This window comes from Hydra viridissima, unplaced genomic scaffold, assembly GCF_058129835.1.
Source record: "Hydra viridissima isolate aposymbiotic clone 2 unplaced genomic scaffold, HvirCarnegie_v1 scaffold_1, whole genome shotgun sequence".
Classification (NCBI taxonomy): Eukaryota; Metazoa; Cnidaria; class Hydrozoa; order Anthoathecata; family Hydridae; genus Hydra; species Hydra viridissima.
Genome location: NW_028324300.1, coordinates 2,287,757 through 2,561,746, shown reverse-complemented (window position 1 = coordinate 2,561,746; position 273,990 = coordinate 2,287,757). Strand labels below are relative to the sequence as shown.

General features: G+C 30.9%; 11 protein-coding genes, 2 long non-coding RNA genes and 14 pseudogenes across 20 annotated transcripts; 13 read left to right on the top strand and 14 right to left on the bottom strand.

The window, feature by feature from the left end:
- Positions 1-9,541: 9,541 nt before the first annotated feature.
- Positions 9,542-22,492, bottom strand: LOC145180942 (NACHT, LRR and PYD domains-containing protein 3-like). 3 transcript variants are annotated; one of them, XM_090068982.1, is made up of 7 exons: positions 22,358-22,492; positions 21,670-22,135; positions 18,004-18,584; positions 17,891-17,911; positions 13,851-15,188; positions 12,994-13,020; positions 9,542-10,173 (listed from the first exon to the last, which is right to left on the bottom strand). In XM_090068982.1, exons 3-7 carry the CDS (start codon positions 18,281-18,283, stop codon positions 9,626-9,628), a joined length of 2,214 nt encoding a protein of 737 aa, XP_089925108.1. In that variant the 5' UTR covers positions 18,284-18,584; positions 21,670-22,135; positions 22,358-22,492; the 3' UTR covers positions 9,542-9,625. The 3 variants fall into 3 exon arrangements, with proteins under 3 accessions (XP_089925108.1, XP_089925101.1, XP_089925114.1); XM_090068975.1 differs by having other exon boundaries at positions 21,670-22,492; XM_090068988.1 differs by having other exon boundaries at positions 18,004-18,261; positions 22,076-22,492.
- An 8,351-nt stretch (positions 22,493-30,843) lies between these two features.
- Positions 30,844-36,051, bottom strand: LOC149892893 (uncharacterized). Its single transcript, XM_090083074.1, has 3 exons — positions 35,800-36,051; positions 32,075-35,742; positions 30,844-31,939 (listed from the first exon to the last, which is right to left on the bottom strand). The coding sequence occupies exons 1-3, from the start codon at positions 36,049-36,051 to the stop codon at positions 30,844-30,846; spliced, it is 5,016 nt and encodes a 1,671-aa protein (XP_089939200.1).
- A 12,567-nt stretch (positions 36,052-48,618) lies between these two features.
- On the bottom strand, positions 48,619-50,739 carry LOC149892892 (uncharacterized; annotated as a pseudogene).
- A 100-nt stretch (positions 50,740-50,839) lies between these two features.
- LOC149892891 (uncharacterized) lies at positions 50,840-53,183 on the bottom strand (annotated as a pseudogene).
- Positions 53,184-60,131: 6,948 nt separating this feature from the next.
- LOC149892890 (uncharacterized) lies at positions 60,132-60,734 on the top strand (annotated as a pseudogene).
- Positions 60,735-68,135: 7,401 nt separating this feature from the next.
- LOC149892889 (uncharacterized) lies at positions 68,136-69,153 on the bottom strand (annotated as a pseudogene).
- Positions 69,154-73,190: 4,037 nt separating this feature from the next.
- On the top strand, positions 73,191-74,225 carry LOC149892888 (zinc finger BED domain-containing protein 4-like). Its single transcript, XM_090082582.1, has one exon. The coding sequence runs from the start codon at positions 73,191-73,193 to the stop codon at positions 74,223-74,225; it is 1,035 nt and encodes a 344-aa protein (XP_089938708.1).
- A 234-nt stretch (positions 74,226-74,459) lies between these two features.
- Positions 74,460-75,092, top strand: LOC149892887 (zinc finger BED domain-containing protein 4-like; annotated as a pseudogene).
- Positions 75,093-78,054: 2,962 nt separating this feature from the next.
- LOC149892886 (uncharacterized) lies at positions 78,055-79,571 on the bottom strand (annotated as a pseudogene).
- An 8,173-nt stretch (positions 79,572-87,744) lies between these two features.
- Positions 87,745-146,962, bottom strand: LOC149892884 (uncharacterized; annotated as a pseudogene). The gene is made up of 14 exons (XR_016450889.1): positions 146,529-146,962; positions 145,757-146,314; positions 145,394-145,444; positions 144,885-144,938; positions 144,478-144,497; positions 143,819-144,186; positions 143,111-143,733; positions 142,890-142,931; positions 139,519-139,575; positions 139,299-139,352; positions 133,943-133,970; positions 131,109-131,228; positions 121,343-121,453; positions 87,745-88,547 (listed from the first exon to the last, which is right to left on the bottom strand). The product of XR_016450889.1 is annotated as an uncharacterized LOC149892884 (transcript).
- LOC149892885 (uncharacterized) lies at positions 118,172-119,129 on the bottom strand (annotated as a pseudogene).
- A 6,784-nt stretch (positions 146,963-153,746) lies between the features above and the next one.
- Positions 153,747-154,861, top strand: LOC149892883 (uncharacterized). Its single transcript, XM_090082308.1, has 4 exons — positions 153,747-153,861; positions 153,923-154,037; positions 154,134-154,225; positions 154,413-154,861. Exons 1-4 carry the CDS (start codon positions 153,747-153,749, stop codon positions 154,859-154,861), a joined length of 771 nt encoding a protein of 256 aa, XP_089938434.1.
- Positions 154,862-158,828: 3,967 nt separating this feature from the next.
- On the top strand, positions 158,829-160,508 carry LOC149892882 (uncharacterized; annotated as a pseudogene).
- Positions 160,509-171,361: 10,853 nt separating this feature from the next.
- Positions 171,362-173,608, top strand: LOC149892881 (uncharacterized; annotated as a pseudogene). Its single transcript, XR_016452894.1, has 2 exons — positions 171,362-171,549; positions 171,913-173,608. The product of XR_016452894.1 is annotated as an uncharacterized LOC149892881 (transcript).
- A 1,028-nt stretch (positions 173,609-174,636) lies between these two features.
- Positions 174,637-177,096, bottom strand: LOC149892880 (uncharacterized; annotated as a pseudogene). Its single transcript, XR_016448847.1, has 2 exons — positions 176,629-177,096; positions 174,637-176,521 (listed from the first exon to the last, which is right to left on the bottom strand). The product of XR_016448847.1 is annotated as an uncharacterized LOC149892880 (transcript).
- A 6,942-nt stretch (positions 177,097-184,038) lies between these two features.
- On the bottom strand, positions 184,039-185,906 carry LOC149892879 (uncharacterized; annotated as a pseudogene).
- Positions 185,907-190,051: 4,145 nt separating this feature from the next.
- LOC149892878 (zinc finger MYM-type protein 1-like) lies at positions 190,052-200,961 on the top strand. The gene is made up of 2 exons (XM_090082115.1): positions 190,052-190,679; positions 200,790-200,961. Exon 1 carries the CDS (start codon positions 190,052-190,054, stop codon positions 190,676-190,678), a length of 627 nt encoding a protein of 208 aa, XP_089938241.1. The 3' UTR covers position 190,679; positions 200,790-200,961.
- Positions 200,875-201,588, bottom strand: LOC149892877 (zinc finger MYM-type protein 1-like). The gene has a single exon (XM_090082047.1). The coding sequence runs from the start codon at positions 201,586-201,588 to the stop codon at positions 200,875-200,877; it is 714 nt and encodes a 237-aa protein (XP_089938173.1).
- Positions 201,589-209,488: 7,900 nt separating this feature from the next.
- On the top strand, positions 209,489-219,000 carry LOC149892874 (uncharacterized; annotated as a pseudogene). The gene is made up of 7 exons (XR_016447538.1): positions 209,489-209,560; positions 215,192-215,387; positions 215,532-215,657; positions 216,808-217,003; positions 217,144-217,385; positions 218,077-218,239; positions 218,849-219,000. The product of XR_016447538.1 is annotated as an uncharacterized LOC149892874 (transcript).
- Positions 212,267-213,268, top strand: LOC149892876 (uncharacterized; the record flags this gene model as incomplete). The annotated part of the gene is made up of 2 exons (XM_090081998.1): positions 212,267-212,528; positions 212,613-213,268. Coding segments are annotated over exons 1-2 (918 nt in total), but the record flags the coding sequence as incomplete, so codon positions are not given.
- On the top strand, positions 212,913-214,813 carry LOC149892875 (uncharacterized). Its single transcript, XM_090071405.1, has one exon. The coding sequence runs from the start codon at positions 213,270-213,272 to the stop codon at positions 214,437-214,439; it is 1,170 nt and encodes a 389-aa protein (XP_089927531.1). The 5' UTR covers positions 212,913-213,269; the 3' UTR covers positions 214,440-214,813.
- A 5,780-nt stretch (positions 219,001-224,780) lies between the features above and the next one.
- LOC149892873 (tyrosine-protein kinase SPK-1-like) lies at positions 224,781-225,683 on the bottom strand. The gene has a single exon (XM_090081941.1). The coding sequence runs from the start codon at positions 225,681-225,683 to the stop codon at positions 224,781-224,783; it is 903 nt and encodes a 300-aa protein (XP_089938067.1).
- Positions 225,684-233,490: 7,807 nt separating this feature from the next.
- On the top strand, positions 233,491-235,887 carry LOC149892872 (uncharacterized; annotated as a pseudogene).
- A 1,855-nt stretch (positions 235,888-237,742) lies between these two features.
- On the bottom strand, positions 237,743-241,817 carry LOC149892871 (uncharacterized). Its single transcript, XM_090081758.1, has 5 exons — positions 241,396-241,817; positions 240,919-241,318; positions 239,638-240,606; positions 238,996-239,266; positions 237,743-237,798 (listed from the first exon to the last, which is right to left on the bottom strand). The coding sequence occupies exons 1-5, from the start codon at positions 241,815-241,817 to the stop codon at positions 237,743-237,745; spliced, it is 2,118 nt and encodes a 705-aa protein (XP_089937884.1).
- Positions 241,818-257,942: 16,125 nt separating this feature from the next.
- LOC149892870 (uncharacterized) lies at positions 257,943-260,408 on the top strand. Its single transcript, XR_016450768.1, has 2 exons — positions 257,943-259,326; positions 259,504-260,408. It is a non-coding gene; the product is annotated as an uncharacterized LOC149892870 (long non-coding RNA).
- Positions 260,409-263,992: 3,584 nt separating this feature from the next.
- Positions 263,993-265,034, top strand: LOC149892869 (uncharacterized). Its single transcript, XR_016445391.1, has 3 exons — positions 263,993-264,106; positions 264,751-264,814; positions 264,943-265,034. It is a non-coding gene; the product is annotated as an uncharacterized LOC149892869 (long non-coding RNA).
- Positions 265,035-270,666: 5,632 nt separating this feature from the next.
- On the bottom strand, positions 270,667-273,366 carry LOC145189530 (uncharacterized). 2 transcript variants are annotated; one of them, XM_090088664.1, is made up of 5 exons: positions 273,111-273,366; positions 272,640-272,845; positions 272,309-272,526; positions 271,520-271,679; positions 270,667-270,839 (listed from the first exon to the last, which is right to left on the bottom strand). In XM_090088664.1, exons 3-5 carry the CDS (start codon positions 272,516-272,518, stop codon positions 270,682-270,684), a joined length of 528 nt encoding a protein of 175 aa, XP_089944790.1. In that variant the 5' UTR covers positions 272,519-272,526; positions 272,640-272,845; positions 273,111-273,366; the 3' UTR covers positions 270,667-270,681. The 2 variants fall into 2 exon arrangements, with proteins under 2 accessions (XP_089944790.1, XP_089944784.1); XM_090088658.1 differs by having other exon boundaries at positions 272,640-273,366.
- Between the last annotated feature and the right edge of the window lie 624 nt (positions 273,367-273,990).

Here is a 273,990-nt window from a genome sequence, read left to right as displayed (position 1 = left end):
AGAGAGATTTTATTGCTCTTAAGCCGCAATAAAAAGTTGAAACTAGAGGTTGGGAAAAAAAAGAGATGGATAAAAGGTTTCTGGTTTTTTTATGAACAAATTAGTTTGCTGAAAGAAAAAGTATTATTAAAGACAGATTTTACAACGAGTCGGCAAAAATAGTCTTTTATTTTTCAAGATGGTCTCGTTTCTCATTATTGAAAAAAAGACTGTGCCAGTGTAACCTCAAGGCCTGCTGCTTTCACTTTGATGTTTCATAAAAACAAATGGACCTTTTATGTTGTTTCTGGTCTTCTGACCAAAAGCGACATAATTCATGAGCAAAAAACTTTTTTTCTAAAGAGAAATACATGGAAATGCTCAAAAAGGTTCAAAAAAGTATCGGGGAGAGGGGGGGGCGGCTTTGAAGAAAATGCATTTTTAAAGCGTTTTTGTATTTAAACTTAATAAAACTAAATATTTTGTGAAGATAATATTTATATTCGCATCTGTCTTCTGTCCTTCCTGGCATTTGGCATAAACTGGACAAAATATATGGTTGGTTTGTTTTTGAGGACAAATCGTAAACATTTCGATATAAAGTTGTAAGAATTTTTTTCCACGTTTCTAATTAGTGAGATGTTTAATGTTATTTATAAGATAGGATGACTCATAAGATTTACAATTAAGCAGAAAATATCAATCATCGAGATAATTTTGTTTGGAAAAATCATCGTTTATTATTTAAATCGCTATTGGGGGAGTTTTTGAATAAAATGAATAGGGAATCTTTGAATTGTTTAAACTTCTCGCACTTTATTGCTTGATTATTACGGCCTGAATTTTGATTATTTAAAGATAACTTTTATGTTTTTATAAACCTTATTGTTAAAAAGTATATTTTTAATAAAATAATGAATTTTTTTTTAATTTCTCTCATGTTACAAACAATTTTATTTAAAGTAAGCGGAAATTTTCTGGAAAAAATAATAAATACGGTTATGAGTGATCTTTTTTTTTTCTTTAATTTTCAACAGTTATTACTTTTCAAATTTGTATTTGACTCCGGTTATCATTAATACTTCGTAGGAAGAGGATCTGGAGGAGGTAATAGCCTCTTCCCCCATATTTACTTAAGAGGAGGGTCACTTCCCTCACCCTTCCCCTTCAAATCTCCAACCCTGGCTGTTTTAGTCACTCCCCCTCAAACTGATATGGCCTTCCTACACTACTGAATAATAACAAATTACATTATTACAATAGTAACAAATTACAGAGAAGATAAATTAATTATTCGTGAAGCTAAAAAAGATCCATTTATCTCCAGTAGCACAATTAAAACAAACTTAGAGTTAAATGTAACAGAACAAACAATTAGAGGAAGTTTAGTTAAAGCTAATTTGTTTTCAAGATCACCTAGAAGTGTGCCTTTATTGAAAAAACGAGTTTTGTCATAAATATTTTGCTGGACAAATAAGAAATGAGGGTACAGTTCAAATGGTAAGCAGTTTGTCTGCAGACCACCAAATAAAGAGTTTGATCCACATTACACTAAAAAAACACCTAAGTTTGGTGGTGGAAGCATTATGGTATGGGGATGTTTCTCGTCATCTGGTGTTGGTCCTATCTATTTAATAACAGACACTCTGACAGCTGATTTATACTAATATACTTGAAGAAATAATGCTTTATGCTGAGGATAAGATGCCGCTGCTCTGGATATTTTGACAAGATAACGATCCAAAACATACAGCTTCTATCCAGTGGTGATATTCGAAATTTTCAACAACCGTTACATAAATCAACAAAAACTACATTGAAAATCTTTGGAGTTGACTTGATAAAGAGATTGCCAAGAAAGCACCAAGGAGCCTTGAGGAGTTAGAAATGTTCCCAAACATATTTTAGAGAGTTTAATGGAGTCAATGCCAAATCGTATAAATGAGTGCTTAAAAATTCATGGTAAAATTACGCGGTATTAGGTAAAAACTACCGTTTTTTGTTCTGTGGTTCTTAACTTTTTCACAATTTTTTTAAAATAAAAATTACCTATAAAACTTTAAATAAATTTTTTTAATTTGTTTAAAAGTTTTTATCATTATCATTATTTTTTATTTTGTTTGTCTATTTTCTAAAATTTATTATTATTACTTTTTTTACCAGAAAAATATATTCGGTTAAATAAAAATTTAAAAATAAAAATAAATTATGATTTGTTTTTTTTTTGTGGTTCTTAAATTTTTCACAATACTTTTTTTTGCTCTAAGATTAAGCTTAATAAGCAGAAATAGTAGCTAGGTATTATATCCCTTTTATCCTATTTATTTAATAAACCATATTTTTGATTCGTTGATATATCCACCTCGATTCTTAATAACGGATTTTTAACAACGAATGCAGATTCTGGCCATCCTGTTAATTAATTTTCATAATCCAGAGATCGTTTGATGACGACGGTCGTCTTAGTCTTACTTTTCTATCCAATTCCCCCCACAGCAGCTCTATTGGATTAAAGTCCGGAGAATGTGGTGGCCACTCCATAGTTTTAAAAATTTTTTGTCGCTGCAAGTCTTCTAAAAAGTTTTTACAACTTTTACTAGTATATCTGGGATCAATATCTTGCATAATAAAATACTGTTGGGCAGATAACTGCTCTCCAGAATGAACTGCTATAGTTTCTGATAAGTCCTTGTATACTTCTTTTGTCATAGTTTTTTTTATTTTGTGTAGGACTCCAACATTTTTACGTCAAATATATCCCCAAACGGTTACCAAAGCTCAACCATATTTAACTGTTGGTACTAGGCACTTCTCAGAGTACCTTTCTACGGGAATTCTTCGTACGAATACTCTACGTTTGGAACCAAGTATTTTGAATTTCGACTCATTACCCAGTCGGCACAACTCGGCGATATGTTACGCGTGGTTTCTGTTACGTGTTTAAAACCCGCTAAAACATAGAGAATAACACGTTTCAAGAATCGGTTTTCAATCAGAGAAATAAACTTGCTCTTTTTACCGAAACACCAATTAAAATTGTGATGTATTTTATAAAATATTCTGTTTTTACGGATGGTTTCACCGTTGCAGAACCGTAGTATGATTTTGTAACAGGTTTTTGTAATGGTTGTGAAACCAGTGATAAAAACACGCGAATATTTAAAAGTTGATTTACGCGCAGAAGCAATTTCGGAAAGTGGATACTGACGTAGTTTCCTTAAAATCCTATAAATATAGATTTAGCGGTTTTTTTTTATGAAATTATTTGAAAACTTTTGTAGAGCAGTTTTTAATGAAGATTTAAAATTGCAAAGTTGTGTTCCCTGCAACAGCTGCTTCATTTTATATTTTCAACAGTATACTTAGAGTACATTTGGGGAAATATTTGTCAAAAAAATGTTATTAAATATATATCTATATGTTAAGTAATTACAGTTTTTGTATGTATTAGACTTTAATGTTTCTGCTTTTCATACATTTGTTGCCTTATGTAGAGTTTAGACCAAGCCTATGCAATATATTAGATATATCTATATTTCTGGTAAATATTTTTTGTTGTTGTTGCCATAATGTACATTAATTTGTTGGATATAAGCAAAAAAAATGTTGGATGTTATAACAATAGTTGGATATTATCATATTATCAATAAAATGATAATGTGTATATTGGTAATATGGCAATATTATGGATATATACCTATATTTATATTTTTTCTAATAATTAGGTTTGTTTCCTATATTTTAACATTTTACAAGTTTTAGTAGTTAATGCTGTAAAATTAGCAGTTTAACAAAAATGAAGACAGCAAATTCAGCACCTATATAAAAGAATATATGAAGAAATGTCAAGCAGCTTTAGCTGGAAATATATCTTTGGCTTGTGCTTTCAATTTAACTTCATCAAGCTCTCATTCTCAAACTGATTTCTTAGAAGAAATATCAGAAGATAGTGAGAGTAGTATTTCAAAGTGTTCTCACAATGATTCCCTAACGATAGCTTTCAAGTAGTCATTCTCATTTAGATTCCTCAGAAGAAACTGATCCTTTTGAAAGTTCAAGCTCAGAAAATGAAGATACATGTTTAATTAAGCAAGCTGTGCATGAACTTTTATCAGTTCTTACCAAATGGGTAGTAAAATACAAACTCCAAAGAGAGTATTTTGATGAGTTGTTAAACTTGAAACAAATTAGTGGTTGTTTTTATCAAGAAGACATTCCAAAAGATTCTCACACTTTACTTGTATGCCTTGTAATGTAGACGTTGATAAATGTGATTGACAGTATGTTTACCTTGGATTACTAAAGGGTATTTTATCAATTTTTCAAAGAAGCTCTAAAGAAATTAGGTCTGTTGAAGTGGGCATAAATATTGACAACTTACCTGTACATAAATCATAAATTTTCAATTTTGGTTGATGGAATTTGGCAGCGTGGAGTTTCTATTAATGGGATTGAATTGCCATTTTGTGTTCTCTCATTTCTTTGTGATGCACCTGCACAAGCATTTATTAAATGTGTAGTGGGACACACTGCTGATATAGTTTCGTAAAGGATGTTATCCAAATCACAAGTTATTTGATAGTCCTCTTTTTCAGTTAAATGGAATTTACATCATTAAAGATTTGCACTTGAAGTGACATTTGAACAGGTTACCTTAATAAATGAGTTAGTAAAATTTGAAAACGCCTTTAGGACAATAAAAGAAAAGTTTCAGTGAAAATTTGATGCAAATGGAACTGTGTGTAAGGATGCAAAAGCGCATTGTTATGCAATTTTAGACTCTGATGACGGAAGAAATACAATAAAAAATTAACCTTATGTATGGTAACCATGTGCCAAACAAGCAATATACTGACCATTTGTCATCAACACACATTTATCTTTGATTTTGTCGACAGTTTTATTGTCATTAGTGACATGGAAGATTCCTGAAAAACAGTTAAAGACTTATTTGAGTGAAAGGTTAAAGCAAGGAATGAAAAGAGCACTTTCTGCCAAGAGACTGATCAATTTATGCATTCTCTTTTATTTGCCGTTTTTTAAATTTAGATATATGCATATATCTTTATATATATATATATATATGTTTTTTTTTTTGAAGTAAAATTTTTGAAGAAATATAGCTACGTTAATTTTTTGGCTTGGAGAAAATAAAGAAAAGTAGAATTATGTTATAAATATAATGTAGTAAATAATGAAAGGAACATTAATGTTCCTTTATTATGATTATTTATTTTCTTTATTATAATATAAGTTGTACGTTGAAAATGATTATCTTAAACGAACAAGTTATTCTAATAAATTAAAATGATTTTAAAAGTTTCCTTGATTAAAACTTTAGTATAAACACGTGACAGAATTAGTAAAACTCACATAAAATTTACGTATTTTTGGTTACGCTTAACCCGTCTCGTACACGTGTTTGATCAAGATTTAAGTTCCAAACCGAAACTTCATTTAATACGTGCTTGAAACCTTATAAGACACGTATTTAAAACCTCAATAAACACGTGTTTGAAACTTCATAAAAGACGTGTCAAACACCAGTAAAATTTCCGTGAAATCTACGTGTTCTTGGTTTACGCCTGGATCGTGACGGATACGTGTTTATAAGGGTTTTAATTCCGAAATTGAAACTAGATGTGCCGACTGGGTAGTCAAAAGAACTTGACTCCACTCTTCAATCGTCCAATTTTGATGTAGTTTTGTTCAACTTAATTGCTTAGTTTTATTAACTGAACGCAGTAGTGGCTTTCTAGCTGCCACTTCGGCAAAAGGTCTGCATTTTTTTAAACGATTCTTAACCGTGGACGTGCCAACCGGTACTTCATCAAGTTGGTTTTATTGTGCTCTTCTCTATTCAGCCGTGAATTCTATTAGTCTATGATATGTTTTTAGTTTTTCGGTTTTTAATTTCTTGAACTCTTGTTATCTTTCTTGGCCTTCCTGATCGTTTCTTACTTTTATGTGATCCACTCTGCTGAAACCGTCATTACGATCTCTGTACGCACCATTGACAAACCTTTAACTTTTTTGCAGTTTGGACATTGAAAGTGATTTTTCTGCATAAACAAGCATTGATTCTCTCTCTGTCACAGTTAATTCCATTCTTTTCCCATTCCCTTTAGGTCGTACAATTTTGTAGCATGAAAACAAATTCTAAAAATTTCTTACTTTAAAATTTAAGAACCTGTTTGAAAAATAATGGTCTTCATTATAACACGACATTTAAAAGAAAAACAAACGGCATAAATATTTACTGAACATTAGCAATAATTCTAAATTTTTGCAAACTATAGTTTTATAGTTAACCGTGTATTTTAACAAAAAGATGCACCGAAGCTGTTTCTATTATTCTCTTATTGTGTCAGAATGTGTTATTTGTGCTTATTCTTAGACTACTAAAATTGGCTGAGAAATAACTCTAAACTCAGACTTCAGTAATCAAGTGATATTTTATTTTTTATGGAAATACTATGCACATTCTGTAAGCAATAAAAAAAAAAAAAAGAAAAATACAATATTTACATTTACTGCCACAAACATTTTGTCCGGAATGTGTGTGTATGTATGTATATACGTTATTTTGTTATATATATATATATATATATATATACATACATATATATATATATATATATATATATATATATATATATATATATATATATATATATATATATATATATATATATATATATATATATATATAACAAAATAACGAAAAAAGAAAATAAGAAATAAAGAAAGAGTTTAGTGACTTGTCACAAGTTACTGGACCTGAACTATTTACACTGAAAATGGATTTAAAGAATTCCCTGACTTTTTAAGCCATCATCTCGACAATTAGACGTCTCACTTTTACACACACTGTTACAAAGTTCTTAATTAAATGAAGTATGTTTTAAAAAATCAGCAATCCTTTATTTAAATGTAATATCTTTCCGTTAAATGTAACTAATTTTTAGCATTTAGTAAAAGCTTTCCGAAATTTCCTCTTATAGAAATAAGATTTATGTTTATGGATTTTGAAGCAATATAAAACTCATCAAGCCACTATCTTTGGTACTTTTCTCCAAATTTACTGCTGGGTTGAAACTTTCTCTACTCCTTGTTTTCTTTTTTTTTTTACATTTAATCAATCATACACATTAGTACATATTAGTTTTATGGAGAGTCTTTCGATAAATGGTTCCGAGCCAATTGTTCTCGTCAGTTTTTCCCTATGATAGTAGAAACATTCTCAACCTACAAATTGACGTCAATTTAACAGATTCTTGTTCAAAGAATTTTACTCCTATTGTAAGTTGCTGGAGCAACTTACAATAGGAGTAAAAGTCTTTGAACAAGAATCTGTTAAGAAAAGATTGTGAAACACTTCTGACAATTCCTCCCCACTCCACCTCCAGTCCTATATTTCAATTCGACTACGGTTAAGACTTGAACTCATCAAAACCATTGTAATTTTTACATTGTGTTACAGTTGAAAATTTTTCTTGGACTTAATCTTTGAGAAAAATATTTTTTTTGGGAAAGAGAGATTGTTATAATCGATCAGATAAAGTCAGTCCTAAAAAGTTCAGTTTAACTATATCGCGAGGTTAGAATTATTTTGTTCTATCTCCTATTTTAAAAGTTGGGAGAAAATTAGTTATTAATTTTAGTAAGTAATGATTACTTTTAAAATACGCTACATTTTAGAAATTTTTTTCTAAATAATTTGTTTAAACATAAATAACGTAAAGTGTAAGTTATTATTTCTTTTTAAAAATTTTAAATAATTTTTACTTTAAGAAAAAAATCAAAAACTTTCTCCTAACGTTTAAACTTGGAGATAGAACAAAATAATTCTAACCTCACGATATATTCAATATGGAAACGAAGCAAAAAAGATTTTATCAAAATTTTTGTGAAGTTTGGGTGGCCTCCTAGAGATTTTCTTCACTCTCACCTCTCTCTTTTTTTTCTAGAGGCCTGTGTTCACATAGGCTTTTCAATGTTCATTAAACATTACATATTCTTAATAGATACTTAAAAACTCAGATTTCTTAGCAGCGGGATAAATTTGAGAAAGCCTCGAAGTTTCTTAAATTATAAAACAGCTCTGAAATTTTTTGGAAATTTTTGAAATTTAATAAGAAAAATCGAAAACGCAGGTATATGGAATTTTTGACTGCCTGCCTAATATCAGCATTTGTTGCCTGTGTTGCAAGGTTTTCTCCCACCAATATTATCGCTCAATGCCCCTTCATTTTCTGCTTAGTGTCAGTGCCCCTTCATTTTCTGCTTAGTTTCAGTGCCCCTTCATTTTCTGCTTAGTTTCAGTGCAGATGCAACTTCTGTCATCTCAAGATGTAATAAAAAAATTCTTACAGATAATATTAATGCTAAAGAAGTTTCTGTGCCTCTAATCAAATACTTTTTACCCTATCAAACAAAACTAAATACTGAAGTTTTGAACCCAATTAAACTTCATCTTTCGTCTGAAAATTCCATCATTGAGATAATATTGGGGCAAAAATGTTTGCAGAAATAAAAGTTTCAATGGACCGGTAAAGCTTATCTTTGGGGTTTTCGTAAACAAAACATCTTAGTAGGCGGTGATAGAGTAAATAATGTGATAATGCTTTGAAAATATAGATGTGTTAACATGATTTTAAAGAATGAAATTCTTGTTTTGAACTTTTTCAATAAAGTATTTACAAACTGATAGTTAAATATTCAAAAGAATTCTATATTGAAAACTGAGTTTCATCAAAAGTTCACGGTCTGGCTGTAGAACGGTTTTTGAAACAAAATTTGAAAATTTCATAATTATTTTTTCATACACCACATAATTGTTTATGATAACAGTGAAACACAGTTCCGAACTCAATCATTTTTTTTTTTTTTTTAAAATTTGTCTTCAAAATTATATCAGCATTATTAATTTTTTTCTGCGTCGGTGGAGTGGAAAAACATATACGTACCACAACAAGGTTTTCAGGAAAGTTACCTTGAGAAGTGGCACTTTTACGCCTAATAGTTTTAAAATAGTTCTATATAACATTTCATTGAAATTTTTTAAAGTAAAATAATATTTCAATTTTTTTGGAATACCATGGCATATTCTAAAAGCTAAAGAAATCCAGCAAGTTGTGGTTTGTTAACTTCAAGATTAAACTGCTGAAGTCGATTATAAAGTTCTTTTAACTAAACTGAAAAGGTTCCAAAAACAATATATGGATGTTCACCGATTTTTAGTAAACCTTTCTGAAAATTATCGAATCCTCATCTTAATCGCACAAATATCGAATCCTCATCTTAATCGCGCAAATACTTTTTTGATATAACTATCACCATTTACAAAAAAAAGTCAACCAAATTTTTTTATAATTTATTTGAAACTTCTTGAAGATTTGAAAAAAACCTCTAAGTTTTTTACTGACCAACAAATTTCCGCTGAAATTAAAAAAAAAAAAATATTCGGAACAAAACTGAAAAACTTTGATGTTTCTCTACGTTTCATGTTTTTAAAAAAAAAATTAATTTCGTTTCTATAGTTACTCAATACTTCATTTCATAAGTATTTCTTGGATTATTTCAAAACTTTACGTATTTATTTAACATTAAAATAACTTAAACAATGAAAAGATTTTCGTATTTCTCACTTCAAGTTTTTCAACTCTTCGATGTTATGAAAATCTTTTCCACGGTACGTGATCGTCAACCACTTGCAGCTCGAACCACGAAGCCATTCACAAATGTCGTCGATGAAGTTCGTATCATTGTGAAGGTCAAGAGTTAATTCTTCAGCGAGTCGAATCCACGGGAGGACGGAACCTTTGAACATGTTCTTTGATACGAAAGTATGACTGATTACTATAACCACCTCTTTAACCTTATGTTTTGGAATCCATCCGTCGATCTTCACAGGATGAAATAAGTAGACGCGGCGAACGTTTGTCGAACATAAAATGACAAGTTTCTTCTCATCCTCAGATAAAATATTTTTAACAACGCGTAAATAATTCAACTTGAATCCTGCGTCAATAAAGTTCTCCATGAAATATCTCTCATGTAAAGCTTCATGAGCAGTTTTTTTATTGTCTATATTAATCCACCAATATTGTTTGTCGATTGATCTTTTCAAGTCCTCCGTTAGGGACGCCTGCGCCTCAAAGAAGCATTCCATAAACATCTTTCGATCATCATCTGAAGAAAAATAATATCATATATTAGTAAAAAGATAAAAAATAATCTTAGCAATGATCTTATAATGACTTTAAGCTCGAAAACGAAACATCTAGTGGCTTCGACCATCTTGGTAGTTTAAAAGTTTTGAAAAAAGTGAGAAGGTATCAAGTTAAATAAACATAAAAATGGATCTCATATATAGTAGAGATAAAAATGGATCTCATATATAGTGGAGATAAAAACAATCGAATTGATCACAAAGAAATTTAACGCTTCACAAACATTTACTAAACAAACAATTCACGAAGCTTTGAATGAATATATTTATATTTATATTAATATTAATATATTTATTGAAACTTGTCGCAAACTATTTCCAAACTTTTATTGCAAAACGCCAGATTTATTTTACAATCTAATGACCTGTTTCAGATAACCTTTTGATGAAACCCTATGCCATTTCACCTAAATGTTATAGCAAAGCAAACTTTTGATGTAGCACAATACAGTGGAAAAGTAAAATACAGCCTTATTATTCTCAGGTCTCGAACTGCCACTTTAAAACCGCCCCACATTTTTTTTGCAAACTGTCAAATTGAAAAAAACACTTTTTTTTAAACTCATTTCTGTCAAATGTAAAATGAATGTCAAATTTTTTATTGATAAAAAAAAATTTAAGCTCACCGAAATTTTAAAAGAACACGTTAAAGTTCGCCTAAAAGCATTGGGGGTTACATACCCCTTCCCTTCCATCCTAAAGCCTTAGTTTCTAGAAGTTTCTCAGAAACTTTAAACTTGAAATAAACAAGGGAATAAATTTTTTCTACTCCTTTTCAATTTTAATAAAATCAAAAAAAACATTTCTATTTTGAGAAAATTTTGAAACTTCAAACTCAATTATTAACACAATTTACCTAAAAATATACCAGCAAACTTTTGGTTAACTGAAACAAACAAGTTTATTTCAGTGCTTATATTTAATTCGGATTTTTTACTTTACGAAAATGCAATAGAGTGATTTGCCTTGGTTTTTTCATTTTATAATTTTAGTTTTCATGTGAATTCTGCAAACAAAAGACTACATTGTAACTATTGTACTCAAAAACACAAGCAACTTTTTTATAACTACTAAAAAAATGGCATATCCGTTACTTTTTTGGATCATCGAGCACCTTTTCGACAGACTTGATGAATTTATCGATTTTCACTTATACCATCTCATTCCACGTGACTTCAATACCTTTATAGAGACATTTTCGAAGGGTCCTTAGTATCTATGTTTTCGGACATTGAAAGTTTCAGCTTTTAAATGGTATTATTAGCGCTGTCTAATAATACCATTTAAAAGCTGAAACTTTCAATGTCCGAAACATAGATACTAATATAGATACAATAAGAGCATTCTTTTTGACATGACGAACAGTTGTGTTTGTGAAACGACGTTTTGCGTGGTCTTCCGCCCTTATATTCCGTCTCTAAAGGATTGTCTTCATTGAAGCGCTTGATGATTCGACATGAAATTCACTTGGTAACGGAGTACTTCGTGGCTGCGTATTTTCACGGTCACCAAAAAAATTGTTTGAAAAAAGTTACCTTTTTGTTAAGATTACCACAAATACTTTTAACAGACAGCGAGACGTCATAAACTCTTAAAACCTTACATTTCACATTTTTTGCTCAAATAAAGCAAAGTGTTTTTCTTTCCAAGCCTTTCTTGATAATACTTTTTCAAAAAGCTAAATTATGCTTGTTTTCTTGCCATAAAAAAGATCTATATTCAAAAATCGATTGTAAGACAGAAATCCTTTATATTACAAAGTTCTCTAACCAAAACAGCGCTAAACTGTCATCTAAAGTTAATACCACTTCAGACAATACTACACCAACCGCAAATAAGAACACCTAATTGTATATTTGCTAACAGAATAGAGGTTACAAAGTTGCTTATATTTTGGAGGACGACATTTTTACATAAAAATACAAATGTAAAGCAGCACGTTTATCTATTATTAGGTAGTCGCATTATGTATAAATCTTTTCCTGATATGCAATAGTAACAATTTGTCAATAAGAGTATTTATTTTAAAAAACTTGCTGTATTCTGAATTTAAAAAAATAATATTTTTAATTTGGTTGCTTATGTTTTTAAAGACAGTGTATATGATTCATAAGATCAGCCAAGTATGGTAGCTCAGTTTGACTAAATAAATTTCATACAACATGCTTTCATAACAGAACATTTTCAACTCAAATAAAAATCACAGAATGTCAGTAGATTTTCATCCACAAGTGATTTCTTCGTTAAATGTTTATTAGGAAGAATATATATTTAATAGGCTTCGAAAAACAGTCCATCTAACAAGATAACGAACGCAACTCACATAGATACCATTTGAACTACATTTAATGAAATGCCAAATCTTTAAGTAAACTGGGTCATCTGAGAATGAATTCTGAGAATAAATTTTGAGAACCAATTCTGAGAATCAATTCTGAGAATCAATTCTGAGAATCAATTCTGAGAATCAATTCTGAGAATCAATTCTGAGAATCAATTCTGAGAATCAATTCTGAGAATCAATTCTGAGAATCAATTTTGTTGCAAAATCGATCACAAAAATTCAAGCCCCAAAATCTTTTCCTTATAACTAATAAAACTTTTTTCACCAAAATTTCTCCCTGTGTTTCCTAAGCTGAATCCTGATGTAGAAAGTCGAGTCATCAATTATTTTAAACATGGATGTGTGAACAAATATCATAAAAATGAGCAAATCACATTTTCAATGCAGTGATCATAAAGAAACATTTGAAACAAATTAAAATCATAAATATTCTTACCAGATGGATTCTTAGCATCTGTCAGATCTAAAAAAAAAAAAAAAAAAAAATAATAAATACTCACAAAATAAGACAATTTCTTAGATCCATAATAAAAACTGCGAGTGGAAAGAAAAGTATATTTAAGTAGTTTATTTACCTCTTTCACAGGTATAATACAAATAAATACAATTAGCAGATATATATTTATATTTATAGCACGATTAAAAAAAATATACCAAATATAACCTATTAATATTGTAGATTATATTTCCTCTTGTAACATATCCTAAACAGATTAAACTTGCACTTTCGTAGATAGAAGAAAAGAAGAGGAAAAATTAAAGGTAATTAAATCAAACTTTTATTAGTTTCATCACTTGTACTATTTTCATATTCTATAAGAAAGGTCTTTTAAATATTGTATTAGTCATTCTCCTTTAAAATATTGTCTTTCAAAACTTGACATTTAAAAATAAAAATTATTTTAAATATGATAATAATGTTATATTTGAATTTACAAGGAAAGTTAAAAGGAACAAAACTATAGGTAAAAAAGAAAGGATTTTGTAATTCGATCCAAATTTTTTCAGTTGTAAAATTCGGTTCTAAAACTTTTAATGCAAGGAGGATTTTATAATTCAATCCTGCAATGAAAGTATACTTTCTGGTCCTAAATTGTCCGGTTATGAAATATTTCGGTGATATTTTCGAGGATAAATATTTTCGGCTCTATCATGTGACACGTAATAATGTTATATTTGAATTTACAAGTTAAGAGGAACAAAACTATAAGTTATTATAACCGTAATAAACTAATTAAAAACTCCAGACAAAGTCTAATATTTTACAACTTTTAATATTTCTCAGAAACTTACCACATACAGCATATACCAATGAATTCCTTTTTTCATTTGAATTCTTCAACTTAGCAAGAAATCTCACAAAACATTTTTCGTTGGCATTTGCTAGTCCACAAATCATAGGCCAACAGCTACGCAACTTTTTGGAGCAGATAATCTCCTCAGGACTTAAATTAATAAAAGCATGAACTGAAGCACAAAACTCCATTAAAGTGAGGTGAGCGAACTGGTACTGATAACCGAGTTGAGATTCAATTCTTTCAATGAAACCCAAAAGTTCGTTTTCAACTTTATCAAAGTCATTGACAATGCCTTTCATTTCATCTTGGGAAAAAATAAATTTGCCTTGATTGAACAACTCCCAAGCAACTTTACAAACTCTTAGAACATGTAGCTTGTTTCCCTCGCTTTGCATCATCTTATAAACTGCTTCATTGCTTTTGCAAACATGTTTTTGAAAAAAGTATAAAAAAATACAGCAATACAACTCTGTCATGGTGTAGAAAGAATAAGAATCAGTTAGAGCAATAATAGTACAAATTGCTGATAAATAAAATGGAACAGATGCCATGGCTTTAGCATTGCAAGATTCTTTAAGAACATTTTTAATGGTTTCTATTTTATTGCCAAACTTTTCAATATACTCATCAATTCCCTTGTCATTTAAACCCATTATTTGAATGACTAACTTATCTGTACATTCTGTCACTTTATCTTTGTATTGTGATATAGCCCCAACTCTTCCAGCAACAACACATTTGTGTTTTTGAATATTCAATATTTCTGCTAGAGCATTAACAATGGGTTGTTTGCTTGGATTAAGGAAACTATGATTTATTAATACATCTAAGTGAGCAAATTCATCCAACCCATCAATCACAAACAAAACAGAAGGATCGTCACAAACATCAAACTCTTTAAAAATATCTTTGTAGAAAATTCTTAACAGCTCACTAATGTTACTGATATTTTGATATTGATTTAACTTTCTACATTCAAAATGAAGCACAATATCCACCTTTTTCCATAAGGTACCATTAGCCCAGTCAAGTAAGCATTTTCTGAGCAACCAAGTTTTTCCAATTCCAGCAATACCAGATATTAATAGTAAAGATAATTCTTTTGAAAACACTTCATCAAATTCAATTGGTTGATAGGTCATTTGCTTCTGCAGAAATAGCTTTTGCTCAAGAATATTTACAGTATCTTTTTCCACTTCATCGGCATCAAATACAGTCAATTCAATGAACTTATTCAAAAGTTCAACTCTAGGTGGATTTTTTACATTGTGTACAATTTGGTCCATTTTTCCATAAGTTTGAAGATAAAACTTTTTCAGGGCTTCACATGTTTCTAAAAAAACATATTATAAAAATAATTTTACCTTTCATTTCTAAAAAAAATGTTTTGTGATTATTTTTAATGCAAACATTTTCTGAAGAAAGACTTATGTATAATTATAACATCGTGTCATGAAAAGTAATGAGAATATTTGCCTAGAGTTTTTACTTAAATCTCTTTTTATTTCACATTTTAAGATCTTTTTTTTTTTTTGTTAATTAAATGGTATAAAAGCTAAGTTATAATGACTGCCAATGTAAGAAAAATACGAAACTGCTATAACAACAATCAGTGAGATATAAACTTTGTAAAGAAAATTTAAAAAACAAAAAAACATTTAACATTTTAAAATTTAATGACTTTTTTTGTATAAATTTACATACGTATATTCAGTGCTTTCAAAGAAATAATATTAAAAATAAAATTATAACAAAATTGTAAACTCTTTTTTTAAAACATAAAAAAAATGCAATTGCATGGAAGCAATTGTACAAAAAAGTAGAAAAATTGACATTAGGTAGTTACCTCATACTAATGGCTTTTGATTAGTAAACTTGAGTTGTTTTTTTTATGATGGTATTTGAGGGAATTTTTGTGGTTTATGAGCAAGTATAAGCTGAATGCAAAAATTTTTAAGAAGGGGTTGTAAATAGAGAGAATTGCACTGTTTGTTCACTGTGAAAAATCAACAGTAACTATACTTGATTTACAAACATTTTATTTTGCATGATAGAGAAATATTTCTCTATAACTAATATATCACTAACAAGTTCACTAGTTTTTGTTTTAACAATTCACTTTTATCAAGTGCATATAACAAAAACATACCAGAAAATGTTAAAAAAAAATAGGCACACAAAGATTTAAAATCATTTAAATTTTATATTCTTCTCAAACCAATTGTTATTTAATTATTTAATCTTAGTTTGATCATTTTAAATAAAAGGTAATGATGACCAATTTACACATTTAAGATTTTCTCTACATTTTAAGATCTGAAAGCAGTAAACAAACCAAAAAAATGGTAGCTATTATAATAATATGTATGTTAGTTAGCTCCAGGATTAGTAACAGAGAAACAATATGAAAATTATTGATTTTAGATAACTGTCAGGAATACACTGAAAACACTAATAAAGATGGCATCCTACACCATAGAGGATCCAGAAGATAAAAAAAAACACAAACTACAGAGCACTAGAGCAATCTAATATTTTGTCAAAAAAGAGCCAACCTAAAGTTAAATTATTATGAATGTAACAAAACCTTAAAAAGAAACCGTGTAAAATGTGTTTCTAAAAATATGGTGTCATTATACTTAGGGAAGAAATTAGTGTTTATGTAGCAATTAAAAATATCCATCCTGAAGGCCAGAGACAGACTTATAAGATTAAGTTAGTGTTAGGAGAGAACTACATTTTTGGAAAAAAGCTTAAAAATTTTCAGTGATGAAAAGTATAACAACTATTTTGTCATACCAAGGTTGCAAGGTAGCAGTGGGAGTGTGGTATTTGGTTTTTATTTTAATGGAGTAGGTTTCTGTAATCTCTACACAGTTGAATCAACCAACATACCTCTGTAGATTCCCTTGAAAAATGCATGATTCCATTGGGAGACATGTTGACTGAATTGAAACATGGGATGGTTTTCAACCCACACATCTTGCAGTCAAAGATTGGATAAAAGAAAATGAAACTAATTTAAAATCCTGGCCAACTTGATTGCCAGATTTGAATCCAATGAAATCTCTTTACACTTGAAGAGAAAAAGAACTAGTCAAGGTCTAAATAAGGTCCTTAGGTAGCCTAAAATAAGAACTGGATGGCATTTGGGAAAGACGCCCAAACAAATATTGGTATAATCTAGTTATATGGATGAAACTTTGATATTTTTTTATCGATATATTTAATTATTATATTCAAAGACATTTAAAAAATAAAATTGCTTTTCTGAAGATAACATCCTGATAAAGATTTATTTAAGAACAAATTTTAAAAAAATTTAAGAAAAATAATTAGTTCAATATCTTCTTTAGTTTTTATTTTATGATACTTTAAATAAACTTTAAACCAAAAAATCTTAAGGCCCCTATTTTTTAAAAAATTGTAAAAGTACTGCATACACCTTTGTTTATAAATTATTCTGCTATGCTATTTGCTGATCTTATCTCCTTTTAAAATCCTTTATTGATTGGAAATTTTATGTCTATTTCATTATTGTAATATTTTTTTAATAGATAAAATTTTTTTATAGATATTATTAGTATTTTTATCATTATTATGATTGTTCTTGTTATTATTACTATTATTACCATTATAATTATTATAATTATTATCATTGTCACTATTATTATTGTTATTATTATTATTTTTATTATTATTATTATTATTATTATTATTATTATTATTATTATTATTATTATTATTATTATTATTATCATTATTATTATTAACATTACTATTATTATTATTAACATTACTATTATTATTATTATTATTATTATTATTATTATTATTATTATTATTATTATTATTATTATTACTATTATTATTATTATCATTATTATTATCATCATCATCATTACTATTATTATTATTATTATTATTATTATTATTATTATTATTATTATTATTATTATTATTATTATTATTATTATTATCATTATTATTATTATTATTATTATTATTAGAAAGTTCTAAAATAAATTAGCTCACCACTTTTTTTCTTCTCTATGCCTGAAAATAAAACAAAGATAGTTATAATAGGTATTTATGGACATCATACAGATTAAGAAAGAGAAAATTTGCAAAAAAAGTTAGACACACACTTAGAGAGGCTAAATCTTGGAGCAAATCATTTCTTCCCATAGTTTTCAGTGATTTCTGTATATAAGTTATGTAATCATTTGGGTGGAATTCAACAAGCTTTATTAGAAAACATTCCAATTTAGACTTTTCTCCTACCACATCATGATCTAATTGATTAACAATAGCATCCAAATTACCACTGCAACATGTAAGACGTGCAAATCTTTTCCACTCTGTCACTTTCTCTATTATAATACTCCTTACTTTTTCATCCATTACTAAAAAGGAATAGTTTAGCATTTGCAACTAGTTAAAGTAATAATATTATGTACTATAATATATATTTCAATGCATAGTTAAACTTTTACATAACTTAATTACTGATACAAACACCGGAAATAATTAGAAGGATATAATTATTTTCAGTGCTTACTTAAATGATGGAATTTTTTCATTAAAAAATGCCCACCATTTCTTTATGCTTCACTAATTAGTGACAGAGATTCTTCTTTTTATTAATGTACTACATAATCAAATTAAATGTATTTTCAAGATGCAGTCTTGAAAATATCAGTAACATCTAGTTCTTGTTTTGACCAGGCTTGCGGAGCCGCCCAATTTTTTTCACGGCTCCGCTCCGGCTCCGGCTCCCAGCAAAATCTCGGCTCCGGCTTCGGCTCCGGCTGCAGCTCCGGCTCCTCATAACGTCAATAGAAGAATAAGATTTAAAAGTATACCTTGCCGTCTATTCATAAATTTTTTAATGAATGAAAAATAAACTACTATATTTTTTTGAAGAATCAGTCCCTTTCATATACCCTTTCATTTCGTACTTGCAAATTTATGCCTTTGCCTGGTCATTTCTACAAAATTTTTTCAACTAATTTAGCATCAAATTCCAAATTCAAAACGTTTTCTCTTTTTTTTTATGTCAATACACACTCAAAAGTCAAATGTACTCTTTATTCATTCGAAGAAAAACCATGCTATCAATCAAATCCGATTCCATATGACTTGGCTGGACTGCTCGCCTTTTTGCTTCCGAGCACGTTCCATTCGAATTCGCATCCTTTTTCTGGGACTATTTCCTCGGATTCCTCTTCATTTTCCAAACCACTTCCAGTACTCTCGCTAGAGTCATTTCCATGAAGACCAATTCCACTCCCCTCGATTTCGAACTTCTTTTGCTCATTGAGCTTTTTCTGGATCTTCCACAGAGTGTCTTCAACAATCAATTGAAATATTGTAAAGCATTTTTAATGTTTTTAAATTTCAAACAAATTATAATCTATCATATTCTTGCAGTGAGGAAAGTAGAATGTCAAAAAGTAAAGTTAAATGAATCAGTATTTTGAATTTCATTAAAAGTACGTAACTTCAAATTCCAATTTTCGTTTAAAAAAATGATAGATCGAAAACTGAGATAAAAATCTGTTGCTCTTCTCCAAGAAGGCATTGATATTGCACATCTACAAAGACAGCAGCACAAAAAAAGGGATTATCGAACAAAAGTGATTCTCGATGCACCATTGAATCCCTGATATTCTTCCCAAAATCAGACGTCTTGAATTCACCAGAAACTAGCTCCTCCTTCAGAATTTCCTAAATGTAAATAAAGTTCCCAGGCGTGAGATCCTGACTCTGCAATTATTGAGTTGCAACTGCCGGTTTCTCGAGGATTTTTGCAAGTTCCTCTATTTGCTTCCACTCGTAATTTAGAAACGTAAAGTCACGGGTTTTAAATTCCGCTTCCAGTGCATTCAGGACATCACGCATCTTAAGAAGTTGGTTGAGCATGTTGAATGTACTGGACCATCTGGTTGCATTGTCGATTATTGCAACCTGTAAATTTGAGAAATTTGAGTAACTTTTTTTAAATTTGATTGTTTTCAACATTCGAAAACGCATAATTGACAAATGTTAAATTCAAACTCAAGTTCAGATTCTTATTAATATTCATTTAAACATTTTTATTTATTGCGATTTGCGATTATATTGTATGTACCTTTTTAGTTTTGTGTTGTTTGCAAAATTCATTTGCTTTCGACGTTCGACAAGCTTTTGCTACATCTCAAGCTTTGCCAACCAGAGACTTAATGCCTCGTTTTTCCAAACCGTCTTTAACAGCCAGCTGCAAGGTGTGATCACCACAACGTTGCAGATTAACGGTGCTCATGTTTTCCGATATTTCGTTGAAGTAAGGCCTCTGCTGTTCAAACACGTCATCGTCGTCGTCGTCAGTGATATAAGCATCCGGCAGATCACCTTCAATTTCAACCTCAAGCTCTTCTTCGATTTCGACGCCAGCAAGTTCTTTAGCAGACTCGTCAGTGACGTCACCTTCTTCATCTGTCTTTCCAAAGTCTCCAACCATTTTCACCATGTTCGACCCGTTATCAGTCGTAATTCCGAGGACATTTTCTTTCCTGATGCCATACGATTCCAGCACGCCTTCAAGAGATTTTTGATTTTGCTATCCATGAAGAACTGCACATTGACGCCAAGAAAGCTTCGATTATGTCTTGAAGCTCCGTCGACTTTCAGAAAAACCAGCTTTTCCTGTAGATTGGTTTTTAACTTAGCCCGCTTTTGTTGAGCCAAAGCCATGATTTGACTTCGAGCAGAATCCCGGTTGACTTTCAAGCCAAAATGTTTTGCCAAACCGCCAGTCAAAATCTTGATTCCTTCACTGTTGAATAGGTTAAAGGGAGCGCTGTTTTGAAGAATCGACATGTTCATGCCTTTCTTGAAGTCCTCTTTTGAAATTGCGATGGTAACTTTGTTGAGAAAGCGATCGATGGGTGCTTGTACTTTTCTTGTCTCACTAGTCGAGCCCTGATTTCCTCCAAAAACGGATGAGGTGCGTTTCTTTTCCTTTTCGGCCTTCTCTTTCTTCAGTTTCTGCTCTCTTGCCTCAACAATTTTTATCAAAAGTGTCGAATGTTTATTGACAAAATGGCGTTTCATGTTGGCGGTGGGTTTTTTTTTCCGCTGCTCTTTTCCCTCTACTGCATTTTCCCTCTACTGCAAAGTTTGCTGACTTCCTCCCCTACACTAATCTCAACTTGACAAAAAAAACACTTCGTCCTCTTCGCGATAAGCAAACCATTTCAGTTCATCATATAACCTCTTGTCTTCTACTTTATCACTCATGGTTGCAATTTGTAAATAACAGAAATAGCGGAAAAATTCCAAATATATATTCAACTTTATATAAATATTGCAGGGGAAGAAAAGAAAAATACAAGATTATTTTTGGGTCATTAAATAATTTTGAAATGAAAAAAAAAATGACAGAAGATAAGAATGAATATGGCACTTCATTCATTTCACAAGAATAAGAATTTAAAAAAACAATATAAGCAAGTATATGGTGGCGGCCATTTTTTTGAGATTTATTTTTAGACTAAACTTGTAAGTCATTTTGTTGTATGTGAAATAATTTGTTAGAGACTTAGAGAATTTTGAGTTTTAAGTTTCTTGAATGAAGTGCAGAGGTCGCTAAAAAAATGTGTCAAAAATTAATCTAAAATTTAAAAAAAAAAAAAACTTGTTTAGTTCAAAATTTTTTTGAGAGCCGGGATCTACTAATTTTTCTCGGCTCCGGCTCCGGCTCCTGCAAAAAGTATCGGATCCTCGGCTCCCGACTCCGGCTCTGGCTCCGGCTCTGCAAGCCTGGTTTTAACTATTCAGCGCTGTTGTGATTATTAGAAACAAAGTCTGACAGTTGCATATTTTCCCCTAAAATGGGTACAAAACTTTTCCAATATGTTTTGCAAAATAGACTGTGCAAGAACCAGTATGGTAAGAATATGTTAAATACATACTGTATTCTGACACAATTTAACCATGTTACATTTTTAAAAGGAAAATTGAGCAAAAAACCTATATCATTACGCTTAGGTTTGTCTATTTATTTGAGAAATTTTATTAATGCGCATTCTTTATGACAATTGTGCTGTTTAGCAAAATAAAATTTTAAAACAAAAAGCAAAGAGGTTAATCCACTGCTTAATTTCACTTCAACAACTTTTTCCAATTCCAAATTTACAAGTGACTTTCCAAATAAAATAAAATTTCAAAAACACCCACAAACTGTTAAACTTTAATGATGGATCTTCATTGAAACTGATAATTTTGAAGCAACGAATCCTAAATTTGACAAGATGCATTCAAAAGTAGGTGATGGCAGTTCATCTTTTAAGGAAATCATTCAAGTTTATCAACAAAAAGTCTGTTAATGAAGTTGTTATAGGATCTTTTTTACATTCATGACATTAAAAACTCCAGACTTTTTTGATTGATCATAGTTTAACAATATAGGCGAATGTTAAAAACATTTTTAACGAATTTGGCTATTTTGATGATTCTTACGCTTTTGGGTGTTGATTCCAAATATAAAGACGTATCACCCGCCAAGTTTTAACATCATTCTTTTTAAGCTGTGTATTTTTTAATATATATCAAACATGCAGAAAATTGTTGCCATTGGTGGTAGTGGCACTTGACAATAATCTCTTTGTTTTTCGCCCTCCTCCCGCATAAACAACTTTTCAGCCTTTAGCCAATGTGTTAAAAGTATTGCTTATAGTTGTTGTAAAAACTTTCCTTACATTTTTTATAAAACATGTGATGAGTAAAAAATTCATCAAAACTTAAAACTCATCAAAAGTAAAAACCATAAAAACATTACAGAGTGGTCCCAAATATAGACAGAAACTTATATTTGCAATATCCAAGATATGGAGAAAAGCAAAAAATTGTTCAGATGGTAGTTGTTTTTGTAGCATAAATTGGTTGAATATTACTCCAAAAATAAGTCTACCCTAACTACCCTATCTTTACTTCTGCTATACGACCGCCGGGGATAGTCCGAGACTTCCTATTCCTAAACCACCCACAAGCCATTGATCAGTCCAGTAAAACTGATTCTAATGAAAGTCGATTAGATGTCAATGAGTTCCAATGTTAAAAATGTACAGCATCATAATACTGAGGTGTTACTAAATTTTTCAAAATTTACAATGTAAAATTTACCTATGACCATTTTTAAATACCATCATTTTTGCATATGATCATTTTTACATATAATTATTTTGCATATATTTATATGATACATTCCCAGACAGCATCCCGTTAGAGGCCCAATGCTGGCCCAGTTCCGCTTGCCACAGCGGCGCGATACCGGCAATTGATCACGGCCCAATGTCAAAACGGTCAATGGCCCAGCATCGCTAGCCAGCACTGGCCCGAAATCATTTTCCAGCGTTGTGATCGTATGCCAGCACTGACCCGTTACTTTTAACCAATATACATTCACTAACGCGCTATTATTAGCCATTTCTAATGTGATATCGCACAAAAAGCAAATACAAAAGTAAATATTTTTTGATATTTATTCCAGTTCAAATTGACAAAAATAATTTTAATTGTACAGATATTGATAGATTGAAATAGTACTATTTATTCAACGAATTTTTTCGTTCTTTCCGACGTTTTAGTCCACCATTTCGATCTGCTGAATGGTGAAAATACTCTTCAGCCAACACTCAATCACTTCGCCGAGTTTAAATGATTTATTTTTATAGCACCTGAACATAAAATTTAACTTTAATGTATAATTACATTGTGTAAATATATATATATATATATATATATATATATATATATATATATATATATATATATATATATATATATATAATATATATATATATATATATATATATATATATATATATATATATATATATATATATATATATGTTGTAAACAAAGATAAAGATTTCTTCTTACCCAGTGAAACTTTTTTTCAAGTTTTCAACTGAAATAAGCACCTCTTTTTCAACTGTAAAAATCAGGATCTCTCAGAAATTTCATTTTTAAAATTCTAGTAAAATAAAAACAAACATTTACTAAAATTTCTTAAAATGTCTGAAAGTATAAAGCCTAAGCATACTGCTACTAACCAGTGCAATGAAGTATTCCTTTACTTACTTTGGCGAGAATCTGTCTGACAGATGAACATCAATTGGATGTCAATGAAGACCCTGAAAACCAAAATTAAAATGAAAAAATTAATGAAACTGCTTATTTTAACAATGGCTTAATGTGTATTTTATTGCGAACACACACACACATGCACACAAACACATATATATGTGTGTGTGTGACCATTGACAAAATAATTTAATGAATGTAATACAAATATCAATAAACCACAACCTTAAAAGTTATAAATTACAACCTTTAACTTAAATTTATGATTACAATTGCATATATAACATATATATATTGTAGTGTTTGTGTATATATATATATATATATATATATATATATTTAAAATACCAAAGTATCTCAAAAATCTAATGCAAATAAAATACGAAATCAAAAACAATTTATTAAACATTTATGGGAATCATTTCTATGCCAATTACATTGTTATTGTTAGGAAAGAAAATAATTAAGTAAAATTAACTTAAATAGGTTAAATATTTCAATTACCACCTCATATAAAACTATGTATGAAATAAGCATATTAATTTTGTTAGTAATAGTGTAAGAAAATAGACTTAGTACAGATTTTAACAAATTAAATTATAACAAGTGATGTAAGGGTGAAACAACAAAACCATCATCAACTTGTTGAATATACACTTAAGAATTCTATCATCTAAAATTGCAATGTCTTTAACTTTATCTCAGTGCAATACTGAATGTGATTCTTAACAGACTTGAATCACACAGGTTTTTTAAAATCAAAACCTTGCAAAAGACACAGAACTGGCCAAAATGATATTTTGCTACTTTTAAACAAAGGCAAACTATTGATATTCAACTGCCCATGGGGAGATGAAAATTTTGCAATTTTATTATAAACATGATTTAATATTTGTTAAACTAATTGCTGAACCAAAATAAAAATTATAACCACCTGCTCGATATGCAAGTATAAAATTGTGTTGAGTTTTTTAAATAGGCAAATCAGGATGAGTTAGACAGAGAATACATAGTAAAGATGACAAAGCAGTCAAATTAACACTAAACTGAACAGCCCAATCAGCTAATAGGGTAGTTAAATCTGATGAGAATGTTTCATCATCATTATCATGACAAAAATTTAAATATGACCAAGTTCAGTTTCAACATTAACATTGTAATCTGAAAATATGTTAACCACAGTTATAAAAACTGAATCATTATTATCTACAACTTTTTCACTTATTGCAGGAAAATTGTCTTTTGTAGATATGTATGAAGGGGTAACAATTATCTCACGGAAGGAGTTCTGTGGATTAACTATTTCACAATTGATATCTTCATTAAATATTTGTTGCTAGCATTTTGAAATAACTCTATCTATATATGAAACAAGAACAATACATTATCCTGAAGTTAAGATAGAAAAATGTATAAAGATTTAATTTGGATAGTTCACTCTGATATTGAATTGCTTAAATAAGAAAAGTGATGATTGACAAAGTCATTTCATGAATATAATGTAAATGACAACAGATTACAACCAAGGTCACTTAAAATGAGTTTAAAACTAACTTAAATTAAATAAGATTATTTTAATGACAAGTAATAATAAAGGAACGTATAACAATAAAAATAAAGATAAATTAATAACAACAAAAACAACAACAAAAATAAAGATAACAACAATATATATTTATTGTTATTATCTTTTCTTTGTTGTTGTTATGCTATTATTTTGTTATCATCTTTATACATACATACATACATACATACATACATACATACATACATACATACATACATACTGTTGTTCTACGCATTTAAGAGCCATTTTATTTCGTTTCTAATATCTTTTTTTACTTGTCAACAACCTCGACAACGTTACAAAAAAATTGTTCGCTATATATAGCATTTAAACATACAACTTGTGACTCTTGTCAACAATTAATAATCGTTATAAAAACCGTTATAATAATAAAATTATGCAACGTGTGAATCTTGTCAATAATTAGCAAAGCTAATTATTGGCACATTATTGACACATTAAAATCACAACACATACATACATACCTACGTACGTACGTACGTACGTACGTAAGTATGTATGAAGGTATGTATGTATGTATGTATGTATGTATGTATGTATGTATGTATGTATGTATGTATGTATGTATGTATGTATGTATGTATGTTTGTATGTATGTATGTATGTATGTATGTATGTATGTATGTATGTATGTATGTATGTATGTATGTATGTATGTATGTATGTATGTATGTATGTATGTATGTATGTATACGGTACGTGGATAATCAAGTTTTTAAATAAAAAACTTTTTTATATTATATATATATATATATAATATAAAACAGATTTTTATTTAAAAACTTGATTATCTTACAGTTATTGTGATTAAAACTTATTTTTCTAACCTTTAAATAGCCTTTTCTTTGACCATTTCTGTTTTATTGTTAAATCAATCTTGCATGAATGTTATTCAAACTGTTTAATATAAAAACATAGCTAACCTTTATACAAAATTACTGTAATGATGTGTGCTGACATAAGTGAAATTTACATTATTTACATCATAAGACATCTAAACTTTTTACAGTAGTACTTACCACTGCATGAGTTAGGATGTAGCAATTGCAATTCTAATTACAACATAACTATACGTTTTCACAAAAAAGCAACATTTTTTTTAATAGCAAACGTTTATTTGTTATTATTATTACAATACGTATTGTAATAATAGCATAATAAAAAAACAGCAAAAGCAAGAAATTTGCGAAATATATCTTGTAAGCATTTGGCTTCGCGTCTATAAAATCATCATGGATGACGCAGAAAATATTCAAAATAATGACGGTGATGGCAAAACGATATTCTGCCAGAACTCTGTAGCCGCCACAATCGGGCCAGTGTCGGCCCTATAACAAATGCCATCGCAATGCGTACGACTACTCGCCAGAAGCATGCCAGACTCAGGCCAGTACTGGCCCGTTACTAATCTAGTCGTCACGGCGTGCGATGATTCGCCGGAATTCTGGCCCAGTGTCGTAGGCTGTCTGGGTTGGATGATAAATATGGTTGTAGTTCAAACTAAAAAGGTAACCTGGGCAGTTCGAAACACCAAGGCATAAAGAGATAGTTCGCCATTTTTAGCTTGATGCAGGACTCCAGTCTTTTCTGCAGGGAAAAAAAAATACGAAAAAGTTCCCATATATAACGATGGCCTTTTAACATATAACAGTCATTATACTGACTTTCTTAGAATTTTTGTGCCGTCTTTCTGATTGTTCTCTTCTTTATATATAAAAGTTTTGTTTTAGAAAATTATTTTAGAAATATTTAACCGGAATACTTGTTACACAAATTAATGACTAACATGCTGTTATGTCAGAATAAAATTAAAAATTAAAAAAAAATGTTAGAACAAAGTAAAAGTTATTAATTTCTCAATGTTTTTAGTATTAACAGAGTATTTTTTGTTTTAACATTTTTAGTATTATCAGAATTTTAATATTTTTAGTATTATTTATTATTTTTTAATATTTTTAATATTATAAGAATTTTGTATGAGGCGAAAATTCTTTATTCTGTTGTTAGACAGCGAATTGTTTCTGATATGTTTTTTATTTTCATATTTTATTTCTTAACTTATTTTTGTGATGGTGACTTAGTAAAATATTGTTTTCTACACAGTTTTTAAAAATCTTTCTTTACAAAATAAGAAATGTGAGAAGGGAGAACTAGATTTAAAACAACGATCGAAAAAGACGTAAACAAGATTACTCGTCGAATCTTCTAACAAATAAATAACAAAGTGAAAAGAATTAAGTTAAAAAGAACAACTGAGAAAAGACGTACACGCGGAGGCCTGCCACATACATAAATGATAAAGCGGAAAGAAGAAAAGTTAAAAAAACAACTGGGAAAAGACAAGCACGAAGACTCATTTTAAAATATAAATTATTTTAAGACAGGGAAAAGACTATCAATTAACTTTTAGATAAACACGACTTTCCGGCGAATACTCTTTATTTTCAACTAAAATATATAATACGACAAAAAGAATTTGCCATGAGACACGAAGGAGCGCCGTGGCGGGAAAAAACCACAGTATTAGATTTCACATACTTCCCAGTTGACTACAGTCCTTGTAGTCAACAAACAATTATATAAGAAAAATTTATTGTATATAATCAACAAACAATTATATAAGAAAAATTTCGTTTTAATAAAGTTGTTCAAAGATTCTTCTAGTTTCTTCTCCGACAACTGCTGCTCTACGCTTTGAACGAGTAGCTCCAAATTGATCGATATTTTCAAATTATTTTTCTTGTGTTAACTCTGCGACATTTTGTGTTTTACTAACTTCTAGAGGAATTAGTTTCTGTAAAGGCCTAACAGTTTTCGTACATCTTTTCTCCTTAGAAATAACTGCTAACTCTGCTCCTCGTACAAATCCATCGCGACCAGTGATTAAATTAAAAATTTTTCCAATCCTCCATTGTCCACGTGGAGTTTTGTTTTCACCTTTAAATAATAAAATGTCGTCTTTAGATTATTAGCGGTTGTTCGAGGCAGTGTATTTTTTCCTGTACAAATTATATTGTCTCAGTTTATCCAGGTAACTATTGTAAAATCTGTTCCAAATACTTTAAATAGTATTCTAATTTATTTTATTCGATTGGAGCAATTTTGTGGATATAAACAAATTGGTACATTATCTGGTATTATACACTCTCTACGAGAAATGTCAGCACCAATTATTAAATGGAATGGAGTTAATGATTAACACAAGTTCTCATCACTAACATAAACTAACAGTCGTTGATTTATCGCATACTCAACTCCACATAAAACTGATGACAACTCATCATGTATAACTATTTCTTTGTGTAAGGTCGTCTTAAGACAAAGTTTTACAGAACGTACTAATCGCTCATTAAAACCACCTCACCAGGGTAAAGCAGAAAAAGTTAATTGTTGTCGGATGCCCCTATTTAACATAAATTCACGCAGAGATTTTCCCATGAATGTTTTTGGATTATTGCTTATTAAAAGTTCAGGAGTTCCTCTTCTAGATATGAATCTTCGCAAAGCTATTTAATATGAAGGTGTCTGAAGATCATTTGTTAACTCTAAATGAATTGCTCTAGTTGTTGCACAAGTCAATACTTATACCTTTAACACATTAGCTCTTTCATTAACTTCCTTTATAAACAATGGGATAATAATCAAGTCCAATATATTTAAAGCTCCTGGTTGATTGTATTCAAAATTCTAGAAGATCAGGTTCATCCTTTCTTTTATGTGTTTGTGCTGGGAAGAATTTACAGATAAAGCATTTGTGTAACACTGATATAACGGCCTTCCAACCTTGGGCGATGCAAAATAATTTTCGTGCTTCATTAAGAGTACTTTATAAACTTTGATGGAATACCTTTTTGTGGCCCTCTTGAATTACAAGATAACACAAATAACTGCTTTTCAGCAAAAGGATAGGGTGCTTTTTATCAAAACTTAAAACTTCACTAGTCAGAATAAACCATATTTGTCCTCAAACAAATTAAATGCAGTTTTACTTTATTAAATTTTTCATCCTTAAGAATCTCATTTTGATGTTCTTTACCCATAGATGTAAACCATAATTGTACTCATTAATTATCAGTGTATCACTTGTTAAGTTATTGTCATTAATATTTCTAATGTTCTTTAACAATTTTTTTGGAAAAGGGGAAACATATGCGGTGACTCTAACTATATGTTGTAGAGAGCTATACCTGTTTATATCAATTATGTTTTTGAGGATGACTTCCCCAAAAAACAAAGTACATGAAGACTAATTGCTAACTACCTCTGAATCAACTAATTTACCATGCTTGCTACATTATTTATCAGCCTCTCCTATTAAACGATTCTTATCAAACTCAAACATTGGAAAAATGACACTTTCCTCTCTGAGAAATTCTAGGCCTTCCACCCATCTATTGCTTTTAAAATGCGACAAATCATCAGGACGAGTAGGAATGTCAGATGGATTTATTTCACTCTGAACAAAGTGCAAACTATCACAACCAATTATCTCCCTGATTTTTACCATTCTATTTTCTACCCATGGTTTCCAACAACATGATTTGGCGCTTGTCTGGTTTCGTATCCCCTCACCCCTTTTTTTTTTTTTTTTGCACATTCTAGAAGATCTTTGTCTGAAACGGAAAAAAATGGTATTCATTTTTATTTTTGACAAAAAAAAAAGTACTCTAATTCACATTTGAATATTCTATTTTTCCGTTAAAAACGACGCTGCTTTTAACTCCATTTTGAAATTTTTTAATGATAGTTTTAAAACCATTAATTCAAACCGCTGAAACTATTTACCTGGTTTTTACAAGCGTTAAGAAATACAAAGAACAAAAGAATGGACGGATGTTATCAACGAAACAAAATCAGTTTTTAAGTAGTTTTTACACTCCATCTTCGATGGTTGTCCATGTTTTGCTGTGCCACTGCCTAATACCAGTAAACAACAGGTAACAGGTATAAAATTATATGGAATTTTTTCGAACGGTTTTGATGTCTTACAATAAGTCGCTTAACAAATCCGTGTCACCAGTTTTTTATAAAGAGAAACTTCAAAACGGCTAGATAACCACCAATTATTGAGTATTTTAGCTTACTCAATGGTTCGCATTAGATAAACAACTTGAGTAGTTGCAAGCACATAATATATATTTACAATACAATAAGTTTAGTACAAAGTCTTAATAAAGTACTCTAGCATAGTCAAGTAAAAGATTAACAACAACTAAAAAAAGCATGGATAGCACACAATGCATTGCGGGGATACTATAAACCCGCTAGTTAATTATCGGGAAGCCGAACAGGCTTCAACACTCCCGCCGCCTTTGACGAGTAAAGGAATAGTTTTCTCATTAGCGAAGGTGATAGTTATTATCTTCGCTTTGTTAGAACATTCGATAGGATATAGCTTATTAATAGGTCGACTAACTAAACACGATTTTCCGCTTTCTTGTATGTAATTAACTTTAGCAACTCGAACGACCCCATCGTTAGAATATATTAATTCTTTAACTCGTGCTAACTTCCACAACTGTCTTTTGCAATTATCGTTTTCAATTAATACAATGTCGTTAACACTAATACCATTACTACCATTATTTTGATTTGATTTATGGTATTCACGCAACTCTGTCAAGTATTCACTTTTGAATCTGCTTCTAAAATGATTCAACGTATTAGTTAACATACTGTTTCTTATATACACATCTTGTTCTATCTTATCACTTGAACTTAAACTTGATTCAAAACGGAGCTTATGACCAAAAACTAAGTGATTGGGAGTGAGTGCTTCATCGCCCTGGTCGTTATACAAATAAGTTAATGGTCGGTTGTTTAATACCATTTCAATTTCCGAAAGCAATGTTCGTACTTCTTCATATGAAGATTTCGAGGACTTTAACGCCTTTTTTAAACATCTTTTTGTCATTCGAACCAGTCGCTCAAACATCCCTCCCCACCAAGGTGCAGAAGGAGCATTAAATTTCCATTTTATAGAATGGTTAGCAGCAAACGATTGAGTTTCAGATGACACAAACTGAGAACCATTGTCTGAATAAATTATATCAGGAACCCCCCGTCTCCCTATAAATCTACGAATACCCATAATGCACGCATTTGATGAGCAGTCAGCTACTAAGTCTAACAAAATTGAACGACTACTGCAACATGTAAACAAAAAAATCCATGCCTTATTTGATGTACTACCATTGTAAACATCTTTAACATAAAGTGGGCCTGCATAATCTAAAGCAACAGACTTGAAAGCGAAATCAAAGTTTAAACGACTTTCAGGTAGAGGAGGAGCAGGTGGGTAACAATAAGGTTTACTCTCTAGACGTCGACAAGTTGTACATTCTCGTATCACACTTTTTGCTAGTTGTCTACAACAAGGTATCCAATACTGGGATCTCAATGCATTAACTGTTTCTTTTACCCCATTGTGCTTGACAAGTTTATGAAAATGTAAAATTAATAATTTAGCAAAATAACAGCTTTTAAAAATAAAAATAGGAAACATAGTGTCATATTCTAGGTCAGCATTCTCGATTCTGCGACGACATCGAATTATTCCATCTTCAGTGAATAAACGAAGATCTTTTCGTAATTGTTTGAAACTATTTTCATCAGTTAGATTTAATTGTGAAAATTTAATCCACAGTCGCTTTGAGTTATCTATTTCTTCAGCTGTAATTGGACCGATCGTCATACTGTTCTTTCTTTTACCTTTTACATTATTGAGAAATCGCAGAATCCATGATGTTACTTGAAGTAAGCACCTATAATCACTAAATTTAGTAATGTTAATAAAGTCAAGAGTAAGATTACATACAGAATGTGCGACATTACATAAAACTTCCAGTGATTCATCTGAATGATTGACATATTCATAATATGGCCATTTGATATTAACATCATTTAAAAAATTGGGTCCAGAAACCCAGAGCTCATTCCTATATAACTTCTTAAGTGATGATCCTCGAGAAATTATATCTGCGGGATTTCTATAGGATTCAATATAATTCCAATTACAAATTAAAGTTAATTCTCTTATTTTAATTAATCGATTTTGTATGAACTGTTCATAGGTATTGTTCGTGTTAAAAATCCAATGCAAGCAAATGGTTGAGTCAGTCCAATATACTACATTAGAAATGTTATAAATTGGTATCAATTGATCGTAAATAGATGCTAACAATTTTGCTAAAAGTAAAGTCCCAGAAAGTTCCAATCGAGGCATTGTGTTTTTGCCTAATGGGGCAACCCTAGATCTCGAGGCTATCAAAGAGGCGCGACTAAAACTAGCATTAAAAAATCTAAGATAAACACAACACCCAAAAGACTTAACACTTGCATCAGAAAACCCATGTAATTCGAACTTAACATCATTCATAGCACCCAACCCAGGGTTCATATACCATCGCGGCATTGCTATTTGGGAAACAGACTTGAAATCATTTAAAATAAGGTTCCAATCTGACAATAAATCTCCAAATAACTTTTCGTTCCAACCTAATTTAGCAATACAAATTCTTTGAAATAAATTCTTACATGTTACAACTACTGGATTTATAAGACCTATTGGATCATAAATACTGGCAATGAAACTCATTACTTCTCTTTTAGTTGGAATTATTACAGCTAAATTCAACAACTCCTCAAATGAATAAATTATGGAATCTTCTTCCTTATTCCATCTAAGACCTAAAACCTTTGTATTTAATTTTCTTTCAAAATTGTGACCGTTAATTTGTTTTTCAAATTCGGAAGAGTTAGACTCAAATTTTCTTAGGTGGAAACCACCTTCTTTTAATATGTCCTTACATTTATTAAAAAATAAACAACCTTCTTCGATTGTTCTACAGCTTGAGTTTAAATCATCTATATGTAAGGATTGTAAAAGTTTTGAGACAAAATTGACATCAGAGAGGTAATACTTCTCTGCATGATGAATCAATGTGGCATTAAGAAGAAATGGTGATGAGGTAACACCAAAGGGAACTCGACATAAACGATAAGTAGCTAATTGAGATATAAACAAGTTTTTACTACTAACATTACTAATATCATCAAACCATATGAAACGTAAATAATTTCTGTCATTTTTATCAAGAGCAATTTGCAAAAAGGCTTTCTCTATATCAGCTATAAAGGCATATTTATTTGCACGAAAACGTAATAATATGTTAAATAAAGATGTTGCTAAACTTGGTCCAGCATGCAAACAATCATTTAAAGATGGACCAGATAAAGAAGAACTGGCATCAAAAACCATTCTCACTTTTGTTGTAACTTTGTCTTTACGACAGACTGGGCGATGTGGCAAGTAATGCACACCTCCAGTATTCAAATTATAGTTATTTACTTTTTCTATGACACCAGACTTTAACTGGTCTACGATTATTTCATTATATTCATTTAAGAGCTCAGGATCATTCTTTAACCTTTTGAGAACTGTATTCAAACGTTTTGTACATAAACTATAGTTATCACCTAATAATGGATGATTCTCTTTAAATGGCAATTTAACTGTATACAGACATTTTTTATTATCAAAATGAATATTATTCTTAAAGTGTTTGACAACAATATTTTCAACTCCTGAATTCTCTAATTCCCAAAACTTTTTGACATTATTATTAAACTTTGAAATTTCATTAATAAATTCAGCTTCGACTTTTAAAGTATGTGTGGAAAAAACACTACAATTCTTTCCAGATGTGGTATTGACACAACCACTTAATACATAACCAACTGCTGATTGTAAAGCAACAGGACCTGTATCGCCACGAATTACTTTTCCATTAAAAAATGACCAGTAATAATCAGCACCAATTAATACATCCACTTCTAAGGACCTACAATCAACATTACTATCACTTAAAGTGAGACCTTTAAGATGCTCAAAAGAATCAACAGCTTCTTCTATAAATTGACCACTAAGAGGAGCACATATGGGCTTAACAAAACATGTTACAGGTATTAAAGAATTGTTTATGGTTACTATTGAAAACTGAACCATATCTAAAGTTTGTGTTTGTGTTTGATTACCAAAGGTTTTAATACTTATTTGCTTCCTACCAATTGTGGTAAGAAAAAGCTTTTTACGTAATGATGGCGAAATATAACTGAGTTGAGAGCAACTGTCAAAAAGAAGTCGACATTTCTGTGTATTTTCCTTATTCTTCACAGTAACAATAGCTGTTTGCAATAAAACATTCTTAGATTTTAGTAATTCATTGCTCGCAACAAATGTCAATTTACTGTTTGACTCTTTTTCATCATCAACATGAGAAGGAAACTTTTTAAAACACATAGACACATGATGCTTCCCGGAGCATTCAAAACAGCTGATTTTAGAACGACAATTACCAGACATATGGCCTGGCTTTAAACAATTAAAGCAACGCCTCTTCTCTCTTAAAATATTTCTCCTAGAACTTATATTAGTCACAGTTTTACAATTTTCACTTCTATGACTATTGCTACAAAAAACACATTTTAAATCATATTGTGGCTTAAAGTGAGCACTAGAATGTAGCACCTCTGCAGTGGAATGATTAATTTTACCTTCTCTGTCTGACTGAGCTTTCTCCCTAGCTTGTAGTTCACATTTTAAAGCTTTTAAAACACCCCTTATATCCCAATTATCATAAGAATCAAACTGTCTAGTAATAATTAAATTTAATTCTTCTGGAATTTTTTGCATTATGATAGGAATTAATAAAGGTCCATACATAGTGGAATCTATACCTAAATTTTCTAAACTTCTAATTTGAACTTCAAGGTTGTCATGTATTCGACGTAACAAAGAAATATTGTTTATACTTTGCACTCTCTCTAAAGCAAGGAGTGACTTCATGTGTGATGATATTAAAAGTTGTTTATTACTAAACCTTTCTTTAAGCAGTTCTAATGAGGTGTTATAATTATCATTTGTTAAAGCTAAACCTGAAATTGTTTTTAATGCTTTTCCTTCAAGTAAGTTACGTAGATAGTTAAGTTTCTGTATTGGGGAAAGATCTTCATTATTATGAATGGCACATTCAAAATTTTCATAAAAGGTCTGCCATTCCTCAGGCTTTCCATCAAAGGTACATAACTTTAAAGGTGGAAGTCTAATATTATTCTTTCCAAAAGTAGATGTAGAACCTTGTACACTCCCAGATTGTGACTCATTGTTATTCTTACAATAATTATCATTAAACCTTTCAATTATTTTGATATTTTTCTTAAAAAATACAGAGAACTCATTGGCTAAATTCTCTTCATTTTGTAAGTCCTCATCATCTTCAATTAAATTTATTAATTCATCATCAATAGCTTTAACCTTATTATATTTTTCAATCAAAACTTCTTTGAAACTGCATAGTTCCTCTACTGAGTCACTACCTTGACTGAAATTAGTCATGCAATTATTAGCCTTTTCAAGTATGTTTTTTATAGCAATGATGGTAATGGTGCGAATACGTTTTTTTCCAGCAATACCTGCCATTATTACGAACCCTAAGAATGCTAGTAACAACAGTTTATTCAAAAAAAATTATGGCTAATTCTGATACAACCACAAACACAAATTACACACACACTATGTAATTTTTTTAATGCTAGCAAAAATACGCCCCCAGACAACCCCAAAACGCAGGTTAATCCCAAAAAAACAAATACAATGTTCATAAGTACTTAACTTTGACAATCTCTCTCGCTCTCCGTGGGCTCCAAATATTGAGTATTTTAGCTTACTCAATGGTTCGCATTAGATAAACAACTTGAGTAGTTGCAAGCACATAATATATATTTACAATACAATAAGTTTAGTACAAAGTCTTAATAAAGTACTCTAGCATAGTCAAGTAAAAGATTAACAACAACTAAAAAAAGCATGGATAGCACACAATGCATTGCGGGGATACTATAAACCCGCTAGTTAATTATCGGGAAGCCGAACAGGCTTCAACACCAATAGATGAATTCGATAAAATCTCGTTAACTGAAATTGGTGCGAGGTTTACGAATAATCGTGAAGAATGCATAAAGTGGTTGAGAGAATTCGGTTTGCTTGCTACTGTAATGATTTGTCTCGTTTGCAACTTGCAGCGTAGCGAACAGCTGTACACACGCAGAGTAGATGGAATAACTTGGAGATGTACTGTTAAAAGTGTAAAAAGACTGTAAAAAATCGCAAAGGCAGCGTTTTCAGCTTTCCAGTCAATGTTTTATTTTAAGTCATTTTTTTGTTCTTTGTATTTCTTAACGCTTGTAAAAACCAGGTAAATAGTTTCAGCGGTTTGAATTAATGGTTTTAAAACTATCATTAAAAAAATTTCAAAATGGAGTTAAAAGCAGCGTCGTTTTTAACGGAAAAATAGAATATTCAAATGTGAATTAGAGTACTTTTTTTTTTTGTTAAAAATAAAAATGAATACCATTTTTTTCCGTTTCAGACAAAGATCTTCTAGAACGTGCAAAAAAAAAAAAAAAAAGGGGTGTGGGGGTGTGCGAAACCAGACTAGCGCCAGTGATTTACTTTTAATCCAATGTACTGCGACTAAAGAATCTTACCATGCTACAATTTTTGATACAATAACCTTATTGCCAATGGGATGTCTAACCTGTTTCATGAGTTTGGATGACAAATGCCAAACTAACAGTTCTAGTCGCGAGATAGACAAGATTTTAAAAGGTACATTTTTAGCTTTTGAAGTTAGTAAGCAGGTTTTTATTGATGCTCTTGATATATCACAAATATAAGTATCAGAAGCGTATGCTTGGATTGAGTTGTCTGAAAAGGCATGTAACATGATACAATATCTTCTTTAGTTTTTCTTAAAGAATATCGTGGAAAGCATATATTTTGATTTTTTGAAAGCTGAAATACAAAGGACTCCCATAGAAGCTTGATGCTATCATGAATATCCTCATCCCGTTCCAGTTTATCCTTACAAAGTATTTGAAATATAGTTTTAACATGAGCAGTAATTGGTGATATGAGCCCAAGAGGATCAAAGATTGATGCAGCTAGACGTAAAATGCTTCTTTTCGTCTTGGATAGCAGCTTCTCTTTTTCTAAAAGTGATTGAAACTTAAACACAAAGTGATCATTTTTAATGCCCAAGTCATTTACAAAAATCATTTTATTATTTAATGGAGTATTTACATTGACTTTATCATATTTACTGTATTCATCATAGTTAACATTAATTCCTTCCATGTCATTAATGTGGCTTTGTAAATCTAAATTATTAGTTGTCCATTTCCTATGTTCTAAACCTCCCTTTAGCAAGATGTCTTTAGCTGTATGATAAAACTGTGTACCATCACGTAAACTGTCACATCCACAAACTAAGTCATTCACATACTTTTTAAGGATTTCGGATTAGAACACAAAAAACTTCTCATATTGTGTGAATATTTTATTATAGTCATTTAACAACTTTTCATTTGATTTTAACCTTTTATATAACTTTTCTTAACCTTTTTTTTGCAATGTTAAAATTATCAGGCAGCATTACATGGTCTGGTCTGAAGGGTAATTTTATAACATATCATTTACCATTATATTTTATACCTTTTTCAAATTGATGCATTACACTGTCCTTAAACTCAACAATGGACTCAAGCTCCCAAAATTTTTCTAATTGATTTTTTAATTTACTGTCAACATTACTACGTAAAGGAAGAACACTAAACTTCATGTAATGACTGTCAAAATGTTTATTTGAGCCCATTGGAATAGATAATTTGCTTTGGACTGGAAAAAATCCAGCCTAATGATGATTTAATGGCAACCGGACCATCAGAACCACAAACTATTTTGCCAGTGATAAAGGAATAATAAAAGTCAATTCCAACTGAAATATCAATACTCATTGTGGTATTGAAATTAATATCTGCTAGTGCTAAATTTTTCAAATGCTTACAATTATTGACGGCTTCTGCAATATTTTACCTTTTGATAAGGGTGCAAATCTCTGGGATACATAGTACTTTTTAATATGTCCACCCTTTGTTAACCTTGTGTTTTACATGAAGTTCTATTAAATCTAACTCTTTTACTTAACCAACTGAGTTTCCAAAGGTATTAATAATGAGCCTCTCTTTTCGCAAAGTTTTTAGTTTTAAAGCATTTCTTCAGTCCATGAAGACTTTGATAAACACGTCTTTACAGCTAATACTCTTTATTTTCAAATAAGATGAAATACAACAAAAAGAATTTGCAATGAGGCACGGAGGAGCGCTGAGGCGGGACTCCACCGGACTAGATTTCATACTCGTAAACAATAAAGCAAATAGAAAAGTTGAAAACAAAACGACCGGGAGAAGACTTATGCACGATGATTCATCACCTATGACGTAAGTAAACGATAAAACGGAAAGAAGACAAGTTAAAAATAAGTGGGAAAAGACATAAACGACTCATCAACCTGCCGTATAAATAAAAGATAAATAGGCATCGCAACGGAAAACAGCCAAAAACTATAAAAGCTCAAAAAAGAGTTTTACAAAAGGAGGAGGAAGACGAAGTTTTAACGAAAAGTAGAAGAAAGTTTTTATGAAATTTTTTAAGTAGAATTTTAAAGATTTTTGTGATTGAAAATACTTTGATGAACAAGCAATTTTATAAGCGAGTCAAGAGTATAACTTGTATTTTACAAAAGTAATTAATAAAATACTGCTAACAATTACACACTAATGGTAAACTGAGGACGATAAACAGAACCATAACCTTTTAATGATTAAACATTGCCCATTCCTAACCAAAGTATCCCTAAACCTCACCCTTTCCTAACCTAGTATTTCCCAGACCTTTAACCTAGATCCCAACCTTCCATATACCCTTCCCTAATCCCTTACCTTATCACCATATTGCGAACAAACAAACATCAAATAATTTAACTTATTAAAAACGCCGCCCTCACAAAAATAACAGAAATAACAACAAAAAAAACTGCTAAGGTTTCTTGGAATGAAGTTGATATGCAAAATATTACTACTTAAGCATGTTTCCTTGCCTTAAGTGTTTGACGAGAAGAAAATTTCGGAATATTTGTAACATATTCAAAAACTGTATATTATGGCCGTAAATTACGGTAAAATGGCCATAATTACGGGGAAAAATGTTATTGCTTCAACTTTTTTTATTTTAAAATATATTGAAGATGGCTGTAAATTACAATCAAAAAAGTTACAGTACAAAACTCAAGCCATTGGGGAGACCGGGGATAGTTGGCTACAGGGATTAGTTGACACACTACATGGAACTTTGGAATTTTCCACCAGAAATTTCCTAAGTTTACATGGAACCTTCCCACTTAATTAGTTCATATTTCAGTGTAGTATCAGGGCTATGAGTGCGTGCTCATAGAAGTTGTAGTGAATTTTGTGTTTTTTTTTTACTAATTTTGTAACATTTGTAATTATATTACTTTTTCAATTTTAAAAAGCAGTAGCATTAGCTACAAGTAAACTCAAAGAGATCTAAGTGTTGTATGATTCACTCTAACCAGCCACAACTTGTGTTTTTCAATATTTCGCGTTTTTGGGGATTTATAGGTCATTTTGTGAGCAAAAAGCTTTTTGGGGTTAGTTGGCACAATGATCGCGGGGCTAGTTGGCAACATAAGCCAATTTACAATTTCTTGCATTGGTCATAAATTCACTTAAGTTATATAACACTGGAGATCTGCAGACATGCGATTTATAAAAGACAAGTAGACAGGCCTGTAAATTCAAAAAATATTACAAAAAAACGCTGTTGATGCTATTTTTATTGAAGGAAAATCTATTCGATCGACTTAAGGGCAACAAAAGTTACGGTAAAAAAAAATTATTGGATAAAAATTTTCGAGAGTTTTCATAAAAAGAAGATGCATTTGAATTAAATGCTTAACGTTACTAAACTTGTCTCTTTTCATATGGTGAGCCAACTTACCTTGAGATTATAAGCAACTTAACTCGGGCCGGGGTAAGTTGGCACATATTTTTTTTTGGTTTGGAGGCCCTTTTTAGGCTACTAATATTTTTTTTTATAACATGCTTGCCGAATTCATATTCTTTTGAACTGCAGTTTGATATCTTCAAAAAAGTTCACCCAGAAATGCACAGAGATCAAAAACTAAAACTGTAGTCAACTATCCCCGATCTCCCCCAACTCATGAATAAGCCGTAATACTTCAGTCACGCTGCCGTGAATTTTCAATAAAGCTCATCATATTTTAAAAAATGCAACTCACTAAAGTTAAAAATGTCTATGTATTAATTTGGTTTAAATCATCAATAAAATAAACCTCAATAAAGTAATAAACCTTAATCAACTTGTTAAAATAAGTTACAAAATGACTTTAGTTATGATTAAAGAGACATCAATTATGATTAAAGAGACAAATTAGCAAGCTAATCATTTAGGATTGCTTTCAATGAAAAAAAAGGATTTTATTTACCAAGAAACATTTTGTCAGGCAAACAATAGAAAAAAAAGTCTTGTAAATTAGACCAATGTCAGTGTTAATCTAAATACAATTTTATAAATTGCTAAAAATTTTTTATTTTACAATAAATAACTTAAAGAAACTATTTATTATGCTAGTCACAGTCAAAATGATGGCCTTGGTCTGGCAGCTGGAGTTTAGGCCTAGATGACAATGAATCTGCCTTTTGATCTTTAACAGCCCTTACAAATAAAGTTAATTGTAAGGGGAGTTAAAGATCTAAAGGGAGATTCATCGTCAGGAAGCTGATGACCTTTAATAAATGTTGAGTCATTTCTAAAATATTGAACACAATATCATTCACTTTGGTGAACTTCTCACCACCACAACCTGTTGGATGAAAATATTAGAATTTATTACATTATCGAACATAACTTCTCTTATGGATTAAACTAAGGTGTCGCATTTTTGGAATGTTTCAGAATAGAAGAAGTGGTTTTTTCATTTCAAATGAGATTTTAGGTTCATAATTGATGAGGTAATCATTTGAATGACGGGCACATTTTTTGCAGTAACTATTTAGATTGAGCTCAAAATGTCTAAATTTTTAAATTATAGTTTGATTAATCAATTGATCAATCAAAGGAGCTGATGGTTGGATGATTGGTAGAAATTGAATTGGACAGTTTTGTTTAGTGAATCAAAATTGATTATTGTAGACCACCACAAATTTTCCCAAATTGTCTAAAATATTAAGGCTAATATGTTTAATGCTTATAGATACACTGCAGTATATCGGAATTGTCATATCAACTCAAAAGAAATAATTTTTTTAAATATAAAAGTAGATTTTTTTTGAAATTCTTTCTAAGTTCTTTAAATATGAATCAAGATTTTTGTACCTAAAGCTGATGTCTTTCGGGTATTTTCCTGTCGTAGAAGCCTGGAAAATACCTACCGCATTAAAAAAACAGCAACAACAACCAGACAAAAATTGTTGGAAAGTTCATCAATAAGTGGGTTTTTTTTAATTGTTAATTACCAGATTTAACCATGATAGAACACCTGCATTAATGATGCTAAAATAACTACATATCTGATGTAAAAGCATCAGACATCTTTGTATCAAGACACCAAAAATCTATAGTGGTTTGAAATTATTTCTCTTTTTTTTATAATTTAGTTTTCTTAACTAGCTAGTTTGGAAGACTTTGTATAAGCCATGTAAATCCATTATAAAGTTATCTTTGGATAATAATGCACCTCGTTATAATAAACCAACTTTTGTTTTAAATTAGAAACTAGTCAAAGTTTTCACTCACTGCCTGAACTACTAGGAACAAGCCCACGAGTTAAAAAAATAATTCGAACCAATGCAACAATTCAAAAGCTGTTTTTAGGTGGTTCGGTCCGATTTACATTGTTATTAAATTTTTTGATAGTAGCAGTATGATAGTAGCACTTTCATTTTCTCTGAATTGCAGAAAATTTGTCAACAATTCCCGTAATTCTGAAATATGTGAATATGGGATTCAAAAACGATGGTGGAATCATTCCCCTGGTTGTTTAACGATTTTATTTATCGAATCAGCCTTGGAAATCAAACCGGCTCTGCTCCTTCTTGCTGGATACTCAAGGCATGAAAGTAATGCGTCGGGACTAACTGAAAATTTCCAGAAGTTAGTTCCGACACCAGACGAGTTCAAAAAACTTGAGAACATTTATAAATTCTTGAAAAAAAATTGACAGATCAGCGTAAAATTGACCGTAGAAAATGCCCCCACCATTAAACTTGTGGTTCTATAACTTCACCAACTTCAGGGATTTGCCGATCACATGCCGAGTGGGCTGGGATAGACTTTTGCTCTTCAATTCAACGCAGAACTCAGCTCCAAAATTGGAATGTTTAGTGCGAAACAAGTTGTCTACCTGGTTGCCAATTACTTAAACCCTTGTTACATATTTGAGTGAAAAAAATCATTTAAAAATATTATTAATCCAAAGTTGCAATGTAACTAGGTGTGCTCTACTTTACTCGCCTATTGTCAAAAGTAACATCTTAAGTTGCTTATTTTATTATGTGCAAGTAATTAGCTGAAGTAATGCAATCAAATGCAAACAATTCTAAAAATGCAATTGTTTTGATCTAAAAAATAAGTTACTTATAAACAACAATTACTTTATATTACTTAAATTAAGTTATGAAACATATTTACAGTTTAAAGGTTGTCTTCAACGATTTCCACTTCTCAACTGGCGTCGGCCACCCAAGCAGGGGGTGCCTGTGCTCAAATTTTCGCTTCCAGTCGCCAGAAAAAACGGAAGAAAGTTCAACGTTTGTTTTAAGATTATTAAGCAATTTAAAGATTTATCAGTGCAAAATAAATTTTTCCAAATAGTACATTTTTATGAGGATAGTAAAAATCTCATAATGACTGTAAATATTTAAAAAGAGATTTTTACTGATGAATGAAAAAGTTTTAATGAGATTTTTATTGTGGTAGTAAAAAAACATCGTAATTAAAACAAGTAAAAAAATTTCCATCGTAGTACTCTCTAAAAGAGTAAAGGGTAGGGCAGGGCTAGTTGAGCAATTTTTACTAAAGCTAATAGATTTCTTGAACGGTGCGTCTGATTTATATAACTTTTTCACTATTAGAAAGAAAATTTTATCTGCTAAAAATTGCTTAAGAAAAAAAAAACGCGTTTTTAGATTTGTTTGATATTCCCTAAAAATTTGTTAAATATTCCCTAAAATTTACCGAGCTGCTAAACCTACCCCAACGGGGCAACCTACCCCAGCGGGGTAAGTTGAGCAGCTGTGTAGGGTAAGTTAAAAATAAAGTTAGTAAGTTAAAATTTTTATTTCTGAACTTTTGATTTGTATATTTTATTGACTAAGTAATATTTAAGTGAAAATATTTTTAAAAGAAGCAAAAATTTTATAGTTTCAAATCACATTTACATATTTTTTTAAAAAAAAGGATTTCAGATATTTTAATTGTTAAGAGTATTTAATAATGATTAATTTAAAAGTGTTTATGGACCTTAAAATGATTACCCAGCGAAATTTGTTTCTCCGTATCCGATAATGCCGTATTATTAATTAATCTTAATATTTTGATAACTGTTTTTAAACCTGCTCAACTTACCCCGAATAGACTAGGTGACATAAAAGTTAGGTTATAAAAAGAGCTGTAATACTTATGGAAAAATGGCTGAGTATCATCGCAAATAAAATAAATGGGTAAAATATCAACACTTAAGTGATGCCAGATAAATATCTTTTTTTTTAAGAAGCTAAGAGAATTACAGCAAAAATTTTTTTTTACTTTTTTGGTCCAAAATCGGAAAAGTACCCGTGCATCTCAGTTAACTGCGGTCCAACAACCATTTGATACGCATTGCATTACCATTATATATACCTATCTTTCATCCATTAGATGCTTCGTCATTTGATGCCTAGTTTTTGAGATATTTTAGTTGCCCAACTTGCCCCAATGCTCAACTAGCCCCGCCCTACCCTATATTATTTAACTAAAACAATTCTGTTGCAAAAAATATATTCTATAAAAGCTTTAATTGTTGGAAAAAATTCAAAGCCGCTAATCAACTCTAACGTCTAAAGCCGTTAATCAATTCTAAGCCGTTAATAAAGCCGTTAATCCACTCTAACGTCGCATATTTTATTATTCGTTTAACACATCATCAAGTATGTTTAGGGTGGGATATGGAGCGTTCAAAAAGTTTTGCGAAAATTATAAATCAAGTAAGTATGGGAGGCCGATAGTCTTTCTAGTAAAGGCTTATGCACCCTAATAATTTTCATTTTGATCATCGTGGTTGTTAACAACAACCACACTCAATAAAAACAACCACGTTTACGCTGTTAACAAGAACCATGTGGAATATTAATTCGAAATTTAAAAAATGATTGAAAAATGCATACCAATTTATTCATACAATTGCATACTATTTATTAAAATGCAGACCCAAAAATTCTAACAATTTGAACAGTCTGAAACAAAAAAAATGAAGTCAGTATTTTAAAATAAATTAGAACTAAAATTTTGACACCTTTAAAGCAAATTAAAAGCCAAATAAGATTTAATTGCTTTTTTTTAAGAATATAAACAATGTACAAGAAAATCAATCGCTTGAACAAGAAAAAGGCATCAATAAACCATATCACTGAGTCCCATTTAAAACGTATTTTACAAACCCGTGATATTATGACCAAATATATCTTCAAAAAATATCCATTATAAGGTATAGCTTAAAAAAAAAGCTTCTTATATTTAAAAAATAGACCCATAAATCGCTGGGATGTTGGGGAGCCTAACCGCGGCCCTATCTGATAATGCTAAAATGTTTAGGAACCACATAAACAATTTTAAAAAAAAAAAGCTAATAGTTAAAACAATCTCTATATTGCGTTAAAGTAATCACACAATTTTTTTTAGTTTGTCAAATTGCCAAACTCCGTATCGGCATTTTTAAAAAATATATTTCACAATAAAATGTATAAAATTTCTTCCACATCATCAAAATATAAAAGTATAAAATACAAACTAAATAAGTGAAATATAAAAAATAAAAAGAATATAAAATACAAACTATATCAGTGAATTATTTCCATTCTGAGTTACATTAAATACCAAGTTTTAAAGAAAGTTTAATCGTATCTTTAAGTAGCGTTGAGTAACATAAGTTTTTCGAACTCAAGTTGTATCTTTCTTTTCGATAAATAAAATTAACAACACTGAATGAGGATTCTGGCCCTACCGAACTAGCAGACAAAGTACAAACCACTCTTGCATTAGAAGCTAACATTGGAATATGTTTTTCATATTTGTACCAAAATTCATCAAATTTCCAATTTTTTTGTTTTAAAGCGTAATTTTCCTTGGTTTGCTATGGAATTAGTCGGAAATGAGTGTTCAGCAAACTTTGGTGCACTCTTGCAGATGCTTTACTACATGATATTAAACATATTTTGAGAAAAGATGTTGATATCAATCACATCTTGACTGATAAGTGCAAATTAGATGGGCTGAAGCACAAGTAAATATAGTTAGTGAAGGTAAAGATCTAGAAAAAAAAAATCAGTTAATTTGCCTTGGAGTAGATAGGAAACTTGATCAGACCACTAGAACTTCTAGCGTAATAAACTCAACTGAAAGGAAATTTCTCAAAAAATCTATTGAACCTGAACATTACCCCACATTTACTTATGAAGATGGAAAATCTACTTGAACCTATTTGACTCATAGAACAATTCCTATTATTGACGCAACTGGTTTTGTACTTGCAAAAGAGACGTTTAGTGTTTTAGAAGAATTTAACAGCGTTGAAAGTATTTAGGCAGTTCTTCTTGATAATATTGCTACAATACTGGCCCAATAAGTGGTTAAGAGGTAAAATTTGAAGAGTTGTTAAAAAGAAAACTGGCCCTCATTGAGTACGCGATACAATAAAATAAATTTCTTTAAACAGCTCTTTTTAAAAAAACTAGATGGTGTAACAACTGCACCAGGAAGCTTTAGTAGCCTTCTTGGCAAAAGATGCGCTGAAAATATTCAGGATTCACATCATGTTTTGTTTGAACCTGTCACAAACCCTATAGTTGATGGGTATATTCAGTTAATTAGTTGCACATAATAATATAAGCAACTTTAGATGTCACTTTTGACAATTGACGAGTAAATTATGAGTACTGAAAGACCTTAGTAGCGATCAAAGACTTTTATTTGAGTATTGCAAAGGAGTAGGATCTTGTAAAGTTGCTGATAAATGGGCTGCTTACAAAATTGGTCCACTAGCTAGTTTGAAATAAAGACATCATCCAAGTTGCACAACCCTCCTCGTCTTCTTTTTTCTGCGATCGTTCCACTAAATATTCTCCCATTTAATGATGTGATATGTATTGTGAAGCAGAACATGAAAAAAAAAGCATTCTGCCTAAGACCTGAAAACCTTTTCTATGCCATGGTTAAAGATGATGATAACAAGATCCGAAATCATGGTTTTCAACCAATACTGACCCTTAAACAAAGGTATCATTTTAAATTATTTAATTGGCTTAAAAGCTTAAAAAAAATATCTATTATTATTTTAAACACAATTATAACGCAGTATTGATCACAATTTTATATTTACAAAATGAACTTGACCAGTTTAAAAATAAATCAAAAACAATTCCTGTTATAAATTTTAATGCCAATAATTGGTATGAGTTGATAGACCTCACTGCTCCAGACGTTACGGAACCTCCTACTTCGCAACATTTTACAATTCAAGAAATTCAATACTTCATACACTGTTCTGCGAAGCCAGATATTCCAGACTTCTCATCTCACTCTCTGAGTGTAGAGCGAACTGTTAAATTATTGTCTGAAGCATCCCATTACGCTTACGTGTTTGAGAATTGACACAGCTGCATCTTGAAAGTATTGCTTAGCAGAACGATGCGTTTAGCATAGATGTCAAAAGGGTATTATTCCCATTCATATGATGATATTTTTGAATAAATTCAAAAAGTTACTATATTAGATAAACAACTTTTTATAAATTTAGAATAATAAATTATAAAAAAGGCGTTTAGAAAACTTTTAACATATTCTCACTATTGAAAATTTCCGCTTATCGCGCATTTTATAGCGTTTTTTGTACAATCACAATAATATTTAACCATGGCGATACTTATTACAGGCCTTCCCGTCGCGAATCCGTAATTTTAACTGGGGGCGGACAATGTTACGGAAAATATAAAAAAATAGCTGAAAAAATAAGCAAGCTACATTATTTTCAGTTAATTTATTAAATTTAAATTTATAATTTAAATTTATCAACTGTTCCAATGCACAAAATGTCAAATGCAGTGTTTATTAAATATCAAAATTTTTGTTTATTAAAATTTTAATAAACAAAAAAAAAAATAATGAAAAACAATATTTTTCAGAATAATGAATGAAATTTATTTAAAAACGAAATCACAAAAGAAAAATAAACAACCTTTAAAATAATGCAAAAAAAGCTATTAAAATAATCATCAAATATTAGAAATTGCTATAAAAAATGTACATAGCAATATTTTTTAATGCTTTACAGATAATTTTAAAACCTTTAATGCTGGTTCCTTAGAGGACTTAGGTGAAATAAACAAATAACAATTTTTAAGAAATATGTTTGACAAAATAACACCATGTTTCTTTAGCACTTTCAAGTTATAAATATCTGATATCATCATAAATATATTGCACAACGACTTTCTGCATGTCCTTTTTTTTTCTCAACTTCAAAAATAATGTAACAAAAAAAAAACCCACTGAACACAGCAATCCACCTCTGTCCATAATTGAACTCGTCATTTCGAAAAGGACACAAGTCCGTTATTTAAAACTTTTCAGTATCAACAAAAATAAGTTTCTTATCAAAAAAGTCTACGGTGCTTATAAAACTAAATATAGGAGTAGATAAATAAAAAACATATAGAGTTTTTGTGAACTTTATTTATTAAAAAAAATTTATAAATCATACAGATGTTTTTAATTTAAACTTCTGGACTAATGCCCTTTTAAAAATGAATTCTTTTTTTTATATACAAATCCAATGACTTTCAGAAAAATCTTTAGTTAACTATCTTTTATTTCTTGATATTCATTGTTTGTTGAAATTGTTGGCCATGCAAAACTTCTGTATAGAAGTTTTGATACTCTGCTATTGAATATGGAATACATTTTTCTATTTTTTTCAAATCTGATATTTTTTTTCATTGATTGGCTCTTTGCAAGCATAGGCAGGAGTATTACTTGATGGTAACGACGGCTTGGTACCCATCCTTTGTAAGAGCTGGAAATCATGACTGACAAAGCAATCTATTGATTCACGTGTTGTCACTAGACCAGGTGGGGTTTTAGAGAAGGTAAAATGTGACACTTTAGAAATACCAAAAGTTACTTTTTTGTCCTTGGGTATTCCTTTGCCATAGGAATCCACAGATAGCACTAGTTTCTTATAATGGTTCGGCCACCATTATTTTATGTCAATAGTATCTTCAGTTTTAGGCCTTCTTATTTTAAAGTTTTCGTTAGCCCCAGGTATAAGATTTTCATACTCAGTTGGTGTGTAAATCCTGTCATTTTTTCGATTATGTCTTTTCGCTGTCCCAAACATTCTATCATTTGGCAGGAATGAGTGACCTCGTTTAGGTATGTAATACTGTATTTCATTTATATTGCTACCTAGTTCAGCGACCAGTGATAAAAGAACCCGGACCATGGCATGATTCCGATTTTGGCCAGCACAACCATCTGAAAATAGGTGCAGTTCTTTGGCACCATTTCCAATATATTTTTTAATATAATCCAGCACAAAAGTACATACTTGATTGGGACCTTTGTTAGCGACTCCTTCACAATAAGAATAAAATACTGATTTACCTGTTTTAAGATCATATATGCAAAACTCAAATAGCCATAATTGACGTAGATAAAAAATCTCCTGGACAGGGATATGTGGAAGTGGCAAATTTTGCATAAAATCAAATGCAATCCCATACACATTCGGATCATTCTTGCACTTAGTTTCTACTTCCTGTATTTTTTTTAAAACTTATTTGCTTGTCTTTTATGCATCTCAATATCTGCTTGATAGATTCTTTTTGCGTTTTTATTAATATGTAGATTTTTTAGTTTAATCTTAAACTCTTCACACAGTCCACAGACATAAATTTGCTTTCTACCAAATGATAAGCTAAAATTTTCCTGGAAATTTTTAAAGTAAAATTTACATTTAATAGCCCAGCAAGCACACAACGTTGAAACAACGTTGAAATAACGTTGATCAACGTTATTTCAATGTTGTTTCAACGTTGTGTGCATGCTGGGAGGATAATCTGGATATTTTTGTTTGTATAATGTGTGCATATTTTTCACATTGAGTTTTTCATCTAAATAATAAGATGATACATCTTTATTATAGTAGTGCATATGTTTAACAGGAAATGACTCAATATGCTCTTGTATTTTAATTAATGTATCACCAGGCAATGCGTTGCTTAGTGATCCCTCAGATTTACCTCTGTAATCTATGGGCTGCTCATTTCTTTTTAAGAAAACACATGAACGTCTAACTTGTTTCATAGAAATTCCATGCATACTGCAAAAAGCTTTCTTGCAAATTTTTTTTCTAACACCATTTATCTTAATGTGATAAATAAAGGTAAATTCTTTTTTCTTAGGTTCTTCAGATCTAGGACGTTTTCTCAGTATATCCTTCTTTTCAATTAATGACTGCAAATATGTGTCTAAGGCGTTTTTGCTATCAAATTTGTTAACAAACTGTATAGTACTTTTTATAGCATCTTCAGATATAAGCTCCATACATTTTAAATTGTATCTGTAAACAAAGAAAACAATAAACATTATCTTAAGGTAATAATAAAAGAACAATACTATTACCTTAAAGTTTTCATTTACTGCTAATAATTGGTGGTAAAAAATCATGAGTAAATAAACAAAATAACAAGATGGAAAAACTAACCTGCAAGAAGCTCCTGTAAGTCTTGGTGCCACATCATTCCCTTTGTGGTTTTTATGAGCTTCTCCAGCAATTTTTGCTTCTTTTATTTTAGCATGTTTATATTTTTCACTATTTGTTATACCAGACACTCTTTTTCTAAATTTATAAGCATTTTCGGCAAGCTCGCGATTCTCTATTTTAGTGATGTTAAACCTTATCCATATAATCTCCATAAAGTGATGTTACATTTGACATTTGCGCTTCGTTTCACGTGAAAGCGGCTTAAGTCCAGGACTGGTGCCATTTTCAAGTTGACTTTAATTTTCATTTGGCTTAAAAGTTGACTTGTGGTATATGGCAATGTTCCTTTTTCAAATGAAATATGTAAAACATTTCAATAAATAAAATGGCTCAAAAAAGTGAAATTCGAAAGAAGTGTGACATGTGCCCTTTTCGAAATGACGGGTTCAATTTTTGTGTAGTCTCCATTCAACTGAAATTAAAATGCAGTATCAGTCAAAAATTCATTTTCACTGACACTATCTTTTCTTATAACATAGCCTGCAATATAAAACAGAGCCATTTTTGTACTCAGTGGCAAAGATGCTTCTAGTTCAGGTAATTGATTAATTATATCACAAGATTCTTCACTTCTAAAATAGCCACATTTTTGATAAATGCTCAATATCAGTAGTGTAATTTGAAACATCAACTTTTAATTCCAATAACAGTTTTGCTTTTTCAATGTTTAATTTTTCAACAACATTTTGAACAGTTATAAAATATGTTCCGCCTGAACCTTGTCTAAACTTACTGAATGCTTTTTCATTATAATCTGTTGAGAACTCTCCTAACATAACATTAATGAAATTGTTTTTTAACAATTGTTTACACATCTCTACTGAGCCATAACAAGTATGCCAAACTGAAGTACCCGTATCTCTAGTAAGGGATTTTATTCTACGCCCTTGCTTACCACTCATATCTCCGCAATCAAGTAAATATTGCAAATTTATGTCTACTTCTTTTGCAAGTTTATGTCTACTTCTTCCGAAATAACTCTTTTACGAGAATCTAAAAATCGAGTATCACTTTAAATTTTTTTACACTAACTATTTTCCAGAATTTAGTAATTTTTTCTAAAAAACAAATGGTTTCATTCATATTACAAGGGTGGATAACTTTTGAATAAGTTTTGAGAGCAGCTATAGTTTCATCACAAAACACTTTTAAACAGTATGATACATTTTGTCTTTCAATGGGTTTTGGATGTATAGCTACAAAAATTAGTCTAGATAATTTAATTAGCTGATCTTTCTCAAAATCAAATAAACATTTAAGGTCACTCCATTTAGCAATCATATTTTGATTTTTTTCAAAATGCAATTCCTGTGTTTTTTTTGTTATCCAGTTATTTCTGATACTTTTTAGTAGATGAACATAATCAAAAAGTAGAAAAATCCCACATTTTGTTAAACAAAGTTTTTCTTCAATTTTCTTCAAATAAATTAAAAAAAGCTTGATTTGTTCAATTCCCATCACAAATAACTGAAATAACTTTTCCATTGCTAGACTTGATTGAATTAATAACATAGCATACTTGCTCAAACAAAAAAGCATCCAAAAAAGATCGTCCACCTTTTAAACATTTAACCATGATACCCAAAACAGTATTTGCTAACAACTTAGGATTATTTTCAGCTTTTCTAAATAGAGAACCACCATGGTAGAGAAGAAGAGACTTTACATAAACCTCATCTACCAATATTATACAATTCCTCTGATTCTCCTCTATATTTGAAAATACAGTGCTGATAAAACTAATATCTGAAACATTCTTCGTCCTAGATGTAATTTTTGTCAGTGTTTTTACACTTGGAAGTTTATAATCTTTTCTTAACTGATTGTGTAGACTTCGAGATGTTGAAAAATAAGAATACAATCTGATGATGTTTTCTATATTATAAATTTTTTTACCTACTTCTGATGCATTCATAGATGCAATATGATCTTGTAATATTAATCTTTGATGATCAACTTCAATGTTGTTCAGATAGAGAATTTTTTCTTCCACTTTTGACCAACAATCAAGAGTGGTAATATGGTTTTTAGATAATGAAGAAATAAAGTAAAAAACACCAGCATGAAAACTTTCAAATTTAAAATTGCTTGAGATATGAACAACAAACATAGGTATGCAGTTAACATAAAAGGAAATTGATTGGATGTGCAAAACTTCATTTATAACAAAAGTTGTTACAGGACAAACAAGTTTATGATTTTCAATATATCTTCACATGAAGAAATGAACGTAAACAAATCACTTTTTAAATATTGTGACAATTCATCACACTTTTCATTTCTGATAAAAGACAACACTTTAGTAGTGGACCTCGGTTTTAAAGGTTGATTTAGTATAACACTTAATGGAATATTAGGAAAAATTGAAGGAGGCTCGATTGGTCTATCTTTCCCATTGACACGAGCTTTTAAAAAAATTTTCCGGAAAATGCCTTTCACAGACAACAGTATCTGGCTTATTTGGAAAATTACTTCTTGGAATTGAATTTATCCAACGATTTCGTTCTTCTTCATTGGAGGGAAGCCTATAAACTCGTACTTTACTTTTAGTGTCATAGTTTCCTCTACATCCAGGAATACAGCACTTTTTAACCATTTTGTGACTATCAGCTGCTCTCAAATCGAAATTATAAGACTAAACTTTCCGTAACATTGTCCGCCCCCAGTCAAAAATACGGATTCGCGACGGGAAGGCCTGTAATAAGTATCGCCTTGTATTTAACTCTTTAACACTTCATGCCGTAATATTACGCAAACTGAAAGTAGTTCGCAAATGTTACGGCCCTAATATAAGCACTTTATAAGATTACGTGCAAGATATTAGAATTTTTTATTTAAACAAATTTGTATGTGTTTCCTTAAACAATTTTAGTATTATAAAACCATAATTTCTTACATATTTTTTCGAATTGTGATTAGAAATAGATTATGAAAAAATATATTTTACTGAGTAGTAACAAGTAACACTCATGAATACAATATATAGTATCAACTAGTAACACACATGAATACAATATATATATATATATATATATATATATATATATATATATATATATATATATATATATATATATATATATATATATATATATATATATATATATATATATATATATATATAAAACTCTGCGTATTACGTAATGTTGCAGTTTTGTTGTTGTTGTTAATGTTCGAAATAGTTGAAATAAGATACCTCAAAAAGTTTCAATGATCTTGGATGAAAAATGGTTTGCGGAATTATTTTTAACCCTTTAACAGTCCCATATGTTTTTAAATTTGGCCTCTGTAAGTCCAGCTTTTTTATTGAAGTGGTTTTACTGAAGTGGTCTATATCTCCGTGTTTTTTCTAAATCTTCAATTTTTTATCTATTAAATTAAAAAATGTTTTTACTATTTTCAACACTATTAAGCAATACAAAATGTTGTTATTTATGTTTTGTGACGATTAGACTTATAATTAATGATGAACAAGAAGAAAATATGAGGAGATACATTAAGCCTGTTTATATGAATAAGGGCAAGCCCGTTTGCCGAGCTAGCCTGGAAAACGAGTCAGCTTTAAAATTGCGTTTATATGAATTTTTGCCAAAAAAATAAAAAATGATATCGAGGTACGCCTGGCTTTTTTTAGCAGGGCTGGCCTATTTATTGGTAAAATAATAACTTTAAATTGCATTTTAACAATATGTTTAACTGGTATTACAACATAAATAATGCTTCTTAAAAACCTAATTATTATATAAGCTTCACAAATTTAAATTTGATACTTTTTTAAATATTGTTCCTTTACGAAAACGATCACAATCACTTCAAAAGATAAAACAAGCAAGAGAGAGACGCCTTAAAAGAAAAAATCGTAGTTGCTGGTTTAAAACTGGCAGAACTGATATATGGTGGCATAATATAGTAACTGATGTAGCTCCCATGGATGTATGAAAAGCAAATTTTAGGCTTTCACGGTTTCTTTTCATGAATTTGGTTTCAGAGTTAAGCCCTTATTTATCTCCTGACCCTTTTTCGCCTAACTCTTGAGCTCTATCAGCAGATAAAAAAAGTAACTATTACTTTATATTTCTTAAAAGATACTGGATCTTTGGTAAATTATAAAAGCAAAACAACTAAAAATTTAACTACACGGAGGTTGCCAGTTTTATTGTTAAACTTATTATTTTATACGGAAGCATTCAAATTTAAAAAATGTAAGAATTTGTACGCATGAGTAGAAATTTATATAAGAAATTAACCAGCCCGTTTGCTGAGATCTCGGCAAAAAACAGTGAGATCTCGCTATCCGGCCTAGCTCGTTTATTCATATTAACGCAAAATAAAATTAAGCTAAGATATTTATGACGTCGATATCTCAGCAAACGGGCTGGCTCGAGCAAACGGGCTGGCTTTGCCGAGCCAGCCCGCTTTCAATATAAACAGGCCCTAAGCCCCTTAAAAATTCTTTTTTTAAATATTTAGATTCCGTTGTTGTCGATGATTTTTTTAGATAATAAATATTGGCAGTTTTTAATTGTAAAAATATACTTATTTATGTCCTTGTATTTTCAATTTGCATATGAACATGTCACAAAATTTTCCTTTAAAAACTAAGATAAAAAATCTCTCTACCAAAAAGTAAATAATCATCTAATTTATTTACAATAAACAAATAAACATTGAATTTTAATCATTATTGTTAGTGATTGTTTATAATTTTCATTTTTTGAGAATTCTAAGAAAAACTCTAAGAAATGAAAATTATAAAAAATTAAATAATAATAAAAAAATATCTTTAAATTAAATCTATTTAAAACTCATCCAGGAGAAACATGGGGTCAATACGGGGAAAAGAAAAAAGCAGTCGTAAGATTTTTCTTTTTTTTCATTTTGCGCATTTGGTTCCCGTGTAGATCCCGTGGCCAAATCCCATACGGTTCCCGTTTGGAAATTCCAGTTGGTTCCCGTTTGGGTCCCGTACGATTGTGTTTGCTTGTTTATCATTACCATCATTATGATTAGTATCATAATTGTTTTTATAAATATTATTCTTGAAATTATTACCTTTATTTTTATCATTACATTTATTATTATTATCATTATATTTATTACTATTATCATTATATTTATTATTATTATCATTATATTTATTATTATTATCATTGTTTTTATTATTGTTACTAATATTACTTTTATCATTATAGATATTTATATTATTATTATTTTTATTATTACATTTATCATTATAGATATTTATGTTATAGTTATTACTATTATTACTTTTATTACTAATGTTATCATTACTATCATTATTATTATTATTACTATTATTATTATTATTATTACTATTATTATTATTATTATTATTATTATTATTACTATTATTATTATTATTATTACTATTATTATTATTATTATTATTATTTTTATCATTATTATTAATCATCATCATCATTTGATTCACTTATGATAGCAGATTGTATTATGAGGTGTCCTAGAACTTGATCAAAGCTTTAGTCCTCATGGAACTTTCTTTTAAACAATTGGAGTAGCATGTTTTTTTTTTATCATTTTTTAGATATAGCAAATATTTTATTCAAAAGTGACGGTGTCTTTTTTTATGGCAATGTACAGGATTGAAAAAACAAAAAAACATGTCATGACTGTATTTTATGTAAAACAGGTTTTCAACAAAATCACTGCTACTTGCACCTAGAAATTACTCATAATTTTCCAAATATAATAAAAATTGTTGTGTATTTGCACTTAGAATGACACAAAACACAAAGAATGTATGTTGCAGAATGGGCTATGCCTGAATCAGGATGAAACAATTTAAATTTGTGGAATACATATTGGATTCTCGCACATTAGAAACTTGTAATAAAAGTTATTAAACATTTGTATTATTGAACTGTTATATATTCTTATTTAATTTCACATTACGAGTTCTGAATTTTTTTATTGCTATTACTTTAATTACACAGACCAACGATGAAAAAGACATTTTTAACATAATTTTTGTTTTAGAATGTTTTTGTCCGAAAACAATTTAAAAAATGTTGTATCACCCGAAAATTTTCCCTAACTGATCATAAGAATATGAATTCATTTTTTATACAGTAACTGTGCATTTTAATATACTAAAATAAACAAAATAAAATGGCAGTGGTTCTAAAAGGCATATCAAATACTGTTTTTATATCGTTCTCCTTGTTTTTCTATTCTTTGTCTACAGCTATTTGTTTTCTTTCAGTCAAAAACAAACTCTTCAGCTTTTTGCTCATGTGCTCTAAATATGAAAGTTTGTTATAAAAACTTTCGTAGCAGTTTTTGTGATGCATGTAGTAAGATTGTAATTGAAAACCATAAAAATATTATAGTGTTTACAAAGTGCACTGCACATCTTTTGGAATAAAATTTAATGATGAAGAAAAATATTGGACTTCACACTTGGTATGATGTGCTTGTTTTGAAATCCTTTCACACAATCGTTGTTTTTATTGCTTTGATGTGTTTGGGTATTACTCCAAAAATAAGAGAGTAACTGTCAATTCTAGTTATCCAGGAAGTCCTGGACTATGGTCTAGGACTTCCTGAACCTGAGCCACCACAGGCTATTGATTAGTCGAGTAAAACTCGGATCTGATGATGAGTTACAATGTTAAAAAAAACAAATTTATACCTGCTTTAAAATAACTTAAGAGCCCCTAAAGGATCCCATAGTGGTTCAGGGTATTCTAGGCCGAATTTTCTGAAATAATTTTTATATCAAAACTTAAAAATAGAAACTGATATTTCTTTTCAGCACAAAATTAGTATACTTTTAATCATTTTTTAAATTTCAATAATGGTGTGTTTAAAGCAGGTCCTAATAAGGGATTGGTAAGTGCTAAATTCGGGCTGGCCCGAACTTCGCTCCAATTTTCTTGAATTTAAAAACCCAAAAAAAAAAAAACAATTTAACAGAACAATCTTACACTCTTTTAAAAGCATGTTTCATGAAAATGGTTAGCAAATATATTTGATTCAAAGATTTTAGCACCCCCTCCCCCTATATAACTTCTAAGTATTGATCGATATTAATCATGATGATCGTTTTTTATTCGGACTTATTTGAATGAATTAATAAGTATATTAAAGTTATAATCTTACAATAGCAACAAATTACTTGTTGTAAATATTAAAAATGGTTTCAAGAACTGAAATAAGAAAACGTCGTAATCAAGTTGATATTTTTATTTCAAGATTAAAAGGTAATATAGAAATATAAATAGGTGGCAAATAATCTTGATATTTTAGAAATTTTAAGGTAATGTTATAAAATAATTATAGCATATTATTGCTATTATCTCATCCTATCTATAGACTGTCAGATAAATATCTGACTGCCTTTTATTTATCTAAACATTTAAAATATCTAATTTGTAATTTTTTAAAATTTTAATCTAATTTGTAACTTTTTAAAAAAGTTTTAGCTCAAATATATTAATATATGATGCAGGATGAGCCTGTTATAGAAGAGGAGAATTTTAAAATTGGTGAAGATAACTTTGATAGAAGTATGCCTACTATTTTCGATGATGTTGCTGGATTATAAGACTTAATGGAGCACAAAAGCAATGAATGTAAATTAGATTTTCCTTTGTTTGATCCTAATTATTAGTTTTTGACACTAATACTCGCCAAACACACACTACAAAAAAGATTGCTGTCAGTTTTTTTACTTAGTGAAACTCGTCAAACTAACTGAACAAACTTACAAAATGCTGTATCTTATAGTGTTAAAAGGCCTATAAAAATTTTTTGTTCAAATAAAGTTCCATTAAGAGAAAAACATGAAAGTAAAAAAGAATACAAAGATCATTTTTCATCTCTTCATATAAGCTGTTTTACTTCTGTTGACTTTATAAACTCAGCAATAGCGCAATACTTAAAAACAAGATAAAAACTATTTTTCTTATCTTGAGTAAAACTTTTCTTCCTCCATTTTATTACACTTTTTCAGAAACTTACTTCCTTTAATTTATTGTTATAACCCAGAGTTTCAATAACAGAGCATTTTAAGCCCTAAATAGTGTAAGGGCGGGGGATTTCATTAATATTTATGTTTTATGTTAACTATGTTAAATGTGATTAATGTGACGATGGTGATGCGGATAGAGTGAAGCAGAATAATTTAAAAGCGCGATAGAAGCATCAGACTTTTTTAATAACAATTGTTAACTCAAATAAAGCAATAATTAAAATATTTATAATAATAATAATATTATTGCCTTACTTAAAATGAAAACAAAAGTAAAAATACTTACAATTGATTTTTCTTCTCTTACTTATTTTTCTTAATAATTATTCTCAACTATTTCTCATCAATATATATATTCTCTTAATATCAACTCATACAAATAGCAATACATTAATACTTATAACAACGCAAATTGAAAGTTACTCAAATACATTTCCTTACCAAATCCTTCTCATAAGTTCCTCTTTAAATTGTCCATAAATTCTTTTCATTAAATTCTCTTTAAATCTTCAAAAATTCTTTTCTCATAAAATCCTCTTTTAAAATCTCTTACAACTCTTTTCTCATAAAATCCTCTTTCAAAATCTTCTTTTAAATTCTTTTAAATTCTTTTCTCATATAATCTCTTAAAATCTCTTGAAACTTTTTCTTTCTCTTAAAATTCTTTTAAATTCTTTCATAACTCTTTCTTAATACATCTTCAAAAATTCTCTTTAAAACACTTCATCAAAATTTTCCCGAAAAAAGAGAAGAGCCCAAGGAAATCTACTAAAAAATCTCCCCCAAAGAAAACGTAAAAAAAATCTAAAAAATTTTCTATCTGTCCGCAGGTGTTATTTTAAATTCTTGTCCAGACAATAGATTTCTTTTTCTTCAAGTTCGTTCAGTACTTTTTGTTTCAATTTCTGAGTCATGGTATTCTTTATCAAACCGCTCCAAAGATAAGTGTAAACTAAAATTGGAAAAGTTACCAACATAACATACCTAATTGATCCCAAATTGGCTGAACAGATCAGTTATAAAACTATAAAAACAAAGAAAGAATTAGACAGTTCAGTCATCTCCATTACGTCCCCTGATGGTGGAAAACCTTTGATACTATTGCCGGAAGAGAACAAGGAAACAATATTTAAGGGATTTCTGACTGCAGAGAGTGTCTTTATAATACAACAGGAAGCTAGGCTGACTGATCGTCAAGTTATTTCAGTTCTGAAAAACTTGAGACTTAAATGGGGATGGAAACGAATTGTTTCTCATATAAAGGAGGCTATGAGAGATTAGAAAGGTATCTTTGGAAAGTTATTTTCTCAGGAATTAGCTACATTTCAAGACTCTAATTGGAAAAAAATAATCCGACCCTTTTTCTTCTGTTCCAATATCTTTGAGTTTCTGGAAAAACTAGCATATCTTAGGTAATCATAACAATTTGGGTTGTTATTTGTTTTTTAAGATTTCATATTCATTATTTTAAACTAACTGATGAATATTTATATTATATATTAAATTGTAGGGACCAGCCTTTTTCTAGAGATGGCTTCAAAGTTTAGTCTTGATATTGGAAAAGGACATCTGAAGCTAACTCTTACACTTTATGATCCAGATAATTTAAAATTCAATAGACCTTCAAGCTGAGTAACCAGGAAAATGGGCATAGGTTCAGGTAAAAATAAGTTTAATTCTCACATGCTATTGCTTTTAACTTATGTGTTAACTTTTATTAAGTGTTCAAATATATTAACTTGGGAAATCATTACAAAGATATTGGAAGGAGAAAGATTCAGATCATTGGATCAGCTCCAAAGTTTCCAGAGACTTATCATAGAGAAGACTCAAGTCAATCTTCTATTATTTAACTTTACTGGTGACCTTAAACTCTTAAATAATGTGTCTGGAAAAATTTCATGTGTATCAAAGTATCCATGATTATATTGTGAGTCTCCAAACGTTGAAGGAAGTGAAGCCTGGCAGACATATGCTACACTCAGAACATTCGGGAATATTAAAAACCACAAAAAGAATTGGATAATCTCCGGAGGTAAAATGATCAAAGCAAAAGAGTATACTAACTATGTGGCGAATCATTTGCTCTTTCATGAAGATGATCCTGAGGACAGTCTTAACAATGTGTATTAAATAATTTGGTAAATTTAAATTGTTGTTATGTTACATTATTAATAAATTTCAATACAAGATTTTAAAAAATACAAAAATAATTATCTGTACAGGTGTCATGGGGTGTAGTTCTTCTCTTTTATGGACACAGTTTAGAGTAGTTGTTTAAATGTCAAGCTCAGTGGAATATGCAAGAAAAAAGTTTGTGTAAATATATCATATGCATGATAAACCAATTCCAATAGTTCACATTGATGATATCATTGGTTGGACTCCTAAAGAGAACAGTTGAATTAAGAATGAACAATGATATGGTAAAGATAAATTTTTATCACCATGATTTTTTAGTAACAAACAACAGATTCTTTTTAGATTACTAATAACACAATATTAAAGCTGTAAAGATATTTTAAATAACGTTTTAGTTTTGAAATATGCTGCACATTATGAAGCACCTAAGGAAACTTCAAAGTTTGTTCTTAAAATGAAAAGAAAGAAGCAAACAGTAAGTTTCATGCAAACCCATTTTAATCCAGTACATGGTTTAAACAGACAAGTACTTTTTCTGGTTTATGTACGTATAAAATACAAAACCTCTTTCGTAGGCATACTAGTATAATATTTGTATGCATACTAATGTAATTTTTTATCATCTTTGGCATCTCTTAAATTTAAGTTTTTTAAATTTAGTCTCTTCATACAGCTTCTGAAGATTCAAGTTTTGATACAGATCTTCCTTCTTAGTCAATGGTAATTTCAATAAGTTATATTATTAACATTTTTTTAGTATTCTATTATTTGTACAACATTTTCATATTTTAGGCTCCACATAGCCAGGATAATTCATTTGCTTAAAATCCCCTAACTCCTAATAAAACTCCAATTTTTCCAGATACACTTAAGGTATTTGTTATGTTTCCTAATGTTAAATGTATTTTTTAAATCATTTCATTTTGAAATAATTTAAATAATATATTTAGCATTAGGAAACAAATATCTTAAACCTTGGTAAAATTTGTTTTTATAAAAATGTGTTTTTTTTACTAAATTTATTTTTTGAAAAGTACCCAGTTTTCAATTACCTGTATCACCTATTCAGCTAATTGTAAGTTTTTGAAAATCGTGATCTACTTATATATTTTAGGTACATAAAAGGTGTTTTTTAATTTTTTAATGATTTCTTATAGGTTTCAAGCATTCCACAATCAGATATTCATTCAATTGTATGCTGTAAACTATTTATTGTTCATGTATTGGTTTTCTCTTAATCTTAACTGCACATATAGTGATACTATATCTTGTTTGTATTAGGCTACCATGCTCTAAAACCTTAGGAAACTAATAATGAGATGTCCATTTGTAGGAGTACATATGGCCTAAGGAATACATATAAAATATGTGTTGGTGTGGATATCTATCTTGCTAAATTAAATTAGAAATATACTTTTATATTAGCTAAGTATTAGCTTTATAATGGTACAAAACTACTATAAACTTTTTTTCCAAAGGGTAATTACATCATGCTAAAGTTATATAAACTATTGAAAATATTATTTCTTGTAACTTTAGTGAAGTCCCCGTGATTCCCCTGATTCAAGTTTACTGCGTATACATGATAGTATTGCTTGTTGTTTGCAGCCGGCTTAAATTTGAACCATTTAGTGCACAAGGTTTGAATGTTTTGTATTTCTAGGTCTAAGTGATTATTTTATAAAAAGCTTTGACATGCCCGCCTTAAAAAAACTTCAGGGTCCCATAAGGGCAACCCCTTTAGGGACTCTTACGAAAAGGTCCACTCAAAATATCAGGGTCCCTTAAGGGATACCCTTAAAACGGAAAAAAAAATCACGCTTTACTACTCATCCTGTAAGAGTAGCAAAGCGTGTTGTTGTACGTAAGAGTGCATTAACCAATCCAAACACGATACGTTTTACGATTTGATTAGCGCAACACTCCCACCACCAACAGTAGTCACTAATAGCTGAATGTCTTTTTCATTCACAAACGTAGATTTGACAGAATTTAATTTATTTTCTTCAAGTAAACACAATTTATTAACTGGACGATTCAAATACATGATTTTTCCAGCGGAGACATATCGTACATTCGCTGCACGCACTTGTCCATCGGTTGACGGTAAATGTTTTTCAATAATCCCTAGTTTCCATAATCCTCGAACCAAATTCGAGTCTTGGATTATCACTACATCGTCTTTATTTATAATATTGTTACTTCCACTTTTATTATAACTTTTATGAAATTCGCGGAGCTCTGTTAAGTATTCATTTCGCCATATGCAGTATATGCAACGCGCTTTTCTATGTCCATATTTACATAACTGTTTTTTTATTAATAACGTTTCTGAGCTTATTCTTTTTCCAAACACGAGATGATTAGGAGATAATGGTTCGTCTCCTGGTTCTTCATACGAAAACGTTAAGGGACGATTATTTGTAACGACTTCGATTTCTGCAAGTATTGTGAGAACTTCTTCGTAAGATAATCTTGCAGTTTTCAATATTTTTTTGAGAATTCTCTAGATTGATCGTACCATTCGTTCAAAGAATCCTCCCCACCACGGAGCGGCTGCAACATTGAAGTGCCATAAAATGCTTTTTGATGATGCAAATTGTTGTGTTTCATCGGCTGTAAAACAAGATCCATTATCGCTAATAATTTCGTAGGGTGCGCCAAATTTGCTAATGAGTCTTCGCAACCCTCGAATACACGCCAAAGCTGAACAATCGGGAACTAAATCTAAATGTATGAAACGTTTACTAGCACAAGAAGCTAAAAGTATCCAAAACTTAAATATTTCTCCTTCGGAATATATATTTTTCACAAATAATGGTCCACAGTAATCAACTCCTGTGTACTTAAAAACATAATCATCGTTTACTCTACTCAAAGCTAACGGAGGAATATTAGGATAACTATAAGTTTTGGCTTCGTACCTTCGACACAAAAAACATTTTTTAATTAATGTTTGAATTAAAATTCTAACTTTTGGAATCCAAAATTACATTCTTAATTGGTTGAGCGTTTCTTTTACGCCGTTGTGCATAACACTTTCCTAAAAATGTAAAATAATTAATTCAGTAAAAAAACTTTCCTTTGGAAGAAATATTGGAAATTTAACATTGTAACTAATTGGAGCATTCCCCAATCGCCCCCTACATCTTATTATTCCTTCGCTATCAAAGAAAAATCCTAAATCATTTTTGAGTTGTTTATAATTCTTAGAACTATATATGTTTTGTTGGATAAATTTAATCCAAATTATTTTGGCGTTTTTTAATTCAAAAGAAGAAAGTAAAAGATTGTCTTTTCGTACTTGCGTATTTTTTAAGCAAGATACGAATTTTATAATGTAAGCTGTGACTCGTATTAAACGGGAATATGAATTAAATTTAGTTATATCAATAAATTTTAAATCTATGAACGATTCATTAGTTATAAGTAATATTTTTGTTTCCTCTGGAGGGTTTATTAATTTATTTTGGTCAAAGGAAGGCCAAATCTCTGGAGTATAAAGAAATTTGGGTCCATTAAACCATAACTGATTATTAGTTAAATTTTCAATACCAGCAGAGTGAAATAATATCCGCTGGATTACGATCTGTTTCGACGTAATCCCAAAAGGAAAAGTCAAATAAATCTCTAATTTTTTCAAGACGGCTTTGAATAAATGTTTCATATTTTTTATTAGAATTTTTTATCCAATGTAAGCAAATATAAGAATCTGAAATTAATTTAATTTTAGAAATAAGAATGATTGATGAAAGTTCCTTAACTACTTTTGACATAAGTGTTGCAAGCAGTAAGCAACATTTTAATTCTAATCGAGGTATTGTACATTTACTAAGCGAGGCTATTCTAGATTTTGAAATGACTAGAGAGGAACACTGTTCTTTCTCATTAAAAATACATCTCAAGTATATGCAACACCCAAAGGCTTTTAAACTAGCATCACTAAAACCATACAGTTCAAATAACTGGTCTATGAGGTAAATAATGAACAAGTCCGACCTTTGATTTATGACTTGAAACTTGCTCTATTGTTCCATTTAATAGCTGTTCTTTTATAATATCATTGTATGAATCAAATAACCTTGCATCGTTTAAAAACTTTTTCTCTAATGATTTGAATCTCTTTAAACATAAATTATAATTATCACATAACAAAAGATGATTCTCCTTAAAGGGTAGTTCTACAGTGTAACTATTGTTTTCAAATTTAATGCTTTTGCGAAAATGTTCGACAACTAGATTGTCGCTAATATTATCTTCACTTTTATTCCAAATAGTTGAAAACTTATCTTTTAAAAACGTTTTATTGTTATGTAATTCTGCTTCGACTTTCAAAACGTGCGAAGACAGAACAGAACAATCTACTTTATTATTATTCTTAACCGTGATAGGACCACTGACTAAGTATCCTACTTTAGATTTTATTGCGATTGGGCCCTCAAATCCTCTTACAATCTTATTTTCAATTATTGACCAACAGTAATCAGCACCTATTAAAATATCAACTTCTAAATGTCCATTATCTCTATCATAGTCTGCTAACTTTAAGTATTTTAAATGATTATAATTTTTACACGCGGTTTCTATATACTGGCCATTTAACGGAGAACAAATTTCTTTTACAAAACGCATAATTTCAATATCAACCCCGTCGTTACCTTGAACATAAACTTTAACCCTATCTAAAATTTCGTTTGTATTATTATTTCCGAAAGTTTTGATCTTAATTTCTTTAGAATCTATTGTTTTTAAATTTAATTTTTTACATAATGAAGGCGTAATGTAACTTAATTGGGAACAGTTATCAAAGAGAAGACGGCAATAATTAAATCGGGAATTATTATTTTTGACTTTCACCCAGACTGTCTGGAGTAAAACACGTTGATTAATTTTAGAAGAAATATCGGTAACAGTTGTTAAATGTCCTGTTTTAGAGTTATTATCAATTTTATTATTCTCTTTAAAACTATCACAAATAGATATATGGTGAGGGTTGTTGCACTTAAAGCATCGAAAACTTGATCTGCAATTTTTACTCAAGTGACTTTCGCGTAGGCAACGAAAGCAACATCTTTTTTCAATTAGAATATTTTTCCTGGCTAAAACATCAGTCACTAAATTACAATAATGAGATTCATGATTTTTTGAACAATAAACGCATGTAATTGAATTTGTAGAAAAATTTTGATTACGGAAGTTATTTTGCCTTAAATTCTGGTTAAACTTATTACTTAACCGATTATCTGTCCCGTTAGCGTATAAAGTATTTGCAGTAATGGGATTTCTAAAGTTTTCATGATTACTACGTGTATTTTCTCTGGCGCTTTTTTCGTTTTTTAATATTTCTAAAACGTTGATTATATTCCAAGCTTGATTTCCGTTTAATTCTCTATTAATAATTAAATTTAATTTCTCTGGTAGTTTTTCTAATAATGTAGGAATTAAAATTGATCCATACACATTTTCATCTGCTGATAGATTTTCCAAACTCCGAATATGTATTTCTATTGTATCGAACAATTTCCTTAACTCGCTTACATTTCTAACGTCCTTAACTCTTTCTAGTGATAACAGCTTTTTCATATGAATTGAAATTAATAATTGCTTGTTGGAAAATCTATTTTTTAATATATTCAAAGCTACCGAATAGTTTTCATTGGATAAAGTTAATCCTGTGATTGCAGATAAGGCCTGATCTCTAACTAAATTTCTAAGATAAGTTATTTATTGTATATCAGACAACTCCCTATTCTTATTTATAACGCAATCAAAATTTTCATAAAAGTTTTGCCAATTTTCTTGTTTACCGTCAAAGATTTCTAATTTAAGAGCGGGAAGCATAACTGTCTTGCTGATAAACTTATTAGAACTTATATTATCTGCATTATTTCTGTTAATAAAATCTTCTATACCTAAAATAGATCGTTTATAAAAAATGGTAAACTCTGTACTCGTAATTTCTTCATGTTCTACTCCTCATCCACCTCAATCAAAGATGATATATCGCAATCAAACTGTGTGATTTTCAAATATTTATCGATGGCTGTATTTTTCAGACTCGTCAACTCATTCAAGCAACCCTCGTACAAACCCCCAACCATAAGATTGTTAGCTTGATCGAAAATCCGCCTGACTGAATTGACGGCCACCGTGCGTGCTCTACGTTTATTGGCAAGATTAGACATGAGATTAAGAAAAGAAAGTTAACAGTTATATATATATATATAGTATATGGCTTTAATTACAACTTTATGGCCTTTTCAGATTGAGACCTCGATGAATGAATCAATAAAAACCTCGTATCAACAAAATGGGCGGTCGAACTGAACCCTCGTGGTAAAAATAATAATAAATAATGATATTACAATTGACCTCGACTTTATATATTAACTTAAATAACTTTGTGTACGATTTTACTTAATAAATGAACCTTATGAACCTCAGTTCTTTATAATATCTTAAATGATTTTCTATTATATTTTTGACTAAATTCCTAAAGTATCTTAAATAAACTTCTTAATTGATAATCATGAAATAAATGCTTCAAAACAACAATAAAATGCAATTATCACCTAAATAACTATAATAAGGAATAATAATTTGTAGTTAACGATCGACAAACTATCCAAAAGTTGAAACTTAGTTTTAAATAAATCTAAACGTATATCTTTAAAAGAAATTCTCATTAAAAAATAACAAATTCACTTATATAATTAATTGATCACACCTCTTTCTTTATACCGCTCGTTCAGTTTTGTCTTTTAGTCTCTACCGTGGACTTCAGATTTCTAAGTATTCTTCACGACTTTATATTCTTTCCGTACTCTCCGTATTCTCCGTGGGCTCCATGTTGTTTTAAGTAAGAGTGGTATTGTAAAACGAGTTCAATTTATTAATATATTATAAGAATAATGTTATACAAATATGCGATAAACACAAAGAAGAGCTTGTATATCACAGCTAGTGATAGAAGAGTTGCTCGAGTCCGTTGTTGTTACTTCAAGAGAGCGAGGTTTCGAAGATCACGCTATTTATACATATTCCCAAGGGGTAAATAATTGTTTATAATATTAACCAATCCAAACACGATACGTTTTACGATTTGATTAGCGCAATAAAGCGTGGTTGTTTTTTCAAACTAGTAATACCCAATAGTTGAACATCGTTTATCAAATAATATTTAAATAAATCATCATCAAATGATATCTTTAATTATAAAAGTTATTTCCAAGTCTTTTTGTTGAGGATCTTCGTTTTCACTGTCGCCTTCATTTTCTTGATTGTCGTCGTCTTTACTCTCTTCCTCAATCGAAATTTCAAGTGTCTTTTTCATGCAGCACCGCAGACGACCACCAGTACAACCTCTGGCGTTATTAAAAAATCATGCTACTTTTAATTCCATCTCTTTCTAACTTTAATAAAGTCAAGCCTTTTTTCTCTTGAATAAGAAAAATCCATTAAACAAATTAATATATAGTTCTCGTTTTGGCCGGCATATGAATCACAAAATAGCTCTGCTGATCGAATATCTTTGTCTAAATATTTCATTAAAAAATCATATAATATTGAAGCTGCCTCATCAGCCCCCTTTCTAGCAATAGTTTCATCATATCAATACAAAAAAACTTCATTAATTGAAAGCATGTGAATATTAAATGAATAAAATGCCAATTTTCTTCTGTAGTAACCCAGCAAGCACACAACGTTAAAACAACGTTGATATAACGTTGATCAACGTCGATCAATGTTATTTCAACGTTGTGTGCTTGCTGGGAAAAGTCATTGGTTGATAGATTTGGCAAATTGAGATATTTTTTGAAGCCAAAATCAATTGACTCAAATATTTGTTCCCTTTGTGCTTTAAACTATGCATTTCGTTTTCTAACATAAAATGTTTCTGCATCTTTGTGCTGCTTTATGAAGCTGTTTTTTCTGTAACTTATCTCATCTAATTTTTGTTTAAGCTTTATGCATTCTGAATTAAAGGATAGCTTAATTTTTATTGCTTCAATTTTATTTTTAAACTCATCACATTTAGAATATGTGTCCGTCCAAGGGTACCCTAAAGAAATGTTAAAAATAGTGTTAAATATGTTATGATAAGATTCATATGAAAATTTATCATTTCCATACTTGATTTTAAACAGGTTTAATATCTTGGTAATATTCAGTTCTTCAGGAAGATATAGTCGCCTAGCTTTTTTTATGAGAATAGTGGGACTCTTGACCTCTGAAACAAGAAATGTGGTCACATATCTTATTTATAAGTTCAGGAGTAACATTTTTAAAATGATTTTTGTGTTTTTCTCTTTGATCGTAATTACCTCTTGATTTGTAGAAAAAAGTTTATATTTGTAACTGCCATTATAACCTTTTGAATCGATATTTCGTGGTCTTCTTCTTGAAACATTATTTAATGTGGTAGGCCTATGAAAAATAAAGATTTTTGAACAAAAATTTAAAAAATAGGTAATATATTGTATTTATGTAAATATTTATCCTCTATCTGCTGATATATAACTTGTTTAGGTTTGATCAAACTAAAAGGGTTTAAAACAACTTATTTTACTAGCTAGTTTGTTTATTTACATTAGTAACGCCATAGCAACGAAAAGTTAATACCTTTTTTTACCCAAATTTGATGGCCAAAATGACAAATCTTGTGAAGCTTTTTTTTCTAATATAGTATAGATCTTCGATGTTTTTGGTCATGCTTTAAAGTCACATTTTCTTATAATTATTGTCATATTGAACTGTAAATTAGTTGTGGTATAAAATCATTATTTATGAATTTTTCAACTTTTGATTAAATCAAACAAGTTGTACTGGTGTATAATTGTAATGTCTTCTGCAAAAAGCAACAAGCAAAATTTTTTACGAAAAAGAAAGAAAAAGCCTCTTTTAAACCAATATTCAAGAATAAATCTTTCAAATATTTTACCAGAAAAAGTTACATCTAGCATAAGTAAAAAGAGGCTAATTATAGATCAAACTAATCTCAATACCAAGAGTGAAGTAATAAGACGGGAAGTTGATTACTTTTTATTTGTTAATTTTTCTATACTTAAGAGTTTATTTCAACCTTTGTTAGTATGTCCGGAATGTGGCCATAAAAAAATAACTCTCAGTGATAACAGAAAGAAGAGAAAGAGATTTGCCTATAATTTAGAACCTTTATGTAAGTCATTCGAATGGTATAAATCTGTTTATACATCAAAAGAATGTATTAAACAAAACCATGGTCACGGTCCTAAAATCTACAAAGCAAATGCAAGAGCAGTAATTGGTTTTCGTGAAATTGGTAAAGATTTCACTGCAATGGAAACATTTCATCAATGCATGAATATATTTTCTTTATCTAAAACACCATTCTCTAACCTTAATGACAATGAAATTTAGGTACAAGTACTCACACTTACAAAATTTACTTGCCTATCTTTATTCATAATATAATAAAACCTATTTTTAAAGATTTATCTGATGACGATTTGCTAAGAAAATGTTTACATGGTCAAACCCAAAATTCATATGAAACATTTCATTCAATTTTATGGACTCACTGTTCTAAAAACATTTTTGTAAGTAGAAGAACATTTGAACTTTGTATAAACTCTGCAACAGTTCATTATAATGATAGTGGAGATGGGGTAAAATCTGTTTTAAGTTACTTCGGATTGTTAGGATCATAGACTATTCCAAAACTGGTTTCAAAGGACCAAAAGCGAATTGTAAGCAAGCGTCGTAAATCAACTTCAATATGCAAAAAGCAAAGAAGAAAACTTAGATCTCTTCATAAAGGATACTTAGATACTGAAAAAACTGATTCATATAGCATTGGTAGCTTTTAAGGAGTGTTTTTAGACGTAAATTTTAATTTTAAATTTTTGACCCGATTTTTCTCTTTTTGAGGTTTTAGTTGTTTTTTTTTAATTTTAAAACATGATATCTCCAGTTTAAGTTAAGCAATTAAGCTGAAATTTTCAGAATATGTTCTTTATACATGTAGAATTCATTTGCCATAAGATTTTTAAAATTTTTATATTTTGGGGCGCTGCAATTCGGTTTTATTTGCCAGAGTTTTTTTATAAAAATATATATTCAAGTTTAAAAGTCAATATAATCTGAACTAGGAAGGCAAATTTAAAAATCGTATGACATATGTAGAATTACCATACCAAATTTGAAGTTTTGATTTATTGTCTTTTTTGAGAAGTTGTGTTTTGAAGTTTTCGTTTTTTTCACACTTTTTAATAAAATTTCGAGGCAAGCGAGGCACTTTTTTTTATATATTTTATTGATTTTATGTTTAGTTTCATAATTATTGTTAAGAACTGCATAGTTTTATTGTAAATACAACTTTAATACTTGAAAAATTTTTTTCATAGGCCCACGACCTTAAAGTTATTAAACTAGCAAGATACGAATCTTGAGCATCCTTCCTGGCTAGAGAGTTTAAATAACTCAATAAAAAAATTCTCTTTCAACAATTTCGAAGCATTTCAACCTTTTTACAGTTACATTCAAGCCCTGTTTTATGCGATGCTAGTCTTTGTTTTTTTTTTTTTTACTTTCACGCAACCTTTCCTTACTTTTTCTTTTTTTGGATATCCCTGTATTTCTAATAGTTATTCATGTGCCGCCATTTTTATTAAATTTACATCAACCATATCATCTGTTACTATTTTGAAAAATAATAACTTAGAGCTATCAACTTAAGTCTTGATAATTCAAAAAATAAGGGAAGTAAACTTGGTTGATGTCTTTTAGTAAGTGCCGAACATTCTTTACATTCTTAAAAACTTGTTTTTCGAGCAGGTAACTTTTTGTATAATGAAGAAAAGAGATTTCATTCCATCAAAATTTAAATATGCATCAAATCGTTTATTTAATTTGAATTCAAATTCAAAATATGCTATTGTGGTTAATAAAGATAGTATAAAAAGTCAAAATCTTCTAAATTTAACCCTGTTGTTTCTTCCTGTGGTGTCTTCATATTTTTTATCCTTTTTTTATAAGTATCTAATAATTATACCTTCAGCAGTTCACTTTTTCCCTGGCACCAGGTCTTAAGAGATAGAATTAAAAGTAGCACAATTTCATAATAACGCCAGAGATCACCAGTGGTCGTCTGCGGCGCTACAATAAAAAGACATTTGAAGTTTTGATTGATGAAGAGAGTAAAGACGGCGACAATGAAAAAGGAAATGAAGACGACAGGAAAACGAAGATCATCGACAAAAACAGCGAAAGAAATAACTTTTATAAATAAATCATGTAATTGTTACTTACATAAATATCATTATACGAATTATATTTAACTATTGAATATTATAACTTAAAAAAACGACCACCTTATACAACTCATCCTGAATGGTTTTTTTTGGCCGCTTTCGGGGTACCCGTTTAGAGACCCTGATATTTGGCGCGGACATTTTCATAATGCACACTAAAAGGGTTTCTACCAAAAAATAGGGTTGGTACCAAAAAACCCAAACCCAAAAACCCACCCAAAAAACCCACCCAAAAACCCACCCAAAAACCCACCCAAAAACCCACCCAAAAACCCACCCAAAAACCCACCCAAAAACCCACCCAAAAACCCACCCAAAAACCCACCCAAAAACCCACCCAAAAACCCACCCAAAAATCCACCCAAAAACCCACCCAAATACCCACCCAAATACCCACCCAAAAACTCAACCAAAAACCCACCGACAAATTAGGGCTGAACCGGATTCCGGCTCCGGCCGAAATCCGGTCATTTTTACAAATCCGGCCTAAATCCGGCTCCGGCAAAAAGTTTTGAAATCCGGCCACATTTTAGCCGGATTTCTGAATTTTGGTCAGTTATTTATTACATCTTTTTTGCTTTTATTTATACAAATCAATGTTCTTTGTAATTCTATATTCTATGTACTCCATGTTTGCAAAGGTATCTGTATTTACATTTCTTTACAATTCCTTTTCCCCTTTGAAGTTATCGATTCCATTCATTGCGACAATTAAAATTGGTAACTTCAGAGCAAAAAAAATTCGAAATTCGAAAAAATTAGTTGTTGAAATATTTCTGAAAAATTTGAATTTATAAAAATACTTACTTAATTAAAAATTAAATTATTTAAAGTATTTAATTAACAAAACTACCTTATTAACATAATATAATATTTTCTTTGATAATTTAAATAAAATTTATTTATTATAAACAATCTTTAGAAGTAATTTGTTACTTTATTTTCGCTTATTAATCAAATCATTCACGCTTATTCAAAATATCAAATTTTTAAAGTTGTTTATTTCAAACATAATTAAGAATATAATATAAATAATTTTCTAACGTTTAGCTATATTTATGTTGAGATATTACATTCAACTACTTTGCAAAAATTGTATAGTTATTCATAAGATTTGTTTTAGCTTTTTTTAACTAGATGGCAGGCAAAAAAAAAAATGATAAAAGCAGTCCAGAATAGCGACAGCTCAAAATGCCAGTGCTTGCTGTGTCCCAGCATCTTGTCACGTGGTAAAGCTGGTGAACCTAAAAAGTTTTCAACTTCGTCTATGATAACACATTTTCGTTCAAAACATCCTAAAGAATTCAACGAAATGGAAATAAAAATTGCTGACTCACAAAAGAATGCTGAAACTGTAGCACTGTCAAATGCTAAGCCTGGTGCAACTGCCGCAACCAGTAAAGCCATGGTTCAGTACATAATTCCAGAACAAGTTGCACGCATGAAAATATGGGATATCAGCAACAGCTCATCAATTAGAATTCATCGTGCCATTGCTAAGATGATTATAACTGATATGGAACCGATTCAGGTTGTTCAGAAGACAGGCTTCGTTGAACTGATGAGAGTTTTAGAGAGGCGGTGCACTGTTCCATCACGGATATATTTTTCAGAGCAATTAATTCCTAAAATAAACGATGAAGTGTGTGCTCAACTATTGGTAATACTAGATCCAGCAACTTCTCCATTTCTGTCATTTACCACTGATACATGGACATCAGGCAATACTGTGCAATCATTCATGGGTTTAACTGCCCACTGGCAAACAGAGCACTTTGAAAACATGAGCTTTGTGTTGGATTGCAAGCCATTCATTGGACATCATACTGCCCCTGCACTGATGACTGCCTTTCAACAGATGCTTGACAAATGGAATATTGACGTTGGACGCTGTCATGTCTTACTTTGCAATAATGCGGCAAACCTATCGAAATGTTTCCATGATGCCAACATAGATAGCCTTGGGTGCTTTGCACATACTATTCAGTTATGTGTACATGATGGCTTGCTCAACCAGCGGGCAATATCAGATATAATAAGTATTGCAAAGAAATTAGTTAGTCATTTTAGGCATTCTTCGTCTGCGACTGGTCGGTTCAAGGAGCTGCAGGCTGAACTTTGTTTACCAGACCACCAGCTGATACAAGACGTGAGTACAAGGTGGAATTCAACGTTTTACATGCTGCGCTGACAATGTGAACTGCGTCGTGCATTAACTGTCTACTGTTCAGAAGTTGATGAAACTTATTGCCCAACTGCATATCAATGGTCTGTGGCGGAGAATGTAGTTTGTGTGCTGGCTCCGTTTGAAGAGGCTACTCGTGAAGTTAGCAATGAAAAAGCACATACATCACTGGTTATCCCTATTGTATCAGCTCTGCGAAACCTGTTGAAAAATGAAGGCAATGATGCAGGTGTAAAGACTATGAAGTCAACACTACTTAAGTCATTAGATGAGCGTTTTAAAGGCATTGAGGAGTAACCTCTTTATACAGCGGCGACGTTGGTTGATCCACAATTTAAAACTAAATTCTTTTTATCACAGACAACACTGACAGCTGCAAAGGCAGCGGTTCTGCTTGCATTCAATAAAGTTACAGTGCAGAGGGTATTGATGCAAGATGAAAGTCAATCTGAGCATGCTAAGCAGCAGATTAACAAAATTGAAGAAGTTCCAGCAAAAAAAATCCGGCTGGATAATTCTTCAACATCATCATCATTACTCTGGCGATGTATTGATGAAATTGTTCAATCTACATCAGCACCTGAACAACAACTGCCAACAACCATTGAAACTCAGCTAAGCCAGTATCTGGCAGAACCAGAAATAAATAGAATGGCTGATCAACTACAGTGGTGGAGTAAAAATATGAAGAGATTGCCAGCTCTGGCGACAGTAGCTTGCATTTATTTGGGTGCACCGCCGACAAGTGTACCATCAGAACGTTTGTTCAGTGTTGCTGGGGAGGTCCTCAATGATCACCGCAGCTCACTGCTTCCACATAATGCAGCTCGTCTAATATTTCTTAACTGCAATTCGAAACTGATCAAAGACTAAATACTATTTAGTCTAATGCATATAGATTATTTTAGTAAATATAAAAAAATTGTTCATCAATTATTTTGTTCTGTTATATTTGTTCTGTTATATTGTTTTATTTATATTATTTGAAAACTTTTCCTTCTTTTTTAATAAAAAAAGTGAAGTTTAACAAAAAAAGTTGTCACTTGGTATTGAAAATGGTCAACATTGTTTACCATTTTAAACATTGTTTGATTTACAGGATTTCGGCTCCTGTAATTTGCTTTCGAAATCTCGCTCCGGCTCCGGTTCCGGCCGGATTTGTCAATTTAAATCCGGCAAAACCGGCTCCGGCCGGATTTGGAAAAATTGAATCCGGTACAGCCCTACTAAAAACCCACCTAAAAACCCACCTAAAAGCCCACCTAAAAACCTACAAAAAAACCCACCCAAAACCCTCCAAACCTTATTTTACTGGGTTTTTGGTCTCAAGTTTTTAATTTATAACTTTTCCGTTAATAACTTAGTTTCCATTTTACACTATAGGTTAGATGCTGCTCAACAATTGTCCTAATGATAATAAAACAAGGAGTTTAGTATTATATATTTCATAAATGAGACATTTTCTTTTTTTTTTTTTTCCTGGAACAGTAATATTTAAACTTAAAAATTTAAAACAAAGTCATCAAACAATTTCGTCATCATCAATTGTGCATCTTAATCTTAAATGTCTGTAAATTCGTACAAGCCGTTCAGATTTTTCTTTTCCTATACGATTTCTAATTTTGCTCCAAACCATGCCAAAAGATGATAAAAATTTTTCAATGGATCCAGAGCTAGCTGGGCAAGTATGCAACTGCCGTAAAAACCTTCCAAAATTTGCTGGCAATTTTGAAGACTTAGACTCCTTCATTTCCGTAATTCTCCACCAATTTGTTGCTGATGTTGTGCTTTTTACACTATCGTTAAATAAATATGTAGGAAAACAATTAGCAACTTTTAGTTTAAATGCATAGTAGTCAGGCATAAACTTAGGATAGATTTCGTTCAACCATTCCTCAGCTTCTACTTCTTTACTTCTATTGAATGTTCTTCCTAAGTAAATGATAAATATACTTATCATACAAGTATAATATATCATTATATGGAAAATTAAATGGAAGTTTTATTTTTAGGGAACTCTATTATTTGTATAAATTTAATTACATTCAGTTTTTCAATTTTTTTACAATTTTATAGTATGTTAACTTCATATTTTGGATCTGTTTAGTTAGCCAGAAAATAACATGGAATGATTGTTTTCTTAAAACTCTTTAAAAGATCATATTTGTACAGGGCTAATTTTTTTATCATGTATGAGGCTTTGCCAAATATCAACTGCTTCAGACAACGTTTTATTATCTGCCTGCAACTTCAGCAAACACAGTAATTTAGTTTAAAATTATGTAAATATAGTTAATGGTGCCAGAAATATGTAGTTTTAATATATTTACTATATTCAAGTTTAATACATCTAGCAAATAACTCAATAAACTAAATTATAAACCTTACTTAATGCAGCACCAATGATCTTCAGTTGTGCTTGTAAATATTTCTTCTCCCTTCATAGACAGATTGTCAATTAATCTTCCAATTGAAGGATCAATGGACTCCGTATGCTCGCCTCTAATGCCAACATAAAGGGAATGATTAGATATGTATGTCTTTAAACAATCTAATTGGGATTTCCAGCGAGTATCATTGGGTAACTGTGGCATCAGTCCCTATTTTTCAATTAACTATCCCTATAGAATAGTTATTTATCAAAATTCAAAAAAGATATGTTTAAAAAAAATTATCGTCGTGTAGATCAGCTAGGATCTCATTTGCCATATTTAACAATTACGTCTATATCATTAACACGGCTGTTTTATTTCATAATATTTTTTAAACATTTGTCAGTGCATACTGCAAATATCTAAACATGAAAGTATAAATATATTTATTTTTGTTAGTTTTCTCCTTATTAGCTAGTGTTACTTAATTCAAACTTTGAATAGACTTATACAAGATTATTATAAGAATATTCTATTTAATATGCATTTTTCAAATTTTTATTGTAAATATGTGGTTGTATATATATATATATATATATATATATATATATATATATATATATATATATATATATATATATATATATATATATATATGCACACATACACACACATAAAGTATACATATATACACATACTTTAAATGCAAAAGGTAGCTCACACTGACATCTTTATTGAAGGTTTCTTTTGCAACTTTGATTGCATCCTTAGCAGCAGAGTGCAATAATCTGCTATGTTTGAATGGCTTCCAACATCAACTGCAGAAATGAGATAGGGTTTATAATGTAACTGTGTATTCATGATTCCGGCAAAATATGGATGTGCAATGAGTCAACGATTATTCCAATGCAGTCTGTGAGTGACGATGGAAAAAATGTATACTTGTTGATATTTTGGTTGGGATATATTTTATGGTGGTTACAACTGATTATAGTTCTTGTATTTGTCGTTAATTCAATTAAGGTTTTTCCTAAAGCAGTAGTATTCTCTTTTAACGTATTTGTAACAATTGGAGACGAAGCATGGCGCTCTATACTGAAGGCCTATTCATCGCGCAACCGTAAGCCGTAACTGGGGGCCTATTATTTTTACGGATTATCAGCAACTCTGCTATAAAATTATATTTTGGAGTCAAAATATGGCTGTTTATGAGTTTAATTAGTTTATTTAGAAATATTTATATTAAAATAATAAAAAATTGAAATTTTAAATTAAAAAAAAAATTAAAACAAAGAAAATATTTGCATATATTTTAACAACAACATATACAAATCATTCTTTTCTAAACAAATTTATGAAAACTTTAAAACTTTTAATGCAGGTTCTTTATTAGATCTTGGTGTAATTTGTGCACAAAAATTGTTTAAAAGCAAGTTATGGTGTAATTTGTGCACAAAAATTGTTTAAAATTGTTTGAAATTAATCAAAAACATTGCAGCAAGTGTGCTGCAATGTTTTTGATTAATTTCAAAATAGTAAAATTCAGAAACCAGCAAAAAGATGTCACTTAAGGACTTACGACAAACTTTATCTTTTATCGAATGGAATAAGACAAAGCAAAAAAACACCCATTGGCAAACATTGTCTGGTGGAATTTTAAGACCACCACGATCTATAGACTTGAGGTACTCACCAAACTTTTCATAATAAAGTAATGTTTGATTAAGCAAATTGTTTTAATTATATTCATTCCTACATACATAACCAGCAATATAAATCAAAGACATTTTGGTAGTATCAGAAATTGATGACTCTAGTTTTTCTAAATTGTCAAATATTTCACTACCTGCTTCACATAAAACATATGTACAAGAAGCACACGCATGACCTGAACTAAAATCAAAAGAATCTATGTCAATATTTAAAGATAACAACAGTGATGTGTGATTTATATGCAATTTTTCTATAATTTGTTGAACATTTATGAAGTAGGCACCCCCGGAACCTTGTCTCAATTTCCCAAATTCTTTTTCTAAGTGGTCACTTGTAAACATACCAAGAAGAACATAATCATGACTTATTGCTAATAAATATTTACATAGCTCGACAATACCATAGCAAGTATGGTGAATTGATTTTGCAGTATCATTAGATAGCTGCTTCAATCTTTTGCCATTTTTACAACACATTTCAAGAGCCATATCACCAAACTGAAGTAGAGTATTAAGACGGCAATCATCAGGATTACAAATAGGTGCTTCTAGTGGATCATTATGTCTTACATCAGCTCCACGACCTTTCACATTTAAAATTTTCCACCAGGTTATTACTTCATTTATAAATATTGCAGTATCCTTAGAATTTGAAATTATTTGAGAATAGGTCAGCAAGGCATGATATGTCTTATCTGAAAAAACTTTAAGGCAAGTAGATACATTTTGCCTTTCAATGGGCTTGGGAGCTACTGCAATTTCATTCAAGTCTGACAATTTGACTAACTTTTCTAATTCTAATTTATATAAGCATTTAAGGTGTTCCCATTTAGCTGTTCTTTGAATACCATTATCACTGTACACTAGTTCCCCAGTTTTTTCTGTAAGCCATAGATTCCTAATGTTTTTCAAAAGATGAACAAAGTCAAACAGTAAATACATCCCATCTTCCGTTTTCCAAGGTTTTTCTGGAATAGTATGATATAATTTAAAAAATGCTTGGTTTACACGATTACCATCACAGATAACAACTTTTACATCGCCAGATGATGATTTTATAAGTTTTATGCTGGAGTTTATTTGTTCAAATAGAAAATTTGAACTTAATTTTGAAATTGGAATCATCTTATACAGAAATTTTGGACCACCTTTGAAACATACTATCATAAATCCCAACACAGTTTTAGCCAATAATGATGGATCATCTAAAGATTTACCAAACAATATTCCACCATGGTAAAGCATCATTTTTTTGACATATACTTCATCATGAATAATTATACAAATTTTTTGATTTTCTTCAATGTTTTTGAAAACTGAGTCTAAGAAACTAGCATCATCAATTTTGCAAACTTTTGATGTTATGCGTGTCAAAGTACTAACTGATGGCAATTGAAAATCGTTTCTTAGTTTATTGTATAAAGCACGAGATGTTAAAAAATATTCAAAACTACGTATAATTGTTTCTGATTCATATATTTTTTTTCCAATAGGCTTTGCAGACATAACTGATATTTGTTGCTGAATAATGTTTTTCTTATGATCTATTTCCATGACATTTAAAAAATGTAGTATTTCCTCAAACTTTGACCAAGAATCAACAATATTTACACGATCTTTACACAAACTTTTTATAAAACATTTTATTCCACAATGAAATGTTTCAAAATGTAAATTCTCAAAAATTTTAACAAGAAATAAAGGAACACCATCATAAAACATAATAGATTGAACATTAATTGTTTTTTCAATCATATATGTTATTACTGAAACTGAAAAAACCCTAAGATTATTTAATAAAACATTTTTAAAATCAATATATGTTGCTTTATCAGCTGATAAAAAAGTGCTAAGTTCATCAGTTTTAACATTTCTAACAACGCTTAAAGATTTCTGTGTTGTGCGATGACATGGTAATGGAGTAGGTATTTGACTTGAAGGTATTCCTGGCCATACAGATGGTGGCATTTTCGGTCTTTGTTTTCCTTGAACAGTAACTTTTTCAAAAACTTTTGGCCAATGTAATTGGCAAATAACAGTTTTATCTAAAACTAAAAGATTAGAATTTGGAATACTTTTTATCCAAATATTTCTTTGTTCTTTATCTTTAGGAAAACGATAAACTGGTATTTTTTCAAAGCTTTTATTGCTTTTGGTACTTTGATAATTAGTTTTGCAGCCATATACACAACACTTTTTTGGCATCTACAAAATATAATTATTTAAAAGAACATAAAAATATGCAAACCATAACATAAGATTTTCAAACATTTTTTTGTCAAATATAATGGATCACTACCCATATCAGTCATGATGAATGTATATATATATATATATATATAAAATATAACTCATAACACTCTAAGGATTTAACAAGTAAGTAAAAATACAGTGTTTTAAAATTATTTACAAAAATTTATAATTTAAAGAATATTGATAATACAAAGTTATCGGAAATATAAAAGAATAAGCAAGATTATTTTGAAAAAGTTAAAAATTCTCTGGCAAGTTTTTCAATGAGAGCTTTTCATCTTCGCAATTTTTAGAATGTTAAAATAGGCCCCCAGTCACGGCTTACAGTTGCGCGATGAATAGGCCTTCAGTATAGAGCGCCATGAGACGAAGTGAAAATGATGCATTTGGCTAGTATATCGAGTTTTACTTTAGAAAAGGATGATTTTGTCAAATACATAGAACGGTTTGAAAATTATTTACTGACCAATGACATTAAAGATGTAGAACTACGAAAAGCAGTGTTTTTATCAACTTTTGTAGGACTTGCACACAAACTTATTTGTAGTTTGTGCGAAAGTGACACTAAAAAAAAAGCTTTTACTCAGATAATAATTCTAATGAGGAATCACTTTAAACTTACCCCAAACTTCATTGCACAAAGATTCTAATTTTATAAACGAGACAGGAAAGAGGCGGTTTCAATAAATTAGTATATCATGGAGTTACGTAGACTAGCAGAGTATTGTGAGTTTAGTGAGAAATTAAATGATTACATAAGAAATAGGTTTCTATGTGGATTAAACAATCAAAATGTTCAGTAAAAGTTGTTAACCATCAAAAATTTAAGATTGGAGACAGCACTAGAGACAGCAAGAGCATATGAAGCAGCATATAGAGATGCTAAGGCTATTCATGGTACTAAAGAAGGCCCGATAGAACATGATGGAGTGCACAAGATGGATACTTGTTTTCGACGTGGCTACACAGGTCACCTGGCAAACAATTGCCAGTTTCGCACCTCAAAGTGCCACAAATGTAGCAGAATCGGAAACATTAAAAGAAGATGTCGATCAGAAAAAAAAAGAACTTGATGGTAGGAAGGAGAAGAAATTAGGAGTGAAACAAATCAAAGTTTGAGAGGGATTAACTAAAGGAAGCACTGCTGGTTCAGATGAAAACAAAAGTGATTTTTTAGCCTTGTATTCAATAAGTGAGGAGTCTGAAAGGGTGAATGGATCAGTTATGATTAATGTAAAAATCGATGATAAAAAGGTTGGAATAGAAATTGACACAGGGCTACTGTTTCCGTAATAGGTGTTTCAGCTTATAGAAGAATAAAAGGAAAAATGAAAGTGGTGGAAAGAAGTGGTTTTAAAGACTTATATGGGAGAACTTGTGAGACCAGATGGAATAGGTTTTGTTGAAGTAGATTATAAAGGACAATCTTGCAGTTTACCTGTAACTTAGTTAAGGGAAATGTGCCCACACTAATGGGAAGAGATTGGATTCAGATACTGATCCTAGAATGAGTGAAATTGTGTAAAGGAATGAGAAATGCTATTGTTTACAATGGGTTTGATTTGAGTGTAGAAGCATTAGTGGCGAAATTTCCAGAAGTGTTAAGTGATAATTTAGGATGCCTAAAAGATTTTAAATGTCACATACACATATGTAAGGATGCACAACCAATGCTTTTTAAACCAAGACCAATACCGTATGCTTTGAAGAATAAGATTGAACAAGAGCTTGATCGCTTGAAAGACCAAGGGGTTTGGAAAAGAGTCAGTCATTCAAAATAGGCAGGACCCATAGTGCTTGTTCTAAAGAATTCAAAAGATCGTTTGGGTTCGTTGCGTATATGTGGGGATTATAAAGTTACAATAGATCAAGCAGCCCCTCTGGATTTCTACCCAATACCAAACACTACTGATCATCTAACCACTATTGCAGAAGGACAGACAAATACCAAGCTCGACATGTACAAGACATATCAGCAACTTCAGTTTGATGAAGCCTCACAAGAACTTCTAACAATAAATACTTTGTTTATGTAAGGAATTATATTGGAGGGGGAAGGGGGGGGGGGGGGAGAGTAGAGGAGTGGATCTCAGCCATTATTGTATCGGCAGTTGAAAATTTAACTATAAAGGGTTGATATTGGATGGTCGTATCCAGATTAGACATATAGATCAGATTGTAAAACGTCACGTGAAAGATTGCACTAAATCTTTTGTTAAAACAGCAGATGGCATGAATAGTCCTTTGTTAAACAATCAAATACCTGAAACAACTGAAACATCAGTTCCAAGTGATAACATGTATGATGAATACGAACAGATTAACAAGGATAGTAATCTCAACAGAGTAGGTGAACAGTTTGAAAGTAAAATCGTTGGTCCCGAGAGACCTTGCGAACAACCTGAGTCGTTTTCTGAGCACATTTCTAATAAAAGCCGAAGGTCAGGTCGAACCTGTTGTAAACCAGCATAATTAGATCAGCATGATTGATTTATGGGTGGAGGATTGTTGTAACTGTGTAATCCGGATTCCAGCAAAATATGAATATGCAATGTGTCAGCGATTATTCCGATACAGTCCGAGAGTGACAATGGAAGAAATGTGTAATTGTTGATATTTTGGTTGGCATATATTTTATGGTGGTTACAACTGATTATAGTTCTTGTATTTGAGGTTAATTCAATTAAGTTTTTCCTAAAGCAGTAGTATTCTCTTTTAACGTATTTATAATAGTTTACTTCAATTATTGATATTATGAGCACTTATGGGATCATTACTGATTGTACTCCAACCATCTTGAATTAGGGTAACAGCACATTCATCCGCAAGATCACTTTTCATTGAATTAATTACTTTTTTATATACCTTTACTAAGAGTTCTGAAGATATCTGTTTTCAATTTGGTGGTTCGAATCCAGGTCTTAGTTTTTTAATCAGTTTGGTAAATTCAAGATTTTCTACTACGTTGAATAGTATATTTTCAGAAAAGAAAAACCGTGCTTTTGCAAATCCAGTTCATCCTTCAGACTACTTTTTGTTGTAGCAACAAATTTAGAAATGAACGTTTGTCGTTGCACCTTTATTGGATTTGAATGAAAAATTAAAGAAAAAGAAGCATCAATAATAAAGCTAAACAAACTTGCTCTTCATCTTCTGACTAGTTAAACTTATTTGATGCCGCAGATTTTGATGGCCTTGACTCTAAAACTGATATATTGCTAAATACTTCTGTGGAATCATTTGCACTTCCTTTCTTCTTTCTTCTGAATTTGTCCAAATGGCTCTTAACTGTCTCTATTTTTTCAGTTATGCTCTCTTTGCAATAATTACATATTTATCTATTTGGTTGATCACCTTATATGGTCACTTCATTCCACTCATTAGCCTTATTTCTTCCTCCTGAATGATACTTTAGCATGTTGCAGGATATGTAATCTACTTATTCTTTATATTTAACTAAAACTTTAAAATAAATTCTCAATTCGAAATTATCTTATTATTTGAAAAAAATGTAATCTAATTACTAACTTAGCTATTGTATAAGTCAACATACTTGTAAAAATGAAAATAGCTTTTAAATAACTATAAGTTAATCCAACTTTGTCTCTAAAGATTTGTATCAAACTAGAGATTTGATTTTAGTAAAAACCCAAAAAACCAATAACCCAAAAACCCAGCAAAATCCGAGTTGGGTAGGGTTTTTGCTCAAAAAACCGGGATTTTAAAATCTTTAAATAAAAAAAAAACAACAAAAGAAAAACAAACATATTGAAGTGATATATGGTGTTTTAAGTTGAAATAGCATCTATAATTTAAAAAATACATTATCAGCTAAGAATTTTTTTATTTGGTCAACTTGCCCCGTTTTATAATACAATCAAGTTTATATTGTGAGAAGAATGTCAGTAATAAACAAAACTGATGTGTCTTCAAGAATTAATAATTCATAACAAGTAGCTGTATTTGTTTAAAAGCTTTTTACAACATTTTATTTGGCATAAGTAAAAGCAGATGCAATCACACTTTGCTATTACCTTAATTATTTTTTAGAATCTATCAAAAGCTAGCGAACTATAATTTTATTTGTTGCTTTTAATTACAGTTACAAATTAATTTTAAAAAAGATTAAAAGATAGATTACAAGATAATAAGCTTGCGAAAAAAGAAACATACAAAAGAATAATAGAAAAAAAACATACATTGATACAAAAAACTTTAATATTAGAAATTTTACTTATTTGAGACAAGAGTGAACTTTATTTTGTACATGGAAAAAAGTAAATTTTGAAATTCTTCAAAAGGAAACTTTTGTAAGAGTAATCAGAGTATTAACCATATGCATAATCAAAGAAGATATGGTTATGAAATTTGTTAAAGTTTGATGGGGAAAAAGAAAGAAGACATTTTTTAATGTTTAACTATAATTTAAATCATTTTTACTGAGTTAAAAACAAAAATCATTCTTGCAATCATAGTATTTTCCTCTACTTTAAGTGACTTTCATGTAACTTGTGCAGACTTGGGGAAATACTTTTGAAAAATATTTCATATACAATACAAAATACTTTGCCAAAAATGTATTTTAAAATGTGCAAAATAGATTTTTCAAAATGTATTTTAGATAGAAATACAAAATACTTTGAAATGTATTTTAAAGTACTTTCTAAATACTTTTGCTAAAACAGAGGTTGATGTCCTTGAACAAGTGTACATAACATGCAGTGAAAAAAATTTATCAGTTAATTATATCATATGCACAGTACTACAAGAGCATTACTGATACACAGTATTAAGTACTGGCTTTCAGCAAAGTCAAATTTTCAAAGTTTTTCTCAGTCAAATGACCTCGAATATTCATAACAACAAAATATTTTCCAAAAAAGGTATTAAGAATACAAATACAAAATGCAGTCGTTAGTATTTAAAATACATATTTGCATTTTAAAGTATTTAAAAATAAAATAGCTACTTCCCCATGTCTGAGCTTGTGTAAAATGGATAGTCTTACCAGTAATTTTTGAATTTATAGTCCTGTATCTAGTTTGTCATATTATCTTCATCAATTTATGCAACCAATTGTTATCAAGCATTTACATTTATCAAAAGTTTATTATTATTCATATTTCATTAGATTTTCTATTACATTTTCATTTTATTAAGAATTCATACTTTTCACATTGAGTGTTGGAAAGAAACATTTTAAACATTCAAGGCAGGATCAATATTAAAATATATAAAATGATGCTTTTTCAACTTACATTTTAACTTTTCACTCAATTTAAATTAGACGCTATAATAAAGTAAAAGCCATTTTTTTCAAAAACCTACCAAAACAATCTTAAGTTTATACACAATACTAAAAGCACTAATCGCTTAATGAAAATAAAATTTACAAAGTAATTGGAATTTTTTAAGCTAATTTACGTATCATTGCTAGCAAACTTCGAATTCTTTTGTCTCTCATAATTATCCTTGGAATTAAACAAATGTATACATGTACTAATGAACAAAGCTCCATTACAGCGAAATGAACAAACTGATCCCGATAACCAAGGTGTGACTCAAATTCAAGTTTTCTCTTAAATATTGTATCAAAATGTATCTGATTGAATTATCAAGTGAGACTACAGCTCATTCTGCAAAGTGCTTCAGCACGAACCAATTAATGTTAGTGCGACACACTTTCTAAAAGAGATTCAAACATCCTAAAATTCAATTTCAAGCTGCTAAAAATGCATGAATTCAACTTTGTTCATGAGCTAGTTGACTAAAATACTAAAGAAGCCAAGAAGAGGAGGAATGCTATATATAAGTAAACTCAGTTAATTACCTGAATATTCATGATGTCAATAATGGAGCTACACAACTTAATTACATGTTAAATAGAAATACATTTGGTGCTACAGCAACAAGTTTGTTTTGTTATTTCAATTATCAAATGGAAAGTGAGTCAAATGAGGAAAAAATTCTTCAGAAAATGAAACTAGTCAGAAACAAGAACAGCAACTTACTTCCTTGTCAGAAGTACTTGCAGTCATAGAAGTTTCACCAAAAAAGCAAGAAATAGAATCAACCAAATTAATGTTCAAAGAAATGACAATATTTGTCACAAAACTAAGGCCAGATTCCCAGCAAGCACACAACGTTGAAATAACGTCAATCGACGTTGATCAACGTTGTTTTAACGTTGTGAGCTTGCTGGGTTTAAACGATGAAACATTTAAGCATAACCTTAGTTTAGTGTTTTCTACTCAGTGAATTCAAATGTGTATGACTTGTTGCTAAAGATATTTATAATTTTGCTGGTGTTTTTCCCTTGGAACATGTTTGTTGAGTATTTTAAAAGAAGATTATGTCAAACATGAAATGTAAATATTATACTCTTCAATTAAAGGGCACTTTTTGCAATAAGCAATTTAGTTGAAAAGCTTTTCATTAACCAAAACTTATTTTGAGTAATACTCTAAAAATGTATTATTATTAAGGACATAAATCAAAAGGTATAAAAAATCAGATATAAAAAAATTTTGCAAAGCTATTTAAATTGGTTCCAATTCATTTAAATTGGAAGCCATAAAAAACTTTTTAGCACTGTTTAGTATAATGACTTATAAAGAGGAGTACAGAAAAAATGAACCAAATAGCATGCTTTCACTTTTCAATATGACCAAGTTTCTTTTTTTAAAACAATTTCAGCAAATTAGTTATCCTCTACTATAAAGTTACAAATTTTTATACTATGCTTATGCAATTTCTTTTTATACAATGCCTATAGAAGAACTTTTATTTCCAACCAGGGTGAAACGTTTTTCTATATTTCTGACGGTTTGCAACTAAGACACTTTTATTTTTATTTCTTTATTGTTGTAGACAAAGAAACTGATATAATAATGACGTTTGTGAACAAAATATATATATAGTAATGGCATCTGTGATTAAAATAAGAGAGTTATTAATTTCAAGCAAGTCTGTTCTTATATGTATAAAGTAGAGATTTTGTGGAAACTAAGTTTGCATGAAATTATCGCGGGACTTTTTAGGATTTCTCACGACATCTGTATAAATATTTTTAACTAGTTAAATATTTTTTATCACACACACCATAATAATAAAACTTAGTTTCAAGAGCTAAATTTATTTGTTCAATTGGAATACAAGTATTTTCCAAATTATGAAAGCGAGATGAAGATTGCTTAATACATAACGCTCAAATAAACATGCGGCTGTTGGTAAACTTTAGTAAGTAGCAACATTGTTAGCTGTGAGCATTTATAATCAAAATAACCATTAAAAAGTTCCAGCCAATATTTTTCTGATTACAAATCATTTTATATCAAAGCTTTAGAGGAATACAATTCAATGTCTTATTGCCAATATTCAGTTGTGAAATTCGTTGTAAAAGTTGATTTAATTAATTGATACACAATCTCTTGCCCATTTATTAATTGCTTTTTTCATATAATCATATCCATCTTTGAATCTCAGGCGAAGGAGAAGAAACATAAATTCTCTTACCGAATACTTAGGTTTTTCCTGACTTATTATTCGAAAAAGAATTTCAGTACCAGAATAATTATTCGGACGCTTTTGATACCGGAATATAAGTTCTATGTCTTCATCCTTGTATCCAAGTTTTTGGGCAACGCTTTTCCAAACATTATCTTGACTTAAATGTAAACTTAGATCATTGATATCATAGTGACTCAGATGCGAAACGTTTAGAACTGCGATATCTTCATTTTCTGTTCTTTTAAATTTAGGCCAAAATACATTATTATCTTCCAAAGTATTTTTAAAAGCTTCTAATGATATCTTCTCTCCATGCTTCATTTTCAAGTCTTGCAAAAAAACTTTTGATGGATTTCCTCCTCCTCCTTCGGTTAATTTAATCTCATTTCTTCTGATTTCCGAAAAATCAAACTCGTCGCAAATTTGAAGCATCCTATCTCCGATATCTAGAAGCTTGTACAAACCATGAAGACTTTTTCCTTCTAAAATAATTAAGAAAAAAGTTTACTTGAACTTGTTTGAACTAATGCTTTCTAAGATAGGTATTCGTTGCGACTAGTTTATTATTGAAAATCTTTAAACAAAACCTCGTGGAATCAACATGATATTCTGTAAACATTTCAAAATACAGTTGAACACAGGTAAGTTTTTCTTAATTTAATTTTATTTACTAAAAAATTGATTATATTTAAACAGAAAAAGTTTATTTTAAAGATTAAATTTTTGTAAAAAAAACTTTCTTTTGCGGTTTGTAATCGACCGGATCCGGTTTTAGCGTATTAAAAGTAATTTTGCCATTTCTCAACTGATGACTTTTAGATTCGTTTAAAATATTTTTCTATATTTTAACTTTATTTACAGAAAATCAGCAAATAACTTTATTTTACCATGAATCGAATCAAATTATATTTTTGATAAGGAGCTCGCCCAATAAACACGCTAAAACATCCTCTTAAAGTTTCTTCGGAACCTAGCTATTAACCTTCCTCATGTTAGACATGTTTTCTGACAAAAAAACTATGAAAAGGTTCCAAATGAGGTTTTGATACATATTCATATTGATAAATGTGCTGCTGTAATACATATTCAACAATGGATGACGTAGATAAAAAAAAAACTGACTTATCTTTTCTAAAAAATGAAGGTTATATTTCCCAAATAACAACAACACCGTTAATTTTACTCTTTTTAACTCTCTTTACTAGTTTCCCAAGCTTTATTATTGAGCCTAAGTTTTATGTGTCTGAAGGTTTTCATTCATGCGAGAATGTTTAATGACTTAAAGCAATAACACTTTTTCGTTGATAATATATATATGTATGATAAATTATTTAAAAATAATTTTTAAATTTCGCAAAAGCATTTGATTCGGTTTCACAAAGAAGATTAATTCTCAAATTGGAGTCAATTGGTATAAAGGGGTTATTACTTAATTGTTATGTGTCGTTTTTGAATAACAGAAAACAAAGAGTAGTTCTAGGGAAATATGTATCAGAATGGGAAACTGTAAGAAGCGGAGTGCCGTAAGGATACGTTCTTGGTCCTTTACTTTTTGTAACTTTCATCAATGTTTTAAAACAGGGTTTAAACTACAAAGCTAAATTAAATGCAGATAACACAAAAGTGATAGCAAAAAAAGATAAAAATGATAAAAGTTCGCATAATAATTCCCTTCAAAATGATTTGGATTATCTCTTCGAATGGTCGACTAAATAGCTAATAAGCTATAATAGTGATAACTGCAAGATAATGCTCATAGGTCATGATAATCCAAAAACTAAATACCCATTAAAATGCAATATTTAAGAATTAGGAACCTCAAGAAAAGTTCTTAAAGAGACATCGCTAGAACGAGATTTAGGTGTATATATTTCAAATGAATTAAAATGGGATCGTCATATTGAGTATATTGTTAACAAAGCTAATAGTAAGTTGGGGTTAATAAAACACGCGTTCAACTATATCGACAAAAATACTATGAAACTATTACACATATCACTCGTGCGACCTCACTTAGAGTATGCATTTCAAATATGGAACCCATACTATCCTAAAGATGTTAATCTTATAGAAAGAGTCCAAAAACGAGCAACTAAAATTTGTTTCCCAAAAGGTATAAACTATGAACAAAGGTTACAAAATATGGAACTTTCAAAATTGGTTGATAGAAGGTTGCGAGGTGGTCTAATTCAGATGTTTAGATATCAAAACAATATAGATAAAATAACTACTAGAAAACACGGGTTCTGGGACAAAACTATTTCGACCATAATGTAACCATAAATATTTATTCCGTGAATGGAGGGTATCGAATCATTTCCATGGGCATGGTTCTGGGACAAAACCATTTTTTATGACAAGACATAAAATTATCATGTTTTAGGTATAAAACAATTTTTCATGACGTGATAAATCGTAATGAAAAAGCAAAGATGTTTCATGCCAGCATAAATAGCTACGATTCTAAGAGTTTAGATTCTTTAGAATCATGAAACTCATAAATGATTTTTAGATCCTTTTTAGATCCTTTTTAGATCCTTTTTAAATCCTTCGGATCCATGGAATTTCACAAGTGAAATTTTAAGCGTAATAATAGGCTTGTCCGAGAAGAAGGTAAAAGCTTCCGGATTGGCCGACTTGCTCGTCGCCGGAGTTGAGAGTAACCACAAGCCTTCTTCCGGCTGCGACGCTGGGCATGGAGTCTGCTTCTCCGAAAATTCTGTAAAAGGAAATGGTAGTAGTGGGCACGATGGAAGCATTGGATTGGTACAACAGCCCCGTCGATGTGTTGTTGAAGGAGGTGATGTTTGATCCGTTCCACGAAGACAAGTAAAAATCTTCGAGTCCAGATGAGGAAAAGATGCATGTGCTGTCGGCGTCGTATCCAGGAAAGTAGGTGTAATTGTTGGTGTTGTAAGGAGTCCAAGGAGTGAGAACGGTTCCGTTTCCAGGAGGTAAATTTCCATCATACATTCTGACTCTGGATTCCCACCAGTTTCCAGAAGCGCCGACGACGTGCACTCTGATGTATTTCAGAAAAACTCCGTTTCCTTTCCCGTTGGTGTTCAGCAAAACATATTCGCTGCCATACGTCGTGTTTAAATATCGGAACGTCTTGCTGTACAGCTTGTAAAGAGGGATGGAAGCAGGAATGGAAGCAAGAGTGGAAATGAACGGTTGAATCCAATACGTGATGGCTGTAGAATTTTTGTTCACCAGTTGAATGGAGACGTCGTTTCTGAAAGGCATGTCCAAAGTAAAGTATCCTCCCAAAGAATTGGAGTTGAAAGCGTTGCATCCTTGCAAAGAGTTGACGTAAAACGATCCTCCTAAAGGTGAAAAAAGCAGATCAGTGGCAAGTCCTGTTTGATCCACTCCAATTCCGTCAGTCACTTCTGCATAATTTCCCACATTGATTTCTCCGTCTGTGAAGATTCGAATAAAAACTTGACCAGGAACATTTGTTCCAGAGATGCTGTATAAAGCCAGCCACAATCTTCTCAGAACTCCAGATTTTCCGGAAAACGAAAACACAGGAGCAGTGGTTAACGCTGCCAACGTCTGAGACTTAAAACCTAAACTGGTGAATCCGGATCCAGGGACGACACTCGTCAAGCTTGATTTTTGTAACAACAAGTCCACATAACTTTTCGTCGTAGCGTCTTGCGCGTTTGAAGGATCGAGCACATTGATCACCTTGTGAGAATTCAAATCCAAGTCAGCAGTTCCAATCGTCGTTCCTCCTCCACCGGCGTGTGTGTCCACGTAATTTTTGGTGGCTGAATCCGAAGCAGAAACTGGTTCCGACAGATTGGTTAATTTGTGTGACGTCATGTTAACGTCTGTGTACAAAATATTGGAATAAGCCACTTTGGTGTCCACATACGCTTTTGTTGCTGCATCGTGAGAAGTGGTTGGATCTTTTACATTGAGTACATTGTGGTTGTTTAAATCCATGTCTGCAGTGATGGTGCTCGTTCCATCTGTTTTGACGAGCATGCTCGAGCTGACGTCGACGTAATTTTTTGTGGCTGCGTCGTGAAGATTGGTCGGTTCGTTCAAGTTGATCGCTTTGTGAAAATTCAAATCCAAGTCCGCTGTGCCAATCACTGTTCCTCCTCCTCCACCTGTCGAATGTGTGTCAACGTAATTTTTTGTAGCAGCATCGTGTGCGTTAGTTGGTTCTGCCAGGTTGATGATTTTGTTTGAATTGAAATCTATGTCTGCTGTGATGGTGCTGGATCCATCCGTTTTGACATAAACGTTGCTTGATGAGTCATATGTAAGGTTGTCGAGATAAACGCTGAACTCGTTTCTGTTGAATTTGTCAATCATTTTTTAAAAGGACAAAAAATTTTTTTAGATCATGATTACCAAAGGGTGTTGATAACGTCTTGAAAGCTGTTTCCCTCATCACATTTTTTCAAGACGTAAAGACACAAGTGACCACAATAAGACGTGTTTCCAAATTGAACCCTTTCGCTGTTGTAAAAGACAGGACTTTTCAGATATTGAACCAATTCAACGAGAGGTGGTTGAGCGTAAGAGTCAAAGCTGAACTTCTTATCACCGTCTTTGAACCAACACACCCAATGAAACCCTCCGGTGCTCGAATCCCCCGTGTTGATAATCCCACATTCTTTTTTTCTAGGTTTTTTTGGCAATATGTCTCTGACAAAAACCCCGCGAAAGTTTTTTATTTTCAGTTTTTTTGCTGCCTCTATCAATTGAAAATTGGTCAAAGCCTCGTTCGGCAAAATAATTCCTTCTACATTGATCATTTTTTTTTATTTTTTTATTTTTTTTTAATTTGCTTCCCCATTTTTGTTACTTACCTTTTGTTCTTTTTTTCTTTAAGATCTTTCAGATCAATGTAAATCCTTTTGTCTCCTCGATTATCCCTCTGCACTCTGCGATCAACATTTTTGATCTATTTGAGATTTCTTTGTTCTCTGCGATTATCTTTCGACATTCTGCAATCAACCTTTTTGCCTCTGTCTCCGGCTCTGCCTCTACTTCTAGCTCTACCTCTACTTCTAGCTCTGCCTCTGTCTCCGGCTCTGCCTTTGGCTCCGGCTCTGTATCTGTCTCTGGAATTTTTTTCAATTTGTGGTGACCATAAGCCAAGGTTCTGTGAGTGCCATCATTTATTCTGATTCTTTTGTCATCGTTGGAGCTGAGAGAGGTTTTGTTGATTTCCTCCGTGTAAACGTCATGTAAATGGGATCGGATGGCATTCATTTTGTTAAACTTTTCTTTTTTGGTTTCTAGGCAATTTTTGTAATCGTCGTGTGTGATGTATTTGTCGACGACATATGTTTTCACCCCTTTGCATTTCTTGCATTTTTTTTCTTGTTTTTCTTGATGTATTTTGTAAGAGTACAATTTCGACCTGAGACCGACAAACTCTTCAATCTGTTTTCCTCCGGTTTCGTCTTTGAACATCCCAATAACCTTTTTGTTTAAACCCACTTTGAACCCAGCGCTTTGAATGGCTGGATGGTCTTTTGGAAAGTCGCTAGTGTCAAATTTTTCAATCACATCATCTGCAATGTCCTTGTAAAAATCTTCTGTTTTGATTTCATAAACTAGCGAGTCCGTGTCTGTCATCAACAGCTTTGCTTTTCCAGGATATTTTTTTCGAATGTAATCATAATGGAACTCAAACATTAAGGTTTTGCTTAAATCCAAAATGGACATACCCAAATAAATTGGTTTGTTGTAAAAAATTGATGTCCTTTTCATGTGAACGGCAATCAAGTTTTCGTCGAAAATCGTGTGACGGTCGTAGTTGGGTTTAGCCGCCAATTTTATTGCCTTTTTCTTTGTTGTTACCAGTCTCACGTCAACTCTTTTTTCAATGTTCTCCATTGTTTTTCCAAACACCGAGTTGTTCATCAGCTTGAAAAATTCCTTTTCAAACTCGCTGGTGGCTTTTGTTCTCAATTCTGTGTTGAGGTCAATGTATGGCTTCATCCAATTCCGTTGCTCAAATTTTATGCCTCGGTGCACATTTGAGATTTTCATTCCTAATCGTTCATACAATTTCAGGTTTTCACAGTGAAGGACATAATTTTTTTTGTCGTTTAAATTTGGAACGAGCTTATCCACTTTTCCTATTTTCATTCTCTCTGGGGCTAACGGATAATCGTTGTGTTCATCATGAAGCTCATCAGGATAATCCAAATCAACCTCTAAAATGCACGGATAATGTTTCCAATTGGTTAGTTCGTCTTCTGTCATCCATTTGAATTCTCCAACTGGAAGAGGTTTGCACATGGCCCATCCATACAGGTTGTTAGCGTCCAAGTATTGAATGAATTTTGATGGTTGGCTTGGATCGTACGAGTCGCCCATGTATTTGTTGTTTGATTTTCCATACCTGTTAGAGATCATGCTGATCCCTCCACGTGTTCCTTTTTGGATTATTCGAATCATGTCTGGGTCGTTCAACAATTCCAATCTTATTTTTGTCAGTTTCAAACAAGCGTCCCAAGCCAACCCAGGAGACGTGTAATACCAGGCTGGGTCGAGCTTGTAATGTTTCATGCAAACGTCTCTGAAATTTTCAAAGACGTCCGCCAGAATCAAAACGTCAGACGCGTTGTACAAATCGTGATAATCTCTGAACGTTTCGCATTCAAACACGTTCCAAACCTTTTGCGCATGCGCGTAATCTTCATCGCTTATCTCCTCGTGATTGAGTTCTAAGAAAAACGCTTCTTTTGGAGGCAATTGCGTTTCATGAAATTTATCGAATCCATCCACCCAACCGTAAGGGTAAACGCCTTTTTTTCGAAGCAAATCGAATTTTTCTCCATTAAAATGTTTTAAGAGGTTTTTAAACTCTTCCGGCTTTAAATTTTTCGCCAAAGTATCCAAACTGAAGGAAAGGAATCTAAAACTGTCGATGAACCTCAATTCAATTTTTTTGTCTTTGGGTTTTCCGTCTTTCCCAATGTACTCTCCCACTTTAATTTTTTTCGAGAAGCTGATGTATTTTTCCTCGTTGCATGGGATGCAGGTTATTTCTCCACCCAATTTTTTGATAAACAAATGGCTGTCATAACCAGACAGATTGTGAAAAACGACAGGAACAAATTTTGGGACTTTGTATTTTTTATTGCAAGCATCATGAGCAGCACCACGGTACTTTCCAGTAAAATGGCAATGATCACGCACCTTTTTTTCTGAATCGAGAATTTTTTCTTCGCAAATGTGACAAACCGTTGCTGATTTGAAATTATTTTCATCCTCCTTTGTGATAACCATATTTTTTTCCAAGTTTTTACCAAAAATTTCTTTTATTTCTTTTTCCAAACTTTCGACAAAAAATTGGGCCACGTCTTGGTTCTCGTTTGACGATTCGGAAATGGATGGATTGCCGTTATAAACGGTTTCGTCAAAACATTTGATGTAATATGAAAAGGAGCTCGGAACATGCCTTTGAAACTTTTTAGTGTACGATTTTTTATTGTCATATTGCTTGTTGTTATCAATTGGTTTGACAAAGCTTTCAAAATCAGCGTAAACGATGAATGGAACCCTCATCGACCTGTTCAAGTGCTCAAATTTCATGAACGAATTTTCTGGAGGAAGATCCATTCTGATCGAGTCATGCTCTCTGCAATAGGTCGAATGCTTTGAAAGAGCCTCCTCGCTGTTCATCCCCTGCAAGCAATTTCTACAATAATATTTTTTTACTTTTTCTTTTGATGCTTGGGATGAAATGAGTCTACTCAGATTTTTGATAAGACAATAATGATTTGTTTTTTCATCTGAAATAAGAAGCAAATCTATTTCGTGCTTTCTGTTCAAGCATTTTGATATTCGCAAAGGGTGAACTAATTCATTTTTGTATCCGAAAACGTTGACACTGATGTCTGGATTGTTTTTTTCAAATTTTTTGATTTGATCGAGTTTGACAGGAAAATCTATTCCTTCCCAATTTATTTTTTTTGAATTTTCGATCAAGTCTTTATCAATTCTTTCTCCATGTTTTTCTTTCATGTTTAACGCCCTGGTGACACACCACTTGAAGCATTCATTGTCTTCGTTCACCATGTTGATGATTGCTTTTTTGCTTGACAGAAAATCGTCGAGAGGGATATACGAACGACCACCGATGGGCTTGTAGTCAATTAAGTTAATGTCCATTTTCAAGATGGCTGACACTGTGCAATTCGAGCCCATTTTGTTGTATTTTTCCATGTTTTCCAGGATCTTATCTTTTGCTTCTTCATAAAATTCGCTCAAGTCCGTCGACTCCAAAATAATACCAGCTTTTGATGTAAAAGGAACGATTCTATGCTCCTCCTCTCCAGTAGTAATGCTGACTCTCTCCATATCAATTGTCAAAACAAGGATAGCTTTTTTGTTTTTATTCTCTTGAAGAATCTTTATCACACTGTCTTTCGCCAAATTTAAAAAGGCAGAAGCATCCTTTTGGTTTCCTTTGACTTGATGCGAAAATTGTTTGGCAACACGCTTCAGCGCGTGATCGGTCAATTGAAAATGAATGAGGGGTTTGTAAACTGCATTACGCACAATTGATTTGAGGACCGTTGATTTGAGGGATTCAACTTTCTTTTTCACTTCGTTGTATACATTGCTCACTGTTCTCTTCACAGCATCTGGAACGTAAGGATCGACAATCTCAAGAAATCTGTTGAAGCTGTTGACGACTGTATTTGTTACAGCCGTTGTAAACTCTGAAAAAACTCCTGGGGTCAACACAGGAGAAGAATCTGGAACAGGTGAGTCAAAGATATATTGTGATGAAGGCTTTGGAGGAAGAGCTGGTTTTTGAGGAAGAGCTGGCTTCAACATGATAGGGCTTGGTGGAATTGTTGATGGTTTCGGAGCGATGACAGGCTTTTGACGTGGGGCAATCAAACTAAGATCAGGACGAGGAGCAATGACAGGTCTCGAATCCATGGAAATTCTATGATTTTGTATTGATTCAACGAGCTCATTCTTTCTCATCTTTGAATAATTTTTCAATTTTTGAGCTTTGGCGATTTCTCGCAATTCTTTAACAGTTTTGTTTTCCATTTTTTTATTGCCAAGAAATTTATTTAACTCAAAATCAATTTTTTGAGGTTTTTGCATTTTGTTTTCCATTTTTATTACGCCAAGAACTTTTTTTAATTCTTAGAAAAAAGAATTAAAAAAATCACAAGTGATCTATGCAGCAGGAGCGCAAAATCTTCCCACTCTCCAAGAAGACGAAGAGTTTTTTTCCCACTCTTCTGCAATGATCTTGTTTTCCGACTCTTCTTCAATGATCTCGTTTTTCGACTTTCCTCTTTTGATATGACTAATTACTAAATTTCGTCGATCGTCATTCGTAAATTCATGGTAATACATAGATGAACCATTTTCAAAAACAACAATATCATAAGGACCAATATTTTCATCATCAGGATCAATAAGATCTTCACGACTAAAATTATATTCAGTATCACTCATATCTTCAGGATCAATATTTTCATAATCAGACATCTTTTTTTATTATCAAGAAAATTATTTAACTCAAAATCAATTTTTTCGCATTACGTCAAGAACTTTTTTTTTTAATTCTTAGAAAAAAGAATTAAAAATCTTCACCTCTTTCATTCATTATTCCTATATATATTCATTCTCTCTTTCCATTTCATCAAGCTCTCTTTCCAGATTCATCCAAAATACATCTTCATAATCCATTTCATAATCTCTTTCCAACATTATTCTTATATCTTCCTCTATCCATTGTTCATCATCTCTTTCCATTTCATTCTCTCTTTCCATTTCATCAAGCTCTCTTTCCAGATTCATCCAAAATACATCTTCATAATCAGACATCTTTTATATTGTCAAGAAAATTATTTAACTCAAATTCAATTTTTTCGAACTTGTCGATTTTTTTCTGTTTTCTAGTTTTTCAGAATTGACAATCTCAATCTTGATTCCATTATCCACTTTTCCATCACGACGCTCCAAATATCTCCAGCCATGACCAGTCTTTTTCATCGCTTCGTAAAGAGATTTGTATTCAACCACCTCTCCTGTTTCCATGTTAGTTGTTTTCACAGACACAGGTTTTTTTCGAATAGAACCAAGCCTCTCGTATTTTGGATCGATCGTTTTTTCCACATTTTCAGTTTTTACTTCTTTTTTCGGTCGACCCACATGTCTGCATTCTTTTACACCCTCCAAAAGCGAATCTTTGCTTACGAGATTGTTCTCAACCGCAATCATCAGCAAAGACAGCAAATTGTTTGAGGTTAATGTAATACCATTTTCTCTCAGCAAATTTTTCAGATAATTTTTTGTCAGTCTCATCTTTTTTTATATGAAAAGAAAAATTTTTTTAAATCAATTTCTTCATCAAGAATCCTTAATAAACAACATTCATTATGCTTCCGTCTGAAGAAAATTCAATCAATTTGTCGGAAATGATCACTGCAAAAATAACGGTGTTGTCTGGCACAGCCGTTCTGAATTTTAGGTTGACAACCAATTCAGCCGTTTCGGAAACAACTCTCTCCTTTTGCTTGCTGATGTCGACAAAAAACAACGGAAACAAATTTTTGTATTCAAGCAGAGTCAAACCAGATTGACAAACAAGCTCGTTTGTGCCATAATATTTTTCATCAAAAGTGAACGCATCAGAATGAGCCATAACTATTTTCTTTTCTCCAAAATTCAAGTCGTAACTGTAATTTGGATATTTTATCCCATTGACGGTTACGAAAAAATTGCTAACATCACAATGATCGAACACGGCTGGATTTACGGTTTGAGCGGAACCTCTGTTTGTCTGAAGACCAAACACGATATATCTCGGAACGCTTTTGTCTACGACCCTTCCAAGTGTCCAAGTGAATTCTGTGAGACCCGATGGAACGACTTGTCTTTCGACTCTGTTTGATTTGTAAGCCACTGGAACTTTGATTTTCTTTGCCATAAAATTTAAAAATTCGGATTTTTTCAAAACATCAAGCTCAATCCTTGGCATGAAAAGTCGGAATTTTTTAATGTCAATCATTCCTGCAGCAACAGTTTCAGCTCTGTAAATGGCGTCATCGTATTCTTTTTTCGTAAATGTGATTGTGTGTCTGAATCCGTAAACGACTTTGTCGTAAGTTTCGCAAAAACCAAAAATGTGCTTTAAAGGGATCCTTAACGAAAATGCACCAATGGATGTGGTGTCTGCAAACAAGTGGTCTCGCCTGGCGTTGAATCCTGTTGTTCCAGTTGCGTTTGAAGTATCTTTGAACCACATTTGCTTCAAACCATCAGCAAGCTGAAAACCGATAGGATATTTCAACATTCCAAGCATGGTTGTTCCCTGACCTGGATACTGGACTCTTTCCACTGGATTTCCTGCTAATTCATAAGTGATGTCACTGAACATATACATGATGGCGTTGTTCACCAGAGCAATGTTGTCTGCTGCCGCGTAAGCTGTCCCGTCTTGTTTTTTCCGAACCCCTTCAACGAGGATGTAAGCCTCAGACGGAAGTGTTTGTATAGACTGACAATCAATCTCAAAAATAATCGATCCTGAAGAATTTAAATCTAGGTTTGTTGGATGGTACTCGAAAAAATCAACTTTTTAAAATGAGAAAAAAAATTTTTATGTCATTTTTGATTCATCAAAAAAAATCATGCAATCAAAAGCCCGCTCCCCATTTTAACCAGATCTTGGATTCTTGCTGCGTTCTTTTTTGTCATTTTCTTTTTAATGGACGAACCAAACATTTTTTTGTACAGATCTTCCATCGGATTAACAGGCTCATATTGCTTTGCTGCTTCACTCAAAATCATGCTGGGGTTTGGCGTTCCTGTCTTTGCTGCTTCACTCAAAATCATGCTGGGGTTTGGCGTTCCTGTCTTTGCATAAACTTTTTCAATCGCTTTTTTTCCTTTGTCGATGGCAACGTCTCTGGCGGTGGATATGGCTGAAGAGGCCAATTCTTTTCCTGCAGATTTGGCGGCTGTGATCGCTTCTCTTCCAATTTCGCTTGCTGCTGCTTTCCTCAATAAATGAAGAGATGACTTTGATGCGTTTGAAGCGATCATTCTCCTCAAAAAATTTTTAAACGTGTCAACGATCCCTCCTCCGATAACGTTCTTTTTTATATATCTTCTGTTGTTCACAATGAGCATTTTTAAAAATGAAAAAAATTTTTTTATATCATGGAAATCACGATGCAATGTATTTTTGAATCGACTGATATTCCTCTTTGTTGATTTCCCCCTGCCTCAAAAGCTCGTCGCAAATGGCAACAGCTTCGTTTCTCGATGTGGTATTTCCAGCATGACCCGCTGCGATGCTCAAATTGAGTCGCTGCACAAGAGCATTTGGATCGCTCGGAAGAATGATCACTCCATGACCTTTTTTTCCCCTCGTTTTTGTGTAATTGTCTTTCCACATTTTTGAAACAATATCTTTCCACTTTTTACCTCCCGAAACTTTTGGTTTGGTTGGCTCCTTTTCTCTCTCCATTGCATGCGTTTCGACCAGTATTTTTTCATAATTTTTAAGGTCATCATCTGTGTAAATTTTTTCGTTAGGTATTTCTTTTGTAATCAACTCCCAAAGTCCTCTTGTTCCCTCGTACTTTTCTCCACCTACAATGATGTTGTTTTCATCAATGGTAACTTCTTCTTTTCCAATAAACATTTTTCCATCTTCATTAAAGGAAAATCCAAACACTTTGTCAGTTATTTTTTTATTTTTCATCGCATAATGCTTTAAATAATAAGTAGCGATATTTCCATAATTTTCAACATTCACATTTTTTAAATGTTTTAATCTTTTGGCGGGCTTTGAACTTTCAACACTTTCAAAAGACGTCTCGCTTTCTGGGTAAGTCAAAGCCAGTGGACTGTCACCAACCTCTCTGTAGGCGATGCTTTTCATCTCGTTTTTCACTTTTTCGTTGCTCTCGATCAACGGTTGAAAAAACTTGGACAGATCAGTCTGATAATTCACATCTGAAACGTTCCTGTTGATGCTCTCATTGTAAAGCTTCTCCCTGTTGGCCATGTAATTTTTCACAATCTCATCTCTCTTTTTTGGGTCTTGTATTTTAAAGAATTCCATTTTTTAAAATACGAAGAAAAAAACTTAAACAAAAACACAAACTCGTTTGCGTTTTGCATTCATTTTCCCTTTTTGTAAAAGTTGTTAAATGCTTGAATGGCTTCTTCTCTTCCTTTTTGGATCAACGACTCTTTGGTCAATTCGTCAATGCTGCTTTTTGTTTTTGTTCTGATTTCTTCAGTCATGGCTTTAAATTTTTGAAGCTCGCCGAGGATAAGTTCGTATTCGGAATCGCTCACAAACCCGTCCATGAGCGATTTTGAAATGTGATCACTAATCGTGTTCAATTTTGACTCGGAGAGAACTTTTATTTTTTCGTGCTTTTCAGCCTTTAACAACATTTTCTTGTTTTGATGGTTTCCGAAGATGGACAAAGCCCCCAATCCAATTGCAACCCCCTCGCATGCAATCGAAACTGGAGTGGCAACAACGGTTGACAAAAGCGCAATGCCTGTAATCCCCAAACCAATGCTCAACGTTTGCAACCCATCGTCTGCGAAACGAATTATTTTGGCCACTCGATGGTACTTTTTGCTCAAGGTCATTCTTTTCACTTTTTCATCCTCCATTTCTTTTTGGATCTCACTGATCTTTTGAAGACGATAAGCGTCATCGGATGGCGCAGTTGGAAGAACTGGATAAATTTTTTCAGTGTTTTTGATTATCTCCATCTTTTTAACAAAGACAAATTTTTTTTTTAATTCGAATCGATGTGATTTATTTTGCAAAGCATTTCTCCTTTTTTGACGATGACATCATTGTTGCTGTTGTTGAGTATATCCAAAAAGATTTCTTCCACAGACTCTGAAAAAATGACATCGTTTTTGCTAAAGTTCAATTTTTCACTTATTTTGTTCATCAAAGTGACGACTGCGATTCCTCTTTCAAAATTCAATCCCACAGACAACGTTATTGTCTTGGGAGAAAGAGCAGCAAATTTAATGTCTTCCTGAGCAAAAATCTCATGTTGTCCGTTTATGTTAAAACAGTTCGGATGAACCAATTTTTGTTTTACAACAATAATATTTTGCGATGTCTTTTTTTGAAGGTTTTTGGTTGTTTCTACCAAATTTTCCAGCTCTTTGATTCTTTCCACCAAATTTTCCAAATTTTTGGTTCTATCCGACTCTTTGAATTTTTCCAACTCTTTTATCCTGTCATCCATATGCTCCAAATACATTTTCGAGATTTCCGTGTTAGAATCAACATGTTTTTCTACCGTGTAAACATTTTTATACAACTTGTGAGGGGCATGCATTTTTAATATGAAAAGAAAATGTTTTAACTCATTTTATTTTCATTTTATTTTTGTCAGATTCCATTTTCGTGTTTTTACATTTCTTCTTCGTCAGATTCCATTTCCTCAAAATTCATAGGTTGTCCACCTATGATGCTTTGAACTGAAGTATCCTTTTTTGCAATGGCTACTTCGGTAATCCTAACCTGAATGGACTCGATCTGCGCTCCAACAAAAACACCTTCAATTCTCAATGCCGCAACAGCAAAACATTTTTGTCGAACATATTCCAAAGGATTCACTTTTACCATCTTTTTGTTCTTCTTTTTGAAAAACGAAGAAGAAACCTCAATGTTTTCTTCACTTTTCTTTGTAAACAATTTTCCGAAAAAAATGGGAGCTGCGTTTGGATTATCGGATTTGTTTTTGAAAATGGACAAATCCTCTGTCATTATTTTTTTCGTTCTTCCTCCTTTTTTCAAAGCCGGAATCATTTCCTTGACTTTTTCGCGAAGAAATTTTGATATTTTTTCAGCCGTCTCTATAAACTTTTTTTCTTCTTCGCTCATTCCATTTTTTTCATTGAAACCGAGAAAGGACATTGAATATCCCTCCAGCTCTTTTGTTCCAAAATTGCGGTTCTCAAACACACCCAGAGAAAACAAAACGGGAGTTCTCAAAACAAAAGAACCTTTTCCAGAGGGGTACTCATAAAAAAGAGGGATCTTTTGGTACTGAATGGGCTTGGTTGCGGAATAAATCTCTCCAACCGATAATTTGCTCTCATCAAAATTCTCAATCGTTACGAAATTCATCTTTTTTATAAAGAAAAGAAAATTATTTAACTCGTTTTTTTCAAACGGATCAATTCATTATTGTTCACCCATGAGTTGAATGAGTCTGAATATCCTTTCCATTTGACCAGTGATTTGCTTTTTGTTCTGCGAATGACTTTTTCAATCCTATATATGTCTTGATTGGTCTTTTGCATCTCCTGCTCGTAAAAGGTTCCTTGTATTTCTTCATTGTTAGCGTCAACAATTTTGTACGTGGGTGGATCCGTTCTCTGAACTTTGGACACTGTGAAAACCTCCTCGGTCCATCTAGGTGTATACCCCTTTTCAAAATGTGATTTCTTTTTAGTAATCCTCACTTTGTCTCCCATTGAAAATTTCGGCTCTGACCTTTCTTTTGACATCTTTCCATTCAGATACATCCAGACCCTATTTTTATTCTTTTCCTCGCTGGCTTCAATCGGTGTCATTTTGATGGACGAGTGTTTTGTGCTGTTGTAATTTTTCACCATTTCGTCCAAAACGTCAATGTATCGGTTGGTGCTGTTGGCTGAAAAATATTTAAACATTCTCTCTTTCATCGTTCTGTTCCATCGCTCAACGACACAGCTTTTTTCCTCGTTTTCAGTGGAGTACAATTGAACACCCAACGCTTTCACGTGCTTGTTGTAAAACTCTTTTCCTTTGTCCACCCACATTTTAACACACTTTCTTTCTGTGAAGATTTTTTTCAACGCTTCAGCCACTTCAAGACCCGTTTTGCTTTTCAACGGGACGATCCATCCATACTTTGAAAACACATCGATCACTATGAGCAAATATTTTATTCCATTGTTGAACTTTGAAAACGATTGCATATCCACCAAATCTACAGCCCATATTTCATCAATGTCGTTCACAAACACTTTTCTTCTTTTAAAATGATGAATTACTGGTTTATGAAGCTCGTTTGCAAGCTGATCCGTCCATTTCAGGTTCTCCGGTGCTTTTTTTTAGATCCTTTTGATCCATTAAAAATCTGCGATTTTTTAGATCCAACACCCAATCCGAATTTGGCTTTAGCTTTGATGATTAGAGCGATAAGTTTTCGTTTATTTCTTTTTGAGTGGGGTTTGGAATGGAGTTCATTTCTTCAAGCATCATTTGATCCGCCAAATTTCTGCTTTGAACGTCGTTTAAATATTTATATGCCAGATCATGGTGATATGCCGCATTGTCCACTCGGTCAACCGGTTTGCTCCACTCCTGATACATGTCGGTGGATGTGAGCCTTTTGTCCAGGTTTGTACCAGGCCCTGCAAAATTCATTCCTGGAATGTGCATTTCTCCTGGAAACTTTGCCCACGGAAGCTTTATTTTTTTTGAAAAATTGTTGATCGATTCCACCAAGTCTCCTCCGCTAAGTGAATGCGAAGAAACAAACTTGCATTTGATCCTTCCACAAGAGTTGCAAGTCCCTTTAATCATGTTTCTATTGTTTTTTGAGACCTCGTTTCTCAAATTAATGGTTTCGGTTTCTCTTTTGCATTTAACACAGTACATTTTTTTATTTAAAATATTTTTTTAATTAAAAAATGGAAGTAACCGATTTGTCATGGAATATTGGAAAAAACAAAAGGAACAACAACGAGCTTTTACCAAGAGGCATTCGAGGTATTATCGTTGGAAAGTCCGGCTGCGGAAAAACAACCTTGCTTCTCAATTTACTGCTCAAGCCTGGATGGTTAGATTATAACCATTTACAAGTCTTTGGAAAATCCCTTTTTCAACCCGAGTACAAAATACTGAAAAGCTCGTTCGAGAAAAATTTACCAAAAAAGATCATTCTCGATTTGTTCAAGGTACAAAACGAAATGGAAAAATTGAATTTAAACCCTGAATGTGTTATCAACGACCTTTCAAAAAATTTTTCCGAAACCAATGACATGGAGTGTCAATTTTTTGAAACGGCTGACGATGTGCCTGAACCCGAAGATCTCGATTCAACAAAAAACAATTTAATGATCTTTGACGATTTGCAACTCACCAAACAAAACAAGTGTGAAAAATATTACATCCGAGGAAGACACTCCAACGTCGACTGCTTTTACCTCGCTCAAAATTATTTCATGCTTCCCAGACAAACCATCCGAGAAAACACCAATTTTATTTGTCTGTTTCCTCAAGACTCAAAAAATATAGATCACATCTATCGAGACCACGTTTCGAGCGACATGAAAAAAGAAGAGTTTAAAAAGTTTTGCAGACATTGCTGGTCTGAACCTCACGGATTTGCTGTTATCGATTTGTCGTCAAAAAAATACAATGGAAAATATCGAAGCGGATTTAACGATTTTTATTTTTCAAAAGAATCCACGGATCATGAGATGATCTAAAAAATCGAAGATTTTCCATTGATCATGAGATGATCTAAAAAATCGAAGATTTTCCATTGATCATGAGATGATCTAATAAAATTTTTTCATCTATTAAAAATGTCAGGAATAATCATCGATGCGGATGGAACATCCAACGTAATAATAACAGAATTTTTGGACAAAATCGTTTTTGAAAAAGAAAAAAAATATGAGATGGCTTTTCTCGATCTTGAGACGTACAACAGCTTTCCAAACATCACCGAAAAAAACAATTGTTTCCGTTACAGCATGACCAACGGTACTCATTGGGAAAACGTCGCCATTCCAAAAGGAAGCTACGACATCAAAGACATCAACAATTATTTGCAAAAAACCGTCTCAAACACAATCAAAAATTATGCTTCTCAAAGCTCAAGTTACGTCACCACAAATAAAATCAGCTACTCACCAGATAACATCAAAATTGGATCCAATTTAAACACTTTAAAATCAACCATCACACTTGGATTGAATTATTTAATGGATTTGAACGTGGAAAACAGCATCGCCTCACTTTTAGGATTCACAAAAAGGCAATTAGACTCCAATTCCGAATACGAGTCCGACGACATTGTCAGAATCTCGGACGTTAACACAATCAGAATCATCAACAACGTCATCGGGTCATCATACGTCAACGGAGTACAAGTAAATTGCATTTACTCCTTTTATCCTTCTGTCGGTCCTGGCTATAAAATCATCGAAAGAGCAACCCATTTAATTTACCTCCCTGTCAAAGTATCAGAAATTTCCACGATGATCACACGCATCGTCGATCAAAACGGAAATCTAATCGACTTTCGCGGAGAGGACATCACGATCCGCTATCACATTCGAGAAGTGAAATAAAAATTCGAAGAATTTCCACGGATCCAAAGGATCTTAAAAATTCGAAGAATTTTCATGGATTCGTAAGCGAATCTAAAAATCACAAGTGATTTCCATTGATCTGAAGGATTTAAATATTTTTTTCTCATTTTTAAAAATGAGCAATTACATTCGTGTGAAATTAAATGTCTCTCAGGGACAGATCGATAAAATAAAAAAATCAATCATGGAAGGAAAACCCGTCAGCATCCGGATTTCAAAAGATAATCTGCACGGAAACGACGTTTTGCTTTTAACAGAAAGCCAACACCGAAAATTTGTAGACGCTCTCAATCGAGGAGTTGGATTCACCATAAAAATGAGCAAAACTCAATTGGAACACAACGCAAAAGTTGAAGGAGGATTTCTTGGTGCTCTTTTGCCTTTATTGGGAAGGGTTGCAGCCAAAGTCGTTCCAGCTTTTGGTAAGGCCGCTTTGGGAGGTGTTGCCGCTTCTCTTGGTTCCAATATGGTTGACAAAATTTTAGGAAATGGAATAAAATCAGAAGGAGGGTTTCTTCCTTTTCTTTTGCCTTTATTAGGAGCTCTTGCACCCACTTTGATCGAAAAAATTGTTGGAAATGGTATTGCCTACATCAAAAGCAATGGAAAAGGAATGAAAATTGCTACATACAAAGGAGATGGACTGTTTTTAACACCCTGGGTCACTGGAAGCTCACTCAAAGATGGATTATACTTCAAAAGAGACAGAAAATATGTACCCATCTTATCTTAATTTTATCTGACAAGCCTATTATACAAAGAAAAAAAACTTTTTAAAATGATATAAATAAATTTTTTCTTGTTATATAAAAAATGTCATACTCCTTTAAAATTTTTGATAAAGAAACAAACAGGTACTATACATACATATTTAGAGATTACGATCAATATATCAGTAAACGTATTCTCCTAGATAAAGATTTCAAAGAAAACAGAAGAGAAATTGAAGCAGATCAACAATGTAAAAAATTATTAAAAGAAATAAAAAAATTAAATGAACTAAAAAATGGAAAGATAAATTCATGGAAATACGATCAGATGCGTCTATTAAGAATTGAAGAAAAAGAAAAAGAAATAAATTATCAAAAACAAAGACTAATAAGACATTATAAATATATAATTAAAAAACCTGTTCCATCTAAACTCTTAGAATCGTAGCTATTTATGCTGGCATGAAACATCTTTGCTTTTTCATTACGATTTATCACGTCATGAAAAATTGTTTTATACCTAAAACATGATAATTTTATGTCTTGTCATAAAAAATGGTTTTGTCCCAGAACCATGCCCATGGAAATGATTCGATACCCTCCATTCACGGAATAAATATTTATGGTTACATTATGGTCGAAATAGTTTTGTCCCAGAACCCGTGTTTTCTAGTAGTAAAATAAACTGGCATAACGAACCTGAAAGAATAACTAATACTACGAGAGGGCATGATCAGAAATTAAGAAGACAATATGTAAGACACTCACTTTCTAGGCATAATTTCTTCACCAACCGTGTTGTAGAAGCTTAGAATATCCTAGATCAAGATGTTATTTATGCAACTTCTGTAAATGATTTTAAAAACAAATTAAAACTCTTTAGTTAAAAACGGCTGTTATAGTCTAAGATGTACTTTCGTTAGACTCATTTTTCTTGGTAAAACAAGAAAACAGCCTTTGGTTTACAGTATCTTATATTATAAATATGAAAATCATAATTTGATATAGATATATGATGCAGATAAATAGACTTAGATATAATGCATAGAAGAATAATTAATTTTAGCATGTGTAAATTCAAAACTATTATCAATTTTTAGTTTTCTTGTACTGTTTAAAGCTGTGTTGCAGGTATCATTCTTAGTGGTAACATTCTTAATGGTAAGCACAAACATATCAGTATTACTTAAATAGATATTATTAGAAAAGATTTATAAAAGAACAGCAGCATTAAACGATGCGACAAAAAAACCTGAACAAGCACAAAAGCAAAAACAACTACCTTCTAATGCTTATTAGTGCAAACTGTTCTAATTCCATTCAACATAAACAATTGGAGAAGTTGAATAAAAAGCTCCCCCACACTCTCTAGGGCATCCAGTCTAACGCCACAACTTTGGACGCTAGCTTTGATGATCTGGCAAAAGCAAAGCTGACGCTACCGGAGGCTTCCGATAATAAGCTTTTAAGTAAAGGGATAAGCAAAGGGGATCCTAGAAGTAAATGAAATGTTAGAAAAGAGTTTGATTATGAGTCACTTGTTCATCACTTTGGCCATAGTTTATCCATTAAATTCTACTCCTTTCTCGTACATCATGATAAATTAAATGCAGCACTCTGTGTTAACATTCCAAGTCTAGACTGGGATGTGCTCCTAGAGAAAACTGCTGTTAAGATTGAGCTCTCAACTTAAGATTGCTGTTAAGATTGGGCTCTCAACTCTCAACAGTGGTATAAATGAAGGTAGAAGCAATATTTCTCAACCATATTCTGAAAAATTAAATCCATTATTTCAGGTCAAACTAGTTTTTCTCCGAGCAAATTTGCCAATCAATTGAGGTATATTGTTTAGAGAGATAGACCGAAAGCTGAGAAGCTATTACAAACAGATGAGGATGCTATTGAAGGGTAAATTCTTAAATATCAAATACCATCGGAATCTTAACAAAAGTGATAACTACATTCCTCTCATCCAATAAACAATGGTAAGATAAAAGGAGTGGCTGAGTGAGTATCAACAGAATTCACCCTTACGCTTGTAAGTAAATTTACTGACTTAACGTTAAAAAGAAAGTTAATCCACTATAACAACCTAATAATTTATACTGGTTCGGGAATTTGCGTAACTATTCCAAGAAAAATAAATTTTTGCCAAGATAATCAAATGCAGCCATGTAATGATCTTAACATAGAGCAATAGTAAGAACAACAACAGAATTCAAAAAATATTATCTTGCTCATTATTTTAGCACAAAGGTGCAAGACGAATGCAAATCTAGTTGGATGGCACTTATAACACTTTCAGAAAAAAGAACCAAGCAATTCACATTAGTTAGCGGTTGGACTCGGGTCAATCTCTCTACAAACAAGCTCTATTACTGTTCTGATGTCAGTTTTACATTTCCTTTACTTTCGCTACAAGGTTCCAGGTGGTGGAGTTGACCAGCTTAAAGATTCTTTATACTGCTACTAACATAATTGAATCATAAAACCTGAGTCAGCGCCACAAATTAGTTTGCTGTAATCAACAGTTTGGTATTTTTAAAGAAAAAGGTTAAACGCTTTCATGTAATTGTGAGACGCGAAAGCAAAACTCACACTACAGGAAGGATTGATGATATTATCTTTATCCCAGCCGGCACACAACGTTGTATTTACGTTGTATTTATGTTAAAATTACGTTTTACGTTACTTAACGTTAATCTAACGTTTTGTAAACGTAATCTATTTAACGTAACATTCTAACGTTGAGCTAACGAAAAGGCAACGTAAAAAAAAACAAAGAAATATTAACATAGTTCTGCTAACTGTAAAAAAACCTACAATAAATTTTTGCTTTTTTTTATTCTTAAAGATGCCGTAGGAAAAGATAGGAAATACATTACTTTCGAACTAAACTTATAAGTTTAGTTCGAAAGTTTTGAATTTTCACAACAAATGTTTTGAATTTCCACAACAAATTTTGAATTTCCACAACAAAGTTTTGAATTTCCACAACAAATGTTTGTATCCAATTAATTGAAATGTTTAAACAATGATGTAACATTTGTATTTGGGTATTCATTATTACAATTTTTCTTCTTTTAATATCATTTTAAATTTTAAAGAGTTGTACTACTATTTTATATTCCTTTAGTTAAATCTAAATTTATAGCTAAGCTTAGATTTTTTACAATAAAAGTGAAAAATATGTCTAGTATTTTAGTTTAGATGCAAGGAAATTACAAACAAATATCAAGTTGGTAGGAGCCTAATGCTAATCCAATTAAATCTGCTATGATGTTATTTTCAATCTGATAGTTACTCTGAGAAATATAGTGTAATATTTTGAAATCAAGTTAGCTGTGGAAAATCAAATTCAATAAACTGCTTGCATTGCTTATATTTTGACAAACAACGTAAGTATATTATATACTATGCCTATAATCATCTTGTATTTTAACATTTTTAGTATTTATTTGGTTTATTCATTTAGTTGTGTTTTAGTTAAGATAACTAAGTAATTGAACTGAAAAAAAAAAAAAAAATTATTTTCATAACTAAATTTTAACCTTAACATTTCATTTTTGAAAAACCTGTAATATCTCATTTTTATTTTTAGATTTTATTTTAAGCTAGTTTTTATTTTATCCTAAATAACCATAGCTAATGAACACAAGCAAGTGTTTTTTATCACTATATAGTAATTATTATTAGTAATAATTGCGCTGAAAACAATTTTTAAAAAGATAATAAAAACACTTGCTTGTGTTTATTAGCTATGGTTATTTAGGAAAAAATAAAAACTAGCTTAAAATAAGATGAAATAAAACTTTTGATTAGACTTTTAACTGTATTATTTTAACTATGTTACAAACATTCAACTGCATGATTTTAATTATTATACAAATATTTAGCTTTATGATTTTATTATGATACAAAAATTTAACTGTATGATTTTGATTATTATAAAAACATTTAGCTGTATAATTTTAATTTTGACAAGATTTAGCTGTATGAGATTAATGAGCTAGAAAGTAAAAAACTTAGTTTGAATAAATGTAGTTTACTCTTTATCATTATCAAAAGTTTAGGTTTTCTTATTTTATTTTTTTTTTATTATGTTCAGTTTTTATTATCATTTTGTTATTGTCAAAACTACTAAAATATAGGTTTATTTCAGAATAATAAAAATGAATAAACAAGAGAAAAATCAATACTTGAGAGAATGGCGGCAAAGTAAACGAGTCTTAAACAATCTTCATGTCAATGAAGAAATTGACAACTAATTGCATGTCAAATCCAATATTAATGAAGTGGAGAATAGCATTGATTTCCAAAACATTAAAATTGAGATCTATAACGAATTTTTTTGTGTCTGATCTTCTGGATCTTTTGTGTGTCTGATACTTGTGGAACTGAGAGTTCTGATCTAGACTCTGAGGTTCTTATGAGTGATGATAATGAACATCTAAATATGTCAATATTGTTCTATCTATCTCTTCTTCCTTACATATGTTTTGTATAGTTAGATATATCTTAGTTTTCAATCTTGAAAGTTTGCGTTAAGAAAAAATCAAACAACTAGTCAGTGATAAGAAAAATGTATTTTTAACTGTTTTTTTAACATCCCATTAACAGTATTCCATGTTGTATTTTAGAAGTCATCCTGCTAATGTGCGAGTCTTCGACGGAAGCACAAATAAAAGATCGAATAGGAAGCATCTTAAAGTTCTCATCATTGTTAAATGGAAGCAAAAAAATTAAATTGAGGAAGAAAGTGATTGTTGAACAATTATTAATTTTAATTTTTTTTGTAAATTTATTATATATGCTATATAATATACAAAAGAATACATAATAAATCTTTAAATAAAGTCTTTAAAAACATTTATTATATTTTTAGTCAGAGTATCCCCGAAACTGTTTTTCTAACGCCTTGTAAGGGATTAGAAAACCTTATTTTAACGTTGAATATTGATTGTAATTGTGTTAAACATTTAATGTTAGTATATTAACATTAAAGGTATATATAAACCGTTTATATACGGTTATATTCATATAATAACCATGACACAAAGCTTCGACAGGGTTATATGAGTATAACAGTATATTAACATTAAATATTAAACACAATTACAATCAATATTTTATGTAAATATAAAACGCCAATATTTTTCCAACTAAAATTTACGTTAGTATAACGTTAATCTAACAGATTTTTACGTTAGTATAACGTTACTATCTAGCGTAAATCTAATGTAAGAACTTTACGTTACAAAACCTTTCCATTTTGCCGAACCGGCAACGTGGTACTAACTTAAAATCTAAAGTAAATACAACGTTAATACAACGTTTTGTGCCGGCAGGGTTAGCGTTAATCTAACGTTAAACGTAATCTTTTTAACGTAATCTTTTTAACGTAGCATTGTAACGTTGAGCTATAACGTTGACAAAACGTTAAAAAAACAATGAAATATTAACGTAAGATTCTAACGTTGAGCTAACAAAAAATCAAAGAAATAATAATCCTTTTCCCGTTTGTGTTGCATATTTGCAACAATTCATATTCTAATAATTTTTTTGGTTATAAAGTTTATCCACAACATTAGGTGTTTTGAAATATGCATTTTAGATCTTTCTATTTTTTATTTTGACGCAAATTGAACACAATAACATTTTCTTTTTAATAATGACAGCTCAAGAGAAAAGTGCTATTTTTAGTAAGTTTTAGTTACTATATCTTTAATGCTCATTTTTGAATATAAGAAAACCCATGCTGATGCTTAAATCTTTAAAATTGTTATGTACTATGACTGAAGTTTAATATTAGTGTCATGTTAAACCAAAACAAACATAAGATATTGTTAGATTATTCTCCTAATTTATTCGTTGCAAATGTGCAACATTATCGGATCAAGCTATAAAATTGACCATCTTTTTTTACTATGTGATTTCTCTGGTAGCTCCTTTAAAAACTTGTCGAATTCGAAATTTTACTGTACGAGAAGCTGTTAATTACGTACTTGAATCAGATTCTGATTCTGAGTTATCAGATTTAGTGGAATATGTATGTATGTATGTATGTATGTATGTATGTATGTATGTATGTATGTATGTATGTATGTATGTATGTATGTATGTATGTATGTATGTATGTATGTATGTATGTATGTATGTATGTATGTATGTATGTATGTATGTATGTATGTATGTATGTATGTATGTATGTATGTATGTATGTATGTATGTATGTATGTATGTAGGTATGTATGTATGTATGTATGTATGTATGTATGTATGTATGTATGTATGTATGTATGTATGTATGTATGTATGTATGTATGTATGTATGTATGTATGTATGTATGTATGTATGTATGTATGTATGTATATTAAAGTATCTTTGATATACTCTCTAACCAGCTGGAAATACATGCAGTTTCACCTTTGTTCAGACAAAACAAGTTTCTTCTGCAATGGAAACACACTAGTGAAGGACAAACTTCAAGATCAAAATCAAAATTTGGCAAAATATATTCTTGATTTTTCTCACATACTGAGCGTGATATTAGCGTTAGAGATTTTGATCTGATACTTTTATTTATCAGGCAAACTGCACAAGTTGATAATTTAAAGTTTGCTGCCATGTTGAAAAATGATATTTTTTATCTGAAAAGCAGTCGTAAGTGGGTTTGTTTTGATTACCTTAATGGCTGGCTTTATTAAAACTTTGGAAGAAAAAAAGCCAAAAATTATGCGTTTTAAATTTGAAAAATATAGATATTTAGCTCTTAATTCAGATTTTTCTGACAACATATATTGTGTTTACTAATGCATATGATTGACTAAATGTAAAAAAATCAGGAGTAGGGAGAGTTTCAACCTGGGGGTCAGTTTGGAGATCAGTGTTGCTTCACTTTTTATTTACAGAATTTTTGTGAAGTTAGACATCCAGATAATATATACAATTGGGAAGGATTAACTTGTAAAACCGGTAAAGATAGGCAAAACAACATCTTCCCAGCCGGTACACAACGTTGCATTTACGTTGTATTTATGTTAAAATTACGTTTTACATTACTTTACGTTAATCAAACATTGTGTAAACATAAACTTTTTAAAGTTATATTCTAACGTTGAGCTAACGTTGACACAACGTTAAAAAAACGTTGACACAACGTTAAAAAAATACAAGTACTAAACTTATAAGTTTAGTTCGAAGGTAATTACCCTAGTTTAAAGGTTTGAATTGTCTTTTAAAAAACAATAGAGGAATTTTGAAAAAATGTTTTTAAATAAACAGCGTACAAGTAGTATAAACTTTGAATTGCTGATAAAAGATTTAATAAAAGGTAGTAAAATGTCGATTATAAAGGTTTGATTTGATTTTTTACCGTTGTTAAAACCTGTTCTATAAATTATAGTACAGGTTTTTTTTATGTTGTAGAATGTTTTATTATGATATTGAACAATTTTTCATTCTTAAATTATTATGTTACAACTATTTCTGAATCTACTAGTTCTCAGATAATATATAAATACTTAGCTCGATGTCATTAAATTTGTTCAAGTTTTAACTTTTTCAATTTCCACAATAAAAGTTTGTATTCAATTATTTGAAAAGTTCAAACAATGATGTAGCATTTGTATTTGGGTATTCATTATTACAATTTTTCTTCTTTTAATCTCATTTTAAATTTTAAAAAGTTGTTCTACTGTTTTATATTCCTTTAGTTGAATCCAAATTTATAGCTAAGTTTAGATTTTTTATAATAAATGTGAGTAATATGTCTAGTATTTCACTTTAAATGCAAGGAAATTACAAACAAATATCAATGTGGTAAGACCCTAATGCTCATTCAATTAAATCTGCTATGATGTTATTTTCAATCTGATACTTACTCACTCTAAGCAATATGGTATAATATTTTAAAATCAAGTTAGCTGTGGAAAATCAATTTCAATAAACTGCTTGCATTGCTTATATTTTGACAAACAACGTAACTATGTTATTAATAAGAAACATGAAGATTATTTTTCATATATCTTCACCGAACATCTGCTATGCATATATTGTAATAAATATATCAAATTATAAAGTGAGTAGAATAAAATTTATTTCAAAATTTTCATTTGTAAAAAGCATAGAGAATCTTCAACAAAAGCTCAAATAAACGATCAGATTCCAATTATTGGAAAGGTCTCTCCATTGGTATTAATAAATGCCAGCAAAAAAGGAATGGAAGTTTTTGTTACCCAGTTTTATTTATTATTGTTTAGTTTTTTCTTGTGTATCTATAGTATATACTATGCCTGTAATCATCTTGTATTTTCACGTTTTTTAGTATTTATTTGTTTATTCATTTAGTTGTGTTTTAGTTAAGATAACTTAGTAATTGAACTGAAAAAAAAACAATAAAAATTGTTTTCCAAACTAAAGTTTAACCTTAACATTTCATTCTTGGAATACCTGTAATACCTCATTTTTATTTTTAGATTTTATTTTAAGCAAGTTTTTATTTTATCCTAAATAACCATAGCTAATAAACATAAGCAAGTGCTTTTACTATCTTTCCAAAAATTGTTTTCAGCGCAATTATTACTAATAATTATTACAATATTGTAATAATTGCGCTGAAAACAATTTTTGGAAAGATAGTAAAAACACTTGCTTGTGTTTATTAGCTATGGTTATTTAGGATAAAATAAAAACTAGCTTAAAATAAAATAAAATAAAATATTTAACTAGACTTTTAACTGTATGATTTTAATTATGATGCAAACATTCAACTGTGTGATTTTAATTACTATAAAAATATTTATCTGTATGATTTTAATTATGATAGAAACATTTAACTGTATGAGATTAATGAGCTAAAAAGTAAAAAACTTACTTTGAATAAATGTTGTTAACTTTTTATGATTATTAAAAATTTAGGTTTTCTTATTTTTTATTTTTTTATTATGTTCAGTTTTTATTATCATCTTGTTATTGTCAAAACTACTAAAATTTATGTTTATTTCAGAATAATAAAAATGAATAAACAAGAGAAAATTCAAAACTTGAGGGAATGGCAGCAAAGTAATTGAGCCTTAAACAATCTTCTTGTAAATGATGAAATTGACAACTCAGTGCATGTCAAATCCAATATTAATGAAGTGGAGAGTAGCATTGATTTCCAAAACATTGAAATGGAGAACTATAACGATTTTTTGTGTGTGTCTGATGATAAATATATTTCTGGAACTGAGAGTTCTGACCTAGACTCTGAGGTTCTTATGAGTGATGATGATGAAGATCTAAATATGTTAATATTGTTCTATCTATCTCTTCTTCCTTACATATGTTTTGTATACTTAGATATATCTTAGTCTTGTATCTTGAAAGTTAGCGTTAAGGAAAAATCAAGCAACTAGTCAGTTATAAGAAAAATGCATTTTTTACTGTTTTTTTAACATCTCGTTAACAGTATCCCATGTTGTATTTTAGAAGTGATCCTGCAACGTTGTGTGCCGCCTGGGATGTTTATTCTTTTTACTCAATTCAGTCATATTATTTGTGGATTTACGAAATGTGCGAGACACCAAAAAACGAGCTGAGCATATCTGTACAACATCATGAAAAATAAAATAGTCAATTAAAATTAAATGTTTTTTTTCACAAAAACAACCTGAGATTTATTTATGTTCAAATCAATATAATGACAATAGCTCAGTTTAAAGGATCGCTAAATATTATACACATAATATGATTTATACTAACGAGTCAAGACCAGTAACAAAGGCTTGTATAAATGAAAATATAGACAAAAAAAATAGAAATCAAAAATTAAAATAATAATATACCGTAAAAATGATTTTCTATGTTGCAACAACATCTTGGTTAAGAGAGACTTTCTATAAAATTCAGGCAAAAATACAATTTTTTTAGAGTGACCCTCTTCAAAATTGCTTATTTTCAAATATATTGTTGCTATTCATACTGGAAGCTCAGTTCCAAAATTTTTACAGAAAATATTCCTTGGTTCTCAAGATATTGGATGTCAAAGTTTGAGTAAATTTATAGAAATATTGACTAAATGGTGCGCTAAGCATTTTTAAACTTAAAAAAAGTACAAACTAAATACTTTAAATTAGGAATTCCACTTGATTGTTGTTTATTGGCTAATTTTGACGTAAAAATTGTAAATTGGATGAAACAAAGACTTTGGCCTGTGTAAATATCATGCATCAAAAGTACGCCAAAATTTATTTTTAGTCTTTTTGAATCTTCGTTTTCAACTAAAACCGCGAGAATTCCGTAATTTTATTTTTAATTATAAATCTGCAACTAGTTAATTACCTGAAAATATAAAAAAAAACCTATGGGCAAGGAAAGGCTTAATCGCAAAATCCAACTCAAAAACGAAAGTTTAATCATTTGGTGCATTTTTCGTGACCACATAATGGCTAAGGCCCTGGTATCTTTCTGGTAAGGCCATCGAAAGCAATTTTTTCCAAAAGATACATTTTTCATGCAGTCAACTACAGTAGCGTCTTCAGCTATCTGAAAATATCAAAACAAATTTTAAAAAATTTATGAATAACATAATGAAACATAATACTTCTACAACAAATAATGATTTAAATTTTAATATTGTTATCAATACTATTAGCTTTTAACTTTTGAGTTTTTTCGTTTACTACTGCAATAACTCCTAGATACCATTGATTTTTGTAATTGCCACCCAATCATCTTTCTTCCATATAACAGAAAGTTCAGTTGCAAGTTTGTGTTTTTCTTCTTGATATTTCTCGGCTTCTTCATCTTCAAATTCGTTGTTATCATTTTTTTTAATAGTTGGTGCAGTCATTTTTCCAATTCTTAATAGATTACTCCATCTAGAAGACAAAGATCTTATTTGTTGGCTTGAAACGAACTCATCCGCTGTAAGATATTTTCTTATCAGTGTAACTTCTTCTTGTGACATCTTCTTTCCTGTATTTTCTCCATTTATGAAGTTTTCATAAAGTAGCTTTTTCTGCTATATGGAAAAAAGAAACGTCTTTCTTGTTGGTAATGCCCAACCTAAATTTTTTAACTTTTGAGAGTGTATATTGTTTATTGGGGTAGGTGTGATCTTAACCGATGCGGTTATACAATTTGAATGAACTTGCGAAGTTGTTTTCATCTTTTCAGTTTAAATCTTCTTTACTTTATCTAAAGAAGAATATTCTTCAGATCTTTTGTGCTGCCCTATCAATATGTGTCCCTCTAACTCGATAATTGTTTTAAAATATTCCATACAACCTGTCTCCTGGCAAAAATGTTGTGTATTTAAACCATAATTTCTTTTCTTCTTTTTTCCCTGAGTTTTTTGCTGAAAGTTTTCTTCAGTACTTGTGAATGGAACAATCAATTCAATTGATGGTTCAACTGAAAGGTTGTTGTATAGCACTTTAACTCCTTCTCCAATTTCATGGTATTGCCACAAAGTCATGTGGTCTTCTTGGAACTCATAGGAGTGGTAATTACTTATATTTGGAATTTTGGGACCAGTTAAATTAACGTTCTCAATTTTTGCAAAGCTAACCATAGCGTTTTCGATGCCATATCCGTATTTCACTGCTTTTGCAACATCTTCTGCTGTTACTATGTCAATGCCAGCATCTACATAACTTCTCAATATTGTTTTAGCGGATGCACTTTCCCTATCGCATTGGTCTTTTCCACAGCAAGGCTCATTAAAGTCGTACCGTAGAAGTTTAAAATTCTTATTTTTCCAGAGCTTGTACATAGATTCGACTGAATAATTAGCATGATAACAGTTAGCATTATCTGACTTCGTAAAAATATTTACTATTTCTGGCTCATCTAGGCGAAACTGATTTAGAACTGATTCAGCAATTGAGATAACAGAGGCAACACCTTGGTCGCATTGATACACAATTGTTAGGTAAACGTGTTTTTTGAGAATGTCTTTTTTTTTGTAAAAAAAACATCTATGTGCATACTAATGCCTTTCTTTCCAAAGTAGTCCTTTTGGCCCTCTCGAAATTTCACGGGCAATATTTTTTGTGAATAGTCTTTCAACAAAAATGCTGATTTGTCATGTAGTTGTTTATATGCATCATTTTTTGTTTTTTTTTTACTGTGCATCTCTTAGTAAGTGCTTCATATACTCTGTGATGCTGCTTATTAAAACTTTGATGTCATATAATACATCATAACTAACATTACTTTCATTTCCTATATGGTTCACTTCATCTAAAACTTCAAATATTTTATTACATTCATAGAATAAAGACTCATTCAAAATACTACATGATTGCAATTTAATGTTTTCAGGATCAGAAAGGGAAAATCTAGTTGAATATGTTGCAATTTCATTTTCCAAATCGCTGCAATGAAGCTTATATTTAGTTTTTAAATACCTTTTTGATCTTTCGATTTTCTCAACAGCTGATTTTTTATTGAACATAGTTGCGAATTGTTCAAGTGTTGCAAATGCGTTAATCGCAGCAGCAGCTGTGTCATTTAAACTAGCGCGACATTTTCTATGAGAAGGTTTAATTGCATTTAGTATTCGCAATAAACTTGATTCGGACAGAGGTTCGTATCCGATTTCTTTGCAGCTTTCGCACTATAAAGCAATGGTATGACTGTTTTTTGCTATTAAAATGGCACGAGCTATAGTTTCAACATCACCACTCTCATACTTTATTTTGTAAATACCATAAGAAATATCTTGTAATAATCCACTTGAGAAGAGAAAATCTAAAATATGCTCACATTTTGGATTTGAAAGTCTACTTCTTGTAAATAAACTTTTTTGGGGAAGTACAAACCCATTTTGCGAGGATTTCCTTTTTCTGGCAAGTTCTTTTTTACAGTTTGTGCATGTAAATGTGTCGCATAAAAATTGTTTTGTATATTTATTATGATCAATAAATGCCAAAAATACCAGTTGACTTGTTGCGTCACAGTTGTTATACATTTCCACCAGTTTTTCAATTTCATCCGGAATCTGGATAAAATTGTTTTCTATGGCCTAACCAGAAAGATAGCATTGTATATTCTGATGACAACATCTTATGTAAAATAACTCCCGCGACTCCAATTAACCAAGCTGGCGATTACTTCTTAGCAACAAATGATTTTGAAAAAGCTAACAAGTTAATGAACAAATGAGCTTAAAAAATATTTTAAGAAATTAACTGTGAAACAACGTATGATTTTTTGAATAACAATCAAATATGCGCATACCCCATAACTATTATTTTTCTATCTGATCATTAAAAGAACAATGTTCACGTTTCTCTTATACTATTTCTTGTAAACCCAGGGCTTTAGCCATTATGTGGTCACGAAAAATGCACCAAATGACTAAACTTTCGTTTTTGAGTTGGATTTTGCGATTAAGCCTTTCCTTGCCCATAGGTTTTTTTTTATATTTTCAGGTAATTAACTAGTTGCAGATTTATAATTAAAAATAAAATTACGGAATTCTCGCGGTTTTAGTTGAAAACGAAGATTCAAAAAGACTAAAAATAAATTTTGGCGTACTTTTGATGCATGATATTTACACAGGCCAAAGTCTTTGTTTCATCCAATTTACAATTTTTACGTCAAAATTAGCCAATAAACAACAATCAAGTGGAATTCCTAATTTAAAGTATTTAGTTTGTACTTTTTTTAAGTTTAAAAATGCTTAGCGCACCATTTAGTCAATATTTCTATAAATTTACTCAAACTTTGAAATCCAATATCTTGAGAACCAAGGAATATTTTCTGTAAAAATTTTGGAATTGAGCTTCTAGCGTGAATATCAACAACGTATAAATAAATTTGTGACTTTGAAGAGGGTCACTATTGAGCCTCACCTGATTCTTACAGCAAGTTTCTCTTAAGTAGGAAAAAGCGAAAAATAAGTGATGTAAACATCTGGCAAAGACTTTTAGGATGCAATTTTCTGGAGAGTTATAATTAAAAAAATAGTTTTAGTTTTTATTTGAATATTAGTGAGAAATTTTAAGTTGGGTAAGCGTATCACTTACAAATTTATGTAATATACTAAGAGTAGGTTCTTAATAAAGACGAAGACACTTTTTTCGAAGTCACTTCGTCCAAACTGTCCTATAGTAAATTGTTCAAATTTTATGACAATATTTAATATATTTTAGTGCTTCTTTTGTACCGGTTACTTTATTCCTACCTTTTAACGGAGAATTCAGTACTTCGTTAATTTTTTCCTGTACGTCAACACTTATCTGTTCATTTAGACTTACGTCCACCATAAACCTTTCTAAATCCCCAGTATCAATATCTAAGAAAAACAAAATTAAAAGGTGTGCGAACATTTGAATATAAGTTGAGATAGAGAAAAGGGAAAATGAGGTATGCAGCTCATGCAAAAAAAAAATATTTATTCAACAGTTCACGCCAAAATTTCTTTAACTTTGTATTAACAAGGACAAAAAAAGTTAAAAGACCAGAAGATCGTATTGTTAAGACCAGAAGATCGTATTATTATAATTGATATCAAAAGGAATTGAACGCAATATATTTTAATTCAAATTACTTGCCATTTTTCAAAAAAGACCAGTTTTAACTAAAAATTTTATTAAAAATACTGCAGTAACAACAGTTTTCCAGAAGAAATGCACCATTTTTCTTGCGTAAGTAAAAAACATTTTGGGATTGTTAATCCACAATAGAAAATTTTGAGTTATTGATTGTTTACTTACAACTTTGCTTAACCAATTTAATAAACCATTGCTTGAGAAGTTAGTTTTTTAAATTATCTTTTAGATGTTGATATTGCTTCCAATTAAGATTTAAAATAGAGACATATTCTTCATGGATCTTATTAAAAACGTATGCAATACATATTAAAACAATTTTTTACATTTTTTGTAGTACTTTTTTAAAAATTTCCTGAAACTGAGTAAAAAATGTTAATCGAACGACTGACAATTGTACAGTGGGTTGCATAAATATAGAATCAGTTGATTTTTAATATGATTTTTTTAATGTTTTTTTAAAATTTAAAGCAAACAAAAAAGTTAGTAATTTAAATTGTTTTAAATTTTTTTAACAGTGATAATATAAACAAAATAAGAAAAAAAATTTCTTCCAAAAAAAATTTTAAGATACTTTTTTATGAGAAATATATACCACTGTTAAAAAAAAACAAACAAAAAAACAGAGCAAAAATATAGAGTCAGGGTGCATTTTAGTATTTTTTGTGCGCACCACGAACTTTCACACGTGCACGAACACGTCTAGGCATAGATTCAACCAGTCAGATGCATAATTCTCTTGGAAATTCTTTCCAAAGCTTTTCTAAGGCCTGCTGTAATTGCGCAACACTAGCTATGCTCTCATTGACCAATCTCTTGTCTATCCAAGCCCAAATGGGATTGAGATCTGGAGAACGAGCTGGCCAAGGCATGACCGTAATGTTTTTCTGATCAAGCCACTCTTTAACCAAGATTGCAGTGTGAGCCGTTGCGCCATCGTGCTGAAAAATCCATTGTTGTCGTTTTCCGTAAAAAGCTCTGGCTGTTGGCAAAAGTTCACTTTCGAGGGTCTCTGTAGTTGTACTGATTAATTCTGCCGCTATAAATGTTGTATGACCCTGTTCCTTTATGGAAGAAGCATTCCCATATTCTGACTGATCCTCCTCCACCTTGTATCCTTGGTACACAAAAACGCTCTTTGAACTTTTCACCAGCCAGCCTCTTGATGAGTAATCTTGACTTACGATTTATCACCTCAAAATTGGATTCGTCGCTGAAAATGACTTTGGCCCAGTCTTCTACAGACCAGTGAAGTCTTTCTCTACACCACTTTAATCTTTTTAGGCGATCTGAGACAGCAAAAGTGGTTTTCGAGCAGCGACTTAGCAATCTAAGCCTTTCTTATTTGGGCATCTTCGTACAGTCCACCTACTAACACTAACATTACCAGGCGTATTTGTAAACCCTTCAGCAAGTTCGCGGTAAGAAGTTTTAGGGTCTTGTTTAAACTTTCGATAGAGATATCTTTGGTCTCTTGAAGTTAGCTTTAAAGGCCTACTAAGCCTTGGTAAATATTTGACATCATTATGTAAGTCGTGGTTTTTCAACGTTGTTTGTAATCATTTAAGCGAAACATTGCACATTCGAGCTATTTCTCGTTGGCTTTTTTTTTTTATCTTTTAGCAGACCTACAATTTGCCATCGTACGTTGTCTGAAACAGCTTTTCTGCCCATTTTTGTCTTTTTACTTTACCAAATAATTGCCAATGCGAAAAACTCAAGATATAAAGATGATAACTTAATTTTATTTTCGCAAGAACGTTTATATAATTCGAAAGAAATCAATTACCAAATTTTAGATCGCTCGGATAACATTTCGCTGAGATATTTCAACTTAAGTCGTTAAATTTTAGTTGACTCTATATTTTTGCTACATTAGAAATACAGTTATGTTCTAATTGAATTAATAATTACGCAAGACTGGTTAACCTAATGAGTTCGAATTATATACCATTCGATAGAGAATCAATTAATTAACACATGTAATACGCTTTTAATCATATAAGTTTGTTGGTTTCAAAGATAATTTTTAAAAAAACAAAAATTTCGCATAAAAAAACTAGTGACTCTGTATTTATGCAACCCACTGTAACATAGTTGAAGTAAATACGCTGTATACATTAGTTTCAGGGACCTGACAATGATATAAATGATACCACGCGTAATTAACAGCAAGAAATTGTAAAAATGGAATATTAGCTATGCGTCTTTACTTACTTTTATGAAATTGAATATATATAGGGTTTCCCGGAAACTTCATTCTCGGGAAACCTTAGGGAAAAATAAGTTTGAAAACTAATGACATTCCGGGAAATAAAATTAGGGAATCCGGAACAACCTATTCGTTTTCTCACATTTTTTTTTGATATTTCACAGTTTCTTTAGCAAATGAAAAGTATCATTTGAATATTTTGTTTAACTTTTGTGAACTTCGACCGAATTTTATCCTAACGACTTTGACGGAAGAAATTTAATATAAAAATGGATTCAACCATTAAAACTTCTATGGTTTGGAGCCACTTTGATTTCCCGAAAAAAGATAAGGGATGTTTAGAAATTCTAAATTATCATGCAAAAGCAGTCCTTTAGTTCGTTTGAAAAAACATTTGGAAAAAGTTCATAATATCGTTTTTCAAAAAGACTAAGGATTTGAACCAGGAAACGACAAGCATTCCGTTTAATAAAGTTTTTATTGCATAAAAAAGAAAATATCCTTGTGTAAAAGGTTAGCTTCTTTTGCAGAAATAGACAGATTTTCTAATAGAGGACCAAGGAAACTTGATAAAACTTGTGAAGTGCTATCATAAAAAGGATACCTTCTCTTAATTCAAATAGATGCCATAATCTTATTAAAACTTATTTAAGAAAATAGTGTAATAAACTAAAAATGAGATGTTTGAAAAAAATTTAGCTTAGATTTAAAGGTTTATGAATAAAACACTTCTTTTCAATGAAAGAATTCCTAGCGTTGCATTAAAAAGAAAAATTAGGTCGTATAAATTGTATAAAAATTTTGATATGCTGACAAAAAAATTTCACAACAGTAGAAGTAATTTATAAAAACTCTCTAGGACGATAAATTCTAAGAGGATAGTTTTGATGTAAATTTTGATACATTTTGAATATGTATTTTAACGACAATGAGGTTTTAAATGAAATTTTAAGCAAACTCCTAATCTTCTTCCTGAGCTTCATTAGGTTTCAATTTCGGTTAAAAAATTAGTTTAAGCTTTGAAAAGATCACATTTAAAAGTTGATGCTTTAAAACATCATTCTAAATATGAATTTGGATAAGAGCTAGTACTAATTTTAGAAAATTTGTTAAATCTCGGCCGTGATTTGAACGTTATCAAAAATAAAAAAAGTTGTTGTTAAAATTCCAGTGGATTTTGATTAAAAAAAATTTAGTATCAATTATGAACTTGAGGGGATTAAATGTAAAATAACAGGTTTTCAACAAATTTTCATAGGTTTTGTAGCAATTTGTAAAAGGGAAGCTACATTATTGACAGCTAAGGACTCATAAAACTTTATGACTTGTTTAAGAAAAATACTTAGCTTTTGAACATAATAAATTTGAATCAGAAAAGTGAGAGTAAATTGTTATGTTAAATACAACTGTGTTATGCTGAAATGTTATTTTGAATAAAACGCAGAGACTGAGTTTTACATAGTTTTCATTCACCAGAATGACCTCATTTCAAAATAAAAAAGTTTATTGAAACAAAAATATATTCAGATTTTTTAGTAACTGTATATCATTAATTTTTTACTAAGGGTCATGAAAATTTAATACTCCTAGTTTCTCCTTGAAATACGTTTGCAGCAAATAAAAGAAATAAATAGGAAAAAATTAACTATTATTCTCGGAGTCAATCTATTAAATTGAACATGCTTACGATAAGCTTCAAGCTACAGCAAGGATTATTATTTTCGAAGCATGCTTTAAGATCTTGGTTAAAAGTATTTTGTGCTTTTGTTATTTAGAATATTGATATTTTTCAGAATACTGTTGATATTTTTCAGAATACTGTTGATATTTTTCAGAATACTGTTGATATTTTTCAGATTACTTTTGATATTGTTCAGAATACTTTTGATATTGTTCAGAATAACTTGCTCAACATATTATTGTTAATAATAATAATAAATTTGTAAATATCAAATAAGGGTGATAAATTAAAGTTTTTACATCAATAAACCAGTTTACTTTGCTACTTTTTGCTTATAAATAATGAAGTTAAAAAAATTTTTGAAAAACTTTTGTTATCTTTCATCAACCTTAAAATAATTTGCATCACAATTGTAGTTTACTGATCATTAGTAGTTTTCTGTCTCACACAGGGATCTTTAACTTTTGCAGAAAAAGTAAAAGCTTTTGAACTTTCATTACTTGTTTTAAAAAATTACAAAATGCTCTGATTGAAAGTATCTTATTTAAGAAAAATATTACTTATTGGTTTAATAAAGTTAAAAGATGTACCAAGTTCCAGTTAAAATTATTTTGGTGATGATTTACTTTTTATTAGATCTAAGGCAATAATAAATTTCACACACATACAAAACCACTTTACTTTTTTCTATTGATGTCAAAGTATAAACAAATGTTTATTATGTTGATAATAGCAATAGCAATAGGGATACAGATGAGTAATCTATGGCTGAAAGTACGAAAGGGTTTGTGAAAAAGAAAAAAAAACATGAAAGTTCTTTGCGACAACTCACTCTGCATAAGGAGTTATATTTGTTTGAAGTGACTTAAAAAAGATAATTCATATTTATTTATTATATGGTTCAACAAATAAAGTGAAAATGGTTATAGGTTTTGCTCCTGACCTGTTTTTTTAGTTGAACATTTTCATACTTTAATAATCCAAATCCAATGAGTAAAACAAGAAGAAAAATCTTAAACAGAAAAAAAATGTTTTTAACACTGACAAGTTTAACATTATAAAAAACGAAATCCAAAGAACTATTTACAGGCGGAATGTTATCCGCAAATGCTGATTTTCCTCAATAGATATCAATATAATCAACACCAAACTTTTTGATGTTGTTAATACTTTTGTTTGAGAATAATTTTATTGGTTTGGATTAATTGCAAATATCTTCTTCTTCAATACAGCAGCTGATTTTCTTTTTCTGAGGCAAAGTGCTCAGAAAAGGTTGTAGGACGAAGTCAAGCAAAAAATATCAACTTGAAGACCAAAGTTTTTAGAAGTCTGCACTTTAAAAATTAACGTCATTAACCTTTAAACACGACTATAAGTTTATATTTAGACTGCAGGGTGTCCCAAAATTCATGCAAGATTTGAATTTGCCACCATTTGTGCAGTAAAATGTGAGCAACAAAAAAAAAACAAAAACAGTTTGACACCTGACAGTTTAGAGCTATTAAAAATAGAACGTTATACGGGACAACAACGCGTTTTCATTATTGAACAATATTTCAAAAATAATGTTTGACGACGACTGTTCAAATATTTCATACAAAATATTGTCAGAATATTGATTTAACTTTGTCACTTGTGAAGAACGTAATTGAAAAATTCATGGAGACTGGATCAATTAGTGATGCTTAACAAATTATCATCAAAAAACAACCCGCTCAAATGGAGTGCTTAATGCAGTGCTCAAAGCAGTACGTAAGAGTGCTGGTGAAAGTCCAGGAATATTACTTTGGCGTCATTGACAATAATAACAATTTTCAAGAAGCTTTCTACAACGTATATTCACTGAAGATTTGCGTCTCCATGCTTAAAAAGTTCAATCAACACAGGAGCTGAAGCTTAATGACCATGGATAGCGAAGAGAGTTCGTTAGATGGATTATTGGTCATTAAGAGGTGGATGCTGATTTTTCGAGCAAAATTATCCTTGGCGATAAAGCACATTTTCACCTCAATGGCTTTGTTGATCGTCAAAATTACCGCATTTGGGGTTTTGAGAAACCGCATGTCATTGTCAAAAGAAAAATGCATTCAAGAAAAAAAAATTGATTAAAAAAGTTAACAGCATTCTTTTGTAAATATGAATCAGTAGCTTTATTACTTAACAATAATAAACTCATGCGCTTTTTTTTTATCGATGGATTTTATCATCATCCGGTTCACCAATATCAGAGTCAGTTTAACAGGATGGATCATGTCATATGTCATTGAATAGCCTGTGGAACCTCAGTCACAGGAAGCCGCGGACAATTGCTGATGGGATAAATAGCTAAAAGAACTTGAGCTTAAAAATTTACTTTCCAGAAATGTCAAATAAACATCAAAAAATTAATAGCCCTCCGATGGTTTTTTGGTTTTCACCGTTTATTGGTACCGTAAATGTAATAGCTGTCATTTATTTTTCAGACTATTTTTAAGGAAATCAAAGCAAATAAAGATTATGTATAACCCTACGTTTCTTTTGGTCACCAACTTTATTCCCAAAAGGTACAAAATATATCTATTAATTCCTGAACCAACGCTTTTGTCGTAACGCAGCGCCTAGTAAATTGCCTTTTAAAAGGAAAACAATTGATCTTGATGGAACATAATTGTCTAAATAAAATAAGTGACCAGTTGGATTAGTGTGGCATTATTTGTTTTCTATGTAATGAAAATTACATAAACTGTTTATTTACAGTCTCTGTTTTATATTTGACTTATAAAAAGACAAAGTGGTGCAATTAAGCGTGAGAGGAGGATGTTAAAAAATGAAGCTGTCAAAAAAAAGAGGACGAGGATGTCAAAAAAACGAGGACCATAAAGTACTTTGTTTCACTTGCTCAACAACCTCATTCGCCGCAGTCCCAGGAAATCTTTGTGAAACAATCTGACAGCCAAAGTGTAAGAAGTAATATTTGTTTGCCAGCCGTAACTTAATTGCATCCAACTGCTAGCCTTGATACAGGTACCAAAAGTTCGTGCAGATCTTGTATAGAAGGAACATAATAAAAGAAATGGCTGAAAATTTGACAGAGAGATCAAACAAGTCCAAGGGATACAATGATTGCGTTTGTTAGCGCTTAGGTGATCGAGAAATTGGATACTCTTTGGGCAGAATTGAGCTCTTTTGTAAATATAACCCACTTTTCTCTGAACATGTGGAAAAAGTTCGCAAACCACAACAAAGTCACAAATGCCTTGAAGTTAAATATCTTACAACTGAAATACAAAAATGAGTTCATTGATCTCTGTGTCTTCTTTTCTCAAACAGGCAAATATTGATAAAACTCATCCTGATGATTACTTTTCAGTTACTATTAATTCCACTTTTGATTGTTCCCACTAAGAACAAACTACTTTCCTTATATGATATTTAAACGTAGTTGATGGATTCAAAATTTCTATTCAAGAGAAGTTTCTCTTATTTAATAACTTCATAAAAAAGGTGGCAAAGATATTGCAAGTTGTGTTCTTTAAACCTTTAAACACCATATAATGCCATATTACCATATGTATTACCAAATCCAATATCACCATATACATTATATATAAATACCATATAATACTATATTACCATAGGTTTTATAAGTGATTGTGAGGAGATTTAACCATAAAGTTGAGAACGGTACACATTTACACTATTTTGCTTGTATACGCTCGAATAAATACAATTATAAGATGCACTGAAAAACATTTGTACTAGTTTATTGACGAAGATGAGGAAAACACAAGAGAACCCATGAAAGCAATTAAACTAATTACATACAAAAGTCGTGTTGTCACCACCTGACCTAACAAGAATCAAACACTAAACAATATGAGTGACAGAATTCTGAACGCTATCGCAATATTTTTAAGTTTATAAACTTTAAAATATTCTTTTGAGTTGATCGAAACTGGTTTGGAACGTCTGCCATAAGATTAAATCTCTCAATCTTACCAGAGACGCCCGAAATCAGCTTCGATCAGTTCAAAAGTATGTTATAGTTTGAATGTGTACTGTTGTCAACTTTGTGGTTAAAACTTCTTACAATCACTTACAAAACCAATCTTGTCATTGAATTGTAAAATGCTTTACTTGATATAGCAAGAGATATTATGGATTTTCTGATGAAACACTTTCATCTTGTTTGTGACTTTGTTAACAACTTGTTTGTGAAAAGTGGGATATTATTCTACAAGAAACAAAACTGTTACCTCAGAATGACAGCATTTTGTCTAATTTTTCTCTCAGCAGACATTTATCAGCAGTATTCTTGAACATTATTGAATCAGTTCTTCCTGGCTTTCTGTGTCAATTTATTTCGCTGAGACATATCTGCAACCTACTTGCATTCCTATAGCTAAGTAATACTCTAAGTAAGGAAGACCTTTTCTCTGCTGACGGTCAGTTTTATTAAAGATACTGAAAACAACTTTTCAAAGAATTATTTGAGAACTTAATTATTTTTAAACAGCCATATTCCAGAAACTTCAAATTACCCTACAAGATTCTTTACTTGCTTCATGAGATGCTTGAGCTTGGATTCTTCCCAAACTTCCCAAACATCTGTGTTGGATTGCGCATATTTCTTACTTTACCTGCATCAATGGCTACAGCTGAATGCTCTTTCATGCATTTCAATTTTCGCAATTCTTAAAATCCTCTGGCATTTTTCAGTATTAACTTCTTGCACGCAGACTAGATTTTTTTATTTATGATTACCACGTTTGCCGCAACAAACGCTAGAAAGCGGTTTTTTTAAAATTTTCTATTTTTTGCTGCAGTAAATGCCAAAAAAAAAAAGAAGCTTTTTAATAACTAAGTTTGATGTTCAATCATTTGAATTAATACTTTTATTTTTTCTGATTAACGATATCAGTGGAGGGTTACAAATCTATGATATACAACAAGGCTCAAAATATTAAAGCAACCTGGGCATAACTCAACCTCTGTGATGGTCTGGTTATAAATACTTTTCTTTGCATAGTTACAAATGTATTATTTTTCTATCTGTAATTGTAGAAAATGAAAGTGAAAATAATAGTTTATTTTTATAAATTAGAAACTTGTGCAGGCTGTGTTCTTAAACCAATTCTTAAATATTATTACTTTACCATCATACTTCAGCAACTATACTTGATATAAATAAACAAATTAATAACAAAATTGAAATAAATAAACAAATTAATGAACAAATTTTGCCGAAATCAATTTTTTGACCATATTTGCATAAAATATAACAAGATTAGGTCATATTTTTAATTTTAGATTAATTACACTTCTCTAGTATAACATTTTTTTCGCTACTGAATGATTATCTTTTTATGGAAATAGCATTATCTACACTCAATGTCAATGCCACAACCAAGTTTCTGAAATCTTCTTTGCTTAAAGTTAATTTACAATTTACTTATTTGAAAATTTCTAACTATCTTCGTTAAGGTTAGAAGAAAACCGTTAATGATTATTATGGCATAGTATTTACCTTTTGATGAAGATATTGACATGTATTGCTGGTCAGAATATATTGCCCCAGCTTTTTGTTCATCGAGCATCCGTATATCTTCTTTATCATTTGTTGCCGAAATTTGATTATACAAGACGCCTAGAAAGTATCAAGTAAAAAATATGCTTTCAGAATGCAGTAATTAAACCGTAGAGGCTAAATCAATAACATTAAAAGACAACACTATTGAACATGCAAACTCGACAAAGCCATGAGCAATCATTACGAACTACATACAGTTGCTAAACTGCTTACACTTGCAAAAACTCGCATATATTATAAGATTAAGTAAAGTTATTATTTTGCAAACAGATTGCCGATCAAAAGAATTAGGACAATTAATATGCAGTATTCGAAATTTACATAACCTATTAAATGTTTTTGAAGTCATCTTAAGATATAATAGTATTTAATCAAACAACTGATTGATTTTCAAAATAGTAATATAATGATTGAAAATGTTACAGATCGCTAACTTAGTACTTCTTAAAACCTCATAGCACCCAAATTTGCTGGAAAGAAATTCAGATGAGAGTTCACCTTAAGTATTTTTAAGAACATTTTGTTATAAGTTTATTTACTATTTGTAATTTTCTGCTTTATAATTTCCGGAAGTTTGGGACTACATTCTCAAAACATTTACTTATGAGTTTTTCAAAGTTATTCAGTTTTTCTTGAAAACTCTTATATTTTATCAGTTCTCGTACTTGTGGATCTATAACTTTTCTCTTCTTAATTTTTGTCGTGCTAAATATATTCAGTAACTTTAAAATAGCCACAAAACACAGTGTGTTTACTTTACTTAACTTTTTCAAGAAATCTTTTATTAAGTGTCATTCATAATGTCAGGATCATATCAAAAGTTTAATAAATTAATCACATGAGGAACTTAATTAGAATAGACTTATTCATCTGCTTTAAAAAAGTAATGTTTTATTTCATCTTCAAAAAGTCGAAAATATAAAATTCTAATATTAGGAGAAAGTAAACTCTAGTCGTTTAATCTAGACCCAAAAAACTCTCTCTGTTTTTTAGATTCAAATCACTTATAAAAACACTTCAGTCACTTAATATAATAACTTGAATCTCAATCTTAAGATACCTTATACGAGTTTAGAAAAACCATTGGACTAGAATCCCAACTTTCTGATCAGTTTGGAGATTTTGGTACTGACAAATTGATTCTATGTAGGATAAGTCGTTAGAAACGTCTTGATACTGGTAAAGTGTTTGGAATTGATTGTAATGCCTTTTTTTTTTTTTTTTGTCAAACAATGATAATTACTTCAAATCATTCTTATCTTCCGTCCGTATCATTAGAATAGCAAATGGCAAATGTTCTAAGTTCATGTTTAGCCCAAACAATTTGAAGTCTTACAGATATTTTATAACATTTAAGAAGAACCCAGGATCATGATGCTGTAGAAGAAATTCAATATAAAAATCTCCTAAAATAAAATTGTTTTTCAAAGGCTCGTTAAGAACCACTGAGCTTTTGAAGTGTTTCAAATAACTGACACACTGAGAAAGTATAATATTGTTGTATTTTCTTGCTTTGGGAAAATCACCTTGATGGTAGCTATGCTGAAAAGTATTCCAATTTTCAGAGATCATTTCTTCAGTTGCAAAGGGTCAATGTGACTCCAGAAGTACATAGTGTGTTTCATCACATTCAAGATTTCGTTGCTTCTCGAAAAGAGCCAATGGGTCAATACAGTGAACGAGCTACTGAGCCCTTACAGCATTCCTTCAGCATGGGTAGTAAAAGATTTATAAGGCCGACAAACCACCCAGAATACAGGGAAAAATTGGAATCATGCTTAGTGGATTTCAACAGAAAACATTTGTAGAATACAGAAGAAAAATCGGTTAGGAATTTTTAGTTTTCTGAAAGAAAATGACAGATTATTTCAAGAAACGACAGTTATCCTAACAAACATTGGATATCCACAATAATAAAGTTAAAGTAATTTAATTAGCTTCGATTTAATTTTAGGTGATGAGTTAATGTAGAAAAATATTACTTATGCTGTAAAAATGCAAAGTTTTGGATGATATCATTTCAATATTTTTTGCTAAGTGAAGAAAATTTTCAAACTAACTTTTTTTCTTGGACGATAAGCTTGATTTCATCTGTAACATTTTTTGAATGAAAAAAATTTATATAATAATCCATTCTGGGGGTATCTTTGGAAATTCAAGTTAATATTTTATTTTCATTTCTGCCCAATGTGGGAAGTTTTGACGCTGAGATGCAAAAGTAAATTCTTGAAAACACACGTAGCAAAAACGACCGGAGTAATTAGATCATGTTGTGACATATTTATCATGTAACTAATGTAAATATATCGTAAGTTATTTGAGTCCAATAGTAATACAGTTGCCAAAATTAAACAAATATAGGTGAACGGTATCAGAAATCAACGTGCCAAAAATGCTACACGCTACGGAGTTAATATTTTGGTAATTGTCACAAAAAATGTAAATATGCGTTAATCGTAATTATGTATTGGTTTTTATGATGTTTTTGAAGGATATTGTCTTCTATAAAAGAAGGAGAAAAATTTTATAGATAAGTGTTTCTTAGAAGAGAATATTGCTGTCATCTGTCGATGAGTTGCAAGAAAACTGCATTTAGGTTCATATTCTATTTTGGTGTATTCAAACAATTCCTCGGTGAATGGAAGTTAAAACAAATAGTCTTATCAAACACCCTTTTTTTATAAAGTCTCAGTTCCAAGGTATTATCAGATGTAAAACATAACCTTTTGCATCTGGTGGCATTTTAGAAATAAACTGAAGTATTTAGTTACCTTTAATTGGAGTTCCACTATCGCTCATCTAAAATGTAAAAACATTAAAATACACACAATAGTAATTGGTTGTTTTGAATATGTTTAAGGTAATTTTGTAAAGCCAAAAAATACACATGTGCACCATGGGCCTCAACAATTTCAAGATCAATATCGTTATCAGCAAGAGCTAATTGCAAATACTTGAGGAAGTTTATGTAGATGTTTCAAGTTCGTTGAACTGAAATCCTAGCTGTTTGTCCTAGGTTTTTGAAATAATTTTTAAATTCGCAATTAATTCCAAACAATATTTTTGTCTGGTGCAGGGTAAAGGTAAAAATACAGCTGTTTCTTTAAAGTTAGAAAATTGTTATTAGTTAGTAATTAAACTGGTTCCTGCCAGTCTTGTTTAAATAACTATAAATTTAAATTTAGATAAAGATTTACTGTGCTCATGATTTTTGGCCCATTTTTATTCACAAAATCACTTTATTTGAGTAACTAAAACAAAGTATTATCAATCTATGAACTCCTGTTAACATTCGTTTTGTAACAGTTGTACCGCGTTCAGAATACTAGGACTAGTTTTTAAAAGGAAGGTTGCCCAATATCCTTGAATATATCAGTTCCAATTTCATTCAATCCACAATCTATATCTGGATGATAAACCTTCCGGTGAAGCTGTTGGTCAAACCTTCATAAAGCCTTTATTCATCAGCAATCTCCTAAACAAATTGCAAAAGTTAAAGAAATCGTAAAAAGTTTGAGTTTCTGATAAATTAATAAATAAATTAAATAGAAATTACGAAACATGGAATGACAAAATAATACCTTGATGTAAATTTTTTGTTTACTTCTGACTTGTATTTAGATTCACTCTCTGGATCAAATAAAATTTCGATACTGTGATACTCACGAACAGCGTTTTTGATATTATTTGCTGTAATAGTTTGTAAGTTTCTACGTAATACTTGAAGATATTCCAGTATTTATCGAACAAAGGTTAATTGAATGCGTACTACACCTTTGGTAACTATAATTAATTAAGAATACTAATTTGTTCTTTGGGTAAAGAAAACTTTTAAAGATTATGATCAAGTATTTTACATATTAAATTGCTTAAAAAGTAGTTATGAGTTATAGCAATATCACAAAAATAACAAAACTTACCTAAACGAAAAGCCTTTCTTATTTCTGCGGAAGCATGAAAAATTATCTTCATTGATGTCGGAAGACAAGCTTCTTAAATAACCACTTCCTTTAATTAGTGCTTGATGGCCGACATTTCCTGCTAAATTGCGTATATGGCAATATACTGAATTGGTAATCTTCTCTTGTTTCAGTTTATTTATCAAAAATGTTTTAATTTCTCTGCACTTTTGCCAATTTTCATTATCTTTTTTTTATTATTATTATTCAGGATCACATATACTGACTGGATAAAAAATTGTGTGGGCATTATTTGTTCTATTATCTGTTTTTACACTGTTCAAGCATTTTTTAGATATACTTTTGTTCCCACATTGAGCACCTTTAACCCAGCTTCTTAATGATTTGGTGTCTTTTAAAAGTGGGTAAGATAAAAGGATGTTTATTGATATAAAAATGTCTGGTAAAAGTAAACATTTATTTCTCTTCATAAATATCCAATTTTTTTTTAACTTTCAAACTATTTTTTTAACTATTTACAAATTTATATACAGTGAAAAACTCCTCAAAAACTACTCCTTTAAAAATACTATTCCAGTTAAAGTTGAACCAATTATTCTTTCCCAAGTTTACTCTTATAGACAACCTTGCCGATGATTTATCAGTTTCTATATGCTTTTGTATGAATTGGTAATAATTAATATAATCCTCAATATTCATAAGTTTTAATGAAAATCTAACTTCATAAAGCTACTACGATTGTGTTATATTTGAGATCTCAAAGATTGGGAAACCGTAAAAAGGGTGTTAGAAATAAAGCCCACCACCAAGCACATTGATTGTAGTAACTCAATTTCTAGATTTAGGTTGTGAGATTACCTTTTGAATAATTTATTTTATTTAATGTTCATTAATCTGTTAAAGCATGAACCACTAATAACTATTTAGCTTATGCACAAAAATGAGGATGATTTATTTTATAAACACGGGAAAAACTGATCGTACTCTTCATTTAGAAAAGCTTAAGGAGTTCAATGCTTATATAGTGCAATACCAAAAATCGATAAATATTATTTTATTTTAAAATAACATTTATCTATTTTTAAAATCTTTTTTACTAATTAAAAACATTCTCTACAAAAAATTCCTCTTCAATTTATCCTATAAAAATAACCTCAAATAGGCTCATAAAAAAACCGCTCAAACTATATTCACATTATTTTAAGGAAACTACGTCAATATCCGCTGATGTAACTTCTTCCTCGCAATTCAATTACACTCCTCTTTGATCCATAAGGATCTTAATCAATAGCAACAACTTTCAAAGTATTTAGAAGGAATCTGTATTTCTTGCTTGCTCCTATGCAGGGGTACTTCGGTTTTCTGGACATCGGTCGCCAGTCTCAAGATAAATCGCGTCCTCGCTTACCGGCATTGATTCCATGTTTTCGCCGCATTTTACACCATTATTGCCAACCTCTAATTCTACATCTGCCATATTGCTGATGTAGAAATAGAGGTTAGCTGCGGTGCTTCCCTGTGAGTTTGGCAGTTGACTCCACCGTGAGAATCTTGAAGGACCACAGTCGATCAAGCTCAATTAACTTTCCCCAAGTAAATCATTACCATCTTTTGAAAGTATTGATCCTGATGAAACTGAGGATTTTGTAAAAGCTGACAATATTTCATCCTTTGATGATTTGTGTGAAAAAATAATGTCTAAATCTATATTTTTTTCTTTCTTAATAATATTAAATATCTATGAACACTGTTTATATCTTCAATATACTGATGCATTAGACAACTTGGATGTTCTGAAGTTTATTTTAAAGATAAAAAATGATTTATCATTTAAAAAATGTTTTACTTATGAAGGTGTTTAAGGAACTGTAAAATGGTCCGAACTTAAAAAACCTTTTAAATTTGAAAAAGATGCTATTGTAAAACTGTCTAGATTAAATGAAACTGCAATTTTTCCTCAACCAACCGACCGTCAAAGTATCTTAACTTGTTTAAGAGTATTTTGTGATGAGACTCTAGCTGCTTTAAATACTCATTTATCCATAAAAAAAAATATTGATGACACTACAGTTTTTTTTATCTATTTTTATCAAATTTTTTAAAACTGTTAATGTTAAAGAACTTTATGAAAACATTTGTACTAGAGATGAAAGGTCAAAGAATAAAAAGTTTAACCATAGATACTTCTCGTGCTTTTTCGCATAAGTGTCGTGGAACTGTTGAACTAGTGAAACATTCATTACTTACAAGTCATAAGTATGTTTATCTTGGACATTTTACCAGTGATCCTATTGAGAAAGCATTTGGAAAACTTCGATAAGGATCAGGTGGTACCTTTTTATAAATGTTCAGCAAATATTGCAAAAAGTTGTCTTTAAAAAAAGACAAAATTTTGCTTAAATATTGGAATGACATCTAGTCTAACATTGTTCTAATGATTTACAAGCTTCATTAAGTCATTTATGTGACAAATGTAATAATGTAATGCAAGATGATAATTTTTTGAATGCTTTTTATAATCTTCCGGTTACTGAAAGCGATTTGTTTAATGAAATTAAAATATCTTTGATTTAAATTGCTGCCTATGTCAATAAAGAAGATCCTCCATTGAAGATATATCATTTATTATGATGAATTTGGAGAATATATCAGAGAGATTAATCATGGTGGGTTAACTTTGCCTGGTGATAACATCTGCTATTGGATATTTTATTCGTACAATTTCTTTCACCATCTTTACAAATGTGTCTGTCGCGTCAGCTTATCCAACAGCTTTTTGATGGTATCTGACTTTTATGGATTTGCAAATGCTTCAAAAAAGCATCCTTGTCAATATATTTCTTAACAATTATTACCATCTTTACTCCCCGAAATCTTCAAAGAAACCCAAAATGAAAATATTGAAACTATCTTAAACGTGATTAAAAGTGAGTCTTTACGATATTATTATGAAATGCGGCTGGTTTGCATTTAATAAACGATTTTTTCATTAAGGAGGTTTTATTTGTTACAAAACCTTTATTTGTGATAAACTAATTACTATCTAATGAACTAATAAATCTATTTATCAAATAACCCAAAAAAACGAATGCTTCCATAAAAAAAACTCGGCTACAGTTTTTTTAAAACCCGTATGTTTATTCGGCCTGTCACTATAGTTAGCCATATTATAAACTTTTAAAAGTTTCTAAAATGCTTAAACTTTGAATTGTTAAAAAAAAAAAAAAAAAATGCAAAAGGATATTAACTTCAGATAGCTTTTATACCATTCATTTATGAAAATTGGTAATTAAGCTCATGTTTTATTGGTGTTTTTCACCAAAATCTTAAAAAACATTTTTCTTAGGATTCATTGTAAATATTAACTCATTTTTTATAGACAATTAAGTAAAAGTTATGTTCTTTAAGCAGTTTTCCGAAGCATTATTATTCCTTACTTATAGAATATAATTACATATTATTAGTGGTTTACCGAAACAACTTCTAGCAGAATATTTGCATAGATAAATTATAAATAAAGTCTTAAGCAACTTGGTCCTTTTTTTATTTTTTACCCGTTACACTAGTAATAATTTTTATGCATGTTTGGCACGAAATAACTTTCCTAGAAGATTTAATATCACTCTTACGACTAATTGCAAATTATAATTTTGCTATATATATGCTATATATATTAAGTTTATGCGTAAATATGATAAAATTAATATTGGTCTTGATTGTATAAACTTATCTTTAAATAGTAGTTTTATTTTGCATTTTTCAAAATATTCGCATGAAATGGTTTTTTTTTTTTTTAAAAAAAAAAATGATTTTCCACAGCTCCCTGATAAAATGATAAGCCATCAGACGATGGGTCTGAAAACCTCTTAATAACAGTCATAATGATTTATTATGAACACTTCATCTTAAATTTTATCACTTATTTAGCAAAGCCACTGCATAACCCTTTGTCATCTTATTAAATATAAATCTGGCTAAACACTGATTTGCAAAAATAAGAGAAAGACATACAGGACAAAAACTGCAACTTTCATTTTCAAAGAATTAACTCAAAACCTAGAATGTGTAGTTTATTTTGAGTGGGCTAGTTTAGTTTTTACTATTTTACTTGCTAAATATAGATTCTGTAAAGTTTTAATAGCTTATATTTCATTATATACAGCTAATAAATAAAAGTAAAACAAAAGTTAACAACAAAAATCCTCACAACGTATGTAACATTAGGGGAGCATTTATGGTCTTCTTCAATTTGGTGGGAGTTCTAAAATTTAAAATTTTTAAGGTAATTAATTGTAAGGTTAATTAGTTTCGAGAATTTATTCTTTGCACATTTTTGTTTTATAGTTTTCAAAAAATAATACATATCACATATGTTATATTTATTTAGTCGATAAAGGAGCAAGAAAAAAAAAAAACAAAAACTTTACCTGTGGGTGTTCCCTACAGCTAAAATCTTTTTTATTATAATTGATGACATTGGGCACCTAAAGATGAAAATTATAAAAATAACATTTGCAAGGCTTTCAAATTATTTTAAACTCTTGTGAAATCTAACGATTTACCGCAGAGCTTTAGTGCAGGTGGTTGTCAAGTAAACTAATATTACTGTTACACCTAAGCAAATTTATTAGCATCAAAATGAAACTTTTTTTGAAAATTTTCTAAGTTTCAAATCATTGCTTATGACTGCTACGGTTAAGGAAAGAACTTTATTTACTCGTGGGCATAACAATTGGACGCCAGAACAATTATCTACCTTCATATAATTGGACAAAATTTACTTTTCACTGATAAGTAGAGGTCAAATACTAGTGCATCGCCTCCGTGGTTCTGACCAATTCTATCCCAAATACACTTAAAGAACTGTCAAACATAGCGCGCAATTCCGTACGCTATATATGGTATTTCAAATAAAAACTTCTGGAATGTGTTATTAACAACAAATTAACAATTGCATGGTTCCTAAGCAAAAGGATAAATGTGTTGGAGCGGCCCAGCAACAGCCCAAATCTCAACCTAATAGAAAACATTTATAAGAAAACGAGGGTGCTGCTCTTTTAATCCAATGCTGATAATGGAAATAATTTGAGTTAGGGTTGAGGATATATCTCTGCAATATTTTTAAAAACTCTCTGAAAGCTTCCCAAAAAGTTTTATATGGAAGAACAAATGGTAGATGCCTAAATATTAAATAAAACTTAAAATTTAACATTTGTGGTTTTGCAACCCTAAAAACCTAGACTCTTGGAAAAAGTATAAAAACTAAATCAAATTTCGCAAAATTTATGCGCTTGCTCTATGACTGGTAAAATCTCATCAGATCTGAATGCAGTCGGTTATATTGCATGAAAAATGGTGTGAGATGCTTTGTCTTTGATTTAGATGACACTTGTATTGATACATTTACAGCACTCAAAAGCATTTTTAAACGAAATGTGGTTTTAACATGATGAACAGGTTATAAAAAATCATAACGCATAGTTAGATCTTAAGTATTGAGTTTTTGCTTTGAAATTTTAATTACTTCTTATTAACAAACCCATGATAGATGAGAAGACAAATAAATTTATTAACTTCGATACATGCATCTCCAGTTTCAGTTTCAGAAAAATAAATTTCTACTTTTAGATGCTGAATAAATTTCGGTTTTTAATTGAAATAACAGAGAAAAAAAATCTATGTAAATTAAGCTACTTTTTAATTTTAATCCTTAAAAAAAAATGACCCTAAAATTTAAAGGTATTTTATTTGATATTTCTAAGTAAATTGAAAACTTTTAAACGTGCTGCAATCTCAATTTTAAAAAAAAAACTAGTTTAAAAATCGTTTCATGAGCGAATTTTCAAAAGTGAATATCTTTCATCTTCTGCTAACAGTTATAGCATCAAGTTTCTAGCCTTATCATGAACAATATATATAATATAAGCAAAATGCTTTTTCTTATTGGCTCAACTGGTTTTGTTTATGACGAAGTGGCCTGAATGATAAATTAATTCTTAGGTCTCGTTGACTTACTTTTACTTAACATTTAAAAAGTCTTTATTTCGTATATGTGTATAAGTGTGTATAAGTGTGATATATGATTCACTCATGGCATAATTCAATTATCACACAGTTAGAAAAATGTGACGTTAGACTGACGATTTATCTAAAAATTAACAACAATTTCGAGAAAAAGCAAGATATTGGTATTTACTTGTAAATTACAACATTAAAACCTTAGATGTTTAATGTTTTTTAGTTTTAGTGCTTTGTTACTGCTCGTAAGTATTCAATAACTTGATCTTTTCTTTTTAACATAGCTCTAATCAAATTATGTAGAACTCCACTTTTCAAGTATTTAAAAAATTTTGATAAACTATTTTTAGAGCATCTGCATTATCATACTTTTGTGACATTTGTATAAATTTGTCTCATAATCACGCCCACAGCCCACGTTGATCAACGTCGATCAACGCTATTTCAACGTTGTTTCAACGTTGTGTGCTTGCTGGGTTGTAATCAGCCTTTCGAACTGGCCTCCACAGTTTAAAACCGGGCAATCGTTTTTGTAAAAGCATGGATTCAATAGTTTTTTAGTTGGAAAAAAATTATTTTGCGGCGATACTTATTTTTAAATGCAATCAGTTTTAAAGCTTACAACACTTTCTAGATTCTACTGCTTTTTCTCCTGTGAAAAATAAGCTCTTTCCAGTTGAATAAAATACAAGCAGACCCTTAAGAAACCTTCTTCAAAACATCTATTTAAAAGATATTTTTGTTCTCTTACCTAATTACACTTTCATTTTACAATAAAAGTTTGAAAACCGTGTTCGTAATAATTATACATTAATTAAAACTTGGTAAACTGCATCTAGTAAAGTTATATGAATAAAATCACAAAAAACTTTTTCTCAAAAGAAACGTCGTATGAGTTTTCTAAGTGAATGGATTTCAGACTTGGTGCCAAATTCATTTCAACTCTAGCAATTTTTGGACTTTCATAGTTTGTCTTATTTTTTCTCTAATAAAATTAAGCGCTGATTTTGACTTAAGATAATGATTTAAATTTGATACCAATCATACGATTGTAGAAGAAGCTAACACAAGATTCTTGCAAAAAATAAAAGAATTGTGAAACAGTTAAATGTTTCGTGACTATACTATTATGACGCGTATTAAACTTTTTCTTAGTGGATATTATCATTTAATCCTAAAACATATCAATAGTTCAAACCTGAAAAATTTTAGCTATTATATTTATTATGAAACTTATTCACAATATGTAAATAAATGTCATAATAAATGTCACAATTTTTTTTCTGTGATTTTGGAACTCACGAATTGAAACTGGAAATGATAAATAGAATAAGAAGCTATGAAGGGAAATTTTACAAAGGCTAAAAGTGAACCAAAGAAACCTCAGAAATATTTAACTTTTCTTTTCCAAGAGATTTAAAACTACAAAATGCGAAAAATTTGAAAAGAGATAACTATCTAAAATGTTACGAAAGTAATTTTGTCAAAAATTATTTATGTGAATGAAAATTTTTTGATATAAGTTACTCAATTATTTGAGAGCTTCGACAAGGAAGACCACAATTTATTTTTAAATATCTAGTCATAGTCTAAAAGTAATCCTAATTCTTAACACAGTTAACAATAAAAGCCTTTGAACTTTAAACCATTTAATGTGACATAACAATTAGATTACAACATATCAAAATATAACTAAACAAAGTCCTAAAGAACTTATGAAATAAAAAATAAAATAAAAATCTAACCAATTTTTTATCAGTTTGTATATTAAAACTCATACCGATCCTGGCTGTTCAACTATTCCAGCAATCTTGACACAAATCTGTAATTTTAATATATATATATATATATATATATATATATATATATATATATATATATATATATATATATATATATATATATATATATATATATATATATATATATATATATATAGTTAGTAGTTGTTACTTAAGAGAATTTGAAAACAAGTTTGAAATTAGTGAAACACAATATTACTTGTTCAGAGGTGGGTCTGTTATCTGGGTCTTCATCCCAGCCTTGACAAATAAGTTGGAAAATAGGATGCTCCTTTGTTGCATTTTTATATAACTTAGCAGCATTATCTATATCTGGTCTTTCACCTTTTTTTAAAGCTTCAGCTAACAAAAAGTCGCTCATGGAATAAACAGTACCTGACCAGGCTTGGCATTTATCGTTCATAATTTCATATGATGTTAAACACCATGCATAAACATCTGTTTTAAATGATACTTCTTTAGTAGTTCTATTAATGATTTCAGGAGCAATATAAGACATCGTCATACCCTTGGGGCGATAATTTGTATATGTCTGTAAAATGTTATTATTTACTGAAACCATTTCATCAAAATCGGTAACTTTCAGTTGAATGTTTCTTAAAGTTCCAGTTACTAAGATATTACTTGGTTTAAAATCTTTATGAACAATTTGATGACAATGCAAATAATATAAACCTTTTGAACACTGGTGCACCAAATTTATTCTTTGTCCAAGATTAAAACATTCATTTTCATTAAAGTATTTCAGCAACTTGTTTAAGTCCTGAACTTGTTTTCCTCGAACATCTAATGAATAGTATTCAAATATTAGAGCAGAGGGATCTGTGCAATATCTCAGAAGTTACTAAGATATTACTTGGTTTAAAATCTTTATGAACAATTTGATGACAATGCAAATAATATAAACCTTTTGAACACTGGTGCACCAAATTTATTCTTTGTCCAAGATTAAAACATTCATTTTCATTAAAGTATTTCAGCAACTTGTTTAAGTCCTGAACTTGTTTTCCTCGAACATCTAATGAATAGTATTCAAATATTAGAGCAGAGGGATCTGTGCAATATCTCAGAAGTTTGACAATATTTTCATGATTCAGAGTAAAAAATTGTGTTGCTACTCTCTCCATTGTTTTGGGTGTTTGATTATCTTTAAAGACTTTGGCAGCAGCATCAATACCATCAATCTTTATCTTATATATTTTCGCAAACGACCCTTCTGCAAATTTATTTCCTTTTAAGGATGCTCGAAGATTATAATACTTTTTATTTTCCTTACTATTCATTAGGAAAGCCATTTATTATTTACTATTTCTAAATATAAGTCGAATTTGCATTTATGATATTATTCAAAACATTTTTTATTTTAAAAACTTATAGTACAGACCTACGAACTTACGGTATATTTCATGTTTTTACATGACAGATAAAATACAATTCATGTCAGTACCTATGCACTGTTTACAGATAACTCCTCCAAAGCAGAAAAAAAAACCAAACTGGCTAATTGATCTAGCTCATTGAACCATACATAAATGGAGAAAAAAAATGTTTGAGAAAATGCCATACCTGAAACTAAACTTTCCATTCTAGAAAAATGAACAAAAAAAAAAAATAGCAAAATGAATTAAACCCTGTTCATTTTTTTTGCAATAATGAATAAATTAATTGTTGACAAAAAAGATGCGCAAACACTTTTTTACATTTTCTTTACAAAAAATAAAAATAAGCCTTTTCCTCAGACTGCAGATGTCAATGCATTCGGCAACTGGGTTCATAATCTTTTAGTACTGAGCCAGCAGAGCCTTGTCAGTCTTTTGGTTGCATATGATGACGTTCAGCTTCTCTTTCTGATCTGGATCATAGAATGAGTTCCAGCGGGTCCCACCTGGATTTGGTTGTTTCCTGCCAATGACCCCCTTGATCTGTTTTGCCACTACTTTCCTCCTATTCTGACAATTCAATAATTGCTGTACCTTACCAGCAGTCTTCGTGAACGGAGCCTTAGCACCAAAGTTGCAACCTGGCACCTTAAAATATTTAAACATATTTAGTAATTTCTTAATGTTAAGTTTAAACTATAAAGCATTACAAGCTGTAACATACTAAAATGTGAAGATTGAAATACTGCGTCCTAGGACCTGTTAATTCTTAGGTAGGTATGTAGGTACATAAACAGCATAGCTAACGCGGGTGTGACTAGGTTCTTTTCTACAGGGTGGCGAGTAATTTTTTTTTCCTAACCTAGATTAGCATAGAATAACCTTGCCTAACCTATCCTAAGTATGATTCGCTTAGCCTAATCTATCATATCTTAGCTTAGCCAAACTTAATTCCGTTCAGAAAAACATTAGTTCAGATCGGAAACACTGCTAAAACTAATGAGTTGAAAGTCACCTTAGTAATATCTTCTGTCGCCATTAAATTGACTGTGGACACCACAGCGGAGATGAGTGAGCAGCTCCAGGCAGGTATTCTTATCCACCATATGTTCCAAGGCATCCTCCACCTCGACGGGCTTGACAACTGTCTCATCCTAGAAATATTGTGATATAAAAAATGACTTTAGAAAAGGTTCTATACCTCGGCAATAAAAAAATATATTTTACTTTTTAAAATGTAAAAAATAATAAAAAAAATAATTAAATATAAAAATATGAAATAATAAAAAGAAATTCCCGATAAATTGATTATTTATTAATAGAAAGCAATCCTTTTCATGTAACTTTAAACATATTCTCGAACTTTAAGTAAAATGGTTTAACTAGTTATCTTTTTCTTTTTAAACTGTCATTTTATATTAAACAAGAAGACAAATACAACAGTTAGAATCAACCTACCAGCCTACCTGATAATTCTCCAAAGCACCAGAAAGCTTGATTATGAAGGCAGCTACGTAGTTCGCACTTTTATCCGTTGTTAAGCTAACGGTCTTGCTGGAGAGGCTAAACTCATTGAGCAGATCCATCAAGGCCTTCGCTAGATAATCGTCTGTCTTCTGGACAAGAATCTCCTTTATGCCAAAGACAGCTTTTATCTCTTGAGGGTTTTGGAGTCACACCAGTGGACAGTCATTTCAAGAAAGCTGCTGTTGTGTGCGGACCAGCAGTCTGCAGTGATGGCCACATGATTCTTTTTCTCTAAGCTGCTGGTGAGGGTAGCTTTGGCCTCGTCTTACAGTTAGGCAATGTCCATTGACAGTTTCCTTCTGGAGGGAACTTTAAAGTTTGTATTCAAGAATTTCTGGAAGTTCATCATGGCAGGAGATTCTGTAACATGAGCTGGCACAATGTCTTTGATAATGAAGGTATGGTAAAGCCTACAGGCCCAATTCGAGTCGAATTTTTCTTTTAAGACAGACTCAATGCTGCTCTGTTTCTTGAGGGGGCCAATATCTGATGCGTCACTGCAAAAAAAGGAAAAAATGTACAATAAAGGTCAAGTTCAGTTCTTTTTTCAAAAAAACTTACGTTTTACTATTTTAACATAAAAAAGGAAGGATAAAGAATCCAAAAGCTAATGGATCTGGATACAAAATACTGCAGGAGACAAAATTTAAAGGGATCCATGCAGATTCAAAAACAAAACACTGGTTGACTAAATTACTAAATTATAACTACCTGGTTCCAGATGATTGTCTGCCACGCTCAGACCCAGCAATTAGAGCAGCTATGAAATCAGGAGCCTTCGGATGGTGCTGAGCTTTGTAGTGGACTTTAAGGTTGCTGAATGAGGAGGCAGAGTACTTGATCTCCTTGCCACAAACCTTGATACCAAACTTTCCCAAGCACCTCAGAGACATCTTTTTTTGGGTTTGGGCAAAGTAGGATCTAATATACGCATAGATTCGCGGTGATGACATTGTGGACAGGCTAACTATGTCGCCTGTGGTAAGCTGACTGTCTCTCTGACAGAAAGTTTGTGGCTTTACAATGCTATCATTGGAAAACTGGCCATCTTCTTGCCTGGAGGTTTCTTGTATTATCATCTCGTCTTCATCAATCCTCTGGCTCAATTCACTATTAAGCTGACTCGATATATCACTGTCGCGCATAGTACTAGGTAGCCGACTGACTTAAATATCAAATAATTGCCCAATTTAGTTTGCTTTGTTATCTAACTCAAACCTTTTACAGAAATTTAAATCTAATAAAATGATAACATAAATTAATGAATAAGATATTTCAGTATCAAGTTTTTTCTTTGCAATTAATTAGAATATTAAATAGATTACTCTAAAAAATTACCATTTCAGGTACAGAAAACAGTTGTTTCAATTACATTTACTGATATACAGAAAACTAGTATACATCTGTAGCTTTCTCGCAAAATAACGTTGCAATTCTCTTTTACATATTTCTCCAGAACAATTTATACTTCTGAAAATCAATCAAAAAATCCTGAATTAAGCGTCATAAAAAAAAACAACTCAAGTTATATATAGAAAAGTTCCTTGATAAAAGCAATTCTCATAAGAAAACTATGTAACGTCAATTCTTTTCATCAATTAATGTGATTGCTTCAACGCAATTCAATTATAGCAGTTCAATTAAAACCTCGCTATATCATTAGTACAGAGACAGGCTGGCATTATGGTTCATTTTTGCCAGAAGATCTCCGTTTTTTGTATTTATTGATTGTTCCACTTTTTAGTAAATGTTCTATGCTTGTCCCAATTTTAATAAAAGTATGAAACCCATCAATTATTATTTTTCAAGTAGTTAATAATTTATTAACATTTACATATATATACCGTATAATGTCTCTCATTTAAGTCTTATGGGGAAAAATAAAAGTTCAAATGGGAGAGATTTTCAAATTTTAAAATGTTGTCTTTTCTGATGCGTATTATACGGTGATATCGAATATATATATATATATATATATATATATATATATATATATATATATATATATATATATATATATATATATATATATATATATATATATATATATATATATACATATATAGATATATTATATATATCGAATTTTCTTAATTCGAAAACCTCCCACACTTGTCCAAAAATGAGAATAATTAGTTCGAAAAGCACTGGAAAAACCCTTTGGTGGGAACAATATACACACCTTCCTGATATGTAAAATCGAAAAATTGAAATCTTTTATGACCGTCTGAGAAAAAAAATTCAATTTGAAGTTTTCGGCATAGTCAAAAAAGTTTGCAAAATGGTACAATATGTATCTTTGGAATAAAAATTATAAAAATAAGTCAAAAATTGCATGTCGACTGCTTTGAGAATCATAATAAAACAATTTTTGCTTTTCTGAACTTTTTATTCTTAACAAATACAAGGTTATATTTTCTTATGTAATCAAAAAATTCTTCACAGCACTTTCCACATATTAAATTCAAAAAACAAACAGTGTATTCCTTTAATTTTACTCAGAATTTTAAATTCAAAATGATGATTTTCTTGAAAAATTTCAACAGGTTTTCAAGAGAAGCAAATGCTTTCACAAGTCCTTGCTGTTGAAATCAACAAGACAATTTTGTAGGTTTCGCAAATATTCTGGATGGTCTATTGGCATCTTGCATCTTTCCCAATGTGTCCTGAAGTTGTGATGGCCTCTGTGACCTGATTACTGTACTTGCCAAGAGATTCCTTCCTGTTTTCAATGAATTCCTTGACATGAAAGAAGACGGCGTGGACTTTAGGGATCACACTTGCCTTTGGCAAAAAAAGGAAAGAATTTTAGAACTGTGTGATTTTTTCAGCATAGTTACTCTGCAACTGATTTTCAAAACAAGAGGACACAACTGCATCAAACTTTCTGAGTCTATCAATCCATGGAAAAACTTGGAATGCTGAGTCTTCTCCAGCAAGTCTTTGAAGAAGATCAACATGTTTCAAAAGTTTTCGGCACTCATTGCCAGCAAACTGGCCTCCATGAAATGGCTGAAGCTTGATGTGAAGTGCTTTTGGCAATTTATCAGCTTTATCCCAGGTTTCTTTCAGGGTTTTAAACAAATGGTTCACCACACCAAGTAAAAGGTGAAGTTCCATGGGTGGAATCTTGTCAAGAACAAAAGTAGAGTCATGCACATCTAAGAGTGGATTATGAACAACATTTTGAAACTGTTTGGCCTTCTTGTGGTCCAGACCTGAATCTTGAAATGAAGCAAAGCACTTTCTTATTGAGCCTAAAGTGCGGAGTTTTCCACATTGTGACAAGTTACGGTGATCCGCATCACACCAAGTACATGGATGAGAGCTGGCATGGGATTAAAGCCCGCAAACAAGGTTTGCTAACTTCATGTCACAGGAGAAAGAAAAATCTTCTCCACTTGGACAAATTAAAGATGCTTTTGAGGTTATCATAATTTTCAGGAACATCCTCCGCAACTGCAACGAGAAGTTGGCGCTTAACTCCACTGTCTTTGGGTGTTTGAAATAACACAGCCTTTTTGCCTAGTGGTGAAATGGATGGAAGTCTTGTTTCTTCTTCATGAATACCAAGACTGACTTTAAGGAAACCACCTCCACCATCGATGCCCAACTTCACCAAGTAGTCACCTTGAACATGACGTTGCAACAAGATATCATTCAGTAGCTCAGACAGATTTTTGCAGTGAGCCACAAGTAGTTTTCTGGACTGCTGATTGTCATTTGAAATGGATATGTATGTGTGTGAGAAGTGGTCTGCCAATTGCTTTCCAATGTCAAGAAACTTTTCTTTAAATCTTGGCTCAACAACTTTTGTATTTGTGACTTAGTTTAATGTAGACGCAAGTTTTTGGATGTTGTTGGTTGACAGTCCAGTGTTGATTTGTATGCAGACAAGATCTTGAGCTCGTAGAAGTGGCACATCACCAAACAGTCTCTTAAGGTTTGAAGGACCTTTAGGAAAGAAATTTGATAAGCACCAAATTGAGACACTTAAAAAGCAGTGGCCTTGTTAAAATGCAAAGCATTTTATGTAGTACTTTTATTGTTGAAGTATTAAGCAAGATTCCCTTTACCTGGAGTAATTGCGCAATCCTGACAGTTCCATGAGGTGAGGACTGCTTTGCTGAGATAACAGTCGATGCAATCTGTTCACTGGCTTTTGGATCCTTTGAAGCAAGTTCTTTAAGAACTTGCTTCAAAGGATCCAAAAGCCAGTGAATTGCATATTCCACTGGGAACTCGTGAGTCAGAAAAGTGAAGTGTGAATGAAACTGATTTCTTGATTTGTTCAATCAAAAAACTTTTCAATTCTCGAGTACATTTGTTCAAATATAGGAAACAAACTGTTTTCCTAAGGTCATCATGTTTTTTAACAGAATTTGGCATTTTTGCTTTGAAGTTTAAAAAAAGTTGTCATGCATCAGAATCAAACCGATAGTTCGATACTAGTGGAATATTGGATACTCCTTAATCCGATACAAGCAGATTTTTGGAACATCGGAACTTTTATCGGAAGTGCCGACTTTTGCTAAATAGGAAAAAAACAAAAGATAATAATGGGATATTAAAAATATTTCTTAATAACAAATAATCGGAGTTTAAATTAACACCTGATGACTAAAAAATGAGACAACTTTAAAATTGTTATTATAGCCATAGTTACATAGCTATCAAATTTAATTTAAAATAAATTTATAAACAATTATATGATATTTAAAAAAATATATTTATTGGTTTTCAATAACATCATTAAAAGCAATTCGACCTAGACAAACTGAAGTCATTGAGGCATAACGTTTTGCCACTTCCGGATCCATTTTGTTAAGACAATTCACGATACGCCGTTTGAGTTGAGGAATGGTTCTTGCTTGCCAATTAGCCTCGTAGACTAAGCGTTTCAACTGACCCCAAAAGTCCTCAATCGGACGAGCTTCTGGTACATTTGGTGGATTTTTTACCTTTGGCAGGTATTTGATGTTATTGGCATCGAGAAAAGAAACCACTTCATTTCCATAGTGCGAGCTAGCTAAATCTGGCCAGAACAAGTATTCTTCATTTATATAATATTCATCAATGAAGGGTATTAACCGCTTGCGGAGACATCCGATGTATGCTTGTTTGTTGATTGCCTGGCTACTTTCAAAAAACATTGGTTATGAAGTCCCTTTGGGCGATATAATCAAAGAGACTAGCACCTTTTCCTCGTACTTTTTCTTTCTTTTAAATTTGACGTCGTTAGTTGTAGATGACACGTTGCTAGAATAGAAGCCATCGTTGCCAGCCAATGTTGTATTAGCATATGTGAAATATGATTCGTCATCCAAGACAAAATCAAAATTCCTAAAATTGCGATATATATGCCGACACAAAGGTTTGATTCGAGCTAGTTGGCTTTCGCTTCGATGTGGAATCTTTTTCTTCTTGTAATATCTTATATTTGTCTTGTTTTTAAGAATTTTAGATATATACGATTGCTCACAATCGAATCTTCGAGCTACTTGACGTTGTGAAACACCGTGATGAAGATCAAATGCTTTTTTCAATTGGTCTATGTGCTTTTTGTCCATTTTTTTCGCCTTTGGACCGCTACCTTTTTTTCGTTGATAGCCAAAATTTTTATCTACACGTTCTAGAGCACGATACATGGTCGCTTTCGATGCTCCTTCATCTAGAGAGTGTTTACTGTAAAGATTTTCGGCTTTTCCAGATGCGAATTTCTAAATGGGCAAATGCGTTTTCTTAGGTCTTCTTGCAAACTTGTTTTATACGGAGCCATTTTATTTAATATTTTAAAACTATAATATAATTTTAATAGAGTATTAAATTCCCTATAAGTATACTAATTTATTTCAATTGCATGATTATGAATAGCATACATATATTGATTTAAATTTTATCTCATTTTTTAGTCATCAGGTGTTACATTAACTATAATTATCTCTGAAGCCTTGAGTTTCAATTTAACAAGTTAAGCAGAAGACTTACTGCTAATTTCTGCAAAGTAACAAAAATATAAAATGTTATGTAAATTTAAGTAATGATTTTACACAGCTTCATCAGTAGACTTGATATGAGAAAGGTAAAAAAAAAAAGACAAACGTATATATATATATATATATATATATATATATATATATATATATATATATATATATATATATATATATATATTCTAATCGAGATGTTGTAGCACGAAACATAACATCTAAAAACGTCATTACAAAAGTATATTAATATTGTATTATGTTTGTATTTAAAACTCTTATATCTTTAGATTGTATATTATTGTTGAATAAAGCCTTTATTAAGAGGTTTATGTTTTTTATTGGGTTCATCACAATTTATTCAACATATATATATATATATATATATATATATATATATATATATATATATATATATATATATATATATATATATATATATATATATATGTATGATCGAAGAGGCTTGGTCTTGACCATAATGCACCAAATGCTGCGAAAGAATTGAAGCATTGGAAACGAACATTTGAGGTTTTATTGAGGATTGTGGAGAGGATACTTCAGATATATTTCGCTCCATCCTTAATTTTGTATCATCCAAAGTTTTTGATAACATTGAAGAGAGCGATTCCTATGAAAGCATCATTGAAACCCTGGAAAACTTATGTATAAAAACCCCTAATAAAATTTTTGCAAGGCATCAATTACTATTAAAGCATTAAACATCAGGTGAATCTCTTGAAGACTTTCTTCAGGAACTATGCTGACTAAGCAAAAACTGTAATTATAAAGATGTTTCAGCTGAACAATATTGAAAGCAACAAACAAGAGACGTTTTTATTTCTGGAATAACCTCAAATTACATTCGCCATTGCCTTCTTGAAAATTCAACATTGAATTTACAATCAGCATTTAACCAAGCTAGCTCTCTTGACATTGCTCTGAGGAAATCTGAGTCTTATATACAGAAAACCCCCTCATCATCAACCAGTCCAAATATTGTTGCTACTATAGAGTTACCAGTAGAATCTTCAGCAGCATTCAATGTAATGCCTGTTCATCCAGAAACAAATTGTTTCTATTGTGGTAATCAATCTCCCAACCAACTCAATCGAACCTCTGCTCGGAAAAATTTTCCGGCTCAAAATGTTACATTTTTAAATGTGGAAAAAAACGACATTTCTCCAAAGTTTGTCTTGGCCGGCCAACCAATAAGACCCACAGTGTTACTGCTGCAGTGCATGAACCAAATTTGTGTACTGTTTTAAGTGGTTGTCCTGAGAGCCTTTGCTCATGCATCTGTTGTTGTCAAAATTAATGTTTAATCATTAACAGCACTAATTGATTCTTGTAGATTATATATGTAAGCAAAATAGTTATTGATAATTTGAAAATAAAAACGTTACCTAGTAAAAGAAAAATTTCTAAGGCCCTCACAACAATGGAGTCTGGTTTTTTGGGTTGTTATTCAGTTAACCTGAATTAAATGGTTTACTGTATAAAAATGTTCGATTTGGTGTCTTGGAAATCTTTGTAGCGATATCATACTTGGCTAGGACTTCCAAAAGCAATACAAAAATCTTATTTTTCCATTTGGTGGAGAAAAAGAAGACTTAATAGTCACGAGGAAAAATAACTTATGTGCACCGCAAATGGCTCAAATAAATTACCTTCCTTGTTTACGGGTATTTCAAACAAAACGCAGCCAATAGCTACCAAATCAAGAAGATTTAATAAAGATGACCAAAATGTTATTGAAAGTGAAATATCACAGCTATTATCAGATGGTATAATTGAGCCATGCTTTTTACCATGGAGAACCCAGGTAGTGGTTGTTAAGGATCTTACTAAATCAAACAAAAAAAGACTTTGCATTGATTACTCTCAAATAGTTAACCTTTACACTGAATAAGATGCATATCCTCTCCTCAGAACAGATGATATGATATACGAGCTTGCAAAATACAAAGTATTCTCTCTCTTTGACTTAAAAAATGCTTACCACCAAATTCCTATAAAAAATTCAGATAAAAAGTATACAGTATTTGAGGCAAATGGTAAATTGTTCCAATTTTGCAGGATTCCATTTATAGTTACTAAAGGTGTGTCTTTGTTCAGAAAGATCGATGGACAAATTTGTTGAAGAAGAAAAGTTAAATGACACTTTTCCATACATTGACAATATAACAATTGGTGGCTATGATCAGCCATATCATGATGAAAATTGTCTACAGTTTTAAAGCGCGTCACAACGTTGGGGCTTAACATTAAATGAATCAAAATCTGTCATTTCAATTCCTTTGATAAATATTCTTGGTTCTTGCATTAGTCATAACAACATAAAACCAGATACTGAACGATTACGTCCTTTAGATTTACTACCTCCTCCATCTAATGTTTTATTACTTCGTCGAAGGTTGGGTATGTTTTCTTATTACTCAAAGTGGATCCCTTCTTTCGCTAAGTTCGACCTTTAGTTAATGTTAAATCATCCCAATCTACAGTAAAGCATTTGAAGCATTTCAATTACTAAAAAGGGAACTTCACTCTACCACTTTGAGTTCTATTGATGAGAGTTAACCTTTTGTTGTTGAATGTGATGCATCAGATGTAGCTGTATCAGCTAACTTGAAACAAAATGGTCGCCCAGTTGCTTTCATGTCTCGGACATTAAACAAAAGTGAAATTAACTACCCAGCAGTAAAAAAAGAAGCAATGGCTATTATTGAATTGTTACAAAATCAATTCCAGTTTATCACTGATCAGCGTTCTGTAGCTTTTATGTTTGATAAACGAAAGAAAACAAAGATTAAAAATAGTAAGAACCAGTGTTGGAGGATGGAGTTAGCAGAGTTTATCTATACTATATCGTATCGTCCTGGAAGTGAAAATGAAGTCCCTGATGCACTTACGCGTCCTTTTTGTGCCACAACTCAACCTCAAACAAACCTAAGCGATATACATAACTGTTTATGTCATCCACGAGTCAATCGTATGCTTCACTTTGTTAAATCTCAGTTCTTTCCTTTTTCCACGGAAGAGGTAAAGAAAATTTGAGGCTTGTCATTCATATCTAATTAGCTAAAACCTAACCTGACTCAGAAAGGAATAGCAACAAGTAATTCCACTCCATATCATCCCATCAGTAATGGAGAAGTTGAGATGTAAAATTGGTTGATCTAAAGAAATATTTGTTTTGGCACTAAAAACCCACAACCTAGATGATAAAAATTAAATTTTCAGCTCAAAAACGTAGATTATGAAATGATTTTGTGCTTCAATAGGACAGTCAATTAACAAAAAGATAAACTTAAAGCATAGCCATCACCACTCATTAGGAATTTTAAGCGAATGGGGGGGGGGGGGGGGAGGCAAGGAGAAAGGAAGGAAAAGGGAAAGGGGAAGAGGAAGAAGAGGGTAAAAAGGTAGGGGAAGGGGGAAGGAGGGAGAGGGAAAGGGAAAGGGAAGGGGAGGGGATATATCATTTTTTAATCTTTTTATCATAACAGTTTACAATTCCTGGATTTATTTCTTGAATTAATACTATGCTTAACCTAAGATATTACACTATTACAATAAATATCATTTTTTAATCAGTTTCATGTCTTATTTTCTTCTAAAACTAAGCTTTTTTCATGATGCAAGTAGGTTAAACACAATCACAATCATTCTTTAGCTATAAAGCAAAAAAAAAAAATTTGGTTTTTACTGATAAAAATTGTAATTCCAAAAAGCAAGTGATGGATAAAAATGCCTTTCCTATTTTTTTTTTTTTTTTTTAGATCAATTTCTAATCAAAAATGTCATCTATGGCAAAAGCAACAGGATCTCAAAACCAGTTGTTAATTTCTCGGAGACCCTGTAGCTGTTTTATCAAGAAGGAAGTTGCTGTAATTTTGTACGCCTCATGGGTTTTTTTTACATCACTATCTCATATTGAAGAAAAGACTGTTGTTGGCTAATACCATCACTGAAACATCAATGTTTTGGCTGCAAGCCCGATGAGAGAACATTAAAGCTGCTAAACCAAACTAGAGAAGAAATTTGAGGAATGACATCTTTTCAAGAGAAATTATCTTTACCTATTCAAAAGGTTTGAGTATTGGATTTTTTTTCCAACTTAGTTATCTTTTTGATGTCATTCATGCAGATATTTTGAATATGTCAATTTTGCAACAAGGTAAAGATTACTTACCAACACTCCAAGAAAAAAGAAGAAAAATGTCAATGGCTGGGGTAGCTGAAAAGCTCGTTGCCAAGAAGAGAAGGACATCTGAAAAAGATAAGAAAATGGTTGTCAAATAACAGCAGATGAAACTATTTGCAAATTCTACAGTCAAGTTGCTTACATCTGAATTGCAAAACAGTTTAACAGTAGCCACAAGAAAAATAGAAACTGTGATTTATTACCTTGTCTTTCTTCGACAGTCAGGCCAGTTTGTCAACCAATAGACTGATTGTGATTGTGAATGAAAAAGGGAAAGATAAGGATCAAGAGAATTACAGTTGCTCTGGATTACTTTAAAGAAAAGAAATCTGAAATTTTTGCTACAGTTAAGTCAACGACCATGCTACAAACAAGGGTACTTCCACAAGAATTACGCAGTCGATTCAAAGTTGTTGCACGACAGAGATTATTTTAGGCAAACTAAGGAAACAGTCAAGTCATTAAAAGTAGTAAATGATCATGCTGATATTGGAGTTGCATCAAGTTGAATCAGGAATACAGCAACCAGTTGACTGGCAATAATTCTCTTGCAAGTGGTTGAGAATCATCTTCAAACATACCATGACAGCAGAAAATATACTGTGTCTGTAGTACCGGATAAGCATATGAGTAACGCAAAACACATCTTAATAGTCAAAAATTTTTTTACTTTTAAAATGTTTGACTCCTTTTTCTGCACTTTTGTTGACAACACATGGCTCATGAGCAGCCCTTCTCTGCTTGCATGTAGTCGATATTTGTCACCCAAAGGAGGAGTCTGGAATGGTAAGAATGTAAAGAAAAGAAGTATTTTTTGTCACTAAATTTTGCAGTCTTAAATTTGGAGTCTTGGAAGTACTATATACCTTTTGGTGGATTTCTTTTGTCCAATCAAAACTTAGGCATTAAACCATTGGCTTTTTCGTAGATAAGTTAACACCTCTGTTAAGAAAAGAAAATACTACCAGCTGGTAGTATTAGTAACTTTATATGCTGGCAATCTTGAGTCTTTGTTAAAACGTTAATGTTGCATTTTTCACAGTAATACATTTTAAACAACGTTAGCAAATTGAATTAGTTTTCTGAACTAATGTCGCAAAAAACTAAATAACTGTAAATAGTGCGAGTAGTGAAATCTCTCCATATGAAAAAAGAATAAATAATTAATCCATTTAACAAATTGATTTACTATTACATGATGACTGATGAAACAGTGATCTGCACTCTGACGTAGTATACGGCTCAAATTATCTTGTCTAATAGCTTTTGAGAAAACAAAATACATCAAAACATGCCAACTGCTAACAATTTAAAATGTCAAGTGAGCAGTTAATATAAATTAATTAAGGCAGATCACAGACTTAGAATCAAATATGCATAAAGCTTTAGACTCAACTCTTTCAAAAAATTACAAAATTCAATGTCCTCAGGTGTCAGCACTATAACTTAACTTAAGTATTTTACAACAGTTTTTCAACTATATGGAGTGTCTGGGTCATATGAACGAAGCAATACTATTTTCTCGTTTATTTCACATAATTAGAACTTACAAATATATTACAAAATTATTTTTTTGATAATTTCAAATTACATTTAAACTTAACCAGCTTTAGCCTATTCAAAACAATTCCTGATTATAGCTTCCCTTCGCAAGAAATCTTTTAAATTAAAGAAAACAGGGTTGGAGAGTGAAGATGTAAAAACCAAAAAAAAATCTTTTTCAATCTACTGAAGGATTACCGTAATATATACTGAACAGTTAAAAAAAATTGAGAATTTATGCTAATTTTCTTAACTTTTTTTAATTTTTAAACACTTTAGCTACCACTAAACTCGTCAATTTTTAATGCAAATTTTTTATGTTTCGTTTCTTATATTCTAATAAACGTGAGAAAAAAAACACTTCTTTATTTATTTTTTATTATTATAAGAGTTATTGTTAATAATTTTGTCGTCATGGTATTGTCATTGTCATCGTAATCGTCATCGTTTATTAAAGTAAAAAGAAGCGTTTTAATTAAATTAGCATACCTTTCTTATTCAGCTCTGTATCTGAAATTTAAATAAAGGAAATAATAATAGTTATTTGTGGAGATCATGCAGAGAATAAAAAACGAAACTTTTAAAAAAGTTAGAAACGAACTCAGAGAGGCTAAGTCATGAAGAAAATCATTCCTTTCCATAACTTTTAGAGCTTCCTGTATATAAGTAGTATATTCATTTGGGTGGCATTGAAAAAGCTTCGTTAGATAAGTTTACATTTTAGACTTTTCATCTACTATATCATGATCTGTATGATCAATTATGGCAACCTCATCATCATTAAAAGTAAGACGCACAAATCTCTTCCAATCTGTCACTTTCTCCATTATAAGATTCCGTATATTTTGATCAATTTCTAAATAGAAATACTAATTATTAGAAATTATATGTACTATGAATAAATATAGAAACATAACTATTTATGTTTCTATATTTATTCATGCTATACGAATTGTTTATTATTATTCAACATACCATAAATCATACTGTGACCCTTTCTCATTTCATTCAAAGATTGTAATAGAAAATCTGACAATTGTCACTCTGGAGCATAATTAGCTAAACTCTAGTTTAAATCCTGGGAAAAAAGTTTGTTTTGGTTGTGTAAGAAAAATCAAGAGTGCTGAAGAAGTTGACAAAAATCATGACCCAGATTACATATCACCAAACTTTCATAATGAGATCAATATTTCACAAAAGTTAAAATTGCTCAATAGAGTCCTGGTCCATTGGCTTATTTAGGAAAGAATAAATGAATTTAAAACAACTCAATATATGTTGAAGCAAACTAGAGGTTTGTGGGATGTTAAAGGAATTCTTGGTGAGAGATCAACAGACATAAGATATTCCAAAAAAATGACCACTGAAGTTGTAAATCATATCGTCAACTTGTATTAGGATGATAATAAAACCGGGTTATTGCCAGGAGCAAAGAATAATGCTATCATAAAGACAGTTGATGGTAGACAGCACATTCAGAAGCGACTCATACTATGCAATCTTTCAGAACTTATCAAGAAATAATTAGAAGAATAAAAATCTGATAGTAAAGTAAAGGTGGGATTGATCTTATTTGCTTTTTTAAGGCTACAGCGTTGTATTATTGCTGGAAAATCTGGCACTCACATTCTGTGTTTGTATTGACAATCAAAACCCAAATCTTATGATTAAATCATTAAAAAATAAATTAAAGTCAAAAAATATAGTGGCCTTAGCTGTATACCAATTAGAAAATAAACCATGTTATATTTCATGAGTGTTAGAAGTGTAATGGAAAAAAGAGAATTTAAAAAGACTAATAGATGCTCCTTAGAAACTATAACTAAAAGTCCTGATTATCTTCTAGAAGACTAATAGATGCTCCTTAGAAACTATAACTAAAAGTCCTGATTATTTTCTAGGAGAACTAACAGACAAGTTAAATAACCTCGCAAAACATCATAATGTCAGCAAATCTAAGACATGCTTTTTAAAGCAGCTCTAAGAAATCATGTAGCCAAATAAATTAATTATGTAAATGGATTTTGTTGAAAATTTGTCATTTATTATACAAGATGAAGTTCAGTCATCACACTTTTCCGGAAATCAAGCAACTCTTCATCCATTTGTCATATTTGTGCGATCTTTAAATGGATTCCAATCACCAGAAAGCAAATGCTATTGTGTAATATCTGACTATCTAATTCACAATACTGAGGCAGTTTTAAGTTATGTTTCCGAAATCATACCGATTCTAAAGGAGCAATATCCACAAGTTCAAAAGATGAATTATTTCACCGATGGTGCAAGCAGCCAGTATGAAAATAGGTTAAAAATAGGTTAAAAATTGGTTTCATTTGAAAAACTGGTGTTTTCATGAAAATGACATGGACTAAAAGCAGTTTGGAATTTTTTCGGGACTGCACATGGAAAAAGTGCATGTCATAGAATAGGTGGTATAATGAAAAGAGTTACTTATAACCTATCCCATCAAAGGCTGTTTGGTAATCAAATTTTGGCGCTTAAGGAGATTTTTTCAATAGATAAAGAAAAGTTTAAAAACATCAGGTTCATAGCATGCCATTGTCAAAAATAATGTACATTTGGGTTAGGATCTTTTTTTCAAATAATTGATGTTTTGCATCCTATATCATAAAGAGCTTTTACCAAAAAAAATGAAAATAAGTTAATATGTTTAGTTATAAAAAGTCAAAGAGTATAGAAAAGGATTCCTTAAAATAAGACCTTACTTAATACATATTTGTAAAAAGAGCAATGATTTGTTCGCTTGTTTTCAGATTCTTCTACATTTCTGAAACCGAAACAGCTGCTGTTGCACATGAAGTGCTTGCCAAACGGTTTAAGAATGTTCTTGCTGTCAAAGGAGCTCGCTCATATCATTTTTCACTTCAATTAAGCGGTTTAAAAACTTATGTAACACCAATGAACAGCGCATATGCATTGGTAACTAGTTAGTGATACTATTGCCACGTTACCTGAGCTTGACGCCAAATACACTAGAAGATTTTACTCTTATCTTATTAATAAAAAGATGAAACGAATTATCATATACAAATGTTTTTTATTATCAACAACATTATTATGCATTGTCTATATTAATGGTATAAACAAAAATTTTGAAAAAAAGATAACTAGAAATGGTTTTTTTTAACAATAATATATAATTTTGTAAAGTTAATTACAGATAGTTGGTTATATCCTTCACATGGGCGAGGAGGCAGTTTGTAGGGGCACTGATTTCTGATAACACTATTCAAACCTGATAATTGAAAAAAAGTGTTATTAAAACATGTTTAATAATGTGAGAAAAGATATTTTTTTTTTTCATTTTTTTCTTTGTAAAATTGTATTGCAGTTCACAATTCAAAAAATAACAAACCTCTTCAATCACCCCTGCGCAATTTAAGATTATTTTATCTGTGTAACAAAAAATATATACAAAATTTATGGCTTGTAAATCATAAACTGACTGTATAAAATCACCAATTGTATTCAAGTTACATTATTTAGTGTAAAGACTTCCATTGTTACAGTTGTTTTTGCATTCAATGATTCAAGCTGGAAATCCACCAGAATATTTTCGAATGAATCAACTTTTACATTTATTATGTTTATAGTAACTTTTACTCTTTTACCCTGCAGTGACAACTCAGCCGCTTCATCAGAGTTCAAAAACGTCTAAATGCTTTCATCGTCAAGCAATGCATTAACTGAAACCTTTTAAGTTCAATTGCAAAGAATAACCGGAATTGTTCAAAAGTATATTCAGCTCATAACGTGTTTTGAATGTAGCTGGATGTTCCATGTATGACAATTTTCTTTAATCATGTGATTTTTCTTGGATTCTTGAGAAAATCTTTCATTTAGACGTTTCTACTTTTTTAGCAAGCAATTGTGAGGATCTGTACAGCCGTCAATCCTACAAATTCTTGTATTCCTGCATTTCTTTGACAAATGATTAGAATTTAGGCTTTTAAAGCAGAGTTTACTTTTCTTGGCTTCCATCTTTCGTCAATAACTTTATTGTCAAATGTCGGGCACTCATATTTTATGATCGTATATGTAAACAAAAAATTTATCCAATTTGCTTCCTTTTATCGGTCATTGTCAGTAAAGTATAAATTTCTTTCAAACGGTTTGTTACCAGTTCCTTTTTTTAAGCCATGGGTCTTTGTTGCTGCTATTTGAAAAATCTGCTTCTTCAACAACTAACTGTTTTAGAGTTTCAACATTTTTGTTTAATCTATATTCATTCACCCTACGTTTACATCTTTTTAACATCATCTCTGAAACCTTTTTTTTGCAGTTCTATTTGCTTCTTTTAAGTTTGATACTGCCACATTAAACAAGTCGGCAAATTTTTTCCACATCCTTTGGTTGGTTTTCCCTAAAGCTGTTCTATTCATCTAAATACATGAGGACTTTTCTCCTCGTTCCGCCATATTTTCTTTTAAATCTTTCTTTCGCAGCTTCATACGCAAACGATAAATGCCCAATTCTTTCAATTGCTTTTTATGCATCGCCACGAAAGTATTCACGTAATAAAAGTAATTTAAATTTAGCTGTGACTGGAGCTTGGTCGATACATGCATTGAATGAAGCTTTCCAATTTTCGTTGCTCTTTTTATCGCCTTTGAACATTTGTATAGAGACGCGTGTTAGTTATTTTCATAAATTCTGTCCGAATTTTGAAGTACTTTCATCTAAATAATAAGTTAAACTTTTTTTTGTATGCAGGCTATGTGTAGATTAGATTGATGCATATTCGCTATTATCTTTTTCTTCGTCCTTCAATATTTGAATACTCGACCATTGATCAAGTTGTTGCTTTTCCGTTGTCAGTGTAGGCTTTTGATCCATCCTTTGTTTAAAACTAAATCTTTCAATTCCATTGCACAATATCCATCTATTTACATGTTCTATCGCTTCCGCGAATTTGCCATTTATTCTTTCAACTTCATGATTGAGTTTTTCTAATTTTTTTTTTGATTCCAGAAACACGTAACTGTTTGATAAACCAACCATTACCTCAAGAGTTTCGTTTTGTGTCCTTGTTAATTGTTGAGCCGAGCCGTTTAATTCGTTTTTGCATGTGGGTTCACCGTCTCCAAGAAGCTGAATAATTTGATGTTTAGTGTGCGTAAACTTAGATTTTAAAATCATTTTCTTCCTGTTTAATGCTGATACTTCACTTTGGACGGTTAGTTGATCTTCTATTTGGATCTTTAATTCCTGATTTCTTCTTTTTACAATTCTTCCGTTGTGAAGAAAACTTCCCTACGCACCAAATTTGATTTCGAAGGTGATCACAAGTAATACCGAATATTTATGAAAACTTATAATTTGAAGATCAGACCGTTAACATTTTATGTCACTGTTAAGTGAATCAATTGCTAATAAATTATTTACTCTATTAATACAAAAGTTAAAGCCGCTAAAAAATGTAATTGTTAATTAGTAGTTGCTATAAATGTGTTATATATGGCACACTTAGGGTAATTTGGCTCAGAAAAAGACATCCCGAAACCACCACCACGCAAATTTATTGGATTGGCTTATCTCTCAATACGCTAAATTTTCACAAATTAATTTTGACGTAAATTTCATATCTCTTCCGATCCCCAGTTTATGAACAACTTTCCTATTTGAGAGTCAGCTCGAAAGGGCTAAGCCATACCGAAATATTAATGGTATTTTTGATTTCATCAATGAATTATTTGATGCGTTTAATGTAAGAAATGCGATTCGTTTATTGTTCTTTTTTACTAATGTTAAGCATTAAATGATTCTACTAAAATTTTGTATCAACCTTTTGGAAAAATCAGAAATTCTGCTTGGTAAAGTATAGCTAAAGTAAAATCAAAACCTTGTGATGATCTTCTTTAAGAAGAAAAGCATCATTCAAATGTAGAAAACACAAAGTCGCATCGATGTTTGCCCCTCTGAGGTAAACGTTTAAATAATCTGTATCGCAAGCAGGGGCAGATTGGGAATACAAACTGGTCAGAGACCAGTTTTCTGATTTTATTTTCTGATTTTTTATTTCGATAATATAGAGAATTAAAAACTTTGCAATGATGAGATTTAAAACACTGATGTTTTTTTTATGTTTAATCATAAATTTTATTGACTTCTACAAGAAAGGAATAATCAAAAACAAAATATTTATTGCATCAAATAATAATCATATATATATATATATATATATATATATATATATATATATATATATATATATATATATATATATATATATATATATATATATATATATATATATATATATATAGTTCACAAAGTACATTTATATAATTATATAAGAGCGACTATCTCCATTTTATTTAAGCAATAGATTCATCTAGTGAAGCTAAAACTAGTTTTTGAATTTTTGTTGATATATATTCGTCTATTATCATTTTTACATTTTAGTTACAAGGATTTCAAAATCCGCTCACCGGGACAAGTCCCAGTGTCCCTATAGTCCAATCCTCCCCTGATCGCAAACCTCATTTTCTTTAGCAAAAATTTCAAGTTTTAATTGTTAAAATTTATGTATAGGGGTAAAAGAATTTAAGTAACTTAAATAACTTTTACAGTGAGGTATAGAACGAAAATCGTCGGAAAACATTAACAAACGCAATCGCAAATGGTTTAACAAATATTAAATTTTAAAAACTTGAAAAAAATAGACCGAAGAACAAGATTGAATCAAGTTTCTATTTTAGGACTCGGTCTTGCTAAAAACATAACCTTGTTTATTTATTAAAATAAATTTTTTAAAAAAAGTTCCTTACCTTTTGAGAGCTTTGCACTAACTTTTTAAAACTGATTAATATTCAAGATTTGCACCAAGCAAGTATTTGAAAAAGACGAAATAAATAGATTTATAAAGCACCGATTAAAACTCTGATGACGACAAAAGGAATTAATCGCTCTGGGGGTTTGGAAACTTATTACTTTTTGTCAAACCAATAGAAAACAGATGATCCCTGTTCCAATAGCTTTTTAATGAACAATGTTTTTCTATTTACACCATTTTCAAAAACAAATATTCTTTCAAAATGCGATTATTGCAATTAGTTATTTGTAAAAAACGTTCATCGAACAATTGCGGCGCCTTATAAAGCACAAGTTTCGAAACATCCTCCAACAAATTCAAAGGCTATGCTAATTAGAATGTTGACAACAACTTTCTGCAGTAGCTTAACCTAAACAAGTTTCATTTATTCTTTCATGTTCCTCTGTGGTATTTATTGAATAAGATTTAAGTATTTAAAACAATTAAAGTAGAACACATAAAATGAGAAGGATATATTGTCAATTTCATCACCAAACAATTTTTAGTTCAAATATCAGTGGCATTTTAACACTCTAGAAAAATATAAATGCATTTTCTTAGCCACGGCTAACTTTGCTTGTAAACAACTTTGTTTTTTTTCTTCTGATGGAAGTAAGATCAATCAAAACAATATCTTGATATTTTTTGATGTATTTGCTTGTAATTCAGCTCTATAGAAGATTTCTGCAGATGGTATTTTTAAAAAACCAACCTTTTGAAAGACGTTAAAGAAGAAACATTATTTTTCAAGTTAATAAGTGGACAGCATGAGAATATCATGCTGAGAAGTTTGACATTCTTATCTATTCATTTTCTTTTCAAAATTGAGAATTTTGTTAATACACGTTTATTATTGTAAAAAAAGTATTTTCACTCCGACTGCTCTTAATCAAGGCCCCACTCTTGCCCGTAACATGACCCACTCTGTTACATTTTACGGGGATAATTAACTAATGCTTTATTGCATCAAAAATACTTGCTAAAAGTGACACTCATAATTCAATTATTGTTCATGATTTGGCGGGTTGTTCTCTACAGACCCCTTTTTACAACACATTCTTTTAGTGAAGTAGCATGCTTTCCTCTTCATCTTTTGTGCCGGTTAAATATATCGTTTTTCCAAAGTAAATAGATTATTTTCAGCCGTAGAGATTTTACATGACGCCCGATGAAAAACTATGAAGAGCTAACGAATTGTTGAACATTGAAGTAAGTTGAGTAAGTTATTTGTGATTTGATTGGAATGTTTTCATAGGATCAGCAATTAACTTTTGAAGCAAATAACAATGCTTTATAAGATTAATTGGGTTGTGACTAAAATTTGATTTTATTTTGAGCTGTAGTGTATATTTAAAATTGGCAACCGTATTAGGCAGAAAAATAGCAAGAAGCAAACCCTGGAGACACTTATTAATGAAGAAACACTAAATAATATAGATATAAGGAAATTCAAAATAATATTTCGGAGAGTGCACGGGTAGTTGAGTTTTATCAAGAGTTGATGGCTGTTGGATATTAAAACTAAATAGTGAAAATATATGTGATTTAGATAAAGATTGTGTTAAAAGTTTAAATGAATCTAACGGTCTAAAACCTAAGTTGAAATTTTCAGTCTTTAATGGGAGTCGAATGTAGATTGGCAGGGTTACTAGAACCAATATAGTTTATCAATTCATAGCCATGAAGGTTTGTGTGATATAAATTGTTTAGAATATCGATAAAATGTTCATCTCAACAAACATTGGCTACTTTTTCAGGACTTTCACTTAGTTCAAAAAATTATTGAGACAAGTGACTTCTTGACTAACAGATATGAGAATGCACACATTTTTGTTCCAACACAAATGTATTTTTAATCAAAAATTACTAAAATCAAAGACTTCAATGATCCAGAAGACATATGTAAACTTTATAAGGATAAAGAGTGCTGTGTACAAAATTTTATATCCCTAAAAACAGAAATAAAGACTTACGGCACAACAGTCCTTATCTTGAAATTGCTTATTGAGATATTTTAAAAGTCCATAACTCTCCCACAAGATTTCTAGAAATTAAAATTATAAACTCATCGGGTAGTTTTTCTTTAAGGATAGGAATTAACAAACAGCTATAAGTTGTTGTTTTATACAAAATTGAGCAACAAAATTATTCCCATAATTATAGAAAAGATGAAAATAACATCTTAACATCAGGTCTTTATAGACAAAACAAAAGACCACCAGAACAAATAATTTCACAATGTGCATATTGTTCAGAAAAACATTAGCATATAATTTTTTAAAGATTAAAAATTTAGACTCAAGAAACGAAATTCTAAAACATCAAAAGAGATGTTTTATCTGTTTAAAATAAGGTCATATGTAAAAAACTTGTCATTCTAACTATTCATACCTTCAATTAAACGGGAAACACCACATCTCTATTTGCAATAAGAACCAAGCCCAAACTAGTGCAATTCTTGAAGGTGTATCTTTTAGTATATTGCTACAGACGGCTAATTTTTTTTTTTAATTCAGAGAGTGAGTGTGGAACATTTAAAATATCATTTAACAGTAATATGAGGTTGTATGTTACTAATGACATATGTTAAAGATTGAAATTAAAGAGAATCAGAGTATATAATAATAAATACATTTGAATAATTTAGCAGTTCTAGAGTTAAAAAGTTTAATATTGTTTAATGCAAATTTGATAAGAGGAATGGAAGATTTTTCTAGCGAAATTGATGAAAGAAGAAGTGGTTTACAGAATAGATTTGAATAGATTTGTAGTAAGTAAATAGATTATTTTCGTTCCTCGAGATTTTAGAATACGTTTAAAATGGTAGAAAAAAGTATAAACCAATAAAAAATACCACTTACCGAAGCTACTTTGGAAAAGTGAGCAAAGCAAGACAGCTTGTTTTTTTTAAGGCCTCTATTTTATTCACAGTAATCAATAAACGGTGCTGTTCAGAATTTCAAAACTGAAAACTGTTACTGAGGGAAACCATTGGAAAAAATGAATAAACAGATTCATCTAGAAGTGTTTTGTGTAAATATGGTTATAGGTCATCTTTTTTTAACCTCCCAAGTGAGTCAAAAGCATATGTATAGTGTATAACTACCCATATAATGCAATCCACTCTATTGATTCAGACTATTCTAATCTCCAGAAGTTAACAATAATAATGAAATTGTCCAAACTTATGAAGAGAAATAAATAGTTTTTCCAAGTTTTCTGGAAGTCCATGTAAGTCAGTTGTTGAAAAGTCATGGAATGTTGCAGCAGAAGGACTAATAACTCAGTTTATTTTCTCATTTTGGCTTTTAGAATTTCATATCAACACAGCATAAACTTATATAGATTAGAAACAAATTTTACGTCTAGTCAAACGAGAAAAACAAAACTCAGATCCAGCCAACAAGGAAAAACTGTTAATCCTTTAGTTTAACATTGTACTGTTCTTACTATTCATTTATATTTTTGTTTATTTCTACCTTTTTGATCTAATAAACAAAATTAATTTATTGTTGTGGAACAACACTGCGCTTCAATGGTACAAAATCCCGTCCATTATTAATATTGTTTTATGCGATAAGATTTTTTAATTAAATTATTTTTTATCATTTGATTGTTAAAATAACTTTAAAGATTAAAATTAAGAATAATGATATTACAAATTATCATTTATAATATCATTATTCTTATTTTTGTTTTTTTAGTAAATATGATATTACTGTGAATGTAATTATATATGTTACTTATGGTTAAATTGATTACAATGCTATATTATTTACTGGGTTTACTTAGTACATGCTTATATACACACATAAATATATATTATATATATGTGTGTGTGTAATTTGATGCAACTTATTTATTTTCAGAACTTAAAGTAAAATAAATGATGGCTTTTTTAAAAAATTTTTATTATTCTAAACACATACATTAAGTTATAACAAAGTTAGTTTTTGAAGACGCTTTTGTCAGAGATTTTGACTATAGTGATGTTGGTAGTGATAATAATAATAGTGATCTCGAGAGTAAAAATATAGAAAAAGATTTGTGCATGTACAGTGATTTTACTTGCCCAGAATCAGAGTTTAGTGTAGATGAAAATTCTAATGATGAAAGTATTAATAATAAAATGGCTTCAGCAAATAAATTTCTTAATCATGTACAATACACAAAGAAAGTTATTATAGGCAGTATGGAAATGGTTTTACTTTTATTCAATGTATTAAAATGGTTGACAAGCCTGCGTCTTTTAAAAAAGAAATTTTTTTAACTAGTTTAATGGAGTCAGCCAATAGTTTTTAATGTTTTAATCAACTACCAGTTATTTTTTGTTATTTGTCAGCATCCCTCTTTGACTGTTGTTAAAATCCCTCTTTGACTGTTTTGTTATTTTAGTTTTATAACTGTTTTAACAAATGTAGTGCAGAATCAACATTGCTAAAACTCAAAACTGTTTGTTAATTAAAAATACCCATGGGCGGGCAGTGTTGTTCTATAACAACAAATTCAAATGACATCTTCACATAATTTTTTGCTATTTTTTTTTTTTTTTTTAATGTCATATTGGCATAAATGATGTTCAAAAACATAAACTTTGGATTTTTTTTTTGTTATGGGAAAATAATTGGAGCATGAAAGGGTTAAAACCCAGTGGGCACACGGACGACCTTAAGACGTCTTAAAGACGTCCCATCCGAACGTCTTTATTTTATTTAGTTTGGAAATACAGAAAGACGTCCTGCGTGGAAAGTTTTAACCCAACTTTTATGTTGGGGTCCAAACGGACCCCACGAGTAGTTTGTTTTTGCATTATATATTTATGTAGTTAGTATTTTTTTTCAAAATTTTATGTATCTGTTAAATATCAGATGATGTACAAAGACCAAAAAAATATTTTTCGAACATTGCTTCTTTTTTTTAGTTATTTTCAAAATATACATCAATGATGTTGGGGTCCATATGGACCCCAACATAGTTTTTCTTATAAACGTAATTGTTTTTCATAACTTATGCTTTTAAAAATTGGTTTTATTTTTTTATTTGCAACTCAATCTTTTTCTTTGATATTTTTAGATAAATTAGTTAAATTTAGATTTCATAACAAATGTTAGAACTTATGGCTGAAAATAAAAAAAGAGTTTGTATTGGATACACTGCTGAACAGGCTCAGGAACTATTGTTTGCATCACTTGATAGAGATCCATCAAGTGAAGAAGAGTTAGCATCTGATGATGATGAAGAGGAAGAAGAAGTTGTTGAAGTAACAACAGACAGCTTAGAATATACTAAGTTATCAGATGATGCTGATTTTCAAGTAGATACTCTTTCAATTTCATAAGTTGAGAATAAGTCAACACCAGTATTAGGAGCTAGAAGATGTAGAACTCGTGGTGGAGTTAGAGGCACTTGCAGCATTTATGGTACAAATAGTAAAATATGTTATACAAATCAGGTATTAGAAAGAGGAAATATACATAATGATAGAGCAGGGTAAATAAGTCCAATTAAAACTAATGAAATAGTTGAAACTGAAGTGGAAGTTAGCAAACAACAAATTTTTATAACTGCCTAAAAAGTAATGAAATATGGCAAAAACAAAGACTAAACAATTCTAAAAAGTTGCGTTGTGAGCATATTCATACCATTTCAAGAGTTTTGAGCTTTGACGTCAAAGCAACTCGATTACTAAAACGCAGCAATTACAAATTTGCACCTATTCGTGAGGTTTTTGACATTTGGGTAAAAACACTTTCAAATAGTTTTAGGCCATATGAAAATGTTACTGTTGGTTAACAGCTGGTTCCATTTCGTGGACGTTGTTCCTCTAGACAATATAAAAAACCCAAACGAGCTAAATATGGGTTAAAGCTATGGTTATTGTGTAATTCTAGTTCCGGCAAAGTCGTGAATGCACAAATTTATAATGGTGGTGTTCAAGGGGATGGCACAGAAGGAAATCAAGGGCAACGAGTAGTACATGATCTAGTTGAAGTCATAATAAAAGGATCTGGAAGAAATGTTAAACTGGACAACTTTTTCACAACAGTAACACTTGCACAAGAACTTTTGGAGAAATAATTATGTCTAGATGGAACAATGCGCAAAAATAAAAAAAAATTCCTACAGATTTTTTACCTGCTCGAACACGATAAATCTACTCTTTATTGTTTGGTCACCAAAAACAATTATTTTTGGTGTGAAAAGAAAATGAGGTAGATGTTTGCTCTGTGTTAGATCACTTGATAAAAAAGTTCTAAGTACTTGTGATAAATGTAATAATTTTGTATGCTGTACACAGAGTAAAATTCTTTATAAAAACTGTGGAAAGTAAACCATACATGCATATATGTATATATATATATATATATATATATATATATATATATATATATATATTAGGGTGATGACTTTTTGAATTTTTTTCTCAAACATTATTTCCTGTAGCACGAATGAATGAACTTTTGCCTACTAATGACTAAAATGACGTTTATTCCATTAAAATATTGAAAAAGGTCACGCACAAACCACTTTGAAATATTATTTATGAAGGCATTTTAGGATTTTATGTAATTTTATTTACAAAAGGGGAGAGTTGCCGAAATTGGAACAGCTCCTTAATTGAAACACTTAACTTTATTTAGAAACTGGAACTTATTCTACTTTCATGAATATTTTTTCTTGTGAAGAAAATAATTTTCTTTATTTTTTGAAACTTCTAGTATTTAAACTTAAAAACTGTACGTATGTGAATAAAATTACTTTTTTTTAAAGAAAAATATTTTTGCGATCTAATTTTATCGTTGCATTTAAACGATTACAGAAGCTTAACGATATTGAGTTTGATGATAATTTTTTTTAAATTTTAAATTTAAAGGGTTTCAAGTCTATGTGATATTAAGAGCTTATATCGTAAGTTGTTACTTGTATGTAAATATTTTGCTACAACACCATGGTCCTATGTTGTCCAGAATGGAACTTCAAAAGTTGCCGTAATTGAAACGATGTCATCTCATAACACGCTACTTGACGTCCGAATTATCAGAAAATTTCATTAGTCCGACTGTATAATATTTTTTAAAGCGAATTTCTTTTATAGACATAGTATTATTGTTAGACATTTGTTGCTTTTTTGGAATTGGTATTTAGTCTTGCTTTAAAGTATGAAATGATTTTTCTTTTATCTTTTAGTAAAAAATAAAATGTAAAAGTTTTACAAAAGTTTTACATTTCTATTTAACGGATAAACTTGTAAGACAACATAAAGTATATACCCAGCATAAGTTTTTTACTGTATATAGAAGTTAATATATAAAGTTGCAAACTTTATATAGTTTATATAGATTTTTATTTATATAGTTAATGATTAACTAAACAAAAATGATGAAAAATAATCATTATATAATGAGTATATAATTAACTTAATCATATATGAATAACAAATAAATATATGAAAAAATAAGCCTGTAATAAGATTATAAAACTCTCCTTATGTATCTTCATAGTAATTTGGTTTTATTTTAGATGCAAACACCACGAAAATATGGAAAATGGAAAGTAGAAAACTTGAAAAAGGCTGTTGAAGCAATAAAACAAGGAGAACTCAGCTTAAATGAAGCCGCTTATGAATTTTGTATTCCAAAAGCAACTTTGTCAAGGCATATAAATGAAAAAAACAAAGTTGCTGTTGCAAATGTGAAATTTTATGGTCGACTTACCACCTTACCTAATGAAATTGAAACAGAACTAGCTGATCACTGTTTATTATTAGAATCGATGTACTTTGGATTAAGGATTGATGATCTTCGTCGTCTAGCATTTGATATTGCGGAAGCTAACAACATCACACATAATTTTAACAAACAAACACGAATGGCAGGAAAAAAGTGGTATTATGCATTTATGCAAAGGCACCCACAACTGTCGCTTCGTGGGCCTGAATCAACATCAATTGCACGTGCACAGGGTTTTAATAAAGAGCGAGTGCAATCTTTCTTTAATTTACTTTCAAAGTTATACATGGAAGAAAAGTTAACTCCAGACAGACTTTATAATAAGGATGAAACTAGTTTATCAACAGTACAAGATGGTCAGATAAAAATTATTAGTGCAAGGGGCAAAAAAACGAGTTGGAATTATGACTAGTAGTGAACGAGGAAATTCAGTAACAGCTGTAGTTTGTGTATCTGCAGCAGGATTTTATGTTCCACCAATGTTAATATATAAACGCAAAAGAATGAAGCCAGAAATAACAAATGGTGCACCTCCAGGAACTGTATTTAGTACTCAAGAGAAAGGATGGATGTCAAATGAAGGTTTTTTAGATTAGCTCAATCATTTCATTAAAGTTGTTAAACCTTCAAAACAATCAAAAGTTTTGTTGATACTTGATGGTCATGTTACACATTCAAAAAATTTGGCAGCGATATATCTAGCAGGAAATTCTGGAGTGCGTATGGTATCACTACCTCCCCATACTACACACAGACTGCAACCATTAGACGTTGCGTTCTTTGGACCACTTGGTACATACTATGATGAAGCTATGCGAAAATGGATGCGGTCACATATATCACAACCAGTAACAACTTGGCAAGTTGCAGAATTATTTGGTGACGCATATAGTCAGGCAGCATCATTGAGAATTGCTATGAAAGGATTTCAGGCTAGTGGGTTGTGGCCTTTGGACATAAATGTATTCACTGATTCTGATTTTACAGCCTCTTCATTTACTGATGTTGGTCCTTCAAACAATCTTCAGTCATCTGAAAGTATAGATGGGATGACAAAACTATCTACAGATAAATCAAGTGAAGAAAAACTAAAATGTCATGTTTCAGTTTCAACTTTGTCTCTTTTGCCAGTGGTTTCACTTGAAGTAAAAAACAAAAAAAGAAGATCACGAACAACTCAGGCGGTTGATCTTACAAGCTCCCTATATAGACGTGCTCTAGAAATTACACCAAGAAATCAAAAGCACACACTAAATCAAATAGCTTCCAAACAAATTAAAAAATCTACAAAAAAAAAGCTCACACTAAATCCAATAACTGCCAAACTATTGCAAAAACCAGAGGAAAGCAAAGTAGCACTTGACTCAATCACCATGGACCAAATGAAATTGAGCACATCAAATAAAATCACCATCGCCACCACAGCACACCACATATCACCACTACCATCCCAAGTGCAGAAGCTGCAAGAAAAAAAGACTTATGAATTGCGAAAAGAGGATTAAATATTTCTTGTAATTTTTATTTGTTATTATATCTTTTAAATATCTTTTATTAAAAAGCTAATCAGTTAATTTTTCCTTTGAGCCATAAGTTTTAAAGCTGTAATTTATTCAAATATTAGAACTGTTCTAATTAAAGAATATATGTGTTCCATTCAAGGAGACCAGTTGCCTTTATTGGAACAAAATGGTGCCTTGAAAAATCAAAGTTTATATCCAATAAGGGTGCGATCAATAGAGTCGAATCATTAATAAAAGCATAGTAGGGTTGTATATCTATATTATTTAATTCATAAATGTTTTCATAGTTAAGCCATCTTTGGTTAATAAATATTTTTTCCTAAAGTGTTCCAATTAAGGCAACTCTCCCCTATATATATATATATATATATATATATATATATATATATATATATATATATATATATATATATATATATATATATATATATATATATTTGGGGTAGTCATTTTGAGGGAATTTTTGAAAACGAAGTACATACCCAGCTAAAGTTGGAGCAAATATGCTAAAACTTAGTCAAAATTTTTTTTAGGTCAATCGGGTGACTTTTAAGTCCCCCTCAAGACTAAAGTTGTTAAGAAATTGTACTTCAAAAAAGGAAAAATAGGGTATTTTCAGAGTGTTTGAGGGGGATCTAAGTGAAAAAATTATTTCCGTTTTTTTTTTTTTTTTTGTTATTTGTTATCTATATTTTCATTTTAAAAGGGTACGTCATCATGTATTTTACATATTTTTGGTTAAAACGATATTTACGAAAGGAAAAAATGAAAATTTTACGTTACGCAAGAGGTCATGAAACCAGCAAATTATGTATTTTCATACTTAAAATTCATTCAGATCAACAGCCGGAAAAATTCCCGCTTAAATCAACCAAAAAAACAAACTACTTTGAACTAAACAAGTAATTTACCATTAAATAAAAATCTTTACAAATACTACCAAAACAAAAATTATGTATTAATTGAAATAAGTATTTTAAAATGAACAACAATTTCCTAAGTCTACAATTTCCTTTTCTTCAGTTTAGAGAGTGACATCAGGCTTTCTGATAGCTTTTTTTTTGTAATATTACTTTTTCCCACACCAAAAACCTTGAAAGTTGACCTCACTTTGTCGACAGTTAAAAGTCTGTTCTGCTTGTCATCTTCATTTTCGTATATTTGCACAAACTGCTGCATCATTCCGATTGCTCGTTCAGAATGATCATTGACAACAATTAACATTTTGGCAAAGTTTTCAAAATTCTTAAACGAGGACTGGGTGTGCCAATATTGGGGTGGAAGTGATAACCAGTCTCTAACTCTCTGATTATCCAACCCTATTATTGAAAAAATTAAATATGAAAACTCATTAACCAAGAGAGAGAGGGTTGGTACCTTCATATTGTTTATGATATTAATCTCGTCTATTCGATCTTTGCTTCTATGTTTAAAAAAATCTGGATCCGGCATTAGGAAGGAAAGCAAAGCATCTGCAATGGCTGTTTTTTTATCCATAGAAATATTTTTATCCAAAAGAGCCAAGGGAATAATCGTTGAATCAAGATACCATGTATGCTTATAAAGAGATGCTAACACAGCATCTACTGCCTCCGGATTGGAGCAAACTTTCTTATACTCATTCATCTGAAAGATTGCATCAAGATCAGACGCAGGAGATTGAATCGCTTTATGTGCTTGAAGGTACCACCTTGTGTAAAAACATACAATGAACTCGCAGATGAGTTTCAAATCTTCGCGTAGATTATCATTTTCTTGCACAAATGTCAATTGCTTGCACAAAAGCTGAAGTTTAAGGTAGTATAAACTCTTGCCTAAAAACCTAGCATGATGAACAGCTCCAGTTTTCTTTAATTTGAAATGTGCAGAAGGGGATAAATACTGCATGGTTAGTTCAGCCAACTCTCTTCGGTCATTCCTCATATTGCGTTTCTTAGTAATATAAGTCTCACAGTAATCTAAAGTTTTCGTTGCAGCTTCCTTCAAAACTGTTCCTTCCACGGTTTTCCAATCAAAAGAGGTCAGGTTATTTTTGTCGTATTTGAATTTAGGGTTCTCAAACATATGTTTGAACTTTACGAATAAAGGATTTTCAGGCCCTACGCTATTCTCTTTTATCACTGCTTCACAGAAATGAACCATTCTAAGCTCAACGATATGATGCCTACATGCTAGTAGAAGAAGGTATTTGTCTACCTCTCTTGCAATCCTAATAAGTGATCCTTTCTTAGACCCAGTATTACTTGAAGTTGTATCAAAGCATACTCCGCATACTTTTGAAATGAGGTCATATTCTTCTAGTATTTTCATGATTCCTATATACATATCTTCACCTGAAGAAGACGGCAAGGCAGGTACTCCAAGAAGATGTGATACCCCCTCAATGTTAACGAGTACAGCTAATCTTTCATTCTTCATTCTTTTTCCATGATTCATTTCAAAAAAAGTCTTTCCGTCAAAATGAATTATACAGGGAAAACGGCTTTTTTCCACGGCCTTCTTTATATCTAATTTAGCAATTTCTGCAGTATCCTTGGCAGTTTTTTTCATCTTCCTTAATGCTGTTGAAGCACTGGCTTTGCATTTTGCGATATCAACTCCACAATCTTGAAGAATTGCTCCAGTTACTTTTTGTAATACATTGGGGGAGATATCGTTTGCAGTAGCTATGATAGATACATTTCCATCAAAAATATTCTTAGGGACTTTGGCAGTAATGTTATGATCATCTGCTCTTCTATGATTCCAAACTTCGGGTTCAAATTCTGAATCAGAATCAGCGCTAGTGTCAGTGAAACTCAAGTCTAATTCTGAGGTAGCATCAATCTTAGGAGATTCATCTTCTAGTCTTGTCCTCTTCCTCATACCTTCAGAAACCTAAAATTTGTTTTAACATAGTGTATGTGTTTTAACAAATAATGTATGTTGAATTAGCAAATTTTAATAAAAAAGGTCAAATTAACCCACTAAAAACAACATAAAACCTTTTTGCTAAATTTTCTATCTTCTGATCCCAAACTAAAACGTCTCAGTCCTTCCTGGTCTTCCAAAAAAGTTAAATCATCGTGCTTATCTTTATCTGAGCGTTTTTTATCCTTCCTAATTTGGTTCTTTAAATCTGTAGAACCAATCCAAAACAGCTTTTTCAAAAATGAAGTGAACTCCCCTTGATTAACCTTGTCTCTAGCTGTTCCTCTGTATTTATTTCTACTCAAATCTGAATACTTCTTGTCCATCTTCATTAGGTTCTTGATAATATTTTTATCTGACATTACTTGAAATCCCGCTTTAAGCCATGGTCTTTTAACTAAGCCTAAAATGCATTCACAATCATCTACTTCACATCTCTTGTAACCCTGAATCTTGTTAGGAGGGCATGATAAAATTGTTGACTTCTTAACATTATGAGGAAGTAGTGATCTTCTGTAGGCAATGTCTTGAAGAATATCCATTCCAGTAGGGAGTTGAAGACCATAAGAAAAAAAAATCAATATTTTATTTTTTAACATAAAAAATAAAATATTGATTTAGTAATAACAATCAAGTAAATACGAAAGTTATTTACAAAAATAAAATAATGCAACGCAATTTCAGGTACAGCTTGTTTATAAAAACTCTTAGTGACTTAAAAATAGAGTGCAGCATCTTCAGCACATTTTCTTCGGCATTATTTTATAAGAATTTTTTTATCGTTGCCGATTTTCATAACCTCTTGCGTAACGTACAATTTTCATTTTTTCCTTTCGTAAATATCGTTTTAACCAAAAATATGTAAAATACATGATGACGTACCCTTTTAAAATGAAAATATAGATAACAAATAACAAAAAAAAAAAAAAAAACGGAAATAATTTTTTCACTTAGATCCCCCTCAAACACTCTGAACATACCCTATTTTTCCTTTTTTGAAGTACAATTTCTTAACAACTTTAGTCTTGAGGGGGACTTAAAAGTCACCCAATTGACCTAAAAAAAATTTTGACTAAGTTTTAGCATATTTGCTCCAACTTTAGCTGGGTATGTACTTCGTTTTCAAAAATTCCCTCAAAATGACTACCCCTAATATATATATATATAATATATATATATATATATATATATATATATATATATATATATATATATATATATATATATATATATATATCCTGTATATAACTTAAGTCATTAAACCGACTTGTGCAATTATTTATGTAGCAGAGAAATGTATAGAGTTTTCCAGAACATCGTAAATCTCTGTGCGCCGTCAGCCAGGAAAGTGACGTCACGGTAACGTAATTGTTCGGGAAGCTTCTGTAGAGTTCTAAAACTTTCTTCAGCTGTTTTGCAGTTTGCTATAAACTGGTATATAAACGAAGTGTTCAAAGCGGGTAGTTGAGTTTTAATTATCTTAAATTGGTGTCAACATTATTATTGCCTTATTTTAATTACTGCGCATTCTCTATAGTTTAAGTATAAAGAGATCCTTGTATTATTTGGTAAGTTACATTTAACTCTTTCGCAAATTATAATTGAGCATATAATATTTTATTAGTATCTGCCTTTTTCATTTTCTATAATCGTTATTTGCTTCTTTTGAAATAAAATATATTAACAATATCAGTTCAATAGAAAACTTAATAACAGTTTCTTTAATTTGTTACGTAAATAATATTGACTCTAAGGCCTTTCCTATTTCAGTTGCTGAGTAGAAGATAACATGTCGTTCAAGAAGAGCTCTTCTAATACGGAGAAGAACAAGGAAACCTGGACAAAGAACTTAGTCCAGTTTCAAGCCCCACCAAGAAGAGGTAACGTGGCAATTTATGAAACACCCTTGAGCGAACGGAGTCGCATGCCCCTGAAAAACCACGTCATTGGACGCTTCAAATTTCTTGAATCCACTGCCAAAGAACGGAGAGAGAGGATCGGTTTAATTGCTGTAGAGCTTAAAGACCTATGGAGCAAAACGTTGAACTTCCCGCATGTATCTGATCAAGCCATTTGTGCAAAACTAGCAAAACTTCTGAAAGACTACGAGCGCTGCAGAAAAAAACAAGACTTTGATTCATTGAATGAGCTGTTTGACATGGCCAAGATGAAAGGCGAATGGTTTTGCAAAGAGGATGAAAACATCTACAAACTCCAAATTGAGAGCAAAGGTCACGTTGGTTACTCGTCTAGCAAACCTGCTAGTCTCAATACCATCCACCCATCCAAGCGAAAGAGGGCAATGGAAGCGACTGTGTCCACACTTACCAGCTTAGCGCTACCTGATTGTTCCGAAAGTAGCACGGACTCATCCGAGAATAGTGCAAACAGTCCTTGGGAGGATGAAAATGCAGCATCAACGAGCAAAAGGAAGCATAACCCAACAGGCATTACAAGACGTCTTGTTACATGCTCAAAGCTGTCGTCCCACGGAGCAGCAGTGGTGTGCCGCCAGCTTTCTGGTGAGGGCATTGAAATCCCAACCCCATGTCAATCAGCAATCCACAAGGCTATCTATACGAGAGCTGCTCTGGTGAAGAAACAATTGGTGAGCACGCTTCATCTGGAGAAGTGGAGCATACACTTTGACGGCAAACACATTGAGGGCTTTGAATATCAGACCGTGGTCCTCAAGAATGAATCTAAAGAAATTAAGCTGACTGCGCTAAAATTGAAAGATGGGAAAGCTCAAACAATCGCAGAAGGACTCCAGGATGTGTTAGAGGAGTTCACACTGTGGGGATCAGTTGTGATGATTGTTGCCGACACAACAAATTTGAATACCGGCAAGAAGACAGGCGTTGTTGTTCGGCTGCAGCAAATGTTTGAAGAGAAAGGTCACCCCAAACCTAAGTTCATCAGTTGCCAGCACCATGTACTAGACCGCGTTCTTCGCGTTGTCATGGACGATGAGCTCCATGGGTCGACTAAATCACCAAACATCGAGTATTTCTTTGTGCAGGGTTTGATGAGCAATTACGATAAATTGAAAGTAGCTTTCAGCAACGGTAAAACTGAGATTAAGGAAACAGGCGGCTGGAGAGATGACATGAAGTTTCTCTACCACCTCACTCGTGTCTTCCGTCACTTGACTGAGAGAAATGAGACCCCCTTCGTGAATTTCAAACAGATCCCAAACATCAGCAATGCACGCTGGAACTCTCGTGCCATTCTAGCCCTTCTTGCGTTTGTTCTAATGCCAGAAACCCGGATCAGGTTGCGTAAAATCTGTTCATTCATTTCTTACTCATGGGCTGACCATTGGTTCAGCAATCAATTGTTCCGCGTTGAAGATTTTGAAGAACTATCTGAAGCTCTGAATAACTACCCAAAAGCTCTCAATTGCTTGAAAACCCACTGGAAAACATATGACTCTCCAATCAATATTGCCCGAAGCAACCAGTGCTGCGAGCGTGCCATCAAAGTTATGCAAGAAATGCACGACTCCTGCCGCAATAAGGACAACCTCCCACTGAGATTCATCCTCTCTAATGACATTATCGTGAATATTTGACTTCCTTGTGCGTTTGATGATCCTATATAATGCTGTATGCATGTGACTCTACAGCTTGTGTTCAATTTTGTATCTGCTTACAGTGACTTCAAAAATTTGGCCAAAAAGCTAATAAATAAAATTCTTAAAATCAATTTGTGCGTGAGGTTTTTTTATCAAATCGTCTTGAATGTAATATTTTATTTAATCTTAAATGAAAGTTCATCAAACTATGATACAGGGAAACGAGGTTGTATAAAAGTCATCAACCTAATATATATATATATATATATATATATATATATATATATATATATATATATATATATATATATATATATATATATATATATATATATATATATATATATATATATATATATATATATATATCGCGAAGTTAGAATTGTTTTGTTCCAATTTTGAAAGTTGGGAGAAAATGAGTTATTAATTTTAGTTAGTAATAATAACTTTTGAAATACGCATTATTTTATAAATTTTTTTCTAAATATATTCTTTAAATATAAATTTATTTAAAGAATAAGTTTTTATTTCTTTAGAAATAAAAGCTAAAGCTCTAAACAATTTTTACTTTTAGAAAATATCAAAAACTTTCTCCCAACGTTTAAACTTGGAGATAGAACAAAATAATTCTAACCTCACGATATATATATATATATATTTATTTATTTATTAATGTATGTATGTATATAAGTATAAGTATCTTTTAAAACTACAAATTATTTTATTAAAAACGTAATTATTTAGTTGGGGTCCGTATGGACCCCAACGTAACAAGTGCAAGTCAATTAGTGACGGCATAGTAGGGTTAAAGACATCCTTTGAGAAATGTAAAAAAGACGTCCCGATCGGAAGTACAAAATTGGTTCAGTTTGGAAAAACGTTACAGATGGAATGCCGAAAAGACGTCTTATTCGCGTTTTTTTAGTTTAGGTTTTAGATTAAATATCTAATCTAAATTATTTTTCTAAAAACATTATTTCTTAACTTTATAAATTAAACAAATTTAATTAAACTACCATTTCGTTTTGAAATATTAGCAGAAAAATTCGAATTCAACACACAAATTAGTAAAGTAATATTTATTTACAGAAAACTATTTACAAAATATGGTTTGATGCTGCGAATGCTGTGAATCATCACTTCCACAAAGATCATTAACATTACCTTTGTTAGCAGACAAGACGGAAGAACAATTTCTTCCGCCACCATTTTTTCGATCTGCAGCACGTTTTAGAATGTTCCCAACAATCGAATGAACTTCATTCTTTGTTCAAACATTTGGGGCACAGTCTAAGAAATGAGTTATAACATTAAATGACAGTGGTAAAATTGAATTTATGCAACAAATTGAACCCTTTTTAATCTGTGAATGTAAAACTCAGTTGATTTTTGTGCGTATGTAGTATAAATTGAAAGAGCAATCTGTATAAAGCACTTCAGAAATTTCAGAAAAGCAATAAAGCACTTCAGAAATTATAAGCATAAGAAAATTTTACGCAATAATAAAAATATATAATATTAAAAAAATATAATATTTTGATAAAAAAATACCTATAACTATCTTCATTTAAGTTGTTTTTCGGTAACTCTCTTTTTTGGTACCAGCCAAGTTAAATAAACTCATCAGTTTATTTGACATCAATCTAAATAAATAAATGATAAAAAAAAAAAAAACTAAACCCAATCATAAGCAGTTTTAAAATTATGGACACCAGTTTTTAAATTACGTTCTACTAATATACATTATGAAACATGAAATGATCTTAGAGATTATGAATAGTTAGTGTATCTGATAGAGTGAGTCAGGGAAGGTGGTTTAGGGTTGCAGAGCATAAAGATGCAGATAATTGGGTATCAGCATGTAGAGAGTTAGCTGATTTAGGAGGGATAGAAGTGAAAACATGAAAAAAAAAGTTGGAGAGAGTGCGTTACAGATAACATGAAAAAGCGAAAACATTCTTAACAAGCTACGCTCTCACTGTGGCATAACTAGATTTACCACCAACATTTGATAATTGACAGTTCTAAAAATAATGAACAGTGCAAATAATTAACATTTTGTTCATAATTTTAATGTTATGTTACTAGTCATACCAGTTCTAAATGACAAATTAGGTCAAAGCTGGTTCCCGAAATCGGGAAAATAGGTCAACAGGTATTACCATAATAATACACGATTCAATCATTATTTCTTGTTTAAGGCTTTTAACTTATGTTTTAGAAAAGTACTACTTCTTACTATATCCTTTTCTACTTCTTTATCTGATAAAGAAGAGTCAAAATTTTAGAACTTTTCTAGCATATCAATCTATGATACATCTAATGATGAACAATCTGCTCTTAATATATTTTTAATGCCCTCCATTTCATCACGAATGTCTGTTAGTAGATGGAGCACTTTGTACTGAAATTCTGAAAATAAATAGAAGTGGTTATGAGAAACTTTAAAAGTATAACAAAAACAATATACTTTGAAAATTTACATACTTCCTTCTTCTAAAAGGAATTTTGCATGATTCGAATTTTTTTTAAATTTCTATTTGATATCTATCTGATTTTAAACTAACAGTTTGTGTGGAAGAAAATTTGGAAGAGGAAGGTGTTATACCGTCAGTCTGGGTAGATGAAGATTATATATATTTGCCGTCAGGAGGAAATGTCCTTAGAGCATACAAAGAACTGACTCCACCTGATCCATCGTGGCACAAGTTTGTTAAGTTAAAAGAGAAAATTAGAAATGGTAAATAGTATGTGCATGTATATTTAAATTAAAAAGTTTTTTTAAGTGGAATTTTCTGTTTGGTGTGTTAATACTTTTTAAAATTTTGTTAAAAGATGAAAGAGTTATGCGAAAATTTTGAGTTTACCACTTCAAATAAAATTGAAAATGAGGTGCTTGAAAAAAAAGATATCAACAAAAAAAAACAGCAAGAAAAAGAAAATGTTAATACCAAGACCTGATCTAAACTGTATGTTGTTAAAAAAAATTTTATGTTTGCATATATATGTTATATATATATATATATATATATATATATATATATATATATATATATATATATATATATATATATATACTACCGTGCAAAAGTCTCTGCTCATTTGTAATATTTCAATAAAGTAACAAAAGTTTGCAAGAAAATTGCGTTTATTTTTAATTGTTTATTAAACAATGAATTAGACAGTAAATACAATACATTTTAGGATGATTTTAAATATATAAAATCAAGAAAATGTTAATATACTAAGTTGTAAATGTTAAATTTTATTTTCATCAATATGAGACCCCTTGGAGCGTATAACAGCAGCGCATAATCTTGGCATTCGGGCTAATAATTTATTCATGGTTTCCGCTGTTATCTCATTCCAAGCTTTTTGCAAACGTTCCCATAGCATTTGCTGATTAATAAAAGATGTTTCACCTGCTTCTCTGATCTTCCGATCCAGTTCATCCCACAACTTTTCGATGGGTGATAGATCTGGTGATTGAGGAGGCCAAGTCATAATTTTGTAAACTTTTCCCCTTTCTTTTAGTTTCAAATAATTTTTGCATAATCCAGATGCATGTTTTGGATCGTTGTCCTGCTGCATTATGAATCCTTTCCCAATTATACGAATACCAGATGGAATCGCGTGCTTAACCAAAATATTATGGTACATGTGTTTATCCATGTTAGATGTGATTTTAACTAAATCTCCAGTTAACCCATTGCCAAAACATCCCCAAAGCATAATATTACCACCTCCATGTTTTACAGTACTTTGTATACATTGAGGAAGCACTCTTTCATTAGGTAAACGCCTAACATGCACGCGACGTCGGGTACCAAAAAGTTCAAACCTACTCTCGTCTGTCCATAAAACTTTCTTCCAATCTTCTAATCCCCAATTTTTATGCATTTTTGCCCTACCGTTGTTCCGGTAGGCATACACATTTCCTAATAAAACAAGCTCTATAAAGGATCTTACTCTTCAATTTTATATTGATTTGATGTGGAAGTAACACTATGTTTAGATGTGAAGACCGAATTGGCGTATTATACACATCTTCCAAGTGCCTAATTTTTACTACATCACATAAAAAAGAATCATGTAATGTGATTTCTTTAACAAATTCAATGATGTTATTTTTAAGAAGAAAGCAGTTATCTTTTCCTCCACTAGATATTTTGGTTGAGAGGTTTTATTTCGTTAGGAACCCAAATGAACTTTCCCATTGAGTTTGTCTTTTTACAACCTGTGCATTTGGATTAGAAGAACCTTTTACAGCTTTCTTTACATGCTGAAGAAAATTTTCATAAGGAAAACATGATATTGTGTTTAATGAACTAATATAGTTTAAACAATCATCAGGCAAATGCAATAGATTATGAATAATGTACACTGCAAATGTATTTCCATAGATATACTTGCAATTATAAACAAACTGTGTTATTAAACTCCTTGCATAACCAATATACTGCATGCGAAAGTTATCATCAGACTGTATCATACTACTTATTGCAATGCTTAATGCCAAGAAATGTTTGTATGAATCTTTAGATAAAATACATCGTAGAACAACTGGACTGGTATACAAAAAAATTTGACGAAATTCAGTTGCCTTCCATCAATCTAAATTATTGAGACTCTGTGGCTGACGTACAAAATCACTTGGCATGTGTCCATTTAATGATAGGAGACAGCTTGAAATTTCTTCAAATTGATGAGCAGCTATTTTACCACCAGGACCTATTTTCCAATAATTCAATAACCTAAGAACAACACCTAAACATACAAGATGCATGTAGTCCAAAGGGAAACTGTTGATCATACCTAAATTAATCAAAACTAAAGGAGATATAGATGTTTGATGGTGATAATATCCAAAAATTTTAAATGTTATGTTTTCCCTTAAAGGATAATCAATCTCATCGTTAAAACAACACGAACCTCATGTGTTTCATGAATACAACATCTTTCACAAGAATCATAACCAGTGTGGGATAAACCTTTACATCATATTGGTTACCATTGATTAATGCACTATGTTCATCAACTCAATTAACTCTTCAATAAAGTCCTCTAAATAATCATTAATTGAATCAGGTGTTTTGTTTCCACAATACAATGCAACAACAAATATATCAGTCACCAAAAGAAGCTAAAATCAGCCACAACTGTGTACTGCTTGAATTATACAGTCGCAAATCATCAATGCTAAAACACAATGCAATGCATCTTTCAGTGAAATTGTGATGCAAAAATATTGTTTCTAAACCTTTTTAATACCTAAAGAGGTATATGTACCTCCACATTTTTGTATAATATTAACTTTTTTGGAGTTTGCAAAAGTAATCTGGCATCTTTTGGAAGTTCAAGCCGCTCATCACGAAATATATTAAGAAGCTCATTGACAAAAGCTCTAGTCCATCTGTTACGAATGGAGCTAGCAGAAAGTTTTTGGCAAAGGCTATAATTAGAATCATCAAATTTAGTATCATCATCAGCATCTGAAAGAGTACATGAATTATTATTACTGCTGCTATCAAATTCACGAAGAATGCAACTGCTATTTGAAAGGTCAGAGAGATTTAATTCAGCACAGACTAGATTTTCATGTTTTTCAATTTCAATAGTTTCATCATAATTAAAATATGATAATCCAAACACTTTTTTATTTGTAGTTTCCTATTTTTTTACATAAGCTGCCATTATCATAATATTAGTTGTGCTTTTTAAAAAAATGACTAACACTTTTGTAAAATAAATACTTTTATTAACTAAAAAACACATAATACTTTATATGTTTTTCTCAGTTACAGTCTTATTAAGTTATCATTTACTACCCAAGTTAGTTTTAGTTAATGCACTATTCCATGTCGATCAAAGTAAATCAAATTAAATCAAATCGAAAAAATTTCTATTTGTTATTAAAAGTAGTTATAGTAACTAATCTTGAGTTTGTTATGTAATATAAATAATATAAATAATTTTACATGTAAGTAAAAACTAAAATAAGAATCATATTGATATTAATAATAATAACAACAACAGTAATATAGTACCAGTGTATAGGTTATACACTGTTATTTTTTACAGTAAATAAAATTTAAGTGGTATGATCTTTTTATTTATATGTTATCTTTTTATGTTACCTAACATTTACCTAAATAGTAATTGAAAAATCTTCGACGAGTTCACAATTACTATTTAGGTAACTGTTAGGAAACATAAAAAGATAACATAAATAAAAAATAAAAAACTCGGATTCAATATAAGAATCGCTATTTTAGAAATCCATGCGTTTTCGCGCTTGCAGCGCGAAATAGCCGTTTATAAAACGTTTAAAGAAGGTCATGAAAAGTAATAGCGATTAATTCATTTATTTCGTTACATTTTCGGGACGGACAAGAAAAAGACGTTCATAAGACGCTCTGTTATGGTTCAGATTGTCTTTAAGTCGAGCGGACGTGAAGTGAACGTACATAAGACGTCTTTATTCCGTCGTGTGCCCACTGGGAAGAGGCAATAGTAGATATGTCAAATGCCAAAATTAGATACTTGTTTTACTTCACCACAGAAAACTTTAGAATATTATTAAGTATTCTGAAATAAAAATATCTAATTTCTTCGACATTTTTTTAGGATAACTTACATAGACAATGTGTTCTTTTCTTTTGAACCTTGTGGGTTAAAGATTTGTTTTTCAGCAGGTTAACACTCCCAAGCACAGTTCTAAATTATTCTGGAAATACAATTCAGCTAAAGTAAAGCTTACAAAACTAAAATATATTTATTTGGCTCCCTTACTCCCCTGTAATCTAATTGTAATTGTAATCCAATAAAGCGGTTGTGGGACGAGTTGTGTGGACAGAAACTTGAGGAAAATGCAATCAACCAATACAAAACAGCGTGATGCATTTCAAAATACTGGTTGGAATAAAAGTAAAACAGAATAATCAAGTAAACTAATTGCAAGAGAGGCCAGAGCATGCCCGGCTGTTATTCAGGTATTAGGAAGATATTTTAAAAGAATCAAAAAAATAAAAACATTTTTAAAGTTTAAAAGACTTATTTTGTTTCAATTATTACTTTTCAATTACAACTATAAATTTTTATTTGAAAGCATAAAAAAGTCATTATTTTTAGATTACATAAAACTTTAAAAGAAGTAAAGAATATGGTAAAGAAAAATAAAATTTCATATTCTGATTTGTGACAGGTTTTTAATCTTTAAAGTATTTTTTGAAACGCCTAAGTATATTTTGATTAATTTGCTAACACAAAGGGTTTATAATATATTTATATATTAAACAGATTCTGTGCGTGCAAATCCCATGACGAAGTAAGCCAAAAACTCTGAAATTTAGTCAGCAATAAAAAACATGGCTGCGAGTTTCATCTGATAGTGGTGGAGGTTGCAAAACGCTAAAGGAGACCAAGAAAGAGTTGCCTAGGATAAATGCGAAAGTTTTTTAACAATAATTTTAAAACTTTGATAAAATTCCCATTTTTTATGTTTGAGGTGCTATTTTTATTTATTCTACTAGGGATGCAATTGCTGCAAAACTATCCTTGGTAGGTTACTCTGCAAATATTTATCTTAAACAAGTATCGGTCAAAAATTGGAGATGAACAATATTTGAGCACTTTTTTGCTCTTTTTAATATTGCTCAACAGCTATTCATTTGTCGTATATTCTTCACAAAGATTTTAAATTATAGCGGGCAGACGGGCAAGAAGGATATGCTAATTTTTAAAATGCATATTTTATACTCATGTATTTAATTTACCTATTTAGTTAAAATGTTAGGACAAAAAATAGTCATGTTTAAATTAAATATTTAAAAAAAACTAGTATCTTTCTCAAATAATATAATCATATATAATATAATCATATATAATATAATCATATATAATATAATCATATATAATATAATCATATATAATATAATCATATATAATATAATCATATATAATATAATCATATATAATATAATCATATATAATATAATCATGTATAATATAATCATATAAAATATAATCATGTATAATATAATCATATATAATATAATCATATATAATATAATCAAATATAATATAATCATATATAATATAATCATATATAGTATAATCAAAGAAATCATCGCAAAAGTATGATCTTCGTCCGGAATATGAAGTACAAGTTTCATGGATCCACTTTCTGCAAACATTTTACTGAATACAATCCTTGATTAGAGGTTCTATATACATTTTGATGCAGACAGTGCAAATGAGTCTTTTTTTTCTTTTTCTTTCTTTGTAGATGGGCCTCTTGTGGCATGTGTTTTTTAATTCTTATATATGATGGACACGGAATGTCAAACAACACTTTTTTTTCTTTTTGGAGCATGACTCCTTTCTTTCTGCACCATCTTTATTGATGCGCTGGTTAAAATTTCTGCTTTTTGCTGTTTGTACCAGGACTGATTTTTTTTTTGTTTATCTGAACCTGTATTGGCCTAATTTCTTCTATAATTCTTTATTCTGGTGGCAGTCAACTTGATTTTCTTTACTAGCGATGTTGTATGACAAGAGTCGGCGACAGAGCTTGATTGTAGGTCTTAAGAAGAAACTATGTCCGGTAGCAAACAGCGTTTCGCTGATATCGATATGTTTGGCTCAGCCGCTGTTTAATTTTGCTCTTCTTTTCTAGTGCTGCTAATTTTAGTTACTGGTACGATGTTTGCAGTACGTCCTTGATAATCCTCAGACGGTGCAAAATTTTAATCCCCAATAATGTGACTTTGAATGGATTTATGCCGCTGCACGGTACCCGCTGATTGGATTTGCTAGTCTGACTCCTTTAAGCATGGCCATAGACAAGTAGGGGCTTTGGGGGGAGGAGGGGTTCCACTACTTTTTGATTTGTTGCGCCTCTGATAATATTATTATAAGCAATTTGAAAACATTTATATAACCTTCGTTATTTAAATATCCATAACAACTATAAAAAAATATTTCGCAATTAAATGAATAATAAAAATAAAAATACCGCAAATATGTAAACTTTAGTAAATAACTGTAAATTTTACATTTCGAACAAAAAAAATAAAAACTCGTTGTAAAGAACTTATACAACGTGGTATTGAACTGACTACAACTAATAAAAGTTGTTTTGTTCATATAAGGCGTTTGTCTTTAAATATTTTTGCATTTTCCCTTTTAATATTTAGAGTTTTAAGCTTCATGAATTTAATAATTAAATTTAAATACTATTAGATTATATTTATTATCTAATGCTTAAAGTTTGCAAATTAGATTTAAATAAGTTTGTGATAATTATATCAAAATTATCTATCAATCTATTATATGACTTATTTCAGTGGTATGTCTTTAAAACGAATATTATTTGGTGCGGAAGTGAAGCGTCGTAAACGACTGAAGGAAATACTGAAAGGAGCAGATACCAACCGCACTATTACTTCTTTCAGTTCAAGAACTGTCGTCTCATCAACTTCTCCTAACTTTGCCTCCACCTCAAGCTCTGAAACTACAGCCACTACAGCATTTTTATTAGAAAAAACTTCAAATTCTATTGGTTAACAGTACTTTTACTACTGCATCTCTTGCTAACCCTGATACTGCTGCTAATGCTTCTTCTTATGCTGGCTCTATATCCACTGTTACTTCGGCATCATCTTCTAGTTCTGCCTTTAGTTTTTCTTCTTCGATTACTAACTCAGCCAACATTGATGTTAACTCTGCCTCCAATATTACAGTGTTCCAAAAAAAAGCATCTAAGTAATAGTCCGCATCAGGCTGTGTTAGTTTTTCCAAAACGTACATGTGGTAGACAGAAGCGATCATTTTTTCACCAATTGTACAAACTGTTTTCATGGTTGCATTACAAAGAATGTAACGATACAGTTTTATGCTACTATTGTATGCTAATAGAAATGCATAATTTATCATCTTCAAAATGCAGCGAGGATGTTTTCACAAAAACTGGAATATCCAAGTGGAAAAATGGTTTACAAAAATTCCAGAAACACCAAAATACTTTTTTTCATCGAGAAGCCATCGAGAAGGTTATAACTATTCCTTTAACAACTGAAGATATTGGTGAACCTCATAGCAAAACTCATGCAGAGGAAAAAATGATAAATAGAGCAATATTGATAATAATATTCAAGAATATTCAATTTCTCGCCAGACAAGGTATTGCTCTGCGTGGTCATTACAATACAGACAAAGATTGTAAAGAATTTTATTCGAACTTTTCTCAGTTACTTAATCTCAGAAGCAAAGATAATCCCGCTTTAAATAAATGGATGAGAAAGTCGCAAGATAAATTTACCAGTGCAGATATCCAAAATGAAATTCTGCAGATAATGGGTGTCACTATACTCAGAAAAATTTCATACAACATTTCTGAAAAATGGTTTACTATTATGGTAGATGAAACTACAGATCAGTCCAACACTGAGCAAATGATGATATGCTTGCAATATGCAGAAGAAGATGACTTGGAAGTGCATGAAGTATCAGTCGGACTTTATAGTATGGAAAACACATCGGCTTAAAGTATTAGAAATTTTACTTTAGATATATTTTGAACCAATCCCGCTCCTCCAGATGCAGTTTGTATTATCACTATTTTCTAACTTAATCTAACTTAGACGTTGACAGTTATGTAGAAGCAAACGTTTTTATCAATTTCAAACGCTGTGATTCAAAATAAAAATATTTCAACAACATACAAATTAATTACATTATAAATGTTACAGTTTTTTGTTGTTGTTGTTTTTGTTCTTTTTTAACCAAATCTGCAGTTTGGCTTTCGTCGACAGGCACATCTACCGGGAACTGGTTCTTCACAAATTCCAGCACAACCAAGACATTTGGGTTTTAATAGTTTCCAAAGTATATTGCGGTTTTTGGGTTTATTGGGTGCTAATGATCTCCGAACTTTTCTCTGTTTTGAAGGCGGGTGAAATCTCCATCGACTGTCAGATAATTTAACATCACCATCTTCATCGATCTTATCCTCTAAAATCTCTTTCGATAAATCATCTTTCAAATCATTCAACGAATCTCTGTTGATGGATTTTGTGTAAATACCTTCAAACAAAAAAATCAAGAGAAGTACAACTAAAACTTTCATTCTCAAATGTTTTGTTTCCCTTGTTGAAACTTGAAATGTCTTTTTCTTAGAGTTCAGCTTTTTTTAACAATTCAGAATAATAAACAATATTAGCTCGTTGGCACTTGATGTAATTGAAAATGGTGGTAGCTTTAGTTTACTTGTTCGCGAACCACGGAGCACCTTTTAAACGCTTGGATGTCGCAATTAGCCGTAGTTTGATGTTTTTTTAGATTTAAACAACACTTTTTGAAATCAATTTTAAAAGTAAATTGCAAAGACAAATTCGTTTCCGTTTTCTTTTCCCAGAAATAGAAGATGAATCACCGCAGGGGAGGTACCTTCCTCTCGCCGTAATAATTCCTAGGTATTTCGAAAGTTATTTGAAATCTAACGTTGCTTAAACAGTATAATGTCTCAGACACTAAACAATAATATCATTAAAGAATGCTAAGCATTTTTCAAAAGCGTGCACTAATCGATAATCCAAAAGTAAAGCTAGTTCTCGCTGTAGCTTCAAAAAGTGCTTTTTTTCTTTAACTGAAATAATTTGACAACGAATCATGATTTTTCGCGTCGATCATTGCGAAATTTTATCAATATATATATATATATATATATATATATATATATATATATATATATATATATATATATATATATATATACATATATATATATATTATTCTTGAATATATCTATATTTTTATATTTTACATCTAAACCTTAGTCCCCAATCTTAATTTTTTTCAAAAAAGTTCATATAAAAAATGCTTAATATTTAAAATATAGATATCTACATACTACATACATTAGCGTAAAATATTCTCATCATAAAGGAACAATTTGTAAATGCTTTATGGATATGGTCAAATATTTCTCTGTTTCACATAAATACTTGACTTCTTTATAATTACGATAATTTTAGTTTATACATATAGCAATCAGCTCGGTTAAACAAGTTGACAATTTGATATCTTTGGGTAAAACTGTTTGTTACAGCGTTAAATTTTTCTTGGAATTTCAAAAGAGAAATCATTAACCAGTAAGATTTAAACATCAAAACAAATGATAATTTTTCTTTTTAGGCCGCGGAATATATTTTCCTTGTTTTATCTTCGAGTTATTGGGCTTATAGGTTTTTTGTCTTTCTCTTGCGCATTATCAAGATTTTCAATTGATATTTAAAATTATAATTTTTTAAATTTACGTGGTAACGAAACCTTATCACACGTTACGCATTCCATGATATGGCTAATTGTTTAAAAAGTTGCTTCAAAATCAAGTAGTGTTTTAAATCAAATATTTACTCTTTAGGCTGAGCTTTTTTTTTTTATTCCATGGTAAAAAAAAATATACAAAAGTTTTTTTTTAGTTTTTTTTGTGAAATTAAAATTATATCCAAAAATTTATTCGATCAGACAAAAATGTGCAGAATGCTACTCGATGTTGTTTTGCGATGTTTCAGTTTGTGCAGTAGGCTCTCCACTTCATAGCACTGTTAAAAAAATAATTATGTCTGGAAAAAGATCATTATTTATATCTGTTAATATGTCAATATTTAGTCTTCTAATATGTCGACATTTATGTCAATTAAAGTCTGCATTTAAAGAAATCAATTTAACTAAATATAGATGTTAACTTACATAAGTATAATTTTTAAATAAATATATTGATAAAATTTCGCAATTATCGACGCGAAAAATCATGATTCGTTGTCAAATTATTTCAGTTAAAGAAAAAAAGCACTTTTTGAAGCTACAGCGAGAACTAGCTTTACTTTTGGATTATCGATTAGTGCACGCTTTTGAAAAATGCTTAGCATTCTTTAATGATATTATTGTTTAGTGTCTGAGACATTATACTGTTTAAGCAACGTTAGATTTCAAATAACTTTCGAAATACCTAGGAATTATTACGGCGAGAGGAAGGTACCTCCCCTGCGGTGATTCATCTTCTATTTCTGGGAAAAGAAAACGGAAACGAATTTGTCTTTGCAATTTACTTTTAAAATTGATTTCAAAAAGTGTTGTTTAAATCTAAAAAAACATCAAACTACGGCTAATTGCGACATCCAAGCGTTTAAAAGGTGCTCCGTGGTTCGCGAACAAGTAAACTAAAGCTACCACCATTTTCAATTACATCAAGTGCCAACGAGCTAATATTGTTTATTATTCTGAATTGTTAAAAAAAGCTGAACTCTAAGAAAAAGACATTTCAAGTTTCAACAAGGGAAACAAAACATTTGAGAATGAAAGTTTTAGTTGTACTTCTCTTGATTTTTTTGTTTGAAGGTATTTACACAAAATCCATCAACAGAGATTCGTTGAATGATTTGAAAGATGATTTATCGAAAGAGATTTTAGAGGATAAGATCGATGAAGATGGTGATGTTAAATTATCTGACAGTCGATGGAGATTTCACCCGCCTTCAAAACAGAGAAAAGTTCGGAGATCATTAGCACCCAATAAACCCAAAAACCGCAATATACTTTGGAAACTATTAAAACCCAAATGTCTTGGTTGTGCTGGAATTTGTGAAGAACCAGTTCCCGGTAGATGTGCCTGTCGACGAAAGCCAAACTGCAGATTTGGTTAAAAAAGAACAAAAACAACAACAACAAAAAACTGTAACATTTATAATGTAATTAATTTGTATGTTGTTGAAATATTTTTATTTTGAATCACAGCGTTTGAAATTGATAAAAACGTTTGCTTCTACATAACTGTCAACGTCTAAGTTAGATTAAGTTAGAAAATAGTGATAATACAAACTGCATCTGGAGGAGCGGGATTGGTTCAAAATATATCTCAAGTAAAATTTCTACCTTAGTGTGGGAAAAAAGTTAACCTTAGGCATTACTGAGATTAAAAGTCTTTGTTATGGACCTTCAAGTACTTGAACCTCCTTTTCATGAGACTTAAATTTCGTTTATTATTCGTACATCAGTTTTAATAGTCACGATAATCTTTTCTAAAAGAAAAAAAAAATTGTTACAGCAACAAGGCTGCAAAAGCTTTTTGAAAATTAGAGAGCGCAAGCCTGATTAGTCCTGTTTTTCACTTCGGTTCCAACCAGTTTTAACCGAAGTGAAAAACCGGTCTAATCAGACTTGCGCTCTCCAAAAGTGATAATCAGGATAATAAGGATTTCACTTTTCTTTTTTGAAATTCAACCATCAATTGCTAATCTGGACATAAAAGAATGAACTCTAAATATCAGAATTTTCAAATGGAATTCAACTAGTGCAAACGATTACTGTTTTTCTTTAAAGTTTGAAAAAAAAAAGTTATTTAAAAACCATTTACGTTGAGAATCTGGATCAAATACAATGAAAATTGATTAGTTTTTTTGTTTAATTTAATTTTTTTTGTTAAATTGGCTGTTTTACACCCAACTGAATAATTTGAAGGTCTTTTTTCTGACCAAACCAAAATTTACTCAAATGTGATTCATATCTATTGACCCACGCCTTAAGTTAAAGGAAAAGCGATAATTGTAATTAATGCATTTGTACTAAGTTTACCCTTAAACTTTAAGAGGTAGTTGGGAGTGTATGTATTATAGATGTGTAGTCACCGCTTTTCTTTAAAACTAAATTTTGATACAAATATGATAAAATACAAAAGAAGTATTACAAAAGCAGTTTAAAAATGCCAGACGACTTTGAACTTAAGTTGATAGGAAAGCATTATATTAGTGTTTATTTGGGGTCCCGCTTCTCAGCCGAATGGTTTTTTAGCTCACCCTGCAAAGTACTCAAAACTCTAACAAAATTATAATGACCTTGAAACTTTATAAAACGATATAAAGACCTTAAAACTTTATAAAACGGTATAAAGACCTTGAAACTTTATAAAACGATATAAAGACCTTGAAACTTTATAAAACGGTTAAAGACTTTAAAGCTTTATAAAACGATGAAAAGACTTTAAAGCATTTAAGCGACTACATTTAAAACATATTTTAAACGGGATTATTTCTTCTCGAGGGTTTCGCGAGCTCTTCGCGCGACACTTTCCATAGTTAAAATTGAGAACCTTTTTTAAAAGGAGTATCGTTCCACTAATCGTAAAACCAATTTCTCTTTTTAACATTATTTCTTGAAAAAGAATTATTTTCTAGACAACTGTGAAATTGTGATTGAATTAAACTATGATGTGGTAAAATGTTTTTGCATCAGCTAGGTAATAAAATGTAGACTCGATTCTCCGGCGGATCACTTTGTCATTATTCTGCACTTTTAGCGATCATTAAGCCTGATGAACTGCAATTGATCGGACTAATTTGAATATAGGTCTTGAAATATTCAATGAATCAAGCAAGTATATCTGCTGTATTGATAGTCACTCTAGCCATGCGTGTGCGTCCTCGTCTCTTACAATGGCCTTAACTGCTATCTTTTTGCTAGCAACATTATCGCGTCAGTAACCTTGGAAGATATTGTAAGTCCTTGGTAGTTTATTATTCAAACTCAGCCACATTTTTTACTCAGTCACAATAATTTCAAGAGTTAAACATTACTTTAACGCCGCTCTTGGGAGAAGTGCTATCTCCGGGAGACGGGCTCAGATATCAGCCACTCGTGATAACAGAACTGAAACAGTCAACCCTTGTTGAGGAGAGATAATGGGTGACACGAGGCGTAACAATGTGCATACGTGATTTTTTAAAACCAGAAAACAATTTGTGTGCTTTAGTGCATCCGAGTCCGTATGCTCTGTTCGGGTCTGATAAAAGATTTTTAAAAGTTGCAACTTTTGCAATTTTTAATAATTTTTTATTATACCCGAACAAATATGAACCGAACAAGATCGGATTTTCGGGTATAAAAAAATCTAATACTCATGAGTATTGAATATTTTAATACCCGAAATTACGGAACCAAAGCCGATATATTATCGGTTATATTTTTGAGTACTCAAAAAGGTACCCGATTATATTTCGGCTTTGGTTCGGTAATTGTCGGTGCTCGTTAACCCGTTTGATCATTGTTTCGGGTTATCGAGCTATTGGGTATATAGCGGGTCTACAACCAAATGTGTTTTGGACCCGAAAATTTTTTTTAAAATACCCGTTCGCCGGCCGAATGGGACCCGATGACATTCACTAGCTTACACTACCTTCAAATATGATAAAATGGACGATGAAAAATTCAATTTTTCCTTCTAAAAGGACACATTGGCATGTTTAGCTCATAAATGAATAATGTTCATAAATTCTTCACAAAGCTTGCTTTAGTCATAAAAACTGTTCCATGAAAAGGTGGCCTCTTTGCGCCTATTCATCAATGATATCAGATTCAAGTCAGTCAATGCAAACGAAAAATTTTTCAGATGATTTTTTGAAATATAAATGTATTGTGTGATGACACTATCCGTATGAGTGTTTTTGAGGAAATGTGATGTATTTATACAGACCTGTAATTTTCTACTTCTGCTGCGTCAAATAATTTCAATTTTGGTACAAAATCAGTTTTTTTAAGTTTTTTAGGAAAAACTTCCCAAGGGGGCTCTTACATATATTAGAGATAATAATAAGTTGTTTAAATAGTTAACCCAACATTTGGTGTTTAGCTCGTCTGACTTGATATTTTTGGGTGGCTAATATATTTCGGTTAAGTGACATTTCACGCGCCATTAGGTTTTAGTCAATTAAAATGATTAAGCTTACAGAAATAGAAGAGTAAAAACGTAAAAAAATTAAAACTATAACAAATCCAAAGTCCAAATATGTCAAAAATTAATTGTGACATTACTTATAAAGTTTCATTTAAAGTTACTTCAACAAAATTTTGGTAAGAAATTCCTGTTTTATTTTTAGTTAATTTTAATTTATTGCTGCATTTCGTTCTATCTTTTAAAAATTAGTGTATTCATGTTTTTAATTATATTGTAATAGCGGGACATTACAATACAAAAGCAACTTAAGTCAAAGTTTAGCTCTAAAATTTAGTATTTTAGATATTATATTAAATTCCGATGAAATTCCTTGTGGCGAATTGTTAAAAAATCACTTTTTTGGGAAAACAGTTTCGTTCCTTCATTTTAATATTTTTGATGACAGGCCAGGAAGTGCTTATTGAAAAATAAAGAACTTGATGCTTTTTTTTAAAAAATTTTAGTTTTAAATTTTATTTTGGAATCTTATATTTGTTCTTTATCGTTTCCATCGGTTTAGATAAACTCTTGTGAGTGCCGCCACACTATGAAACAATTGGGAGATTCTTTGATGAGAAAAAGACAACAGATATAACCAAGGATGGCCCTGGAGTTTGTAGAAAGATGCAAGACTTGTAGCATGACTTACAAGGTTAATGATGGAAATGCTACTTGCGTGAGGAATCAACTACTCTGGGCACACTCTGAGCTTTTAAAAGAACTAGAAAAGCAACACACTGAGCGCAAAAGACCGTCTTATGTTAGCTTACATGAGTTGGAGCACATCTGAACTTCTGGCTCCAATGAATATGCCTTAGTTAGTCACATGACAATGCTGCACTTTCATCGATGTTTTGTGTTGATTACACTCTGAATCTGATCATTAAGGATACAGTGGATACAGAACGCCATGTCAACAATGCTGAAACAAAGACTGCCTGAAAACACCCACAAAGTCATTTGGGAAATAATAGGATCAAACAAGAAACTTTGGCCTTGAACCACAGTTTAAAAGCTTTTGTGGATGTATATTAAAATGATCCTTCCCTCGGAAAAACTGCTGGCTTTATTTCGCGGAAAATTATTCATCCAAACAATAATAAGTGGAATTTAGTGGATGTGATGATTGAAAGCATTGAAAAAAATAGAATTTCTGATTTTTGAAGACATAGGGGCGGGATTTGGTTAGCTCTAATAGTCCTAATACTTCGCAAATTATCATTCGACACTAGTATCAATTACTAGAAATTTGAGTATGGCCGTTGTCTCTTAGTTTCCTACTCATTGAGCAACAAAGTTCTTGGTCACTCCTCTAAAATACGTGCTTTGTTGAGTGCATAATAAATCAAATATTCACCGTATTTAAACTTTCCGGATATTAAATAGTTTCCATGGGTCTTCTCTCTTTAAACTAATGGAAATAGGAAAAATTAGAAAAACTTTAAATATGCATCAAATCGTTTATTTGATTTGAATTCAAAGTATAAATAAAAAGTATACTATTATGGTTAGTAAATACAAAGTATACTATTATGGTTAGTAAATACAAAGTATACTATTATGGTTAGTAAAACTAGAAAGTGTAAAAAGTCAAAATTTTCGAAATGTGACCCAGCTGTTTCTTCCCGTTGAGTCCTCATATACATGTATTTATAAACTTGTCATGTTTTTCTACTGCCTTGAATATATATTATTCCATCTTCCCTACGAAAATCTTTTGATTTTCTTGTCTTCCAATTAAAAATTAATACAATTAATTTAACTAAAAATATAGATCATGCATCAACTCCGTTATAAGTTTGTCAAATTATGAATGAGCATTTAATCTCATTAGCTGTCTTAATATACCAACTTAATATTGCGTACTTATATATTACTCTCTCTTTTTTTAGGTTATAAGTTTTATAGATTATATGGTCAAGAATTTGAATAAACAAAAAGCAAGTTTTTGAATGAAGTAAAAATGTGTGTAAATAAGAAAAAGAGAAGGTACACTAGAGTCCATAGTGTATAAAAATAATCATACCTTTCATCGATTTGATAATTTTTCAATACATATTTACAGGCTGTTTTTTTTTCTTGCTATACACATCAAATTTTGTTCAGAAAAGTAATTTGATACTATGTGGTGATCTGGCAATTTTCTGAAATTATTGATAAAATTATTTTGGAATTTACTTCGCAAATTTCAGTTTCATAATAAAGTCACCAGTTATATGCTAAAACACGGACATATATTTCAGCTAAACACTTCCAAATTTTTTAAGCAGTAAAAACATGTGAAGTTGATGACTCATTGTTGACAAAACATCTTAAAATAACACGATGAACAATGCTCGGAAAAAGAACTGCAATTTTTTTTTCTGATATTAATTTTGATTTTAATTAATTAAAATTTAAACTTCGGCAGATTTTATGTTACAAAATAAAAAAATTCTTAAATGTTTTCATTAAGTATTATTGAATTCTTTTCTTTTTTTACGGAGATGGACTGTAACATATAAATGATAGTGAGTACATATTTTAAATGACTTCCACATTCATATCCCAATATACATTTGAATATTTATTCAATTTTTGCTAAAATGCTGATAAACAAAATTATTAATCAAGTTAAAGTTGAAAGTTATCAGCGTCTCTCTGTTCTCATATTGGCTTATTATTTCAGACACAAAACATTACCAACTTGGGAAAGTTTATCAGTAATATATGAATAGGATATTAAAAGATTTTGAATATGATGCTCCGCGTTTAAAAGTATGTAAAAATTTCTTTATGAGAAAGTTTATAAAATTCTTTTGTGAGTGAATTTATTTTATTATTATTATTCTAAATTTTAAATTTCCTTGTTTTTCTTTTTTTTTGTTAAACTGCTCAAGAAAGAAGTGAGGGCTTTCATCTATAATTGCATTTGTGCTTTTGTTGGCACCACTCTTCTGGATTTTTGATAATCGATTTTTATTATTTTAGAATACCACAATATATTTATGTATGTTTGTATATATATATATATATATATATATACACACATAAGTTCTTAATTTTATAGTTGTAAATATTTTGACATAACTTGTAATTGTACATGCAGCCTTGAAGCATTCAAATCTGTAGCATAGAAATCAAAAACTTCATTATTTGTTGAACTACCTTCAGATGAAATATTTATAAGTACTGACTCCATCTTTTGAAGCATTAAATATCCTTGTTGTTCAAATCTAGATTGAATACTGCTAATTGTCATTTCTATAGCTTCGAAATATATCTTCTTGAAAAAGTCAAAATTAGAATTTTCAGATAATACTAATGCAGATGCTCCTATTTTAAAACAACGAGGTACTTTGCGACGGCGGGGCAAAGCAGTTTTTTCTAGTTGAAGAAATTTTCTTTTGATTTCAATACGGTTTCAAAATAGTTCAAATGAATTTTCAGACCGGATAGATTTCAATGTAATTAAAGTTCTTTCAACAACTTTCATACCTTCACTGGACGAAAGTGTAACCTTTTGCAAACTTTTTGATAAATTGTCTGTTATGCATAAAATAGTCTTGCCCAATTCAATTCCAAGCAAGGAAGGGAATTTTTCAATTTGTGCTGCAACTCCGCCTATTCGAGCGACAAGCTCACTGTCTTTTGTCTCAGATTTAGCTTCTTCCCAAGCAACTTGTAGAGCTTTATAGTTTTCAGATATGGAATAAAATGATTCTACTCTTACCATCCAGCGTTTAGGGTAGAGTATACAAATACCGGGTGTCCCAGGGAGAATATTTTTTTTTTATCTTTTTGAAAAGGCATTTTTGAAAGATTTTTTTATCAACTTTGTAATTTCATGAACAGTGTTCAGAGCATTTTTCATGATGCTGATAGCTTTAAGTGTATCTTGTACTGCTAAGTTCAAAGCTAGACCATAACAATAGGAATATAGTGATTTGGGTTCGAGGTCACATTTTCTCTTTGCAACTCTAGACTTGCAACCTGTCATGACGCTGGCACTATCATAACATTGACCGCGACAATTATTATTGAAAGATTCCTCCGCATAAGAACATCTTTGATAGTTGCAGTAATACTTTCAGCCGATATGTTTTCCATACTATAAAATCCGACAAACACTTCATGTACTTCCAAGTCATCTTCATCTACATTTTGCAAGCAAATCATCATTTGCTCAGTGTTGGACTGATCTGTAGTTTCATCTACCATAATAGTAAACCATTTTTCAGAAATGTTGTATGAAATTTTTCTGAGTATAGTGACACCCATTATCTGCAGAATTTCATTTTGGATATCTGCACTGGTAAATTTATCTTGCGACTTTCTCATCCATTTATTTAAAGCGGGATTATCTTTGCTTCTGAGATTAAGTAACTGAGAAAAGTTCGAATTAAATTCTTTATAATCTTTGTCTTTATTGTAATCACCACGCAGAGCTATACCTTCTCTGGCGAGAAATTGAATATTCTTGATTATTAACATAGCTCTATTTACCATTTTTTTCTCTGCATGAGTTTTGCTAAGAGGTTCACCAATATCTTCAGTTGCTAAAGGAATAGTTATAACCTTCTCGATGGCTTCTTGATGAGAAAGAGTATTTTGGTGTTTCAGGAATTTTTGTAAACCATTTTTCCAATTGGAAAATCCAGTTTTTGTGAAAACATCCTCGCTGTATTTTGAAGATGGTAAATTATGCATCTCTATTAGCATACAATAGTCGCATGTATAGTTACATTCGTTGTAATGCAACCATGGAAACAGTTTGGACTATTGCTGACAAAATGATCGCTTCTGACTACCACATGTACGTTTTGGAAAAACTAACACAGGCTGATGCGGACTATTACTTAGATGCTTTTTTTGGAAGACTGTAACATTCGAGCCAGAGTTAACATCAATGTTGGCTGAGTTAGTAATCGAAGAAGAAAAATTAAAGACAAAACTAGAAGATGATGCCGAATTAACAGTGGATACAGAGCCAGCATAAGAAGATGTATTAGCAGCAGCATCAGGGTTAGCAAGAGATGCAGTAGTAAAAGTAATGTTAAAACCATTGGAATTCGAAGTATTATCTTAAAAAAATGCTGTATTAGCTGCAGTTTCAGGGCTTGAGGTAGAGGCAAAGTTAGGAGAAATTGATGAGACGACAGTTCTTGCATTGAAAGAAGTAATAGTGCGGTTGGTATCTGCCCCTTCCAATATTTTCTTCAGGCGTTTACGACATTTCCCTTTCGCACCAGACAATTTTCGTTTTAAAGACATACTACTGAAGTAAATCATATAATAGATTGATACATAATGTTACTATAGCAATCACAAATTAATTTAAGTCTAATTTGCAAACTGTAATTATAAAATAATAAATATCATCTAATAATATTTAAATTTAATTATTAAATTCATGAAACTTAAAACTCTAAATGAAAAAAGGAAAGTGCAAATTTGTTTAAAAAAACATGAACAAAACAACTTTTTATTAGTAACAAGTTCAATACCACAAGTAACAAGTTCTATACAATGAGTTCTATTTTTTTTTATTCGAAATGCAAAATTTACAGTTACTTACTAAAGTTTACATATTTGCGGTATTTTTATATTTGTTATTCATTTAATTGCGAAATATTCTTTTATAGCTGTTTCGCAATTAAAGAAATTAGTTATAGATATTTAAATAACGAAGGTCATATAAATGCTTTCAAATTGCTTATAAAAATATTATCAGAGGCGCAACAAATCGAAAAGTAAGGGAATCCCCCCAAGCTCCCACTTGTCTGAGCTCTCCCCCTCCCCCCAGCCTCCACTTATCTTTGGCCATGCTGAAAAGAGTTACAATAGCAAACCCAATCAGCGGATACCGTGCAAGCGGCATAAATTCTTTGAAAGTCACATTATTGGGGATTAAACTTTTGCACCGTCTGAGGATTATCAATTAAGTACTGCAAATATCGTCCCGGAAACTAACATCAGTAGCACTAGAAAAGAAGAGTAAAACCAACAGCCGCTGAGCCAAATATATCGACATTAGCGAAACGCTGTTTGCCACCGGACATAGTTTCTTCTTAAGACCTACAATCAATGTCTATCGCCGACTTTTATCATACAAATATCGTCAGTAAAGAAAACCAAGTTGACTGCAAACTAGAATCAAGAATTTTAGAAGAAATCAGGCCCGTATAGGTAAGGACAGGCGAAAAACACGAAAACACAGAAGCCGTGTTTTCCGTGTTTTTCGTCATTTGGGATGTTTTCCGTGTTTTCTGGTAAATCCGTGTTTTTGTCAGATTTACCGTGATTTTCTGTTGTTTTTTTTAATTAACTCGCTCTATTCTCTTACTTACTTGTTGTTAGTGGTAATTGCTTGACGTCAATTCATCTGTCTTTTCCGGTTTGTAATTACCATTTTTTCGTAAACAAGTTGCGTGTCAATCAATTAACATCTTACATTTAATTATGTTGAAGAACGCCGTGAATGTTTCTTGTGCCGAGCGCACAAAACAGTATCCCAAGGGAACTTTGCACGCCGACGATGGCTGTCTCTTTTGCACACGTTGCATTTAAGGCGGTATCTGAGTTACGTAATGCACGAAATCTTGCTCAGTTTGAATTAGTGGAGGCATTTACTGCAGCTAAGATACCACTAAACTAACTTGATCATCCTAAGCTAAATAAAAATTTACAGACGAATGTGAAGAACCTTGGGGCACTACCATGTGCAAGTCACCTACGGCGCAATTATCTATCAAAATTTTTTGATGTTACTCATGATGAATTGAAAGCCCGTGTTGAAGCAGACTCTTAAGTTGTTGTACCCACTGATGAGGCCAGCGATTCCCAAGATTGTTTCGTCCTACATATACTGTTTATAGTACCAGTAACAAGTTCTGATGAAACGCAGATGAAGGCGGTTATAGATAATCTGGTCTACTTAGAAAACGTTAATGCAACGACAGTCAGTCAGGCAATTATTAGACCCAGAACAAGTTCAACGTTAACTTCAATAAAGTCAGTGCATTTGTTACAGACAATGCCAGTTACATGACGACCCAGCTAACACAAAACGTTCGAGTACGTTCGAAGAACGTTAAAAACGTTCTTAGAACGTTCTTACAACGTGCCCGACTGTTTCTAACGTTCTACGAACGTTTCTTGAACGCTTTGTGTTAGCTGGGGAAGACTATGAGAAATCTCTAATGGATATTCCCCCACTGTGTTTATTTCTCGTGTAATGTTTTTAATTCAGTAAGCTAAGAGCTAAGTGAATAATTTCAATTTAGAGACTTCAGCAACAAAGTTGAACAAACGGTCATAAAATCTTAGTTAAAACACAGTTTTTGCTTATTGAAGTTATTTTACTATGAATAAAAATGTGGCATTTTGATGCCGTGTTTTTTCCGTGTTTTTACAGTGTTTTATACGATTTTTATTAAATTAGGCCGTGTTTTTCGCCTGTCCCTACATATAGGTTCAAATAAAACAAAAAACATAACCAGTCCTGATACAAACAACAAAAAGCTGAAATTTTAACCAGCGCACCAATAAAGATGGTGCAGAAATAAAGGCGTCACGCTCTAACAAAAAAAAAGAAAGTGTTATTTGACATTCCTTGTAATTGTGCATGCTGTTGTAAATTATATATACAAGTTTTTAATTTTATAGTTGTAAATATTTTGATGATTTTAAACATTCCGATTATGTGATTATGTGATTATCCACTCTTAAACTAAGTAATGTATCACGGTACCATCTGTACTATTCATTTCCAATAAATTGTCTGTAACTTTTACAATAAAACTTTGAATGAAAACATGGCGGTCCAAAAAATGGTGCGAAACACTCGCAAAAAAAGACGCAAAATAAAAGACGCGAAAAAATCTTTATAATGCCATAATTACTTAATAGGAGTTTTCTGACTTGGTGGACTATATACATACCGATCAGTAAACTATACTCTTTCAGAAAACGCTGAAATTAATTCAGAAAACCTAAATTTAGTTAAAGCTAACAGTGTGACATAACTAGTTTAAGGGCTTTCTTATTAACAAGTTTTTTTTAGCTAAATCTGTATCATTCATCTCTTTTGGCTTAGAACCACCCTTATTGTAAGATTGAGTTGACTTTGTGTCAGTCCTTCAGTTTATTACTTCCCCATCAAGCATGGTCATATCAATTTTAAAAGTAACCTTAATAGTTATTACAGTACCAGCAATATTCAAATCTGCTGAGAAGGGTTTTAACTAACTAATTTGAGTTTGAAGATCAGTTTCTTCTTCTTTACACAACGCTGACGTCTCTTTTTAAATTGCAGGTGAAGAGGTTGACAGAAGTGGCAACCAGAACATTTAGGATTTTTCCAAAAGTCGATGTTTTCAACTTTAAACAGAGAAGTTACAATTACTGTACAATATAGGCTATCTTCGTTCTTCAACTTTTCAGAAAACTTATGGCTATCAAATTTATGTTTGTAAATACTTTTACTTGAAGCTCCATCAAACCCAATTTTCACATATAAAATTCCGTTCATCTCAACTTTGAAACTTTAACTTTCAATCATATTTATAATCCTAGTTACTGTATGATTTAGCATACTTTATAATATGAGCATTTTGCTGACATTTCAGTAAATTGAACACATTTAGAATAACATTTAACCTTTTGTTCTCCAAGTTTATTAAGACTGGGATATATTTTTACATCGTGAGAAAGGGCTGAGTTTCTCAAGATTTGGTATTGTTAATCACTTAATTTAGTTTATATTTTCAGAGCCAGAGCCTCCTCCAGTTTCATAGTTGTTTGAGCCAAGAAATCAATACTTCTCATCTGAGCTACATCAACAGATATAGAAGTTTTTTTCAAAATATAAGCTGAATCTTTTTCTTCTGCTGCTCTAGCACTCTTTGATGCAGCAAGGGATAGAGCTACAAAGTGTTCATTAGCTAAATCTGCAATCTTTGCTCTTTTACCTCTTTCACAAAGATCTTCATATTCCTTAACTAGTTTTGTTGGTCTAGGGTCACAAGACACATTGTAATCGATGGGACTTTTTCTTAGCCAATTAATTTCGTACTTTAAAACCTTATCACTGTGTCTAAGCCATTTTTTAAGCTTATTTTTCACTTTCGAAATAAAAATCTGTATAATTCTATTTAGCTCACCAAGTTTCTCTTTAGGAATTGTTTTGGAAGTTTTGATAAATACGCTAAGGATTTCAGGAGGTACTTCAATATTTGCTTCAAACTCGCGAGTTTTACAAAATAGATCCAACCTTTTCATTTCACTTTTAAAACTTAATTTCTTTATCACCAAGTATTATTATTATAAGACGTACGAAGATTCTCTAATTTTCAAAATAAAAAGTAAATACAAGATTGTGCATAATTACACGAACGTCCAAACACTGTTTTTGAATCGGAGAGGGAGGGGCGGCTGTTGCATTTGACAAAACTATGCATCAATCTTTTTAAAATATCCTTCTAGGAGCAGGAAGTTGAAGCAAATACTTTATTTGTTTTTTATTATTATGAATTTATTTGGCTATGGAACGTGGAAAAATCTGGAACTTTTTTTGGGCTGGTACTTATATTTAAATTTGAGCATTAAAATTTTATTTTTCAAAGGAAAAGTAAAATAAACTTGTTTTTGAAATAAAAAAAAAAACAATTTCATTAGGGTCCATTAAAGAATTGTTCTTAAGGGACCCTGAGTTTTTTAAGGCGGTAATGCTGCCTGGTCATCAAAGTCATTATGATATCAAAGTGAGGAAAGTAACCATACCGGGGTCCAGTCAACTTGCTCCGTTTTATAATACAATCAAGTTTATATTGTGAGAAGAATGTTGGTGATAAAAAAAAACTGATACGTTTTCAGCAATCAATAATCCATAACAAATAGCTGCATTTGTTTAAAAGGTTTTCACCAAACTTTTTTATTTGGCTTATGTTAAAGCAGATGCAATCACACTTCATTATTAACTGAATTATATTTCAGTATCTATCAAAAGCTAGTGAAATATAATTTTAGCTTATTGCTCATAATTGCTGTTCCAAATTGATTTTAAAACAGATTAAAAGATAGATGACAAGAAGTTAGGAGGAAAGTGAACTTTTAAAAAAGTTTTCTTTGTTTTCTTGAGATGAATTCTAAGTGCACATGTTCTTTTGAAGGAAGCCAAACTCTAAAAATTCATCACTGGGCACTTTTTGTAACAACCAAATACCTCATTTGTTTCCCATTTTCAAGCATTATTAACTTGAAAAAAAAAAAAAAAAGAAAATGAGAATATTAGAAAGAAAACAATAATAGAGTATCTACTAATTTGAATATCTACTAATTTAAGATAAAAGTGAACAATTTTTACAACCCCACTATTTATTTTGTAAATGAGAAAAAGCAAGTTTTGAAATTCTTCAAAAGTAAAAATTTTGTATGAGTATTTTGGCACATTTTTGGCGAAAGCATTTTGTATTGTATTTGAAATACTTTTCAAAAGTATTTTAAATACAAAACAAAATAAAATGCAAAAAATATGCCAAAATACTCTTAGTACTCTCAAAATACGCGTGAGTGATTTCAAAAAAGAAATAAGCTATGGAATTTAATAGTGGAATAAAAATATTACTGCACAATTGATTTTAAATTACTATAGGATATATTTATATATAATATACAATAATATATATCAACCTTGCGTGTCCCGTCCTTTATAACTGACAAGCTAAACGGTTATTTTTATAGCCACATATCTCTTAAAAAACATTGAATAAACAATTATTACTTTGACCTATATTCTTTAAGTATAACAAATAACTATAAAAAAAAATCAACACATAACATAAAGTACCATGTGACTATATTAAAAAAACGACAAGGCGCTACTCGACTTTCGCACCCCCCCCCCCCTTTTTTTTTTATGATTGGTTCTGAAAACTATTTTTAATTAGATTGTGTGGCTATGAAAATAGCCGTTTTTGAAATACAAGATCCTCGGCATGAACTATAAATGTATGTTACGTTCGATGCACACAAAAAGCTATAAATGGTAGCAGTCAAACAGGATATGCTGTATCAACCTGATCCCAAAAGTGAAAAAACCGATGTTCGGGAAACCTCTGCATCCACATAAATTCGGATAAATAATCAGCAACCATTTCGCGGTTAGTTAGCCCCATCATAGATTTAAACTTAGATTTGGCTCGACACCACATAGCTTCCACGTGATTTGTCGTCACGCCTGTCTGCGGATCTACAAAATTGAGGGTATGGTTAACGGTCCCATGTAAATATGCAGGAGCTTGCATATCATTATATACTCTCCACATGTCACTCCAGACAATAGAACCAGGAAGTATCCATTAATGTATGATTGGAATCAATGTTGCAGCATCGCGATTTTGGACAGGAACTAAAAAGCCTTTCTTTGTTGCAGGTTCATATCCACCAAATATCCACTGCTGCGGGATTATTCTACCAACTTGATATTTTCTTCGACAGAAAACAGATTCATCTACTTCAACAATACATCCTGGACCGCCAATTGGATCAGGGTTATTGAGGAAATATGAGACGCAAATATCTCTGCAAAATTGATTCCAATCAACAATGGTGTCATCGCTTCCAATATTTAGTTCTTGCCTTATATCGCTTATTGATAATCCCCGACTCTTACCCGCACTTCTACTCCAAACGTATGTTAAGCCTAATACTTGCCACAAGTGTAGATGGGATTTCTCAAAGAAGCTGTCTTTTCTTATACTGAATGTTCTTTTGCAGCGCTTAACTGGACATCTCCAACTGACTTGATCGATTGATCTATTATGTACTTGTTGTGTGCAGGGCACGTTACAAACACTACAATTCATCCTTTCAGCGAGTAAACCATAAGTTTTGCACCAACGAATTGTAGCTTCTAAATTGTATTTGAATTTTGCTCCTATTTCTGTTAAGGAAAGAGAGTCAAAATTGTTTACTGTTGGTCTTCGAAGGGCCATGATATTTATGTAAATGAATTTACAAGAAATCTATTTATGAAACATTCCTTTTTATACGACAGGCACGATGAAAATAAATTTTTACGGGGGGTTTAACTAAAAGTATGAGAAGAAAAAGTCAACAGTTTTAAATATAAATATTTTTAACATTAACAATTTTATTTTATCAAACTTACTTCAGTATATAATCAATAAAAGAATTTTACAACTTCTTTGATAAAAATTTCAAAAGATATTTTAGACAACAAAGTAATAATCCCAGTTAAAGCAAATTTGCGTGACAATTTAAACTTGAATGAAGTCTCAAAACGTTCCATAATTGGAAATCTTTGTTATAAAGTATAAAAACCAGGTAGCTGGTACTTTAAAATGATAACTTTTAAAACAAAAAAAGTCACTTTTCAAGATGGCGAATATCCCAGACAACACCAAATGGTCGCCCAATATCGGCCCAATAAAGTTTTCTAATGGCTATATTGGGCCATCAAAAGCCATCTCTTTGCAAGGTTTGCGGAGTTTTGGCGTTTGCTGGCCGATAAAGAATCCTTAATCGGCACGCTCGAGCGTGCATATTGGTAGACTATATTGGAAAGTGAAACGAAAACAATTGGAAACGAAAACAATTATTTGTATCTCCCTCGTGCGACATAGCTTAATTTTGTTTTTCTTGTTCTTTATCTTCTATAGTAAGTAGATTTAATTTAATATTTAACTAACACAACTCTCATGGTCATTCACGTTATATTTTTATAAAATTCACTTTGCACTTTGGTTTTGACTCATTAATAAGTAATTTTTGTAAATTAAAGTAAATGATTTTTGTAAATTAATATCACAGGCCTGCAAAATGAGAGTCATAACTTCCTCTCTGGAATTTGATAGTTGATTCTAGGGTATTTTGGTGCGCTGATTACGAATATGTACTTAGTTTTTCTCTATCACCTCCAGATTTTTCAAAAAAGGCACAAATAGAAAATAGCAAAAAAACAGAAGATTTCACATAAAAAAAAATATATTTAAAACAGAACATTATTTTTAACTTAAAAAACTACTAAAATATAATAACAACTTAACACTAGTCTAAATAACATTTAAATTTCATTTGTGAAACCTGGTCCTTTTCTCCTGGAAGCTTCGGTTGTGCGATTCTCGCTTAAATTTCCGGTTTGGATCGTCGCGCTTCAATAACCAACAATAGTCCGCCATCATGTTGGTATTCCATCTTCCTTGATACCGAACTTCAAGCTCTTTCAAATCTTGGTGAAATCTTTCACCTTGTTCTTCGCTCCTAGATTTTCTGGGAAGTAATCAATATGAGAATTTAAGAAATGAAGTTTAATCCTCATATTACAACCCATTACACCCAAATTGGAAATCATTTTGGCCACTATTTCTTTATAGTCGGAGCTTTTATTGTTCCCCAAAAATTTTGTCACCACTTCCTTAAATGACTGCCATGCTTGCAACTCGTTATCATTAAGTTTTTCATCAAACTTTTCATCCGACATTAATTTCCTAATATCAGGGCCGACGAAAATTCCTTCTTTTATCTTAGCTTCTGATAAAGATGGAAAAACTGAATGCAGATATTTGAAGCCTTCCCCCTCTTTATTTAAAGCCTTCACAAATTGCTTCATTATACCCAATTTGATGTGCAATGGTGGCAGTAAAACTTTTTCTCTGGGAACCAAACTCTGTTTAAGTACGTTTTTGAATCCTGGGGTTAGTTCAGTTCTTGGAGTCCATTTCTTTTTGGTTCAATGATGTTGTTTATCCCGGCTATCCCACTCGCAAAGAAAGCACGGGTATTTTGTATAACTACCTTGTTGGCCTAGTAGCATGCTTATGATTTTCAAATCTCCACACAACATCCAACCGTGTTGCTCGTAAGCTATATTAGTCAAAAGCTTTTCCAAATTTTCATAACATTCCTTTAAATGGACAGAATGTGCAACAGGTAACGAGGCATATGTATTCCCATTATGCAGAAGAACTACTTTCAAACTTCTTTTTGAGGAGTCAATAAACAATCTCCACTCGTTAGGATCGTATTCAATGTCGTACATTTTCGTCAAGCCTGGAATATCTTTACAGAACACTAAATCTTCATCTTCAGCGAAGAATGGAAGAAAATCTTTTTCTCTGTGACAGTACCATGAAAATGAAGTACCAGGTGCCAGCATATTTCTTTCTTTTAATTGTGATCCGAGGAGTTCCGCTGCATCTTTGGGAAGATTCAAATCTCTTGTCAAGTCGTTTAAATGTGACTGTGAAAAGAGCTGACAAGCGTCAGAATCTCCATGAAATTCAGGATCAGATTGGTGTACATCCTCTTCCTCTATATCACAGTCAGAATTTTCAATTTGTAGAGCTGGAACCGGGGGCTGCACCATTTTTGAATCGCCAAATATTGCAGGCGTAACTGATGACACGTTTGGATAGTTTACGTCCCTTTTATTTTTTTAATTGTATTTAGTTATGTCACAACAACAAAAGTAGCAATCTTTAACATGGTCGTTAGGCTCTCCCCATAGCACAGGCGAAACGATTTTGAAGCTATTTTTCTGTCTTTTTGACCAATTGCGAAGTTCTAATAAACAAGTCGTACAAATTTTATGAGGTGCCCAAGTTTTGTCTTGGTTACTTAAAACGAGTCCAAAATAACTTTTATAAATACTTTTTACAAAGTCTGTAATACTGTTTCGTTGTTTTATCACCATAAATTTCCCGCAAATATAACAGAAACAATTAGGAGAGTTTAAACAACTTTGCGATGCCATTTTAAAGTTTATGTTGCAAGATGCGCACTTCAACTGTTAAATTTCTAAATAAGTGCGGGTACTTAAACAAAAATCCTTTGGTTTATCTTAATTACACCCTTTTCTAATAATATTCACAACAATTAGTTAATATTACCAAATCATTATGTAATAATGAGCTCATTACTAAATTAAGCCAAAATGACCCGTTTTTGACATGTTTAATGCGAACTACTAATACTTTTATGTAGTCATTAACAAATTACTAATTGGCGTTAATTTCTATGTTCCCTTACACTAATTATATGAAATAAAAATTGAGCTGAAGTAAATTAATAACGTTTTAGACATTTCAAAAGGTAGGCGCTCAAACATTTTAAAGCAAAATCTTAAATATTCCATATCAAAAAATCCTGACGTGATGGATTTTTTTAATTATTTTTCTCGTAATCAGCACATCAGAAACTATAAAAAACGTTACTCAGATTTTAAAGAGGAAAACCATTGCAGGCCAGTGTATTTATAAAAATTGATATTTATAAAAATTTATGGCCTTTATTGCTTTAATTTGCTAAAACTGTTGATTCAGTTGTCAAAACCTGTTATAACTTTGTATCAATCTGTATTACTGAAATGGATACTGCGCCTTCATACTGGTCAAAGAGACGAAAAATCTTGAAGTCAGTAAATAAAATTATGACTGCTATTGACGAAGAATCTGTCAGCTGTCAAACTATACCTATGAACCAACATTTTGAGATGTCTGTTTTTAATGACAATTTTACAGACATTGCGCAGGTGGAAAAAGTTAATCATGTTGATTTACAATCTTCAAGAAATCAAAATGTGTTAGATAATGATAATGAATCTGAATTCAACAATACCTTAGATGTATGTTATGAAATTACATCTGTACATGTTCAAACTTTATTAAATGATAATGAAATTAATGATGAATGGGATAGATATATGTATTAAGATGAAAGTGAAGATTGTGATGCGGAATCATTTTCAGAGACTTATGCTAGCGAAAGCGAAAATGAGGATCAAGATGAAATTAAAAATAATGAAAAATGTTTAGCATTTGAATTGGGAATGTGGGCAGCATCTTTTTCTATTTCTATGGTTGCCATTTCTTCTCTTTTGTCTATACTGAGAATATTTCACCCATCACTTCCAAAAGATCCAAGAACTGTAATGAAGACACCTCGTTCAAGCAATGTTCGAGCAGCTGAAGGTGGTTCCTATTTTCACTTTGGTATTGTAAAGTCATTGCAGCGTCTAAGCCATTTAACACATTTCTTCAAAAACATTTCATCAGGAGTTCCTGTGATTTCCCTGCAGATTAATTTTGATGGATTACCTTTGCACAAGTCCAATACACAGCAATTTTGGCCGATACTAGCAAAAGTATCGAAGCCATTTTTGATAGGCTTGTTTTGTGGACAGAGTAAACCGGTACACATAGATGAATTTTTAAAAGATTTTATTGAAGAAATGCTTGAATTAGAAAAGCGCCCTGTAAGTTTGTATGTAGATAGTAAAAATTACTCTGCTAATATAAATATATCCTGTTTTATTTCTGACACCCCTGCAAGAGCATATGTGAAACAAATCAAAGGTCATTCTGGATATTATGGTTGTGATAAGTGTACACAAAAGGGGGAATGGCACAACAAGGTTATATTTCCAAGCACTTAGGACTGATCAAGCTTTTAATCAGATGACAGATTTTGAACATCACATAGGTGTTACTCCTTTAAAAACTTTGTCTATTGGCATGGTGACACAGTTTCCACTTGACTACATGCACTTAGTGTGCCTTGGAGTAATGAAGAGGATTTTAATGTTTTTACTGAAAAGTCCTGTTAAAGATGGAATAAGGATAGGACAGACATCCATTAATGGCATTTCAAAAAGGCTATTTGAATTTAGAACTTTCATTCCTCGCGAATTTTCCAGAAAGTGTAGACCTTTACGTGACATTGAAAGATGGAAAGCAGTTGAGTTTAGACAATTTTTATTATATAGTGGAATTGTTGCGCTAAAAGGGCATCTGTCAAACGCTCTGTATAAAAATTTTCTTTTGTTTTTTGTTGGGATTCACTGTTTAACTAGTCCAGATCTGTGTGCAAGTCATGCAGATTATGCAGCAACTCTTCTATGTGCTTTTGTTGAAAATGCTATGGAAATTTATGGTAGAGGCTTTATTAGCTATAATGTACATGGCTTGATACATATAGCAGAAGATTTAAAAAAATTTGGATCACTTGATAGCTACTCTGCATTTCCGTTTGAAAACTTCCTGGGACATTTAAAATATTTGATACGTAAACCACAATTACCTCTACAACAAGTTATTAGGCGTATATCAGAAAGGAATGGGTTATTAACAAGAAATTCTTGCAAATCTATGGAAGAAGGCGTTCCCAGAAAGCTACATGACCAAGGCCCTGTTATATTAAATAAACAATCCAGTTGTTTACAATTTAAAGAAATTTTTATAAATGGTTTATTTTACTCTACCTCAAAAGGAAACAATTGCATAAAATTAAATAACAAGTTTTGTTTGATTCGAAATATTTTAAAGTTGGATAGTGATGAAAACCATTGGGTTGTTTATGAAATTTTTTCAACTATTGAGCCCTTTTTTAAGTATCCTGCTAATTCTTTGGAAAATTTTGATATTGTGAAGGCATCTAATTTGTCTAGTCATTATAAAACTGCCAGAGTGGATCAAATTCAAAGGAAATATGTGAAGTTACCATACCAGACTAAATTTATTCTTATTCCTCTGTCTAAGTAGCATGTAACTATAAATAATCGCTTAAAACCTATTAAAATCTAAAAAGTCTCTTTCTCTATTTCCTCATATCTCCTACAAGGTTAATTTATACAAACTTTTGCTGCAAGGCACAGGGGTCAAGTAACTTCTTAAGTATTAAACACATTAGCCAGCAAAAGTTCGGAGTAACCTGATGATTTAAGTTTTCATTAACATTTATTGAATTTAGATTTAGATTATAGATTTACCTACAACTGTAAATATAAACCTTTAAAGGCATAGACTTGTCTAAATTTGAATTTGTTTTATGTTAAAGTATGTTTAAAAGCAATCTAAAAAAAAATGTTTTTAATAAATGATTTAGTTTTCAATTACAACACTTGTTTATAAGGCTCCCATCCGAAAACTGTAGAACTAAAATGCTGTAACTTTGCTTGTTGAAACTTTATTATAAATACAAATTATAATGCTTGCACATGACTTGTGCAAAAATATAAACATATAGGTTGAATGTGGTAAATTCATCTTTATTTGCTATCATATCTTTAATATATATATATATATATATATATATATATATATATATATAATTATTGAGTTTAATTATTGTTTTAAATTAAATAAAAATTTAATTTTGGTTTTTTTCTTTTAAATGTATGTTCACATTAAATAAAAATGTCAGAAATGTGTCCCAGAAAAATGTGTCCCACTAGAAAGTAAACCATTATTTTTATGCATATTTTTGTTTATACTTTTTTACTTAACTTTTACAGCATACCATGTTTCATCTAATTGAGTTTCAAGAGGGAGTAGCAGTAGTTCCACATTGTTGGTTAATACAGGAATCCAATAGCTGCTATTGGCCTCAGCCAATAGGTGCCACACAATTGGCAAAAGTAGGAAAAGTGCCCATATTAAATCATAAAGACTGGCCCATCTACCCATATTTGCGGATATTGAAAAGCGGAGGCAAGTAAATTTGTACCAATTCTATAATTATACTATACCCTGTAATCTTAAATTTTTTAATGGATATGTCAAAAAAACGAACACAGTGGGTAGCATTATTTTACACCTAGTAGTTAAAACAATTGTAAAATTTATTTGTCCCAGATTATGAAAAGATGAGAAGGGCAGAAGTCAAGTCGTTGGATAACACTGATATTTCTTCAAGTTGCTCTGAACAAGTAATTGAGCCAGAAAAGAGGAAAAGGAAGCAGAAACAGCAATGGTATGATATATTGTTGCTCTAGTTCTTAACATTTAGTTGTAGTGCAGAAATGTGATACATTTTTTTGTTTGTTTGTTATACATAAATTAGTTATTAAAGAATTTATTTTTTAAAAGAAAGTGTAAGATTATATATAATTAGGTTATTTTGTAAATTTTAAAATTACCCTTAATTGATTTTAGCAACAGGGCTGTATCAAGGGCACAAGACAAATTGTTTTCCCAAATGGTGACTTTTACAAAAAAAGGCTGTTGATTGACTTTGTTTTTATATATAAAAAAGAGTGTTTATTAGTAAAATTGTACTTTGAATGATGCAGATTTCATTCCTTGTGATTGTTTAAAAAAAAACTATTACAAAATAAACAGTTAAAAAAGCATTTAAATTAGAAGCTGACTTAATCGATCAATTCAAGAATAGATGCAACAAACTATTGCAACGAATTTATCTTTAGACAGAACTTTTTAAAAACATCATATTAGATAAATTATACTCATGGATTAACTAACAGTATAGCTGTCATAGCACAATCTCTTCTGTTATTGTGTTGCGCAATTGGTAAAACAATTGTAACAGCTTAACTTTATTATTTATTATTATTTAAACTAATTTAAAAATGAACACACTATGGTGCGTTATATAATTTTACTAAACGCAATAAAAAGAAGTCGACTTAAATTCTATTCAATTAGATGCACCCAATTTAAAATCTAAAGTGCAGCTATACTGATTTTTAAAATGTTGTTGCAATTTAAAGCACGTTTTTTTTAAAAATAAAAATGCAAATGCATCAAAATGAAATTAAACGTTACTCTTGCATTTTTAATGTTTCAAAATAACATTTCCTTTTTATTCAAAATTCTTGTGTATTGTTTTTTTATTCATTTTAAATCACATGACAATAACACTGAATGTTTTGTTTTTATTAAGTAAAATAAATTTCCATTTAAATTTTGTCAAAAAAAATTAGCGTAACGAAAAGTATGAATTAATTCTTTTTTTATAAAAAAAAAAAAAAAAGGGACTATTGATTATCATAGCGGACAATTAAGGTAAAACGAAAAATGTTTCAGAAAAAACCATAGGGTACACTCCTGTTCAATTAAGTACAATTTTTTTCAGTTTATTGTTTGAAAAAATTATATTGTTTTGGGGCTCCTGAATTTGGATCTGAAATTCAATCCAAAGTGTTAAGGAGAAATCAGTATTCGAGCTCAAGCTCAGAAGAAGAACTACAACCATCAAAAAATGTGGTGCATAATTCACTTCCTGCACCACCGACTCCACGTCAAATTGTAACAACATCATCTCATCAAATGTTTGGTCAACCATCAGCACGTTCTGCTTCCACAACTCGTAAGTTTTAATTTTAGAATTTATTTTTAGGCCTTTGCCCTCAAATAACTTAGACTTTGAACTTTGTTTATCAAAAAGATTTTTATGTTTTAAAATATACACTATTAGCATGTAACTTGAAAATATTTTTGTATCTATACTTCCTGATATAGTAAAGCATGCAGTGGCTGAGGCTGTTAAGCCATTTTTCCAAAGTGTGTTCAAGCAACTGGAGGAGCTGAAAGCTGAAATTAAAGAGCAGCGACAGAAACAAGCCCCTTATTGGGCAAACTATGACTGCAACTCTTCCAGAAGCCCTGACCTTTCCGCTCCAACAGATAAATGATCTTCTGGAATTCAACCGAATTCTTATTGAAGATTCTGATCAGAGATCAAGAACAGTAAGCTATTTTTTATTAATTTGCAAAGTTTTATCTCTATTTTATTAAATTGTTTCTTTTTTTTAAATATAATAATATGTTATATAATTAAAAAAATAGTTTTTATATATTTTTTCTTAATAACAATCATTTATAAAATAACATGTAACTGCACTGTTATTGGTTTTAATCAAAAAATTTGATTTTTCTACTGTGTGACCAATGTTTCACAATAAGTTGACCATTACTTTGGTTAAATATTCAATTCATATGCATGTGACTTTTGCGGAGACTTTATGCGGAGGCATATTTAATAAGAAGTTCAGGTTTCCTTTCTAACCAATGTAGAAAAACTTGTCCAGAGGTGGGTTTCGGATCCCTGGTTTCTGAGACAACTGCGCTACCACTGCACAACTGCTGTTATTATAAGGCAAACTGAATATTAATAAAAAATAATACACTTATACAATAAATTCTATTTGTAACTGATTTCTTTGGTTAATCTGGGAAAATTTTGTCATTAAGCTAAATATTCCAAGTCTTTTTATCAGAAACTTGGTAAATAACAAGCAAAGCATGCATGATAGATTAAATGCACGATTAGAACTTTTTTTTAATTTTAATTAGTTGTGGTTGGGTGGCAGATCCATTTGCAGATTTATCATAGCTTATATGTTGCAGATCTTTCAAAGCTTATGTTTTTTTTTCTTAGATAAACTATTTGGCTCGCATTGGTGGGAATAGCCAGGAAGACTGTATGAGAAGAGTATCAAAAAGAATTTTGACAGCACAACTCTCGATGCTATACAATTTCACTGGAAGAAAAGGAAAGCTAGAGTTTAGTGGCCAAGTTGGGGTGAAAGATGTGATATATGGTAAGTCTAGGCATTTCATAAATAAGCCAGTTGCCCGATATATTTGGGACATTCCGAAAATTTTATGAAACATTTTTTGAATACGCTTAGTATTTTTATTTTGTAGTAATTTGCTTTATTTCTATTGTTGAATTATTTTGACAAACATTAGCTTTCAGAATGTATGTAAAGTTGTCATTTGTTAAGATTTTAAAAATTTTTGTCATTTGTGGTGTCATTTAATAAATTAAATTCTCTACCCAAATTAAATAAAATTGATGATAAAAAAATTATATAAATTTGGAAAATGGATTATCTAATTACATAATTAAATTATTAATCTTTTAATTAAAAGAAAAAGCAAAACATATTGAATAAAAACGGATCAGAATTGCATGCAGTATATTGTTTAGTAATTTACTTTTGATTTTGACTTTTTATTGAAATTACACATTAGGGTTTTAATCTGGTGTTAATATGAAAGTATCATTGTAATTATTAATTTAAACAGACAAGATGTCTGTGTTTGTGACTTGTTCAGTGGTGGCGGATTGAACTTTTATTTTGATAGATGTTTTTTTTTTCCTTTTTCTTTTCATCTCTATTTAATCTTGGTATTTCTTCATGTAGATGCAATAAGGAAAAACTTTCCCGCAGCGACGATTAGTCAACTGGACAAGATCCTGTCAAAATGGCTGTCAGGTTCAATTGACAGGGACGACCTAAAAAAAATTTGCGAGGAGAGGCGTAAAAGTTTGGAAAGTTCCTTGGAAGACGTTTAATTTTTCTTTTTTATAATAAATAATTATATCAAATGTAATGAAGTATTTGTTTTTAATTAATTGTATTTTATTTTAAACAAATTGACAAAATAAATTTTCAGAAAGAAATTCAGTTGTTATCTTATGTATTACAAATTTGTTAGCATGGAAGTGACAGTTGTAAGCTCATGTTGCCAAATAAAAATGTGGCGTGAGTATACAAGTTCTAATATAGTGACAGGAATAGCCAATATTAGGCTTGTATTGGCCGAGGTTGGGCGATTATTATGACCAACGTCGGGCCAGTAGTAGCCTATATTTGACCGTGATTTGGGACATTATTGGCCAATGTTGAGCTATGATTAGCCAATCAAAACCAATCTTGGCTCAATATCAGAGCAGTTATTCTGCCGACTACATACCGATATTTGCCCGGTAATGGCCCAATTTGCACTCCCCATTATTTGCCCTTTATTGGCAGCCAATATTTGCCCAATATTGGCAGCCTGTATTGGCCCAATATTGGCCCAATGAAATTGTGCTGGCTGGGATAAGGGATTTTTCGTATATTTTTGTACTTTCAACTTCAGGTTAGAGCACTTTCCGTTGATTTTGAGACCTATGTTTTTATACGATTCTTAATCAGCATAAAATTCTCTATCAGAATCAATCATAAAAAAAGGGGGGTGCGAAAGTCGAGTAGCGCCAAACGACAATATTAAAAACACATTATAACATTAAAAAAAGTTATAAAAAGGGCACAGTTCCGAAATTAAAAAAAAAAAAAAACTGAAAAAGCTACTTAGAACATTTTCTACTATGGTTTTTATAAATTATTCTATGATGTTTTAGTCTCCGTGAACGAGAGCGCAGAAAGCTAAAAAGTAAAATTATTTTAGGCCGCTTAAATGTGGCTTTACCAAAGTAAGAGCATTTTTTTTGCCAAAACCCATCAAAACAGCTTTAAATTTATTCACAATTGTAAAAAAGCATTATTAGCATTATCACTTAAAATTAAGTTATTTGGTAAAACCAAATTGTGTAATACGTTTTTAGCAAAAGATTTACCTGAAAAAATTTACCCGATGAGACAGGTACGTTAAAAATGACCTGTTAATTAGTTATTTTGAAATCTAATACTGTTAAACTTTTTGCAAAATAATTCCTGTAGTTTATGTTTTTGGTCCAATTATGGGCTTAAATATCAGTCAAATAAAAACAATTTGGATTTGGATGAAGTCATTAATAATTCTGATAGTTGTTCTTTTTTTTTACTTTTGCAATTAACAGCAAATATTACCCAAGTTCTTTTATTTGGGTAAAGTTTTCTTTAAAAAAAGCGATGTCATTATTGGCAATAATAACATCGCTTTTTTTTAAAGAAAACTTTTCCTTTATACTTTTCAACAAAATGAATTTAAATGGGTGTATAAGTGTTAAAAAATTTACCATAAAGAAATTTCTTTAGCAATCTGCAATCATCAAACAACCTGCAAACTTGAGCAACATGTTAAACAACCTGACTTTTAAAGAAATAATAAAAGGATGTAGATCAAGATATTTGATTCTCCAGTTATTTAAATTCAATTCAAATAGGAAATCTCTTTTTGTAAATTTTAACTTTCCTTTTAATTATCCTAAAAACATTTCATCTCATTACTATAATTTAGCATTCAGTGAAAAGTGGCAATTTTGTGAACGACAATATTCAGTGAACATTAAATAATAAACCTAAGATCTCTGATTGAGCTTTGAAAAAGTATGCAAAACTTTATCTTATCTCACTTATCACATTGCTTTCTGTCTTCTCCTACATTTGAATTCTTTTTTCTCCCATAATCTTCCTTGGATTTAAACAAATATAAGCATGTATACATGCACAAAACTCCATTAAAGGGAGATGAACAAACTGATACCCACAACCAAGGTGTGACTCAATTCAAGTTTTGTTACTCTTAAATATTGAATTAAAATGTATCTGATTGATTTATCAAGTGAGATTACAGTTCATTCTGCAAAGTGCTTCAGCTCATACCAGTTAAATCTGGTGTTAAAACACTTTGCAAAAGAAGTTCTAACGTTCTAAAGTTCAATTTTAAGCAGCTAAAAATGCATGAAAACACCTTTAGTCAAGAGGTACTTGGCTCAATTACTTAAGGAGCCACAAAGAGGAGAAACGCTATATATAAAGAAACTTAGTTAAATACCTGAATATTCCTGATTTCATAAATGTAGCCACACATGACGTTTTGGAAATTACCTGTCAAATAGAAATGCAATCGGTGCTACTGCATCAAGTTCGTGTTATTGTTTCAATAATCATATAAGAAGTGAGTCGATTGAGGAGAAAAATTCGTCAGAAAATGAAACTAGTCAGAAACAAGTGCAATAATTTATTTCTTTGTCAGAAGTATTTGCGGACTCCATTACAGAGACGGTCATTGGAATTTTACCAAAGAAGCAAAAAGTAGAATCAACCAAATTAATGCTTAAAGAAATGGCAGTATTTGAGCTAACAAAATAACGAACAAGCAACGTAGAGTTATTGCATACTGCTCTATAGTTAAATTGAATAAAAGTGACGAGGCTGAAAGGTCATTTTTTGCAAGAGGTCAATTTGTCACAAAACTAAGGTCAAATTTAAATGATTAAACATTTAAGATGGAGCTTAGGTTCCCAGATAACACAAGAACGTCCGCCCGACGTCTTTTAGACGTCTTTGTTATGGTCGGCCCTACGTCGGTTTAAGACGTCGGTGTGTCTGCGATTTGATCGCCGGTCCCACATCGGCCCTACCTAATCGGCCCAACGTACAGAAAATGCTAGCTTGCTGATGTTGCTGTATTTGCACGCGACGTTAGCAAAGAACAGTTTTGCCTGACATTGCGTGAATACGTAACCGCTCAATTTTTACTGAATACGCGACAAATAAAAAAATACAGCTTAATTTTGTATAAAAAATTTAGATGTTAATTAATTAGTCTTCATTGATTGATTGTTTATCAACTAATTGATATATCAAAAGTTCACAATTAATTTTAAAAATTATGTCATAACGTTTACAAAATTTATTATCAAAACATGTCTAACGTTTACAAAATTTATTATCGATTATTGGGCATATATGCAATAAATTGTTTAAATGACTTATCAACAATTTTATCAAATAGTTAAAAAAAAGTAACGAAAAAAATGATAACTAAAAAACATAAAACTTTTATTTATACATATTATATACGCTTTGTATTACAATTAGTGTTGATTCGCATGATTTGCACGTCGTTGTCTTCCTCCATCTCGATCACTTGCATGCTTAAACCAGTCCCGACAAACAATACCTATCTCGTTATCTGTTGCTCCACTTGTTGCTGGATTTCTTCTAACTGCATCTTAACATAAAACAACAATATATATATATATATATATATATATATATATATATATATATATATATATATATATATATATATATATATATATATATATTAACAAATATTTCGTTTTATGTACTCTAAGTACACTGTTGAACCATTAATAAAATAAAAAATGAAGCAGCTGTAGCTTTCTCGCAGAGAACACAACTTTTCAATTTTAAATCTTCTTTTCTCATTAAAATCTCTGCTCTTTAAAAGTTTTGTCTTCAGTTTATAGTTTTAAAAAAATCCCTGAAATATATTCATAAAAAAACCACTAAAACAATGTTAATGAAATTTTAAGGAAATTTCGTCAATTTCCATTTTTTTTGCGGGAGCAATTACGAAAAATGAAAATTGCTGACTGGTTATGACTACTTGCTGACTCTTCAGATGACATCGATTTTATCTTCTATCTGAAGGGAAAGAAATAACTACATACTGCAAATGGAAATTGATGAAGCAGCAAATCCACTTTTAAAATATCATGTGTTTTTATTACTTGTTTCACAACCGTTTCGAAAACCTATAACATTATACTACTATTCTGCAGCGGCAAAACCATCTATAAAATTCTATATGATTTATCAGAATTATAGTTGGTGTTTTGGTGAACAGTGCTAGTTTATTTCTCTGATTGAATACCGATTCTTGAAACGTGTTATTTTTTTTGTTTTACCGGGTTTTAAACACGCAACAGAAACTACTTGTAACATGTCGCGGTATTGTGACAGCTGGGTCGCAAAAATGGAAAGAATTTAATAATATACAGTATTAATATACAGAATATATCAAGGATGATGGTGCATTGTAAATAACTGCCAACTCGCATTATATTGGTGTAATTTTTGGCGCAAAGCATTATGGGATATCATGCGGGACCAAATGATTTTAATAAAACGAAACTTAATGAAATAAATCAGCTTTAGCATTAATAATACTTTAATATAACTTTTTTAATATTATAAATAGATATATTTGTAGCACAGATTTGCACCATGCAATCCTTGCTTTTTGCTGTTTCTTTGAAAGTCTTGCTTTCTTGCATTCAGGTCGCAACATATAATTATTTCTATGAAGAATTCTTCTAACAGTTCTTCAACTCACTTTTATTCCAGATGTATTTTTTAATTTATAGCAGACAGCGCTTGACGATAATTTTCTGTCATGTTTCATTAAACAAATTAATAAACGTTCATCTCTTTGTGTTGTTACAGCTGGCCGACCAGATCGTCGCTGATCCTTAATGTCACCTGTTTCAGTAAAACGTTTTAAAATATGTGCAACAATTGAATATGCAATATTTAACTTATTTGCTATTTGAAGATGAGATAGTCTTTGGTTTTTTTTATTTGTAACGTGTTATTTCAGAGATTCTCGACCGTGATTTCGGAGTTTACTGGTGTATTTCTTTGCTCATTTTGTAACTTTTTTATTATTTAATTTATTCGTGTTTTTGTCAGTACTATTTAAAACAAAAAACAAAATATCAGAAATAATAAATGCAGATGATAATAAAATCAAAATTATTGAAAAAAGTCATGAACATATTACTTAAATTTTAAAAATAAAGCAGTGAACATTAACTTTTGATCAACATAAAAAATAAAAATTTTATAGTTGTTGTTATCAAATTATTAATAATTAGGAGTACAAAATAAATTTTAAGGAAACAACATGTCAATTAAACAGTAAACATGATACTTATTATTTAATACCAATAAAATATTGAAAAAGTACATTATATTTTAAAATAATTTCAATCAAACAGGATTTAAAAAAAAAAAATAATGAGCTCTTATTTATGGCCAATGATGTGTGTATATATATATATATATATATATATATATATATATATATATATATATATATATATATATATATATATATATTTATTTATTTATATTTATATATATATTTATATATATATTTATATGCATTCCTTATTTAGATACTAAATAAATAGCAGATCATACTGACTACCAAAATAAAAGCCTTTTTTTACAAAATATGTTTTTTTGAAAGATAATTTAAAAATAAAAATAAAGATGGATAACACGAGCCAAATTTTTTTACATGTCTTGTTTCGTGTACCATATCTCGATTATAAAATCTTACAAAAAAAGATATTCTCATATAAACGCTTCTATTTAGATTTTAAATTTTAGGAAAAAAATTAGCTTAAAGCATGTCAAAATAAAGCTTAACAAAGTTCTAAAGAGCTAATCAAATAAAAAATAATAATAACAATTTATTAAATTCTTTTTTTTTAATTGGCAAATTAAAACTCATACCGATCCTGGCTGTTCAACTATTCCTGCAATCTTGTCACAAATCTATAATGTTAAATGTTATTTTTTATTAGCAGTAGTTGTTACTTAGAAGAATTTAAAAAACAAGTTTGAAATTAGTAAAAAACAATATTACTAGTTTAGAGGTAGGTCTGTTGTCTGGATTTTCATCCCAGCCTTGACAAATAAGTTGGAAAATTGGATGCTCCTTTGTTGCATTTTCATATAACTTAGCAGCATTATCTATATCTGGTCTTTCACCATTTTTTAAAGCTTCAACTAACAAACATTCGCTCATGGGATAAATAATACCTGACCAGGCTTGGCATTTGTCGTTCATAATTTCGTATGATGTCAAAGACCAAGCATAAGTATCTGTTTTAAATGATACTTCTTTAGTAGTTCTTTTGAGGATTTCAGGAGCAATATAATACATCGTCATTCCTTTAGGGCGGTAATTTGTATATGTAGGTAAATTGTTGTTTGTTATTGCTATCATTTCATCAAAGTCAGCAATTTTCAGTTGAATATTTGTTAAACTACCAGTCACTAAAATGTTGCTTGGCTTAAAGTCTTTATGAACAATTTGTTGACGATGCAAATAATTTAAGCCTTTTGAACACTGGTGAACAAAATTTATTCTTTGCTCAAAATTAAAAATTTTATTTTCATTAAAATATTCCAGCAACATGTTCAAGTTCCAAACTTCATTTCCATGAACATCTAACGAACAATATTCAAATATTAGAGAAGAAGGGTCTGTGCAATATCGGAGAAGTTTGACAATATTTTCATGATTCAGAGTAAAGAACTTTGTTGCCGCTCTCTCAATAGCTTGGGGGGTTTGATTATCTTTAAAGACCTTTGCAGCAGCATAGATACCTTCAATCTTTATCTTATATATTTTTGCAAATGATCCTTCAGTTAATTTATTTCCTTTTAAAGATGCTCGAAGATCACAATACATTATATTTTCCTCAGGATTCTTTTGGAAAGCCATTTATTATTTGTTATTGCTATATATAAATCGTATTTTTATTTATGAAATGATTCAAAACAGTCTGTCTATTAACAATTTATAACACAGACTCTACAAACTTCTGGTATACTTTATATTTTTACATGACAGATTCAATGCACTTAATGTCAGTACCTATGCACTGTTTACAGATAAACTCCTCTAAAGCAGAATAAAAACTAATCTTTGTCTAATTGATCTAGCTCATTGAGCTATACGTAAAAGGAGAAAAAGAGAGTTTGTGGAAATACCATACCTGAAATTAAAGTTTCCCATTCTATAAAAATGAAGGAAATAGCCAAAACAAAACAAAACACAATTTTGAAACTGTTCAAACTTTTTGCAATAATGTATAAAGGAATTGTTGACAAAAAAAAAAAAAAACGAGAAAACGTTTTCACATTTCCTTGACATGAAATGCATATACAGTTATCTGACGGAGAATCATCTTTATGCAGATGTGTCATAAGGAGAGAAATGTCTTACATAGACTTTTAAAATTTCATTCAAAAGAGTAATGGTCCTTAGTTTTCATGTTTATTTTATTTTTTCGCTATTTCTATAGTTTGTTTCCAATAGGAAAATGTTTATAATAAAAAACTGTGTTCAAATATTTGTACTGGGAAAACTTTATTTAAGAAAACTTTGAAAATAACTTCTTTAAAATGTAATAAATAACAATATTTGAATCAGTGTATCTAAAAAGAACGAAATTGACATAAGTATTCTGTGCAAACACACCCTTTTAATAAACACTTATTCATTTAAAAGAATAATAGTTAAACAAAAAACAATAATATTTAAAGATATTAAAAATATGACAGCTTCTTAAATGATATTTTGTCAGCACATCACTTTGAAAAAAACATCAGCACATAACTTTGAGCAAATTGTTTTTGACTCAAATAAAAAAGCGCTTAAATGATAAATTATGCGAACAATATAAATTGAAAATTTTATAAGATATGCATATTATATAAACTTAGTTCTAAAATCATAAAGAAATAAAACCAAAGATATGAAAGTGACATTAGGAATAATACTAAACAACAAAATATCAGAGCTAATTTTAAATTAATCATTACTCTCTCTGAAGCTATGAACTTCAATTTCATGAGTTACACAAATCTTACTGCTTAATTCTATAAAGTAACAATGACAAAAACATTTAAAGTTACGTAAATTTAAACAATGGTTTTACAAATCTTCATCAGTAGTCTTGATAAGGCCGAGCTAAAAAAAAGTCAGAAACATATGTATACATACCATACAAACATGTTTTTAAATCTGGCTAAAAAAAAGCGAAGCAAACTTACATTTCTTTGTCTCATCAAAAAATTTGCAAAAAAACTCCTTCACGTGAGGCATATTAATACCCAGCTACAGAATAAATCGAAAAAATTATTACAATTATTATAATTATTATTATTACGACTTTTATTTCAACTATTATAGTTATTATTATTATGATTATGATTAGTATGATTATGATTATGATTACTATTATTACTATCATTATTACTATTATTATTACTATTACTATTGCTTATATTATTATTACTATTATGATTATAATTATTATTATTATAATTATTATTATCATTATTATTAACATTATCACTATCGTTACTATTATCATTATTATTATCATTTTTATTATCATTGTTATTATCATTATTATTATCATTATTATTATCATTATTATTATCATTATTATTATCATTTTTATTATCATTATTATTATCATTATTATTATCATTATTATTATCATTATCATTATTATTATCATTATCATTATTATTACCATTGTTAACAGTATCATTATTATTATCATTATTATTATCATTATATGTATTATTATCATTATTATTTGTATAATTACTTTTATACTATTATTACAATTATTATTACAATTATTGTTATTATTATTGTTATTATTATTGTTATTATTATTGTTATTATTATTGTTATTATTATTGTTATTATTATTGTTATTATTATTGTTATTATTATTGTTATTATTATTGTTATTATTATTGTTATTATTATTGTTATTATTATTGTTATTATTATTGTTATTATTATTGTTATTATTATTGTTATTATTATTGTTATTATTATTGTTATTATTATTGTTATTATTATTGTTATTATTATTGTTATTATTATTGTTATTATTATTGTTATTATTATTGTTATTATTATTGTTATTATTATTGTTATTATTATTGTTATTATTATTGTTATTATTATTGTTATTATTATTGTTATTATTATTGTTATTATTATTGTTATTATTATTGTTATTATTATTGTTATTATTATTGTTATTATTATTGTTATTATTATTGTTATTATTATTGTTATTATTATTGTTATTATTATTGTTATTATTATTGTTATTATTATTGTTATTATTATTGTTATTATTATTGTTATTATTATTGTTATTATTATTGTTATTATTATTGTTATTATTATTGTTATTATTATTGTTATTATTATTGTTATTATTATTGTTATTATTATTGTATTCAATTTTATAATTACTTTAACTATTAAATTATTATAAATATTAAATTATTATAACTTTTATAGATATTATAAATATGGCAGTTATTTAGATATTAGAATTACTAAATTATTATAAATAATTAAAATTTTATAAATATTATAGTTTTTATAACTATTATTCATATTATGAATACTGTAATTATTAAAATTATTACTATTATCTTAATTGTTATTATTATTGTTATTCTTATTTTTAATATTATTACTATTATTATTATTATTATTATTATTATTATTATATTATTATTATTATTAGTGTTATTATAATTGTTATTATTATTAATATTATTATTATTATTATTAATATTATTATTATTATTATTATTATTATTATTATTATTATTATTATTATTATTATTATTATTATTATTATTATTATCATTATTATTAATAGAATTATCATTATTATAATTCCATTATTACAGTGTTAAATTCCAATCAGCAGCTACCTGGTCTTTTAATTATGTGCTACTTATACCAAAAAAATCAATCAGGTTACTTGATGTGTTTTCACAACTGACAGGGTTTTTGTGCTTTTCAGTCTCTTTGTGATAACCCAGGTTCTGATCAACTTTTTTGACAGAATTGATAAAAATCTTGGTTTTTAAGCTAAAATTCACTTGACTTGAATTTTTGTTTACATAGTAATAAAATAAAATTTGTTAACATAGTTAAAAGCAAATATGTAAATGGCCTGTAAAGGTTTGAAAAATACATGTACTGTATCATCTAGTACTCCCTAGTGTAGCTAAAAAATCTTCAAACTGAATTATGATGCTGGTTGATCATAATTTTGAATAAAAGTAGCAACATTTTATAGATTAGTTATTATTAAAAATACTTTCTTTAAACTTAATAGTTTGTCTTTAAAATGGTAGCTTTAAGTTATCTTATTGATACTTAAGGCCAGAATATCAATTGTTCTTAATTAAGAAATATAATACTGCAACCATATAAATAAATAAGATAAAATACACTGTAAATGTAAATAAATTTTTTAGAACAGAATATTTCCCCCAAGCTTATTCGGTAAAAAGGTCAGGAAAGGTCAAGCCTTGGCGATATGATAATAATAGAAAGGTCTTATTTTCTTTATAAAATCTAAGCTTTGTTTATTCGATGTGATTAAAATATTTAAAAAGTTGCTAACGGTATAGGCCTAGGCTATATTGTAGATTCATTATAAAGCATATTGTAACATAACAGGCCTTATATTAGCCAGCTATAGGCTGGTCTGGCTATTAATAAAAAAACTTGTAAGTTACCAGAAATTTAAAATATATATTAGAATTAGGTCAGAATGAGTTACTCATTCAGCAGAGATAGTCAAATCTAAAACAAATATTGACATAGCCAAGAAATTTGAAAAAGTAAATCCCTTAGGAATGTCAATTTTAATTATGACATATGCTAGAATTTTCAGAATTTGGCTTGAACTGCACTGATCAGGATGTCTTTAAACTATAAAAACATTATTGACATAGGCTGTGAATTTGAGAATTAGGCTAGAATTACACTACAAAGTTACTTTATCTATCTAAAAATGTAAATTTTAAAACAAATATTGGCATGGGCTAGAAATTATTAACTTTTAAATCACAATTTTCTAATGGTAATAACTTTTAATTTACTCTATTACACAAATATGATAAATGGTATAGAATTCTATGTTTTAGCATTTATTAAAATATTGTTAAAAAATATCTTTCAATCCAACACATTATAACAAAATAGTATGTTTAAAATACGTAAACTTAACTTTTTGAAGAAGCAAAACAAGTAGTTATCTTATATTTCAGACATTTGCATCTTTGGTTATCAAAACTTAACAACATTATTTTCAAATAAAACAAAAACATTTCTGGGAAGAAAATGTAAATTTTATATCTTCATTCATTATAAATAATGTATGAAGAAATTGAATATTTATTAAATGATAATTTTATGATTCTGTACTTAAAATTAAATGATTATTATCATCACCTGGACGAAATGTAACAAATAGTTTTAATGAGCATTACCAGAGCACATGGTAATTTACTTATTTAAAAACCTTGTATTGAAAACTCTTATCGACTAACCCACAATTAATCTATCTTTTAGGCAAGGTTGTTTTTATTTCAAATATTATTTTATCAAATGCAGTTGGCTAACTACACGAAATAGAATAATACTTGGAATAAACTTTGTTTTATCAAGTCAGTTAGTAAAAGTTAAAAGATAAAACAAAATTTTAATGATAAAACTTACAATACTGAAAAGCAATTGAATGAAAAGCCAACTTTCAAAATTTTGATTTTCCCCAGCCTAATATACTCTTTCCATGGAAACCTAACCCCAAATCGGAAAGTATGTTACAAGTTTAACACTTATCACATTAAAAAATAACAAATTGAATCTAAGACGAGTTACCAGACTTATCCCAACATAATAGGTAGGAGTTTCAAGGAATCAGCCTTTTTATAATATTTAAAAAAATTGATTTTGCGCGTTTATTTGTTGTTGCATTTATTATTATTATTTTTTTAAACCTTTTTAATTTTAAAATTCGTAAAGAAAATGCTGAGGGGTCCCTCCAAAAAAAAAAACTTAGCAAGAGAGCTTGCCTTTTAGCTTGATGCAGAGCTCGCACTCTTTTCATTTGAAAAATACATATTGTTAAACAAGTTTCTACGAATATCGATGACTTTTTAACGTATAACAAGCATGATATCTTCATATATAAACATTCTTTCGGGACTTTATTTTAGAAATATTTAACTAGACTAGTTATACAAAAAGGTAATTATAAGCATGTTACTATGTTACAACAAAAAATTAAGCAAGGGTTATTAATTACTTCACGCTTTTAGTATTAACTTTATCCACGGGCATATAAGAGATGGACGTGCAACTTTTTGTTTAACATCAAAGAGGCCGCAGATTTCAGCGAGCCATGCGACTAAATCTAAATTTTCAGCATTGAATTAGTGAGCAAGCTCTGATGACACCTCGGTTTTTGGATTGACACAGGCCTTACATTTTGCCTTTTTTGCCTCCACCTTGTTGAAGAATTCTCAAATATTAGACTGCTTAGGCATCTGAAAAGAAAAAAAAAATGAAATAACATAAAAATGGAATAGATCGGATTATTTGAATTTTTCCTTAATATTTGTCTTAACAAAAAATAATATTTTCGAGGCATGCACAAAGTTTTCAATAAAAGAACTATTTGCCTTAATTAATGAAATGAATGTAACAATTTTTCAGACTAGTTTTTATCTCTATTTCTATTTTTGTTTCTATTTATATTTAAGTAGGAGAAATATAACAATATAAATTTTATCAGATCAATCCACTAATTAAAGCAATCCGCAAAGCGAATTAAATCGCAAAGGTAATTGATCCAAAAAAAAAAATCAAAAATCCGCAAAAATATAGTTCGAAAAATTCTTAACTTTTAAATCAAAATAATATAATAATGGCGCACCGTAATAAATGTAAGTGAAGAATAGTAGACTTATTGATTTGTTGAAAGAATTGTTGTAAGTTAAGATTTCTAAATAGGACTGATTGAAAAGAAAAAATTTACTATTTATATGACGCGTACATTATAAAAATGTTATATTTTTGGACCGCACCATTTAATGGTGTCGTGAACGGAACGCGATTCGTATATTTAGCTAAGCAAATTAAAGTTAAATTGATTCGTAAAAATTTTTTGGATTAATAATCTGAACATCAAAAAGAATCCGCAAAAAAAATGTGCTAGTAGTTCGTAAAAACTTTTCGGATTGATAATCCGAGCAGCAAAGAGAATCCGCAAAAAAAAAAAAATTCGCTAGTATTTCGAAAATTATTTCTCGGATTATGGTTTGTAAAATATTTAACGATGGCACTCTGTTAATCCGCAAAATAAATTGGATTGACCTTTTGCGGATTTACGAACCGAATCGCCGGTGCCTATAAACAAGGAATATAACTTGGAGAAAAGTGTGGGGAATTATTTAGACTTTTCCCTGAGACACTAAAGAGTCACTTTTTGAACTTGATAATATTTTTTACATCTGACTGCGAATCAATCCATTTTACAAAATGCACTCTCTTTTTATACATTTTTACAATCGCGTCATTTTCACACATTTAATTCAATAACAATTACATACATTAACACCTACATACGTTAGCACCTATAAACATTAACACCTTCGTACACGCTAATTACATCCTGAAGACTTTATTCACGACAAAAGTATTTTTCTTATCTTTGCGTACGAAAATAAAGGTTTTATATTTATATTATGTATATATTATACTCCGTGCTCACCTTGTGTGCCAAAAACAGGGCCTGCATTTCCTAAATTTAGAGGTGGAAAATTGCGTGTACTCAGTGATATTATGTTCAATTTTTATTGATTAAAACTAAACTTTGTTTATTAAAATGAAAAATAATTGTTTTAGAAGTTAGGGGGCATCCATAAAGTACGTACGCAGGTATGGGGGAGGAGGGTTACCAAAAAACGTACAAATGCGTACAAGGGGAGAGGGGGGGGGTTTCAAGACAGCGAGTACGTACGCGGTTTGACTATCTTTCTCAGGAGAAGTTTTTAAAACTTGATCTGTACAAAAAGCAATGAACTTTTCGAATGTAAAAAATCTTTTTTTTTATATACGCAACTTGGTTTTTATCTTTTCAATTAAAACGTTACAACAATTTAATTTTTTATTATTTTGAATTAATATTTTATTATTAACTTTTTATTAACAATGTACTAGTTCAAATTATTATTAAAGTTTAAATGTATTTTTTCTTATTATAAAAAACAATTATTTTTAAAAACAACAATTTTAATGCTAATAGAAACCAACACCTTTCATTGCGAAATGTGACTGCAATTAATTTGGGTCAGGTTATTTTTTTTACGTTCTTCGCTTTAACGACACTGAATCTTATGATTAAATCGTTTATTTCCAAATAAACAAAAACTTTTATCTTTCTAATCGAATAACTGAAAACGTTTCAACAAAAAAAAAACTGCTTATTTCCAAGATGTCGAACGAATTCGTTGGGAACGAGAAAAAGTATCTTCAACTCCTTGAGTTATATAAGAAAGCATATTCATCACTTGAAAAACAAAAGCAGTATCAGCACGCACAGGAATTGTGAAAAATAGTAAAATATGATCAGTCTTTGTATGAAAAAAAAGTAAACGAATTAAAAGTGAAAGCAAAAAAGTCAAAAGGATCAATCATGTCATTCTGGGGAAATGCTTTATCATCGCCTAGCAAAAAGAAAAAAGATATCCATCCAGTCCCGTCTTCGACAAATAAAATACAAAGTTTTCCGAACACAACTACGGCAGAACCTGAAAGGATTGAACTTAGTAAGACATTTTTTGTGATAATTTACAAACTTTTTCTCTCGTGATTTTCTATATATTGAATTCAACCGAATTGGTAATTAAACTACCTTGTACGACTATATTGCAATCGCATAGTTTTATTCATTATAATTGGACAACTTGACCAATTTCTCTACATCCAATCTCTATAACTGTCAAGAATTTATAATAGTTTATTTTTGGGTATTTCCTAATTTAGATTTAACATCAAACGAGAAGGAAAGAGCAAATCCGGCGCAAGTTAAAAGTCAGAAGAAAATCTCAGATCTTGAATAACAGCTTTCATCCTTGATAATCTTACGCGATTCTGGTTTGTCTACCGTAACAAGGAAACAATTAGACAATGTGAAAGAAAGCATAAGAAGAGAAAAAACAAACTTGGACAGGTAAATGTTAAGCGATATATCGAATAGAGCTTAGAAGTATAGAAAGACGTCTTGGCCATAAAAGCCAAACTTTTAAGCAGGCAGCAACTTTCAAAATTTTGTTTTTCAAATTGTCAATAAGAATTTCTAATTGAGGATTTACAAAGTTCGCAGAATCCAGGTAACCTTAAGTATAGAAGGTTTTATAACGGAATCAAAGATTTGTGTAATATTTTGTTTTCAGATTGATTCGTGAATCGGCACGACAAAGAAAACGGAGACAAAAACTTAAAGAGGGCATCGAAACAGTTTGTCAAAACAACCCTGAAGTATCAAGTGCTTTGAAACAGTTTATGCAAAACCATCCTGGACGACCACGGCTCGAAATTGATCAACCAGAACTTTTATCAACAATCATAAAAGTTGTGCAAAGTTCATCAGCAGCAGACGAGCGTCGAAGAACAGAATGTCTTCGCAGTGTCTCCACTTTGGATGATCTTCAGAAAGAGCTGACAAAAATAGGCTTCAACTTGAGTAGAAGTGGTTTGTACCTTCGTCTTTTACCACGACGTGAAAACACTTCTGAAGGAAAAAAGCATGTAAACACAGTTCCTGTGAAGCTACTACGTCCAGAAAATTCACTGCGAAAAAGAAATGATGATAGAATGTTTGCCAAATCTTTTATTGATGACATGTTTGAAGTTTGCCAATTGTTTGGACCAAAAGCTGTGCTTTTCATGTCCAATGATGATAAAGCCAGGGCACCGTTGGGTCTTACTGCTGCAAGCCTTCAAGCGCCGTTGCTGATGCATATGGAATACAAGATCAAACTTATGGATCATGACTTTGTCGTTGGCCCACAGCACAAGTTAATTCCATCGGTGTATGGCATATGCGAAGTTAACAATAATGGAAATGTATCTTACAGTGGAAACACTTTCATACGCATAAGAAGTGGGAAACACGATACATCGAATGCTTTTACACATGCTTTTGATGTTAGGGAGCTTTTTGAAACCAAGTTGGTTAGAGGTAAACCAATTATGTTAATGGAGACTGATGGAGCTCAAGATGAGGCACCACGCTTCCCTAAAACGTTAGCAACTGCTGTTGATCTCTTCCGCTTGCTGGATTTAGATGTCTTGCTTCATGGTGTGAATGCAGCTGGGCTTTCAGCCTTCAACCCCATTGAAAGAAGAATGGCACCTCTTTCTCGTGATTTGGCTAGAATAGTTCTTCCCCATGATTATTTTGGCAATCACCTTGATTCTTCTGGGAAGACAATCAACCAAGAACTGGAGGTAGAAAAATTTCAAAAAGCGGCTGACGTTTTATCCCAAGTTTGGGAAAAAATCGTCATCGACGGTTACCATGTTAATTGCCGGGCAGTACCAGTTGGAAAAGCATATAAACCGCCGAATCCTGATCCTGTTTGGGTAGAGAAACATTGCCAGCAATCGCGATATTGTCTGCAAATTGTGAAATGCCAGGACAAGTTATGTTGTTCATCGTTTGAAACATATTGCTGAATACCATCCCCCAACGTTTCATTCCATTTCCGGCCATCTACGAGTACTGCGAGAATGGTTACAAAGCGATGGAACCATCTCGATATTTTAAAAACGTATCAAACCATTCAAACTTTGCACCTCTGACGCATAGGCTTTTGCTACAAGACATACCTACAGAAGGCTTAAAGTACAAAATTATACCATTTGATCTGTATTGTCCTTCATTGGAAAAAAAGCTTTTAAACGGAATTTGCGACAAATGCAATAAATACTGGCCGAGCAAGGCAGCAATGAAACGGCACAAGAAAGCACACAAAAAAAAAAAAGATAAAGATTGATATGGAGAGTGATTTAATTGAAAGTGAAGAAATCAGTAAGAAGATTACTAATGAAAGATTAGAAGCAGAGTTCATGCCTGTTTTCCATAACATTTTCAATTTATTTAAGTCACCATTTGTGGAAATATAAATAGCTAAATTTAAAATACTCGCAACACGAATCCTTTCTAAATCATTTTTCTTTCCTTTCGTTAATAACTGCCCATTTTTTAGTTAAGTACAGAAAAATCTCTAACTAAAAATGTTGATCTTTTTTGTATTTAATGTTTTGAAATCTTTTTTTTTTTGGGTGGGTGGGTGGGGAGGTCATACTTTTTTAATAAATAACACGTACGTACGCAGAGGGGGAGGGGGTGGTTAAAAGCCTACAAGTGCGTACAAGGGGGAGGGGGTGTCCAAAAGCTCTAGTTTTACTGCGTACGTAATTTATGGACGTCCCCTTAACCATTGATTAAATAACAAGTTATTTAATTAATGGTTAACCTCTTTCCCACTAATGTTGAAAATATCATAATACTTTTCTTCGGCTCATTTGCTCCTTTTATATAAGTTTACACAAAGATAAAAATCACATAATCAGTTGTGAATAGGAGTTCGTTACTCTACAAAACAAGGTGTTTAATGCTCAACTGTTTTGTAATAAAATCATTTTTGTACATACTACGGCTTTCAACTCCTTGTTTTGTTGAGTGATGGACGCCTATGGTTAGGTCATTCATGCCTTATATTGCAATCAATTGTGAGTTTGCTCTTGTGTAAAATTGCCCTTTCGATAAAAGTTTCATCTTCAAGTTGATGGATTTTTAAATATTTTACATAAACTTAAACAATGCTTCTCATCCAATGAATTACATAAAGAAAAATGTCCAAGAGATTACTAAAACACTTAATATTCACTGAAATTTTTAAACATTTTATGTAATTACATTTTTCGAGAACAAATCTCTTTGTTTACAAAAATAAACATCTGTGGCTTGAAAAATAATTTACAAACCTTGAACTACTTTGAATAATCAGTTTTTGGTTAAAATTTTGCGTAAATAAACTAAAGTTAGAAATTGCAGTAGATTTTTTAGCGTGAGAATTTTTGCGTAATTTACTCAAAAACTCTGCGTAACTTTAATTATAAAGGTGAGTTTCCACTCATCCGTTTTTGCTACGGGAAAGGGAAAGGGAAGGGAAAATCAATCACATGAGCATGCGCAGTTAGTAATTTAATTTTGAAAATTAATCACTGCGCATGCTCAAGTGAATTATTTTCCCCATCCCTTTCCCTTTCACGTAGCAAAAACGGATGAGTGGAAGCTCACCTTAAGATTGCAGTTTAGGAAAATTTTTTTGCGTAAGAAAAGTCCTGTTTTTTTGCGTAAGTTACACATTTTCAGCTTTATAGGATTGGAACCTAAAGTGCGACTCGAACTCATGCAAAAAGTGAACTTCAACGTAAGGCAGACTTTAAAACTGGCAAAAATTTACTGCTTTTCAAGTTTTACTTCAAACCAGCGGCCAATCCTATAAAGCTTATAATACGTTTTTTACGAAAAAAAGCAGGAATTTTGCTTACAAAAATTGACTTTGCGTAAGAAAAATCCTTTTTTTTTTGCGTAAATTACGCATTTTTTAACTTTATAGGATTAACCCCAGACTTGAAATATCAATTGAAATATCAAAAATATTTTCCGAGTGCAAGAAGCAGACTTGAAAGTTCAAGTCAGAATTCAAATCTGAAGTCTGACTTGAACAGAATGTAAGAAGAAAACTTGAACTGAAGTCATACTTGAAAAAGGAGAATTTTTGAAATTTCAAGTCAATTTTTAAAGCCTGGTTCAGACCAATCTTGAAAAAAAAAAAAAAAAAACAAACAAACCCCCTTTATCCTTTTGAAGATGCGTACAAAACATTACCATAACCACATAACTTTCTCGAAGCTTTGCAAATATAAAAATGAGTTTTTACCAAGCAAAAGTAGTTACTTAGGCTTACTATTGACGAAATTAATTTAGAAGGTTATTTTGTGAAAATATGTTTGTAAATGAATTTATTACAGAAAACTGATTAACATCATTGTGAAAACGTCTGTTTTTTAAAATAACCTTGTCGTATGTAATGATCTAACTTGTCATAAATTATGATGCCATTATAAATGCTTATTGGCATTTCATCCTAGCATTATGAAATCCTAACTACTCATTAAAATCTTACACTTTTAAGATAATTATAAGCCTTTTTGCCTAACTTTTATCTAATTTGTCAATTCCTTAATGCCGTTGATAATTTTATAAGGCACGTTTAAAGGCGCAACTCGAATTTCTTCTCTCCTCCCCCCCCCCTCCCCTTATTTTATGATTGATTCTGTTAGAAAATTTTATGATGATTAAGAATTGCATATATAGGGAAAAGGCGGTTCTGGCGCATTGACCCTTTCCCATACTTAAGAGATGATAGCGTTGATGCGTTGGTTTACCTTTTTCATGTCGGTTTCTAGCTCATGGATACCTTTTCCATACTTAAGAGATGATAGCGTTGATAGGTTGTTTTACCTTTTCTTTAAAAAAGCGTGCTGATTCTTATGGATCCCCCAATATATTTTCCAAGATGGCGGCTAATGAAGTAGTTATTTTTTTCTTCTTAAAATCCAAGATGTCGGCTTCCTATACCTAAATATCCTAAGTGTCTATACTTAAGGTTGATAGTTTTGATCGTGTTTCGATGTTTTCGATTGAGAGGTTCTTTTTCAAGGTGTTACATCGGTCTTGTTTTGTAGTGTCCAATGGCCAAGGTTCTGTGAGTGCCATCATTCAATAGGATCCTCTTGTCATCGTTAGCACTGAGAGCAACTTTGTTAATTTCTTTAGTGTAAATTTCGTGAAGACGGGATCGGAAGACGTTCATGGTTGTAAGCTTTTCTTGTTTATCCTTCAAGCAGTTGTAATAATCTTGGTGAGTGAGGTGATTTTTAACAACGTTCTTTTTAACCCCTTTACATTTTTTGTGTTCTTTATCTTCTTCTTCATCTTTTTCAGGGATGTAGTAAGAGTAGAGCTTAGGTCTAAGCCCAACAAACTGTATGATTTTCTTGCCACCAGTCTCATCCTTGAACTTGCCGATAATCTTTTTATTTTTACCTACTTTGAACCCAACGTTTTCAATAGCAGGATGATCTTTAGGAAAGTCGCTCGTGTCAAATTTGTTTTCTACGTCATCGGCAATGTCTTCGTAAAAATCTTCCGTTTCGATTTCGTAAATGAGCGAGTCAGTGTCAGTCATTAGCAACTTAGCCTTGTCACCATATTTAGGTTTGATGTAGTCGTAATTGAACTCAAACGTTAAAGTTTTGCTGATGTCAAGTATGCTCATTCCCAAGTAAACAGGTTTGTCGTAAGAGACTTGTGTTTTCTTCATATGAATCGCGATTAATTTTTCATCAAAAATGGTGTTCGGATCATAACGAGGACTTTTAGATAATTTAAGGCTTCTTTTTTTGTGGTGACAAGTTTAATATCAACGTGCTTTAGAATATTTTCCATGGTTTTTCCAAAGACAGAGTTGTTCATGAGTTTAAAAAATTCTTTTTCAAAGTCGTTTTTAGGGACTTTTCTTTTATCGGTGTTGTAGTCAATGTATTCTTTCATGAAAGGTTCCTCTCTAAAGGTGATTCCTCGATGAATTTTAGTGATGACCAAACCCATTCGTTCATAGAGTTTTAAGTTTTCGTGATGAACGACGTATTTTTCTTTATAGTTTAAATTGGGAACGAATTTGTTTACTTTTCCAATGGTTAATCTTTCAGGGGCTAAAGGGTAATCGTTGTGTAAATCGTGAAGGTGATCGGGGTAATCTAAATCGACTTCAAGAATGCATGGCATGGATTTCCAATTTTTAAGATTTTCATCAATCATCCATTTGAATCCTCCAACGGGAAGAGGTTTGCTCATAGCCCATCCGTACAAATTGTTGGCGTCTAAATACTGAATGAATTTAGAAGGTTTATTAGGTTTATAGTCTCTCATGTATTTGTTATTGGCAGTTCCAAGTCGGTTTGAGATCATGTAGATTCCACCGCGTATTCCTTTTTGGATCATGTTGAGCATATTAATATCGGTTATCAAATCCAATTTAATTCCAGTTTTCTTTAACATTGCGTCCCAAGCTAATCTAGGAGAGGTGTAATACCAAAGAGGGTCGAGACTGTAATATTCTATGCAAGCGTCTCTAAAATTTTCAAAGACATCTGCTAGAATCAGCACGTCGGACTTGTTGTACAGCTCATGATAATCTTTAAACGTTTTGCATCCAAATTCGTTCCAAACTTTTTGCGCATGCGCATAGTCTTCTTCTTCTACTTTAGCGTCATTGAGTTTGGAGTTGAATGCTTCGATAGAAGGCAATTGCGTTTCGGAAAACTTTTCAATGGAGTCAACCCATTCGTAAGGGTAAATGCCTTTTCCTAATTGTAAATCTCGTTTTGTTCCGCTGAATAGTGAATTTAGATTCTTACACACGATGTCTCCTTTTTTAGATCTTCTACAAGCGCAATCTTCACAATTGGCTTTGCATTTGCATTTTTTACCTTTCTTAACCAGACAGTTCTTTTTGCATGTCTTTGTATCTAATTTTGAGCACTCATCACACAAATCTTTAACAAGGTTGTCAGTCAAATCTTTTAACGGACTTCCCATGAACCTGTAGCTGTCAATAAACCTTAATTCTCTCCACACTTTTTTTGTTTTACCTTTCTTATTAATTGAATCTCTTACTTTGATGCTTTTTGTAAAGCTGATATATTTTTCTTCGTTGTTGGGTATGCAATTGATCTTTCCACCTAATCTCTTGATGAACAAATGGCTGTCGTAGCCAGACAAGTTATGAAAGACAACGGGAATAAATTTTGGAATTTTATAATCCAAGTTGCATTTCTTATGAGCAGCACCACGATACTTTCTAGTCAAATGACAGTGGTCTAATACTTTATCACCGTTAAGATCCTTTTTGCAAATGTGGCATTCGGTTGCGGCTTCAAAATTCTTTTCATCCTCATCAGTCATGACTTTATTTTTTTCCCATTTTTGTTGTCGTGAATAACTATCGTTACAAATCTTTATTAAGTCAGCTTCAAGCATGGCAACAAACTTTTTAGCCACGTCGTCATCATCGCTTTCTGCTGTGTACGTGACAGGTTTACTTTTAAAGCCATCAGGTCCTATGATATAATAGACGATGGAGCTTGGAACATGCTTTTGGCATTTTTTGGTGTATGACTCTTTATTATTATATTCAGTGCTGTCATCGACGGGCTTGATAAAACTTTCAAAGTCAGCATATACACAGTACGGAACTCTCATACCATTTTGATAGTTTTTAAACTCAAGGGTTGTTCCTTCTTTAGGAAGATCGATTCTCATAGGCGCGTTATCATAGCAGCATTCTTGATGATTTGAAGCTTTTCTTCTTGGTCATAGCTGTGCATGCACCTTCTGCAAAAATATTGTTTATGTTGATGTTTTGATGCTGAAGAACGAGCAAACCGACTGAAATTTTTAATGAGACAATAATGGCTGTTGTCTTCGTTTGAAATATTCAACAAATCAACACAATTCTTTCGATCTAAAAATTTAGATATTTGCATAGGTTGAGGTTTATTCTTTTCATAGTGAAAGACGTTCACGCTAATATCTGTATTATTTTTCTCAAACTTTTCGATTTGAGTTACCTTTACAGGAAATTCAATTCCTTCCCAATTGAGCTCTTCAGATTTTAAAACCAAGTCTTCATCAATTCTTTCGTTGTCTCTATTTTTCAGATTCAGCGCTCTGGTGACACACCACTTGAAGCATTGATCGTCATCGTTTTCCATGTTGGTGATTGCCTTTTTGTTTTTCAACTTGGTAGGCAGCTCCATGTAGGAAGAACCCTTGAAAGGCTCATAATCGATAAAGCTGATATCCATTCTTAAAATTTTAGACAAGACGCAATTGGACCCATCTTGTTGTAATTGCTACTACGCTCTAAGATTTTTTCTTCCATTTGACTCATTAACGTTCTTAAATCTGTACCCTCTAATATAATCTCCGAGTTGGATGAAAAGTTAGCCATCTGAGTAGTCTCTTCACCTGTTAAGATGCTTACGCGAATCATTTCGCATGCTAAAACAATTCTTACTTTTGTGTTTCTTTCTCCTTCCATGGTTTGAATAGCAGACTCTCTTACTAAGTTTAAAAAAGGAACAATGTCTTGGTATCGAGAAGAAGGCTCGTAAGAAAATTGTCTCGCAGAACGCTCTACTGAATGCTTAGTCATATCAAACTTTATTGTAAAAGACCTTTCACGCGGAGCAGGATCCTGTATCGGTGTTGTAACAGGTGTACCAAATGCAACGTCTTTGATAGACTTGATTGTTTTTTCCACTCCATTTCTCACGCTACTCACTGCATTTTTCACAGTGGTTGGAACGTAGGGACTAACGATATCATTTAGTTGGTTTAAACCGTTAGAGACAGCCGTTGCAATTCTTGAAAACCATCCAGGTGCTAGAACAGGATTTTGCAAATGGATAGGTTTAGGAACAAAAGGTGGTTTTTGCATAACAGGTGGAATTGTTGTTGGTTTCGGAGCAATAACCGGTCTTTGAACAATTGAGTTCGGACCAGCTCTTGGTGCAGGAACCGGACTTTGAGCAATCGAACGAGGAGCAGGTAAAGGTCTAGCCGATCTTATTGAAGTCATCATTGGACATGGTCTTCGTCTACGAAGACCATGCCCAATGATGACTTCAATAAGATCGGCTTTTTTCATTTTATAGATATCTTTGATATCACGGTCTTTAGCCATCTCTTTTAATTCTTTCACAGTCATTTTGGCATAGTCATCCTTTCGATCTTTTCGATCTTTAACAGTTTTATCTTTTATAAGGGGCTCTTTGACAGACTTTTGACCAATGACAGGTTTTGTTTTTCTTATAGCTTCAATGAGCTGTTCCCTTGTCACTCTGGTATAGTTTTCAGGGGCGGATCTAGCTTTTTTTTTGAGGGGTGCTGAGCAAGTATGTACTGCGAAGATATGTTCATTACCCCCCCCCCCGCACGCTTTGCGAAGGATGGGGGGTCATAAAAAAAGGTTTTTATAAAGTACGGGGGAGAGAGTCACCCAAAAGTGTACAAGTTTGTTTAAGAGGTGTTCAAGGCAACGAATACGTACGTAGTTTGACTATATTTTTCATCAACTTTTTAAATTTTCAACCTCTTTTTTAACAAAAGAAAAGGCTATATCCCTCTGGGTCTTTTACCGGTCTGCCCATCTTTTTATACCCTTTAAACTGCCCGTATTTTGATTAAATAATCAGATAAGAAAGGTTACAATTCTTATAAACATATCTATTTTATTTCCATAATAGTATTTTGTATGCAAAATAATGCAGCAACTTAATTTTATTAGCAGTAATTGACTTTTATATCATTAAAAATTCAATAACAGAGTTACAGCTAATAAAAATGATAATAAAAATAATTACTCTCGCCTGCCGAATAAACGGGGTTTAATTTCGTGAACCCAAACATTGAATACACAATTATTTTTATGGCATATAACATAAACTAGGAATGGCATAAGAATTGAACAATAAAACCCAGTTTTGAAATGTTAAAAGTAAACAAATTTCTTACCATAACTGTGCTAAATTTCTTTTTCTAAACTGTTAGCTTATGACTAATATAGTAAATTTCAAATCATGAAACTTTACTAAATTAAAACCATATTTCAACAGTAGGAAAACTAAAATAAGCTAGTAGAATAGTTACAAAATGTAGAACTGATAAAAGAAACTTTTAATAAAAATCTAGTTTCAATTGAACTATCCAAATTTTGCTTCTAATATGATTTTTAAACAGAAACTTAGAAATATATAAAGTAACCATCTAGTTTAACTTCTAAAAACATCTGCGTCATGCACATTATATTGCAATTATAACACAATTGTATTACAACTCACTATTAAAAATAATTATTAATACTATGATATAATATATTTGTGTTTTCATCAGTTCTTCGAAATTTGGTAACATCAGTTTGAGAAAAAATAATTGGATGGTTTGAATAAAAATCTGCATTTGTATATAATTTGATACTGGTCAAACATCTAAAGTATTCTGACAAAGATTCGTTTCCAATTAATGATATAGAACAAGCATTAAATAAACAGTTTCCGTTTGGAGAAGTTATAATAAAAAAACAAAAGATTAACATGAGCGAGGTAACATAATTTAATGATGTTATGCCACAAAATAATTATTACACAATTTTAAGTCATAAAATTACTTACTGGTAAATCATTTACTAAATGTAATTTTGGTATTATTCAATCATAAAATAAGTTATAACATAATTGATTATTTTCTCCTTGAAATATGATATAAATATATTATACTTAAGCATGAACAAAATTTTACTAGAAAAATATGTTTTTAAATTTTAAGCACCCAAGACAAAATTTTACACATCTTTCAGCTTAAAATAAAAATAAGTTTGTAGTAAAATGTTTAAGCAAAAAAAGTTATATATGATTTCTTTATTTGCTATTATTTTAACTATTAATCAACACACACACACACACACACACATAAATATTTCGTTTGTTTTTTTTATTTTTAAATAAATATAATTATTTAAGAAACAAATTATTACCTTACTGGTTGAAAATCGCTTTCTGCTCGAAATCATTGAGATGGGAAACTGTATATTTGAAACTTTGCATATTTTATGCAATACACTTAGTTTAGATTTTTCATTAAGCAAAAATTTTTCTCTAATAGTGTTATGAGCTTTGACAATAACATTAGATAAAAACGACACCTTTTTTTGACTGAACCCTATTTTCATCTAAAATACATTTTAAAATAATTTGAAGCGTTGAATCCGCCATGTTTATAACACTTAACCTAGGAGTTAACCAAAAGCTTAGTGAAAACCCTTTTTTCTGATTTATGCGTGATTGGCTTGCACCCTTCAGAGATCTTTCTGATTGGGTCAGCACCCCTCAGAACCAGTTTTGATTAGCTTAAGAAACCAAGCCAATCAAAAATAGCTTCTGAAGGGTGCAGGCCAATCAGAAATAATTCTAAGGGGAGCAGGCCAATCAGAAAGCGACTATACTGGAGTTTCCTAGTCGAAACATAAATATATATAAAATACGCTAAGCGCAAATTTTGAGTTGAATAAAATATTTTAACAATTTAATTTTTATATATAAAAATATGCAACAAAATAGTAAACTTTGCTTGTTGAAAGTTGACGGGTGCTGGAGCACCCTTTGAACCGCTCTGGATCCGCCCCTGGTTTTTAACAGCCCTTTTTTGAGCATCTCTTTTTAATGATGCCATTGAGACTTTTTTATCTTTCAATGCTTTATCTTCCATTTTTATAAGGGGAAGAAAAAAATTTTCGGTGCTTTCATCTTTTCGCTCTTTAGCGATAAATTTCTTTGAAGGTATGCGACTCATTTTATTTCTGCCGTGATTTTCTTTAAGTCAATTCAATTTTTTTAAAATCTTGGCACACTGTCGGCATATTTTAATTCTCGCGTGAAAAGAATTAAAAAATCATGCTGCAAGATAATTGGCAAAAATTTCGCTTATTGAATCGTATACATGCGCTTGACCCATTTCATCAAATCTAATCGTATACTTTCTTCCCCAGTCATCACGTGCAGTAAATTCGCATCCAGCCGCATGAATTTCTTTGTCTTCATAAAACATATGTGCACGACCCATGGTATCAAATTCAATCACATACTTCCTTTCCATCTTTTTAAATGCTATGAAAATTTTTAAAGTCAATTCAATTTTCCATGATAAAAAACTAAGCAGCAGGAGCGCAAAATCTACCCATCCAATGTCTTGAAGCGAATTTTTGAAGTTCTTCTCATTCTTTTGCAATGATATCGTTTTCTGAGATGTTATCATCTGACGAATCATCTGACAAATCATCATCTGACGAATCATCTGAATCATCTAACAACCTTTCCAACCTTCTTCCCATTTCTTCATCGTCATCGCTGTTATAATCAATGTCATCTTCTGGATCGAGGATTGGATATTGTAGATCACACACCATCACATAATCCTGATTGCCTGATCTGTATATAACGGTGATAAGTTCTTCACCCCTTGAGTTTTATGAATGACGACCCTTTTACCATCTTTTAAAAAATAACGATCACCAAATTCGTCCATGAAATAATTGTTAATTAAAAAATCAGCACTCCCGTCAGCATAATATTCAGTTTCATCGTCTTCGTCATCTTCATAATCTTCGTCGGTGTCGTGAATGATGAGATTCGTCAAAGTAAAAATCATTACCGATCTCTTCCAAATTCATTTTTCTCCTAACGAAACCATCGAGCATTTCCACATACTGATGACCCCATTCGTTAACACGAACGACATACCTATTTCCAAATTCATCCTTACGAATCAAAACCCTTTTTCCAAAGGAGTCTAATTCATAGGGTAAACCAAATCCTGCACGACTTTCCCAAAGTTGTTCACCAGAGGAGGTGGTAAAATATCTTCCGAATCTACTCATCTTTAAAATGCCAAGATTTTTATTTTACTCGAATTCAATTTTTTAACATGGCAAAAGTTAAAAAATCAATTTTGAAGCATTTTACGTTTTTCAAGCTTTTCAGAATTTAAAAATTCAATCTTGATTCGATTGTCCACCTTTCCATCTCGACGCTCTAAATATCTCCATCCACGATCAGTTCCTTGCATCGCTTTGTAAAGAGACTTGTATTTAGTCACCTCACCCGTTTCAATGTTGGTCATTCTTACAGCGAGGGGATTTTTCTTAACAAAACGAAGCCATTCCCATTTTGGATCAGTAGGTTTCTTTTCTTGCGGTTCACAAGGTATTTTCTTTTCTTTTGCTCTTTCTAAAAACTTGTCTTTACTGATCAAATTATTTTCAACCGCAAGCATCATTAACGTTAATAAATCGTCAGCCGTTTTGGTGACACCGTTTTCATTCAGTAAATTTTTCAAATACGATGTTGTATATCTCATTTTATTATACCAAGATTTTTTTTAAGCCAATTCAATTTTTTTTAAATTTCCCGAAAGATTAAACAACGTTGCAGGATCCATCTTTTTAAACTCAAATTCAATAAACAGCAGTCATGGCAGTTCCATCTGAAACAAAATTAAGCAATTTATCAGAAATAACCACTGCAAAAATAACGGTGTTTGCAAGAGTTGGAGTTCGGAATTTAAGGTTGATCACCATATCAGGTGTTTCAGAAGCCACTCTTTCCTTTTGATTGCATATGTCGATCACACACAAGAGATACAATTTTATATACTCAAGCAAGGACAACCCAGATTGACAAACAAGATCATTTGTTCCGTAATATTTTTCATCAAAAGAAATCGCATCTGCATAAGCCATAGTCACTTTCTTTTCTCCAAAATTCAAATCATAATTAAAATTTGGATACTTTATTCCATTCACAGTCGCGTAATAATTGCTGATGTCGCAATGGTCAAAGAGTGACGGATTAACTGTTTGACTGGAATTTCTGTTGGTTTGAAGTCCAAACACGATAAATCTTGGAACGCTTTTATCCGTGATTCTTCCAAGAGACCAGGTAAATTCTGTTTGACCAGATGGAATAAGCTGTCTTTCGCATTTGATTGATTTATAATCCACTTGAATGGGAATCTTTTGAGCCATTAAATTTATGAATTCAGTCTTTCTCGAATAATCCAATTCAGCGCGAGTCATGTAAAGCCTGAATTTTTTAAGGTCAATCATTCCTGCACTAACGCTCTCCGCTCTATAAATCGCATCATCGCTTTCTTTCTTTGTAAAGGTGATGGTGTGTCTGAACCCATAAACAACTTTGCCATAGGTATCGCAAAATCCAAATATATGCTTCAACGGAATTTTAAACGAAAAAGCTCCAACAGATGTAGTGTCAGTAAACAAATGGTCTCGTCTAACATTGAATCCTGTATTTCCAACAAGGTTTGAGCTATCCTTATACCACATCTGTTTTAATCCATCTGTAAACTGAAACCCGTAAGGATATTTTAACACTCTAAGAATGGTGGTGGCTCGACCAGGGTATATGACTCTTTCCACTTGCTCTCCCGACAAGTCATAAGTGATATCGTTAAACAAATGCATCAAAGCATTGTTCACCAGTGCAATGTTGTCTTTTTCTTCGTAAACGGTTCCATCGCTCTTTTTCAACACTCCTTCAATGAGAATGAAGGCCTCTGAGGGCACTGTGTGAATCGATTGACAGTCAATCTCAAACGTAATCGTTCCTGAAGAATTTAAATCAAGATTGGTTGGAAGGTACTCAAAAAAATCCACTTTTTCAATACCAATGTCATACTCTGGCTTCTCAGTCACTCTTAATCGATCAGTAGTTATCATTTTTATAGCAAAGAAATTTTTTTTTAATTCATTTCAATGTCTCTTGCGTCATCATAAGACAGTAGGACCTTCAAGCTATCTTCATTCCTCTTCCCATCTTCTCTAGATCTTGGATTCGAATCGCATTCTGTTTTGACATTTTCCTGCTTTGAATGGATGAACCAGTCTTTAATTTCTCAATGGCCTTTTTACCTTTATCAACAGCCGCATCTCTAGCAGCAGAAATGGCAGAAAAAGCTAACTCTGTACCAGTAGATTTTGCAGCTGTAATCGCTTCTTGCCCAATTTTGCTTGATGCAGCATTTTTTAACATATTCACTGTTGCTTTTGACATACTTGAAGCAGCTGCTCTTTTGATGAAATTTTTAATCAAGTCTAGAATACCGCCTCCTCCAACAACGTTCTTTTTCACATATCTTCGACCATTACAAATAAGCATTTTCTTTTTAAATAAAACAGATTCTTTTTAAATCCTTTGATTATCAATCGTCTTCATTAACAATTTGTATTCCCCTTTATTAATCTCCCCTTGTCTCAACAGCTCATCACAAATAGCAACAGCCTCATTTCTTGACCCTGTATTTCCAGCATGCCAGGCAGCAATACTCAATTCAAGCTTTTCCACCAACGCATTCGGATCGCTCGGAAGAATGATCATTCCACGACCTTTTTTCCCTTTTTCAATACGCATCATTTTTTCCCAAATAGGAGCAATAAGTTGCTGATATTTCGCTCTCCTTGAAGCTTTCGGTTTATGTGGTTGCGTATCAGATCTTATAGCATCACTGTCCATTAAAATTTTTTCATAATTTTGCAAATCTTCATCCGTATACTCGCTCGGTATTTCAAATTTTGTCATCAGCTCCCAAAGACCTTTTGTTCCTTCATACTTTTTACCGCCAACAATAATGTCATCTCCATCCATTTCAACCTCCATTTTACCAATGAACATTTTATCTCCAACTTTATTCACTTCAAAAGGCATTTTTGATACAAATTTTTTATTGCTTTTGATGATCTTTTCGTTGAGCATCTTTTCGTTGCTTTCGATGAGCGGTATTAACGGCTTGCTCACATCAGCTTGAAAATTAGCATCTAAAATGTTGTCGTCGATGCTGCTTTGATAAATCCTCTTTCTTCTCTCATTAATTTCTTTCACAATTTCATCTCTTTTATCCGGGTCTTGTATTTTAAAGAAAAACATCTTTTTAGAATACACAGAAAAAAATCATAAATCAGTTTTTACATTAATGTTATCCCTTTTTAAACAAATTGTTGAACGTTTGAATTGCGTCTTCTTGACCTTTTTGGATCAAATTTTCTTTAGTGACTTCATCAATACCCATTTTGGTTTTGGATCGTATTTCTTCCATCATGGTTTTAAACTTTTGAAGCTCCTCTAAAATCAACTGAAACTCTGAATCGCTTATTTTATTATCCATCAACGCTTTGGAAATGTGCTCGCTGATCGTGTTCAATTTTGACTCGGTCAACACTTTTATCTTTTCATGCTTTTCCGCTTTCAATACCATCTTTTTGTTCACTTGACCTCCGACAATCGATAAAAAACCCATTCCAATAGCCACACCTTCACACGCAATTGCTACTGGACTGGCAATAATGCTGGACAAAAGCCCTATTCCAGTCACACCCAGAGCTATACATAAGCCTTGCATGGTATTGTCCACATTCGAAATGATCCTAAAAACGCGATGGTACTTTTTGCTGAGATGAACTCTCTTTGCTTTTTCACTCTCTATCTCTTTCTGAATCTCACCGATCTTCTGAAGGCGGTAAACGTGTCCTTCTTCGCGCGATTCTGAAGGAGCCGATGGAAGAACCAGATAAAGTTTTTCATTCAATATTTCCATTTTTAATAAGAAAAATTATTTTAAATCAATGTATGTAATCGTACAGAGCTTTTCACCTTTTTTAACAATCACGTCCGCTTTGCTGTTGCTATTCACGTCCATAATAACGTTATCTACAGACTCTGAAATAATAACTTCATTTTTTCTATAATTCAACTGCTCAGTGATTTTATTCATTAATGTCACCACTGCAACACCTTTCTCCAAATTCAGTCCAATGGATAAAGATATCGTTGTATGAGAAAGAGCAGCAAATTTAATGTCTTTCTGAGCAAAAATCTCATACTGTCCGTTCGTGTTGTAATAAGTAGGATGATCCAACGTTATCGTAGGCACAATAATGTTACTCGGTCTTCTTTCCTCCAACTCTCTTATCCTCTCTTCCAAATATTTTAATTGCAATTCCAAATTGTGAACTTCTGCTGAGGCAACATTTCTAAAAAATATTTCACCATCTTATCTAATACGTCAATGTATTTATTGGTATTGTTGGCTGAAAAATATTTAAACATTCTCTCTTTCATCGTTCTGTTCCAACGCTCGACAACACAACTTTTTTCCTCGTTTTCAGTGGAATACAATTGAACACCTAACGCTCTCACATCCCTGTTGTAAAATTCTTTTCCTTTATCCACCCACAATTTGATGCATTTTCTTTCTTCGAAGATTTTTTTCAACGATTCAGCCACTTCAAGACCCGTTTTACTTTTTAACGGAACAATCCATCCATACTTTGAAAACACGTCGATCACCATGAGCAAATATTTTACTCCGTTGTTGAATTTTGAAAACGATTGCATGTCAACCAAATCTGCAGCCCATATCTCATCAATGTTGTTCACAATCACCGTTCTTCTTTTAAAATGGTGAATGACCGGTTTATGAAGCTCCTCTGCAAGCTGATCCGTCCATTTCAAATCACTCACACCCAATCCAAATCTAACTTTGCCTTTTAGGATGGGTGTAATAATCCTTCTTTCCTTTATCTCTTTTTGAGTTGGGTTAGGAATCGAATTCATTTGTTCAATCATCATTTGATCAGCTAAATTTCTTCTATGCTTATCTTTAAAATATTTAAGCTCAATCATGAAGGTAAGCTGGAAAGTCCACTCTGTCCACAGGTTTGCTATCCTCTTTTGGCATGTCGTTTGAATCGAGCCTTTTGTCCAAGTTTGTGCCAGGTCCTGCAAAATTCATTTCTGGAAGGTGCATTTCTCCTGGATATTTTTGCCCTGGAAGCTTAATATTACTCGTTAATTTATTCAACGAATCCACCAAATCACCTCCTTTTGTTGTCGAAGAAACAAACTTGCATTTGGTCGTTCCGCAAGAGTCGCAAGTTCCTTTCAACATATGCCTGTTGTTTTTTGTCATCTCATTTTTCAAGTGAATGGTTTCAGTTTTCCTTTTGCATTTAACGCAGTACATTTTAACATATATAAAAAAAGTTTAATATAAAAAAATGGAAGTTACTGATTTGTCATGGAATATCGGAAAAACCAAAAGAAACAACAACAAGCTTTTACCAAGAAGCATTCGAGGACTCATCGTTGGAAAATCTGGTTGCGGAAAAACAACCTTGCTGCTCAATTTACTGCTCAAGCCAGGATGGTTGGATTATAACCACTTGCAAGTCTTTGGAAAATCTCTTTTCCAACCTGAATACCAAATACTCAAAAAAGCCTTTGAGAAGAAACTACCAAAAGAACTCATTCTTGATTTTTTCAAAGTGCAAGGAGAAATGGAAAAATTGAATTTAAGCCCTGAAGATGTTATTGATGATCTTTCAAAAAATTGGGAAGGAGAAACAGACATGGAGTGTCAGTTTTTCGAAAATAAAGAAGACGTGCCTAAATCTAATTCCTTAGACTCAACCAAAAACAATTTGATGATCTTTGACGACTTGCAACTCACCAGACAAAACACGTACGAAAAATATTACATCCTAGGAAGACACTCCAACGTCGACTGCTTTTACCTCGCTCAAAATTGTTTCTTGCTCCCCAGACAAACCATACGAACAAATGCGAACTTTATTTGTCTCTTTCCTCAAGAAGAAAATGACGTCAATCTCATTTATAGAGACCGCGTTTCCAACGACATGGAAGAAGAAGAATTTAAAAAGTTTTGCGAGAAATGCTGGTCTCAACCCCACGGATTTGTAGTCATTGATTTATCCTCCGAAAAAGAAATGGAAAATACCGAAGAGGGTTAGACAATTTTACCTTTTTCTAAAAACAACTTAAAAAATAATTCTTATTTAAAAAATGCCTGGTATTATAATCGATGTAGATGGCAAATCAAGTGTTATCACGACTGAATTTTTAGACAAAATCGTTTTTGACAAAGGGAAAAGTTATGAAACGGCTTTTCTCGGCTTGGAAACGTACAACAGCATTCCAAATGTAAGCAGTAAAAACAATTCTTTCAAATACAGCATGAACAATGGAGCTCATTGGGAAAACATTATCGTTCCTGATGGAAGCTATGAAATTAAAGACATCAACGACTATTTGCAAAAGTCAATTTTAAACACGATAAAAACAGCTCAATGCGGAAGTTATATTATTGCAAATAAAATTAATTACTCTCCAAACAGCCTTCAAATTGGAATCAATATTATTACTTTAAAATCAACCATTAAACTTGGCATGAATTATTTGATTGACTTTAACGTGGAGAACAGCATTGCTTCAGTTGTAGGGTTTACTAAAAGAAAATTAAATTCCAATACCGAATACGAGTCTGATCATATTGCTAAAATTTTAAGCTCCAACACCATCAGAATTGATAACAACGTTATCGGATCATCCTATATTAATGGAACCCAATTAAATTGCATTTACTCCTTTTATCCAAATGTTAATCCTGGTTACAAAATCATCGAAAGACCTATGCATTTAATTTATCTTCCTGTTAAACTTCTCGAAATTTCAACAATGGTTACTCGCATCATTGATCAAAATGGAGATTTGATCGATTTTAGAGGGGAGGACATCACGATCCGATATCACATTCGAGAAGTGAAATAAATAATTTTTCCAACACTTAAAAAATGTATCAAAACATTAAACTTAACATCTCGCAAGGACAAGCTGATAAAATTAAAAAAGCCATTCAAAACAAAACTGCTGCTAGCATTAGACTCACTCATCAAGACTTGAATGGTGAACATGTTCTTACTGTCACTAACGCGCAACTCGACAAAATTAGAAAAGCCTACATCGACGGAAAAGGTGTCACGCTCAAACTCAGCAAAAAACAACTCATACACAACTCAAAAGTAGAAGGAGGTTTCATCGGCGCTCTTTTACCTTTATTAGGAACGCTTGCATCTCGTGCAGCTCCAGTGCTTGCAAAAGGTTTATTGGGTGGACTTGCTTCATCTGCCGGTTCAGCTATGGTTGATTCAATCGCTGGACGAGGTGTTACTTGTTCAAGTAAAGATTCTGCAAGCTCAGCTATAACCAATGAACCTGAAACATTTTACTTGAGCAAAGACGGAAAAGGAATAAAAATAACCAAATTTGGCTCTGGATTATACCTAAGTCCATGGACTGGAAATACTCAAGGCGATGGACTCTTTGTTAAAACTGGAAAAGGACTCTTTGTTAAAACTGGAAAAGGACTCTTTGTTAAAACTGGAAAAGGACATAAAATAACAGGAGGTTTCATCAATGTTCTTTTACCTTTACTCAGTATACTCGGAAGCACTCTTATTGCTGGATCAGGTTTACTCCTCGGACCCAATTCACCCTTCAATAGCATACCCATTTTAGGCTCCATTCTCTAATGATTAAAAACTTAAACTTTTTAAACAAATTTAAAAAATGATCAATGTCGAAGGAATTGTTTTACCCCACGAGGCTTTAACCAATTTTCAACTGATAGAGGCTGCTCAACAGTTAAAATTAAAAAACTTTCGAGGTGTTCTTGTAAGAGACAAGTTACCGAAAAAACCGAGAAGAAAAGAATGCGGTATTGCAAACACAGGTGATTCAAGCACTGGAGGATTTCATTGGGTGTGCTGGTACAAAGACGGTGATAAAAAATACACTTTTGATTCTTATGCTCAACCTCCTCTTGTCGAACTGGTTGACTATTTGAAGAGCCCCGTTTATTACAACAGCGAAAGGGTTCAGTTAGGTAATACTTCTTACTGCGGTCATTTATGCCTTTACGTCTTAAAAAAATTGAATAAAGGTCTTGACTTTCAAAGCATTATTAACAACTTGTGGTAAAATTTTTAAAAATTTTATTTTTAAAAATAACAAACCAACAAAAAATAATAACTCAGAGCCGGAAAATGGATAGAACGAATATAGACAGGCAGGCAGCAGGCATTCAGGCAAACAAAAAAAATCAACACCTTGACCATTGGTCACTATAAACTAAGACCCGATTACATCGCTGTTCCTGGTCTTACTACATCCCTGAAGAAGATGAAGAAGAAGATAAAGAACACAAAAAATGTAAAGGGGTTAAAAAGAACGTTGTTAAAAATCACCTCACTCACCAAGATTATTACAACTGCTTGAAGGATAAACAAGAAAAGCTTACAACCATGAACGTCTTCCGATCCCGTCTTCACGAAATTTACACTAAAGAAATTAACAAAGTTGCTCTCAGTGCTAACGATGACAAGAGGATCCTATTGAATGATGGCACTCACAGAACCTTGGCCATTGGACACTACAAAACAAGACCGATGTAACACCTTGAAAAAGAACCTCTCAATCGAAAACATCGAAACACGATCAAAACTATCAACCTTAAGTATAGACACTTAGGATATTTAGGTATAGGAAGCCGACATCTTGGATTTTAAGAAGAAAAAAATAACTACTTCATTAGCCGCCATCTTGGAAAATATATTGGGGGATCCATAAGAATCAGCACGCTTTTTTAAAGAAAAGGTAAAACAACCTATCAACGCTATCATCTCTTAAGTATGGAAAAGGTATCCATGAGCTAGAAACCGACTTGAAAAAGGTAAACCAACGCATCAACGCTATCATCTCTTAAGTATGGGAAAGGGTCAATGCGCCAGAACCGCCTTTTCCCTATATATAATCGCATAAAAACGTAGGTCTCAAAATCAATGGAAAGTGCTCTAAACTGAAGTTGAAAGTACAAAATTATACGACAAATCCCTAATATTCGCCACCTTGAACAATGATTTTTTTTTTTTTTTTTTTGTCTAAATGTTATCTTTTAAAAGTACTAACAATCTGGTTTTTATTTTATCATTGTGAAGATTTCCAGTAATAGAACGTGAGAATTCATACAAGTTTTAACCTTTTATGCCGTCGTTAAAATAGTTATAGTAAAATCAAAAATTAAAAAAAAACTTGTTTTAAAACATTCACATATGAACTGGTAAGAGCTAGAGCATCCCCCCATCGCACTCGGCGGGAATCTCATACGAGATATACGAGATTTACGATGGCGATACATTGGTTTATACGCAAAAGTGCGTATTTAGGTTATTTTCCATCTTGAAAATACGCGACCGATAGTCAAAATAAAGTACGGTAATTAATCGAAAAATCTTTATAGAAATTTTGGAAAAATAAAATCATCGAAATTCTTACGAGGTTTCTCGAGGTGCGACGTAATTCGATGATTTATCAAGAAGATTTAACTGTAAATACAAAGTATTTCTAATAATGCGAGGTATTTAATTAAATTTTCAATGGTAATCTGTAAAGAGTGACTTAACTGTAAAAAACGAATTAGACTTTCGCACATTCCCTATGCAATTAAACACTCCATCGAAAAGTAATTTTCTAAGGAGAGAAAACTAGTAAAGCTGTAAAAGCCGTAATTTGATTAAAGTTTTTATATTTAGTTCCTACAAGCCTACTAGGTATATCACATTTACTTACTTTGATGTTAAAAAGTTACTTTTAAACAAATATTACTTTACATAACTTAGATTAAATTATATATTTTATTTACATTTAAAAGTAATTCATTTTTTAAAAAAAAGCATAGTAAAATAATGTTACATGTAAAAATTATTTAAATAAAGTTAATTTTAAAAATGCGTAACTTTTACTTGTTAAAGTAATTTATTTTTACAAGTAAAAGTAATTAACATAAAAATGTTGTTCACTTTTTCCTTGTCAATGTAAATCAATTCAAAAGTGATTTTAATGTGAAAGTAATTTACTTTAAAAAGTATTTTAAATATTAAATATATATATTTAAAATTTAATATATATATTTAAATATATATATTTAAAATTTAATGTGAAAGTAATTAACTTTAAAAAGTATTTAAAATTTTAAATATATATATTTAAAATTTAACATATATATATTTAAATATATATATACTTAAAAAAATATATTTAAAATTTTAAATACTTTTTAAAGTAAATTACTTTCACATTAAAATCACTTTTGAATTGAGTTACATTGGCAAGGAAAAAGTGAATAACATTTTTATGTTAATTACTAAATAAATAAAAATAAATTATAAATAAAAAGTAAATTGTTTTGAAGTGATAGTGATCGTTTTCGTAAAAGAATAGTATTTAAAAAATTATCAAATTTAAATTTGTGAAGCTTATATAATACAATTACGCTTTTAAGAAGCATTATTTGTGTTACAATACCAGTTAAACATATTGTTAAAATGCGATATAATTTTTTATTTTTTTGGCAAAAATTTATATAAACGCAATTTTAAAACTGACTCGTTTTCCGGACTAGCTCGGCAAGCGGGCTAGCCCTTGTCCATATAAACAGGCCCTTACTAATGACTTGTAAATTAGTTTTTACTTTCAAATGACGCAAGCATATATTTATTCATATGCCTACACTTACTCACCAGCTCTTGTTTTTTGCTTAATAAATTTGCGCCCCTATATATCGCAATTTCAGTTTTTTCATTTAAGCATAGGGTGCATCTTCTTGTGGCTGGTTGGTAAGGTTATCATTTTCTGATAACACTCTATTTAATTATTGGTTTACCGTTGTTTTCTTTTATGCGCTACACTTCCTTAGATACACTGCGACCATTTTCTATAGGCGCATGTAGAATTTAGCAGATTTACAGCGCTACAGTGTTAATAAAATTGTTCTAACGGTACTTTTGAATAAGTATAGGTAAGAAAACAATGATTCATTATGCATCTGATTATTAATTGTTTTGATTGTATTAAAATAATTAAATTTTTAATACTCAAGTGGCATTTTTCTATAGACGCACTAAAGTTTTTGCGAGTTTTGTCTCAAATTGCTTACATTCTGTGGTGTTTTTAATTTTGTGAGTCGAAATTAAGTTAAACTTAACCAAATGCCGAAAGGAAAGGTCCTTACCGATATTGAAAAAGCTCAAATATTGGCTTACCATCGAGAAAAAGTTCCAAATCAAGAAATTGCTAGAAGATTGAAGAGATCTATATATATATATATATATATATATATATATATATATATATATATATATATATATATATATATATATATATATATATATATATATATATATATATATATATATATATATATATATATATATATATATATATATATATATGCTTTTAGCATTGAGAAAACCAAGTTTGTTTGAAATAAATAGTTTTGTCAGTATTTGTAAAAAATCTTTTATTTTCTTTAAAATATTAGATAAAAGATAAATAAAAATATATTGTAGTATAGCATCATCCCCAAAATGTGTCAAAATAGGATTCAATGACTTTGGTGGTAACATCTGCAGAACGCTTTTATTTACCTTTGATGGAATAGGTGTGTGATTAGGACCTCTGCCAGTTTTAGCGCTTTTCTTTTACTAAAATCCAAAGAACAGGTTTTCCCCTTCATAAAATTAATTTGGCTGCAGGTACTCCTTCAGCAAGCAAACCTGATGATTACCTACAACAACAAAAAAAAGCAAAACGTTAAACAAATATTTTCTGATGCTGGAGTATTATTATTATCCGATTGAATGTTCTTGGTGAGATATTGTTCAACGTCGTTTGCAATTCAATTGTTTTCCAAGTAGAACTGACAGCTACGAGATACAAATATTTTCCTGAAGCAGCCAACACAGTACGTAAATTTAAAAAATTTACCTGCAGCAGCCAACACGGTGCCCAAAATGGTTGAAGATTAAAGAAAAAAAATAAGTTTTTTAATCACTGAAATAGTCAATAAAAAAAAAATGAAGAACTTGAAATCGGTAAAGGAGAAAAATTTTCTTTCTGTTTTGACGTGTAAATATTATTACGCAACCGTCACTGCTTGAATTTTACTGCGCATGCACTAAACCATCAGTTTTGGAACTTAAGGTTAGTTTGCATAACAGGATCAGTGCCTGTAGAAATGTGTATCGGGTTTTAGGAATTTAATTTACCAGTAAATTGACAGTTATGCTTTGCCCATCGAATCCAACTAGTTGTCATTAAAGTACTATATCAAAAGCAGGACATAGAAAAACTTATAGATCAGCAGATCGTCGAAGACTAACAATCAGAAGAAGAACTTAACATTTCGGAAAGAAATTGGTAGTAAAAAAACGATAACCCCCCCCCTATTATTCATAGAAAACTCACCTTTGAGGAGTACTTCATCTGGTAATGTTGATGATAAATTTTACCAAGCTTTTGGTAATGCTTGTGCCTGAGGGAAAATAGAAAAAAATTGAAATTGAGTTTCTTAAGAAATAAGAAACTATTTCAAATTAACAAGGGTTTATAAAGAATGACATTTTAGGAGCTGTTTTTTCTGAATAGGGATTGGGATGAAATATTCAAAGATTAAATTGTTCAATTACAAATCAAAAGGTATTCATTGGATTGTTGGTAAAGCTGCCATATTCATTTTTTATATTTATTAGATGTTAAAGAGAAAATGCAAGGATTATGTTCAGCTTAAAATTAATGATCAGGAAAAACTGTTGGTTCCACTTAAAGTTTGCAAGCTTTGTGTGGAAAATTTATGCTAATAGACAAAAGGAACTTGAAATAAAATAGCATTTGGCATTCCAATCATATATGGTGAAGGCAAAAAAAACTACACATTATCTTAATTCAGCAATTTACCCAGTGCCCCATTCATATCAAATACTCATACCTGTTTTCACACAGTTTTCTTCATTAGAAGAAAATGAAAATGATAAATCAGAGGAGATTATTGAAAAAGGTAAAGATGTAACGATATCTTGTATTCTTCTAATATCTTGTTGTGGCTAAGTTCTAATAAAGATTGTAAGGCAGAACAGCCTTTCGTTAATCTTTTTAAGTGTTCATTTATTAAAAAAAAGTTATGCAAAAGACATAAATCTAACTGAGTTTGAACGTTTTTATTTTTTTGTTTTAGAAATGAAATTAAAATGGTATCAGATATTCTTAAAGCTCTCGTCCCAACAAAAGTAAATGTCAAGAACTTTTGTTGTCAGGGTGCAAATTTGCTTACCGCCAATGTTGCCATAACTTTTATGCTAAAAATCTCTAAAAAACGGCAATCAAAAAATAGCAATAAAAAATTACAATTAGCTCTCAGTGCAACATAGAAAACAAGAATGAGTGGGATTCTTCAGTACCTACATGATGTTAGAAATAATGCTGAGTCAGAATCTGAAGGGGAGTTTGTATTAGTTCCTTCTTCAACAAAATTTTGCTAAGTAATAGTTGAGTTACTCAACAGATGCTTTGTATCTAGCTACACCAACAACAGCGTTAGAGTCTAAAGTTGACTTTTCTGTTTTAAATAAGGCACCTCTCAAAGTGGTATCTTATTATCTGAACCTCCATTTGAATCTACATCTTCTCACTTTAAAGAATCTTTAAGTAATTCAGACAAGCTCAAAACGATTTCAGAAAAAATTTGTCAAGTATGCCTATTTGATGTTAGACGCTGTTGAAAAAATTTCGAAAAATACAGCTATTTAAAAAAGGAAGGAACACGAAATGACTTTTTGCAAAGATTTTTTCAATGATTATTAAGCTTACCAGAGGCTAAACGCAATTTTTTTGCAACCGGACTTTTTGCAACTAAAACAAGAAATCGTTTGGAAGACTTTGGAATTTTCCACCAGAGGTTTCCAAAATTCACATGGAACCTTCCTACTTAACTAATTCATCTTTCAGTGTAGTATCAGGGATATAACCGCATGCGTATACAAGTTATAGCGAATTTTGCGTTTTTTTATTAACTTTGTAACTTTTGTAACTATATTACTTATTCAATTTTAAAAATAAACACCATTAGCTACAAATAAACTCGAACAGATGTAAATGTTGTAAGAGTCACTCTAACCCGTCACATTTTGAATTTCTCCATATTTCGCGTTTTTGGGGATCGATAACCTATTTTGTGAGCAAAAAGCTTTTGGGATTAGTTGGCACAATAATCGCGGGGCTAGTTGGTAATAAAAAGTAAAAAAATAGGTAAAAAAATATTGTTGGGTAAAAAAGATCAAGAGTTTTCATAAAAAAGATGCACTTGAAATAGATGCTTAATTTGCTAAACTGGTCTCTTTTTATATGGTGTGCCAACTTACTCAGAGAGTATAAGCAACTTACCCCCTTCTTTTTTGGAGGCCCTATTTAGACCAATTTTTTTACATACCTTTTCACCAATTTTTTTGACACTTGAACACGCTTGCCAAATTCATATTCTTTTGAACTGCAATTTGATATTTTCAAAAAAGTTCACCTAGAAGTGCACAGAGCTCACTAATATTCATAATAATATTTAAAAATAAAATCTTTAAAAATACGGAACAATATGGACACATTTGATATTTTTGAAAACAGCTTACAGATATAGAAATAGGACAAATTAATGAAGCTGCTGACCAACGACCAAGTTTCATAGAAGTTGCTGACCAAGGAGAGTCTCATAGAAGTATTGGAAAGCATTTTAAACTGCAAAACTCAACTATTAGTAGATTGTTAAATATCCCTGTATATAACTATATCCCTGATATAAACAAACTGGTCTATTAGATCATGGAGAAAAGCCTAAAACTTCAAAAAAGGAATATCGCTACCTTTTTAACGCTGTCAAAAAAGATCGTAAAATCACATGCTCTGAGATAAAACTAGATTTGAACCTTACTAATATCTCAAAGTGGACAATATCTCGTCGAACAAAAGGATCAGGTGAATTTTTTTCTGGAAAGCAAATAAGAAAACTATTTGTTAGTGAAATCAATTGCAAAAAAAGATTAAAGTGGTGCATTGAGCACAAAGATTGGACATGTGAATAATGGGCTAAAGATATTTGGGGCTACGAGTTTCCTTTTATCTTCTTTTACTATGGTTGATCTCACTGTTGGAAATTAGTTGTGGAAAACTTCAACCCCCGAAACATGCAACGCAACCATCAAACATGACAAAAAGGCTAATGTTTGATGTCGTTTTAGTGCAACCAAAGTTGGAAAACTTTACCGAATGAAAGGTACCATGGACCAGCATTTAATAATCATTCAATAATCGTCCCATTCTTTAAGGGGAGAACCTTAATGAATGGGACGATTATTGAATGGGACAAACTCAGATTCTTATAGAAGCATCCATGTAAGGATATTCAAATTCCTGTAACAAAGAGTGATAGAAACAAGAATTCAACTGACCGACTCATCCATCCTATTGCGCTATGACCGTAACGACATTGGATGTTTTTGTGTTTTCGAATGTAAAAAGTAATTTTTAAAAATGTTTTTGTTTTTCTAATTGTGTAGCATTTTTTGAAGTTATGGAAAATAAAATTCCATGTTTAAATAGAAAGCAGTCTCTAGTACTACAGTGTGTAAAACATTCAAGCTTAAATAATGGTGTTTTTGGTGTGACTAATCATTTTTGGATAAAGTGATGCGCATAATGAATGGGACAAAATACTACTTATTGAATGAATTTAATAAGGTATTATTTACAGCTCAGCAGAGGGATGCTGCAGTTCCTTACTTGTACCCCCATGGGTAATGGATATTATTTACACAATTTTATACTGCAATATTTTACTTAAATAAAAATAAGTAAATATAACATTCTAAAATGATAAAGTTTTACTTTGATTAAAATTTTAATTAGAGTTTAAAGTTTAAAGTTAAAAATATTTTTTGTGCGGTCTTTATGTATGTATCTATATATTTAACTACATTTACAATTAATAAACCAATTTGAAAAATAATTGAACTAAATACGTTCATTTTTAATTCTTTTATGTTTGTCCCATTCAATGAGACATACTTAATGAATGGGACAAATGTCATGCTACAATAAAACTCTGTTTTTACCAATAGCCAAATGCAAATCCAATTTTTTTGTTTTACTATATCATTGAGCAAGTGTCGGTGTTTGTCAAACATATTTCAATATATATATTAAACAGTTTTATCTACGTTTAAAAAGCATTTTGCTAAAACTGTCCCATTCATTGAGGTTTTCCTCTACATGAGTAAGGGTAATCTGGAACATGTTTAAGAAAAAAAAGAGAGAAGCGAGTGCGGAAGATTGCCTTGTTAGTTTTAATATTTTTTGTGAAACATAAAAGTAAATGTTAATACAAGATTTTTTTTCAAAATTTAGTACAAGAAAAATCGTAAAGCTTGTTATTAAGGAAAATTCGTAAAACTTGCCACAGCCGAAACTTGGTAAATATTTTTGGTTCATTGGATCTAAATAATTTAACGATAATTGATTGTGTCGACAGTTTTCCATTTTTCATAAGTTCTGATCAGAAAAATCTTTCCAAGTCGCATTTATGCTGACCATAATCTGAAAACTCCTGAGGAAACATGTCTGGCTTCGTGAGCAATAAATACTCTTATCTCGAAATTTCTAAAAAATTTTATTTTTTACTTTATTTCTATCCATTTAAAGCAGACAGATGACGCGATCGAGTAATTTCTAACAAATTAAATAAGAGTATTTTAATCTAAGCTTAATTCTGTTGTAGATTTTTTGATTTAAGGTTTTTTGGTTCTAATTCTTTCGATTCAGGCAAGTTTTTCTTATCTTCGATTGCAACAAGATTTTAGTGCATTAAATCATGCTTTAAATTCTTGTAAATTCTTTCCTAAAACTTTCAACCGAATAAAAAAAATCTTTTTTGATCTTGATTTCTTTCGCGTCTTGCTTAACACAACGCGCATTGTTTCGTTCGTCACCTCAAACAGTAAATAAAAAGCTGAACCTTTTCTTTTCCAATTTGACATGAGTTCATTTAATAGCACTACAAGCTTTTGAAGAATTCTTGTGCTGTTTAAGTTGATTTTAAGATATCTTTTCTTTGGATTTTTTGTGTGACGCCTACTTCTTTATATTTAGTTTCTTCATTTTTCTTTTGCTTTTCTGTATATTTCTTTTGCAGATTTCGTTTATATCAGGTCGCTAATAAAGATTACCTTACCAATAGATTCAAGCATTATTATCAATATCAGATCATAATTTCGCGAGTTTAGAATAATTTTGTTCTATCTTCAATTTTAAACATTGATAGAAAGTTTTTGATTTTTTTTTTAAAAGTAAAATTTTTTAAACTTTTTTAGAAACAATTTTTAAAGAAATAATAATTCGTGCTCTAACTAATTTATGTTTATACAAATTATTTAGTAAAAAATTAAAAAATAAAGCGTATTTTAAAAGTAATCATTACTCACTAAAATTAATAACTCATTTTCTCCCAAATTTTAAAAGTATTTTAAAACCTCGCGATTTTTTGACTACTTCTACGGTTGGGTTTGCAGAACGCGTATAAACCAGCGCGTCTTAAAGAAAACGAAAAGTATTTTTGAAAAATATTTAGCCCAATATTGAAATATGACATCATTACTTTTATAAAACCTACCGTTGGGGGTGTTAAATGCTTTTCTGGTTTCTGATTTCCTTCGGTGAAACCTTTTCACGCATGGCTTGCAAGATGAATGTGTGAGCCTCTATTTCTTTTGATTACCATTTTTAATTCTTATCTGGAAGTAAGTACTCTCTCTTCTATAATACACAAAAAATTTTTTTTTTTTTTAGTATAAATTTAAAAGTTGTTGTCTCAAACCACACTCCGCAAAAGGCATGATTTTTGGTGTATTTAAATTTAAAATGATTTTTTGTTAGGGTTGCTTCACACAATATTTTCCACAAGAGCATTATTTTCTTAGTTATCTGGTTCTATCGTCAAAACCCAGGGATGGGTAACTCTGTAGTGTAACATTTTGCGGACTTAACGTCTCATTAAACAAAATTAATCTTGATATTTTGTTCTTCAGTAGTAACAAAATTTCTTACGTCCAGGCTATGATCTCAAAAGATTTTGTTTTAAAAATATCAAATGCTCAAATTTTTCCGTATTTATATTATTATTCTATTTCCATGGTTCCATACAACTATTTTATTCAAATATTTCTAAACAATTCATATGCTCCTTAAATTCACTGGTAGAAAATTGGTTTTTGAGTAAAAAATGTAATTATCCCTATCAAAGTCGTTTGAAAACTGCCAAAGTTTATTAATTAGGATTTTTACCACTACTCAACGTCACGGTCACTCATTTTTGGACAATTCAAAAGCTCATCTGCAGCAGATTATTACAGACCAAACTAACTTTTCTTAGTTCTTGTTGTAGAGTGACCGGCAACTTTTCAGTGAGTTTTGTGGAAGCTGAGCTGTAAAAGGAAAACCTGTCAATTGTAAGGAAATGTTTGATATTTTGTCGTTTTCTTTATTTTTTCTACAATTTTTTTTTTAAATCACTGTTAAAAGTTATGACAGTATAAATTATTACAGTATAAAACTACGAAATATGTTTTTTTCTAAGGAAATGGTTGTTTAATCTGTTCAACTTTTGAATCTGTTCAACTTTTGAATCTGTTCAACTTTTGAATCTGTTCAACTTTTGAATCTGTTCAACTTTTGAATCTGTTCAACTTTTTAATCTGTTCAACTTTTTAATCTGTTCAACTTTTTAATCTGTTCAACTTTTTAATCTGTTCAATGGTTGTTTAATCTGTTCAATGGTTGTTTAATCTGTTCAATGGTTGTTTAATCTGTTCAATGGTTGTTTAATCTGTTCAATGGTTGTTTAATCTGTTCAATGGTTGTTTAATCTGTTCAACCTCAAACACTTTTAATAGCATTGTTTTTCTTCTGTTATAATGTGTTTTACCTTGGGACAAATTTTCCGTTGCATCTTGGGATGTCCCAAGATACAACACATTTAAATTTTTTTATAAAATACATTGAAAAGCTTATCTATTTACAAAGTTGGTGAAATTCCATTGTGGAAAGCACTATATATTCACTATAATTTCTTGAAGATTTGAAAAAAAAACTCTTAAGTTTTCTACAAACTAACAATTTTCCGCTCAAATAAAAAAAAAAAAATTCAAATAAAACTGAAAACCGTTTTGTGTTTTTCTACGTTTCATGTTTTAAGAGAAAAATTAGTCTTATTTCAATAGTTACTCAATACTTCATTTCATACATGCTCCTTCATTTCATACATGCTCCTGCATTATTTCTAAATTTTATATATTTTATTAAAAATTAAAAAATAATTATTTAATTATAAAAGGTTTCACCGAAGGAAATCAGAAACCAGAAAAGCATTTAACACCCCCAACGGTAGGTTTTATAAAAGTAATGATGTCATATTTCAATATTGGGCTAAATATTTTTCAAAAATACTTTTCGTTTTCTTTAAGACGCGCTGGTTTATACGCGTTCTGCAAACCCAACCGTAGAAGTAGTCAAAAAATCGCGAGGTTTTAAAATACTTTTAAAATTTGGGAGAAAATGAGTTATTAATTTTAGTGAGTAATGATTACTTTTAAAATACGCTTTATTTTTTAATTTTTTACTAAATAATTTGTATAAACATAAATTAGTTAGAGCACGAATTATTATTTCTTTAAAAATTGTTTCTAAAAAAGTTTAAAAAATTTTACTTTTAAAAAAAAAATCAAAAACTTTCTATCAATGTTTAAAATTGAAGATAGAACAAAATTATTCTAAACTCGCGAAATTATGATCTGATATTGATAATAATGCTTGAATCTATTGGTAAGGTAATCTTTATTAGCGACCTGATATAAACGAAATCTGCAAAAGAAATATACAGAAAAGCAAAAGAAAAATGAAGAAACTAAATATAAAGAAGTAGGCGTCACACAAAAAATCCAAAGAAAAGATATCTTAAAATCAACTTAAACAGCACAAGAATTCTTCAAAAGCTTGTAGTGCTATTAAATGAACTCATGTCAAATTGGAAAAGAAAAGGTTCAGCTTTTTATTTACTGTTTGAGGTGACGAACGAAACAATGCGCGTTGTGTTAAGCAAGACGCGAAAGAAATCAAGATCAAAAAAGATTTTTTTTATTCGGTTGAAAGTTTTAGGAAAGAATTTACAAGAATTTAAAGCATGATTTAATGCACTAAAATCTTGTTGCAATCGAAGATAAGAAAAACTTGCCTGAATCGAAAGAATTAGAACCAAAAAACCTTAAATCAAAAAATCTACAACAGAATTAAGCTTAGATTAAAATACTCTTATTTAATTTGTTAGAAATTACTCGATCGCGTCATCTGTCTGCTTTAAATGGATAGAAATAAAGTAAAAAATAAAATTTTTTAGAAATTTCGAGATAAGAGTATTTATTGCTCACGAAGCCAGACATGTTTCCTCAGGAGTTTTCAGATTATGGTCAGCATAAATGCGACTTGGAAAGATTTTTCTGATCAGAACTTATGAAAAATGGAAAACTGTCGACACAATCAATTATCGTTAAATTATTTAGATCCAATGAACCAAAAATATTTACCAAGTTTCGGCTGTGGCAAGTTTTACGAATTTTCCTTAATAACAAGCTTTACGATTTTTCTTGTACTAAATTTTGAAAAAAAATCTTGTATTAACATTTACTTTTATGTTTCACAAAAAATATTAAAACTAACAAGGCAATCTTCCGCACTCGCTTCTCTCTTTTTTTTCTTAAACATGTTCCAGATTACCCTTACTCATGTAGAGGAAAACCTCAATGAATGGGACAGTTTTAGCAAAATGCTTTTTAAACGTAGATAAAACTGTTTAATATATATATTGAAATATGTTTGACAAACACCGACACTTGCTCAATGATATAGTAAAACAAAAAAATTGGATTTGCATTTGGCTATTGGTAAAAACAGAGTTTTATTGTAGCATGACATTTGTCCCATTCATTAAGTATGTCTCATTGAATGGGACAAACATAAAAGAATTAAAAATGAACGTATTTAGTTCAATTATTTTTCAAATTGGTTTATTAATTGTAAATGTAGTTAAATATATAGATACATACATAAAGACCGCACAAAAAATATTTTTAACTTTAAACTTTAAACTCTAATTAAAATTTTAATCAAAGTAAAACTTTATCATTTTAGAATGTTATATTTACTTATTTTTATTTAAGTAAAATATTGCAGTATAAAATTGTGTAAATAATATCCATTACCCATGGGGGTACAAGTAAGGAACTGCAGCATCCCTCTGCTGAGCTGTAAATAATACCTTATTAAATTCATTCAATAAGTAGTATTTTGTCCCATTCATTATGCGCATCACTTTATCCAAAAATGATTAGTCACACCAAAAACACCATTATTTAAGCTTGAATGTTTTACACACTGTAGTACTAGAGACTGCTTTCTATTTAAACATGGAATTTTATTTTCCATAACTTCAAAAAATGCTACACAATTAGAAAAACAAAAACATTTTTAAAAATTACTTTTTACATTCGAAAACACAAAAACATCCAATGTCGTTACGGTCATAGCGCAATAGGATGGATGAGTCGGTCAGTTGAATTCTTGTTTCTATCACTCTTTGTTACAGGAATTTGAATATCCTTACATGGATGCTTCTATAAGAATCTGAGTTTGTCCCATTCAATAATCGTCCCATTCATTAAGGTTCTCCCCTAGTTCATTTTTCATATGGTATTTAAAAAATTAATTTTGGCACACTTCAACAATTAATCTTTGCAAACATTTTTCAATAACTATTAAGAAATATCATTTATGATGTTAAATTCTAAAATATTTGTAAATTAAATTTATTTATGCTCTTTATGATAAGTTTTTTTTTTCTTATAAGTTATAATAAAAAACAAAAAAAACAAATGTTTGTGCGCTATTTGTGGTGGAAGCGAACGCAAAAACAGTTCATTGTCACGAGCATAATCTATAAAGATTTACACAATATACGTTAGAACTATGGCGATGTATTATAAGTAATACTTTGTTCATCTAGGGACATTGTACGAGTTTAAAAAAATCTTTTATATATTCAAAAAAACAAGTCACTGTCAACCCAACCATTTTCTTAACATTATTGTATGGTTTCGACTGGAGCATAACCTGTAAACTTAGCTTACGTTTGCGCTTGAATATCGTTATGAGTGGAAAATAATAAACAATAACATGATTTTCACGTGAGAGCAATCTGCTTTTTTTTTTTTTTTCAAAGAATCCAAGTTCTGCCAATCTAATTTCCATCCTTTCAAACCATAAAATAACATCTCTATCTTTGATATACGTTTTCAACTGTTGCTCTTATTCACAAGAAAGCACGTTTTAAAATCTGCCAAATAAATTTTATGAAGATCATTATTAACTGAAGATTTTTTAATACGACCGTGTAAAGAATCTTACGGCACTATAAAGTTTTCAAATGCATCTTCGCATTTTTTTAAGTTTTTTGTTTGACAAGGGTTTGTACGTCGGGCAATTCTTTTTTTTTTTTTACAGATATAATATAGGTATATACTTGTTTTTAAAATAAGTTTTAAGGAATAACAGCGCATCCAAAGTTTTATCTTCCAAATCACTTCTTGCTTTAGTTGCAAAAATTCCGGCAATAAAAAAAGTGCGTTCAGCTTCTGGTAAGTTTAATTCATTAAAAACCACACAATCTTTGCAAAAAATCATCTCGTGTACCTTCCTTTTTTGAACAGCTGAATTTATTTTTTGTATTTTCCCGACAGCTTGTCACATGTAATAGGTGGGTATATTTATTTATTTTTTTTATTTACAGCGTTATTGAGCACGTCTTAATTGCTTAAAGGTTCTTTAAAAGGAGAGAATATAGATTCAGATAGGGACTCAGAAAATCAGATACCATTTTGAGAGGTCCCACATTTGAAACAGAAAGTTCAACTTTAGACTCCTAAGTTGCTGGTGATGTAGCTGGATTCAAAAAATCTGTTAAGTAAATCAACTATCAAATTGCAGAATTTTGTTGAAGAAAGAACTATTACGAACTCCCCTTCAGGTTCTGACTCAACATTGGTTCTAACATATGTAGGTACTGAAAGATCCCACTCATTCTTGTTCTCCTCTGTTTCACTAGAAGAATGAGAGCTGATTGTAATTATTGATTATTAATATTTTTACCATTTTTAGGGCTTTTTAGCTCAAAAGTTATGTCAACATTGGCGGTGAGCAAATTTGCACCTTGACAATAAAGGACCTCGATATTTACTTTTTTTGGGACAAGAGTTTTAATAGTGGCTGCTAATATTTTCATTTCATTTCTAGAAAAAGGAAAATATTTACCTTCAGTTAGATTTATGTTTACTAAACCCTTTTGTTTAAATTTTTTTTTAATAAATGGATGCGTTGAAACATTAACGAAAGGCTGTTCTGTCTAGTCTTACGATCTTTTATTAAAACTTAGCTGCAACGAGATAATCCAAGAATGCAAGAAATCGTTTTTTACTATCAATTTCTCTCCGAAATATTATGTTCTTCTTCTGATTTCTCGTCTTTGACGATCTGCTGATCTATTTGTTTTTCTATGTCCAGATTTTGATATAGTACTTTAATAACAGCTAGTTTGGATCCGTTCTCGTTGCGTATTGTTTTAAACCCTTGCTTATCACTTTATTATAACATAGTTACATCTGAGTCATTACCTTTTGTTACAAATAGCCTGATTAAATATTTCCAAAATAAAGTTTATATATGAAGATAGGTTCTCCGTTAAAAAGGCGATAAATTAAATAAGAAAATCAATGTCTGTTATAAGTTAAAAAGTCATCTTTATATGTGGAGATTTGTCTAATTATATATTCTCCTCCCCCCCTTCCCCTAAAAAGAGTGGGAGTCCCTGCATCAAGCTAGAAAAGTAAGCTATCTCACTTTGCCGTTTTTTAGGATCGGCTTCTGAGCATCCCAGCCAGCCAAACAAGTCGGGACCCGCACGGGTCCCACGTTAGTTAAAGTATGGGTCCCGCACGGGAATCCCAGTCGGGACCCAAAAGGTTTTGTCCAGGGGGCCCGCACGGGAACCGCAAGGGATCATTTTTGGAAGGGGCCCGCATGGGAACTGCTTGGGATGTGACCCACAGAGACCGTTTGTTAAGCTTAACTTGTGCATCTTGGGATCAATCTACGATCTGTATGACCACACGCATGAGTATCACTGCATGGCAATCCTCAAATGTATTTGAAACTTAGTAAACCTCGCATAATTTATACTTTAATTAATAGTCGAGTGTATATTGAATTCTAACTATATTTCTGATAATAAAGAATCTGAAGATGTTACAGATACTTTTTTTTTTCGGCTGTCTTGGCCCCGGTCTCGGGCGTTAGCGAACCACCTGCGCAATTTGCCTTCGATCTCCTTTTGGGTTGCATTAGTCGTTAATGCATTTCTTTTAACTGCACCTAAACGCACAAAAGAAGAATTACATATATATATATATATACATATATATATATATATATATACATATATATATATATATACATATATATATATATACATATATATATATATATACATATATATATATATACATATATATATATATATACATATATATATATATATATACATATATATATATATATATACATATATATATATATAGAGAGAGAGAGAGAGAGAGAGAGAGAGAGAGAGAGAGAGAGAGAGAGAGAGAGAGAGAGAGAGAGAGAGAGAGAGAGAGAGAGAGAGAGAGAGAGAGAGAGAGAGAGAGAGAGAGAGAGAGAGAGAGAGAGAGAGAGAGAGAGAGAGAGAGAGAGAGAGAGAGAGAGAGAGAGAGAGAGAGAGAGAGAGAGAGAGAGAGAGAGAGAGAGAGAGAGAGAGAGAGAGAGAGAGAGAGAGAGAGAGAGAGAGAGAGAGAGAGAGAGAGAGAGAGAGAGACACACACACGTTTTGATTTAACCGTTTAGATTAAGTGCTGAAAATTTCCATTCCGCAGTTGCTGGTATGAAATTTTTTTAATAAAGTTTGTGTATTAATACACAAAGTTTATTAAAAAAATTTCACAAGACAAAACTCACAGAAAAAACATTTTTTAAATTACACGTCTCAAGATTATTATATGAAGAGCATAACATACCACAGACTACTTCAAATATTTCCAGTTTGGAAAAACAAACTTTTCCAGATTGCCCAGAAAGATTACACAGTCTTCCAAGGTTATTAGAGAGAATGAATTTCATCATTCTTTTAATGGCATCATTTAATGAGCTTCCACCAATATTGGATACAATACAAGTCTGAAAAAAGTATCAAGTTGAATTAATTAGTAAATGATTGAATTATGTATGTACTCTTTTACAGCCAATTACATTTGCTAATGTAACATTTTTCAAAGACTTTGAGGTAACACATATGATTAGGCTTTTAAGTATAGGTGGAGTAGTGGTAGAGCATCCACCTTATAAATACAAGGTTTGTGGTTCAATCCCACCACTCTCCACCTCAGGAAGAACCACACTCATTTTGTTTCTCCATGCAGCAATTTTGTGACAAGGCTTGTGTGTCAAAATTAAGAGTTGAGAGACTGTTAATAAAAAATGAGTGGCCCCCATAACTACAGTGGCCCTTCAGCCTAGATTTACAAACTCCTCATTAAAATTGGGGGTTTAACCTCAAAGCTTTCCATCTCCTAGGAGATGGAAAACTTTGATACCTTACCACAGCAAAATTAACTAAGTACCTTACCACAGCTAAAGAACCTCACCTGGGCCAATATAGGATTAGTTTAACATCATGACCAGGACATGGATTAGGGTATAATTATAAAACATTTTGTTTATACATCACTTATTTATTTCATAAAACATAAAATAAACCATGAAGTTATGAAAAACAGTATTGTTAAACACGGAAAATAAAATCTCACCAGTGTTCTCAATATTGATTGATCTTTTAGATGCTCCTTCAAATCATTAACATATTTGGTATTAGAAAGGGGAAAGTGAATGTCATTTGGCAACTCATTATCATTTTCCAACTGAGGTGTATTTATTTGTCGCATAATAGATTGTAACATTACAGAATAAGTCTTTTGAGTTTCTTTTATTTCTTCAAGAGTTGTTAATAACTTCTGCATAAGAACAGCTAAATCATATTTAAAAATTTGGTTTTATACTCTACAATTTGCTATACAATACAGTCAAAACTCAATTTCAAAATCTAAGTTATAATCTCACTATTTCAATAATTTGAATTACTTCAATTTTTTTTTTTTAAATTAATAATCATGGAACTCAGCAACATATCAGGTTGTATTACATTAGGCTGGTAATCAGAGGTACTGGATTGTGGTAGGTGTTTTAATACAGGCACATTTTGAGACAAAGATGAGCGTGAGCTTGATTGTATTGCTCTTAAGTGTTAAGGTGGTGTTGGTTTTGTAACCATAGAGATGCTTGTATTTCTGAAACAACAAGATAACAAAATAGGTATAAATGTACTAGATTTACCAACTATATTCACATTTAAAACTATTACTACGGCAATCCATCTATTAAAGAACCAAGAACCACACCTGCCACCTATTAAAAAACCTTCATATCTGAAAATATGAAGTGATAAAAATAACAAAAACCATTCTATTAATACTATTTTATTTATTTATAATTTTTTGGTGTCTCATGATCTTAGATAAACAATTTGGAACTTTATAGATTTAATTTTTTTACGTCATCAATCTGTTTTCTTGATAAGAGTCTTCAATTTCATCATCAGCAACATCATTTTCATAGTCAAAAGAATGTTTTCTTTTTCTAAACAAAAGAGACAATTATTATTTTTAAATATTATAAATTAAACTAAAAAATTTTATTAATTGATTTTATTATTGAAACAATAGACAGCAAGCTAAAAATAATTTGAATGAAAAATCCTAAAATGATCTGTAAATCAGAAAACAATTTTTCTACAGTTAAAATTAAATTTAAAAAAATAATATATTTACATTTATTTTAACTCTGAACATGAGTGAAACAAATTATACTGGAATTCTCAAACCTAATTTTTTGTGTTTCCAAATTTCTACAGTTATTATAATCATCTGTGTCATAGTCAACATAAGCTGAGTCTTCAGCCTGTTTTGTTTTTTCATTTGCGCTTTTAAGAGTGTCTAGAACTAATTATATTTTGTGTACATTTCATTGATTACATGCAATGTCTGTGAAATATTTTACACGTCAATAGCTAAGTGTTATGCTCTAAACAATTATTTTTTCTATGCAAACATGAGTGCTCTAAATGTTTTAGAAATGGGAGAAAAGAGTGCTCTCCTTTCTACCATTGCAAAACCATTTTATTATTCACTAATTCAGAGTCCCTTAAGGAGCTCTAAAAATCTTATTAAGAGAGAAAGACAGGATTTCAGAGAAGGATCTCTAAAAACAACAATAGTACCAACTTGCAGTTCCAAGAATTTGCACTTTGTATAAAATCCAGTGTTCTTCAGGGTTACTGCATATTTTTTTGGCATTTGACACTTTACTTGCTGCTTTTACTGGTGGATAATAAAAATTTAATGCAGTTTTATCTTTAATTAAACTTTTAACACTC

Bases quoted from the DNA above. Each gene is read 5' to 3' on its own strand.
- LOC149892883 (XM_090082308.1), top strand. From the start codon at position 153,747: ATGATATACGAGCTTGCAAAATACAAAGTATTCTCTCTCTTTGACTTA. The intron at 153,862-153,922 runs GTAAATTGTTCC...GTCTTTGTTCAG, and splicing joins TACAGTATTTGAGGCAAATG to AAAGATCGATGGACAAATTT. The intron at 154,038-154,133 runs GTTTTAAAGCGC...TTCTTGCATTAG, and splicing joins CATGATGAAAATTGTCTACA to TCATAACAACATAAAACCAG.
- LOC149892893 (XM_090083074.1), bottom strand. From the start codon at position 36,051: ATGGCAGGTATTGCTGGAAAAAAACGTATTCGCACCATTACCATCATT. The intron at 35,743-35,799 runs GTATTTTTTAAG...AATTATTGTAAG, and splicing joins ATTTAGCCAATGAGTTCTCT to AATAACAATGAGTCACAATC. The intron at 31,940-32,074 runs GTTTCCTATTTT...ACCTTGTTGTAG, and splicing joins GACCTAGAATATGACACTAT to ACAACTAGCAAAAAGTGTGA.
- LOC149892875 (XM_090071405.1), top strand. From the start codon at position 213,270: ATGGTTGTGATAAGTGTACACAAAAGGGGGAATGGCACAACAAGGTTA.
- LOC149892878 (XM_090082115.1), top strand. From the start codon at position 190,052: ATGCATAATTTATCATCTTCAAAATGCAGCGAGGATGTTTTCACAAAA.
- LOC149892888 (XM_090082582.1), top strand. From the start codon at position 73,191: ATGATAAAAGCAGTCCAGAATAGCGACAGCTCAAAATGCCAGTGCTTG.
- LOC149892877 (XM_090082047.1), bottom strand. From the start codon at position 201,588: ATGCATAATTTACCATCTTCAAAATACAGCGAGGATGTTTTCACAAAA.
- LOC145180942 (XM_090068975.1), bottom strand. From the start codon at position 18,283: ATGCTAAACTATTCCTTTTTAGTAATGGATGAAAAAGTAAGGAGTATT. The intron at 13,021-13,850 runs GTAAGTTTCTGA...TTTTTTTTTTAG, and splicing joins ATTGGTATATGCTGTATGTG to ATCTGACAGATGCTAAGAAT. The intron at 10,174-12,993 runs GTAAGAATATTT...ATTTTTCTTCAG, and splicing joins AGATGCTAAGAATCCATCTG to ATGATGATCGAAAGATGTTT.
- LOC149892873 (XM_090081941.1), bottom strand. From the start codon at position 225,683: ATGGCTTTCCAAAAGAATCCTGAGGAAAATATAATGTATTGTGATCTT.
- LOC149892871 (XM_090081758.1), bottom strand. From the start codon at position 241,817: ATGGATATCAGCTTTATCGATTATGAGCCTTTCAAGGGTTCTTCCTAC. The intron at 241,319-241,395 runs GTTTGCTCGTTC...GCTATGACCAAG, and splicing joins CTCATTAAAAATTTCAGTCG to AAGAAAAGCTTCAAATCATC. The intron at 237,799-238,995 runs GTAAAAATAAAA...ATATTTGCAAAG, and splicing joins AAACGTTGGGTTCAAAGTAG to CTTCGAGAAAGTTATGTGGT.
- LOC145189530 (XM_090088658.1), bottom strand. From the start codon at position 272,518: ATGCAGAAGTTATTAACAACTCTTGAAGAAATAAAAGAAACTCAAAAG. The intron at 271,680-272,308 runs GTGAGATTTTAT...TACTTTTTTCAG, and splicing joins AATCAATATTGAGAACACTG to ACTTGTATTGTATCCAATAT. The intron at 270,840-271,519 runs GTATGTTATGCT...TTGTGCGTTTAG, and splicing joins AATATTTGAAGTAGTCTGTG to GTGCAGTTAAAAGAAATGCA.